This window comes from Orcinus orca, chromosome 8 (genome assembly GCF_937001465.1).
Source record: "Orcinus orca chromosome 8, mOrcOrc1.1, whole genome shotgun sequence".
NCBI classification, from domain to species: Eukaryota; Metazoa; Chordata; class Mammalia; order Artiodactyla; family Delphinidae; genus Orcinus; species Orcinus orca.
The window spans coordinates 11634484-11887502 of NC_064566.1; the positions used below are offsets into that span (position 1 = coordinate 11634484).

At 44.6% G+C, this 253019-nt stretch overlaps 10 protein-coding genes, 2 long non-coding RNA genes and 1 pseudogene across 30 annotated transcripts; 6 read left to right on the forward strand and 7 right to left on the reverse strand.

Moving 5' to 3' along the window:
- The first annotated feature begins 7172 nt into the window (after window positions 1-7172).
- Window positions 7173-8208, forward strand: LOC125965213 (olfactory receptor 476-like). Its single transcript, XM_049713765.1, is given in 2 exon segments — window positions 7173-7247; window positions 7250-8208. Coding segments are annotated over 2 exon segments (954 nt in total). The 3' UTR covers window positions 8129-8208.
- A 1699-nt stretch (window positions 8209-9907) lies between these two features.
- LOC101270344 (olfactory receptor 1052-like) lies at window positions 9908-24998 on the forward strand (annotated as a pseudogene).
- Window positions 24999-41424: 16426 nt separating this feature from the next.
- On the reverse strand, window positions 41425-54231 carry LOC125965214 (uncharacterized). Its single transcript, XR_007478865.1, has 2 exons — window positions 46925-54231; window positions 41425-45313 (listed from the first exon to the last, which is right to left on the reverse strand). It is a non-coding gene; the product is annotated as an uncharacterized LOC125965214 (long non-coding RNA).
- A 29548-nt stretch (window positions 54232-83779) lies between these two features.
- Window positions 83780-130894, reverse strand: CTNND1 (catenin delta 1). Of its 7 annotated transcripts, XM_033413283.2 has the most exons (20): window positions 130675-130894; window positions 107803-107919; window positions 106075-106256; window positions 104025-104096; window positions 103132-103284; window positions 102182-102717; window positions 98537-99000; window positions 97251-97434; window positions 96272-96389; window positions 95653-95806; window positions 94711-94779; window positions 93733-93860; window positions 93480-93630; window positions 92534-92726; window positions 92068-92182; window positions 90913-91000; window positions 87594-87656; window positions 86720-86823; window positions 86227-86313; window positions 83780-85956 (listed from the first exon to the last, which is right to left on the reverse strand). In XM_033413283.2, the coding sequence occupies exons 3-20, from the start codon at window positions 106105-106107 to the stop codon at window positions 85945-85947; spliced, it is 2724 nt and encodes a 907-aa protein (XP_033269174.1). In that variant the 5' UTR covers window positions 106108-106256; window positions 107803-107919; window positions 130675-130894; the 3' UTR covers window positions 83780-85944. The 7 variants fall into 7 exon arrangements, with proteins under 7 accessions (XP_033269174.1, XP_033269181.1, XP_004264195.1 ...); XM_033413290.2 differs by lacking the exon at window positions 107803-107919; XM_004264147.3 differs by lacking the exons at window positions 106075-106256; window positions 107803-107919.
- A 4289-nt stretch (window positions 130895-135183) lies between these two features.
- On the forward strand, window positions 135184-144254 carry BTBD18 (BTB domain containing 18). The gene is made up of 3 exons (XM_004264149.3): window positions 135184-137833; window positions 138431-138595; window positions 141604-144254. Exons 2-3 carry the CDS (start codon window positions 138472-138474, stop codon window positions 143613-143615), a joined length of 2136 nt encoding a protein of 711 aa, XP_004264197.2. The 5' UTR covers window positions 135184-137833; window positions 138431-138471; the 3' UTR covers window positions 143616-144254.
- A 138-nt stretch (window positions 144255-144392) lies between these two features.
- SELENOH (selenoprotein H) lies at window positions 144393-146150 on the reverse strand. 2 transcript variants are annotated; one of them, XM_004264152.3, is made up of 4 exons: window positions 145843-146150; window positions 145610-145755; window positions 145337-145467; window positions 144393-144568 (listed from the first exon to the last, which is right to left on the reverse strand). In XM_004264152.3, exons 1-3 carry the CDS (start codon window positions 145962-145964, stop codon window positions 145367-145369), a joined length of 369 nt encoding a protein of 122 aa, XP_004264200.2. In that variant the 5' UTR covers window positions 145965-146150; the 3' UTR covers window positions 144393-144568; window positions 145337-145366. The 2 variants fall into 2 exon arrangements, with proteins under 2 accessions (XP_004264200.2, XP_033269120.1); XM_033413229.2 differs by lacking the exon at window positions 145337-145467 and having other exon boundaries at window positions 145843-146146.
- A 375-nt stretch (window positions 146151-146525) lies between these two features.
- On the reverse strand, window positions 146526-155298 carry TMX2 (thioredoxin related transmembrane protein 2). 3 transcript variants are annotated; one of them, XM_033413201.2, is made up of 9 exons: window positions 154989-155128; window positions 153791-153870; window positions 150223-150283; window positions 149647-149760; window positions 149303-149379; window positions 148961-149067; window positions 148719-148784; window positions 148510-148639; window positions 146526-147408 (listed from the first exon to the last, which is right to left on the reverse strand). In XM_033413201.2, exons 3-9 carry the CDS (start codon window positions 150263-150265, stop codon window positions 147262-147264), a joined length of 684 nt encoding a protein of 227 aa, XP_033269092.1. In that variant the 5' UTR covers window positions 150266-150283; window positions 153791-153870; window positions 154989-155128; the 3' UTR covers window positions 146526-147261. The 3 variants fall into 3 exon arrangements, with proteins under 3 accessions (XP_033269092.1, XP_004264198.1, XP_033269099.1); XM_004264150.3 differs by lacking the exon at window positions 153791-153870 and having other exon boundaries at window positions 154989-155298; XM_033413208.2 differs by lacking the exons at window positions 146526-147408; window positions 153791-153870 and having other exon boundaries at window positions 148547-148639; window positions 148730-148784; window positions 154989-155293.
- A 175-nt stretch (window positions 155299-155473) lies between these two features.
- MED19 (mediator complex subunit 19) lies at window positions 155474-161009 on the forward strand. 2 transcript variants are annotated; one of them, XM_033413210.2, is made up of 5 exons: window positions 155474-155842; window positions 159603-159859; window positions 160007-160103; window positions 160392-160513; window positions 160614-161009. In XM_033413210.2, the coding sequence occupies exons 1-5, from the start codon at window positions 155575-155577 to the stop codon at window positions 160680-160682; spliced, it is 813 nt and encodes a 270-aa protein (XP_033269101.1). In that variant the 5' UTR covers window positions 155474-155574; the 3' UTR covers window positions 160683-161009. The 2 variants fall into 2 exon arrangements, with proteins under 2 accessions (XP_033269101.1, XP_004264179.2); XM_004264131.3 differs by having other exon boundaries at window positions 155494-155842; window positions 160419-160513.
- Window positions 161010-162279: 1270 nt separating this feature from the next.
- Window positions 162280-185455, reverse strand: ZDHHC5 (zinc finger DHHC-type palmitoyltransferase 5). Of its 5 annotated transcripts, none has more exons than XM_049713761.1 (13): window positions 185170-185452; window positions 180922-182116; window positions 180162-180237; window positions 172693-172814; window positions 168982-169139; window positions 168050-168222; window positions 167792-167894; window positions 167106-167197; window positions 166553-166685; window positions 165957-166080; window positions 165412-165524; window positions 164084-164943; window positions 162280-163651 (listed from the first exon to the last, which is right to left on the reverse strand). In XM_049713761.1, the coding sequence occupies exons 4-13, from the start codon at window positions 172727-172729 to the stop codon at window positions 163486-163488; spliced, it is 1959 nt and encodes a 652-aa protein (XP_049569718.1). In that variant the 5' UTR covers window positions 172730-172814; window positions 180162-180237; window positions 180922-182116; window positions 185170-185452; the 3' UTR covers window positions 162280-163485. The 5 variants fall into 5 exon arrangements, with proteins under 5 accessions (XP_049569718.1, XP_033269035.1, XP_012394081.1 ...); XM_033413144.2 differs by lacking the exon at window positions 180162-180237 and adding an exon at window positions 183254-183332; XM_012538627.3 differs by lacking the exon at window positions 180162-180237 and having other exon boundaries at window positions 185170-185455.
- A 4665-nt stretch (window positions 185456-190120) lies between these two features.
- CLP1 (cleavage factor polyribonucleotide kinase subunit 1) lies at window positions 190121-193509 on the reverse strand. 2 transcript variants are annotated; one of them, XM_004264128.3, is made up of 3 exons: window positions 193379-193509; window positions 191990-192617; window positions 190121-191579 (listed from the first exon to the last, which is right to left on the reverse strand). In XM_004264128.3, exons 2-3 carry the CDS (start codon window positions 192593-192595, stop codon window positions 190908-190910), a joined length of 1278 nt encoding a protein of 425 aa, XP_004264176.1. In that variant the 5' UTR covers window positions 192596-192617; window positions 193379-193509; the 3' UTR covers window positions 190121-190907. The 2 variants fall into 2 exon arrangements, with proteins under 2 accessions (XP_004264176.1, XP_033269007.1); XM_033413116.2 differs by having other exon boundaries at window positions 192692-193487.
- A 3325-nt stretch (window positions 193510-196834) lies between these two features.
- YPEL4 (yippee like 4) lies at window positions 196835-202057 on the forward strand. Of its 2 annotated transcripts, none has more exons than XM_004264127.3 (5): window positions 196835-197459; window positions 199850-200174; window positions 200356-200399; window positions 200739-200847; window positions 201077-202057. In XM_004264127.3, exons 2-5 carry the CDS (start codon window positions 200034-200036, stop codon window positions 201164-201166), a joined length of 384 nt encoding a protein of 127 aa, XP_004264175.1. In that variant the 5' UTR covers window positions 196835-197459; window positions 199850-200033; the 3' UTR covers window positions 201167-202057. The 2 variants fall into 2 exon arrangements, with proteins under 2 accessions (XP_004264175.1, XP_033268997.1); XM_033413106.2 differs by lacking the exon at window positions 196835-197459 and adding an exon at window positions 197529-199762.
- A 6717-nt stretch (window positions 202058-208774) lies between these two features.
- On the forward strand, window positions 208775-236162 carry LOC117198150 (uncharacterized). Its single transcript, XR_004479152.2, has 3 exons — window positions 208775-210212; window positions 220579-220659; window positions 236025-236162. It is a non-coding gene; the product is annotated as an uncharacterized LOC117198150 (long non-coding RNA).
- On the reverse strand, window positions 227670-239502 carry SERPING1 (serpin family G member 1). 3 transcript variants are annotated; one of them, XM_004264126.4, is made up of 8 exons: window positions 239424-239502; window positions 238830-238904; window positions 237593-238046; window positions 236092-236226; window positions 234025-234228; window positions 233689-233828; window positions 229594-229795; window positions 227670-228181 (listed from the first exon to the last, which is right to left on the reverse strand). In XM_004264126.4, exons 2-8 carry the CDS (start codon window positions 238878-238880, stop codon window positions 227928-227930), a joined length of 1440 nt encoding a protein of 479 aa, XP_004264174.1. In that variant the 5' UTR covers window positions 238881-238904; window positions 239424-239502; the 3' UTR covers window positions 227670-227927. The 3 variants fall into 3 exon arrangements, with proteins under 3 accessions (XP_004264174.1, XP_033268969.1, XP_049569692.1); XM_033413078.2 differs by having other exon boundaries at window positions 237593-238061; window positions 239424-239469; XM_049713735.1 differs by lacking the exon at window positions 239424-239502 and having other exon boundaries at window positions 237593-238061; window positions 238830-238971.
- Between the last annotated feature and the right edge of the window lie 13517 nt (window positions 239503-253019).

Sequence of the window (253019 nt, forward strand, 5' to 3'; positions counted from 1 at the left end):
TTATCTCCACTTTGCAGAAGACAAAACTGAATGAGGTTAAATCACTTGCCCAGGGTCACAAAACGAGTAAGGGCTGGCACTGGGATTCAAATCCAGATCTGGCCAATCCCAAGGCCCGTGTTCTTAACTGCTAGGCAATAATGCTTCCCAGAAACAAGCCACCAGCCCCAGGCTCCAGCAGTGGACTAAAGAAACCCTTATGAAAGGCAGTGAAAGGTTTGCCATTTGGTAGTGCATTTGCAATAGTTGGGGGTGGGTGAGGGAAGAATGGTGTAGAATCTCTCTGTCCCCCAGCTCTTGTAGGCCACTTAGATGTCCGCCATTACTCTGTGGAGCTTGACTCTTGAGGCCCGACATTCAAAGTCTGCATGTCCTCCTGGGCTCTAGGCCTCTGCACCCGTATGTTGTCCTCTGACATCCCATCAGTGAGGCAACCCCTAGGCTTGGTTTTTAAGTTCAATACTTCTCTTCCACTCACTTATATAAAAATGTATTTTTTAAAAAAAAAAAGCTAGTTCAATCAACTGCTAATTGCTGTTCTTTGGACACATATACAAACCAGGAAAATCCCATAAGGAAGACAGTGAATTTTCCTCCTGTGCAAGGTAGGAGACCCTCCCATGGCCAGGGTTCTCTCTGACATCTTTTCATCCAGGCTAGAAGGAGGATGTCTAGTTCTCAGGGGCTTTCCCCTTCAGCAACTCCTCTACCTTCATGACAATCGCCCCATCAGCCCTCCCAAGTCACTTTCAGATGTTCCCACCAAATGTGTGGTCACTTTCTGAATCAGCCTCAACACAGAATCTTACAAATGGGGACCAGGACCCCCCTCACCTCTGTCGTTCTCCACCAGCATCCAATTCACGCAAGCGCTGGATCCGTTCGGGTTGCTAGTCAGAGTGTCTCAAACTCTAACCAGAATAGGAATCAACTGTGAATCTTGTTAAAATGCAGATCTGATTCAGGAGGAGCGCTGGGAGGAACCAGATTCTGCGTTTCTAAGGAGCACCCTGTGATGCTACAGGTGCGCAGCTCTCTTTGGTAACCAGGTGCTAAAGATCAGTGACCACAGCTTGTGAACACCTGTGCCATCTGGCCAGGAGGGAAAAAAAATGAAGCAAGAGAAAACCAGGCAGGGTCTCTTTGAGAACCACAAATTTTCTTCTCCCCCAAAAAGGAAATGTAGGAAAGTCCAGCAAGGCTGCGAGTTCTCTGCATGAAAACCAAGTCAGAGGTTTGCACACTAATATTTTTATTGGAGGTTTCATGGCTCTGGATTCCAAATTGTTTTAACCCAAAGTTGCTTTAAGATAGGCGCTGTTGGTAACTGTAGAAGAGAAACAATAACTTAAATATCCCTCATTAGGAGACTTCTTAAAAGAGAGGTTCATGAAATATCTTTTGGGGGAAAAAATGAGCAGCATTTAATCACTGACATTGAAAGATCTCCAAAATATGTTGTTTAAAAAGAAAAACAAGATGCAGAACAATGTTTATAGTTTGCTACCATTTGTATCTTTTAAAAGAGAAAGGAGGGTATATACGTACACGTATTGCTCATGTAAGCAATGACTAACAACAGAAAAATACACAGGAAACTGGTAGCTTCTGAGGAAGAGAGGTGAGTGACTGGGGAATCAGAAGGGGCAGGATGGGAGGACTTATTTTCACAGTAGTCCCTTCTGAATTTTGTGCCATAGAAACACAGTTCCACTCAAAAACAAAAACTAAAATTGAAAGACAATCCCCTTGTTCTTATTTCTGTACCTCCATCCACCCAAAAATTCAATGAAATTGATTCACTCAACATTTTCACGTACCCTCTCGGTGAGTCCCCAGCTGAGTTAGTTCTCAGAACAAGGATCAGAGAAGCATTGCCTTGTGTCATTGCTGGGGAGACCGTGAAAGGTGTGTGCTCAGTCTGGATGCTCTGGGGGTCCTGATTTCCCTTCTGGAAACCAAGAGACCTGCCACTGAGGTCAAGAACTGACAGTCTGAGTCCTCTGCAGGTGGCAGAAACTCTGCACACCTGGATCACCCTCGGAGGCTGGGTGAACGGTGAGAGTTTAGGATCCTCCTATAATTGGATGGCTGCGCTGGAATCTGTGACTGGAAACCAGGTGGGAGAACAATTACTTCCTTTAAAAAGTCCTCTTGTACGGACCTCATACTATACTTAGGACATGTTCTGTTCTCCCGAGTTATTTCTGGTTTGGACATCTGGTTTAGGCTGCCTGAACTATTGGGTCTCACTGTTCTTCTCTGGTTACCCTATATGGTCTCTTGATTCTCATTAAGTAATTTCCCTAGCTCGTGTTATTTACCTTCTTTCCTGAGGCTATGATTCCCTCCGATGAAGAGGGGGTTATGCCAGTTGCTCTCCCTAGAGCCATCCAGCTTCAAATATCAGTTCATCCATTTGGGACCTCAGGCAGGTTACTCACCTCTCAGATGAGGTCGGGATGGAGGGGAACACCTAGCCTGGAGAAGAGCACAGAGCAGAGGCTCAATAAATATTTGTTTCCTCCATCCTAATATTTCTTCCTCCCTCCACCATCACCCAGGATTATTATAAGCACCTCATTCTTTTCAAAGCACCTCTGTTTTTACCATCTCTGAATCCCAAAAGCCCAGCCAAGACTTGTCCTTTGCACTTTGATGAGTACGTAGGACCCAGCTTTCTCCAAGTGACTTGCCAGTGTCACATCACCAAGTGTGGAACTGGAACCATACCCCCATCGAGGAGCTCCCGGGAGAACTCCCTGAGCGCCACTCCTCAGGGAATTAGGTTCTCCAGGTTCTCAGTCCTGTGGCTCCTTCCTGTTTCTCCCCGTCAGTACATTCAAATCCACAAGTATTTCAGCTCCCGCAATGTGCTGGGTTACAGGCAACTTTTTTTAATGTCCAGATCTTTTGTACATGGAAAGGATTATCTAAAACCGTTTATTAATTGATTATATCTTAATCTGTAAATTTATTTTTTGTGGATTTGTGATCTTTACTGGTTGATAAGTCTAAAAAGTTGGCCACCAACTGGAATCACACAGTCTCCAGACACTGTGTAACTAAAGTAAGCTGATGCCTGAAACTCTTTGGTGGATGAACATCATCCTAATAATAAAATTGAACGAGCATCTACATTGTCCTATGGTGAGAAATTGGCCTCACAGAATTGGGGCCCTGAGATTCTCACTTTTTTTCCACTCTTTATTTTTCAAGTATTTTTCTACTGACTTGTAAATTTGGAACTTAATTTTTCTTAGGCCATTAAATGCAATTTCTAGTTTTTCTTAGGCCATTAAATGCAATTTCTAAATATAATAAATTTAATTATATATCTAGTAATGTTTGTTAAAATTTAAAACAATCGGGGCTTCCCTGGTGGCGCAGTGGTTAAGAATTCTCCTGCCAATGCAGGGGACACGGGTTCGAGCCCTGGTCCGGGAAGAGCCCACATGCCGCGGAGCAACTAAACCCGTGCGCCACAACTACTGAGCCCGTGAGCCACAACTACTGAGCCCACACACCACAACTACCGAAGCCCGTGTGCCTAGAGCCTGTGCTCCACAACAAGAGAAGCCACCACAATGAGAAGAAACTGCACCACAACAAATAGACCCACTTGCCGCAACTAGAGAAAACCTGTGCTCAGCAACAAAGTCCCAACACTGCCAATGGTAAATAAATTAATTAATTTGAAAAAAACTTCTAAACAATCACACTTGATCTTTGGTTAATGCTTCCTTTGCCCAAAAATCTAACAGATTAAATTCCCCCAAATAACTTAAGTGCTGTTTAAAATCAAATTCTCTTAAATAATTCAAAGTCAAGTCAGAAAAAGAAACCCTATAGGAGCAAATTCTCCTAAACATTTAAACACTATTTATAAAACATGATTGATTAAATGCTCTTAAACTTTTTAAACTACAATCACAAATTTAATGTACCTGATTTCCAAGCCCTTCAAGTACCTTCATAAACATTTAAACAACTCCTGAAAATTACTAAATCAAAATGTTTATTTTTGGTAAATCAAATGTTCTGCATTTTAGCAGAGTCTAATCGAACATAGATTTAGTTAATTCAGTTTAGCTAATCATTCTCCATATTTCAAGTCTAATTAACTAGACACTCTTAATTGTTTTAAGCACCTTAAATAGTACGCAGATGCAATATGTATATATTCAAATAGGTATTCAAGTTCATATTAAATAGTATAATTGTCACATAAACTTGTCATCTTACAAATAGATCCTACACACAATTATCAGTGCAGGGTGCAAAGCATACACCCATCTGAAAAGACATCCTGAGGCTCCCACAGCAACTGGAGTTACAAATGATTGTCCAAGATTCAAGATGAGCGTTGTGGAGTCAGTGATTTGGGCTACGACTTCAAGACTGGAAGAGGGGAACATGGGTCTTCCTCCCTCGAGTGTTCAGCGCATCCTTCATGTTAACCAGCTCCTGTAGTCAGGTTCTGCTGCTATAACAAGGTACCGCAGGCCCCAGCTTCCAGTGGTATTGAGTTTCACAACCCAGTGCATCATCTTTCAATTCTACTCTTACCTAATTCTTTTTTTTTTTTTTGAACATTTTAGTTTAAAAGAATTTAGACTTACAGAGGAGATATAAACATAGTACAGAGAGTTCCTGTCTACCCTTCATCCATCTTTCTCTACATGACCACAGTACAACTGTTGAAAATCAGAAATTAAAATTGGTGCAATAGGGTTGACTAAACTATAGGTTTTATTTAGATGTCATCAGTTTTTCCACTAATGTCCCTTTTTGTTGTTGTTCCAGTCTCTAAATCCAGGATACCACATTGTATTGAGTTGCTAAATTTTCTTAGTCTCCTCCAATCTGTGACAGTTTCCCGGTCATTCTTGTCATTTTTGCTGTTGGCAGTTTTGAGGCATACTGGTCAAGCATTGTGTGGAATGCTTCCCGACTTGGGTTTGTCTGATGTTTTCTCATGATTAGGTTGAAGCTATGGACTTCTTACCCAATTCTTATTCTCCAACGTTTGTCACCTGATTTGGGCAAGTGGAATTCCAAACTCACCCATCTGGGTAGTAACTAACCTCTTTGCAGCCTGATTTGCCTTGATAAGACTCTGTATGTTTTTTCTTTGGCCATGCCACGTGGCATGCGGGATCTTAGTTCCCTAACGAGGGATCAAACCCATGCCCCCAGCAGTGGAAGTGCAGAGTCTTAACCACTGGACTGCCAGGGAAGTCTATTGAGGGCCAACATTGTGCCAGTCCCTGGAGATACAGCAATGAACAGAATTGACAAAAATGCCTGGCTTCACGGTTCGTGCATCCTAATGTCAGGGTTGAGATCATAAACTAATCAGTCATGCGTATATAGCATGTTAGGAGGGAATCAGTCCTACGAGGAAAAAAAGATCAAACCGAGAAGAGGAATAGTGAGTGCTGGAGTAGGAGAGAGCTTCCTTTAAATAGGGTGCTTAGGAAGGGCTGCACAAGCAGGTGACATTTGAGCCACAGCTTAAAGGAGTAGAGAGAAGGAGCCATGTGGCAGCTAACTGAAGCAAAGCGAGGGTAGGGGCCAGTGAGCACAGAGGTCCTGACTCATGCCTGGCGTGTCCTAAGAGGAGTAAGGAGAGACGTGTAGCTAGAGCAGGGTTAGGGAGAGTGGGGAGAGGAGGAGAAGAGGCCAGAGGGGTGAAGAGGGTGTCAGAGTAGTGGTCAGCCTAGCAGAGTGGGCTTTGAGGGCCACCGCGAGGGTTCTGACTTTCAGGTGTTAACAGAATCACCCTGGCTGCTCCTCATGAGAAAGAAACAAGACACCAGCTAAGACCAGTTGCAATAACCCAAGCAAGATAGGACGGTGCCTCTCAAAAGAGGGTGAGAAACCAGTATACCTTTTGAAGGTAGAGCCAAAATGATTTGCTGAGGGATTCGATGAGGGGTCGTGGGGGAAAAAGGTCAAAAATGGCTAGAAGGTTTTGGCCAAAACAACTGAAAGGATTGAGCTGACATTACCTGAGTGGGAAGACTTTCTTATCTAATTATAGTTAATTTATATTCATTCATTGACATGAGGCACTGTGATAGATATCAGGGCACAAATTATTGAGATATTAAGTAACTCTCCTCCTACTAGGAGTAAAAAAATGCAATAGGAAAGATGGATGGGCATTTTTTTTAATTTTTATTGGAGTATAGTTGATTTACAATATTGTGTTAGTTTCTGATGTACAACAAAGTGAATCAGTTATATATATGTATGTATATATATATATATATATATATATATATATATATATATATATATCCCCACTCTTTTTTAGGTTCTTTTCCCATATAGGTCATTGCAGAGTATTGAGTAGAGTTCCCTGTGCTATACAGTAGGTCCTTATTAGTTATCTATTTTATATATAGTAGTGTGTATATGTCAATCCCAATCTTGCAATTTATCCCTCCCTTTCCCTTTCCCCCCCGTAACCGTAAGTTTGTTTTCTACATCTATGACTCTATTTCTGTTTTGTAAGTAAGTTCATTTGTTTCGTTTTCTTTTAGATTGCACATATAAGCGATATCATATAGTATTTGTCCTACTCTGACTTCCTTCACTTGGTATGATAATCTCTAGGTCCATCCATGTTGCTACAAAAGGCATTATTTCATTCTTTTTTATGGCTGAGTAATATTGGATGGGCTTTATGTTAAAATATTAATTCAACTAAAGGAGTATTTGTGAAATCCAGGGGAGAGAGGAAGGGAACAGACCTCTAAGCTGGATTTGGAGAGACCCAAGGACATTCCAAGAAGAAAATGTTGAATTTGTGAAGACACCGACATCTGCAATAACATTGTATGTTTGTAGAAGTAAGTTTTTCAGAATTGCTAGAGGGTAAACTGAGAGCAGGGGAGCACGGAGGTGTTTCAAAGAGAACATCTAGCAGATTAAAGAATTTAGACATTATCCTAAGAGAGACAGGGAACACTTAGCACGCAAGCATGATTGTGACATCATGGGATTGCTGTGGGATTTCGAGAACAATCTACCACTCAGAGATACACGTGACTTTTCACTTGTAGTAGATGTTAAAGGCTACCTCTTTGATGAGAATGTTATTGTTTCTCCATTCTTGTTTCTCCTCCTCTTCTTCATTGTCATGCGAGAAACACACCAGTTCAATGGCCTGGGGTCAGAAGCACACCACAGTGAAGGGATTCATCCTGCTGGGCCTCACAAACAGCGCAGACCAAAAACAACTCAACTCCTCTTTGCCATCTTCCTGCTGATCTACTCTGTGATTCTGGTGGGCAACCTGGGCCTGATAGATGTGATCCATGCCAGCGCCACCCTCCACACCCCCATGTACTTCCTCCTGGGTGTGCTTTCCTTCCTTGACATCTGCAGTGCCTCCGTGTTCACTCCCAGGCTGCTGATCAACTTCGTCACCACTGACCAGTCCATCTCCTTCGTGGGCTGTGTGGTCCAGACGGCCCTCATGATCCTCCATGGCACAGGGGAGTGTCTGCTTCTGGCCATGATGGCCTATGACCAATTCGTGGCCATCTGCCCCCCTCTCCTCTACCACACCATCATGTCCAAGCGTTTGTGTGTCCGGCTGGTGGTGGCCACCTATGCTGCTGGGGTGTTCATTTCAGCTGTTCAGACAGGGAATGCCTTCATCTTGCCCTACTATGGTCCCAACATCATTGATCACTACTTCTGTGATATCCACCCCGCCATGCTCCAACTGGCCTGCTCAGAGACAACCATGGCCAATGTCATCTTGCTCGTCTTTTCTGCCTTGGTCACTGTCCCCACAATCTCAGTCATCTTGGTCTCGAATGCCTACATCCTGGTCACAATCTGTAGGATGAGGTCCTTGGAGGCCCAGCGCAAGGCCCTCTCCACCTGTGCCTCCCACCTCACTGCCCTCTCCTTTTTCTATGGGTCTGTGCTCCTTGTATATGTCCAATCCAACCCTGAAAGTGCCTCGGCCTGTAACAAGATCCTCTTTGTGTTCTACACCATTGTGTTCCCCATGCTGAACCCAATGGTCTACAGCCTAAAGAATAAATATGTCAAGGCCTCTGCACAAGTTAGGGTCCTTAAGCTAAGCAGAAAAGTAATTTATTAGAAAAGTATCTGGTAGCCCATAAGATAGAAGAGAAGCCTAGAGAACCCAGCCGGGACAAGAACCAAGAGAGGCAAGGCACAGCTAAGAGCCTGCCACAAGAGTAGTCTGTGCAGGATAGCACCACAGGAAGCACCACCTCTGGGCACTCTCCATGGCTGCAGCTAGCACTGCTGCCCCAAGCTTTCAACACAACTCAGCTGCTGGACACAGCCACCTGCACGAGCCACCACACCCCCCCTCTATAGCATCCAACTGTGTATCATCTCTAACGGATCCTAGACCTTCCCATCATTCCCTGAAGCTCAAGTCCTAAGCAGGAGCCTTCACCTGTCTGGCAACGTAGCTATTCTACATCTCTTGATATATTAACTACATCCAGCATGGATATCTTACATCCACTGAGCTCCTACATCCACATTTCAGTTGTACAAAGCCCTGGGAGGTGGAAATAGGACCTTCTTTCACTTCAGAAGTGGGAGCTAGATTCTACGTTCTTCCTGTCTTGAGAGTTCCCACATATGGAAAGGACCATTGAATGCCAAACAGTGAAAATGACATATTTCAACAGGAGAAACTTTCCCTACAAGGCTCTACAGGGAATGTTGCCCTTCTGAATACATGATGTTGGAGAAATAATGCATGTGGTGTTTGAGTATAGGGAGGAGACAGTAGTCACTCGACTTTGTGGGAGAGAGCGGAGGCGCCAATTAGCCAGGGCCCAAAATGTGCTCTAAAGCAGTCATGAGCTATTATTTCTATGTAAATGGCCAATTAAACAAAATTAAAGGCTGAAAGACCATACAGCTTTCTTCAATCAAAATCAAATTACCTTTATGTTTTTAGACAAAACCCTACTTGTATTGTAACAGAAATCAGTCTTACTAATTTAAGAGTGGGGAAAAGGAGGTGGAATGTATTGTGAAACCCAGATGTCAACTGAGGTTCAGTATCTTTTGGGGATTCAAATAAAATTGGCTTGAACGCTGTTCCATGTATGGTAGTGTCCCCACATCCCTGCCAACCTGGGAATCCTAGGTAACAGGAGATGGGTTGTAAATGTGTTTTATGCTTTGCCTGGTTACCTCTAACTCTGAGTTCCTTAATCCACTGAATTACTTCAGTTTATGAATCAGCCAGGGAGGGCGAAAAAGCATGGGATTAAGAATGTGGATGCGGCTTCCCTGGTGGTGCAGTGGTTGAGAGTCCGCCTGCCGATGCAGGGGACACGGGTTCGTGCCCCGGTCCGGGAGGGTCCCACATGCCGCGGAGCCGCTGAGCCTGCGCGCACGGAGCCTGTGCTCCACAACGGGAGAGGCTACAACAATGAGAGGCCCACGTACCGCAAAAAAAAAAAAAAAAAAAAAGAATGTGGATGATATAAATGGGGAAGAGGGAAAAACAAAACCTGACCATCTTAGATCCTGATGGGGAAGAAAAAAGAGGAGTATAGGCAGGTTGGGTTAAGGGCAATACAGCTGGGCTTGAGGCCTGTGAAGAAGACAAAGAAGCAGTTACATCTCCAGCAGATAAATCATTCACCTGTAACTTCACAGATGCCAAGGTGAAACTTCTTCCTAGAAAACTAATTAATCCATGGGTGAACCCGTTGATCAATGCTTAGTGACGATATTGGAATCACCTCCCGGCTTTATGTACAGGTTTGAGGTCATTTTTCTTAACATACTGTACTAGGCTTCTCCAGAGAAGCAGAACCAACGGGATATATATGGATAGATAGATATAAGAGGAGATTTATTATAGGAATTGGCTGGCGCAGTTATGGAGGCTGAGATCCGCAATCTGCCGTCTGCAAGCTGGAGGACTAGGAAAGACAGTGCTGTAATTCAGTCTGAACAAAAGCCTAAAAACCAGGGGGCTATCGACGTAAGTTGTGGTGAGATTCTGAAGCCTCGGGAACCAAGATCAGCAATATCTGAGGGCAGGAGAAGATGGAGGTCCCACAGTTCAAATAAAAACAGCAAAGTCACCCTTCCTCGGCCTTCTTGTTTTATTCAGGCGCTCTACCGACTGGAGGATGCCCACCCGCATTGGTGAGGACCATCTTCTTTACTCAGCCTTCCAATTCAAATGCTAATCTCTTCTGGAAACCCCTCACAGACACACTGAGAAGTGTTTTCCAACTATCTGTGCATCCTTTTGTCCGGCCAAGTTGGCACATAAAATTAACCATCACACATGCTAAGGCTAGAGCAGGCTCCAGCCGGTCCCCTACCACCTCCGCAATACTCCATCTCAGACTCAGGAAGTTAGGAACTGCAGTCTTTTCATGAAAATAAGCCATTTGCTTAATTAGAAAGTTTTCTTTAAATAATAATTTCCCTTAGGGCCAAGGAGATGCAGAGGACCAGGAAACGGAGAAGGGGAGAAGCCAACCCCTCTTTCACTGCCCTGGTAAACTCAGACCCTGCTTCCTAACTTCACCGATTGCTGAGCACATGTTGCCAACAGCCCTAGGCAACCTAGTCACAGACTAAGAAGTGAACAGGTTCCCAAAAAATTGATAGGTGAGTAGCCTAAGAGGAATGGAGGGAAGACAAGGCAGAGGTGTGAGCGCAGGAGCAGCTGGTGACATGGCAAAGTTTCCCCAGAGAGACAAGGCATCCAATTCCTTCAGCCCCCCACATACTGCCCTCTCCAAATGGAACCCAGCCCTCTCCTCCCCTCTCCCTTCACCTAAAACCATCTGGCATAGAACCCAATAGGAGTCATTGGAATGTTGGTTCGAAATTAAGTCAAAATGTTACCTCTCTCAAGAGCATTTGAATTAAATTTTTATTTACACATCTTTAGAGCACCCAGAGCCCAGCCAGTACCTGAACATCTAGAACTTTCCATTGGGTGGAAGTGAAGCCAAAGGTAGGGGCAGATCAAGCCACAGGTGCTAAAAGGAAGACTGGTCTGTGGTCCCAGAGAGGCAGCCAAAGCACTGGGCTACAATGGATCACAGTCCAAGCAAACAGTCAGTGTTGAATGAGTGTTTACTGTTACCAATGACTGGCTCCAGCACCTGAGAAAAATTGGTCAGCCTTGCTGGGCCTCAGGTCTGTCCTATGTAGAATAGAGATGATCCCTAAAATCTCCTGTTTACAGATGGAAAGGGGGGATAAATCACTTTGAATCTCCTGGATGTTCATCTTGTTCTCAAGGGTCTCAAACTCATTTAAACTAACCCTAAAAGTCTTTGGGGGAGGGACATTGTAATGAAGTGGGGAGTCGGCCCTGGCACTGTGATCTTCGGTGGAAAACTCAAGCTCTCCAGCGGCTGATAACTTCACTCACCAAGCGTAATGTCTCTCCAGACATCACTTCCAGGGACAACTTGGGGCAGGATGGAAGGAGCCAAAATTAGATAAGACAGGGGCCTTCCCTTGGAGGAAGAATCCAAGACAGTCTAAGGGCACCTCCAACTGGAGCTGGCCAGAGGAAACTAGTATCTCAAGGAGAGGGAGATGGACAGATATCCTTCAGAAGATTCATGGATCCCGCTAGGGTGTGGCCACCCTGCCTTCTCCACAGGATCCTGAATGCTGTCCACACCCCCCACCAGTGTCACAGACCCCGTTTCATCCTTACCCTCTCCGAGACCTCAGAGAAACTGGCCAGTCCCAAGAAGCTGAGTTAGATGGGAAGCAAGCCTGGCTCATAGGCAGTGTGTGGATAAGCTCTGTAAAGATGAATTTGCTCCATGGAGGGGTACCAGTCAATCTCAGACCCCATTCTTCTACTCTAAGATGCTCATAAAGTAGGATGTTTGATAACTTGAGAGACTGAAGTTTCAAGGCCAGCCCTCCAGAGTCATTATCACCCAGAAAACTCTATGCCCAGGAAACACTGTGTCTGTGTCTGAAGCAGGACCTCAGGGTCTGAACAGTGAAGCTTCCCTTGGGTGTTACTGTTGCATCCAACAGACACTTTGCTGTTCTACTCACATGCTCTTTGAAGCTCAAAACTGCAATTCTTTATAAAAATGACCCAATCACTCAATTTACAAAGTTGTCAGTAAACAAGTGATGTGAGCAAAACAGGCAGGCTCTCAAACTGTGCCCTAGAAGACCAAAGCAAGAAGGAAGACCAGAGACAGACTTGAGGACTTACGGGCAGGATGGGATGTTTAAAATTTCTTAGCGGTTCCTATCTGACATAGCTGCCTTCATGCCTCTCCCCTTTCTGACTTCCACAGTCACAAGACTTGGGCTCAGACATTCAGCCCAAATGTGGGTCGCTGCCCTGGCAGCCCCAGCACTGAGTCTCCACAGTGGAGCTGCTGGGGGAAGCCAGAGTTTTCCCTCAGTGTGATCACCATAACCCATGGTTAACGCCAACTCACTTGCCGTGCTCGCCCCTCATGTCCTCTTCCCCAGGCTTAGCCGTCACTGAGAAATCACATGTTCCTAAATACAACCCAGACCTACTGGGTAATGAATCTACCTCCTTAGCCACCCAATCACTCTCCCAAATTTCCTTCTTTCTCTTTCCCTATGAACCAGAAATCCTGAGACAGAAGACTGTAGATTCATGAGAGCATAAGGTGAAACAGAAGCTACGTGGGTCATGGAATCAGACAGGACTGGTGTCTGAGTCTGGTTTTGCCATGTACAATCTAGCTTAATTTGTAAACAAGAACGTTGTGTAAAGATTAAATACTTATATGGCAAAAGGCTTAGCATATAGCATGGTTTAGAGTAGATGATCACCTGATACCAGCTTCCCCACTTCTTCTAGGATTATTTATTCTGGGCATTAAAAGGGCATTGGCTGCTGGTATCAGTGATGTGGTCATGCAAAATAGCATCTTCATCTTGCTCTCCCGTGGCTCCAGCACCGTTCATCAGTACTTCTGCGACCTCTGCCTCTCAGCCTAACCTCCAACTTACCTGTGCTGACCTTGCCAAGGCTGAGGCCATCCCCTTCCATTGTTCTGCTTACCCTCTCCATTGTCACTGTCATCCTAGTCATGACCAGAAGGATGCATCCCCTGAAAGCCCAAAGCAAAGCTCCCTCCATCCGTGACTTTCATCTTACTGTCATCTCCCTCTTCAATGGCACCATCGTGTTCATATAGGCTCAGCCAGCTCTCGGAGTCTCAAGACAATGGGCTAAACCCTGAGGTCCTGTAGCAGGACAGAGCCAGGACAAGTACTCAGATCCTGCAGAGCGCGGTAACTCTACACCAAGGATGAGTCAAAGGCCAAATACCAGGAGAAGAACGATAAGAGTTCAAAACCCAGGTCAAGATAAGAAAGGCAGCATCATGAGTGAAATCAGGGTCAGACACAAAGTTAGACCAATAGGTGGTACCCTTGGGGGCAAGACAAATATCAGATTCCTTGTCCTTAAGGCCATTGGAAGTCAAACTTAACGTGTGAGGAGCCAGACTCAGAAAGGGGTATTTCAGATCCCTCCAGACTCCTGCTTACGTACAAAATATGTTTGGAGTTAAGCTTCTTTTAAAGACCCATCCTCTCCTATTCTGGCACCTGACCTTGACCTCTCCTCCACAGCTCTATTGCCCCTGATAAGAGACAGTGGCCAAAGACAGCACTTCAGAGGCTGCAGTGAAGCGTACGCTGTCCCAGCACCTGTTTCCTCACCAGCCTCCTTCATTCATGAGCTCTCCACTCCCAGGACAGCATACACACACAAGCACATTTGTCACTGGGACGGTGCTGAATTATTCCCACAGAGTTACATTCCTACAAACTCTGCTCACCGTTGCTATCTGGCTGTGTATCTCGCTTCCCCAGCTGAACTGCAGGCTCTCTGAAGCAGGAAACAAAGCTCGTATTTCATTTCATCCCCCACTGAGCCCAGCACAGTGCTGGGTAGTTAATCAGGGCATATTAATTAAGGCATATGTAGTTATATATATTTCACCTCTTCCTCTTTGGATTTTCGGCTTTTAGACAGCAGAAGATAAAAAGAATACCAGTTGTTGTTATTCTATAAGGCTCGGGACTTTATGAAACAGTCTGCTCCCTGAAGGAGGCATTTGCCCAATAACGATCATTCATAGCTAATATTTATTGAACATATATTATGTGCCAAGAATTCTGGGAGGCACCACATACACACTATTTCATTTAACCCTCATAACAATTCTATGAGTAGATTATGCCTATTTCACAGATGAGAAAACTGAGAGTCCAAGAAACCTAGGGTCAAATATAGTTCAATGGCAGATCCAGGTCCAGCTGATTCCAAAGCCTACGCTCTACTCGAATGTCTAAAACCCCTTGGGTTTTTGCAGAAAATTATACAAGCTTACATTTCTACTGCTTCCAAAAAATCCAGAGAACTTCTCCCTATTTCCCACCAAGGCCCAGCTTTTCTATTAATCCCATAGAGTCTTGACTCCTACCAGGAGTTTTCAGTTCCTACAGAGCACCTGAAGAGCCACTTGGAAGAGGAAAAAAGAAATGGGACAGAAGGGGCAGGAAAAATTAGGAAATGAAAGGGCCCTTGGTGCCACTGCTCTGGCCCCACTCCTTTTGCCACAAAAGAAAGCCCCAATTTCCTAAGCCAGTTACCTCTCCGTCATCCCCTTCCTGAGTTCCATCTTAATGCTAGTGTAGAGTTTCTTTGTGAGTCACAACAAATAATGAAGCCACTTTTTCTTCCAAGGCAAGTCCACGCTGGTTTCAAGACTGGACAAGCAGTGATTCGCTGATTGAATCATAAATGGGGAGCTTGGAGAAGGAGTGACGTTGCTTAAAGTAGCGTCTCTCCCCCAAATCAGAGAAGGGTCTACTGAACCAGGACCTCAATTTTTCCTTGTGCAAAAGGAAGTATTTAGAAAATATGATCTAAGGAAGGTCACTTCCAGTCCTGATATCCACATGAAATCTGAACCCACTTGGCAGTACCAATGAACCTTTGTATTGATAAAACATATACTGATGGGGTAACCTGCCTTACAGGTAATGTAACTCTGCTTTTCTTCTCAATTATCAGAAAGCAAAATGGCTCCCCCAAAAACAGGAAGCAAAATGCTCCCAAGTCACCCTGGGTAAAGAATGGATTGTCAATTGATAACTCTTTGAAATACCACCAGAAAACCTGTTTCTCGACCAAAGCTAAGTTTATTAGACTTACTATAATAAGAGAGAATACAGAATCTTAGTAGTTCTCAATAGGAGGAAATCAATGGAAAATATTTATAGATTTGGGGGGTCTGGATTCAAGTGGCTTAAGATGGATCTTCCACATCAAGGAGCAGATCAGGACGCTGGACAAAGTCTGTGACGTTATAGTTTAGGATTGACAGAAGGGGGAAGGGCCTGAAAGCAAATCTTGGTAAGTAAACTACTGTTTGTTGAGAAAATTCTTTACCCAAGTGAGTGATCTATTGTCTTAATAGGAGAGATGTTTGCCTAGAGAAGCAAACTATTTGTTCAGATAAATTGGCCTGCAGGAACTTCATGAAGCAAACAGTGAAGTTATTTATTGGTTTACAATCACATCTTCCTAGGCCTGAATTTCTGGGAACAATCAGCTAAGTCATGTTGCCAAATAGGAAGTCTCAGCTCTCGGTCCCAATAGATAAACTATGTGGATATAGATGATCTCCAAGCTCAAGTTCAATTTATTTTTTTTTAAGCTACCATGAGACTCTATTCTGTCCCCATGGAAACTGAACTTCATCACCTCACTTCCTCCCACCAGTGACATTAAGCCTGGGTTCTAATGCTGTGTGTTTCTCCCACCTCACCCCACAAAGTGAGCAGAGATAGTTAATAGAGAACTAGTTTCAGCTGAAGAAGTGCTCATATCACTTGTCAATCAGGCTTGAAAGAATGGGGTTGTATAGAACCTGCTACTAACAACTAGAACCTCCTCATGTTAAAAAAATGAATTGTCATACATGAGTCATGGGGACGTAATGCACAGCATGGTGACTACAGTTAATGATACTGTCTTGCATATTTGAAAGTTGCTAAGAGAGTAGATCTTAAACATTCTCATCACAAGAAAAAAATTGTAACTACGTATGGTGACAGATGTTAACTAGACTTCTTGTGACCATTTCTCAGTATATACAAATATTAAATCATTATGTTGTACCCCTAAATCTAATAGAATGTTGTATGTCAATTATATCTCAATAAAAAATGTTTTTAACTAAAAGTCAAAACAGTTTTAGAAAATTGCCTTAGGTCAATTAGCTAGATGCTGGCTCAGTAAGTTGAAGAAAGGACTTCTCAGAGGAAACAGGAAGGAGCCTGGACCGAGAAGCATGGACCATCTGAATTAGGAGAGATGAGATAGAACTGGGGTTACAACCAAGAGAAGAAGTTTGCCCTGGAAGAAGATATCAGGCAGCTCAGGCTGCTGTATTAACGGACAATACCCACATCTCATTGGCTCACAGCAGCAGAAAGGGTATCTCTCACTCGTGTTCACGTCTATCATGAGTCCGTCGTGAGTCTGCTCGTTCCAAGATTCAGGCTCATGTAAGAGAAGCCCCTATATCCTGGACATGGCTGGTGTCATAGCAGAGGGAAGAGACGGGATATGGGAGACCATGGGGTGGCTCCTGAGGCGTGTATGCTCAGAGAGGGCACAAATCACGTCCATTCACACGCACGGGGCCACACCTAGTGATGCGGCCAAGCTTAATTTAAGTGAGGAAAGAGAATGGGTAAGAATTCTCATCCGAGAGCTCCAGGGAGGAGCACTGACTCTTAGGCATCAGAATAAAATCTAGCCCATGAAGGAACACTGCATTCGTGAGTAGAGGGCTGGCAGCATGAAGGGGGCATTTGCGGGGCAGATGCATCAGACACCTCGTGCAGGTTGGGATGCAGCGCAAAGGTCAGAGGACTCAGCACTGTTTCACTTCGAGATTCAGCAGGTCTTCCCAAGTGAATAAACCCCCTCTTATCTGCAGGAAACTTGGGCAATCCAGTCGCTCACCTGCTGTGACTCTCTCCCAGATCTGTAGTCTAGGGACTGAATTTCTTTTACCCAAACAAGTCATTTGCTTAACAAGGCCTCTTGCTTTATGAGGTGATTTCCCCTGGGATTGTGGAAACCCGAGGTGGCAGAGTCCCCAAGGAGTGAGCCAGTGTCTTCCTTCCTGGCCTGGGAAAAGCAGTCTTTCTATTCCCTGTTCTCACTGGACTTGGCCCTCCAGCGCCCATAGCTGAGGGTGTCTGTCAAAGTTATTTATAACAGTGAAAAGTTGGAAATACCTTATTGTCAACCCAGGGGGACAAGCAAATGATGCCACACATACACAATAAAAAACATGTAGTGATTAAATACAATTATGTAGACTATTACTTATTGATTGATATAGGGAAATGCCCATGGCATGAGTGAGAAAGTAAATGACAGAATATCTTATGTAGTATAACTCTGTTTGATCCTGTTTATGGAAAATCATGGTCATGATCGCATTGAGAAATTTATAACACGAACACTCACCAATGTCCATTTTCTGTGGTGGCAGGACTTTAGATGTTGTTCTGCTCTCTTCTTGGTTCTTTTCTGTGTTGTTTAAATTTTTTACAACTAGCGTGTGTTATTTTTACAAAGACAATAGAGCTATTTTGTAGGTGGGAAGAATTATGTTGTTTTTTTTAGGTGGAGAGATGTAGTTTCAATACTGCTAACTGAATAAAGCAAATATGATATAATCCCATTATTGTATATTTACAGCAAATATACATCTTGTTTCCCAGGGACATTCTGAGGATCAAAGGAAATAACAATGGGGGAAGCCACGTCTAGACCATCCAAGGGGGCACATGTGTTGATGTCATTATCACTTTCACTCACTTCTTGTGAGACCTGGGGATTACGTGGACTCATGCCCCTGTGCACATCTCGGCCTTTTGAGTCTCAGTAACCTGAAGACAGGCCCACCAGAGATGGACACTGTAAATGAAGAGCATCTGTCCTGGCATTTGACGGAGAATCCCTGCTCCTCAGGGGTTCCCAGACAACCCTCCCCAAGACCTCTCCAGCATACCTTGGAGACAACCTGCAGTTCTAGGACTGCTCCTGGGAGGACCAGTCACGAATTCCCACTGGCACATTTCTTAACTCTAGGGGTCATGATGAAAAACACTGGACGAAACTTAAGACGGGAGTCTTCCCAGCTTTGTTACAACTGGTTGAGAAGTTCTCTTGAGAAAGCTGGTCAGGGGCAATTAATGAAAAGGGGAGAGGAACACCCCAAGAGGTCTGCAAAAACAAGGTTCATGGATGGATGGTCTCTGCTCAACCACAGGTAAGCGGGCTGAGAGGTGGAATCCTAATACCAGTAAGGGCTTAGATTCCTTTATCCTCCCTTTCTCATGAACCATGCTCACACCATTCAAATCTGATCAGCCCCTTCATCGAGGTGACTGGAAGAAAATTGGAGCTCAGAAGCAGTGCACAGTAAGGTTGAAATTAATTTCCTTAGGGTTGTACCCAGGGACCTCTTGGCTTTTTATTTTATTTTTTTTAATATTTGGCTGCATCATGTCTTAATCGCGGCATGCGGGATCTACGTTAAGGCATGCGGGAATCTTTCCTTGTGGCGGGCAGGCTTCTCTCTAGTTGTGGCGCAAGGGTTCCAGAGCACGTGGGCTCTGTAGTTTGCAGCACGCAGGCTCTCTAGTTGAGGCACGCAGGCTCAGTAGGTGTGGTGCGCCAGCTTAGTTGCCCTGCGGCATGTGGGATCTTAGTTCCCTGACCAGAGATGGAACCAGCGTCCCCTGCATTGGAAAGCAGATTCTTTACCACTGGACCACCAGGGAAGTCCCAGGGGCATCTTGGCTTTTACTGCTCACATTCTATCCTCTCTTTTTTTTTTGCGGTACGCGGGCCTCTCACTGTTGTGGCCTCTCCCGTTGCGGAGCACAGGCTCCGGACGCGCAGGCTCAGCGGCCATGGCTCACGGGCCCAGCTGCTCCGCGGCATGTGGGATCTTCCCGGACCGGGGCACGAACCCATGTCCCCTGCAATGGCAGGCGGACTCTCAACCACTGCACCACCAGGAAAGCCCAAATGTTTATTTTTAAAAGACAAGGAATAAATAGTACCTGGACTAACCCTGGGGGTCTGAAAACTCCAGTTTCTTCACCCATTCACTAAAGCTCTTTCTATCAAAAGAAATGTATTTATTGGGAATTCCCTGGTGGTCCAGTGGTTAGGACTCCTCCCTTTCACTGCTGAGGGCACGGGTTCAATCCCTGATCAGGGAACTAAGATCCCACAAGCCGTGCAGCATGGCCAAAATTTAAAAAAAAAAAATTTATGAAATTAGTTGAGACTCCAAACTACTGATCACTGTACTTTACACACAAATATCAAGCAATTAAAGTTATAGCCAAAAGTGGCAAGTTCCTGTGCCCAACGCAAGAGCAGAGGTGTCAGAGAGAGAAGCGGAACCCATCCTTGGCTCTGTAAGGTATCCATGGGAACAGGAGATCTTCAGAAACTCTCAGGGACTTTCTCATCTTGAGATGACCTCCACCTTCATGAGCCGCCCCTCTTCTGACCTTGATAAGTCTTCTCTTTTCTTTCTTGTCAGGACACTTCATTCTCATTCATGTACTCTCATTGCCATTGCAGCCCCTCATCAACATCTTAGCAGAGGAACTGGAGGGGGCTGTCCTTCTGCTTTCTCATCCAGGAATTTATTACTGTGAATCCAGCTCCTCCAGGGTTCAATCACACCCATTGTTTCAGCCAACTCACCCCTTAACTCTATCAGTGTGCTAGAGATGAGTGAGCCAAGGTCATGGAATTATTGAAGAGACAGGCCAAGCAAAGCACCCCCGCCAGCTTCCTTCTGGTTTTCTCTGTGCTGAGGTCTTTAAGGACCACAATAACTAACATCTCTCCTCTCTATGCTAATTCTGAACCAATTAAGAGAGATGAGGTAGAAGAAACGCAGACAGAGAGCAAAATACCACCTGCATCACTGATGCAACTTGGTACTGCAGAACATGACTCATCCTTGTAAGTGGTCTTCTTAAAAATTAGACAGACAATGACCTAGTTTTAAGGTCTACATTACGGAGAAATAGAGCAGAGCAGAACCTGTGCTTCCAATGAGCAAAGCAGAGCTACACGCATTCAGTGCCTTATCCCAAACCCATTGATCACAAAAGGCATCCCTCCTCCAGGAGAAGAGGGGGCCAGGTGTATTACACAATGGATATCCCTCTTTAAGAAAGGAAACACCATGAGCAGAGAGGAAGCAACCCCACTGGTGCTCTCCATAGGTAAAATCTGTACATACTTTTTTATATTTCAAGAGGCCGAGTTGCCAATAGATACTGATAGCACAAAGCCCTATTACCAGCTTTGATCAGACGCCACTTATTTCTAGCTATCCTGAGATACTCTGAAGAGGCCCTACCTTATTCCTCCTTTGTTCCCAGCCTCATCCAGATGATACAGAATTCCAAACATTTAACAACCAGAACGCCATGGGCACCAATCAGAACAGATGCTCCAACAATTAGAACCTACACTCAACCAATCAGAACTGATGTCCAACCAATGATGTCCAACCAACGACAGAAGGCCCTGGCCAGTATCCCATACAAGGGCTTCCCCTCCGAACAGCAGCCTTGGTTATCTGAAAACCCAAAAAGCGAGGATGCTTAGAGGCAAATTCTTGAGAGCATGACAACAGCTGAGAAAACTTACATAAACATGTGGGCTCCTCTGGAGAGGTTAGGTGTGTGAACACTCTGACCTGTGCTCTCTGGTGAAAGAGCTCACCTCCAGTTCAGAACCATGCCCTGCACTGGACCCCAATACCACAAATCTGGCATGTCCTACTGCCTTGTTATTTATAGCTAAAACACAAGACTTTGGTTCTTCGGTCATGGTTTTGTTGAACTGGAGTTTTCATATTTAATGTAGCTGCCTATTCTCCCATACAAATATTTTTCTTAGTTAGTGGTAACTAATAAGTGACTTTGTTTTAATTTATTGCGTTTAATTTTCTCCCCTTGGATTATTAGCTCTGTCAATAGAGAGAGATCTGAAAGCCCAGCCTCAGGGATTTCCCTGGCGGTCCAGTGGTTAAGACTCTGCACTTCCACTGCTCCCTGGTCGGGGAAATAAGATCTCACATGCCATGTGGCATGGCCAAAAAAAAAAAAAAAGAAAGCCCAGTCTCCTGACAACTGCTCAGGAGGCCTGTACCAATAGCCAGGAGTGTCCCCAGCTGGGTGTATTAGTGTCCTAGGGCTGCTGTAACAAAGTACCACAAATTGTGTGACTTAAAACAAGAAAAATACACTCCCTCGTAGTTCTGGAGGCTGCAAGTTCAAAATGAAGGTGTTGGCAGAGATGTGCTCCCTCAGAAGCTTCAAGGCCTGGATCTTTCCTTGTCTCTTCTGGCTCCCAGAAGCCCCAGACATCCTTGGCTTGTGGCAACATCACTCCAACCTCTGCTTCTGTCTTCACATGGCCACCTTGCCTCTGTATCCGTGTCTTCACATGGCATTCTCCCGTATCATCTCCTGTATCTCCATTTTCTTTTCTTATAAGAACACCAGTCATAGTGGATTGAGGGCTCGCCCTAATCGAATATGATTCAACTTGATTACTTCTGCAAAGATCCTATTTACAAATAAGGTAACATTCACAGGTGCCAGGGGTTAGGACTTCAACAAATCTTCCTGAAAGATACAATTCAACCTACAACACTGGGAGAAATCACTGCTCTACTGAGTCACCTTATATTAATGATGACATTAGGCTTGATTTCAATGTCCCTGGCCTTGGGGACTAGTACTGTTGGAGCCTTTGCCCCCAAATAAATAACAAATTAACACTTCCATGTATTCCCTCTCTGGACCAACATACCGGCCTCCAACACTCACTAGTGATGCCAGTTCTCCATGGAACAGGAAATTTGGGGAAGAGAAAATTATTATAACTATATAATAGACATATGATTTTTACTTGGACTGAGTTCTAATCCCATGTTCTTTATGTACTAGCTCTTTTACCTTGGACAAATTGATACTCTCACTAAATATAAATGGACATAATTTTTTTTGTTCTATACATTTTTACAATTTATTTTATTGAAGTATAGTTGATTTACAATGTTGCATTAATTTCTGCTATATAGCAAAGTGATTCAGTTATATGTATATATACATTCTTTTTCATACTCTTTTCCATTATAGTTTATCATGGGATATTGAATATAGTTCCCTGTGCTATACAGTAGGACCTTGTTGATTATTCATAGTTTGCATCTGCTAATCCCAAACTCCCAATCCATCCCTCCCCTTGCCCTGTCCCCCTTGGCAAACATAAGTCTGTTCTGTTTCATAGATAAGTTCATTTGTCATATTTTAGATTCCACATATAAGTGGTATCATATATTATCTGTCTGTCTCTGTCTGATTTACTTCACTTAGTGTGATAATCTCTAGGTCCATCCATGTTGCTGCAAATGGCATTATTTCGTTCATTTTCATGTCTGAGTGGTATTCCATTGGATATATGTACCACATCTTCTTTATCCATTCCTCTGTTGATGGACATTTAGGTTGTTTCCATGTCTTGGCTATTGTGAATACTTAAATGGGCATAATATTTAAGTGAGAAAGTATTATGAAGTTTCAATAGCTGTTTAGGAAATGAGTTAGCACATGACTCACAGTAGGTGATCAGTTCATGCCAGTGTCACCTCCCCAGTTCCTCTAGCACTGCCCATTCTGGGGGAATTAAAAGAGCTTCAGACACTGAACCCAGGGTCTGCCTCTAGGGTACAAGCCTGTCTTACTTGGTGTCTCTGCAGTGACAGGGGCACCACAGCGAAGAACTGCACCTGCATCACCTGGTTCCTCCTGCTGCAGCTCACAGAGCAGGTAGGGCTCAAGGGCATCCTCTGCACTCTTCCTGTTCATCTACTCAGTTACCCTCACAGGCAACCTGGCCATGATCACCCTGATCCACGCAGACCCGCAGCTCCACACACCCATGTACTTCTTGCTGAGTATCCTCTCCTTCATAGACTCCTCCTTCTCCATGTTAAACACCCCCAGGTTCCTGCAGAGCTTCCTCACCTCAAGCCAGTCCACCTCCTTTTCAGGCTGCCTGGTCCAGATGACCCTCATGACTCTCCACGGTACTGCTGGGTGTCTGCTCCTGACCATTATGGCATATGACCGATTTGCTGCCATCTACCACCCTCTCCTCTACCACATCAGCATGTCCCAACATCTGTGGGTCCAACTGGTGGCAGCCACCTATATGGCTTCTGTTGCCAATTCAGCTTTACTGACTGGGTACATCTTCAAGCCGCTCTACTGTGGCCCCAATATCATTAACCACTATGTCTGTGACATCCCCCTCATGCTCCAACTTGCCTGTGCAGACATTGCCAAGGCTGAGGCCATTGTCTTCTCATCTTCTGCCTTGATTATCCTCTTTACCATCATCATTATCCTGGTCTCTTATGCCTACAGCCTGGTGACTATCTGCAGGATGCGTTCCCTCAAGGCTCAGAGCAAAGCACTCTCCACCTGTGCCTCTCACCTCGCAGTCATCTGCCTCTTCTATGGCACCATCACCTTCATGTATGCTCAGGCAAGCTCTCACAGTTCCATGGAACAGAACGAGGTCGTGTCTGTCTTCTACACAGTGATCATCCCCATGCTGAACCCTCTGATCTACAGCCTGAGGAATAAAGATGTGAAGTCTGCTCTAAAGAGGGGATGCCTTGACATGCTGCCTTCCTAACAGAGAGCGGAACATTCTATCCTAAGCCATACCATGGTAGAGACAACATAAAACCTGAATAATATTAACACTTGGATAGAAGGAATTATGTGCCAGCACTATTTTAAATACCTTTCACTTATCAATCCATTTAATCTTCACAACAAGAGGTTGAAATAAATACAATTATTGTCCCTTAGGAATCTGAGGCACAGAGAGGCTGAGTAACTGGCTCAAGGTCACACAGCTAATAAGAAGCATAGTCAGAATTTGAATCCCGGCAGTCTGGCTCCAGAGACCATGTTTTCAACCCATACATTATATTGCCTTTTTCTGATAAGTGCATCTTACAAGCAGACAATGGGCACAGTTATTCCTAAATTCCATATGTCATAAGGAGGGGCTAGATCATGGAAGTCCTAGCCACTGCAGTCAGAGAAGAAAAATAAATAAAGGGAATACAAATTGGAAAAGAAGAAGTAAAACTCTCTTCAATAATCCCAGCATCTTTCATGCCTAATTTCTGTTATGGGACGAATTATCTCCCCACCCAAAAATTGATATGTTGAAACCTTAACCCCTGGTACCTCAGAACATAACTGTATTTGGAGACCGGGCCCTTAATACAATCGGACTGATGTCTTTATAAGAAGAGGAAATTTGGACACACAAATAGATACCTGGGATGTGCACACACAGAGAAAAGACCATGTGAGGACACAGCAAGAAGGTGGTCACCTTCAAAACAAGGGGAGAGGCCTCTGAAGAAACCAAATATTCCAACACCTTGATCTTGGACTTCTGGCCTCCATAACTCTGGAAAAAATTAGTATCTGTTGTCTAAGTTACACAGTCTTTGGTATTTTGTCAAGCACTAATATGGCTTCTATATTCAAGGCTGCCCCTTAGCCTAATATGACTGCTGAAGCTCTAGCCATCACTTTACTCTTTGAAGAAGAAAGCGGGAGGAATGGGGGACATCACCAGCTGTCTATCCCCTTTTTGTAGCCTTTTCAATAACAGCCAAGCACAACCATTGGCCCCTCGTTTGCCAGAACTTAGTCACATGGGAGTCACATGACTTGACTAAGCAAGGGAGGCTGGGAAATATGGTTATTAGCTGGGCACACGGCCACCTTGACAACCTTGGGATCCTGTGTTTAAAAAAGAAGGGGTGAATGAACACTGGATAGGCATCCAGTACTCTTGATGCCTATCCAGTATTCATTCCCTCACTGCCTGCTGCCTAGAGCAGAGGATGGCGGAGGACTGATGGTTCACCCATGACCCCAACACGCCCTGCCAGCCGTTTGTGTGTGGGCAGCATATAGTAAGTTTAAAGTTTTTAGCCAACATAAAAAATTTTGATACAATCACATTTTTTCAATCCCTATTGCCACTTTCTCTGGGAAGAAAAATTGAATTGGCGCATTCTACCAGTCTTATTCTCAGCACAGTTATAATCATCTTGTGCTGAGCCAGAGATGCCCTTTTAAACAGGACACGGATTCTCCAGTTCTCCCCACCCCATTCTTCCCCATCACTCTTCTTGGGGTGTCTGTTGCCTTTTTATCATGCCCTGAGTTTTTTCATAATAGTAGAGAAAATGTATTATATTCACATCTCTAGCAAAAGTAAGAAAAGAAAAGAAGGGCTTAGAGATGTACATGTTTCAAGACAAGTAGCCAGTGCCTAGGACGATGCCTGGTGCCTGGAAGAAGCTCAGCCAATACTCCTTGAATGAAGGAAGATAATATCTATTTTTTGGATGTGAAGAATGTCCCCACAGGTGTAAGATTAACACCCTCCCCCCCAAAAAAATTGTGTGCATGTAGAAGAATACCTTTTTCATTCATTTAAGGTGTCTGAGTGGTCCTTGTAGGTATTTGAGTTTGCAACCCTTGGCCACGGGGAAAATTCTCAACTCTTTAGTATTATCTTACAAGCTTGTGCCACCCTAACTTTCCAGGGAGCACCTCACAGTTCCCACCAAACACCTACCCTGCAGCCCCAACAAGTGACCTGGCCTGGCCTGAATAGGTCATACATTTGCACACCTCTTCCTTTGCTCGTGTCCTCCCAGCGCCTGGAATGTGCTTCCTCATCGCTTTGTCAGCCTGACGGATCTTTTTATTATCATTCCAGTCCCAGCCTAAATGCAACCTCTTCTCCAAACTTTTCTGACTCCTACACACAGAATTTATCATTCCTTCCTCTGTGCTCTGGTTTGCCTTTGTTAAAGAAAAATGTTTAAACTACCAGAAACCAAAGATTGAGCGCTGAATGGAAAAAGAAAAAAGGAAGATTTACTTTCCAGCAGGAAGCCCAATCTAGCACAGACTAGGAAAACTTCAGATCTGACAATGTGGGAGGAGAAAAGAGGTCATTTTCCAAAGCAAGGAGACTATGAACTGTCCCTTTCCCAGGTTAGGAAAGCAAAGTCCCTGGGTGTTCCTGAATGGTTGCTGACACCTGGGTTTTTATTTTTTATTTATTTACTTGTTTGTTTGTTTTATTTTTGGTTGCGCGCGAGCTTTCTCTAGTTGTGGCAAGCAGGGGCTGCCCTTCATTGCGATGCGCGGGCTTCTCATTGCAGTGGCTTCTCTTGTTGCAGAGGAATGGGCTCTAGGTACGTGGGCTTCAGTAGTTGTAGCTCGCGGGCTCTAGAGCTCAGGCTCAGTAGTTGTGGCTCACGGGCTTACTTGCTCCGCAGCATGTGGGATCTTCCCGGACCAGGGCTTAAACCCATGTCCCCTGCATTGGCAGGTGGATTCTTAACCACTGCTCCACCAGGGAAGCCCCTACACCTGGGTTTCTAATTAGATAAGATCTGGCTTAGTTGGAGGTGATCTTCTGGGTACACATGTGGTGCCTGGTTCGGGTTGGGGTTGTGACATCCAGCTGCCTCTGCGTGTACGTGAGGTGCCTGAGTCAGGGGGGAATCACCCAGTTAGCAGCTTACCTCATCAGCAGCCAGGAGACCAAGTGAAGGCTCATGACTTACCTCCACACCAGCACACTCACACACAGCACTGAAAATGTCATGTTTTTCTCCCCTATTAGAAGTTTGTCTTTTTTTTTTTTTGGCCACACCTTGTGGCTTGTGGGATCTTAGTTCCCCGACCAGGGATTGAACACGGGCCCTTGGCAGTGAAAGTGTGGAGTCCTAACCACTGGACTGCCAGGGAATTCTCTATTTTGTCTTTTTTTTTTTTTAACCTTATGTCTGAGTCACCCAGCCCCTGCCCCAGTGTTCAATACAGAGAGGATATTCAATTATTGCTTATTGCTTGACTTAAATAAGAGAATGCAGCAAAGTACCTACTTAGTATCTGACACATAATAGATGCTCAGTAAATTATAGCTCCTGTGGGAAGGACACATGAGGCCAAATAACTGGCAGGAATCTTTCTCCCAAGAACAACGAGGAAAGGATGCCTCTACCTTAAGCCCAATACAACTGCTACAAATTACAAGGCTGCATCTTTCTGTAAGGAGCTGATACTCCAAATCAGCAAGCCATCTTCCACAGAGAGAGCAATCTAGAAACCCCCAGCACTTCTCCTTGGGACAGGCTCTACCCAGCTGTGTGTGGGGAATGGGGGCAGAAAGCAGAGTCTCATTTATACCTAGATTTTATTGGTGCCTTCATTTTGTGAAGAAGGTCACGTAGCTGGGAAATTTTAGCATCAGGATATAGCTGAAGCCAGTGGGGTCCAGAGCACAGGTTCTTTCCATAGTTCTGGGCAACCCTGTCATCACTCTGTACCCTGACTCTCTGCTTCTTTAAAGCCTCTGTTACCACTGAGTCCCCTTTAATGCCATTTAAATTATCTTAAGTATGCAGGCTTTGTATCCCCGGCTAGACTGTAAATTCCCTGAGGGCAGGGAGTGTGCCTTTCAGAGCTGGGGTTTGGAATTAGGGCTCCATGAAAGCTGGTGGGAGAGTTACAGAATGGACCTATCCCAACACCAGCAGGCCTGCTCCCAGCTGCAGACCCTGGAGACCTGGGCTTCTGCAAGAAATCCGGAGGCAAATTCACAGTTTTTATTCTCTCTGAGAAAACCCTATCTGCTTCCATCAGCTTCCTTCTCAGCCCAACAACTCTGATAGCTATCTGCCCAACAATTCTGTAGAGTCAGATCTGACCAGGAGCTTCTTGTAAGCTCAGGGCAGTTGCAGAGGGAGTTGGAAACAGGAAACAAACAAAAAAAAAGACCCGGCAAGGTAAGGGAACAAGAGTGGCAACTAACCACGTACCCTCTGCACCAATCGCTTCTCTAGCCCTCTCCCCCAGAGGGCTTATCTCCTGCAGGGAGAGGTCTCCACCTGAGACTTGGGGCATGTGAGTCACACTTGAGGAGAGCTTCTTCTCTCTCCACCAGGATGAGTTCAGGCAGATTCAGTGCAGGGCAAGGGCCATGAGTCACCGGTGATGAAGAAAGAGTCAGGGAATGGGAGAGGGTGGGGCAGGCCCCTCTACTGTGTCAGCGTCCACAGCCTCCCTTCCTGTCTTTGGCCACGGATATCAAAGGCATTTCCTAGGCAGGTCGGGATCTCTCAGCCTTGACACTATGAACACCTGGGGCTGGATCATTCTTTGTTGTGGCAGTTGTCTTGTGTGTTGTAGAACGTTTCTCAGCATCCCTGGCCTCTACCCTAAGATGCCAGTAGCATCCCCACCTCACCCAGTGTGACAACGAAAGATGTCTCCAGATGTTTCCAAATGTCCCCAGTGGGTAGGAAGAAATGAGCCTGGTTTAGACCACTAGGCTTAGAGGGCTTCCTGCCTCTCCTTCCCTTCCTTCTACAGAAGGTTGGGCTGGGGTCTCAGTCTGCCGTATCTCCTCTCCCGTGGCTGCCTCTTCCTAGCAATTCCTGAATATTATTCCCTTATCTCGTCAAAGGGCTGCTTCTTTCAGGGTTGTGGATGAAAAGGAGTAAGTAATGGTCATGGAGAAGTAATCAAGTTCCCTGAGCTTAAAGAGGGAAGGAAGAACCAGGACAGGACCCAGGAGTCCCCATCCTATGGTAACCAAAAGTCCTGATGGACTGAGGCAGCGTGGTCCAACAGAAGCCTAATGTAAGCTACAGATATGGGCCACATATGTAATTTAAATTTTCTAGTAGTTAGTTACATTTTTTTAATTAAAAGAAACAGGTGAAATTACTTTCAAAAATATGTTTTACTCGGGGCTTCCCTGGTGGCGCAGTGGTTGGGAGTCCGCCTGCCGATGCATTGGACACGGGTTCATGCCCCAGTCCGGGAAGATCCCACATGCCACGGAGCGGCTGGGCCCGTGAGCCATGGCCGCTGAGCCTGAGCGTCCGGAGCCTGTGCTCCGCAATGGGACAGGCCACAACAGTGAGAGGCCCGCGTACCGCAAGAAAAAAAAAAATGTTTTACTTAACCCAATATGTTAAAAATATAGTCACTTCAGCATGTAATCAATATTTCAAAATTAGTAATGAGCTGTATTCCATTCTTTTTTTCATAGTAAGTCTTCAACATCTGAAGTGTATCTTCTCTTACGACACATCTCAGTTGGGACCAGCCACCTTTCAAGAGCTCAATAACCACATTGGCTAGAGGCTACCATCCTGGCTATGGCAGGACTGAGTCTTCTTACAGAGGGTGAGGTTCACCCCTGCCCTTCTCCCAGCACCAGGGGGCTTCCAGAGGCCAAGATCTTAGGAACACAGTGAGGCAATCTAATCTCCAAGTAGATATTTGTAACTTAGGGAAAAAGATACCCATTTCAAGGGGCACCTACCCCACCCAAAACAATGCCCACTCCTGGACCCATAAACAAAGCAGCCTACAGGTTGTCTGTTAGGTCCTTTCCAGAGACTTTGACCTCAAACATTCCACACCACACCCCACGTCAGAAGAAAGTTATAAATCCTCAGGGTGTATATTAACCTAACCCCACCCCACACAGAGACGTTCTCCCAGCAGTCGGGTACTTCCACCCAGGCTTTACACACCCTGCTTCTTCCCCTGGTACTCAGTGTGCCGAATGCAAGACTGTAGACCCGTGGGGCCCTCAGACCCTGCCCTGTGTGTCATGACCAGTTCACCAACCCTTCACCCACATCTGCTTCCTGGTAGACAGAGATCATGTTCCGTTGAGCCTAGAGCCTCTGTTCGATTGATAAATTCCCAAGCCTGATGGACTCATTTCTAGTTAAGGTACAAGACCTAGGATTGGGGCCCCTGATGGAGACTTATAACCTCTCATTATGGGTGGGATCCTCCCCTGTCCTTGTTCTGCCAGGATGTACATCCTGAAATCCACTCGTCCCAGCTCAAACAAAGATGGTGCAGGGGCTTGGATAGGAAAAGATGGAAAAATGCTGAGGCTAAGGGGAAGAAATTCCAAAATTTTCCAAACATTTTTTCACTGGATATGTTCCCAGATAATCATTCAGCAGCTTTAAAGTTTGTTTGTTTAATCTTTATACTCCTAGTACATGAGACCTGGCATATAGTAGGATCTCAATTAATACATGTATGAATTTGCTGTAGGTGGCAAATACAGCCCACATTCTGGGAGGGAAGGCGGGGGGTCTCTGAGAGGTCTCCATGTTTGAAGCTTAGGAAGGAATGAGCCCTTATCTGCAGTTTTCCAGTGTCCTGACCCTTTATCCACAGAGGATTGGGTGGACAGCTAGATTCATGACTCATGAGGTCAGTTCCAGCATCCTACCTGTGCCAAGCCTGTGCTCCAGGCTCACCTCCCTGCGTGGTCATTCAAGCCTCATCCCCAACTGTAAAGACTCTTATCCAGTCCCCTTCCCCTTGGGGCCACTGTTCAAGTTCCACTCACTTTTCTGGTTTTCAGGAGCCTCTTCAGTTCTGGCTCTTGGGGATTTCCTTTCCTTAGATTTGAGCGCAATCATATCTTTCAAATTATTTTGTTAGTCGGGTTTTTTTTTTCTACATTTCTATGTTTGAGATAGAAAGGACTTCCAGTTTTCTCTGTTAAAGTAACTGCGTTAGACCCAAGATGGGAGTCGTGCTAAGCCCCATGTCATCAAACGAAAACTGAACTAAATTTCTTTGCTCTGACAGAAAAGGAAGCCCTAGGTCAACCCATCACTGCTTACCTGCTCAGCCCAAGTTACCTGACCAGAATCCAAGACTTCCGTTTTCTCCATATGAGGAAAGCAACCCTTCTTTACCCAATCAGCCAATGCCCAGTTTCACTTCCTTGTTCCTGCTCGTGTGAGTCTGTAAAAATTTCTCACCTTGTACATCTCTTCAGAGCTCTTTTCTATCAGCTAGACTGGATGCTGTCTGACTCATGAATCGCTGAATTAAAGCCTACTAGATCACTAAATTGCCTGTGGAAATTTTTCTTTTAACACAGGTAAGTTTCCCATACTGACTGAAAATGCCAGGCTGACGTACTAATGCAAATCTGATCATCTAAATTTGGGGCTGAAAACCCTTCATTGATTCCCATTTCCTTCAGCGTGGAGTCCAAAGAGCATACGTAGCAAGGCCTCTCATAATCTGACCTGGGTTGATTTCCTGGGCTGCTTCTCAGGCAACCCCATCCTCACACCCTTCATGCCAACATCCCTGACATATCTGCTGTGCCCCCCAATCAGCCATGGTCTCTTACACCTCCTCCCTTTACATATGCTACGTATCCGCCTGGGACATTCTACCCCCCTCACTCCCACTCACCCAAATGTCATTTTCCACAGAAGCATTCCCTCGCATCGACTCTGCAAGCCTGAGTCAATCCCCCACTTTCACGTTTGCGCTCTCTTAGTCCGCCCAATTTCTTCTCACAGTGTATTATAATTATCTATCCTCATGGAATTATTTTCATTTCCTCGGGAAACACCGGGTTAAGCCTCCAGCAACCATTTTGTTCTATAAGACTCTACCCAGAGGCAAATTATCCAGGAGGGTGACAAACCAAGGCTTCAGGGCTCCTTACCTGCCAGGACTCTTCCAAGGCCCTGGGAAGGCCATAGCTATGTGTTGACGTCATCAGGTGTTTTTTGTAAAGTTTTAGAAGGAAGGTATTTTAGCCACAATTGGTTAAAACCACTGTATCTGGGCTTCCCTGGTGGTGCAGTGGTTTAGAATCCACCTGCCAATGCAGGAGACACGGCTTCGAGCCCTGGTGCGGGAAGATCCCACACGCCGCGGAGCAACTAAGCCCGTGCACCACAACTACTGAGCCTGCGCTCTAGGACCCACAACTACTGGGCCCGCATGCTACAATTACTGAGGCCCGCGCACCTTGAGCCCGTGCTTCGCAACGGGAGAGGCCACCGCAATGAGAGGCTCGCGCACCGCAACGAAGAGTAGCCCCCGCTCGCTGCAACTAGAGAAAGCCCGCAAGCAGTAACGAAGACACAACGCAGCCAAAAATAAATAAACAAACAAACAAAAAACACTGTATCTTTCCACCTTGATTTCCCCTCCATCCTCCTACCCTCCTGCAGCTTTCGAGTGACTGCTGGTGTTATGAAGTCCAGCTAAGGGGTAGTTGAGGTGAGAATATACTATGCTTGGGTTTATTGAATATATTTATACGATTTGTAAATGGTTTGGAATTTAGTTCAGTTATCGGTAGTCATCCCAGGGGAGAATGGCTTCTAGCAACACTGATATCACCCGCTGTACCAACTGTCCCAGAATCATGCATGAAAGTGCAGAGCCAGAGCTCAGATCAGTACACTCATGTGACCTACAGCACTCGGATGCATGTGGGTTTGAAATGGGCAGAGAAGATAGTCTCTGGAAACCTCTTTCAACCATGAGACTTAACTAATACAAATACCATGTGATTGTCTTATATTGTAATATTTCGGTACGTGTCAGCTACAGAACATTTTTAATTTGTTGTGATTTATTTTCTCATCCATTCCAAGGAATCATTTTTTGTATATAATCTTGTATTCTTTTTCTTAATGTCGCCCCTGTAAAGATAAAATCTCCAAGCCCCATGAAACTTGGACTTGTCCCTACAGCTAACCCTCTGCCTCAGCTGACCCACATTCTCTCACTCAGAAATTTGGAATCTGGGGACTTCCAGTGGTTAGGACTCGGTGCTTTCACTGCAGTGGGCCTGGGTTCGATCCCTGGTCAGGGAACTAGAATCCTGCAAGCTGCATGGCCAAAAAAAACAAGAAGAAATTTGGAATTGGGATTTCTGTATCCCTGGAACTGTAACATGTAAACACAAAAGCCGCGGGGTTATCACGTTTCTCTCTATGGATGAAGTACTGGAGAAAGCTAGTAGGCAGAGTAGCCTGAGGCAAAGAGTTGTGTCTACTTTGCTGCCTACTGGTTCCTGCCTTTTCCCTTCCTGTAGGGTCTGTTTTAGTTTTCTACTGCAGAAATGAAAATTACCCCAAAAGTTAGTAGCTTAAAATAACAAACATTCCTTATCTCACGGTTTCTGCAAGTCAAATATTCCAGAGCCACTGAGCCAAGTGTTTCTGTTCAAGGTTTCTCATGAGACTGCAGTCAAGATGTCAGCCAGAAACCTTGTACAACCCTAGTGAGAATGGAAATTGGTTCAGCCATTCTGAAAGCAGTGTGCCAGTTCCTCAAAAAATTAAAAATAGAAATGCCTTCTGATCCAGCAATCCCACTTCTGGATATATATCCAAAGGAAATAATGTCAGGATCTAAAGAGATATCCATGATTATTGCAGCATTATTCACAATAGCCAAGATATGGAAACTCCCTAAACGTCAACAAATGAATGGATAAAGAAAATGTTATGGGCTTTCCTGGTGGCGCAGTGGTTGAGAGTCCGCCTGCCAATGCAGGGGACACGGGTTCATGCCCCGGTCCGGGAGGATCCTACATGCCGCGGAGCGGCTGGGCCCATGAGCCATGGCTGCTGAGCCTGCGCGTCGGAGCCTGTGCTCTGCAACGGGAGAGGCCACAACGGTGAGAGGCCCGCGTACCGCAAAAAAAAAAAAAAGTTGTGATTTTGTGTAGGTGAGATTTATTCAGTAGATAAGTAACTGACACCTGGCTTTTTTACCCTTACGTAAGTGTATAAAACATTTTATATAACTTCATGCATTCAACAAATATACATAGTCTACTCCGATGGTGGACTGAGTCCTGGAGATAATGTGATGAATAAGAAAGTCCCTGTCCTCAAGGAATATACAGTCTTGCATTAAAATCCTTGTCAGACTGTGTGTCCCAACTACCCCTAGGTGGCTCTGCCTGTAACCATCAGCCTCTGCAACCTGCTGTCACTTACCGAGCATCCCCCATTTCTGGGTACTGGATGGAATATTGAGGCCAAGAGCCCCTGTCTTTGAGAAGTGGCTGTTTTAGAAGGGACCAGATGGTCAGAGAAACACAGTTGTCTGAAGTTTAATTTTAATGTTCTGTGAATACTTTTTCCCCTTGAACGCTGCAGGGGATCTGGACCAAAGACTGTGAGTGGGTGAAAGGAATAGAGAAATGAAAAACTAAAAATGACACAAAAGGGAAGCAATGATACATTCTCACTTGAGAAATAACTGAGAAGAGATTGCAGGGGGTTGACGTGGGTGTATGCAAGTGATATGTAAATGTGACATCCACAACAGCTCAAATTGTTACAGTCCTTTTGTTTTACATAGTTGAATGTTTGGTCATTGGGAATATTCTCCTGGGACCTATCGTGCAAATTTATTGACCACTAATCTCACTCACCCTCACTACCTATTTAATCAAGTGATTAAGGTGAGACATTTTTCCAATCTGACCCTTAGCATCTTTTTTTGCATGACAGAGTTAGATACATAATCTTCAAATTTCTTCCATATTATACATGTTCTTAGAACAGAGAGTGATCGATTTCTTTGCCCTCAGTATTTCCAAAGAAACTACCCCAGGATTTTAACATTTCTTGAAAGGCTAAATCATGGTGAATAGGTAGGAGGAAGAAAAGGAGAGGATAGGAAAAGAAAGTTGTGGCAAAGAATTAAACATAAAAGGAAGCATAAGAGAAGATAGAAAAATAGAGATGAACTTGACAAAAGGTTGTAAAAAACTTCCCCACAACTCCCTAGGATCCACATAAACGCAGAGTCATAGGTCATCTGTTCCTTCCCAGCAGGAGCATCGGCCACAATGCTAGGTATATGTTAAGTTCTCAAATATTTTAAGTTGCTGAACTGAGCCAGACTGAATTCCATTTCATTGAATTTATTGTCTCTATGGCTAGCAAAGTCCCCAGTACTAGAGGGGTCAGAGCAGAGGTATAACGCCCACCTGGTGGGGATGTCGACAAGGTGAATCACACAACAGCCAACGCCTTTTGGAGGGACCCCTGATGTCCCTTCCAGCTCTGCGAGTCTACGTCTCTATGACAATTTAGTCAGATTAGATTGAATTGAATTCCCTGAAACTCAAATTTTAAGCTCAGAAACACCTGAGTCTGTACTTGCAAATCCTGTTGTAGCCTGCTCTGCCCCAGATCTAATCAATTATTCCCATGTCCAATACCCAATGATCCTTTTGGGCTTAATTGTTGGGGAAAGTAACAACCTATCAGATTCTCTGGTCCTGCTGCCCTTCCTGAGATGCCATTAGTCAATTTTCAGTTCACTTTTCTGTTCCTTTCATTTCCCCCGAGTCATTTTCTTCTATTATTCAACCAATAAGCATTTATTGAGGACCACTGCATATCCTGCCTACGTGCTTGGAACTATATAGAATACAGAACATGCAAACATCTTTGTCCCTGCCCTCCAAGGTGCCTAGAGTTTGGCTGGAGAGGCAAAACTGCCACATGTTTAGTAATTTTCAAAATGAGCTTAAGGCAGTTTGTAACCAAGAACTAAGTGCACGTCCATGGTGAAAATGCTGTAGGATTTCAGAAAAAAGGAATATAGCTTTCAACTTGGGTGGTCTGGGGGGGGGGATTTTTTTAAATATTTTTTGTTTGTTATACAAATTTTAAAAGTTACTTTCCATTTACAGTTATTACAAAGTATTGGCTATATTCACCATGGAGTAGGAGAATTTTAAATTGGACATTTAAATATGGGATAGATGCATCTTAACTGGAGAAGAAAGAAGGCTATCTTAAGCTTGAAGAACAAGAAGAAGACAGTAATTAGAGCAGGGCATTACATGTAAAGGCCTGAGTGGATGGAGGACAGGGGCAGCCCACGCTGAGACACATGGGAATTGAAGCGGAAGGGTTCAGCACAGAATAACAGGCAGCTATAGCAATGTTTCTAAAAGCTGTCATCCTCAACATCTTCAGTCCTTGAGGCTGAAATCCAGCCACATTAACACTGAGGGCTATTTATGACTGAGGGAGAAAGTGTTTTGTAGTCATCAGCTCTCAAAGGCTCATTCCAGCTACTTCCCACACTCAGCACCATCTCAGGAATGAAGCATGTGCTGGCAGCAGTGAGCATTATTTGCAACAAGGTTGGCAATCCGCTGGCTAGAAGAGAAGGTGGGGTGAGATGTGGAGGTTTGAGTGAGAAAGGTAGATGGAGGAGGAAGGTTGAAGTGACAGACTGTAAGAAAGGTGAAGAAGAGGAGGTGTGCCTGAGAGATGATCATTAGTAAGCAGAGGCATGTTCAGACAAAATTCCTCGCCACTTGCTGTGTGCGGCCCTGGGTCATTTCAGCGCCCTTGTGGCTGGACAGCACTCCCTCCAGGTTTGCTCTTCCTATTGGCCACTCAGAGTCTGTATGTGGTATCATTCTACTTCTATCTCAGATTCACCTTTTTCTTCTTCATTCTAATCACAATTTACCAATCACAGCCATTTAACAACCTTCAGCTGGCTGCTTCATGGATTTCTGACACCTCCTTGGAGATGCCGGCATTTACTACCCCAAGGAAAATCTAGTCCACCACGATGGAATCAAATAGGTTACCCTTTTTGTCTTTGTTTCCAGGCAGACAAAACTATATTTGGAAATTAGTGAATCTAAATTGCAATCCATAGTCAATTAAGTTATCATTAACCAGAAGCACACTTTGTGCCAGGCACTACACCAATCTACACATTTTATGTGCTGCATTTCACTTGGTTCTCCCAGCATTCCTTGTGAGCAGGGATTTTCAACCTCTCTTTACAGATGAGGAACCTGGAAGTCATAGAGACTATGTAATTTATACAAGGCTATACAACTAATAAATATCAGAACCAGGATTTAAGTCTGATTTAAGTGATTTCCAAGGCCACATTAGTGTGGACCACAGAATTTTAGGTGAAATACAAGTTAACAAATTTATCTTAGTTTTTATTTTAGTTTGCGTATGTTAATTTGGTGAGTTCCTAGAGTCCTTTGTATTCAGCTCCTACCAGGTACCTATGCCTGCTTCCTTTAGATATTGAAGACAAGGACTTACCTAAGACAAAGAAACAACTTGCAGTTTCTTGTAAATGGTAGGTATTCGACTCATAGCTATTAAATGAATTAATAAATGAATTCCTACACACATGTATGAGTGAGTTAACAGTAGGCATTTATAAATAAGGATTTGAATGTGTAATAAAGAGAGAAGATAGTCAAAGTGGGATAAGAGGAAGTTTCCATTTTTCCTTCATAGAGAAAACAGTTCAAATATAGACACCAAATCCATCCAGGTCACACTTTTTGACCCTCCATTAATACAGTGGATTAAGTAGTCATTCCTGGCTCTCCTGCCAACCTAAGCCCAGTGTCACAGACCCAATAACCACTCCTACTCCTTCACCCTTGCCTGCCTCAAAGTATAGAGGTTTCATAAGCCAGACACTCTCTTTCCCTCACCTTTGTGGTTAGAGATGAACATGTGACCTACTTCTGGCCAATGAGCTTCCAGGAGAAATTAGCTAGCTGGCTTCTGAGGAAGAAATTTGTTCACTGATTAAAAGAAGTCTACCACCAAATTTATTATTAAATAAAGAATAAATATCCTTATCACTTAAAGTACCTTGCTTGAGTTTTCTGTTACTTATAACTGGGCAGATGTAATACAGTTGACCCTTGAACAACATGGCTTTGAATTGTGCAGATCCACTTATACTCGGATTCTTTTTCAATAAATACATATTACTGTACTACATGATCTGCAGTTGGTTGAATGCATGGATGAAGAACCACAGATATGGAAGACTGACTATAAAGCTACCCTGGAATTTTCAGCTGTGTAGAGGGCAGCCACCCCTAACCCCTGCATTGTTCAAAAGTAAACTATATATTCATCTAAGAATTCCATTTAATTCAGTAGATTATGTTTTTAAGCCCCTACTAAGAACTAAGCCCTGGGCTTCCCTGGTGGCGCAGTGGTTGAGAGTCCGCCTGCCGATGCAGGGGACATGGGTTCGTGCCCGGGTCCGGAAAGACCCCACGTGCTGCGGAGCGGCTGGGCCCGTGAGCCATGGCCGCTGAGCCTGCGCGTCCGGAGCCTGTGCTGTGCAACGGGAGAGGCCACAGCAGTGAGAGCCTTGAATACCGCAAAAAAAAAAAAAAGAACTAAGCCCTGTTCTCTTCAAACTTTCCACTAAATCTGCCATCCTCTGACATGTCCTTACTCTTCCTTCTGTCTTTACTTCCTGGGAAATAGTTGGTCTTTCCTCTCCTCTATTTTACATTCTATAGGTCTATAAGAAAACATCTGCTTGACTGATTCTATTTCAAAATAGAGAAGGAAGGAGATTAGCGTTTATCCATGTTTTGTGAGCACTGTCTCATGTGAATCTTTACCATCACACTTTGGGGTAAGTATTTTACCCCTGTTTTGCAAAGGGAAAAACTCAGGGTAACTGACTCAAGGTTATACAATTTGTAAAAGTGATGAAGCCAGGTTGTCTTAACCTGTTTAATTGCAAAAGCCATACTCTTTATACCTCATTCTTTCCCACCTACTCTCACTTCCGCATAAATTGGTTCCTTCGGGCTTATGCTGTTTGAACAATCTAAACTACCCACACATGCACTTCCATTTCTCTATCTGTATTTGTACAATTTACAGTCAACACTTGGTTATCAACATCTGTGGGGAGAGAGCAGTTACACAGATATTCCAAACATAACTCATGTTTGTCTCAGAAACCCACAAGGTAATTTGTTTTTATAGCAGATTTTCCTTCTAATCATGTTTTCTTCAAGCTAACGCTAAGATAAATTTGAACTTTCTAAATACACAGTGATGGCAGAGTAAAACAGCTCAAGCTGAGGAAGGCAACCACCTGGTAGGATTACAATACCTGTAGTATTGTTATAGCAGCCCTAGCAAATAAACACACCCTACTTTCAAATCTTTTAGGTAAATAGCTAGACGTGGAATTACCACATGATCTGATTAATCATATGGTAATTCTATGTTTAACTTTTTGAGGAACCTGCTGCACCATTGTACATCCCCACCAGCAATGCACCAGGGTTCCAAGTTCTCTACATCCTCACCAACACTTGTTATTTTCTGGGGTCTTTCTGTTTGTTTGTTTGTTTTTAGTATTTATTGATGCATTTGGCTGCACCTGGTCTTAGCTGCAGCACGCGGGATCTTCCTTGCAGCATGCAAACTCTTTGTTGCAGGGTGTGGGATCTAGTTCCCTAACCAGGGATCGAACCCGAGCCCCCTGAATTGGGAGCGTGGAGTCTTAGCCACTGGACCACCAGAGAAGTCTTCTGGGGTCCTTTTTTTTTTTTTTTAATTTATTTTTGGCTGCATTGGGTCTTCATTGCTGTGCGCAGCCTTCTCATTGTGGTGGCTTCTCTTGTTGTGGAACACGGGCTCTAGGCGCAGGGGCTTTAGTAGTTGCAGCACACGGGCTCAGTAGTTGTGGGTGCAGGCTCTAGAGCGCAGGCTCCGTAGTTGTGGCGCACGGGCTTAGTTGCTCCACGGTATGTGGGATCTTCTCAGACCAGGGATGGAACCCATGTCCCCTGCACTGGCAGGCGGATTCTTAACCACTGCACCACCAGGGAAGTCCCTAGAAAAACTGTTTGATGTGTGTTTCTTTTATATATATATATGGGTCACAGTTTGTTTTGTTGTGGTTTTTGTTTGTTTTTGTTTTGTTTTTTGTTTGTTTTGACCGCTCTGAGCAGCTTGCAGGATCTTAGTTCCTTGACCAGGGATTGAACCTGGGCCACAGCAGTGAAAGGACCAAGTCCTAATCATGGGACCACCAGGGAATTTCCCACAGTTTTTTGTTTTTTTAAATTATGCTTTCATAGACTAAAAGATACAAGCCAAATTTATGATAATGGTTGTCTCTAAGAAGGGAAAGGCTTGGGACTGGGGTAGAACACATGGGGATTTCAATGACCATTCATAATGTTGTTTCTCTGATTAAAAAAAGATCTGAGGTATATATAGCAAAAACATTTACAGTTATTAACTCAAAGTGGTGGACATATGGTATTACATTTGTCTCTATTTTCAACTGAAAAACTTTTTTCCCAAAAAGTAGAGCAGTAAAGTACCAAACCATCTTTTTGGGGCAAGATAGAAAGTTCTATGCACTCATTAATCCCAAATTATTGACCATACACCATTTAAGAGGATGAAAGCCTTGTCTAAAGATTTGTACACTGGGACCCAGGAGACATGAGTTGAAGTTTTGAGTCCAACACTAATTAGGTGCATGACCCTGGGTAGGAAATTTCCTTTCTTTGAATATCACTTTGGTTTCCTCCAAGATAAATACTGAAAAATGATGGTGCATACCACTCTACTTATGAATTTTGAACTATAAACGAAGTGAAAAGAATTGCAAGAAAGTTTGATCTTTCTGTGGTGCTGCAGTGCTTTTTAAAACACTCTCATGCTTATTGCAGCATCATTCACAATAGCCAAGGTATAGAAACAACCTCAATGCCCATCACCAGATGAATGCATAAAGAAGATATGGTGTGTGTGTGTGTAGTATATACCATACATACATGGTATCTGGTAAATATAATGGAATGTTCTTCAGCCATGAGAAAGAAGGACATCCTTCCATTTGCAACAATATGGATGGACCTTGAAGACATTATGAAAATGAGATAAGTCAGACAGAGAGAGACAAATACCATGTGACATCACTTATATGTGGAACCTAAAAAAGTCAAATTCATAAACAGAGTAAAATGGTGGTTATGGGGGGCTGGAGAACGGGAGGATAGGAGAGCTGTTAAGGGTACAAACTTGCATGAAATAGTAACTAAGTCCTAGAGATCTACTGATGCACAGTGTAGTGAATACAGACAACAATACTGTATTGTAACCATCAACCTTGCTAAGAGACTAGATCTTAATTATTCCAACCACTAAAAAGAAATGATAGGGCTTCCCTGGTGGCGCAGTGGTTGAGAGTCCACCTGCTGATGCAGGGGACGTGGGTTCGGGCCCCGGTCCGGGAAGATGCCACGGAGCGGCTAGGCCTGTGGGCCATGGCCACTGGGCCTGCACGTCCGGAGCCTGTGCTCCACAACGAGAGAGGCCACAACAGTAAGAGGCCCACATACCGCGGAAAAAAAAAAAAAGAAAAAAGAAATGATAATTACATGACATGATAGAGTGCTAATTATCACTACAATGGCAATCATATTACAATATATAAATGTATCAAATTGACGTTGTACACCTTAAATTTACCAAATGTTATATGTCAAATATATTTCAATTTAAAAAATAAAAATATTCTTGAAAGGTTCAAACATGTACAAAGCAGAGAGTATGATAAATTAACACCCATTTACCTATCATTCACCTTCAACAATTAACAGTTCATAGCATCTCTAACATCACTACTCCTCCCACCCAGATTTTCTTACCTTTTAATATAATTTATTTTATATTTATAATGTATTTTAATATAATTTTTAAAGTTGCAAGAATAATACAGGGACTCTATGTGGCTTTTATAGTCACCAATTATTTATATTTTGCCCAATTATATGTATATGTACATAATAAATATATAAAATATTCATGTAACAATATATATAAATTTTTTTCCAAACCATTTATCACTAAATAGTGAACAGTTCCTAAGAATAAGTCACTCTCCTACGTAGCCAGTAAACCTATCAGAACGGGGACATTTCACAGTTATATAGTACTATTAGTTAATGAACCTTCATGTTCATATTTTGTCAATACTCCAAAGTATTCTTTATATTTTTCCCCATGAACCCACCCAGATGATTTTTTTTTTTAACGCCAATGTCCTATTATTTCCTGGTACTCTTTTTAAATGTCCAGATATGTCCCCTTTTTTCTTTCTTTCTTTCTTTCTTTGTTTGTTTATTTTTGGCTGTGTTGGGTCTTTGTTGCTGCACATGGGCTTTCTCTAGTTGCGGCGAGCGGGGGCTACTCTTCGTTGCGGTGCATGGGCTTCTGATTGCAGTGGCTTCTCTTGTTGTGGAGCACAGGCTCTAGGCACACGGACTTCAGTAGCTGTGGCACTCGGGCTCAGTAGTTGTGGCTCACAGGCTCTAGAGCACAGGCTCAGTAGTTGTGGTGCACGGGTTTAGTTGCTCCGCAGCATGTGGGATCTTCCCGGACCAGGGATCAAACCCGTGTCCCCTGCATTGGCAGGCAGATTCTTAACCACTGCACCACCAGGGAAGTCCCTATGTCCCTTTTTTTAAATGTTAATGCCTAGACTTTGCTGGTGCCCTAATCATGTTCTTGCTCTTTCCATTGGGTAATCTCATCCTGACTCAGAGCATCACACCTCAGCTGAGAGAGCACTGGGCTAGACGCTCTGTAATTCTCTTCATGATTCCAGAACCACAACCAACCCCATTCCAGTAGCCTCAGCTGAGCCCAGCAAGGGACAGTCTCAGGGGAGCAGTGTCAGGAGACCAATGGTTAGGGGAGGAAGCTGTGTCCCCACCCCCAAAGCACAGTCAGAGAGACAAAAAGGAGGGAAAAAGCCACAACTGGGAGATGACCAGTGTGTGTTTTTGTTCCTGGTTAACGATTCCCTTTGCTCTTCCTTTTGCCCATTGGCATTTCCTATGCTTAGAAGTTAGCTTCATTTCTGAAAATATAATTTTTTTACTTGCTAATATAAATAAACTACTCATTCCATTAACAAGGACAGCAGCACCTCCTCAGATGATTCCCTGGTGGCTGAAGCCAGGATAGCTTCCTAGAGAGGGTCAGGTCCCAGAATGTCTGCCCCTGTGCCCCCAACTCCCCTCTGTGCTCCACCACGGCTGGGACCCAGAAACAACAAGAAAAGGAACCTAGCTCCAGCCTGCTCTAGCCCTAGACTCACACTCCATGGAGCTCATGTCACCAACTCTTTCAACCAGTATGAGAGCCCAGAATAGGTCCTCAGCATCCAGCAGAGGCTCCCCTGGGTCCTTTAGTCAGAACAGCTGGGTAGACTGTCCTCCAGGTTCCTGCAAGCTCCCAATGGGGCAAGGCGACTTCTTTTTATCCAGAATCCAGGGAGGAGACAGAAGGGCTCTTACCTGCTCCTGCTGAGTCTTCCTGCTGGCAAGATGGAACCATAAGCTCCTCAAGGAGACCCTAATCTCCCTCTGCCTCAAGACCAAAGCAAGTGACCAAAATCTGCAGGGCATAATCTCTTCTTCCCTGAGGCCTGAAGCTTCCAGGAACCCAGGAGGGGATATGGACCTGGGTGTGTCCATAGCACATAGCACATAGCACGGAGCTATAGCCTTATAAACTCTGGCAGGACCGGGACGCAGCCACAGCTTCAGTCCCGAGTGCCATGGTCTCGTTTGCCTGAGCTGTGTGCCTTGTCATTGGACCTGGATGTGTGGCCACCTCAGAAACAGCTCTAGGAGGAGAACCTGAAAGACACAGGCTGGAATGAAAGGGACTCTCAGAATCACGCCACGGGCCTGGCGGGAATCTTGAGTCCCCAATGGAGGTTCACCATTAGGGTTGATAGTTGTCTATCAGAAATCCTACTGAGTTGCATCCATCAGAGCTGGTTCAGAGAGCTGAGTTTGCCTGTTCTCTTCTCCTTCCTGTCCCCCCAAATCTGCACCCACCCCATCCCCTACTCTGTCAGCCTTTCAGCATTTCCTGAGACCCCACTGCATTCAGGGGTCCCAGGTAATCTCTTCCAGCTCCCCACCCACTATGTGTTCATAATCTAACTTGTGGTGGGATGAGAGTTAATGGGCATCAAGTGTCTACCCTGTTTCCAGAAGTGTGCTAGGTACACTGACACACCTTGTCTTCCAGTCCTCACAGAAACTGAGGAAACTGAAGCTCAAAGGGGTTGAGTAACTCTACCAGGTCTCCTGACTCTTTCCAATGCAATTTTGCCCAGTAAATGTTTACCGAGGAGATTAATTCCCACTTCCAGGCTGTTGCGTGCCCCCGTCTCCTCCATCGAGCCCCACCTTCCTCATTTTTAAATGTCCAGCCCCGTCCCTCCTCTTTCTGAAGCCCTCACAGGTCACTCGAATGGTTCCCACTGCAGAGTGGGCACCACGCAACTTCACTCCTGTGTCACGGGAGCGAGTTTGTCTCAACAATATTTCAAGATCCTAAATGGCCAAGGCTATGCTTTATGCTGTTTTGAACAGATGTCGTTTAAATACTGTTGAACAACCTCAACTGTCAAATACTTTTGGGTAACAGTAATTGTTCAACTATTTGCTCTTCACTTGATACAAAACTTAGAACAGAGACTTACCTAGTGGTCCAGTGGTTAAGACTCCAGGCTCCCAATGCAGAGGGCACGGGTTTGATTTCTGGTCGGGGAACTAAGATCCCGCATGCCACATGGTGTGGCCAAAAAAAAAAAAAAAACTTAGAACAGCCTCTGCTTCCAGAAGTTACAGTGTGAAAGGGAAACAAAACAATCCAGTCAGGGAAAGAAAGACTTGGAAACATGGACAAAGCCCTGCTAAAGAATTCTAAATCTATCCGTGGGGGTCAAACTCAACTGCCCGATTACAGCAGCGCACAGAAGGAGAATTCAGCTGGGCGAGGGAAGGCTGGCTAGCAGTGCTGAGGGCTGGCTTTGCAGGTTTATGCAGGAAATCTGGAGGTACTTCACTAGCTGAGCACCTCAGGCTACATCTGCAAGGCTGTTGGTCAAGGTCACCACAGTTGAGAATGTTTTATTTTATTTTATTTTTTTTAAGATGCTGGGGGTAGGAGTTTATTAATTAATTTATTTATTTTTGCTGTGTTGGGTCTTCGTTTCTGTGCGAGGGCTTTCTCTAGTTGCGGCAAGCCGGGGCCACTCTTCATCGCGGTGCACAGGCCTCTCAGTATCGCGGCCTCTCTTGTTGCGGAGCACAGGCTCCGGACGCGCACGCTCAGTAGTTGTGGCTCACGGGCCTAGTTGCTCCGCGGCATGTGGGATCTTCCCGGACCAGGGCTCGAACCCGTGTCCCCTGCATGGGCAGGCAGATTCTCAACCACTGAGCCACCAGGGAAGCCCCACAGTTGAGAATTACTGATAGATGTCCCTCTGAAGGAATAAAATGGCCCTCTGGGAGTTGGGATGAGAGTTGTAGGTTAGGAAGGAACACTGTCTGGACCAAGGCAAGAAGGGAGAAAGGGAAAGTTGGGGAGGAGGGCAAGAAACCTCATTTACTGGGAAGCAGGATCAAGGAGCTCAGCCTAAACCCAATGCTGAATATGACCTTGTGTGTGTGTGTGTGTGTGTGTGTGTGTCTAGGGAAAGGGGCTGTCATCCTTCTGCTGTAAATGTAAAACCTCTGAATGTCTGGAACACAGCAGAGAATCAATAAACGTGAGGTTACTTCCCCATTCTCTTGTGCCTGTATCTACAAATATAGGCCAAAGTATGCAATCCTGAAAGTCAGGGTCCTGGTGGTGTGGCAGAATCCTATCACATGATTCAGCCTTGAAGTTTAACCTGCAAGGTCAACTTTCTGCCCTGCATTCCAGTTTCTCCACCCGGGTGACCCATGCATTTTTCATATTCACTCTTCCTTTTCTAACTTGCTTGGTTTAGGGGTTTAATTTTGCCCAAATGCAAATGTCCATGAGTCTCTGGTCCACAATGAATATTAATGTTTTCCTTTTTCTATCATAGGATGACAGTTTCCTTATACAACTGTTTCCTAGCCAGAAGTCATGTACATGACTCATAGTTCTCAAGAGGGGTGTGTGTGTGTGAGTGTGTGTGTGTGTGAGTGTGTGTGAGTGTGTGTGTGAGTGTGTGTGTGAGTGTGTGTGTGAGTGAGTGTGTGTGTGAGAGTGTGTGTGTGTGTGAGTGTGTGAGTGTGTGTGAGTGTGCGTGTGTGTGTGTGTGAGAGTGTGTGTGTGTGTTGAGTGTGTGTGAGTGTGTGTGTGAGTGAGTGTGTGTGAGTGTGTGTGTGTGAGTGTGTGTGTGTGTGAGTGTGTGTGTGTGTGAGTGTGTGTGTGTGTGTGTGTGTCATTTAGGCAGCTACAGCATTATATAAGACACTGTGCTTTAGGAGACACATTCAAAAAAATTATATTTGGCTTGGACATCTTTAAATATACATGTAATATGATGAGTATATGTGCTTTAGAGAATCACACAAAGCTGGACATGACCTAATTCAAGGTTGAATGCTGGGCTTGGAAGGCACGCTCTTAAACTAAGGCTAAGTCTTAACCTGGCCTGCATCAGCCTCACTCAGATTTTTGGATTATTAAAAAGGCTTTTCTCAGATCTCTATTAAGGATATTATTGTAAATGTAGAAAATCTTACTATGCAAACAGGCTTATCACTGCATCAGTTTTGAAAACAAAAAGTTAGAAGAACCCTCAATGTTCAAAGAAGGAAAAGGATTAAAAAATCCCCCCCCAAATGGATTACGATGTAACCACTAAATGTAATGCTTATGAAGACCACATAATAACACGGAAAACAGCAGGTCAGAACATCTAGAGTGTGATTGTAGCAATGTGATAAAAACGAGTGGCAAAAAACCTGGGAAGAACACACAAAAATGTAAATGATGGTTATATTACAGTGGTAGCACAGGGGAAAAATGTTTTTCTATTTTTCTCAAAAATTTTACTAAACTTTTGTAATGAGCGTGTTCAATTTGATACTTTATTCTAAAAATGAATAATTTAAAAATTGCTGTCCAGCAAGCTAAGTGTGAAAATTTCTTACTTTTGTCTCCTTTCAGAAAGTATATACTTACTAAATTCCTCCGATTCTCCACATTCCTTTAACTAATAAACCAAGCTTTTAGTGCATGCCTGGAATTGACGTCAGGACTGGAAAATTATGGTGAAGAGACTTGGTAGAAATTAATCTAATTCACTCACCTGTAAAAATATATATGAGGCAATTAGGTACAGCACAGTGTGGTAGGCCCTACCTAGATTAATAGTCAGAACATGTATTGGTCAGATAGCTTACGCTACAAATAAACCCCACAATGTCAGTAAGTTAACACCACAAAGGCTTTTACCTTTGCTAAACTTGAGACAGATCAGGTGACTCTCCAGGGCAACTTTATCCACCCATCAGTATTTGAACCCCTTTCATCTGACAATGCCACCATCTCAACCTTGGAGTGCCCTCCAAGACTTTAATGCTGGGGGAAGGTCATGTAGAGTGCTTTTTAAAAAAAAATTTGTAAACACTTATTTACTCATTTACTTATTTATTTTTGGCTGCATTTTGTCTTCGTTGCGGTGCACAGACTTCTCACTGTGATGGCTTCTCTTGTTGTGGAGCACGGGATCTAGGAGCATGGCTTTCAGTAGTTGTGGCACGTGGGCTCAGTAGTTGTGGTTAGGGGCTCTAGAGCGCAGGCTCAGTAGTTGTGGTGCACGGGCTTAGTTGCTCCACGGCATGTGGGATCTTCCCGGATCAGGGCTTGAACCTGTGTCTCCTGCATTGGCAGGTGGACTCTTAACCACTGCACCACAAGGGAAGCCCCATATAGAGTGCTTTTAATTACCTGGTCTGAGGTTGCCTCACATCCCTTCAACCCCCACAGCATTAGCCTGAAGCTACTCATCTGGCTTCAACATAACTGCAAAGGAGACTGGGAAAAGTAGCCTCCTTTTTAATCCAGACATAGGAAAACTAAATGAGATTTCATAAACACATAGTTTTGCCTCTGTCACTGGCCAATTGGGCAGGTAATTACACCATCATCTGTATGGAGTTCTAAAACATCACCAGATTAAACCTGAAATAAGATGCTGCTTAACTCACGTTTCTGCATAATTGAGGTGGAGTGTTTCTTTGGGTGGAAATTTTTAAACATCCTTTGCCTGTGCTAAACTACCTCTGTTGAGTATTTTTTGAATCTCAGACTAAGTTCATGGTGCCACTACAAGCAGTAAAACTAACTCTGAGACCTGTTAGTTGACAGTTGCCTGAAGCTGCAGGTCATAGTTCCCTTGAATTCTAAAACTAAATAATGCACAACACAGTAGTATTTACTAAGAGTGATCTCATCTAAGCTTAAACCCTGTAATGTATCACCCAAGAGCTGGTACACACAAACATCTACCTTCCTGAAGAGAGAATAAGTAGCTACAAAAAGGAATGCATTTTTTAAACAAGAAAGTCAGAAAACAAAATAATACAAGTTAAATGTGCATATGATATGGCTGTACTGTACAATTTTAAATTGACTATCAGTTGCTATCCACCTCAACTATATAAATGTTGAACAAATATTTATACTTTCAATCTGAGGAGTGGCAAATCAGTGTCCTGTCTCATTCACTCTTGTATCCTCAATGTCTAGAACAATGCCTGACATATTACAGGCACTTGATAAATATGCTCAGTAAATGAATGGATGGGCATTTGCATTCTTGTTTTCCTTGGACCAGTGGCACTGTCATCACCTGAGAGCTTTTGAGAATTGTAGAATCTGGGACGCACCCCAGACCTACAAAATCAGGATCTGTGATGGCTCTGTGTAAACTGGACTGACCACTTTTGAGAACAATTTGGCATCAAATTAAAAAGTTGAACATGTGTAGACAGTATGATTCAGCAATTCTATGAGTAGGCATATAATCAAGAGAAATTCTTGCACATTTTCATTATAAAACATGTACCAGAAGTGCTTATATCAGGACTGTTTCTCATAGCAAAAAAAGTGGAAGCAAGACAAGCATCTGTCATCAGTAGGAAGGGATGAATAAAATAGAGCATATTATACAATTCAGAAACTAAACAGTAGCAAAAATAAATGAACTACAGGTCTATGCATCCCGATGAACATGCCTCTAAAACATAAGGTTGAGTGAAATAAGGAAGCAACGGAAGAATGTACACAGTATTATTCCATTTGTATAAAGTTCAAAAAGAGGTAAGGTAATGATCAAGCAGTTCTACTCTCGGGTGTATATCCAAAAGAAACAAAAACACTAATTCAGAAAGATACATGCATCCAGTATTCATAGCAGCATTATTTACAATTGCCAAGGTATGGAAACAATTGTACCATCACAGATGAATGGATAAAGGAGGGGTGGTATGTATATACAATGGAATACTACTGAGCCATAAAAAAGAAGGAAATTTTGCCCCTTGCAGCAGCATGGATGGACTTGGAGGGCTTTATGCTAGGTGAAATAAGTCAGGCAGAGAAAGACACACACTGTGTGATCTCCCTTATATGCGGAGTCCAAAAACTACTACAAAATAGTGAGTATAAGAAAAGTAGCAGACTCACAGATATAGGGAAAAAACTGATGGTTCCCAGTTGGGGTAGGAGAGCAAGGGGTACTGTAAGGTGGGGGAGTCAGAGGTACAAACTATTGGGTGTAAAACAGGCTCAAGGATGTATTGTACAACACAAGGAATAGAGCCAATATTTTGTAAAAACTGTAAATGGAAAGTAAACTTTAAAACTGTATTAAAAATTTTTTTTAAATTTTAAACAGCCCCTCTCAGGGGGTGAGCAAGGGCACCTGCTACTTGGTTTCACTCCCTCATGATACAGTAGGAGTCCTAGTAAAGCCTTGCCTGAATTTCTCATCTGGCCTGTCATCAATTTCTATCAATTACAGAGTCCAAGGACCCTGGTTGGTAACAAAAGCTGGCTGACGCTAGGATGTGTGAGCATCCTGGGTTAGAGGGAGCCTGTCAGGAGCTTCCTGTTTCTGGAGCCACTGAACCCCAGTTGCAGGAGCCAGCTCACACTGAGGTGCTATAATACCTTACCTGGAATCCTTGGCTCTTATGAAGGTATTTTTGGGCTCAGATAGTTGTTCAAATTGATGTTTCTGGGGGAGAACAAGCGCTAGAAATTGCTATACTTGTCATGTTGCTGACATCACCTCAACAATATATCTTGAAGTCGTGTGGCTGACAGGGTCTTGGTGCTCCGGCCTAGTGTCAGGCCTGTGCCTCTGAGGTGGGAGAGCCGAGTTCAGGACATTGGTCCACCAGAGACCAGCTGGCTCCACAATATATCAAACAGCGAAATCTCTCCCAGAGATCTACATCTCAACGTTAAGACCCAGCTCCACTCAACAACCAGCAAGCTACAGTGCTGGACACCCTATGCCAAACAACTAGGAAGACAGGGACACAGCCCCACCCATTAGCAGAAAGGCTGCCTAAAATCATAATAAGGTCATAGACACTCCAAAGCACACCACTGGACACAGTCCTGCACACCAGAAAGACAAAGACCAGCTTCATCCACCAGAACACAGGCACCAGTCCCCTCCACCAGGAAGCCTACACAACCCACTGAACCAACCTTAGCCACTGCGGACAGACACCAAAAACAACGGGAACTACGAACCTGCAGCCTGCGAAAAGGAGACCCCAAACACAGTAAGTCAAGCAAAATGAGAAGACAGAGAAACACACAGCAGATGAAGGAGCAAGGTAAAAACCCACCAGACCAAACAAATGAAGAGGAAATAGGCAGTCTACCCGTAAAAGAATTCAGAGTACAGATGATCCAAAATCTTGGAAATAGAATGGGGAAAATACAAGAAACGTTTAACAAGGACCTAGAAGAACTAAGGGCAAACAAACAATGATGAACAACACAATAAATGAAATTAAAAATTCTCTAGAAGGGGGCTTCCCTGGTGGCGCAGTGGTTAAGATCCACCTGCCAATGTAGGGGACACGGGTTCAAGCCATAGTCCAGGAAGATCCCACATGTCATGGAGCAACTAAGCACGTGGGGCACAACTACTGAGCCTGCACTCTAGAGCCCAGGCACAACAACTACTGAAGCCACATGCCACAACTACTGAAGCCTGCACACCTAGAGCTCATGCTCTGCAACAAGAGAAGCCACCGCAATGAGAGCCTGGGCACCGCAACGAAGAGTAGCCCCTGCTTGCCGCAACTAGAGAAAGCCCACACACAACAATGAAGACTCAACACAACCAAAAATAAAAATAAACAAAATAAATAAATTTATAAAAAAAAATTCTCTAAAGGAATCATAGCAGAATAACTGAGGCAGAAGAATGGATAAGTGACCTGGAAGATAAAATGTGGAAATAACTACCACAGAGCAGAATAAAGAAAAAAGAATGAAAAGAATTGACGACAGTCTCAGAAACCTCTGGGACAACATTAAACGCACCAATATTCGAATTATAGGGGTCCCAGAAGAAAAAGAGAAAAAGAAAGGGACTGAGAAAATATTTGAAGAGATTATAGTTGAATTATAGTTGATGCTACCAGAAAACTACTAGGTTATAGTTGAAAACTTCCCTAATATGGGAAAGGAAATATTCAGTCAAGTCCAGGAAGTGCAGAGAGTCCCATACAGGATAAATCCAAGGAGAAACACGCCAAAACACATATTAATCAAACTATCAAAAAATAAATACAAAGAAAAAATAGTAAAAGCAGCAAGGGAAAATAACATACAAAGGAATTCCCATAAGGTTAACAGCTGATCTTTCAGCAGAAAGATCAGAAAACTACTAGAGCTAATCTATGAATTTGGTGAAGTAGCAGGATACAAAATTAATGCACAGAGATCTCTTGCATTCCTACATACTAATGCTGAAAAATCTGAAAGGGAAATTAAGGAAACACTCCCATTTACCTTGGCAACAAAAAGAATAAAATACCTAGGAATAAACCTACCTAAGTAGACAAAAGACCTGTATGCAGAAAACTATAAGACACTGATGAAAGAAATTAAAGATGATACCAACAGATGGAGAGAAATACCATGTTCTTGCATTGGAAGAATCAACACTGTGAAAATCACTCTACTACCCAAAGCAATCTAGGTATTCAATGCAATCCTTATCCAACTACCAATGGCATTTTTTACAGAACTAGAACAAGAAATTTCACAATTTGTATGGAAACACAAAAGACCCCCAAATAGCCAAAGCAATCTTAAGAAAGAAAAATGGAGCTGGAGGAATCAGGCTCCTGGACTTCAGACTATACTACAAAGCTACAGTAATCAAGACAGTATGGTACTAGCACAAAAACAGAAATATAGGTCAATGGAATAGGATAGAAAGTCCAGAGATAAACCCACACACATATGGTCACCTTATTTTTGATAAAGGAGGCAAGACTATACAATGGAGAAAAGACAGCCTCTTCAATAAGTGGTGCTGGGAAAACTGGACAGCTACATGTAAAAGAATGAAATTAGAACACTCCCTAACACCATACACAAAAATAAACTCAAAATGGATTCGAGACATAAATGTAAGACCGGACACTATAAAACTCTTAGAGGAAAACATAGCAGAACACTCTATGACATAAATCATAGCGAGATGCTTTTTGACCCAGCTCCTAGAGAAATGGAAATAAAAACAAAAATAAACAAATGGGACCTAATGAAACTTAAAAGCTCTTGCACAGCAAAGGAAACCACAAACAAGATGAAAAGACAACCCTCAGAATGGGAGAAAATATTTGCAAATGAAGCAACTGACAAAGGACTAATCTCCAAAATTTACAAGCAGCTCATGCAGCACAATATCAAAAACACAAACAACCCAATCCAAAAATGGGCAGAAGACCTAAATAGACATTTCTCCAAAGAAGATATACAGATTGCCAACAAACATATGAAAGGATGCTCAACAGCACTAATCATTAGAGAAATGCAAATCAAAACTACAATGAGGTATCACCTCACACCTGTCAGAATGGCCATCATCAGAAAATCTACAAACAATAAATGCTGGAGAGGGTGTGGAGAAAAGGGAACCCTCTTGCACTGTTGGTGGGAATGTAAATTGATACAGCCACTATGGAGAACAGTATGGAGGTTCCTTAAAAAACTAAAAATAGAACTACCATACGACCCAGCAATCCCACTACTGGGCATATACCCTGAAAAAACCATAATTCAAAAAGAGTCATGTACTACAATGTTCATTGCAGCACTATTTACAATAGCCAGGACATGGAAGCAACCTAAGTGTCCATCAACAGATGAATGGATAAACAATATGTGGCACATATATACAATGGAATATTACTAAGCCATAAAAAGAAACGAAATTGAATTATTTGTAGTGAGGTGGATGGACCTAGAGTCTGTCATACAGAGTGAAGTAAGTCAGAAAGAAAAAAACAAATACCGTATGCTAACACATATATATGGAACCTTAAAAAAAAGAAAAATGGTTATGAAGAACCTAGGGGCAGGAGAGTAATGAAGACACAAATGTAGAGAATGGACTTGAGGACACAGGGAGGGGAAGGGGTAAGCTGGGAGGTAGTGAGAGAGTGGCATGGACTTATACATACAGCCAAATGTAAAATAGGTAGCTAGTGGGAAGCAGCCGCATAGCACAGGGAGATCAGCTCAGTGCTTTGTGACCACCTAGAGCAGTGGGATGGGGAGGGTGGAAGGGAGATGCAAGAGGGAGGAGATATGGGGATATATGTATATGTATAGCTGATTCACTTTGTTATAAAGCAGAAACTAACACACCTTTGTAAAGCAATTATACTCCGATAAAGATTTTAAAAAATAAAAACTAAATAGATGCCTGTGGAATAAATAATTAATGAAACTTTAAAAACACCATTACATGTCAAAAAATGGTGCACTTAGACCAATGTTCTATCTTGGAGAAGAGCATTTTTTTTTTGCTTTTATGATATTAGTCTCAAAAGTCAAGGGAAGTACCCCTTCACCTACAATTCCCAAGATTTCCCTATAATGACCCCCTTAACAGAATGTGCATATAAATTTGGTTAATGACTGGATCATACATGATTTTCCAAATATAATTGGAAGACAGTTTTTTTTTTAAGCTGTCATAGAGGGGTTTGATTTGTGGTAAAATAATTTAGCCGGGCTTCCCTGGTGGCGCAGTGGTTGAGAGTCCGCCTGCCGACGCAGGGGACACGGGTTCGTGCCCCGGTCCGGGAAGATTCCACGTGCTGCGGAAAGTCTGGGCCCGTGAGCCATGGCCGCTGAGCCTGCGCGTCCGGAGCCTGTGTTCCGCAATGGGAGAGGCCACGACGGTGAGAGGCCCGCGTACTCCAAAAAAAAAAAAAAAAAACTAATTTAGCCATCTTGGGGATGTTCACCTTCTAGGCAAGCTTCTTAGTTGTACTCGTATTAATTTGGAGACCTTTTGCTTGAAGGCAGTACTTCTATCCTACTGTATGAACTGAAGGAGATATGTCTCCTTTCTCTTTTCATACCAGTAAAATCAGATGGTAAAGCTATGACACAGGCTTGGCCAACAGGTATTATCTTGTAGGACTTTGAATCTTGAGCAAGTGATAGCACAATACGACCCGTTAGCATTGTGTGACCTTCCCTGGTTATCTTCTGCGTAGCCCTCCAGAACTCACTTGGTACCTGTCAAGTTTTCAAGCCTGGTCCTCCAGTCTTCTAATATATATTCCAATATATTGGAATTCCAATATATTCCCTTTCTGCTTCAGATTATTATGTAATTTTCTATTGTTTGCAACCACATGCAAAGGATGATATAGTGTTGTTAAAGATGTAAGAAAACATGTTACTCTTTATCCTCATTCAAAACTGATTAAAATTCAAAAATTCAATAAAAAGAAGAGGGAGGAGATATGGGGATATATGTATAGCTGATTCACTTTGTTATAAAGCAGAAACTAGCACACCATTGTAAAGCAATTATACTCCAATAAAGATGTTAAAAAAAATTTTAACAGGTAAAATTCAACAATTATAATATTTAGAAATGCATTTATAGATGGTAAAGCTATTTAAATTAAAGCATGGGGTGAGTGACACAAAATTCGGGATAGTGTTTACCTCTTGTTGGGGAGAAAAAAGGGGGTGAAATTAGGGAGAGGCACACAGGAGCCTTCTTAGGTCATGCTACTCAAGATGTAATTTGTGGACCACCACCTTCTGCGTCACCTGGGAGCTGGTTAGAAATGCTTAATCTCAGGCTCTTCCCCAAACCTACTGAATCAGAATCTGCATTTTAACATGATCCCCAGGTGATTCATAAGCACGTTAAAGATACTTGTAAAGTTCTATTTTTAAGGTAGATAGTGCATACATAGGTGTTTATTTTAGCAATATTCTTTAAATGGTGTAGATTTTATACTTTTGCATGTGTATTTTGTAATTAATAACATTTTTAAATATATAGTTTGAATAAAGTTTTTAAATATTTTTAAGTATACATATAGAAACAAAGACAAAAAGGAAGACCACAAAGATGGCAAAGAACTGAAACCAAACCCAGATATTTAGACTCAAAATCCAATGCTATTTCTACTCTTCCATGCCTTTGCCCCAAGGCAGTAAATGAACTGACTCCAAGGAATTGATCCATTTCCAATTCATGCTGCAACTGGATGGGCCAAAGGCCATGATAAAAATAGAAGACTCTTGGAAACTTTGGTGAACTGATCATTTTTATTTAGATATTCTGGAATGGGATAGGAAAGTTATTTTTCTATTTAGATAATCCCTGCCTCTCCTGGAAATACTTTCCTGAAAAATGTTTTGGAGAGTGGAACGCCTGAAACTTGAACCTTGTACTTACATGCTTTATATGTCTGGAAGGAAAGGAGGGAGAGAAGGGGCACAATTCAGAGAGTTAATAAAATTATGAAGTCTCAAATATGATATAAACGCTTAATTTGATTTTGTACCTGAATGTTATACACTGTATACGTGAATATTTAAATTATTAACAATAGGGCTTCCCTGGTGGCGCAGTGGTTGAGAATCCGCCTGCCGATGCAGGGGACGCGGGTTCGTGCCCCGGTCCGGGAAGATCCCACATGCCGCGGAGCGGCTGGGCCCGTGAGCCATGGCCGCTGAGCCTGCGCGTCCGGAGCCTGTGCTCCACAATGGGAGAGACCACAACAGTGAGAGGCCCGCGTACCGCATTAAAAAAAAAAATATATATATATATATATTAACAATAGATTATACTTTAAATACTGACAATCAAATTTAATTTTTCTTCTTCTTCTTTTTTTTTTTTTGGCCAGGCTGAGGCTTGCAGGGTCTTAGTTCCCCAATCAGGGATCGAAGCCAGGCCCCCGTCAGTTAAAGCACCAGGTTGTAACCACTGGACCACCAGGGGACTCCCTCAAATTTTATTTTCTGCTGTAACTTTGCAATTCAAAAATCCTTATTCATTTGGTTTATTTGAAAGGAGATTTAATTTTATTGTTGAATATAAAGATCTGCTAATAGTAATCATGCAAATAATGGAGTTAGAAATCGTGTAACTATGAAAATGACTTTTCAATGCTCTTTTAAATTTTGTAAAGAGAAGGGACTTCCCTGGTGGCACAGTGGTTAAGAATCCACCTGCCAATGCAGGGGTCATGGGTTCAATCTCTGGTCCAGGAAATCCCACATGCCGCAGAGCAACTAAGCCCATGCACCACAACTACTGAGCCTGTGCTCTAGAGCCCACAAGCCACAACTACTGAGCCCACGTACCTGGAGCCCATGCTCCATAGCAAGAGAAGCCACCACAATGAGAATCCCATGCAACAAAGAGTAGCCCCCACTCGCCCCAACTAGAGAAAGCCCGTGTGCAGCAATGAAGACCCAAAGCAGCCATAAAATTAATTTTAAAAAATTAAACTAAATTAAAATTAAAGAAAAAATTTGTAAAGAGAAAATGTAACATTGATCGTCTTTCTCCCTTCATAAAGAAGACTGCAACAAGCTAAATCATGGTCCACAGCTTGGTGGCCTGTGAACTTCCCTCTGGGAAGTGTTAGCTGATGCTGATTCTCAGTTGCTCTAGAATAGGTGCTTACCCAATGCTCCAAACTCACCTGTACGAAAAGTATGACTTTATTTTTTCTTGGCAAGGTCTTTTGAGTTCCTCTTCTGCCAGATGGCAAAAACATTCTCTCTGTCAATGCTGGGCAATCACGGTCAGTTTAACAGGACCCCCTGACCTTTGCCCAACACCCACCCATACACACACTCCTTCCCTTTCCCAGGGCTGAGAGTACCAAGGAGTAAGGATAGGATAGATAGAGATATTGCCTGGTCCTCTGTCATTGTCTCTCCATGCTGGTATTTACTGTGACATCCTATTCCCACCTGGTTTCCAATTGCCAGACCAGGAAGTCATGGTTATAACTCTATGTCCAAAAGGAAAGCCACTCTAGACTCTCCACTACTCCTTGTACCCTCTCAGAGGGGGTCGGACGCATTCACCCTCTCCCACACCACTCCGGGTCTCTGGCCAGCCTGCCATACATGCATTCTTTCCATTGCTCCTACACCTCAAGAGGTACGGAAACTCTGGAGACTGGCCCACAGGATTCCTTCCGGATTCACCAGCCTCTAAGCTCACTACTGCTCTTTCTTCACCTTACAAGTCTAGGGAATTTTTATTTGGTCTTGGAGAAAAAGAAAGGCACTGGAAAAAGCTGGCTTTGACTGAGCACCTATTCTTATATGTCTGTGGTTAAGACATGATTTTATGCCCTGGGTTATTGATGACTCTAGCTTTTGAAGTTCAAAACCTTTTAATCACAAAAGTTTTATCTCTACCTTGAGTTTCCAGAACATATTTTAAGCCTCAAAGCCCAGGGACTGACTTTTTTGGTATCTGCACTATGTTGCACCAACACTACACCAAGGTGTGGCTGCCAAGAGGTCTAGTGTGAAGGGGGAAGGATCATTGATTTTTTTTAATTATTTTTAAAAATCACGTGTATCAAAATAAGATTCCACTACATCTAATTGTAAAGATCCACACATTTTCTCCACTACAACTTACGTTTTAGCAACAAACTTTGCACATGTATGTACAGCATTTTGTACATGTGTTTTAAATTTTGTTGTTCTCTTTATTGAAACAGTTGTCAGACTTGTTTAAATTCAATAAGCATCAAATTTACTGTTTTTGGCATACCAAATGATATCTTCCTTTGTCTCAATTGTAAAATCATTAATATCAGCATTTTACTTTTCCATTTTCCACTCTACTTTTATAAATAAGGGCAAATACGCAATAAAATATTCAAGTAGTTATACAAACATTGCCATGTTCAGATGGCAACACTGCTAAAATGAAACTATTAGCTGGCAGACAGCAGTACTCTGAGGTAACATAAAATGGTTATTTGTCTACTGAAATAGAAAAGTCAAATTTGGTATAAGAAGGTGTTCAGAGGTATGGCTATATAATATATGAAAGGGCCACTTGTTCAAAAGTTAATGATTACCTGAATTTTGATTCATTAAATGTTTGTTCACTCTTACCTATCTTCACATCTCTAAGTGGAAACAATGAAAACAATTTTACTTGTAACGGCTTTATCAGGATATAATTCCCATACCCTACAATTCATCCAGGTAAGAAAAAACCCACACCTCTCATATTCCTTTGTCCCTCCTTTACCCTCACACTACTACCACACTCAGAAAACTTCTGATACCAGATGCTTGGGGGTTTCCCCCCACACCAAGCAATTCTCTGTGATACGAACAAGGTGTTCTACAATTCAGTTCAGTCTGACACTAACCAAAGTTAGCACAGACCCCACAGGTAAGGGCTCAGTCCCATAAGACTGCTCCCCACCTCAGACACCAAACCAAGCGGTAGGTCCCTAGGTTATCCACAACTGCAGTCTGACTTGGCTGCAAATTGGACGTTCCAAGACCACCATCACCCCACTATTAGACTCAGTTATTTGCTAGAACAGCTCACAGAACTCAGGGAAACACTTACCAACATTTATCAGTTTATCATAAAATAAAAGGGATGATAAAGGATACAGACGAACAGCCAAAGGAAGAGATAGATAAGGCAAAATCCAGCAGGGTGCCAGGTACGGGAGCGTCTATCCCTGTAGAGTCAGGGTGCACTACCCTCCCAGGATATAGATGTGTTTACCAACTCAGAAGCTCTCCAAACCCCATATTTTTGAAATTTTTATGGCGGCTTCATCATGTAGGCATGATCAATTATTCATTCAATTTCCAGCCCATCTCCCCTCTTGGAGTATTGGGCAGTGGAGTATGGGCATTATTTTTCATGGCTGAATAATATTCCATTGGATCTACAACATTTATTTATCCATTCATCAGTTAATAGACATTTGGATTGTTTCCACCTTTTAGCTATTATGAATAATGCTGCTAGGAACATTCACGTACAAGTTTTGTATGAACACATATTTGCAATTCTCTAGGAACAGAATTTCTGGGTTATACAGAAGCTCTATGTTTCATCTTTTGAGGAATTACCAGAATGTTTTCCAAAGTGTCTGCATCATTTTACGTTCCCACCAGCAGTATATGAGGATTCCAATTTCCTCCTGTCCTCACTAATACTTGTTAATATCCATCTTTTATCATTAAAAACATCTTAGTGAATGTGAAGTGGTATATCTCACTGTAGTTTTGATTTGCATTTTCCTGATGACCAAAAATGTCAAACATCTTTTCATGTGCTTATTGACCACTTGTGTATCTTTTTTGGAGAAAATGTGTATTTAGACTGAGTGGGTTATTTTTGTTTTTATTATTGAGTTTATGTGTTCTTTATATATTCTAGATACAAGTCCTTTAGCAGATAATATGATATGCAAACACTTCTTCCATTCAATACGTTGTCTTTTCCTTCTTTTGATAGTGTCCTTTGATGCACAAAACTTTTTAAATTTTTATGAAGTCTAATTTATCTATTGATATGGACTGATTTTTTGGTCACCCCTACCACCTCTCAGAAAATTTATATGTTGAAGCCCTAACCCTTAATATGATAGTATTAGGAGATGGGGTCTTTAGGAGATAATTAGATCTAGATGAGGTCATGAAAGAAGGGCCCTCATGGTGAGATTAATGTCCTTGTAAGGAGAAACACCAGAGAGTTTTCTTCCTTCCTCCCTCCCTTCCTTCCTTCCTTCCTTCCTTCCTCCCTCCCTCCCTCCCTCCCTCTGTCCGTCCCTCCCTCCCTCTCTCTCTCTCTCTCTCTCTCTCTCCTGGCACTGTGATCTAAGACTCCCAGACTCCAGAACTGTGAGAAATAAATTTCTATTGTTGAAACCACCCAGTCCATGGCATTTTGTTATGAGAGCCTGAGCTAAGAAATTTATTTTTTCTTTTGTTGTGCATACTTGTGGTGTCTTATCTAAGAATCCATGACCAAATCCAAGGTCATGAAATTTTACCTCTGTTTTTTCTTCTAACAGTTCTTAGGTTTTAGCTCTTACATTTGGATCTTTGATCCATTTTTGGTCCATTTTGTATATGGCGTGAGGTAGGGATCGAACTTCATTCTTTTGTATGTGGATATCCATTTGTCTCAGCACCATTTATTGAAGAGACTGTTCCTCTCTATTAAATGCTCTTGGTACTCTTGTCAAAAATCAATTGGCCGGGGGCTTCCTTGGTGGTGCAGTGGTTAAGAATCTGCAACAAATGCAGGGGACACGGGTTCAAGCTCTGGTCCAGGAATATCCCACATGCCACGGAGCAACTAAGCCCATGTGCCACAACTACTGAGCCTGCACTCTAGAGCCCACGAGCCACAACTACCGAAGCCCGCGTGCCTAGAGCCCATGCTCAGCAACAAGAGAAGCCACCGCAATGAGAAGCCTGCACACAGCAATGAAGAGTAGCCCCAGCTTGCCACAACTAGAGAAAGCCCGTGTACAGCAACAAAGACCCAACACAGCCAAAAATTAATTAAATAAAATAAATTAATTTTTTTTAAAAAAAGGTTTTTTAAAAGTTGAGAGAGCAGACATACTTTTCTCTTTCCTTATTCTAGGGGAAAATCATTTAGTCTTTCACCATTAAGTATTGTATTAGCTGTGAGTTTTTCATAGATACCCTTTATCAGATTGAGGAAATTTCCTTCTATTCCTAATTTGTTGAATTTTTTGTTTTGGGGTTTTTTTTTTTTGCAGTACGCGGGCCTCTCACTGTTGTGGCCTCTCCCATTGCGGAGCACAGGCTCCGGACACGCAGGCTCAGCGGCCATGGCTCACAGGCCCAGCCACTCCGTGGCACGTGTGATCTTCCCGGACTGTGGCACGAACCTGTGTCCCCTGCATCAGCAGGTGGGCTCTCAACCACTGCGCCACCAGGGAAGCCCTGTTGAATGTTTTTATAAAGAAAGTGTGTTGGATTTTTCTCACATGTTTCTTTCTGCATCTATTTATTTATATTATGTCAGTAATAATGTCCCCTCTCTTATTCTTGATTTTAGTAATATGAGTCTTCTCTCCTTTTCTCTTGGTCAGTCTAGCTAAAAGGTTTGTCAACTTTGTTGATCTTTCCAAGGAACCAACTTTTGGTTTGTTTATTTTTCTCTGCAGTTTTTCTATTCTGAGTTTAATTTCCACTCTAATCTTTATTGTTTCCTTTTTTTGCTTGCTTTAGTTTTGGTTTACTCTTCTTTTTCCTCAAGTATCTTAAGGTGGAAGGTTAAGTTATTGATTTGAGATCATTCCTCTTTTATAATACAGGTGCTGATAGCTACAAATTTCCCTCAAATTACTGTTCTAGCTGTATCCCATAAATTTTGTTATATTGTGTCTTCAATTTTTCTCTTTTCTCTTGTGATTTCTTCTTTGACTCATTGATTATTCAGTTGTTAATTCCACCTATCTGTTAATTTCCAAAATTTCTTTCAGTTATTGATTTCTAATTTAATTTCACTGCGGTTGAAGAACACTGAATAATTTCAATCCTTTCAAATCTATTGAATAAACAGCTGTCCATATATTTATTAATTCTATAACCTTTCTAATGGTTAATTTGCTCAAGTCTTCTGACCATATATTGTATGAACTTTTTGTATAAGAAACACATTAACCATTTGTCATCTTTGCTGTATTTTTCACATTTTGCGTGTATCTCATTTAATCTTGGTTACTTATGTAGAGAACTTTTAAATGTCTGTGTAGTCGAATATGTCTTTTCCTTTTTTAATTTGTTCTATCACTTAAAAGTTTGTAAGTTAAAAAAAATTAAGACAGGCCACAGACTGAAAGAAAATATTTGCAAGACACTTACCTGAAGAAAGATTATTATCCAAACTATATGAAGAAACCTTAAACCTCAACAATAAGAAAACAAACAACCCAATTTAACAATGGGCAAAAGATCTGATCAGACACCTTACAAAGAAGTTATACAAGTGGCAGATAAGGATATTAAAAGATAAGCATTTAAGGAATTACAACTTAAAACAACAATGAGATACCACTACACAGCTGTTAGAATGAGTAAAATCCAAAAGACTGATAACACCAAATGGTGGTGAGGATATGGAACAACAGGAGCTCTCTCACTCATTGTGATGGTAATACAAAATGGTACAGAGACTTTGGAAGGCAGTTTGGCAGTTTTTTACAGAACTAAACATACTCTTACCATACGTTTCAATAAACACACTCTTTGGTATTTACCCAAATGACTTGAAAACTTAGGTCCACACAAAACTTGCATGAACGTTTATAGCAGCTTTATTCAGAACTGTTAAAACTTGAAAGCAACTAGAACAAATAATTCTAAAATTTGTATGGAAACATAAAAGACCCCGAATAGCCAAAGCAATCTTGAGAAAGAAGAACAAACCTGGAGGTATCATGTGTTCTGATTTCAACTGTAAAACAAAGCTATAGTAATCTAAACAGTATGGTACTGGCACAAAAGCAGACACACAGATCAATGGATCAGAATAGAGAGCGCAGAAATAAACCATATACAAAAGTAAACTAAAAATAGATTAAAGAGACTTAAATGTAAGACCTGAAATCATAAAACTCCTAGAAGAATACATAGTCAGTACACTCTTTGACAATGGTCTTAGCAATTTGGGGTGTGGGGGTGGGGGTTGGTTCTGTCTCCTCAAGAAGGGAAACAAAAGTGAAAATAAATAAATGGAACTACATAAAACTAAAAAGTTTTTCACAGCAAAGAAAACTATCAAAACAAAAAGGCAGCCTACTGAATGGGAGAAGATATTTGCAAATTATATATCCAATAAGAGGTTAATATCCAAAATATACAAAGAACTCATAAAACTCAACATTAGGGAATTCCCTGGCAGTCCAGTGGTTAGGACTCTGTGCTTTCACTTCTGAGGGCCTGGGTTTGATCCCTGGTCAGGGAACTAAGATCCCACAAGCTGCAAGCCATGGCCAGAAAAACAAAAAATCGAAAAAAAACCTCAACATCAAAAAAAAAACTGATTTTAAAATGGGCAGGGGTCCTGAATAGACATTTCTCCAAAGAAGACATACAGATGGCCAAAGACACATGAAAAGATGCTCAACATCACTAATCATCAGGGGAATGAAAATCAAAACTACACGAGATACCACCTCACACTTGTCAGAATGGCTGTCATCAAAAGGACAACAACTAGCAAGTGTTGGTGAGCATGTAGAGAAGAGGGAACCCTCATGCACTGTTGGTGGGATTGTAAATTGGTACAGCCAGTAAGGAAAACAGTTTGAAGATTCCTCAAAAAATTAAAGAGAGAGCCGCCATTTGATCCAGCAATTTCACTTCTGGATATTTACCCAAGAAAAGCAAAAACTAATTTGAAAAGATATATACACACCAATATTCATTGCAGCATTATTTACAGTAGCCAAGATATGGAAGCAACTTAAGTGTCCATGGATAGATGAATGGAAAAAGAAGATGTGAAATATTACTCAGCCACCAAAAAAAAAAAAATCTTGCCATTTTCAACAACATGGATGGATCTAGAGGGCATTATGCTAAGGGAAATAAGTCAGAGAAAGAGAAATACTGCATGATGTCACTTGTTTGTGGAATCTAAAAAACACAACAAACAAAAGAAAATAAAAACAAACTCATAGATACAAAGAACAAATGAGTAGTTGCCAAAGGGGAAGGGAATGGGGTGGGGCAAAAAAATAGGTGAAGGGGACTAAGAGGTATGAACCTCCAGTTGTACAATAAATGAGCCACAGGGTTGTAATATACAGCATAAGGCATATGGGTAATAATATTTTACTAACTTTGTATGGGAACACATGGCTACTAGACTTACCACACTGACCATTTCATAATGTATGCAAATGTCATATCACTATGTAGTACACAGGAAACTAACATAATATTGTATGTCAACCATATTTCAATATTTTTTAAAGGCTTATAATCTATCTGTACTTTTTAAATGTGTAAAATTATTAGAGACTAATGTGAAAGTACAGTTGACCCTTAAACAACATGGGTTTGAACTGAGCCGGTCCACTTTTTTTTTTTTTTCACTTCTTAATCTATATTTTACTTATTTACTTTTTGGCTGCACCGTGAGGCTTGTGGGATTTTAGATCCGTGACGAGGGATCTAACTCAGGCCGAAGACAGTGAGAACACCAAGTCCTAACCACTGGACTGCCAGGGAATTCCCAGCCAGTCCACTTCTAAGCAATTTTTCTCCAATAAATACAAAGCACAAGTGAGATTTGTTCAAGATGGCAGAGGAGAAGGACATGCTCTCACTCCCTCTTATGAGAGCACCAGAATCACAACTAACTGCTCAACAATCATCAACAGGAAGACACTGGAACTCACCAAAAAAGATACCCCACATCCAAAGACAAAGGAGAAGCCACAATGAGACAGTAGGAGGGGTGCAATCACAACAAAATCAAATCCCATCACTGCTGGGTGGGTGACTCACAAACTGGAGAACACTTATACCACAGAAGTCCACCCACTGGAGTGAAGGTTCTGAGCCCCATGTCAGGCTTCCCAACCTGGGGGTCTGGCAACGGGAGGAGGAATTCCTAGAGAATCAGAATTTGAAGGCTAGCGAGATTTGATTGCAGGACTTCTACAGAACTGGGGGGAACAGAGACTCAAATCTTGGAGGGCACACACAAAGTAGTGTGTGCATTGGGACCCAGGGGAAGGAGCAGTGACCCTATAGGAGGCTGAACCAGACTTACCTGCCAGTGTTGGAGGGTCTCCTGCAGAGGCGGAGGGTGGCTGTGTCTCACCGTGAGGACAAGGACACTGACAGCAGAAGTTCTGGGAAGTACTCCTTGGCGTGAGCCCTCCCAGAGTCTGCCATTAGCCCCACCAAAGAGCCTGGGTAGGCTCCAGTGTTGGGTTGCCTCAGGCCACACAACCAACAGGGAGGGAACCCAGCCCCACCCATCAGCAGAGAAGCAGATTAAACTTTTACTGAGCTCTGCCACCAGAGCAACAGTCAGCTCTACCCACCACCAGTCCCTCCCATCAGGAAACTAGCACAAGCCTCTTAGATAGCCTCATCTACCAGAGGGCAGACAGCAGAAGCAAGAAGAACTACAGTCCTGCAGCCTGTGGGAAAAAAAACACATTCACAGAAAGATAGACAAGATGAAAAGGCAGAGGGCTATGTACCAGATGAAGGAACAAGATAAAACCCCAGAAAAACAATTAAATGAAGTGGAGATAGGCAACCTTCTAGAAAAAGAATTCAGAATAATTATAGTGAAGATGATCCAGGACCTCGGAAAAAGAGTGGAGGCAAAGATCGAGAAGATGCAAGAAATGTTTAACAAAGATGTAGAAGAATTAAACAACAAACAAACAGAGATGAACAATACAATAACTGAAATGAAAACTACACTAGAAGGAATCAATAGCAGAATAACTGAGGCAGAAGAATGGATAAGTGACCTAGAAGACAGAATGGTGGAATTCATTGCTGCGGAACAGAATAAAGAAAAAAGAATGAAAAGAAATGAAGACAGCCTAAGAGACCTCTGCGACAAGATTAAATGCACTAACATTCGCATTATAGGGGTCCCAGAAGAAGAGAGAGAAAAAGGACCCAAGAAAATATTTGAAGAGATTATTGTCAAAAACTTCCTTAACATGGGAAAGGAATAGCCACCCAAGTCCAGGAAGTGCAGAGAGTCCCATACAGGATAAACCCAAGGAGAAAAATGCCAAGACACTTAATAATCAAATTGGCAAAAATTAAAGACAAAGAAAAATTATTGAAAGCAGCAAGGGAAAAATGACAAATAACACACAAGGGAACTCTCATAAGGTTAACAGCTGATTTCTCAGCAGAAACTCTACAAGCCAGAAGGGAGTGGCATGACATATTTCAAGTGATGAAAGGGAAGAACCTACAATTAAGATTACTCTACCTGGCAAGGAGCTCATTCAGATTCGATGGAGAACTCAAAAGCTTTACAGACAAGCAAAAGCTAAGAGAATTCAGCAACACCAAACCAGCTCTACAACAAATGCTAAAGGAACTTCTCTAAGTGGAAAACACAAGAGAAGAAAAGGACCTACAAAAACAAACACAAAACAATTAAGAAAATGGTCATAGGAACATACATATCGACAATTACCTTAAACATGAATGGATTAAATGCTCCAAGCAAAAGACACAGGCTTGCTGAATGGATACAAAAACAAGACCCATCTATATGCTGTCTACAAGAGACCCACTTCCAACCTAGGGAAACATACAGACTGAAAGTGAGGGGATGGAAAAAGATATACTATGCAAATGGAAATCAAAAGAAAGCTGGAGTAGCAATACTCATATCAGATAAAATAGACTTTAAAATAAAGAATGTTACAGAGACAAGGAAGGACACTACATAATGATCAAGGGATCAATCCAAGAAGAAGATATAACAATTATAAATATATATTCACCCAACATAGGAGCATCTCAATACATAAGGCACCTGCTAACAGCTATAAAAGAGGAAGTCAACAGTAACACAATAATAGTGGGGGACTTTAACACCTCACTTGCATCAATGGACAGATCATCCAGACAGAAAATTAATAAGGAAACACAAGCTTTAAATGACACAATAGACCAGATAGATTTAATTGATATTTCTAGGACAGTACATCCAAAAACAGCAGATTACATTTTCTTCTCAAGTGCACACATAACATTCTCCAGGATAGATCACATCTTCGGGCACAAATCAAGCCTCAGTAAATCTATGAAAATTGAGGGCTTCCCTGGTGGCGCAGTGGTTGTGAGTCTGCCTGCCAATGCAGGGGACACGGGTTCAATCCCTGGTCCAGGAGGATCCCATGTGCCACGGAGCAACAAAGCCCGTGGGCCACAACAACTAGAGCCCATGCTCCGCAACAGGGGAAGCCACTGCAATGAGAAGCCTGCATACCGCAGTGAAGAGTGGCCCCCATTCTCTGCAACTAGAGAAAGACCGCAAGCAGCAGCGAAGACCCAAGGCAGCCAAAATTAAATAAATAAATAATTTTAAAAAATTTTTTTAAAAAAAGAAAATTGAAATTATATCACCAACTTTTCTGACCACAACACTGTGATATTAGAAATCAATTACAGGGAAAAAAACATTAAAAACACAAACAAACGGAGGCTAAACAATACGTTACTAAATAACCAAGAAATCACTGAAGAAATCAAAGAGGAAATCAGAAAATACCTAGAGACAAATGACAATGAAAACATGACGATCCAAAACCTATGGGATGCAGGAAAAAGATTACTAAGAGGGAAGTTTATAGCAATACAAGCCTACCTCAAGAAACAAGAAAAATCTCAAATAAACAATCTAACCCTACACCTAAAGGAACTAGAGAAAGAAGAACAAACAAAACCCAAAGTTAGCAGAAGGAAAGAAATCATAAAGATCAGAGCAGAAATAAATGAAATAGAAACAAAGAAAACAATACCAAATATCAATAAAACTAAAAGCTGGTTCTTTGAGAACATAAACAAAATTGATAAACCTTCAGCCAGACTCATCAAAAAAAAGAGGGAGAGGACTCAAATCAATAAAATTAGAAATGAAAAAGGAGAAGTTACAACAGACACTGCAGAAATACAAAGCATCCTAAGAGACTACTACAAGCAACTCTAGTCAATATAATGGACAACTTGGAAGAAATGTACACATTCTTAGAAAGGTATAACCTTCCAAGACTGAACCAGGAAGAAATAGAAAGTATGAACAGACCAATCACAAGTAATGAAATTGAAACTGTGGTTAAAAATCTTCCAACAAACAGAAGTCCAGGACCAGATGGCTTCACAGGTGAATTCTATCAAACGTTTAGAGAAGAGCTAACACCCATCCTTCTCAAACTCTTCCAAAAAATTGCAGAGGAAGGAACACTCCCAAACTCACTCTATGAGGCCACCATCACCCTGATACCAAAACCAGACAAAGATGTCACAAAGAAAGAAAATTACAGACCAATATCACTGATGAACATAGATGCAAAAATCCTCAACAAAATACTAGCAAACAGAATCTAACAACACATTAAAAGGATCATACATCACGATCAAGTGGGATTTATCCCAGGGATGCAATGATTCTTCAATATATGCAAATCAATCAATGTGATACACCATATTAACAAACTGAAGAATAAAAACCATATAATCATCTCAATAGATGCAGAAAAAGCTTTTGACAAAATTCAACACCCATTTATGATAAAAGCTCTCCAGAAAGTGGGCATAGAGGGAACCTGCCTCAACATAATAAAGGCCATATACAACAAAGCCACAGTGAACATCATTCTCAATGGTGAAAAATTGAAAGCATTTCCTCTAAGATCAGGAAAAAGACAAGGATGTCCACTCTCACCACCATTATTTAACATAGTTTTGGAAATCCTAGCCACAGCAATCAGAGAAGAAAAAGAAATAAAAGGAATACAAATTGGAAAAGAAGAAGTAAAACTGTCACTGTTTGCAGATGACATGATACTATACATAGAGAATCCTAAAGATGCCACCAGAAAACTACAAGAGCTAATCAATGAATCTGGTAAAGTTGCAGGATACAAAATTAATGCACAGAAATCTCCTGCATTCCTATACACTAATGATAAAAATCTGAAAGAGAAATTAAGGAAACACTCCCATTTACCATTGCAACAAAAAGAATAAAATATCTAGGAATAAACTTACCTAGGGAGACAAAAGACCTGTATGCAGAAAACTATAAGACACTGATGAAAGAAATTAAAGATGATACCAACAGATGGAGAGATATACCATGTTCTTGGATTGGAAGAATCAATACTGTGAAAATGACTCTACTACCCAAAGCAATCTACAGATTCAGTGCAATCCCTATCAAATTACCAATGGCATTTTTTACGGAAATAGAACAAAAAAATCTTAAAATTTGCATGGAGACACAAAAGACCCCGAATAGCCAAAGCAGTCTTGAGGGAAAAGAATGGAGCTGGAGGAATCAGACTCCCTGACTTCAGACTATACTACAAAGCTACAGTAATCAAGACAATATGGTACTGGCACAAAAACAGAAACATAGATCAATGGAACAAGATAGAAAGCCCAGAGATAAACCCACACACCTATGGTCAACTAATCTATGACAAACGAGGCAAGGATATACAATGGAGAAAAGACAGTCTCTTCAATAAGTGGTGCTGGGAAAACTGGATAGCTACATGTAAAAGAATGAAATTAGAACACTCCCTAACACCATACACAAAAATAAACTCAAAAGGGATTAGAGACCCAAATGTAAGACCAGACATTATAAAACTCTTAGAGGAAAACATAGGAAGAACACTCTGACATAAATCACAGCAAGATTTTTTTTCATCCACCTCCTAGAGTAATAGAAATAAAAACAAAAATAAACAAATGGGACCTAATGAAACTTAAAAGCTTTTGCACAGCAAAGGAAACCATAAACAAGATGAAAAGACAATGCTCAGAATGGGAGAAAATATTTGCAAATGAATCAATAGACAAAGGATTAACCTCCAAAATATATAAACAGCTCATGCAGCTCAGTATTAAAAAAAACGAACAACCCAATCCAAAAATGGGCAGAAGACCTAAATAGACATTTCACCAAAGAAGACATACAGATGGCCAAGAAGCACATGAAAATCTGCTCAACATCACTAAATATTAGAGAAATGCAAATCAAAACTACAATGAGATATCACCTCACACCAGTTAGAATGGGCATCATCAGAAAATCTACAAACAACAAATGCTGGAGAGGGTGTGGAGAAAAGGAAACCCTCTTGCACTGTTGGTGGGAATGTAAATTGATACAGCCACTATGGAGAACATACGGAGGTTCCTTATAAAACTAAAAATAGGGCTTCCCTGGTGGTGCAGTGGTTGAGAGTCCGCCTGCTGATGCAGGGGACACGGGTTCGTGCCCCAGTCCGGGAAGATCCCACATGCCGTGGAGCAGCTGGGCCCATGAGCCATGGCTGCTGAGCCTGCGCGTCCGGGGCCTGTGCTCCGCATCGGGAGAGGCCACAACAGTGAGAGGCCTGCGTACCGCAAAAAAAAAAAAAAAAAAAAAACTAAAAATAGAATTACCATATGATCTAGCAATCCCACTACTGGGCATATACCCAGAGAAAACCACAATTCAAAAAGACACATGCACCCCAATGTTCATTGCAGCACTATTTACAATAGCCAGGTCATGGAAGCAACCTAAATGCCCATCGACAGACAAATGGATAAAGAAGATGTGGTTCATATATACAATGGAATATTACTCAACCATAAAAAGGAATGAAATTGGGTCATTTGTTGAGACGTTGATGGATCTATAAACTGTCATACAGAGTGAAGTAAGTCAGAAAGAGAAAAACAAATATCTCATATTAACGCATATTTATGGAACCTAGAAAAATGGTGCAGATGAACCGGTTTTCAGGGCGGAAGTTGAGACACAGATGTAGAGAACAAATGTATGGACACCAAGAGGGGAAAGCGGTGGTGGGGTGGGGTAATGAATTGGGCGATTGGGATTGACATGTATACACTGATGTGGATAAAATTGATGACTAATAAGAACCTGTTGTATAAAAAAATAAATAAAATTAAATTAAAAACCAAACAGGGCTTCCCTGGTGGCGAGAGTCCGCCTGCCGATGCAGGGGACACGGGTTCGTGCCCCGGTCCGGGAAGATCCCACATGCCGTGGAGCGACTGGGCCCATGAGCCATGGCCGCTGAGCCTGCACATCCGTAGTCTGTGCTCCGCAACGGGAGAGGCAACAACAGTGAGAGGCCCGCTTACCACAAAAAAGTTAAAAAATAAATAAATAAAAAATAAATTTAAAAAATGAAATCTTATTCAATAATATTTTTAAAAGAGCTATCAAGCCATTAAAAGACATGAAGGAACCTTAAATGCATATTGCCAAGCGAAATAAGACAATCTGAAAAAGTTACATTAATGTATGATTCCAACTATAAACATTCTGAAAGAGGCAAAACTATGGAGATAGTAAAAAAAAAAAAAAACCATCCTTGCCAGGGGTTAGGGAGGAGGAAGGGATTAATTAGAGGAAGACAGAAGATTTTTAAAGTAGTGAAACCATTCTGTATGATACTGTAATGGTGGAAACATTACACATTTGTCAAAACCCACAGAAAGAGAAACTCACACACAGAGTGATCCCTAATGTAAAGTATGGATGTCAATTAATAACAATGTATCAACCAATGTTGGCTCATGAATACACCGTATCAATAACAGGGGAACTGGTTCAGGGGTGGGTAGGGAGACACTAAGTAAGGGGATATATGGAAACTCTCTGTACTTTCCACTCAATTTTTTTGTAACTGCACCGAAAAAACATATTATAACTTTTTTCAAAGAGTTTGCAAGCTCTTCTCCCTAAAATCTAATATTCACTTGTTTTCTCCCCCTTTTAAATATAACTTTTAAAATCTAAATAAACGTACTATGTGGTATGGGAGGAAACAAATCTTCTTAGATTTTTTTCTTCCTACTTGTTAACTCCATCATCCCAACACCATCTACTGACTTTTCTTCCCTCTTTGATTTGTGATACTTTATCATAGTCTTATGTAGGACCTATTTCTGTGCTAACCCATATAACATTTTGAATTACAAATGATCTACTCATCACCCAATCGGTTTATCTTTATTCTTAGCTTTCTGTGTCTCTTGTTTCTGCAGTGAACTTTAAAAACAACTCGATTTCCTTTCAGATCATAGACTATCAGAGTTGACAAGAACCTAAATATGACAATACCCAAATGACTCATTTTATAGATGAGGAAATTGGGGCCCAGAGAGTACATAGACTACCCCGTGGTCATGCAACTGGTTAAAGGAAGAAATAGGACTAGTACCCAAGTGTTTTTCACCTATGTCAGAAGATAATCTAAATCTAGTCTTCCAATTTTTCAAATGGTTTAACGTTAGAAAATCTCAGAGATGTGTTCATTTATTAATTGGGGAAGGAGGACCCAGTGTGCAAGTGAACCTCAGGAAATCTAGGATAAGACAGAACACTGGAGGTCTATCTGCATGAGACGCTTCCCCAGCCCAGTCTCTGGGGAACATGTTTCAAGTTCTTGAATGAAGGGAACTACAAGAAATTGAAAGAGTGGGTAAAGCCACTCTTGAGCAGGGATGGGAGGGTGGCGGGTGGTCACTAGAGCTGAGGATCCAGAGCTGGCCAACAAGGACTTCTACTTATCAAAGGAAGAAAATTTTATTCCCATTTCAAGGCAGGAACAGCACAGGAAAAAGACAGCAGTAGTCTTAGCAGAGGAGCCAAAGGGGAAATAACTGTAGCTACAGCAGAAAGAACAAGAACAAAGGAGGCAAGTCTCCTGAGAGATCAGAATACCAATGGCAAACTGGGTTGGGGTTCATAGTCCAAAACTCTGTCATAATATTTACTCAAGCCTGAAGTCTCTGAGAGGATGTGGTACAGGATTTTGCTCTGGTATTAACAAAACAGACCTCCTCCTCCAGGAGTTGCTTCCATTGGCCCTCTCCTCTCAATCCTATTCACCCACACTTCGTTGTAATATCTTGCTTGTGTGCAAACCCTTTGAAGTACTTTTGTTATGTAGTGCAACTTCCACGTGTGCGTGTGGTAAGACATTCCCATGGAGCTAACCTTGCTCGAAAATAGCTCGGTACAGTGTATCAAGAGCCTCAAAAATGTTCTTAAAAAAAAATGTTCTTAACTTTTGACCCAGAAATTCCTCTTCTAAGGAAATAATCCAGATGACAAAGATTTATGCACAAAGATGTTTATTACAGCATATTTATAATACCATACATAAGTAGTATACCTAAGTATCCAACAACTGAGCAAAAGTTAAATAAATAATGGTATATCCATTTGATTAAATATCATACAGCCATGAAAAAAAAATTATGGTCTTGAAGAATTAACTGGGAAATGTTATAAACCAATGTTAGACAAGAGAAGCAGGTAACTGTGTTGTTTGTATTGTATAAGCTCTATTATGGTTTTTTTTTAATAGGAAAATACTAGATGGAAGGATGCCAAAATGTTACTAGTAGTTGCCTCTGGATGACAGGACCCAGGATTATAATTGACTTATCTTCTGCTTTAAGACAAACAAATAAAAAACTGTACTTCTGTACTTGCTAAATTGTTTTCAGTTATTACATCTAAAAAAATGCTTATAGCCAGTAAAAAGAATCATTTAAAAGGAAGTTACTCAGTGACCTTCTCTACTCTGTCGTCAGTTTGGAACGTCAAGGATGTACCTGGACCTGCTAGCATTTAGATTTAACCCCACAAACCTGTTTACTGTATCCTTCTACCCCAATTACAAGGCCCTCTAACTCTGAACCACTGGCTATCCACAGGACTAATACACATGAGATGAGGCAAACATGCAGAGGCACAAGACATCTTGCTTTGGGTGGGAATCTGTGTCTCCATTAGAAGGGAGTTTCCACTCTGGATTGGGGAAAGTGAATACATAAAGAATGGATGCAAGGTGGATCAAAGGAAGGGAGGAAATGTGGCTCTCTTAGACATGCCTTGGCTCTCTAAATTTAGAACTATGCCTGGAAATGAAAGAGACCTAACCCCATTGTCAGACTCTAGAGTTTCTCCTACAGGGGGCTTCACTATAGCCCTAGAGGACCAGGACTCCGGAGTTCGAACCATAGTTAAGTGGCTGGGAGGGGAAGATGAGATAGACTGCGAAGATAAACTGAGTCTTTATAGCACACTTTCTTAAATTTTAGTGTACTTAAGAATCAACCAGGGAGATTGTTTACATTGCTGATTCCTAGGCTCTACCGCCAGAAATTCTGATCTAATAGGTCTGGGGTAGAGCCAAAGAACATTGCGCTTTTATCAAGCAATCCCACCACCACCACCAAAAGGCTTCCTGATGCACTGAGCACAGCTTTAAAAATCTAGAGACTTTGAAATTATAGGCAAAATACTGTGTGTGTGCACTTTTCTGGATAAAGTCCGTTACTATCATCAGATTCTCAAGGAGTTCCATAATTCAAGACGCCTAAGAACTGTCCTGATGCGCACAAAGAGAACTAGAGAAGCTTCACTCAAGCAGCAAGTCAGGGGCCGGGGCAAGGCTTTCAAAAAAGAACAAAAACCTACAAACTCTGAGAAACCAAGCAGAACCAGGGCAGAGTGAAGTGAAAGCCAGTGAGGTGGAGAACCCTGAGGATGTACCTAAATCATTTTCACCTGTAAGTCTGGAATGTTAATAGCTTATTTTTATTAGCCACAGGAACTTGGTGGATGGATGTGTGGCTTAAAGGCACAGGGGTCAGGAAGACATCAGCTCCAGGGGACAGTAATAGGAGGGAAGGTCAGTGGATTTTCCTAGGCAGATAGACTCCAAGGTTGTGGAGATAAGCGAAGAAATGGTGGTTAACTCTTGGGTTTTACAATCTGGAGTTCAGCTGCTATAAGAATCCAGAGTACTGTCAGGTAGATGTGGTGGGGCATACCTGAGGCAGCTGTAGTTGAGATGGGGCAGTGATGATAGACGTGGTCACCATTCCCTACCTCCCTATAAGATCAGTCATGGTGCACAGGAGGACAAGAATAGAGACTGTGATCAAAGATGCTGAGACTGCAGCAAGGAGGAGTTCTGGTGTTCTGCTAAGAATGGGGCAGGAGAGGGAGCTGGCTTCCAGCCCATACTCTAGGAGGTGCTCAGAGAGACTGACTTTGTTAGAAGAGTGAGCATATTTCCACACCCTCTTTGTTGTCCTTTGTGGACCGGGAAACAACTATTACAAATATTATCATAGGGACTTCCCTTGTGGCACAGTGTTTTAAGAATCCGCCTGCCAATACAGGGAACACAGGTTGGAGCCCTGGTCCGGGAAGATCCCACATGCTGCGGAGCAACTAAGCCCGTGCGCCACAACTACTGAGCCTGCGCTCTAAAGGCCGCGAGCTACAACTACTGAGCCCACGAGCCACAACTACTGAAGCCCGTGCACCCTACAGCCCGTGCTCTGCAACAAGAGAAGCCACTGCACTGAGAAGCCTGCGCACCACAACAAAGAGTAGCCCCTGCTCGCTGCAACTAGAGAAAGCCCATGTGCAGCAACGAAGACACAACGCAGCCAAAAAAAAACCAAACATTTTCATAAAACGTTTACCTCCTGACCAAATGTTCATTAGCTACATTCCCCTCAAAACAAACTTCTCATTCATTTGTGATATCACAACAGTCTCTTAGCTGATTTCCCTGCCTCCAATCTTCTGGACAACAGCTCAAGGGATAGTCTTTAAAATATTCAGTTGTTCCCCTAATAGTGAAAATTTTTAAAGCTTCAGAATCCTGTTTTTAAATGAAATATCACTGAGAAGTCCAATTTAATAAAAGTTAGAAGCAAAGCTGTTCTTGTTAAAATGTGTAGGCGAGCTACACAGTAGCTGTCCCCTCTGCTCAGCGCCCCTCTCCCATCCTTGCGGCTGCTCTGGAGGCAACGCCTCCCAGAATCCCACTGGCCTGCTTACGGCAGTAAAAGTACTTATAACCCAAGCATTATAGTTGCCGCCACCATCCCCCCTTCCTAGTCCCATATCTGGAACAATTAGCTCCCAAATTGTTTTTCACCATTTTTCAAAACTTTTGACTATGGGGAATTCCAAATATATACATAAAAATCAAATCAAATATAATAATAAACCTCCGTATACCCATAATCCAGCTTTAATGATTATTAGCTCACAGCCGATCTTGTTTCATTTACACCTCTAACCTCTCTTACCCCACACTACTTAGAAGCAAACTTCCTCGTAACATTCCATCCACTAGAACTTCATCACATTGCTCAGTCTGACAAGGAATTAATCATAACCAACAATACCAGTGTCACATCTAAAAAACAATAATCCCTTAGTAAAATCAAGTATCCAGTGTTCAAATTTCCAATTTTCTCATAAAATGTTATGTTTATATCAGGAACCAAATAAGACTCATGCATTGTGATTGGTGGATGTCTTTTAATCTGTAGATTGACTGATATCTTTCAGTCTATAAGTACCCTTCCATCTCTTTTCCTCTTGCAATTAATTTATTTTAAAAATTAGGTCATTTGTTTTGTAATTCTTGCCCCATTTTGCTAATTGCATCCCCATAGTGTATTTAAACATTTCCCACATCCTCTGTATTTCCTATAAAATAGTAATTGGATATAGAGGTTTGATCAGACTCAGGTTTTTTGTCTTTTTTTTTAAAACCACTTTGTAGGTGGTATCTGTCTCTTTTTGTGATGTTAGCAGCTGTTGATGCTCAGTGCCTAAGATCTATTTATTAAGGATGGCAAAATGGTGATATTTCAATCACCCCATTTATTAGATGAAATGTTTTTATAAAATAAACTTCCCCTCACCTATGAGGATACCCACACCTCAATATTTTTCACATTATGCCATCTGTCCTGCATGACACATCTTCTCCAATTGATGAAATGCTAGCTATACTTTCAAACCAACCAAAATATCACCTCTCAGTGAAGTCTTGCCCTCACTCCAAGCAGACTTCACCCTTCTTCTAATGCTAGAAACGTATCATTATAATAACGCTTATCTCATTGACTAATAAATTTAATGCCTCTATCCCTGGGGCTCAAAAACAGAAATGGCCTTTGGTCCTAGCACCTGTATAAAGTATTTATTGAACAAATATGTGTAGGATTTCACTTTACAAAAGTCAGTGTCACTTAAGTGACATTATGTAAAATACAAGTTACAAAGCAACTCGCAATGAGATAACCATCACTAGAAGAAGAGTTACCAGAATTCAAGACACTTTACAAGACGGAGTAGAGCTGAATTACCAAGGGTCCACCATCAGACTTTAACCAGACTGAGAAGAGAGCCTGGGGTCTGACTTTTCAAAAATACAAAGACATGGTGAGAATCAGGTTGAACCCAGGTCCCTCCCAGGAATTCCGTCAGTAAAAAGTCAGAAGCAGGCTAGATGTGAACCCTGGTGGTACATCAGTATTTAAGAAGGGAAAGGAGGTCCTGAAAGCAAGGACTAAAAGGAGGAGAGAATTTTCTTCCTAGAATGTTGGTGATGTCACTAGGGGCATGAAACTAGAGAACTCTCTGGCGTGGGAGCAGTTTTTGTTCGTTTTGTTTTGAAGAAGCTGCATGGTTTCCTAGTGCAAAGAGAAGTAACTAGCAGCAAAGAGAGTAGGGTTTGCTTGGATGTTTCATGTTTGGATTTTTTTCTCATCTTCCTATAGTGTTTATTTGGATCTGGGTCTGGGGTCTGGGGTCTGGAAACATAGAGGGCATGGATTCAATTTTCATTTAACTCTTCTTCCTCTGATGTAAAACTATAAGGTTCCATATCCTGAAGGACTCCAGGAGTCAACAATTCAGTGGGCAAGATAGGAAAATATTCTGTCCTAACCTCCTATCTTTAAGTCAGGCTGACCAATTCACACACAACCCAGCAAATAATTTTTATTTAAATTTTAACTTTGCTTTAATGGAAACTATCTTAGACCTGTTCTCTCTGCCCCCTCCTACACTTCACTGTTCTTTTTCTGCATACACTATGTCCCAGTTCCATGATACACGGGTAGGCTCCTCACCACTTCCTATAACTGGTACCCTGGGAGTTTAGATGGTTCTGTCAGAGGTAGTACCAGATCTGATCCCCCCATCCTCCTCTTGCCTTCTTCCCTCTCTACTTGTTTGAAGGTGATATGCTCTGTTCTCTAGTGGTTATTCTAGCTAATATGTACAGTTTCACAGAAGTCTTAAGCTAATCAATACATTCACTTTCCTCCTGAATGTAAGAACATGAAAATTAGTGTTCTAGTCACCCCAAGTTACATGTTATTGATGTCCAGTATTTTAATTCTAGCTCATATTTCCCTCCCACAAATTACAGTTTTTACACTTAATGCTTACCTACTCTTACCAACATTATTTACCAGTATCTTTGTTCAGTGTTCCTTCTTGAATCAGATTTTCCATTTAAGACCATTTTCCTTCTGCCTCAGGAATCCTGACTTACCTGCGCAAACTCTGCTTTTGTCTGAAAATGTTTCTAATCAGCCCTCTTTCTTAAAAAAGTTTTACCAAGTGTCAACTTCCATGATAACTTCTTTTGTTAATGGGATGCAGCGAAAGAATTCGTTTTCTGGCTTTCATTGTTGGTGCTGACAAGTCCCCCATCTAGGCTCTTTTCTAAGGTTTGTCTGCATTTTATCTCTAGCTGCTCAAGATAGAGAGCATTTTACCTCAATGTCTCTAGATACGAGTTGCTTTTCATCTTGCTTGGCGAACTCACTGGGATTCCTGAATCTGAGGTTTAGTGCCTTTCATCAAATCTGAAAATTGATCGGTGGTTACCTCCTTGGATATCGTCTCTTCCTATTGTCTCCTCCTGGAGCTCCAGATACCTTAGTACATTAGATCTTCTCATTCACTTGTCCTCTATTGTCTGCTTCTCAACTTCTTTGCCATTTTCCATTCTTCCTTTCATTCTCTTTGGACTGCATTCTGTATAATTTCTTGAGATCTTCCAATTCACTAGAACCCCTTCAATTTCTCCAATCAATTTAATCTGAGTTTTTATTTCAAATTTGTATTTTTCATTTCTAATTCAGAAAGGCTTTTTTTTCCCCAAAAAAATCTGCTGGGTTGTTTTTTGTCACCTCTTAGCTTCAAACTTGTATTAGCTCATTAATCAAAAAGTTATTTCATTAGTCTGTGTGACAATGCTATCATCAGAAGTATTTAAGGATCAGCGTCTGTGACTTTTTGGCCCCTTTTCCATTTGTGGCATCTTATTTCTTTGTGCATCTTAAAATTTTTAAGCAGGATTTGCTTTGGGAGTTTATATATAGGAATTGAGGTCTTCAAGGGATTGCACTTGCTTCTGGAAATCACCTGAAGGCAAGATGAACTCTAAGCAGATAGAGTAGGGAGCCCAGAAAAGAACCAGATATAGTTTTTGACATAAGAGAAGCCGTTTTAGGCCTAAGCCGTTTTATGATCTAAGCCTGGCCACAATGCCTGCCCTTGAACAGGTCTCAGTAATAATGATCTTAAGGGAACAAAAGAACAAATTGTTACTGGGCAAGAGAAGTAACAACAGCAAGGCTAATAAATGAGTTCTAGAGACTCCCAGTTCTGTTTTAATGGTAAAGATTAGTCTGAAGCACTTTCTTGAGCTGTTTTTCAGAATTTAAACATCCCCTTGGGCACTCAACCACCAGATCAACTGGAACCTAAAGATGGTGGTGATGTTGACCTTTTCTGGTTTCGATCAACTAAAGCTTGTACTCTGTCAACCTTAGCCCCAATTCTATGGTGAATTCTCCTGAGCCCAAGCTCCTTCATGAATATGCATGTAGCCTTAGCTTAAAACTTCCCCCACTTTGCTGATCCAGAGAGACACTGCTTTGGGAAAGATCCCTGGTGTTCTCCTTACTTGTTGCAAGTAATAAATCTTTCTTTCTCCTGATCTTTGGCTTGGCTGTGTCTTTGGCTTGACACCCACCAAGAGGTGAGCCCAGTTTTGGGGTAATATCAAGGTTGAGACATAAAATTCCTTGCTGCCCTCTTCCACAGAGTTGATTTCTTGTTCACCTTTACACTGAGGGTATCCTGGCTTTACTTGGAGTCACCTTCGTTTTGTTTCCCATACCCTGCATAGTCACTAAAATAGATGCTGAAAGCCTGCTGAGTTTGGCAAAAGCTGAGTAAAAGCTAGCTCTAGCAGTTGCTTACTCCCTACAATTCCAGTTTTCACTTCATTTTTTAAGATCTATGGATTCCTTACTTTTGTGCTTGTTCAGCAATATGTTTTTAACTATTTTTAAAATAAATACATTTTACCCAGCATCTTGTTTCTGCTGAAAGTACTTTTCAGAGTATCCAATCCACCACAATGCCAAAAAACAGAAGTCTGAATTAATCCCAACTATACACACTATACTCCCCTCACCCTTGATTCTAACAGACTGGGTTGTAAAAAGGCCCAGAGTGCAAAGTTTGCAAAAGCCCGATGCTAACTTTGCCTTAAGGATGGAGCAAAAAAGAATTGAAGACGAGAGCAGTGTTAAGTGCCTGGCACCTTACCGTGAATATCTCCTATTTCTTTTTCTTTTCCTCAGGCACAAATGCCTTATGGCATCAGACTACTTGTCCATTAGCACTACAAATACCTGGGCAAAGACAGCAAGATAGTAATCCCTTCTGTATCCTAAATAAAAGTGGAAGAACCTGTCCTTTTCAACAATATAGATAGAAATGTATATAGTGAGAAGCATAGCAGTTTCTCCTCAGCTAAAAATAAAACAAAATAGCTAGTTGCCACATGCTTACAATAATATTTATGGCTCCTACAATTACACTAACAGGTATAATGCTCTTGACTCAATCCATTCATGGCTGCATTTCATACTACATAAAAAGGGAAAAAATAGTCAGGATATAATACAGACAGAAGAAAATGACTATTTTCATTTATGCTTTCCCTACCTCATTTCCTCCAGCTTCCTCTCCATCCACGTCTGCCCCTAAATTCTGGGTGGATCAGCTGAAGAACTCATGTTTTACGTGATGTAGACAGCAGCAAAGTCAAGAGGTCATAGGTTGGGATTTCCCTGGCGGTCCAGTGGTTAAGACTCCGTGCTTCCACTGCAGGGTGCGAGGGTTTGCTCCCTGGTCAGGGAATTAAGATCCCACATGCCGCGCACCGCAGCCAGAAAAAAAAAAACTTCATAAATTTACATGAAAAAGAAATTTGCGGAGTTCCCTGGTTGCCTAGTGGTTAGGATTCCGGGCTTTCACTGCCATAGCCCAGCTTCAATCCCTGGGTGGGGAACTGAGATCCCACAAGCCACAGGGCACAGCCAAAAAAAAAAAAAAGAAATTAGCTCCTACAATGTCGTGCGTGTGGGCACGTGCAGGTGCGCGCTTTCTTGGCATAGGCTGTCCCTCAGGAGTGATTTAAATTTCCAGACACACCTCCTTGGCTTTGGCCAATGGGGCCACTTGCTTCCCAGCTGAGGTACCTTTTGTAGCCGGAAGTGACACTTTAGTTAGAGCCATCGGCTCCAGGGAATTCTCTATTGCCCTAGAGGGCACCATATCAAGGGCTAAGTTCACCTCTCATCAGCTTGGGCGTTATATAGATGACATGATTTACAAAAGAAGTTTCTCCTGCCTACATGCTACATGTCAGCCTGTCACTGTCATCTCAGATTCTACAGCAATCACTCATTCCTTTGAGATAAACACTGTTTCCTATATGAACACTCCTTTCTTGTGGTTATCACCACACCCACCATGAAACTAGTATCACTGCCAGGGGAGTCGAAGCCAGTCATCCTGGATTCTAGTTTGAAGCTGAATTCTTAAGCAAGTCTTTAGTGTCTCAAGTTGCAATTAACTCACCACAGGCATTTGAATAACCCAGGTTACTTAAGATTTCAGATTCCTGAGTCCCACTTATTTAAGCAATTTTTGGAAACGCAGCATGGAAATCTGCATTTTTAACAAGCTTCCCAGGTAATTCCTGTGTACTTGCTCAGATCTATAAGGCTGGGTGTAGTTCGTCTGTAACTCTATCTATGAAAATACCAAGATAAACCTTTACTATCCTGTACTTCAGATATAAAGACAGACAAAATGAAAAATAACGATCTAGAGTAACTGATCCTTAGTTCTTCCTGGGTGAGATACTTCTAGTCTGTAACAAAGTGCATTAGTTCAGCAAGAAAGAGCAAGTGGCCAAGTGAGGTCATAGCTCTGAGCTGTCAGAAAGTATGTCACAGCAAGACTCATTGCAGCTATTTCACAAACATGTTCACAAAAAAGACTCACTGAGGCAGAAGAGTGGTTGAGCATAATCTATAACCGCCTCCAGGAAAAAAAAAAAACAACAACTCAGGCTCTAAAGGATCAGGGAACAAATGGGCAAATCTTGACAAAATACACAGGATTCCTAAAGTTCGTATTAAGAGATACCAAGAACCTTCAAAAGCATTACTAAATCAGCGTCAAGAAACAAGATACAGGGACTTTACAAATCATTCTTTTAACACCTTGTTTTAGTTAAGGGCAGAAAAATGTTTTTAAAAGACCACAGATCTCAGCTGCATAGAATTCTCATGGATTGCACATGAGAAAGGGTCCATCTGTTTCATTCTCTAATCTAAGCCTAACATACACAACAATGCCTGGCATATGGAAGATGCTGGGGAAATATTTATTGAATGAGATAAAACAAATGGACCAATCGAGAGAAGAGTAAGGTTTCTATGTAGCTCAATGCCAGTGCATAATAAAGAATATGACAGAAATAAAGGCTATTCACCAGTAGCCGGGTTTTTCTACATTAAAAAAAAAAAAAAATCTCCAGCAGGTCTGCCAACCCTCTCTGCAAAGTAAACTCTAATCGCTTTTTGCCTCTGTGCTTCATCCTTCTGAAACTACAACTGCCAGACACAAACCAAGCTTTAAAAGGTTATCAGCTACAATGCTTAGATTTCCTGGTCTTAACTAGCCCAAGAAAGTTTTCATACCCAAGACCTAGTTCAACAAAATTGAGACATGAGCATCACCAGAAGCAGCTATATATTTTTAATCTAAAGACCGGGCATACAGAAAGCATTTTACATAAATTCTCGAGTCTTAATAATGTAACAGGAAATATGGGCCCCAGAGAAATAAGCCCCTTTCTGTAGGTCTTAATCCTTGGCCTCTACAGTAAAGACAACCCCTGGTAATCCAATGAGTATTTGCTACCCACCCACATATTACTTGGGAGGACACAGAGGAAGCAGCTATAGGCCTGCCCCTTATCATCTTACTAAAAGATTGCGAATAGCCTGAGAAGCAACATTATGGCCTAGTGAGCCTTTTAATTCTACATATTCAGACTTATTAGGATGATAGCTGGAGCTGGTAGTTTCTAATCTTCTACCCATAAATGTTCAAGAGGGTCATGAATTGCAATGAGCTTTATTCAACGTTAGTTTTGTCAAATGTCGCAAAAGAATCCCAGTGACTTATTAATTCTTTATACTTCAGTTTCTTATCTCTAAGTTAGCAATAAGCTTCCCGTGCTCTACTTAGCCACATTTAATTTTTAAGAATCTTCAGAGGAAAAATGTTTCATATATAATTAAAAAGAATGTTCCTTGTTAAGAGTTGGGATTGAGCTCAAAATAAATCAGTCCTGGTACAATCCCCTTCTAGTTGCTCTGCAGAGGAAAAGGACACTGATACATAAGGAAGTAACCAAGATGAAAAGGAGAGAAGAGATACAGCTTAAAGTGAAGAAATGACACACACCCCCCACATACACACTTTAAAAACTTTATTTATATAAAAAAACTCATTTGTTTTTAAAAGCATTAACAAGAGAGAAAGAAAAACAGAAAAGGTATGGAGCAGAAGACATGCCCCTTAGTAGTGTTCGGTGGGAAGGTGGGATTTTTGGTTCTCTGAAATTGAACGTTTAGTGTTTTTATAAATGAAAAGGAAAAAACAGTTAAAGGTCCCCAAAAGCCCATGGCTGTTCTATTACCCACACCCCACCGACAAAAAGAGCACCAGGAAAAGAGCAGAAGAAGACAAGAGAAACCAAGAGTGGAGCCACATCTGGATGGGGGCGATCTCCCCTGTGCAGTATGCTCTCAGGGTCACAGAAAGGAAAAGGCTCCTTTTTGCCAGAAAAGGAGTGGGACGAAATGTGAAGGGGAAAAGGGGTAAATAAGGAATTCTAATGCAGAGGGAAGGCGGGTAGGGGGTTGTGCACTTTTCTCCTACCCCAAAGCCTCAATATATAAAGGAAGGGGGAGAGAGGAGCATAAAGATTTCCAGTTGCATTAAACAGAGCTTTTAGATTAAGGGGAGGAGTAAAAGGCAAATAAGGGAAAGGGTTTAAAAAAAAAAAAAAAAAAAAATCAACCGCATAGCAGCTGATTCCTCTAGCCCAACCTGCTAATATACACTAAACTAAAAGGAGGAGGAACAGGGGTGGGGGGGTGGTCGGGGAGGGGGATATGGACACGACTTCCCTATAACCCCTTCAGAGACGACAATCATTCTGCGCAACTAAGGAGCAAGAGTCACACCACTCACTCCTCCCACCAATCTCATTTGGAGGTTCATCAGAACAGGATTTTTGCAAAATCCCAACATATACAGTTGAGAAAAACCTTCTATGGCTAAAATTAGAGGCTATTCCAATTCCCAGTGGAGAGACTGAGGTTCTCTAGGTCACCTCTCCTCTTCTTTCTGCTATTTAGGGCCAAGAAGTAGGTAAGAAAGCAACAAAATATAATTTGCAAAATCATGAGAAATGAGACTGCAGAGGCAAAGAAAGGCACATGGAAGGGAAGGAGGAGATGCACCCCAGGCCAAAGGCACAAAGAAGAGGCAAAGCCAGGGGCGAACCCCACCTTTTTAAGGGTAAAGGGGGCAGGAGTATGTACATCAAGTCCTTTAGTCAGCCAACCAATCCAGGGAGGAAGCAGGGGAGGATGGGGCTATAAGGGTGAGAAAAAGGAGAAATAAGGGCAGGGGGAAGCCAGCTTTGTAGCTTCCTGACAGTTTCAGACTAAATGATTCATGTACATTCCTACTCGCTCCTCCTAGAGGCTCTTCTCCCCAGAAGACATCTTTCTGCTCCTTCTCACCCAAGAAGTCTTCCTTGACATATTCTCCTCTTTCTACAGCCTCCTGAAAATGGCCAGGCCAAGTCAGCAGACATTATTATCACAGGATGGGAGAGGAGGGTTAAGGACAGCCTCAGTAAGGGGCAGCAGCTGCAGCCCAGGGCTGGCATGAGGCTTGGAGAAGAGATGGAGTCTGTAGGTCCTTGATGGTCCCTGCCCTGGAGATGAGGAGGGCAAGGTTTCTTAATCTCCGCTCTAGGAAACCTTCACTTGCTCAAGGGCCCTTGCCAAGTGGTATGTGCCAATGTCGCCGGCCGTCTTTGCTTCAAAAATAGTCATTAGGAATAAAGGAAGAGCTCACGCCCTCCACTCTCCAAAAAAGTAAAGGTCCCTTCCCCACCAAGAGAAGAAAAATCTTGCTTAAGAATCATGGGTTTATCAGATTGCTGGACACTGCATATATAGCATATAACTTCCAATTCTTCCCATAGCTTCCAGTGAGGATTCCCATTCTCTCCCTCCCTCCACACAAGGCCAAGAGTTCCAGGGAGAGCTGGCAAAAAGAGCTAATCTGCAGCAGTCTCTCAAGATATGCATATAACTGAGTCAGGCTTCTTGGGAATAATTGCAGGGGATCTGGAGGGGGGAGGAGGGACAATTAAGCTTCACTGGAAGAAGTTAGGGAGTTGATGGAAAGAAGGCAGCCACTTAGGGCTACAAGGGCAGGAGGCAGTGTGGCAGTGGGCACAACAGTCCAGCGAAGAAAGGGAAAAATCATCAGTCCATTTCACCACCAAAAAATAAAAGTACATATATTATAAGCCCAGATGTAGCGGAGAGAGTGGTGCTAAATCTTCTGCTGTAGGGAAAAAAGAGAAAGAGATGTTAATAGGGTTGGGAATAAGGAGAACCAAAAGAGAGCTAAGCAAATCTGAAGGGAAGAAAGCAGCACATAATGGAGAATCAGATCACCAGCGGCATGTCCCAGCCTCTTAAGAGGTAACAATCACAGAAGCAGCACCCCTAAGCCCCGTGCGGCTGACTGATCAGATCAGCATGATTGGCAAACTGCTGGCACACAGAGACCTCCTTCCTCAAGGATGATCTTGGGGGTGGCTGAAGGACGTACCATGGGGGGGTAAGACATTTGGTCCCCCTCATCATCCAAAACCAACACATCCACCTCTTCCTCCAGAGATTCCTGCCCCTCGTCCTGCTGTGAACACATGCAATGTGTTAGTATGAGAGTAAGAAAACATGAGTGCGTGCCAGATCTAGGGAAAATCCCCAGATTCGTAAACTCAAACAAAACAAGGTAATAGTAAGTGAAGGGCAAGATATTCAAAAAAAGGCAGGAACAGAAAGAGAGTAATGCGAGAATAGATCAGTTGGCGTTAGTCACATAAGCAACACATTTATAGCCTTCTTTCTCCCATCTCGACCATCACAGAATAATGGCACCAGAAATCCCAATGTGAATCAAAACTCCTACTTTTTCCCTGAAAACCCCTACAAGGAAAGGTGCTGTCTTTCACTAAGTACTTTTTTCCTATTTCACAGAACATGCAGGCTTCAAAACAGAACTAGCCTCAGAAGGACAATAGTATATAAAGAGAATTTACCATCAGGGGCGTTCCCTTCAATGGCTCCATTTCGCCTAGATCCCCAGATCGATCCAGTGTTCTATTGTGGTCTCCTCTCTCATTCAGTGTGGAATAGTTGTTATCTAGTTTAAAAAAAAAAAGAAGTACAGAGACATGATGTTCCCCTCTAGTGTAAAATATGTATTAGGCAGATAAATGTGACTTAGGCACCTCTTTGGTAAAGCATGTGAGCTTTACCAAAGGCATTAAGGTCAGGTGGTCCTTGACATAAAAAAACTTACATCTAACTGGGAAGGCAAAATATATCATATATGATAATAAAGCTAAACTGAAGAGATCTACGAAGGGTACTGGAATTAGGAGAAGATAGTGAGGTGAGCTGCAATAGTTAGGAAGGACCTAACAAAGTAGACAGGAATTCAGCCAAGCCTTTGGGGATGAAGACCATTTACAAAGCAAGTGGGAAGGACATTCCAATAGGAGGTATTATAAGAGCAAGATAAAAAAGTATAGAGTGAAGAGACAGGATAGCAAGTAGACTAGGTGGGCTCAAACAGAGTGTATGGAGAGTAAGACAGAGCGAACCTGGCGTCAGACTGTGAAAGGCCGTGAGCAACAGTTTAGGGACACATGCTTCATTCTGTATTAATGGGGGAGGCATATGAAGATTTTTTTTTTTTAACCTTTGAGCATTTGGGAATGTGGAAAAAGGTAGACAGATCAGGTTTTACTACACTTCCTTGAATCCTTCCCAATGGAATGTCCAGCCAGTGTCCTTCCAGGAAGGTGAATGGTGCGGGTGCTGGAAAGAGCTACAGAGCCAGACAGTTCTCCTCATCCCATATGATAATATGGCTTACTCCATATCCTTAGGCAGGAATTAATCACCTACCTAATGATTTTGTGTTTGATCCCATACTGCTCATCTGAATTTCTTCCCGATCAGGTTTCTTATCTACAGGGAGTCAGAAAGTTATCCAGGTCAAAACCCAACTCTTCAAAATCTAAACTCATAAAAATTGCTCTCTAGTCTGTCCTCCCTTCCCCCTCCCTCCCATCAAACTTTTACTAAGCACCCACCACAAGTGCCAGGCTCTAGACAAAGCCCTCATGAGACTTAAAGAGATCCCTTTCCTCCAGACTCTAACATAAGAAACGATTCACTCTAAGCCAGCAGGTTTCAAATTATTTGGTCTCAGGGCCCCTTTATATTCTTAGAAGTTATGAGGATCCAAAGAATGTTCACTGGTATAGACTACATGTATTAATAGCTACAGTGCTTTTAAATATTTATTTCATTTAAAATTTATTTTCAATATTTATTTCATTTAAAAGAACAATACTTATTCCGTTAACATAAATAATACTTTTAATTTTTTTAAAGAAAGCATTGTTTTATATTTTTGCACATATTTAAAGTTTGGTTTAAGAGAAGGTAGCTAGATTCCCGTATCTGCCTCTGTATTCAATCCGTTGTGATGTTATTCTGGATGAACATAAATGACTCACTCTGCTGTACAGCAGAAACTGACACAGCACTGTAAATCAACTATACTCCAATAAAAAAAAAAGGATAAAAATTAAAAATTTTTTTTCTCACCAGAAAGTAAAAAAAAAAAGAATCAAACTGATTTTTAGTAGCATCACAGTGGATAGTGTACCAAATTGTTCAAGATGGCTTTATAAAACGTACACACTTATCAAAAAAATAAAAAGCATTGTTTTACATTTTTGCACATCTTTAAAGAGAAGGTAGCTAGATTCCCATATCTGCCTCTGTATTCAATCCGTTGTGATGTTATTTTGGATGAATTATATAAAGAAAATCCAGCATCACACAGATAGGAAGTTGGAAAAGGGAGGAGAACTTTATTAGTCTTTTCAGATAACTGTGGATATTCTTTGATAGTATACTAATACTCGACAAGGAGAGTTTCTTTAAGGTTAGCGCAATAAGGAATCTGAATCCAAACTAAGGCTCTCTTCATAGTCTGTTAAATTAATATCTATTGGTCTGTCTTACACTTTGAATGGATCAGTTACTCATGCATGATTTTGAAAATCATGCACTGGTCACTTGGAAAATACTGGTTCACAGAGTTATGCAGATTTTCTAAATGTTAACACATTTCATGATATAATATCAAAAAAATCACATTCATTAACATCGTCACTGATTTCATTTAAAAGTATATTAACTATTGGGATGTTACCAGGCTCACAGTGACAGATACAATTCTTCCAAAATTTAAAATTTTCGGGCTTCCCTGGTGGCACAGTGGTTGAGAATCTGCCTGCCAATGCAGGGCACACGGGTTCAAGCCCTGGTCTGGGAAGATCCCACATGCCGCGGAGCAACTAGGCCCATGAGCCACAACTACTGAGCCTGCGCATCTGGAGCCTGTGCTCTGCAACAAGAGAGGCCGCGATAGTGAGAGGCCCGCGCACCGCGATGAAGAGTGGCCTCCACTTGCCACAACTAGAGAAAGCCCTTGCACAGAAACGAAGACCCAACACGGCCATAAATAAATAAATAAATTTTAAAAATAAATAAATAAAAATAAAATTTTCTCTTGAAAATTCAGGCAAGTACTGTCAGTTATTTTTCCTCAAACTGACAAGCTCACTGTGTTCATTTTCAAGAAAATGTCTATTTTTTTAAGTAAAAATAGTGTTCCAAAAAAAAAAAGTGGTTAGTGTACCTAGTAACTCCAACAATAGCACAAGTGCTTTTCCTCAAGATTACCATCATGCTTTGGTATGCTGCAGGGTGCTTTATGAGTACCCCCTATATCATCAACACAGGCTATTAAAAAGCTGTGTACTCAAGAGCAGAAACAATAAAATTAACATTGTTACAGTTCCATCAAGTACGTTCTTAAGTGAACTTGGCTCCTTTTTTTCCCCCTACCCTCCCGAAACTGGCCCTTCTTATAACTGCAAGTACATGGCAACGAAGACTACAACAACTAGTTTGGTTTGGTGTCATCGCCCTGGTTTACACTCAGCCTCCAGCAATAAAGCACCACCACTGCTTATGCACCATCAGCACAAATGTCAACAGATTTGGTGATCCTCAGACCACATTTTAAGAACCCTGACTGAGGCAAAACCCAAGTGTCATTAAGATTAAAAGGGTTATAATAAGCACTAAATATATGATTTGTCTTTTGAAGAAAAATGTATCTGCTCACATGGCAGTGTTTAGAGGAGATAGAATAGGAGTGGTTATCTCTGGATAACAGAAATAAGTGACTTTTTTTGTTGTCATTTTTCTGGTTTGTATTTTCTAATTTTTCAACAGTAAACACATACTACTTGGTATTATATGAAAATTCAAAAGGGAAAAAAAATCATTTTGCAATATACAGATCTTCCTCGGACTTACAACGGGGTTACATCCTGATAAACCTATCATAAGTTGAAAATATAAGTTGAAAATGCATTTTAATACACCTAACCCACCAATCATAGCTTAGCCCAGCCTACCTTAAACGTGCTCACAATACTTACATCAGCCTACAGTTGGACAAAATCATCTAACACAAAGCCTACTTTATAATAAAGTGTTGAATACCTCATAATATAATTTATTGAATACTGTACTAAAAGTGAAAAACAGAATGGTTGTAAGTGTATCGGCTGTCCACCCTCACGACTGCATGGCTAACTGGGAGCTGCAGCCGATGCTGAGGTGTGAGATGCTGTCCCACCATGTTATCGCTCGCCAGGGAAAAGAGCAAAACTCAGCATTTGAAATACAGTTTCTACTGAATGCACATCACTTTTGCGCCACCACAAAGTCGAAAAATCATAAGCCAAACCGTCATTAAGTCAGGCACTATCTATATACATATGTCAAATCATTATGCTGCACATCTTAAACTTATACACTCTTATATGCCGAGTATATCTTAAATAGAGGAAACAGAGTAGGGTTCGCTCCCTGGTCATTTTAAAAAGTCCACAAGCAAAGATGGGGGAGTCACACGCAGGCTAACTGCCTGTCTTATTTGCTGATGCTCAGGTCTACCAGCTTCTGGGTTATAATCCTGAGGTGAAGTATTACTCTCCCTCCACCAAAAGACAAGCTCATTCAGAAATAAATATATATGCTATTTCATTAGATGGTAAGCCATCTAACGAAAGAATAGCAGAAGAATAGCAGAAGTGGAATAAAAGCAGAGGGCTATGTCCCCTGGTTACTGTACCTGATTTCTGGTTCCGGTCAATGAGAGGGAGAGTGCTATCATCATATGAATGACTGCTCTGGCTTCGAGAAGCATTGTTTAGATTCACCTGGAGGCAAACAAAACACAATAATGTCACAGAGTACTGAATTCACCCTTATCTTATTCCTTAATGGGCTCAGACTTTTAGGTCCTTATTCCCGAATACGATTCTTACCAAAAGGTAACTCGTAAGGGTTAAATAAACACCTATATAGTGAAACAAAACTAGGATATTAGGGCTTCTCTGGTGGCACAGTGGTTAGGAATTCGCCTGACAATGCAGGGGACACAGGTTCGAGCCCTGGTCCGGGAAGATCCCACATGCCGCGGAGCAACTAAGCCTGTGCGCCACAACTACTGAGCCTGAGCTCTAGAGCCTGCGAGCCACAACTACTGAGCCCGTGTGCCACAACTACTGAAGCCCACGCACCTAGAGCCCGTGCTCCCAACAAGAGAAAGCACCGCAATGAGAAGCCTGCATACCACAACAACGAGTAGCCCCCGCTCGCCGCAACCAGAGAAAAGCCCGCTTGCAGCAACGAAGACCCAATGCAGCCAAAAATAAAATGAAATAAAATAAATTAAAAAAACAAAAAAAACACTAGGATATTAGGCTTCTATTTGTGTTCTGAACAGATTACAAAGGTATCAAACACTCACGCTATCAAGGAGATACAGTCTCAGAAAATGACAGTTCAGAAAATGGCAAACTCCTTCAAAGGGCTAAGGCAGATTCGGAGAAAGTCAAAAAGGCCATCATCATCCTTCATTACCACTGGCATTTACACTGTGCTATGACACAGAGGAAGACCAGAGCTATTTCAGCAGCAAATGAACTATAGGCACCATTTTGGGGGAAAAGTTAATAAATGATTACACACAGAGACTTGGGGCAAAAGTAGACTCAGGGGAAGTTCCCTGGTGGCCTAGTGGTTAGGATTCAGCATTTTCACTGCGGAGGCCCAGGTTCAATCCCTGGTTGGGAAACCATCCCACATGCCGTCAAAATACAAAAGAAAAAAAACAAAAAAGTAGACTCAGTGTGACAGTGAAATAGAAGAACCAAAGACAAAAGCATTACCTGAGACCAAGGGGAAAAAAAGGTGAAAGTCTCAGTCCCAAGAGTTATTCTACCTGAAAGTCTGACTTCTTCCATCCTTCTTTTTCCAGTGGCTTCCGCAGTTCCTTGTATCCCCAGATTGTCTGTAATACAAGCGCTGCTGCTCGAACTTCTTTTTCTGAGCGGTTCCTTTTGAGGAAAGTAACACCAGATGGAATTTGGATGTAAGACGAGGGAAGAAGCTGAAAACTTGTACTCTCTAATATAATGTAACGTACGGATATAAATCCCAAAACGGGCAAGATCAAGTATTCACCAAGTCCCATATTTTAACTCAGACGGTGACACAAAGAAATGTTTGATGTAAGTCTTATCAATTTATGGATCAACATGAAGACAGAAAAAAGAGCAATACCTCTTTATACTTTCCATGTAAATAAGGGAAAATAACCTTAAAAAGCAAAAGGGGAAAGCCCCTTCCCAGCAACCCCTCTCTCATATTCAAACTTTTCCAGTTGTAATTTTAAGTGTTAATCTCACCCTGATTTGTTGATCAAAACCAGCTTCTCAATACCCTGTGTTTCTCGAAGCTTTTTGGCAGCCTCCAAGTTCTCAGCAATAACTTCATTGATGGTATTCAAAACAGAGACCACAGTGTCCTCAGAGAAATTCTGGGAAGAGCTCTGTTGCCCTCCTGGCAGATTCTTTACCAAGTTAGGAATAGCATGTTTACCTATAGCGGTGAGACAGGAGGAATGTGTGCGGGGAGAACAAGCTGAGTCAGGTTGTTAGGAGCCTAACACTACACTTAATCGCATTGCTCATATCAAGCATAGATACTATCCACATGAATCAACTTCCTTCTCCTGTAGGATTATCATTTCAAAAGAGCAAAGGACCTGGAATAGCCATGGGTATACTGTCCTTCCTATTCTTTTATTTATTCTCTCTTTCAGTCACATTAAAACAATCTGAATACTTTATCTCAAATATGCTACACAGTCCATTCAGATAGTCTAATGAAAATAGTACACTGAATACTATACTACAGAATATTATACTACTATTATAGCTTAATAGAACAGTCATTGTGAATTTAAGAAAAACAAAAACTGGGCTCTGTCACTTATGAGCTATATTAACTCTGGACAAATTACTTAACTTCTCTGACCCTCAGTTTCCTTATTCTAACAAAAAATTTTAAAAAAAGGACCCTTGTAAAGTGGTGACATTTAAATGAGAATATATAGACATGCTTAACAATCCCTAGTAACAAAGTACATGCTCAATAGATATTGTTATTCTATTTTTGAAGAATCAGCCCCTCTTGTCTTTCCAAGAACCATTAAACTATAACCTTCTCCAACCTCCAGATTCACAAACTACGGAGGACTAGGATTCTTCCTCAGCCCTTTCAACAAATAAATTATTTAGCACCTGTTGGATCAAAGGTGCTGTACTAGATGCTAAGGTAGCGGCTCCTCACCAATTAATTCTTTGTTGCGAGCATCCACAGCCAGATTTCTCAGGGCTCCAGAGGCAGCTTTCACGACCCGCTCATGTTCATTGGTCAGGAGGTCAGCAATGGCAGAAAGAGCCTTCTCTTGACGCAGAGCTGAGCGGATATATCGACCATACTGCAAGTAGCACATGGAAAGAAGTAGAACAGATTATAAATGGTAGCAAACTAGTTAGCCAAGTCCTCCCATCTCCAAATCCATTTTGTAAAAGGTACTCACCGTCCAGCGCCCAGCACACAAGTTCTGGATGGCCCCTGCTGAGGCTTCTAGGATGGCAGGATTCTTGCTCTCCTTGAGGAGTGAGATGTATATCCGAACCACCTCTGGCTGAAATAAAAGTTCGTAGCCTGCACAAGAAAGGACAAGAAAGCAGAGGATGCTTATCAGTACCTACAAAGCAGGCTCTGGCTGGTTGAACTCCAGTGTTAGTACTCTGGATTAATGGGTTTATGCTCCAATACCAGTAAACTCTCTAAACCCTCCCACCCACCCAACAGCAAACTCAAGAGATCTGACTACTACATCTGATGTAGTCAGATGTAGCCTTAAGAGTGTAGCCTTAAGAATAAATCAACCATGGCAAGAGCAAACAGATATCAACTCATATGCAACTCCTGTCTCTCCCTCCTCCTAGCCTCTTCTCTCCTCCCACAGTTTACTCTGACCTTGATTGGCACTCAAGGGATTCATTTACTCATCGATAGCACTCAGAGTTAAAGATTCCTCATCTCAGATGAATTATTTCTAACTTAACTGAGTCATTCTGCCCACCTGAACTATGATTAAGTGAAAGGGGCTCAAATTTAATAACATCTGAATTTTTATATCCACGGGGAGCTGTGAATTTTGGACTCACCATATTGATGAATATAAAGATCCAAACTGTGATAAAGAGACTTCTTATAACAAGTAAAGTTTGAGTCCCAAGAACTAGTGGCTACTTAGGGTACTTAAGTTTCTGGTCTAGACTACCATCAGGTCCTTATCCTCAAGTAATCTGAAGAGTTGCCGTAACAAGAAGTCCTTTGAAAGTTACTGTTATTAGTTTCCAAATACTTCTGTCATCACTTCAAATCCTTAAGTCAGAGGAGACAGAACAGTGAACGTACTGTACAGCCTACTGTCAGGCTGCCAAGCACCTATCTGTGGACTACGTTTATGAGCTCTATGGAGCCTGAGAAGAAAAACATATCTTACCTCGAGCAGGACTAGTTCTTTTAGGGAAATCCACTGTATCATTTATTGGATCCTCTGTGGGTTTTTTCCCTTTGGAAATTAAAAAAAGGGGGAAGGGGTAAAAAGTTTAAGAAAGGGAAGAGTCCACCCAGTATATTTTTTTATTCTTCAGTCAAAATCTTTGGATCAGAGATGCATCAAGAGGGGCAAAACACAAGAAAACAGACAAACAGACAAAACACCAGGATCCCCAGCTTGTCCCTATCAGATACAAGAACAGAAAACTGGCAGCACGTGGGTAAGACAAGGATAACCACTACTGTTGCTGCCGTCCTGAGTCCTGATAACTGGGGCTGCTGTCCAGAAATAGCATGCCATGAGCCATTAGCTCAGAAGAGCTACACTTGTTTCAGTGGCCATCCTCAACTGAATTTTCCTACATGCATCCACAGGGAAGGGTTAGGTAAAGAAACACCAGGGAAGCTAAAACCAAAACATGCAAATTAGAAGTAAGTAAGCGCCTTAAAAGATTCCACTCACCTCTGGAGAACCACTCATCTTCCAGTGCATCACCCAAGGTGGAAAGTAGAGGAGAGAAATGAAGGAAGAAAAATGCGGCAGAGAGATGTCAACAGGATCATGGGAAAATAAGCAGGAAAGCGGAGAGGAAAAGAAAAACACAGGAAACACAAAGGAGGAATGGGGGAGAAGGCCCCAGATTAGTTGAGTTCTCGGCCTTCACTGCCCAATTACTGATGCCAATACCACCACCACCGCCACCACCACCACCATCACCACCATGAAGCACACGACACAGGGGAAGCGGCAGCAGAGCAAAAAGACACCCTTGACTGGGCTGATTCCTGTACTTGCTCAGCAAGTATTTTGTACCTAAAGCTAAACGTGTTCCTTCCTCTCCCCATCCTTACATTAAAGAGCAAGGAACAAGGAACCAAGACTCACCTTTGCCCTTCTTGGCCCCAAAGCAACTGGCAGCATGTGGCCCAGTACTGTTGGCAACATTGGGAGGTGCCTCTTGGTAACGTTCTGCTTGTGGGATTTCTCGGTGAACTTGATACGACAAGTTCCGAAGGAGGCAAACACAGTTCTCCACAAGCTTGGGATCACAAAATACAAGGTTCAATGAGAGAAGAGAACAACTATAGTGATTTCCTAGCAAGTACAGGCTTCCACGATTCACGTATTAAAATATTTATCCTCAAAAGCACAGCCCAATTCATCATCTCTCACAATACCTCAAGTGCCCGCCCACGCTTCTCAAAATTCTTGTAGCCTCAGGCTAACAGAAGGTTTCTGCTACCATTTGGTGTGTTAACACAAAACTCAGGCTCACTCTGACTTTTTTCCTAATCAGAAAAAAAATGCAAGTATGGCTAAACAGCTTTAAAATATATAGGTGAAGGAAATTCTAAAGAAAACAGTTTTCGTCTATGGTGAACGCCCACTTTAAGGAGTGGGGGCTGGTATAGGTATCTAATGTTATTTGAAAGCCTGCGATGATAGGTCTGCACTATGGGTACCTCATGGTTGTTGTGAATGGAATTCTCACCCATTAACCTACCTTGCTGTCTGAATCTTTCTGTCCAATCTCAGCCTGAACAATGAAAACGAGAGCATCCACCAAACCGTCACATTCCCGAAGTTTCCGGCGAGCTTCACTCCTCTCCGAGCTGACATTCCTGAGGGAAAAAGGAGAGGCTTCAAGATGACTAAAATCTAGAAACCCTCTCTTAATATCCTTAACATCTACAAGCCCCCTTAATATCTTTTCTTTTCACTGTAACAAATAACGAGTACCTGTTATAAGGAAGGCACTGGAGTTGACAGAAAGTTGAATAAAACAGTTCCTGCTTTCAGGACATTTATAACCAGGCCAGGGAGAGGGGTGTATAAATAAAGTATACCAACAACAATAATTTAAGACAGAATAGATACTTCTTGTATGGAAGTACAAGTGAAGAATAGGGGCAGAGCACATAGGGGTATATTCCAAAGAGAGAAAGAATATATCGCACATTTACGGGGTATTAGAAAAAGAAATCAGGAAAACTTACATGAAATAAAAGCACTTGAGTTTAGCTTCAAAAGATAAATAAGCAGAGAAAGGCATTGCAGACAGAGGAAGAGCTCTTCCTCACTCTATCCTTCTAGTAGTTTGTACTCCATTTGTTGCATTTATCGCAGCCTGACTTGAAATACAAATAATTGAAGGCAAGAACACAGGTACACACAAGCCTAGGACTAAACGACTGCCTTACGTGCAGTAGGTATTGAACAAATGTTTACCAAATTATATGAACAAAGTCAAAGAGGCACAGAAGTGAGGAAGATATGTGGTTTACTTGCCGTTCCCCACATAAGGCATATATGATATGCAAGGGAGTAGTGACAAAGGTAGAAAAACAGGCTGAAGTCATAGTATGCAATACAAATAGGAACGGAGGCTGAGTGACAGGCTAAGGAGTTTAAACTTTTTTTAAAAGCAATTTAAGTTAGTCTTCAAAAATTCTACCTTCATACTCTCAGAACCCTTATGTTACCTAAGGCAGCCAGCTGTGTTGGTGAGCACGGACTCCCACTCAATGTGGCGCGGCTTACAATCTTCACTAGGTTCCCGCTCCCAACCAGAATGCGGAATGATCACTTCATCTGTCAAGGCATGCAGTGCATGGTCCACAATCTCCATTTTGATTGAGTCATGGGATGAGAGATTCCACAGGGTTCCTGGCAGAGACAACTCATCAGATAGCTCTCCAGCACCCAAGACAGTATGCTTGAAGAATGCCAAAGAGAATGCCCTATTCCAACATTTCTCAGTCTTCCCCAATGACCAAATACCTTGTAATGATATTCAAGCTCTAGCCTGTGGCCCACAATAATACATTGTACATTATGGCTCAATACAAATATACATCCCATGAAGTAAGGTTTCATAAAACAATACTTATTATAAGCCATACCCTCTAGGCTATCTACACCCACTTCTCAATCCCAGCGCCACTGACATTTTGGGCCAGATAATTCTTTGTTGTGGGGAGCTGTCCTGCCCAACATTAAATGTTTAGTGTATGTCCAGCGTTTACTCATTTGATGTTAATAGCACTCCCTCCCAACCTTCCCAAGTTATGACAACCAGAAATACCGCCAGACATTGCAAATTTCCTCTGGGGGGCAAGATCACCCCCAATTGAGAACTAATGATCTATGCTATTTCTTTTTCTTTCTTTCTTTCTTTCTCTTGGAACGCTGATTGTGATCCACAAAGTTGTGTTCAATACACACTAATGGAGTATGACCCACAATCTGAAAAACCACTCTTCTAAAGCAAGGACCACAAGCACAAATGCCTATACATGCCAGGCAGGTGAGTCAGGACAAGCAGGTATTTTAAAGAAATTACAAGAATATGGGTTAAGTGCCAACTGACACTCAGCTTCAATTCTGGGGAGACAACTTCCTAGGTAGTGGCAGTTGGTCAGAGATAACATGTTGGAAATTATTGCGAACTGGAGAGCACGTGCCCCAATCAGCTCAGACCAGCTACTGCCAGGTAGCAAAATAGATCCATTGCTACCAGTTCCCGCACGTTTAAAATAGAAGGCAAGAATCTGGAATTTTAAGTGAAATCTTCTGCGTTTAAAACATTAGCAAACAATGCTTTAAAATTTGGAAAACCTTGCATGATCCAAATCTGTGAGATGGATCTGACCCAAAGGCCACAACATTTAATCAACAGTCAAAGGACTAGAAATCCTTCTAGTTCTCAGTCTCTCTAAGGGATAACAGTGACCCTAACCTAGCAGTTTCCCTTGGGCCTAGAACTCACCAGTAATAACTTCAGTGAGGTCCATATCACGAGCCTTTCGGAGTAATCGCACAAGAGCAGGAACACCATCACAGTTTTTTATAGCAATCTTGTTATCCTGGTCACGCCCGAAAGAGATATTCTTGAGAGCTCCACAGGCGCCAAGGTGCACTTCTTTCTTGGGGTGGTCTAACAAGCCCACCAGTACTGGGATACCCTTGAGCTTCCGAACATCAGTCTTCACCTTGTCATTGCGGTAGCACAGGTGTTGCAGGTATGCAGCTGCATTGGACTTGACAGCATCCAAACGGAATCCTAGCATGGCTATCACCTCTGGCAGCTCTGGCTGTCTCCAATTTGGGGGTGGAGGCCCTCCCTTGCGCAGGCTATCCAAGCTCGCTAAACTTCCCCGTTCGTGCTGGGCCAAAGGAGCCCAATAGTACTGGTCTGATGGTACCTCCTCACCAATCATGTCTTCATAGCTCCTGCAGTGTTGGAAGAACCGGAAAGAAAAAAGGAATACATTAAGTTGTTAAGCCTGGTTTCTTGGGGGGCTCCCATTACCCCTCATCTTCAAGGAATGAGTAACCCCAGCTCTAGTACACTAGATCTTATCTCTCCTTTGCATAAAAAATATACCGATCAATTTTTCTTAATGAGATAAGGCAATAATCTTAAACGCATCTGCAATTAGATTAAAGCTGCCATTTTTTTCTGTGAAGTTTACTAGCTTGGAGGAGCAACAAGCATTCGGAGAGTTAATCACAAAAAAGAACCAAATCCTGACTGCTTAGCGTTTGAACGATATCTGACACCTACTAAACTTCTCCAGATAGAGATTGAAATAAACCTTCAGACAGCAGAGTTAATGAAACCAACTGACTTGGTACCACAGAAATTAGCGAACAATGTCTGAGAACAGCTCTCATAAGGCCTTAGGCTAAAGGGAAAATAAGGCATTTACTTACACACAGGAAAGAGCTGGTGGAATAAGACCCTTAAACACATTTCACATTTAAGTCTCTCCTTACCCTATTTTGGAAATTATTAAAAAAGAGATGATAGAGTAAAAGCAGTAAAGGATGTCTTAACACCTCATGTGAGGACTTGGCTTTGGTATTGATGAGGTAGGTATAAGCTTGAACATTAGTTTGCACTAGTTCATCCCAAGGTCATCTCTGCTACTCAACAAATGTGTTTGAGACATAATTTCTAGTCTCCAATTTCTAAAGACAATACTTCCAATTCTGTCAAAATAGATACTACTGACCACCATCACATTTGGGATACCCAGTCACTATGAAAAGGAACAGACAGAGCAACTGAAGGTAAAGAAAAACATCTAACCAGAGATATTGCTTCCTATTTCAGTACTACCAACGACCACTAGAGGGTGAGTCTGTCACACTATTATTTATTCATAACCACCAGGAAGGAAGAGACCCATTATCAGTGAGCTCATCTCACTCTGTGGCTCCCACAGGAGAGAGGAGAATCCATTGTGTGGAACTCTCCAAATAAGCCCGTCGTTTGTTCCGCAAAACCACTCCCACTGTCACCAAACCCTCAAGGTTTTAGCCTGAGCAGAGGGCCTGCCTCATAGCTGTCAACATCAACCACTCAAAAGTGATTTAAATGGACAAAGCAGTTAGTAAAAGATCACTATTTTGCAATATCAATGAAACAAAATAAGCAGGTTATATAGCTGAGTTTTAAAAGTAGGCAACTAAACAGCATATTAAGATTCCATTTCAGTAGGGAAAAAATAAAGTCAGAGTGTGTTTACATGTATAAGAAAAAGAACTCAAAGGAAAAGCATCAAAATGTTAACAGTAGTTCTTTATCAATGGATGGTGTGCTTATCTAGTTTTGTAGTGATGATGTTTTTACTTTTATTATTATTTTAATATAAGCAATTACAAAACAACTACCATAACTGAAGATTTTGGTCACTCAAGTTATTTTTACAAGTGGATCATGACATTCTTTCCTTTGTCTTACAAATAACAAAGCTGTGCCCAGAAAGATTAAATGACTTGCTTAAGGCTACACAGCTAGTGGCAAAGGCACAACTAGAACCAAGGTCTTCTGGTTCAGTGCTTTTTCTACAAATCATTCTGCCTTACTGTTTTCGTTTGACCTTGTATTACTCTCCTAGCCCCAGAACAGGAAGCAGCAAATGTTCTTGCTAGTCAAGCAGGTTTCCAAGTCCAGTATCACCCTGGAATAAACCCAAGAACCAAGCCCAAGCCCTCTTTCTTTATGTCAGTTGCCACAGCAAGGGACAACACAGAATGACCTGGCCACCAGCACCCACCTAGATCCAATCCCTCTACTAATGAGGAAGTCAGAAAAAGCAGACTTGTCAACAAAGAGAAGAAGCCAACACCCTAGGCAGACTCCTTTGGTGATAGCTGTTATCTACCACTACTCCAAGTTGCACCAACTAAGGCCTGATGTGCCCCCACCCCAGGAATAAAAGATGAGTCACATGGGAGGTGGATTTGCTGTCCAAAAGACACCTGAAAGGTGAGTGACTCAGGCTTAGGTAATGAGGCCTCTACCCCTGGGCCCAGCCCAGTCTGCTGTTCACCAAAGCTACGTCATATAAGTAAAATGAGCACCAAGGCATTTGTTTTAGAAAGTCATGACCTCATACAGAAATTCAGCAACAGCTGTTAGGATATCCTTACCATTAAGACATCCATAAATCTTCTCCCTTCATTCTTATCGTTTCTCTTTGCCTGGAAAACAGTCTCTGATTTATTCTAAAGCAGGATTGGCAGCCCATGGGCCAAACCTGTTTTCTGTACAGTCCCAAAACTAAACTAAGAATGGTTTTTATATTTTTAAAAGGTTGTAAAAACAAGAACAACGGCATACAACAAAAACGATATACTGTTTGCAAAGTCTAAATTAGTTCTATTTGGTCCTTTACAGAAAAGGTTTGCCAACTCGCATTCTAAAGCATTTTTTCAAGGCAAACCATCTACCAGTCCAAACGTCAATTACTACCTTTTTCACATCACCAAAGAATCCCCAGGGATAAACAGTAAAGTCGGAATTAGTGACCTTTCAGAGTGTCAATAATGTACCACCCTCTAAGGAAGCCACCCCCATTTCACTTTACAATCAAATGTAAGCACCTAAGCACAAAGTGTCAGGGTTTTCGTGAGATCAAGGTTTGTTTTTATTTGAGATTAAAACCATCACAGCGAAGGTTCTTATATATACCCTTAACTATCTATTCTGGCCTAAAACCCTCAACCTTGTTCTTAACACCAAACCAGAAGCTGAAGAAATTCACAAGAACAAATATTCCATAGCCTCAGACACCAGGTTCCAAAAGGGGGTCAAATCTTAGGCAGAAAATATAGAAACTCTTGGCACAGAAACAAAGGCCACTCTTCAGAACACAGACCAATAACCATCACAAGTTGTTTTCTGTAATTAAAATATATGATTTCTACAATGAAAAAGAGACAAAAAAGCATGTCAATACTTAGTAAAATCAGAAAAGGGAAGAAAAGGGTGGTCTTCCACAAAAACAGGCAGAGGAGGAGGCCACAACTACCTCTGATCCCAAAAAGCACTTAGACGGAGAAGGAAGAGCAACCCCTTTTTGCTGTCTTTGAAAGACCCTTTTCTTCCCTTTTTCTTGCCTACCTGAGGCGTCGCCGAGGGTCAGAGGGTGTCCCAGTCCGACGGCCAGTGCCATAATCAGACATCATGCCGTAATCCACGTCATCGTAGCCCATGCTACGCTGGTCATCCTCGAGCCCATAAGGCTCTGGATGAAAACGATGCAGATCCACACTGCTCCCACCTACCCGAACCTGTGGCTGGGGCCCATAGACATCCTGTCTACTGGGTGCCCGGTAACCTTCCATGCTGGGCCTATACCGCTCCTCAATGCGGGTCACCCGGGACAGACTGCCATAGTTGTCACTGCTACTTGGATAACCATCTTCATAGTGGCGGCTATATCCATCAGGAGGGTAGTGGAAGTTCCTGGGAAGGGTAGCAGTGCCTGCTTGCCCCACATAGGGGCCAGGGCCCCCGTTGCCATTCTTGCGGAAGTCACGACCCAGAGTCTGGATATAGTTGTTTGAAACTGATGAGGCATCTACAGGCAGCCCATCTGGTCCCATAGGGACTGGCTGGACTGTCCGTGTTGTCACAGTCTTCACTACTTTCTTGACCTTCAAGTAAAGAAAGAGAAAAGAAAAATTAATGAAGTGAACAAATTAAGCTTAAATTCTAGACCACTCTAAGAAAAGAAACGAACCTCTACCCCCAGCTCGCTTTACCTAGAAATCCCATGCAATCTACCACCTACCCTTCTCTCCATCTTATAGGAATTCTCCAGGCAGGAAAATTGCACAGGCAGTTAACTATGCCTCTAAGGGAAGCTACTGCAGACTCTTCCTCATTCCATTAGATCTTCCCATATCTCTTCTATCTTCTCTGTCTACCCAGAGATCACTTTCTCTATGCCTTTACCACAGATCAGTGGCTCCTCACCCACCCTAATTAAGTGCTCAGCCCCTCCCCTTAATGAAGACCATAGGAGGAACTTCCCCATCATCCCAGACCTTATACAAGTCTTAGCTTACTGTGGTCTCTGTGCGCCGAGTGGTTCCATCATCCGAGGTCTCCACAGAGACAACAGACATGGCTCCCTCAGGGTCCTCCTCCGTGTAGGTCTCCACAATCTGCCCTGGCTCCTGCATCCTGGGGATGGTGCTATACAAAAGGTGACTGTGATCCTACATGGAAAAGAGAAAACAGAAGGAGCTATTATTAAGCCATATATACTAACAATCCATCCCAATGAGAGGCACTGCCCCCCTAAAGACACTGCACCTTCTATGGGTCCCAGGATTTTTAGAGGGGTGCCTGTCCCCACTTTTGAATTTGTACAAAAGGGCAGAAGACATAATTTCCCAGTTCTAGTCACTTAACAAACAGGAACTGAGTTAACTATAGCTACATCAACACCCAAGTGACAGAGACAGCAGATATAACTTCCCAGTTCTGATCATCTAAGTGAATATGAACCGTGTTAAACTGCAGCTACATCTATATCTGAGGGATCCTTCAAAAAAAAAAAAAAAAGTTCACCCAATAAGAACTTTTAAGATGAACCAGAAAACCCCAATAAGAGCTATCTTCTGAATAGCTCTATGCTATTCTTCAGATATGCCTAAGGCTCAAGGTCAGCCAGATTCTAGGCATGGTTTTCTGCAAAGTAGAACCACGCCCATTCTAGAAAAGGGATGCAGTAATTGAGAGATCAAATACTGGATCAATGGGCATTACAATTAATTCCAAAATAAAACTACATTTATACTTTGAAACTCCATTTTTTAATTTTCCTAAATGAAAGAAACTAATTAATGGGCGCTTACAATGTGCCAGGCACTTTAGAAGACACCAATATGCTCTTAAGCTGAGGAAGTAAGAAAGATATGAATAAGCAACCCAGACCTTGAGCCAAAAGAATTACCTGGGGTCCGTTGAGTTTTAGATCTGAAAATTTCTGTCGCTCAAGGTCAACATCGCCCACAAACCGGCCGTTCTGAAACATAGCCCACAAGAAGACAATTCATTTTGTGGCCTTCTTTTGCTCTATCAAACACAAATGATCTTTGTTCCAAACAGGAAAAGGCCTTTCAAGAAGACATTTGTGGCCTGGAGTCCTTCTGTCAGTACAGATAAAAGAAGCACATCACTCCTTAGACTTAACACCTCAAAATTGGAACCGGGCCTAGAACTCTGGCAGACTGGGTCTCTGGAACATAGGAACGTAAGCTCTATGAGGGCAGAGGTTTATTGTGTTTTGGTTTTGGTCAGTTTTGTTCACTGTCTCCCTAGTGCCTTGATCAGTGCCTGGCACATAATAGGTACTCAAAAACTATTTTCTGAATAAACAGCAGAGACTCAGATAAGTTCCCCACGAAATCTTTTTGGAAAGCCATAAGAACATAAGGAAACTTGGAAAGCCTAGGTTGGGGGGTTTCCAAAGCCTTCTTTATTGTTTCATGCATCTTCATGCTCTACAACCACTGGAAACTCCCATACCAGGCAGCTTTTTAAAGAAAGAGGCAAGAAGTATGAGTTTCTCTTTCCAAGTAGAAAGAAAACAAGTATCTCAACTCCCCTCAAGCAGATGTCTCAGTATCTTCATCACCAATTATTAGAGCCACAGAACACGTTCAAAAATGTCATTCTTAAGTTGCTCTGTCTTAAACAGCAGGAAATAATCTAATAACATTATACTACGTAAAAATACATTTGACTACTCCCCTTCAAAAAGAATGCAGTGAGATTCAGCCACCTTGGGAGACTCTTCCCCCACCCTACTCGCATTACATAGGGAGTGTAATGCTGTAGGGAAAGGAAGTTAAACATTACTTTCAGGAAGAAGGAAGGGTGTGGTTTCATTGCTGAGCAGAAGTTAAAAATAAAAGAGAAAGAGAGAGAGAATCCATGTACTAAATCCTGGAATTCCCCACCACCTCCAAGGCTGAGCAATCCTGCTCTCCTTTTCAATACATACCCCTCCCTCAACCCTAACCCTCTATTCTTGTTCCTATAAAAATCCTAGGAACACTGCAAACACACTGCTTCCAAATTCCTGATCATCCCCAATTGGAATTATATCCTCTCACTCAACACGCTCCTTAGCATGAGGGACCTTCTCCATCTTAAAAAATAAATAAGTAATCAATGAAAGGACTTATTGGAGCATGAGCACTGTTCTTCGTTCCCATCAGAGATCTCTTAAAATGAAGTCTATCAGGCAATGCCTACTACATACACACACACACACACACACAAAACCTCAGACAGATTACATCACAGCGAAGTCAGACTACAGAAACCATAGGAAACACAAGATACTTCTCATTTCTAACACCAACTCTCCCAAGTCACAGCAGAGTCAGCCAACCCAGAGACCACTGGCTCCTGTGGTTATTTGGGTTAAACAGCAGCATGATGCTCGCTCTCCAACTCTAACCGAAAGAATTAACAATAACCCCTTCCTCCAAGGAATGATCTGCACAGCCAACAAGAAGAGCATGGCGCAGGGATGCACAGTTTATGAACGCTGACTGCCACACCTTCTGAGCAAACTGTTCTCTGAGGGAGGATACAAGATGCCCAACTGCCCCAACCACTAAGTAGGCATTTAATTTCCTGAATTTCTGATATGGGGGCGGGGGGGGGGGGACATACAAGAAAAAAAAAAGTAACCTGAGTACAGCTTCAAATTATAGGATCTGCCATTACTAGAACTGCATCCCAACCCAGAAACCCCACTCCAGCAAACAAGAAGTCAGATGGATGCTTCTAGAGATAAGTCCACCCAACTCAGCACAGCAGCAATATTCCCTATCTCTTAATCAGTATTTATCACGCCTGTAAAGGTTATCATGAGGCATGGGCACTGGACAGCCCATAACCACGAGGAGAGTAGTTTCGCAAGAAGGATCATAGTCTCTCTATGACCATGCCAAAGTCCTACCTGCAGGTCTGATGGAGAGAGGGGTTACCTGATGCCGGCGGGTGAGGGTGCCGTTGGCCATGAGCGGGTTGGCATCTTGTGGTGAGACCCGGACGCGTTCCAGTTGCGCCGAGACGTGGCGCCGTTCCTCCTCCAGCGCCCGGGTCAGCTTCTCAAACTGGGCCTCTTGTTCCTTCACAGAGGCCAAGATGCTGGCGGTCGACTCCACCTCTGAGTCGTCCATGAAGGTAAGGGGCAGAGCCGCCGCAGGGCAGGGTAAAAAGGGAAGGTGGATCACAGGGGGAGGAGGAAGGAGGGAGAAGGCCCCCCTCACTTCACACTACCGGGAAAAGGTAAGAGAGAGGAGAGAAAGAAAAGGTCACAGGTCAGAGAAGACAGATGAATTATTAATCCCAGAGCCAAAGATGCCCTCTCGTGGTTTTACTGCAGCACAGAAAGAGAGCCACCACCAAGCCTGGACCCACCACCAGTGTCTGTTCAAGCAGGATCCTTTGGCCATTACCCTCTTCAACACCCCACAAGAAATACCTATTGAAAGGAAAAGTGCAACTAGATCCAAGGGAGAATGTGCCTAGGGGCTGTAGTCATGACATGAGTTTAAAATTAGGTTATTCTCCCCTGGAAAAATTTGCTGGCATCAACTCAATGAAAGATGTAACTCCACAGTATAGACAAGCACACGCTCTCCTGCTGGGGCGAGCCACCTCTGAGATACGGGGGCAGTGCAGATCTTACTTAACCTCTCCCAAATCTGAACACTGAAATTGCTGGAGTAGTGGCAAAATATACTAAATGAATATGCTAAATTAAAACGCCGGTAAGAAATGGATGCAGTAAAAAAAATTCCCACCATCAAAGGCAGGAAATAAAACTAAAGCCCTCAAATTGGATACATTTATAAAGGGATTTTCTACTTCTAAAAACTATACTACAGGGCTTCCCTGGTGGCGCAGTGGTTGAGAGTCCGCCTGCCGATGCAGGGGACACGGGTTCGTGCCCCGGTCCGGGAAGATCCCACATGCCGCGGGGCGGCTGGGCCCGTGAGCCATGGCCGCTGAGCCTGCGCGTCCGGAGCCTGTTGCTCCGCAACGGGAGAGGCCACAACAGTGAGAGGCCCGCGTACCGCAAAAAAAAAAACAAAAAAAAAAAACACTATACTACAATATTGAGGGCAGAATGTGTGCCTTGGCTAACAGAGGCAAGAAAGCAACAGAATAAAAAAGTCTACGTGTAAAAAGGCAACATTTTCAGTGACCTTCACATCTCTTTGTGGAGTAGGAAAAGGAGCATTATATTAAATTATAAAGTTACCCCTTGAAGTAGTTCGTATTCTAACCTTCAATTAATAGCTGGAACTTCCCACATCTCTGTTATCCTGCAGAAAGCTCGAAACAGGCTACATGTTTACCTCTTTACATATTCCAACTAAGGGTAAATATCCAAGTATCTAGAGGGTTTGTGTGCCACTTCCACAATAAATGATATTCAGAAGCGAAGAGTTCCCCATACCCTATTACATAATCTGCAAGCTGGCTAGTAAGTGGAGGGGCATTGTAGTCATACTGTTGGATTTAGTAGGGTTTCTCTCTTATAAGTTGGCTATAAGAGACTTTCTGGTCAGCCCAAGATATACCACGTTGAAAGGCAGGTTTTAGAATAAACCCTCTCCCCTATTCCCCACCCTCTCCTCAACCCCTCCAGAAAAAAGGCACTTAAAAATTTTTTTTATTCTTAATAAACATATTTACATACACACCTGTTAAGAGAAGGTCGTAACTGATTGGTTTAACAGAGAACAGCCCAGTCTAGATTCAAAATATCATGGGAGAAGCATCCCAGCCACCACAGCAAGGAGGAAGCAGGAAGAAGAGAGCTGTAGAAATATTTGGAGGAAAAATAGACATGAGAGGAAAATAAAATATACCTAATACATTAAAAAAAAAAAAGAGCAGCAAGGGCACGTGTTGGGGAAAAAACAATCTGGGAATGGAAGGGAGTAATTTAAAATATGACTTGGAATTGCTTAATGTGACAAATGCCCTTTGGACTTTGCTCTGTTTTCAAATACTTGGACCTTGGTCGTAGTTTTCATTAAAACTTGGATTCTACTGTCATGTCAGAGTTCCTCTACATGTATTTCTGTAGAGAACCAGGAGCAGGTCATAATATGGATATATATTCACTTACCCCCTGTTCCCAGCAACCAAATTGGGAAGGAAAAAAAAAAATGGCTGTTGGAATGCCCTTCCCCCTCCTTCCCACCCCTAAGGCAGAAACCTCAGAGCCCAGTCCCAGCATGCCCACAAAGATATTGAGAAACCAATGCAATAGTCGTCGTGGGGAAGACATGTGGGGACTAGCCTAGGCTAAGCCTTTAGCTTCAGTTCCCTTTCCCACGCTCCCCAGAGCCCTACACCAAGCACAATCGCTTGGGCCTGTTTGCTTTAGAGTATATGTAGTATTCAGCAAGCAAGAGTACCCAGAGGAACTGATAAATAGGTGCCCAATAAACTCCTTAATTAATTCTCCATCACCAAGACTCCTTCCAGTGGATATAAATCCAAGAATGTGGCAGCCTTTTTTCCAAAGTCCTCCTACCCAGGCTCTGGGCTCCCGCAGTCACTTATCAACTCCTGTTCTTCCTTTAGGTCCAAAGCCCATTGTCACTTTCTCAATTCCCACCCTGCACTCCAACAGGCCACTCAAAGGTCTTTAATAAGTAGCCTTATTTTTTTTTGAATGTTGCTCCCTTTTCATCTCTGTTACTTCATTTGCACTTGCCCTCATCTGCTATGTACAATGACCTATGAACCTTCCACACCAAGAGGACCCAGAGCTGGGGAGAGTCTTCCAGTTCTGGGTTTCAACAGGGTCTATCTGAACTGTAGTTAGCACTCTGGCAGTCTCTGCCCTGTAATCTTCTTTGCTAATAAAAGACCAAACTACCACTACTTCAGGCATACAGTGCCAACACTCCCTGTTGCACAGAGAAACTGTCACCCTTCCATAAAATTGCCACTTTCTGCCCCCACAACTTTAGCTAATACAATACAGGGAGTTAGGAAGGGTAGTAGGGCCTCTACCCAGGGCTCTAGGTCGGGAAGCAATATCTAGAAAAACATCAGCTTCTCCCATCTTCGTGGCTTTAAAAGCTGACCACCTGGCTCTAATTTGGAGAAGAAGGCAGAAAAGTTAAGAAAAAGAAGATCAGATTCCTAGGCCTAACAGCATGGGGGAAATTTTCTGCCTGAAAGAGGGCAGAAGCAGAGCTTTGTAGGACAGAACTGGACTCAGAAGACAGGTCCCAGTCCTGGCTCTGCCACTAGCCAACAATGGCAGTAAGTCACTGCCACGTTCTCATCTGTAAGATGCCAATACCACCAGCCCCGTCTAACTCAGAGTTGCTGTGAGGATCGGCTGAGAATTTAATGCTATACAAATGTGAGGTATTAAGTTGTTTCAAGAGTTAGTTTCTATCTTCCAATTACATTACTTAATAGTAATGCCTCAGCCCAAAACTATTTTGTGAACTAGTAGACGAAATTAACTGGATCAAGTGCATAACTGGGTTCTAAGGAGAGGATGAGGCTGGTTTCCCTACTCCAACACTATTTACTAGGAGGTCCCACCTAGACCAGTGTTTCTGGGACACAGGGTGCTTCTCCTAAGTGCCTGGCAGTTATCACAGAATTACACATCTGCTACAATGAGCTCTCGATTCCCTGTGTGAGGCCTTAGCAGTTTATTACTAAGGAGAAAGGGAAGGTGAAAAGAACTAGCAATTACTGAATGTTTTACATTTACTATCCTGGCAATCCTTACAGCAACTCTAAGGAAGTTTTACTGCAAATGAGAAAACAGGCTATAGGTGTAGAAATTACCCAAGGTCTCAGTTAATAGCAAATTTTGAACTTAAGTCCAATATAAAATGGAGAGTCCAGCACCTCTCTCTTACAACTTTTAAGAGCTTTCTACCCAAACATCACAGGAAAAAGGGAAAAGAAAAAATTTCCATTTATCTTTAGGTTAAAGGGTTATCCATAATGTCTACAAATAAGAAATAAGTGGGAGAAAAGAAATAAATGGGAGGAAAAAGAAAGCATATGTGGGGGAAGAGAACGAAGCAGTTAGGCAAGATATATAGTACCCCACCTCACAACTCAGAGACTTGAGAGTCTTCTCCATGCCAAACATACACATCATAAGAAAATTATACTATAGACCAGAATCTGCAAACCATTAACTGATGTTGGCAGTGAGAATCAGGAAAGCCTTAAGACTACAGGCCAACATCTTTACAGGCTGGCCACTTATTATGGATTACACTTGTTGTCACTTAAAAAAAGTTCATCGGGAATTTCCTGGTGGTCCAGTGGTTAGGACTTGGGGCTTTCACTGTCGTGATCCCGGGTTCAATCCCTGGTCAGGGAACCAAGATCCTGCAAGCCAAGCTGCACAGCCAAAAAATAAAAAAAGATCATCAAGGAATTGCCAAGGTGAGGGAGAGGAGCAAAGTGAACAAGTGAACCTTGCAATTCTCCTAACACTAGATTTTCTCAGAGTAACTGGTTTTACTCTTTTTTTAAAAAAAATAAATTTATTTTATTTATTTGTTTATTTTTGGCTGCATTTGGGTCTTCGTTGCTATGTGCAGGCTTTCTCTAGTTGCGGTGAGCAGGGGCTACTCTTCGCTGCGGTGCACGGGCTTCTCGTTGCGGTGGCTTCTCCTGTTGCAGAGCATGGGCTCCAGTAGTTGCGGCGTACAGGCTTCAGTAGCTGCGGCGTGTGGGCTTCAGTAGTTGTGGCACGAGGGCTCGGCAGCTGTGGCTCACAGGCTCTAGAGCGCAGGCTCAGTAGCTGTGGCACATGGGCTTAGTTGCTCCACGGCATGTGGGATCTTCCCGGACCAGGGATCGAACCTGTGTCCCCTGCATTGGCAGGAGGACTCTTAACCACTGCGCCACCAGGGAAGCCCTGATTTTACTCTTAACAAGCCATAGGTCCTATAGACCTACGAGTCTACAACAAGGCTCCCACATTCAAGCAATGACAACAGTAAACATTCAATCTCTTCTGTAAGAATTCTGAACCAGAAGAAGTTGAATTAAATCGAATACCCAGAAAGACCAAACAGTCTGACAATGCCAACCAGGTAAAAGAGGAAAAGAAGAAAGTCACTTGCCAATAGCACAGTCCCCACAATGACTTGTTCTACTGTAAATTGGCCATAGAAATATAATTTGAAATTTTAATTTTTAGAGGTTAAGAACATAAACTTTGGAATCACACTGACTGCGTTCAAATCCCAGCTCCATTGCTTCTTAGCTATATGACTTTGGGCAAATCTCTCTAATCCTCAGGTTTCTTTTCTGTAAAATGGGAAAAATAAAATACACAGGGTGGTTGTGATGATTAAACGAGACAATCCATGGAAAGTACTTAGAAAATGTCTTGACGCACAGAAAGCTACTGCTACCAATACAATACTATTACAAACAGTTAACACAAGAGACTAGAGTTTTGGTCGTGTTGTTAGGGCTTTTGAATAAACCACACGTCTCCACATGTTCCCCTCTCCCACTTACTGTAGCTCTGTAAACTACAGGAATCCTTCACACTCTTAAAGGGAAAAAAAAAAAAAAAATTAAACTCCAGGCCAGGGGTCAAAAGACCCGGAGTTCAAGTCCTGGCTCTGCCGAAAACAAATTGTGAGACCTTGGAGAAGTTATAAATAACCCCTGTAAGTTTTACTTTTTATTACTTTTCAGAGTTTAGCTTTAATGGGCTAATATATGTAAAACTACAGGCTGGGTAACTCTGAACGTGTCTGCCGCCTCCATGCACTTCAGACAAGTATATCCAAAGAGATGAGCAGGATCAGGCATAGAGGCTTCTGCGGAAAGCAGAAAAGTTACGTGTCTTCAGATGGAGAACTCTAAACCCCGAAAAATAGTCTTTGGGTTCTTAGGAAAGAAGTGTTATCTTCTGTAGAGCCAGGTCCAAATGCAGCCCTCTTCACTTCTTCCTATTTCTTCATTATGAAATCAAAACCAATGTCAGAAAGTTATCCCTTCCCTCTAAATGCAATGATAAGCAAAATTCCTCTTCTACATCACCCTAGGGATTTCAAACTGCTTTTTTAAAAAGCACACTGAGCCTTCTATTAAAGAATACCAATCAATAAAATATAGCACCTGTAACACTACAGAACTGTATTACATAACATTCAAACCAAAAAAGGTAGGTCTTCCAAACACCGAAAAGGCATTTATTTGCGTTAACTGGCATTTGCCGCAAGTTCAAAGCAATTAATGCTGTTCAACCACAAACAGAGAAAATTGGCACCTTATTTTTAAATCAAAAGGAATGTGTTTTGTCAATAGTTTTTCTATGGCCTCTTATCACAGAGTGCTTATACCAAAGTCCAAAGTCTTAGTACTCCACCCACCACTTGAAGTTCTACCATCCAAAGCTTAGAACAATTCAAAGCTCAGTCAGAACAACTCTCATATTTCTCCCTGCTGGAAAAACTCACTCCCACACTAACCCCAAGTCTCTGAACGTGACTTGCAATAAGATGGAGAAAGGACTCTGCTCACTTCACAGTCTCATGTCAACTGGGCACTTCTCAGAATTACAAAACTTGACATTCCAGAAATGGCTTTGTCTTAGGTGTTTAGCAGTTTCTGTGCTTCCCTGGGGATCTGCTTTATGATAGGCTCAGCTTCTCCACTTAAGAGCACTCAAAAGGCTGACTAAAGGAGTCTCAGTTTTACAAGGAAGGACTAGGTCTCACTGTGTCCAACACAAATCTGATGAATTAAGGGAGTCTCCGGCAAATCACCCTCCTCTTAGGAAAGAGTGATCATTCTATCTCATTGGAGTTTCAGAGAAAAAAGGGAAAATAAATATATGAAAGGATTTTTTTTTTTTAAAGAAATACTTGTTACAAGGCAGCTGAGCTAGCAATCTCTATAGGTCACTAGGACACCTTAAACATTCTAGTTACCTGTCAGGATTTAAAGTTTTTACTGTGACTTTAAAAGGAAAAAAAAAAAAAAAATCACCTCCACCATCTTGACCCTAAATTCAGAAACCAGATGGAACATTCTTCTTGCTCTCTTTTCCCCTCCCAAGTATTCTGGGAACCCCCCAAACCATAAGATACTAAAATGTCTAAATGCTAGACTGGCTTTGAAGCAAAGGAAGGGTGTGGCTCTCAGCTCCTGAGGGGGCCCAGGACTGAAAGGGTATGGAAAGAAACAAAACCTGCTTCTCTCTGGAGAGTGTATGACACACACACAGGACTGGTCTAACAAGCCCTTCTGATCTCTCAGGCCAGGCCACCTCCTTCTCCTCCCCCACCACCCACGTGCCTCTCCAAGGCCTTCCACTGGGACAGATAACACTGAATTTTCTCTCAATCCTGAGCGTCTGAGACACCTCAAGTTACTTACCTGTATCCCTGTTGCAACCCTGCCAAAGGCACCTCACGCAGCCTTATAAGGAGAAAGCAGAGCTTTAGGGAGAGGCCAATAAGGAAACAAAGATAAGAAGGAGGGGCAAAAAACAGAGGGAGGTGTCAGACTGGAGGAAGGGGAGAGGCCAAATGCCTTTCTCCATTCTACAAAAGGAGGGGAAAAGAGAGGAGGTCAGGTATACAATGGGAAATTAGAAAAAGTCTAGTCAAAATGGAACAGTAGTGTTTAACTCCAGTCATAAAAGAGAAATCCTAAAATTAACTAGGACACCTTACACTCTTCCCTACCCTAGGCTAGAGGGAAAAAATTCATGGAAAAAAAGCTTAACCTTAAGGTTTACTAGAGGCCACCCAACTGTCTGAGCTCACAGTCCTTTTTTAAAGTGGCAGCTTCTCACCAAACCTCCTAACTTTCTATCCCTGGCATTCCCACCATCTCTCTGCCCATCATTTGAAGATGACTTGGAAAAGCTGAAAGCATGTAACTGAATCATATTTACAGTCCAGCTTCCTAAGAAAGCCCTGAGCCCTGAAAAGAGCAACAAGACACCCCTTCCATTAGGTTTAGAGTATGCCTCCCTTTTGAGACAAGCAAGAGAGAGAAGGTGTGAGTCTATGAAGAAATCATAGGCAAGATGAAGGTCCTATTTCAGCTCAGGGCAGATAGCTGAAGGAAATGTTTCTCCCTATCTAAAAGAAGAAAATCTGACCTTACAGGGGGAGAGAAGTTGTGAGTCATTAATTACTGACCTCCCCCTATAAATTATCACAGATACTCTTCCCAACAACCTCTGAGGTAATGTTGGCCCCTTTTATAGATGAGTAAACTGTGCATCAGAAGTACTGGCTTCCCTGGTGGCGCAGTGGTTAAGAATCCACCTGCCAATGCAGGGGACACAGGTTCAAGCCCTGGTCCGGGAAGATCCCACATGCCGCGGAGCAACTAAGCCCATGCGCCACAACTGCTGAGCCCGCGTGCCACAACTAATGAAGCCCCTGTGCGTAGAGCCAGTGCCCTGCAACAAGAGAAGCCACTGCAATGAGAAGCCCGCGTGCCGCAACTAGAGAAAGCCCGTGTGCAGCAACAAAGACCCAATGCAGCCAAAAATAAATTAATTAAATTTAATTAATTTTTAAAAAAAGTATTCACTATCCTGCTCAAGGTCATCATATAACTAGTAAGTGGTAGAAATGCATCTCTTCTACTCCAAGTCCATGTTCCTTCTCCTTGATAGAGTGAAATGAGTATGAACTTTCTACGCTTCCTGTGGTTAAAAGTCATTCTAACTCAAATAGAGAAGGTGACCAAAAGTAAACTTTGGGGGGGAGGGGGGGAGGGGAGTGAGAAAGGATGAGGTGGAAGCACCTAGACCTTTGGGTATTGCCTTCATTCTAAAGAGCAAGACCTCATTCAATTCTGGAGAAGGCCAGAATTGAGAAATACCTTAGATTTCCCATTTTAAAAGGAAAAAGAACTTGGGAGAAAAGGTGAGAGGAGCAAAAGTAATGGTATTACTTGGTACACAATCACCTACTTTTCCACTGACTGGCCCGCTATAGAAATCTGACTACTTGCCACATTCTCTAATCACAGCTCAAGAAAGAAATCTAATCACAAACATCCCTACTCTCATTTTTAACGTGACATCTCACTAAACCAAAAGCAAAGATCAGATCAGAGGTGGGGTGGGAAACAGAAGGAACTAGAAGCAGGGAAGACTGTGCTAGCCAGCATCAGAACAGAGGGGAGGGATTGTTCTAGCGGTATGTTAGCAATCTGCCTCTAGGGCAGCTGTCCTCCTGGGTAATCAAAGGCCGGCTTGTGTGTGTGCTCAGGGACTAGCCAGCCTGGCAAGAAGCTGAGGACTCAGCCACCCAATCCACAAAGTGAGAAGAGATGCCTGTTTCACAGCTGGAATGGAGGGCAGGGAAAACACAAAACAAGAGGAAAAGGCGGCGGGAGGGGGTTGGGGGCAGCGGGCGGGGACAGAGAGTGTTACAGGTGCTATTTCAGTCTAGACAGAGGAGAAAAAAAAATCCTAGGAAACTACCAACCATTCCCTAGTTAAGCGCAAACAGAGAATTGCCAGTACCTCTCAATACTAAAATAAAAAATGGGTAGGTTTCTCCAGCTCTGTATGTAGTAAGATGTCAACTGGAAGGATGAGACCTAAAATATAGGGGCCCGGCATTGCCTGGTTCTCTCTATTCCTTTCAGACTCAACAAGGTATCTGCAATATACACAGTGAATAAACATAATACAAATAAACATCTATCTCCTTCTAAAATTCCTTTCTTAATTAAATCCTAGAGATCTGTAAATAATAGTAGCACACATAAAAGTCAGTGAGATCCCCAATACTACGAGATCGAAGCCATTTATATAACTCAAGTGCTAAAACGCAAGAGGCCACAGTCAGAATTCACACTCCCTAATCCCTCGGAGTAGCTAGATGCTCTGAGACCCATTAGACACACAAAGGCTGCTCTCTTCTCAGTAGAGCCCTGTAGCAGGGCTGCTCTCCAGGGACAAAGAGATTTCACAGGAGAACCACAAAGACATCGCCCCTCTCCATTCCCCCACTCCCAGCTTTCTCACTTCCTGTCACAGTAGCACCAGACCACAGTCTCCCAGAAACAAACAAATACAAAGTGCTGGATTCTGGGCTTCAAGCCAACTGCATTCCAGGGCATCCTGTCTACCAATCACCAGCCAGAGCTCCCACTTTGCCCTGCTCAATTCCTTATCATGTTCAGGGAAAACAACCCTCCTCCCCGACCCAAGCCAACACTACACAGGACAAAGCTCAGGCCTTTAAGAATCATCAGAAAGATACTGTGTGAAGATCTAAGGGTTCAGAGGGGCTGAGGGGATGTTCAACATTCCCGCTTAGCTAGTTTCTTCACTTTGGAGGCCGTGGATCTTAAAACTGGTATTATACTCAGCTCAGCTACGTGTGATACATCTCATAGAAAGCTTCATCATGGCAATCTGATAACCAACCTGAATTCAGTCAATGGAATATTCCCACCTGGAAAAACTACTTCAGGACACATCCTCTGTCAACTTCTCTATCACCCATTTCTACTGTTTTCAAAGTCTTTCAAACTCTTTTCCCCACAAGCATAAAGCTGATTTTTTAAGAGGCCCCAAACAGAACAAACAAAGGCAGCAGACTCCACCCTACGAAGAGGCAGAATAGGTATCAGCAGATGCTAGGAGCAAAGTTATCTACTTCCCTAGGGAATGAAAGGAGGCCCACTAGGAATTGCACAGTAGTTCTTGCAGCAAAAAAAAAGTCAACACAACAAACAGCTTTTCCCGCTCACTACTTCCCCTGGAGTGGATCAGGGGCTGTAGACTTGGAACTTCATCAGAAAAGAAAGCCTCCCTTCCTAGTAAGGGTCCGCAGCTGACACCAAGAATGGGATAAATGATACATTTTTCTGCTATCTTAAACAAGCCCACTGGACGTCAGCTCTAAACTTCCGAAGCAAAGATGCAGATAGATCAAGCTCTATTTAGCCAGACTCTTGAAATCCAAAACAACACCCTTTGCCCCCAGGGCTCAATGCTTGCATAAAGCCTAGTATAAGGCTCAGCACAGAGTTCTCAAACCAGAGGGACATTCTAGGCAACTAACTAGTAATACACTATCATTTCTCATCTTTTCTCCTCCCTTTCTCCTCCACTCCTTTCCCCTTCTTCTTGGATCTGCTAGAAGTACTCTGTGCAGAAGCCTGACTGGGATAGTACATGCTGATGCAAAAGGAGATAAGTCTAAAACAGCACAATTAGAAGGAATTAGTCCATATCTGGCTATGATATAACCAGATGAAAGGAAGTGGGGCAGGTATATACACAATAGTCAGCCATTCTAGAACGGGATAGAAAAAAGAATATTGAGCAACACTACATTTTAGAACAGAACTTAACAGCAGGTCCTAGCCACTGCAAACTCTATCACTGAAGTACACACACAAAAAAGTTAGAGATCTCTTACCTAGCACTAAATCGGACTAACTCCCTTTTTCACTCAAGAATAATTTTAAAAATTAGTTACAATTGTTGGTATTCTTATCCAATTCTCCCTTATTCATAGCCCAGGCCAAATAAATCAGTCAATTAAGTACTACTGTGTGAGATGGTTATATAAAAAGCAGATAAAAATAGTAGAGTAGAAGAGTTTTCTGAGATACTTAAAAAAAAAAAAAAAAGAGGGTTATAAAAGACACACCCCAGACAGAACTGGACACATCCGTATCAATGCTGCTACTGCTACTCCAAAAGGATGCTCCGCAGGTTCTCTGCCTCAAAATGAGTAGGTGAGACAAACTGCACGCTGACTCAGAAATATAGAAACCCACAATGGGAAGGAGGGAAGGAGACCAGTATAGCCAACTGATCGCAATTCAGCACAACTTCTTCAAAAGTCCTGGTCTACTTGTATCTCTGGCTGTTTGCAGACATTTAGAAAACCCAACCAAAGGAATAACAAATGGGTAAGGAGAAAGTCAATGGAAGGGCCCAAGACTTAAGCTGAATACTCAATGGTTGGAAAAGTATGAATTTGTTTTGCTATATAACTTCCCACGTACCCCCTTTCTCTCCATGTCAGGCCCAAAGCTGAAAGAACTGGAGGGAGGGGAGGCAGAGAAAAGAATGTGATTGGGAAAAGGTTTTGCTGCATTCCAAGTAGCCAGCATCCCACATAGCATTAAGAGTGCCCAAGAATCCAATCCCACTACTGAGAGTTGCTAGGACTCTGCTAACACACATCCAATTCCTCTACCACCCTCCCCCTAAGCACCCTGAAAAGCAGCATAATTGAGATAGCTTGATGAAGGCGCCAGCTGTTTCCACCACTCTCCCTCCCCCCAACCCCAGAGACCACAGTTCAAACTCACATCAAACACGTAATACAATTGGCCAGTAGGAAGGAGAAGCCAGAACTAAAATAGCAGGAAGAGTGCCAACTGGCCCCACTTAGAAGGAATGCTTTCTTGGCTCAATTTAAAATAAGAAACTTTTGTCATCCACTCCCCTCTGCCCAATTATTTTCTCCTTTCTACAACCTACCCCTCAGTGTCAAATGGATTGCAGTTTCTTCCCTACAACTCCTTGATCTATTTTCAAATGTCAGGGAATACAGGGGAGGTATAAGGTTGAATGTAAAATAATGTCTGGGAGATTGGAAGCCTTCCTGGACTGCAACAGCCAAACCTAGCACAGGGCTATCACATAAGGGCAAGTAGACAGGAGCCCACAGAGCACCCATCACCATGTTACAAGCAAGGAAAGAAGGGAGCAAATGCTTGTGCTACTGAACATTGATGATAGCCCTATTTCCCATGGAACGAACAGCCAGCTGAAGTAGTAATGTGATCAGCCCCTCCCCCACCCATATTCTAAGTTGACCAGCATTAGCCAAGGAGGAAGGGAAGGAAGCCAGCACTTCCTTTTCAGACAGGAAGTAACATTGGCCCTTCCTGTCGAGTTTTAAACAAATTGTCCAGCTGAGTTTCAATGTTAACATCCTCTCCTGAATTTGTTCCACAATTTCAAAATGGAGAGGGGAAATGGAGATATGGTCTAAAAGTTTCCCTTCCCCCTAAGAGGCAAGTCCTCAATTCCATACTAAGTGCTGGCAGAATCCCCAAATCAGGCAGTGACATCTGTAATTCCAAAATAATACGGGATACAGAGGTAGAAAACTTCGAATTAGCCACCTTCTTACCGTGTCTACTACCATGAACTATTCTTCTCTACTTCTTATACTAAGTAAATAACCACCCATCTGAGAAATCATATAGATATGTAGCTTAACTCAAATGTTCAGATTTTGTGGTCCTCAAGCCTAAGTGATCAGAATCACCTGGGAAGCTTTTTTAAAAATACAATCTCCCAAATCTACCTCCCCAACCCTCATACCTCAATTTCTGGACGGAATGCCTCAGAATTCATGTTTGCAAAAAGCCCTCAAAGTGATTCTGAGAGTCAGCTATTGGGAACCACCGTAGTGGCCTATCCCTGACAACCTTCTGACCAAAGGTTCCTCTCCCAAAAAAGCATTAGTTATAAAATACATTATTTGGACCTGCTTTACTATTTAGCAGACAGCTCATTGTTCAGTCTGGATTTGAAAGCATGGATTTAAATATATAAATGGCCAGAATGACACAATCCTAAATGCTATATTCTAGACTCAGAACCTAAAAGGAAGAACTGTCTCACTTTGGAATCCTGAGTTGCTACAGTGGTGGACATCCCTATTTACACTGCAGATTGGACAACCCAACTATTTTTTTTTTAATTTAACATACAGAGCTAGAATTTTTATTTAATAATATGAAAATCCAACCAAATCTTATTAAATATTTTTATAAAAATGAAACCATACACAATTCTAGGATTCAATGTTCATCTAGTTGCCAATATAATAATTTCATACTGCATGCATGTTGTCACATATGTACATATTTAAGAGTAATACGAGTTATTAATAATCTAAAATGTGCCACCATGTAACCTGCAACTGTTGTGAAGACAATGTACCAATCTGTAAACCCAGTTATTTTTTAAATGACTCAGTTTAACTTTCCTCCAAGGAACAAAGAGCTGTGCCACATTTTCAAAGACTGTTCCACATTCCATCCCCAAAGAAGTCCGAAGTCCTAAATCTAGCATTCAAGACCCTAGATAATTTTAGCCCAGTTGACAATAGAAGTAACCAGAAACTCTGGATTCAAGTGTTACCTCTGACACTTATCCAAGTCACTAACTTCTGGTTTGAGTAAGGGCAAGTGAGTAGCAAGATGTTTTTAGAAGAGGCATAAAGAGAAATATTTCCACAAAGAAGCATGTCACTGAAGACTTAGGAAAGAAGAATGGCATGGAAAGACATACTTTCAAGACAACTACAAACATCTATAAATGCTGAAGTAATACACATCAAGCAGTTATTTAAAGCAACTTCAAAATTTGGGGGAACCTGATTGCCTAGAGTACTTCCTGCAAGATGACATACAGTTACCTGACCAAAGAGGAAGCGGATGGAAGGGGGAAAAATGTTTCCTGATTGAGGTCATGGCCCAAGGATGATATTACGTAACAGAATGACAACTAGATAGTTATAATTAAAAAGAAGAATAGAGGGTAACCAGGTCAAGTTCTAGGGCTAAACTCCTAACAGAGAGAGACAGAGAAATTCTTTCATTGAAGGACAGGCTAGCTAAACCAGAAATCTTGAGAGGGAAAGTAAGAATGGGTGATTCAAGACACAGCTACTCTGGTAATCAAATATCCTTTTACTTTCCATTATGGGGTTGCCACAGAACATCAATCACTAAACAGTTGGTGCTTCTTCTTCAATCCCACCAAAGCCAACCAGGCCAAGTGGTTCAGCAACACGCTTTAACAACCATTACTGCTTAAACACACATATAGAAAGGGAAAAGAGACATACAGTTAGTTATCAGGACTGATCATGTCCCCTGATGTGCCAGACAGAAATATGGATACGGTGACCTATAAAATGGTACCTGAAGCCATTTAATTCCAATGATTAGGGCTGCGGGGAAGCAGGAGCTTTTTGGTCTAATGAGCAAAACGAAAAGCAGCAGATAAGCGGGGTAGGCATAATATTTGGTCATAAACCAAATAAACAAATGTACTCAAAAGGAAACTCAATGTACTCAAAAAGAAGGCTGTCACTTCTACTATTCATAGAAATTTGAATCTGTAGATAAGAAGGTAGATAAATAGATTTCTCTAGGGAAGAAAATTTTGATCTCCCATCCCAAACACATACAAGCTTATTCTAAGTAGTTGCCTTACTTTTATCATTCTCCAAGACAAGGGTCATCAACCTATGCAAATTCTGCTACTTTGCAAATTATGTGCTGACTATACTCACATGCAACTTCTACAATGGGACGAAGATGGAGGCTGGGCCAGGTGTTCCCTCAACTCCTTACAAAGCCCACACAAAAAATCGTTAACAGCTGTTGTCTCTGGGGTCTGAAGCGAGGAGACTTTTCTTGGTACCGTATAGTGCAGAAGGTCCTACACTGTGTCCCCCCTTATCTCCAACACACACCCACTGGACCTCTCTGAACACATATACTGCCCCCATCTCTCTTGCTTGCTGGTAACAAACCAGCCTCAGGGCCTCTGCACTTTGTACCCATATCTATAGGACTTCAATCTCTAATTTCTTAAGTCTCTTTCAAACATACCTTGTAAGTGAGGCCCTCCCTGACCACTCTGTATTAAACAACCTCACTCCCACCCCTGCACTTCTTATTCACCACCCTACATATTCTGCTTTATTTTTTTCTCAATAGTGTTATCACACTCTGACTTACTATATATTTACTTGCTTACTTAATATCTATCTCTTCCAACTAGAATGTAAGCTCTGTGAGGTCTATTTGGTGTATAGCAGGCTCTCAAATTTCTTTTGAATGAATGAATGAAGATGTTTTACTTTTTTAATGAAAACAAAAAGTTAAAGTTTAGAAAAATAAATCAGTATTATTTCATTTTTCTTTCTACACATTTTTTCTAATTGTGACCTTAGGCCCATCAATTGGGGTCTCCAGTAGCCTTACCTGCAGATTTGGCTGACCTTCAGCGGGGTAGACATTCAAATGGCCAATTCTGCCCTGGTTTACAAAGTAGTCAACAGAGAAGAGAAGAACAGAGAGGTTACAGTACTTCCCCCATTCCAACAAAGAAACAATGGAAAGAAATCAGATTGGCACCAATTTCTCCTTTAAAATAGACCACTCTATTTTTAAAAGTGTACTGAATATACACCAGCTACTGTATTTCAATGAGATTTACTTCACTTGCAATGAAATGGGAACTGTAGGTGCCTTGATAAAAGTACCGAGAAGTTGACTTAATTTCTACAACAATGCCTTATAACCTCAACCACCAGAATATATTTTGGTTTTTCAAAGGTAAGCTCCCTAAAACAAAAACCTTTTCACTCCACAAAGAGACCTCTCAATATGAGACCACATTCCAATACAGAACATGGGAAGCACACACAAAATTGACAGTGTACTTTGGGAAAACTAAGTATCTTTTGCTCTACTGTCAACTGAACCAAAATGAGTAATTAATTAGTAAATGTGGATGAGATTTGAAAATCAAAAAAATAAAACCTAATCTTAATTACTAGAAGAAATCAATCTTCTTGAATCATAACATTTAATCCTAATCTAGACCTAATTGAAATAAACCAAAAGCAGTATCCTAATACTTGTACCTTCACCACATGAGTACAATTTATTCTATTTTAAGAACTAGAAATTTCTTCCAGGACTTCCCTGGTGGCACAGTGGTTAAGAATCCGCCTGCCAATGCAGGAGACACGGGTTTGAGCCCTGGTCCAGGAAGATCCCAAATGCCGTGGAGCAACTAAGCCCATGCGCCACAACTACTGAGCCTGCGCTCTAGAGCCCACTCGCCACAACTACTGAGCCCATATGCCACAACTACTGAGCCCATGTGCCACAACTACTGAAGCCCGCACGCCTAGAGCCTGTGCTCTGCAACAACAGAAGCCACCGCAATGAGAAGCCCGTGCACCGCAACGAAGAGTAGCCCCCGCTCGCCACAACTAGAGAAAGCCTGCGCTCAGCGACAAAGACCCAACGCAGCCAAAAATAAATGAATGAATAAATAAATTAAGAAAAAAAAAGAAATTTCTTCCACATTATGTGTCAGTGAGGCAAAGTGATGCCCATGAAGACCACCAATCTAAGGGGAAAAAAGACGGGAGGCAAAAAGACAAAGGGAGACACCAAATAAAAAGGGGAAAGCAAATGAAAAGAAGAAAATGTAGGAGAATCAGTAGAGGGAAATGGGGGTTTAAAAAAAATATGGAGAGCTGGGTGAAGGAGTTATGACAGGAAGCTACGGCGTGTCAATAGAAATTAAGTTTAAATACTATTCAGAACACTAGTTTCATGGGTTATTTAGTATGAGGGAAGGAAAAAAAGAAGGAAAATCTTAGGCTGGAAGAAACCAAAAGTTTCCAGGCAAGGCTGCATCTAACACATATGTATTTCCCACAGGCCACAGTTTAGCTTTTCCACATAGAAGAGCAGACTTTTTTCTTAGAGGCACACTTCTCATAGGAAGCACTGATGAACTCAAAATTTCTACAAGTCTCAGTTTAAATAAAGGTTGAAAATAGAAAATGATGTTTCCTGAACATAAAAAAGGGAGGTTTATTTCAAGAAAGACATAGTAAAAAAAACTGCCTTCATTGCTATGTAACTGTTTCCTGTACATTCAAAACTAACGTTATCCTAAAAAATCCTGGTTGGACAAGTGAGACGGCAAGGAAAAGAATCTGGTTCAAAGTCAAGAATAATAAACCCAAAGAGAGCTTTTTCAACCCACTCTCTGCCAAGATTAAAGGAAGTTTATCCTTGGGTGCTAGAGTTCTGTCTCTTGTAGACACAAAAAGGTGGGAGAAACTTGTATTGCTGTTTTTTCCCCTAAAGTATCCAAGACTCCTAAGAAATTACTGCAAGAGATTCAAGCTTTGCCACCAGCTTCTCCTCCCTCACTCACACCTTACTTTACTTTATTAAGGGTTATCCATTCCCCTAGCACCCATATTTTGGACAACCCTGCCCATGTAACTCCCCAAACCTGCCTATTGCTAAAGGCACTTTTTTCCCCATTAAAGAGAAAAAGTTAGCCTATCCATCCAGGATGCCCATTTATTCTGTAATATAAGCATCTATATCCACCATAGAGTCTCAGGTTTTAAGACACCTTAGAGGGAACTTAGTCCAACAGACAAATGATGTTTGTTTGAGTTCACTTAAAGTATCCATTCTAATAGCAAACACAAGGTGTTCCCATGAGCTGGGCAACATCCTATGAATTTTGCACGTATTAAGTCACTTCATCATCACAACAATCCTGTGAGATGGTTAATATTATTGTCCTTATTTTACAAACAAGGAGGTCAAGGCATAGAGCAATTAAACAATTTTCCCAAGGTTACTTGGCTAGTTAAGTGGTAGAAGATTTGAACCCATGCAGTCTGGCTCTGGCATCCATGCTCTTAACCATGCAAAGCTGCCTTGCCTCTCTACATTTATGGAACACTGAGATTGGAAATTCCCTGTTTAGTCAGCATATTGATCAAAAAATACAGAATAATTAAGCATTTGTGGCAAAATTTTAACAATTGGTGTCAAGGTGAATGAAAGGTATATAGGAGTTATTGTGCTACTCTTCCAACTTTTCTGTAAGCTTGAAATGTTTTCAAAATAAAAAGTTAAAGTTTCTTTTATCATCACACAATGGCACAAGTTTTGTGAAAGTGATGCCCAAATTATCTGTTAGCCATCAAAGAAGGCTTTAAGAAAACTCTGGATCCTTAGAATTCCCACTACATGCCTGATTTAAATTACCCACCCCGGGACTTCCCTGGTGGTGCAGTGGTTAAGAATCCGCCTGCCAGTGCAGAGGACACGGGTTCGAGCCCTCGTCCGGGAAGATTCCACATGTCACGCAGCAACTAAGCCCATGCGTCACAACTACTGAGCTTGTGCTCTAGAGCCCGCAAACGACAACTACTGAGCCCACGTGCCACAACTACTGAAGCCTGCGCGCCTAGAGCCCATGCTCCGTAACAAGAGAAGCCACCGCAATGAGAAGCCCACGCACTGCAATAAAGAGTAGACCCCGCTCGCCTCAACTAGAGAAAGCCTGCGCACAGCAACGAAGACCCGGCGCAGCCAAAAATAAATAAATAAATTTTAAAAAAATAAAATAAATTGCCCACACCACTCCAGAAAGGCTTAAGAACTCACTGGAGAGGAAATGGCCTTAAAAATGGGGAACACTGTCCCTGAACCAGAATAGTAAATGTGGGCCCCGTTCTCAATACTCAATATTTAATAATCAATAACACGCAATTCCAAGTAGACTTAGTGGGAAAAAATTACTTCTAAAAATACATTATACAATATAACTAACTACAAATCAATCCATACCCTTATATCCCACTTGAACAGTTTTTCTTCCCGGCCTTCACAATCTCCCTGCCAGGCTATATCAATGCCCTCTATTGCAAACCTTGGAGGCAGCTGCATTTAGGCAGAGCAATCCCTATTTCAGCTTCTCAAAGCATTTAACCCCTTTTGCAAGGGAAGAGAACATGAAATCACATACTGATAACCTATGGCTCGTTCCTTTAGGCAAATTTCTTGTTACTATTATTCCAAATTTCCCATGAAAATTAATTTGGGTTCTTAAACTCATAAACTTCCCACTTTGTGAACAAAATCTCCTGAAGTTTCACAGTGAAAGCAGTGAAAAAAGTACAATGATATCCAAACATACTTTCTTTGAAGCACTAATGTTCAAAACTATGTTCCCGGGCTTCCCTGGTGGCGCAGTGGTTGAGAGTCCGCCTGCCGATGCAGGGGACATGGGTTTGTGTCCCAGTCCGGGAGGATCCCACATGCCGTGGAGCGGCTGGGCCCGTGAGCCGTGGCCGCTGGGCCTGCACGTCCAGAGCCTGTGCTCTGCAACGGGAGAGGCCACAACAGTGAGAGGCCCGCGTACCGAGGAAAAAAAAAAAAAAAAAAAAAAAACTATGTTCCCAAGCTTTTTGTTTTTATTAACAAGTATAAAAACCATTCACTTCCAACACGGCTGAAAGCAATAGTTCCCTGCTGCTGCCCTAATATGTTCTGGGTAATGAGTTCCTCTCCCCAAGAAAATGGCTGCATTTAAGGTTTCAGTGGTTGAAGTTAACAGCCGCCTATAGTATGAAATGAACTGACTAGGACCCTTACTTTTTTCTTTTTTTTTAAATTTATTTATTGATTTATTTTTGGCTGCGTTAGGTCTTCGTTGCTGCACACGGGCTTTCTCTAGTTGCGGTGAGCAGGGGCTACTCTGTTGGGGTGCTTGGGCTTCTCACTGTGGTGGCTTCTCTTGTGGAGCACAGGCTCTAAGCGCATGGGCTTCAGTAGTTGTGACACACAGGCTCAGTAGTCGTGATCTGCGGGCTCTAGAGCACAGGCTCAGTAGTTGTGGCACACGGGCTTAGTTGCTCCGTGGCGTGTGGGATCTTCCCGGACGAGGGCTCGAACCCATGTCCCCTGCACAGGCAGGCGGATTCTTAACCACTGCGCCACCAGGGAAGTCCCGGACCCTTACTTTTTACACTATTATTTGTACCGTCTGCCCAGAAAGAAAACAGGATTAAAGAGAAATTACAATTTTAAATCTTCAATTATTTCCAGAAACTTTATTTAAAAATGGAAGGTGGGGCTTCCCTGGTGGCACAGTGGTTGAGAATCCACCTGCCGATGCAGGGGACACGGGTTCGTGCCCCGGTCCGGGAAGATCCCACATGCCGCGGAGCGGCTGGGCCCGTGAGCCATGGCCATTGAGCCTGCGTGTCCGGAGCCTGTGCACCGCAACGGGAGAGGCCACAACAGTGAGAGGCCCGCGTACCGCAAAAACAAAAAAAAGGAAGGTGGGAGATGTGTAAAAGGTTGAAACTACAGACTAAAGTTTCAAAATTACATTGCAATTTTGTTAATCTTTGTTGAATTGCTTCCTATTTCAACTTCCTTTCAGCCTTCCCCACAAAAGTCCCTCACTGATTCCCATAGTGCCTATTTAACCAAAGCTTACTAAGCACCTCAATATATCCCAGACGCTAAGATAGGTGCTAAGAGGATACAGAGGTAAAACAGTACCTACACTCAAGCAGGTCAGTACAGAGGGAAAGACAAAAATAAAAGATAATTTAATAGAGACACAGATGTAGAGAACAAATGTATGGACGCCAAAGGAGGAAAGTGGGGGGAGGGGGGAGGGATGAACTGGGAGATTGAGATTGACAATATATACACTAATATGTATAAAATAGATAACTACTAAGAACCTGGTGTATAAAAAATAAATTAAATAAAATTCAAAAAATAAATAGACAATTTTAATACAGTGTGATAAACATTATTTGAACTACCTGCTACAAACCTCTCCCTGCAAGTTGGCAATATCATTCCAAACCACATGCCAGAAAATTCTCTGGAAGAAGAAATTTCACTGACAATCAAATGAAGTTTGAGACATTTCTAGTAAGTTTAAGAAATTAGAGGAGGGCAATGGTGTGCATATGGAAAGACTCCTGTTCTAAAGATTGAAATAATATCCATTCTAACATATCTCGCTCCCCACCTCCCCACAGGCTTTATGAGAAATGGATTTTTTTTACGTACATTACTCTAACATGGAGGGGGTTGGAAATCTAAATGAGCACTGACCTTCAGCAAGATGAGCCTCTAGCAAGGGCTCATTTTAGTTCTGGCTCTTGTTTCTATTCTCTGTGGAGAATGGCAGTGTTTTAGTGGTTAAGTCCACTAACTTTGTAGTTAGTCAGACCAGGGTTTAATCCTGGCCTTGGTCACTTACAAGCACTGAAATTTTCAGCAAACCTCAGCTTCTCTGAGGCTCAAATTCCTTAAAAAACAAAAAATAAACCAAGAAACAAACAAAAAGTTGTTGTGGGAAATTAAGTAAATACAATAGTTTATGCAAAATGCTTAGCACTCAGTAAAAAAACAAGGAGGGGGGTGGGGGAGGGAGGGTGGGCAGTTATTAACAAGGGACCACCAGGTACCAAAATAGAAAGCAATAAATTATTACAGAGCTAATCATTTTGCCATTCCAATTGAATAGTGATCTATACTTAATTTATTTGCATCCATCCTCTCTCACTCATCCCTAGAGAGCAACTACCTCATAAACCCAATTCAAGGCTGAATTGCAATTACTTGGAGCTTTTTTTTAATTTTTAAGATTTCCAATAGTCCCCATTTTTATCCTAGCTGAAAGAACATGTTCTAACCCCTCTAACTCTCCATAACTGGAACCCTAAGAAAGGCACTAGGGCTCTAAGCACCCAAAGGAGGCCCCCACCTGGAACATACCATACCTTAGTCATATAACAAAGAAACCAACAGCATATAGGAGTCAGAGAAGGAAAGAAAAATCTGCACAACTCTCACTTACTTGTCTTTTTTTTACCCCAAAACCAAAATGGGGAGCAAAACAAAAAATAAAAGATTTACTTATTCACACCCCTTATTATATTTCCGGGAAGAACTAGTAGAGGTGAGGTAAAAGACAAATCTTCCATCTTATCATCCAAAAGGCTCTCATAGTACACACCAGTCAAAACAATGCCTCAGTTCGCGAAACAGTCCTGGACGCTAGTTAACTAGGATGTTCACTGCAGCTACACAAAGCCCAGCATTTAAAGCTGGACCCAAACCACCACCACTCAGTCATCCAGAACCTATTTTCAAACTGCCTTTGTACTCCTTCTTCAGATTCCCTCATCCCTCCCCCTAAAGGCTGAGTGGGAAACTGACACTCCGGTAGCAACATGACCAATTCTCCAAAGATCCACCAAGAAACCCTAGGCTGGGGTCAAGGCAGAAAGAGCATTTGAAAATCTGGAAATGAAATAAGAACTACAGCCCAACAAACTGTACACACTGTCTTTTTTCTTCCTTTTTAACTGCACTTGCTATAATTAGGAGATCCAGACATTAAAATCTTACTGTAGCCCTTGCATAAATTATATTAAAAGAAGGAACAAAGTTCCATTTCCTCTGAAGCCACAACCTCACAAGAATGAAATCAGCTTTCAAGAAATACTCATGTCTGGAAAAGAAATTCAAGGAAGTGCTCTAGTCTGAAAAGAATTAAGGGGTGGGGGGTACAAAATCAGAGGATTGTTATAGATACATACCAGTTTAAAGCTAATGAGCAGCTTACATATTAAGGCCCATCTTGTTACAATTAGGCAGTATCTATTGCAGTTTTAATTTTCAAATGATTCGCATTCTCAAAGGGAGAAGGAAGAGAACATCCAGTTTTCAGTCACTGATGAGTTGGTTATATGGTTATCTGGCATCAGTATTTTTACAAGAATGTGTTTGCAAAACAAAAACAAATCTTAAAATTAACTATAAGATATGAAAGCAGTCATGGGCCTTCAGATCTTAAAAACTTCTGATTTCACGGCAAATTAACCAAATAAAAAACTCACCTCCAAAAAACAACTTTCAGTTTGGTTTAAAAATAAGAATTCCCCTTGTGCTTTCTCAACTGCATCCTAAACACTAAAGTTTGTGTAAGTGTTTTACTCTTAGCCTAACCTTATTTTAATCCAAGGCCCTTTCAGAGAGCACAAAGCTGAAAATATTTTCACATGTGCCACTTTACTCAGGTGAACTGAAAAGCATGATTAGAATTTCCTTACTCCTTTAAGCACATAAACCAAACGTTATCGTATATGCAGACTGAACATACAATACCTCCACAAATCTTTGCTAGCAAAGGTAGTTTTAGAAGTAAGGGGATGGCAATTCAGTTACCATGGATCCATTTATTCTCTTTTATAAGGCAAAGCAGGGAGGCTAAGTCTAGAAGGAGAATGAGGCTCCTACCCACCACACCTGGAAAAGTAAAAGAAGGATCCACCCAGGAACAGCAGGGCTGAAACCGATCTGGGCCGTTCAAACTCTCTATGGGAAAAAAATACCACCATTTAAGCTGCAAAGCTCCCTGCAACTTTCCACTTCCACAAATCTAATGATAAAAGGGAGAAAAAAAAGTTTTGAAACGTATGAAGAACCATCTGTATAACTAGCTTCCGACCCGGACAAATTCCTTTCCCAACCCACACGCAACATGCCAAAAAAACCAACTTTTGGTTTGGGCTCTGAAAACAGAAGTTTGTTAGCCTAACCTAGAAAAAAAATACATAAAATCAAAGAACACACCAAAATGTAAACGTATGGAATTGCTCTCACCCCCCTGAATCTATTCATCTCCCTACATTAGAGAGACCAGAAGTTTGTTTCTGGGTCTTGAATATTTTACTTTGTTTTAAATATGATAAAAATGCCAAAATTCCCCAAAATAAGTAGAAAGAAAAATTAACTGCTTAAAAGTTACCCGTCAGCATAACAGACCCTCTCGTTTTTAAATTCCCTCGGTTACCATAAGACAAAAATTCAACTTGGCTTATCCTCCTTTACCCGTCTATACACATATTTTTTAAAAAGGCACACACCTCAAATGTGGACTTCTAAAAACCAGTCCTTTAAGAAAGAAAACCAAGGCTTCGTCAATGTTCTGAGAAAGACAAATCCAGCAAGGTTGTCGATTTTTCGCCACCTCTTCCTCCTTTCAGGATCTTTCCTGCTCTTCTTTCTCTCTCTCCCTCTTTTTTTTTCTCTCAGATCCAACACCTAAAATGGAAGTTGCACCCAGCCAGAGGCTAGGGAGCCTGGGTGGTGACAAACTGATCTGGCAGCCCTACCCCCTCGCTTTCCTAAGTGATGTCAGCCCCTGAGAACTTCCAATAGGAGCCGGGCATAAATCAGGGAGCTGATTTTATCCAATAGGAAACTTTATTATAGGAAATTAAAAAAAAGGGGGGGGAGAGCAAGAGGAGGAGAAAAAGACAGGGGGAAGTTTTATATATATATTTATATTTAAAGTGGAGACCTATATGATCTCTGAGGAATTATGCAGAGCTGGGAGGGGTCGGGGGAAGGGGGCTGAAGGAATAAGGGGTTTTCAGAATGGCATGCCTAAGAACCTCGGCTCTCTTTGATGGTAGGGTTCTTGCTCCCTCCTTTCTTTCCGGGTGGGGAAGCAAAAAAGAGCTGATTTTATTTGCCTGCTGCTATTTGGTTTGTTGCTTTCTACCCCAAAGCATTTCCCCAAAGGAAGACAGGAAGGGAAGGAGCGTGAAATGCTAGAAACAGGACTACAATGTGTTGATTGGGACGGTAGGGGATATCTGAGGTAAACTCTCAATTTTATTGTTTTGGTTTAAATGCATTAGAGTTAATTAGAAAACCTAATGCTTGGACTTGTTAACAATTTTCAGTGTCTATACTTTCAACCAGAAGGAAGCTGAATCCACTAGGCTGTTGAGGAAAATCACTGTCTTCCCATTTGTCCCCAAATCAAAATAATGTGGGTTTGAGGGGGAGAGTAAATGATATCCAATAAACAATATATTTGGAGGAGACGAGAGCATGTGTAAGGAAAAGAAAATCTCATACCTAGAAAATTCAATTTATTTGTTAACTTTGAGCTTAAGACTGTCTAGTTCATACATTCTGTTTATGCTTGACCTAAATAAAGGATTATAGCAAGTATTCTTTTTCTGAATTAAGAGTTATCTTTAATATGTTCTTAGACTATTAGGCCATGAAGGACAGAGATTGAAAAATTTTTTTTTTACATGCTTGACAAAGACTAGTATTTTATGGTCATTCGGGGATTAGCTATGTGAAAATCATACTGATAAACTGAAATTTTTCTTTCTTACTGAAAAATCTATCCTGTAAACTGCTACCAAATGAATCTTCATAACAGTTTCATAATCTAAAATAGTTAAGAGCATAGGTTCTGCAGTCAGACTGACTGGCTTCAAACCTTCTCTTCTGTAAGTATACTTAATCAAGTCAATGTACTACATATTTTGTGACCTTGTAAAAGTTAGATAATCTCTCTGTGACTCAGTTTCTTAACTATAAAATGGAGATAATAGCTATATCTCTTTCACAGGACTGCTGTGAGAATTAAAATGCACATAAGGTTCTTAAAATAATGCATGGCATACAGTACAAACTCAATAAGAATGAGTTATTATTACCAATATCTACCCTACCAAAAAACTTTCAGTGATTCACCACTGCCCAATAATAGCAACGAATAAATGAAGCATCTATCACGTGAGGGCACTTTGCACTCACTGTCCCTAACTTCTCAAACACCACCATGGAGATAGTATTACCACTGTTTAGAGACGAGAAAATCAAGGCTCAGCAAGGTTAAGAAACTAACCTGAGCTCATCTGCCTAAGGAGTGAGCCCCTCATCAGTCTGACTCCAAGGCCCATGCTCTTTCCATTACCTTACACCGTGGTCGGGATAAAGGCCAGGTTCCTCGTCTGTTTTCAAGATGCCATATCTATTCATCCAATACATTAAAGTAACACTTATTAACCATAATCTGACCTTTCCTTATCTTTCTAAACTGGAATTCCGCTCCTCCTCAGGATGAAAGTGCCCTTCTAATCAGGTTTATCTGATCGTTATCCACCCCCTCATATTTGGTCTATTGTCTCATATACCCTCATATTTGGTCTAATGTGGCCAAAAAGGACTTCTCTCAGAAGTGCTGGAAGACGTTACAGACATCACAGCACTTGTCTGATGGGGTTTAAACAAACTGTAATAGAATAGGAAATGAATACATTTGACAGAGAAACAAACAGCCTTTAACTCTCATTGTCTAAGAATCTTTTCCAGTTACCTTATCACATCTTCTACCTCTACTTTCCATCTATTCCTAGTCCTACATAGCAAGTTTAAAAGCCAAAGATGAAAAAAAAAAAAAGCCAAAGATGATTGTCAAAGGAAAACAATCAACACATATGTTTGTTGATTCACTGGTTCCTAGATCAGAGCCATTATCTAGAATATGCTATGATTTTCTAGAGATGGATTAGGCTTGTTTCCTTCACACCACCACTAACTTGCAAGTATTTTGCCTTCCTTTTTTCGTGTGTATGTATGTGTGTGTGTGTGTGTGTTCCCGTCTCCCTCACCAGAAGATAAGCTCCATGAAGGCATAAAAAATGTCTTTCTAGTTTATGGTGTATCCCCAGAGCTCAGCCTTGTATCTCATATTTAGCAACAGATGAATAAATGAATGAAGTCTGTTAGCTTACTAGTTATATAATCCTGGACAAGCCATTTAACATTAATGAATTTGTAGATAACATTCAAAATAAAATTATATACAAGTCAAAAAAGTTAACTCAGTGGTGCAAAAGTTGTTAAATTTTAAATTTATCTCAAACAGCCATCTCCAAATAAAGAATCACAAGGATTAATACTCACTGAGAGAAAAACTGTTTATACTCAGTGAACAGAAAAAAGACTAGTTCCTTCTGGGTTATTCTGAGCACCATCCCACTCTTCCAGACGTCAAGGATAATGAAATAGACAAGTTTCCTGCTCTCAAGTTTACATTCTAGTTGGGGTGGTGTGGGGGGGGGGTTGCAGAAGATTAACAGATAAGATGTCAGATGGAACATTATGCAGAGATCAAAACAGACTGATGAGAATGACTTGGGGCTTGTTCTAGACTGGATGTCAGGGACAGTCCCTCTGGACAGGTGACATTTAAGTTGAAATATGAATGGTAAGAAGCAGCCAACCATGAGAAAATATAAGCAATGGCAACTACTAATGCCAAAGCCCTAAAGTGTGGGGCTGAAACATACTGGATCCAACAGAGCATGTTGGAAATGAGGAGGGAGGGATAGGTGGGAATCAGAATATGAAGGGTTCTATAGGTTAGAGAAAGGAGTTTTGATTTTATTCTTAGGTAGAAGAAAGCCTGAGGGGATTTTAAACAGCAGAATGACATAATCCAGTCCACATTTTGAAAAGATCTGGCTGCTTATGTGACAAATGGATTAAAGGAAGGGCAAGAGGACTTCCCTGGTGGTACAGTGGTTAAGAATCTGCCTGCCAATGCAGGGGACACGGGTTCAAGCCCTGGTCCGGGAAGATCCCACATGCCACAGAGCAACTAAGCCCATGCACCACAACTACTGAGCCTGCTCTCTGGAGCCCGTGAGCCACAACTCATGAGCCCGTGAGCCACAACTACTGAAGCCCATGCACCGAGAGCCAGTGCTCCGCAACAAGAGGAGCCACGACAATGAGAAGCCCGTGTGCAGCAACGAAGACCCGACACAGCCAAAAATAAATAAAAATTTTTTAAAAATAACAATAATTTTTAAAAGTAGGGTCAGGAGTGAAAGCAAGGAAATTAGTTTGAAGGTCAAGTTGCAGTGATATGGAGTTGACTACAGCAGTAGCAGTAAAAATGGAGATAAGTCAATGGATTGAGGATGTGTTCAGAGATACAGGGTTGATTTTGTTTGGGGCTTTTTTTTCTTTCCTTTTTTGCTTTTTGGGTTTGTTTTTTATGCATGGAAGACTACAGTCAGTGCTCACTCTTACAGCTCTCAAAGTTTAACTGCTCCACCAACAACCATCACCACATACACACAAAGAAAAGATACCATAAAATGGTGAAAGATTAGAGAAGAGCCGTGAAATAAAATTATACTTAAAAAAGACGTGTTGGGGGCTTCCCTGGTGGCGCAGCTGTTGGGAGTCCGCCTGCCGATGCAGTGAGAGGCCCGCGTATTGCAAAAAAAAAAAAAAGTGTTAAAATATTATGTAGGGTAGAGCATTGTGCTGTGATGGCTCTACTTCTAAAACAGACTAAAACTATAAATGCCAAGGAGAAGAAATTTTTTTTTTTTTTTTTTTTTTGGTATGCTGACCTCTTACCGTTGTGGCCTCTCCCGTTGCAGAGCACAGGCTCCGGACGCGCAGGCTCAGCGGCCATGGCTCACGGGCCCAGCCGCTCCGCGGCATGTGGGATCCTCCCGGACCGGGGCACGAAACCGCGTCCCCTGCATCGGCAGGCGGACTCTCAACCGCTGCGCCACCAGGGAAGCCCAGAAATTTACAAAAATCCAACTCCAAAAAAACACTGGCTATCCATACAAAGGAAAACAAAACATTTTTACTCTTTTCTACCCTCTGATGACAACACGTTACCATACAAAGTTTGTCATTTTTGAAGCCCTGCGTAGGATGGCCATTTATCATTCCCTTTAGAAAATCTACAAACACAAGATGTAACTAAAATTGGATTAAAAAAAAAAAACATAAAACCAAGAAGTGTGTCCTCGTACCTCTTGAAAATTAATCTAATCCTGGTAATATATTCATGAGGAGATATAATACTTATATTTTCTTTACAACCCCAAAGAATCACCTATAGTGGTATTGCACCTGCGTAATCTAGTCTTGATTCCACAGTAACAGATGCGTGAACAAGTATTGTTCTGCCTGTTTTTCCTTGCTTGCTCGCTTTGTGTGTGTGTGGGTGCTGACAACATCTAAAACCTGTCCTTCTGCTAAGTTTTATGTCCTTTCACGAACTGTTACCTCTTCAAAATATGACGGCAACCAAAAATGTCTTCTGTTCCTTGTTTCTTTCTTCGTTTTAAGAGCAGAAGCCTCAAACTAGGGAAAATATTACGTGACTTAGAAATCCACCCCCACCCCGCATATTTCAATCACCCACCTCAAATCCTTTTTGAAAAGGTGTAAAATATCAATAAAGATACACTTGAGCGCCCTGTACTACTCACCCCTCTACGTTTTGTCCGTGGGCAGGTTCCCCTTCTCTCAGACATCGTCCTTCCTGCCTCCAGTTGGCCTCCGCGGGGGCTGCTCCGGGCGAATTCACCACACCTTGTCCCCAGTGGCGTCGGATTCAGCCGGCTCTGTCCAGCGCTGGACATACCAGGCAGCTACCCGAAGCCGGGACCCGGGTCCTAACGCGCACGGGGGAGAGAGCAGCTGTCCAGATTTCTAACGTGGCTTGGCATTCTCTCTAAATGTTTAATCTCGAGATCTTCTAATTTTTGATATCATCCCTAAGAACAGCTGTTTCCAGTCGGGAAGTGTGCGAAGGAAATCAACACCAGTGACCCCCTCCAGACGGAAAGGTCTGCCACCCCCTGGGTCACCAGGTCTCCGAGATGCGGGGCTGGAGTGGAATCTGTGAAAAATTTGAATTCAGAAACTAGCCCGAGGACCTTGTTCCAGAACATTCCTGGCCTTAGGAGACATCTAGTGAGAGACATGGGGGACAAGGTGCAGCTGGAGCCATCCAGAGGCCTTCTCCTCCATTACGCCTGGGGCACTCTTAGTGAGGCCGAGGCCATTCGCAGCCTCCTCAAAGGGAAGCCGCAGATGCCCTTCTACCACCTTGGAGCCTGCCCTGTTGGGAGTCCTGAGCCTCTTTTCCGTGTGTTTTCATCGGGTACAGAGGACGAGGCTGGCTTCCAGAAGAATTCCTTCCGAGCGGGCCCTTCCCCCTTCCTCTTGCAGCCCTATCGCCTTCCCGCAGCCTCCAAGTCCCTCGAGACTTAGCCTCCCGCCCAAAGCGCTCGTCCTGTGATTGGCTCTTTGAGGAGCCTCGGCCAATAGGGATAACGTATTCGGGCAGACGTAGGCCCGCGAGCTGGGGGAGGAGGAAGGACGTCGGGGCCGCGACGTGCGGTGAGCGGAAAGGTGGCGCGAGGTGTGTGGCACCGGCCGCGTGGCCTCAGGCTTTCGCTGTCACCACTTCCCAGTGCATAAGGATCCCCGAGCCTGCGGCAGGACGAGGGCACCGGGGAGTGGCTGCAAAGCCCGTGCGGCCGGAGGTGACGGTGTTGGGTGAGCCTTGAATTAGGGCCTCCGGGATCCCCACGCTCCATTCCCAGAAACCTTTGCGCCGAGAGCTCTCTCTTCAAAGGAGTTGGGCCGAGGCGCCCAGCTTTGCAGGGCCTTCCCTGAAGCCCTGCTTTCCCCCGCCAACCCCGATTCCCTTGGTTCTGGATGGGGAGAACCCTCAGGACGTTGTGCAGCTTTGCTAAACCCCACCCCCACCCCCAGCCCCGTCCCGCGCGAGCCTGGACCTTGGGAGGAAGCAAGGCAGGCCGGACCGAGGACCCAAGCACGGAGAGGACAGCAGGAGCATCTCCTGCCGCAGAGCCCTTCCAGGTTGGGTCTGGAGACAAGGCCCAGTGCTGGTGGATTGGGAAGCTTCCCCAGGGCCTACCTCTGGGCCCTTGCAACAGCTGCCATCCTCCATATCCCCATCTATCTGGCTGGGATGGAACTGAGCCTACAGTTTCTTAATTTACCTTTCCACTCTTTTCTTTCCTGATAGTTTGACGTGAACTGTTTGGAGCTTCTGTGCCACCTGACAGAAAACTGCGTGCCAGGGAAGGAGCACCAGCTGTGCAGTGAGTGTGGGGATCTCAGTGCCAAAAGCTGGAGACGTAGTGAGCCTGAAGTCAGAATACCCAGCTTGTGGGGGGTAGAAGGCTAAGTTATCCTTGCCTGATTGTTAGCCAGAGAACTGACCAGATTGACAAGCCTAAAGGCCAGATTCTTTGCCCATTTCCAGGTGGAATCAGGCTCACTTCGGTCAGGAACATCTGAACCCACGGTGGCAATATTCTTACTGCTGTGAGAGGCCTTCTCACCAAGTCCAGCAGCTGCTTTTCTTTACCGTGCACCCTCTGCTGGTTAGTGTGGTAGAGTGAGCTCGGAGAAAAGAAGGTGTGTACGACTTCCTAGAGGTCATTTAATACTCCATAGTGTTTTGTTAAAATGTGTTAAATTGGGGAAGTGTATACCCAGGAAACTCAGGAATGTGGTGCTCAGGAAGAATATGAGTAGTGAGCACCATAGGAGTTGAGTTTCTGGCAATGTGAATGAGGAGGGTTTAAGGATAATAACAACTCCATTTTTGGAGTGCTAGTTTCGTGCCAGACACTCACAGTACTAAGCAATTTGGTAAAATTGACTCATTAAATCTCTAAAACAGCCTTACAAGGTAAGTACAGGACTGTTATAATTCCCATTTCCTAGATGAGAAAAGTAAGACTCAGAGAAGTTAGGTCATTTGCCTGAAATTATACAGCTAAGCTAATAAATAACAGAGCTGAGATTCAAATCTAGGCTGTTTCTGAGCTCCCACCTGTAACCACTAGGATGTTCTTTCTTAAGATACCCTTGGCACAATTCCTGGGCTTATGGTTCCTCAACTCATGGTTTTGTCTCCCACTTTCAAAATTTCCCTGTCATTTCAAAGACAAAAAAAAAAAAAAAAATTAGGTATAATTGTGCTTCTGAAAGGTATTATTTCACCCACAGGAATCTGATCCATGAAAACCTAGGTTTGTTAAGAGACCAACATGTCCTCTCCTGCCAGTCCCAAAATCCTATACAGGAATCCCCGGTTCCTCCGGCTAGCTTTTCTGCAGCTTCATCACCAGCAACAGAGTGGTGTGTTCTGTGATGTCCTTCTGCAGGCAGAAGGTAAGAGACTAGTAGGGACTCAATTGAAAACTCACCATAGACTAAGATAAAATGACTTCAGGGCCAAGCAGTGAAGGACAAAACCAGGAAAGTGTGTAATTATTGCCTTTGAGTGCTGTAAGCTATTTGGTAAAGAGCTGTTTCTAGGACAGGTACATTTTTCAATGAGTGAAAGTGAGATTATGCCCCTTCTCTTAAAAAATGAAACTAATTATAAAGTTTTGTAAGCACAGAAATTCGGTAAAACATGGATACACCGTAGTGGGATGGTTGTGAACGTTGAGTTAACATACGTAAAGCACTTAGAACAGTACTTTTAATGTACTAAGCACAATGTAAGTATTAGATACTTACTTAAATGATATTACATATTTTCCTTTTTTCTTGTCTTCAAATTGATGGCTTTTACTGTTTTGTTGTTAAACCTAAAAACATATAGCTTATTTCCACCCCTTCCCTTTACACTTGAAATGTTAAATCAGCTTGGGGTAGAGCCTGGTATAGTGTAAAAGGCCTAAGACTAGAAGTCCGAGTTTAAGTCCGAGTTTTGTTACTAACAGTAACCAATGAGCAAGTAACTTCACCTCTTTCCAGTTCACTTTCTTCATTTATCAAAAAGGATTGTGACAGCCAACACTGTGTAACACTCTAGTTTGCAGAGCACATATAGCACAGTTTAGTGTCTCATTTGATTCTTACAACAGCCTTGTGAGATGTGGAATGTTACATGGTTCCAGCAGTACAGATGAGTGAATTGAGGCCTAGAGAGTTAAGTGACTTGTCTATTGGTTCTCTTAGGAAGTGCAGAGTTGGGATGCATTCCTTAATTCAAAATAAACATAAAAAGTATCAACTGCCCGGTGTATGCTAATGTACTTTACTAGCATGGCATATAGTATATATGAAGATAAGTCCATCCTCGTAAGGAAACCATGTAAAGGGGAGACGTTCAAATAACCAGTGCCTCCAGATAACTGGGCAGTATAATAACATTGGGGTGAGTATAAGCTGATACAGGAGCACAAAAGAGGAGCATCCTTCACAGACTTGAGTAGGTTGGGGGATGGGTGTTAGGGACAATTTCTTGGAGGAAATAACCCCATAGGGGACTTCCCCGGTGGCGCAGTGGTTAAGAATCTGCCTGCCAATATAGGGGACACGGGTTCGAGCCCTGGTCCGGGAAGATCCCACATGCCACGGAGCAACTAAGCCCGTGCGCCACAACTACTGAGCCTGTGCTCTAGAGCCCGCAAGCCACAACTGCTGAGCCTGCGTGCCACAACTACTGAAGCCCATACACCTAGAGCCCATGCTTCACAAGGGAAGCCACCGCAATGAGAAGCCCGCGCACCGCAACGAAGAGTAGCCCCGGCTCACCACAACTAGAGAAAAGCCCACGCGCAGCAACGAAGACCCAATGCAGCCAAAAAATAAATTAAAAAAAAAAAAACAAGTGTTAAAAATAAATAAATAAATAACCCCATAGGTGAGTTGTGAAGGACACATAGAAGTAGGAGGAAATGGGTAAGATTTTCCCAGGCAGAGAAAACAGCAGGTACAGAGATGTACACATGTGACCAGGGATTTGCAAGTGGTTCATTATGGCTAGAGCACAGACTATGAGTGTATTGATCAGAGGTGTGGCTAGAGAGATCAGCAGGTCTGAAGTGTTATACCAAGGAAGTTGGTCTTATCCTCAGCACACTGAGAAATGTATTTAAAGGTTTCAAGAAGGTCCTAACTGCTTTAGAAACAGCACTGGGGCTGCAATGAGAAGAATTATTAGATTGTTATTGAGCCCAGATAGGAGGCTATTTTGGAATCCAGGAGAGAGGGAATGGTGGCCTGAACTAAGGCACTGAGAATAGAAAGAAATATATAGTTTATGAGCTATTCAAGAGAATTTACAATACTTGCTGCAGTTAAGAGCATAGACTGTAGCCCTGGGTTCAAATCTTGTCCCTGCTCCTTAACTGTAATTGTGGGCATGTTACTTCACTATGCCACAGTTTACTCATCTGTAATGACAGCTACCCCACAAGGTTGCAGTGAAGATTGAATTAATGCTGATAAAATCCTTAGACGCCTGGCACATAATAAGGACTCAAGAAGTATTAGCTTTTTTAAAAAACTTAATATTTGACTAGATGCAGTGGGTAAGAGAAAAGAATCAAATATGACTTCTGGTTTTCAGGCCTGGGCAATTGGATGAATGTGCTATCTTATTTTGAAGCAAAAATTGGGAAGTTTTGGAGTGTGGGGAATGATGAGTTCACTTTCTAGAAAGGTTGCATTGGAGGTACTTGTGGGACCTCCATGTAGTCATGCAGGCTTACGGCATGCTTAATATCTCAGAAAAGATACCTGGGCAGATGTAGAATCTGGGAGTCATCTGCAAGCCTTTGGTAACTGAAGCCATTGGAGAGATGGAAATTGCCCATGAAATGCCCATAAAATGAGAAGGTTGTTCAGGACAGTGGATACCAGGCAGCGAAGAGAGCTCAGGAGAGAACTGAGCCCTGATCGTCCATATCCAGAGCTCATGATCTGTTAGACCACAAGCAGCTTCTACAGAAAGTTTTAAACTCTTGTGTGAGTCAAAAACATTTACTCAGCAAGTATTTGATCCCCTACTTTGTGTCAAGCACTGGCTATATACTTCAGTGAGCAAGACAGACACGGTCTCTGTCCTCACAGAGCTTACAGTTTAGTGAAGGAGATGGACACTTGCAGCGCAGATAGCTGAATGCTGTGATAGCTGCAGAGCACCTAACCCAGACGGGGTAGGGCGGGGGAAGGCTTTCTGAAAGCCTAAAATAGGTAAAAACTGAGTTAACTAGGTAATGGCAGAATGTTCCAGGCAGGCAGAAGAACTAAATTTATCCTTCAACTAATGTGGAGGGAAACTGAGAGAAGAGGCAGCACATTTAGGTAGTAATGTCTGTGCTTAACCCGTGAACATGCCAGTCGGCATGAGACAGATAAAAAGTGTTTGGGTTTCCCTCCAGGTGAGGCAGTCCCAGCCCATTGCTGCATCCTTTCGGCCTGCAGCCCCTTCTTCACAGAGCGCTTGGAGCGGGAGAGGCCAGCTCAGGGTCGGAAGGTGGTGCTCGAGCTGGGGGGCCTGAAGATCAGGACACTTAGGAAGCTGGTGGACTTCCTGTATACCTCAGAGATGGAAGTATCTCGAGAAGAAGCCCAGGATGTGCTTTCTGCTGCCCGGCAGCTCCGTGTATCTGAGCTAGAATCCCTCCATCTAGAGGGTGGGAAGTTGGTGAAGGCCCCTCAGGGTCGAAGACTGAACAGGGAGTGCCTACAACCTCCAAGTGCTGCTCCCATCTCTGCCAGGGTGGTGGCATCCATCTGCCGCCCGCGAACTCCACTGCCTGTTACCCAGACTCCCTGTCCTCTTGGGGCAGTGAGATTGAAGTCCTCGGGGAAGGAGGAGGGGCCCCAGGAGAACAACCGACAGAACACAGAGAACCTGTCGGGCACGCTTCTGCTCAAGAGGAAGGCCAGAGCCTGCCCAACTCTACAAGAAAAAGGCTCTTCACCATCAAGCCACAGTCAGGGACCTAAAGAGAACAAAAGTTACCCTGCCCTTGGTCCTACAGCACTTTCCCCACCCAGCTTGTACCCCTCTGTGGACGAGCGACTGTTGCCCAGGAAGATCAGGCTGAGCCGCTCAAAGCTGTCTCCTGATGTCTGTACGTCCAAGCCTGCCGGCCTTTTAAGTGGACCCAGCTCAGTACCCCCAGCCCCTGGCCGGCGTCTCTGGCGGCAGAAGAGTATAAAGAAAGAAGCACCAGAGGACAAGCAGAAAACAGGGCGAACTAGTCCTCTACAGAGCACTCCAAGCCAGTCTGGTCTTGGAAAGTCGGGTGGGAACAGGAAGCAGAGCCCTGAGGTCAGGGCACCTAACTCAGACCCTGCAGAGGGGCAGGTCGGCAGAGTGAAGCTTCGCAAGATCGTCAACGGGACCTGCTGGGAGGTAGTTCAAGAGCCTCCCCTCAAAAACTCTCCAGATAGCCCTCAGATCCCAGAACCTGAAGACTCAGAAGAGCCTCCAGGGACTCAGCCGTCCTCAGGTAACGAGCAGCAAGTGACATCTGCTAGAATAGAGCTGTGTGAGGACTCCCCCATGCACTCTAGGCTACAAGACATCCTGCTCTCTGCTAGCCACTCCCCGGACAACCCAGTGGCGAAGTCCGGGTTTGGGTCCAGTCCAGAGCTGACAGGGCAGGAACCGGGACTGGATATCGACTGCAGAGAGCCCTATGCATTTGACACAGCCCTGCTCGGGCAGCCGTGCGAGGCTGAGGAGTACCGAATCACCAGTGCTGCTGCCACCAGTGAGCTGGAGGAAATCCTGGACTTCATGCTCTGTGGCTCAGACATCGAGCCACCCATAGGGTCTCTGGAGAGTCCCCGGGCTGAGGGCTGCAGGACCCCTAGTTATCACCTGACAGAAACAGGAAAGAACTGGATTGAAGGGGAAGAATGGTGTTTGCCAGACGTGGAGCTCTGGCCCAGGGAAATCACAGGATTGGAAAAGGAACCTGCTGGTGAGAACAAAGGGCCAACTGAGCCTTTTAGCCCCCTTGTCATGCCCTCTGAGGTGAGTGAAGGGGAGGTGCTTTCAATAGGAGGCTCTTGGACTCCAGACCTGGAAATTCCCAGCTCCCAGCCACTGGATGGTCAGAGAGACAAACTTTTCCACATCAACTCCCTTGACCCTCCCCAAAGGTCCTATGGGGACCTCTTACCTCCCTGTTCAAACTGGGTGGAGACTGGGCTGGAAGTGTCCCTAACTCCGGATGAAGTATTATACCCTGCTCCAGAGGCAAGCAAGGTGGGATTTAGCAACTCTGAGTTGTTGGATCCACTTCCTGCTAGCCCTGAAGAGGAAGAGATTGATGTGGTGGACTCGATGTCAGAGGGGATTGTGCCCATGAGTATTCCCTCCGTATGGCCCGACCCTTCCTCAGAGTCAGAAACAGAGGTGGACATACTAACGTAATGGAGTGGGGAGGGCAGGTTAGAGGGACTGGGAGGGTGGGAAATGTTGGCTAACAGAAGGTACACGGGCGGGCTGGCACATGCCCTGTCCTCTTAGCACAAGAGGCAGATATACCCCCAGCTCTCCTTCCCTCCCCAGGCTTTTGGAGGCGGACAAAAATCGTTCCATGAGTAGAAAATTATGAACTTGAACCATCTTACCTCTTTATAATCTATTTTGCAGTTAGTGACAAGTGAAACAATAAACTGTGTGTCACGACTCTAAGTGGGTCATAGGTAATAGGTAACAGCCAACAGCCAAAGCCAGGTCTCCCAGGTCAAGAGGCAACTCAGGAAGAGCTGAGAAAGACCAGCCCTCTGTGGTGGGGGTTCTGTGGGAGAGAAAATGTTCCAGAAGGAGGTGTGAAGCAATGCTGGGATGGAACACTAAGTGGGTGGGAGTGACAGGATATTGTCTAGTACCTAATGTGCGTGGCTTAGTCACTGCCAGTACGGTTAGTCTAGCCAGAACCTCCACAGGGGCCAGGAAGATGTACTTCCATCACCTCTTCGGAGAAGTGAGTTGAAAAAGATACAGCTGCTTTTTTAAAAAGAAATTATTTAGTTTTTCCCCATAGTTTTTACAAGTATTTCACATGCTCTAACAGGGACCACAGGAGTTCCAGGTTAATTGGTGACCTTAGGTTATGAAAAACACAAGGGGGACCAATCCCATAAGGCTGGCTTAGGGCATCCCTTACCATAAGATTAAGTTTTACTTCATTACTCATAGATTACATCAAACTCAAATACTTTAATTTTTATTAAACCAATCCAAGAACTTTTCAGTGCCTTACTAGAGGATTGCCTCACAACTGAACCGCTGTTTCTGGAGAAGAAACCACAGCTTCAGGCACATGACTGAAGTTTGGCCATGTCCCGTCATAAATGCTCCAACATCACCAGGGACAGAGGCTGTGAAAATGAGAGTGGGAAAAAAGTTAGAGAAGGGCTCCAGGCAATCATATGGCCAGCCCTCCTCCCCTGAACCCACAAACCCAGGAGAGCTCAAGGACTGCAGCCTCCCCGACAGCTCCCTCAGCCTATCAAGTGCCTGACAACATGCCAAAGCACTCTGTGAAGCACTAGGGATAAAGACAAGGTCAAATCCTGTGACCAGGAGTGAGAGGACTACAATGCAGGGTTATTACGTGGCTGGTAACAGAAACAACACACCAGTAACAAAAAAGACAAGAGGACAGGAGTAGGCATACCTGAAGTTACACAAAGATTTGATCAGGAAAGGGGAGAATCATAACCCTTACCAATAAATATGGGAATCCCCAATAAATAAGTGGGATTTACAGGAAAATGAGGTTTTTTTAAACAAATATATAAAACTGGTCTACACCCCAAGGGCAACAATTAACTGCATCCTCTAAGGACACAATTTGCATTTTCGTAATCATTTACATTACCATCGGTATTCCACGACTTAGCTCAAAGACAATGAAATGAAACATGGAGTTAGCAAAGGGCACACTGGATAGAAATCATTTTTTGCGGACTTCAGTTTTTCCCACCAGTAAGGGGAAGAGGTATTCCCACTAGAGGAAATCCTGAGAGCAGAAAAGAGTTATGAAAATGTAGGTCCTGCGTGAAATAAGGGGTTTAACAGTAAGTGCTGCTCCGCCAATAGCCACACCAAGATCACTCCACTCTCCCCCATTTCCCATTTCAAACCTCAGCGTGAGGACTTCTGCCCAAACCTCCCTACGAAAGGTACTTCTTCAGCTCCTTCACCACCTCTTGAGGTTCAGGGAACTTGAGTTTACGTGGGGGCCCCTTCTTAATCCCAGTCCAGAGCTCCGCACCTGGGAAAAGTCCACGTGAAGCGAAATTACTTTGCAATCCACCAGCAAGTCCTCGAAATCATCAGGTGGCGGCGGTTTGAGACCAGCGCTTCCTCGCCTCGGATCCATGCCCCCCAACGCCCCGCCCCGGGCCCTCACTCACTGCTGCCGTCGGGTCGCAGCAGTGTCACCTCGAAGCTGCCCCTCCGGGGCTTGGTAGGGTTCACCTTCACTGGAAGCTCCGGGGCCTCCAGGCGCAGCGCCTGGCTCAGGGCCGCGGCGTTGCGCCCGTAGACGCGTCAGCTCATGCTAAGGAGAGATGGGGGAGGTCAGAGACTGGGACCCTTGGTCTGCGGCGCCCTTGCCCGCCCCCCATTACTCCCCAGACCCCCTCACCAATGCTCGATAACGACGCTCGCCTCCTCCACTTCCTTCTGGCTGCTAGCCGGCTTCTCCCGCTTCTCGGCCGCTGCGGCCAGCGCCGCCTCGGCCTTCCGCTTCCTCCCGCGGGAAGCCATGGCGCCTGGAGCCCGGCTGGGAACCGAGCCGACCTGGGGCGGGAATAGGGTGGAGACGCGGCCACCGAGGAGAGGCCAGCCAAGCTCCAAGATCCAAACCGCAACCCACTCTGCTCTCCAAACAAAACCTCTTAAACTGCAGAAAGCGTGGCGGTGGGCGCCCACGTGGCCTGGGGGCGGAGCCTTCGGGCAGAGCCACTCCGCACGTAGAGACGGGGGAGGTAGGCTCCAGACCGAACCACCAGTGCTTGGGGGTGGGCGGGCAGCTCTGACAACGAGCCTGGCTTCACACAGGCTTTTCTGTAACCGTGCGACCAGCTAAATGGTGTGCATCACGATCCCTACCCAAAACCTCCTTCCGGGGACCCGCGGACCAATCCCAAACCAAGACAACTTAACTCTAGGGTTAGGGAATCTAAACCTTCTCCAGCTCTTCGCAATCCTGGGGACCGATGTACAGCATTTGGTGAAACTGATCAGGATGCCCTTTGAAATTAAGATGGACAACTCCTCTGCAGTTGCCCGGCTTTTCTAAAACGTGAATAACACACAAAGGCGCAATCAAAAGTAAATCCCAGCCTCTTTATTATGGAAAACCATCAACTGGGTGTGGGGAGGACGTAGGAGGGTGAGTGAGACCCTGCCCAGGGGCTTTCTCCTCCAGGGCCCACCACACAAAGGAAGTCTCAAACTTCTATTCCCCTTCCTCCCAATCTCCATAAAATAGGGAGATAATTCAATACTATCTTCAATGAGAAAACTCTGTGGTTAAAGGTTTCTCCTTGGGACCAGTGACAGGCTTATACTTTTTAAATATAGGCCACAGACCAAGCCAAAAGGGCTTAAAGAAGCAAGAGTCTTGAGGGAAAAATCTTAGCACTAACTCTGCATCTTGGCCTGTTATGTTAGGGTTTAATCTAATCTAAGCAGGCTGTGTATATCCACTATGAGGAATAATGAAACCAGCGTGTGATGGAGACGTGTGGGCAGCACACAGCAGTTGACACACTGGCCCAAGCTTGGAAGGAGAGCATTTCCCCCTCCACCATATAAGATCTTTCCCTCCTTCCAGTCAAATAGCAGACCACAGCAGTAGAGGCCTTCCTGGAGGATACCTGTCATTTCCCTGGATGCCTCTTAAAAATCAGAAGCAATATCCTGCCCCTCCTGGGCAGAGCCAAACAGGGAAAGAAAAAAAAAAAGGCCAAGGCGTCAGGCAACGCTTGTGGCTACAGAAAGGGCAGGGCCTCAGAGGCGCCTGGGATTGACAGGAGATGAAGTACTGGAGGCAGGGATCCTATTTGTCCTTCTTGCTCTCCTCATCTGGCACTGCAGTGGGCACTGGGGCCACAGGGTGCTCCTCGGGGATATTATCTCCAGCCTTTGACAGCTTCTTGGCCCGTTGATATAGCTCATTCAAGTTGAATTCTCGGATCACATTCTCCTGCGCAAAAGAGGTGCACACATCAGGGTTCAGGTTGGAAGGGGGTGTTATGTCTGGGAAGTAAGTACAGTTGACCCTTAAACAAAGGTGTGGGGTTAGGGGCGCCAACCCTTCTTACAGTCAAAAATCCACCTTATAGCCAGCCTTCCGTAGCCACAGTTCCTCTGAATCCGTGGTTCCACACGTGTGGCGGCTTCAACCAACCTCATGGATCGTGTAGTGCTGTAGTTACTTTTTTTTTTTTTAATAAATTTATTTATTTATTTTGGCTGCATTGGGTCTTTGTTGCTGCGCACGGGCTTTCTCTGGTTGTGGTGAACGGAGGCTACTCTTCGTTGCAGTGGCTTCTCTTGTTGCAGAGCATGGGCTCTAGGCGCGCAGGCTTCAGTAGTTGCAGCACGTGGGCTCAGTAGTTCTGGCTCGCGGGCTCTAGAGCGCAGGCTCAGTAGTTGTGGCGCATGGGCTTAGTTGCTCTGCGGCATGTGGGATCTTCCCGGACCAGGGCTCGAACCCGTGTCCCCTGCATTGGCAGGCGGATTCTTAACCACTGAGCCACCAGGGAAGCCCTGTAGTTACTATTGAAAAATGTCCACATAAGCGGACCCACACAGTTCTAACCCGTTTGTTCAAGGGTCAATTGTATTTAGACACAGTCTAGGAAAGGAGGAAGCAAAGGACAGGAATCTACTCTAACCCAGCTGTCCTTTTTTGGGTACCGGGAAAAGTCAACTGATATATACGTATTATGTGCCGGTCACTATGCCAAGAATTATGGTTACATTATTTAATGTAACCTGCAAAACAAAACCTGTGAGCCAAGTGCTACCATCTCCAATGTACTGCCAAGGAAAAAGACTATAGGTACAAGAGCCATTGAGACTAAATCTTAACAAATAATTGTTGCCCAGTACTACCATGTCTGGCACATGGTAGAAACAGTATAAATCTGCTAAGTGAATTCATGAATGAGGTCTAATAACTAGTCCACACTCGCAAAGCTTATGGGCAAGTAGCAGAACTAGGAATTAAACCCAGGTTAGGCTCTAAAACTTACCTACTGTTCCACACCCTCCTCCAAAACTTGCCCACTCTTTCATATACCTCAGAGAAAGTCCAAGAGACAGCTCGTCCTTTTTTGTCAATCTGTGGCCGCCGCATGACCTCCTTTCCACCTTGGAATAGGATCAGGGTAGGGAGCTGCTTGGTGAGGGGTGACATGCTCACTTGGTACCTACAGGGCCCAGAAGGTGCTCTGTAAATGCATCTGTGTATATCACTCTGAATGATCCCCCGCCCAGGCCCTTACATACCGTGTACTAACGTCAGTGTAGCGTCCAACGTCCACCTTCCCAAAACTTAGCCCTGCACAGTCGTACCTGAGGAGTAGATTATTTGACATGGTGAAAGGAGAGAGAATGAACCGGTGGAGTAGAAGTACAGATATTTGGGGCTGGGGCTGGGAGTGCCTTTGGTTGCGATATGCAAAGATCAAGGCCAAAACCAATGGAAGGGAAGGTGTAATTTCTGCCATCCCTCCCTTTGTCCTACTCACTTGAGGGACAGATCAGCGTAGATAGGAGCAAATGACTGGCAGTCATTAGACCAATTGGCAAAGAACTCCACGATCCAAGTGACCCTCTTGTCCTGCTCCAGCTCTTCCTGTCACACACAGAGAACAAACAGTGAACCGGATTACACAGGCTCCTGGAAAGTTTCAGACTTTAGCACCTAATTCCTCACCCTGGCTTCCCTATACCTCTCCTCTAGATCCCACAGTGAACGAGTGCCCTTGACTTGCATTCTGAAGCACCGCTGTTCCTCCTAGTGAGCAGAGAGCACAACTACAATATCACCCACAAGGGACCCAAGAAACAGAGGGAGAAAGAGTACTCACATCAATGGTTTTATCATTGAAGTACTTGATGTACTCAGGGCCCATATACAATGGGGGTTTGCATGTCATCAGGAACACTAAACACAGAAAAAAGTCGTCACAGGAAACATATAAGGCCTTGGGCAGCGGATTTACTTTCAAAGCAACTCAAAGATTTCAAGCACCAAAGAGTGCATTTTGTGGACATACACAGACACATTCCCTTCCTCTTAAAATCTCTGTAGATTCTTATCATCTAAGGCTCACACATAATTAATTAGGTATAAGATATGGCAGAAGGTTATGGAGAACCTGGTTTGGGGATGGAATTTGGTTCCCACAACCAAGTCTTGCGGTCTCCTTACCTATGCAGAGCGTGAGATAAAGCAGGCCCACGCGAATATCCAGGCGGAAGAAAAGAATCGCATTGGCCACTTTACTAAACATGAAGATGTTGCCGATATGTTGCTCCACAGTGACTGAAACACAGAGATGTCACAGGTCAGGCTGGGCTGCACGCTCCTATGACCTATTATTTGCCCCTGTTCCTGGAGTATTTTGAAATGGGAGAGGGGGAAGAGGATAAAAGTCCAAGATCAGGCTTCCCTGGTGGCGCAGTGGTTGAGTCCACCTGCCGATGCAGCGGACATGGGTTCGTGCCCCGGTCCGGGAAGATCCCACATGCCGCGGAGCGGCTGGGCCCGTGAGCCATGGTCGCTGAGCCTACGCATCCGGAGCCTGTGCTCCGCAATGGGAGAGGCCACAATGGTGAGAGGCCCGTGTACCGCAAAAAAAAAAAAAAAAAGTCCAAGATCAAATTCAGCCTTGGCACGGAATGATGGACAAGTTCACCAAATAACGCCCCTCTCATAACATGGATGAAAGCACCTCAGAGGTCACTAGTCCTAATCTTGAGAGACAGAGAAGCAGGCTACACTTACTGGATCTGCGGTTCTTCATCATTACAATGGCACTGAGGAACATCAGGATCTCTACTTCTCTCTGGAACAGAAATCAGAGTGACAGGAATGCCATGAACAGAAATGATTTGGGTGAGCAAGGGAGCCAAATATGTAATAAAAACCAACAGAGATCCACACTGGGAATGGTAACCATAGCGAAATAACCGGAGTCAGCTAAGGTGTAGTGGGGAAAACACCAGTCAGAAGATCTAGATTCCAGTTCTATCCCTGCCACAAACTGGCTGGTGCCCTTCAGCAAAGCACTTAACCTCTGAGCTTTGGTTTCTTTGATTGAATATTTCAAAGTGGTGCTGTGAGGATTAAATGAGATGAGTATGAAACAGTTAATATAAAGTACATGGTATAAAACTGTAGATATTACAATCAACTCAGTGTGACCCTGGTAAAATAACACTTTTCCAGGTAAACTTTCTCAGTAATATTCCATTAATACAACATATGGTTCTTCCATTTGTTTTTATTTAAGTTAAATCACTCCTCTCCACCTAATATTCATAGTGATAATCCATGCACCTTTAATATAATTTGAGAGCTGAAGGAGGCCTTTCAAAGCTCTCAAAGATCGTTTTCAGTACCCTTGGCTTACTGTTCTTTCTCTTTCTAGAATGTAAGCTCCATGTGAATGAGTGAGACAGACGATAAACATGACATAATTTCAAAGAGTAAAGACTGCAATGAAGAATAACAAGGACTTTGTGAGAGAAAGTATACGGGGAGGGTCTGAGGCTTTCCATACCTTTCTGTTTATAATACAGGGATCCAAATCTTTACTTCAGACAGAACCAATTAACTGCGATTTACAGCTAGCAGTCAGGGACTTAGGTTTTTAGCCCCAATCTCCAACAAAAAGCAACTGACTGGATTTAGAAATGAACATGTAAAGTGGGGGGTAGGGAATGTGACAGACCTTACTAAATATTACATCCGAGTAGAAATTAGGAAGAGTTTTCAAGAATGAAGCTGGATTAGAATTGGCAGTTATAATTATGGAAAGATGAATTTAAAAAGGGAAGTATGGCCAATCAGGAGACCAGAGCTAGGACTAAAAGGAACATACTCTAAAGAGAGAGAATGGGTCTGTGGTAAAGACTGGCCATGTATACTCCAAACCTTATTTCCTTTTTCTCCTGGGCATACTGCAGGTAGACTCCCTCCTTCGATCTAGGGAGAACTGTGTGACTAGTACTCCTAAATGGAATGTGAATGGAAGTGATGTGCCTCTTCTGTGCCCAGGTGGTTAAGAAAGGGTATGTAGGGCTTCCCTGGTGGCCCAGTGGTTCAGAGTCCACCTGCCGATGCCGGGGACACGGGTTCGTGCCCCGATCCGGGAAGATCCCACATGCCGTGGAGCGGCTGGGCCCGTGAGCCACGGGCCCGCTGAGCCTGCACTTCCGGAGCCTGTGCTCCGCGACGGGAGAGGCCACAACAGTGAGAGGCCCGTGTACCAAAAAAGAAATAAATAAAATAAGAAAGGGTATGTATGCCCTTGCAGTCCAGCTTTCTTTCTTCACCTGCTGGCTTGATGATGCTGGGATGATCTTAAAGCCATCAGTTGAAGACAGCATGAGACAGGGTTCCAGAGTAACTATATAAACCTGAGCCCCCTTGGTTGTTCACTTGTTTATTCATTGTTTTCAAGCTTTTTCTTAAGGAAATTTTCAAACAATACACAAAAGCAGAGAGGATACTGAGGGTAGCAAAATATGCCACTTTGACATAAGGATTATTTTGAGTCTAAAGGCAATTCAGAAGAAGTAGAATAAAGCAAAGCTCCCTGCCCTCTACCTATCTGTCGAAAGGTAGGACGTAAATTCTCAAAGGTGTCCCTCCAACCTCTACCAAGGACAAAACTAATCAGGGGAGATAACTTTAGACCCTATCAACCTGGAAACAGCACCAGAGAAATCTACATAACAAACTAGCCTTTACCTACCATTAGTTTACCTTTCCACAGTTTTCTGCTCTTGCAAGCCTAAAACTCTTTCCTTCATCCTGTCATTTCTCCACAAACTTATTGTTCTTTGTTGAAGATGCCATATAAGCTGGAAGCCACCTCTTTGAGTTACTGATTTTTCCCTGGGTATCTCCCCTGTATACAAGTTATACATGTTAATAAACTTCTGTTTGTATTTGTCTTTAATCTGTCTTTTATTAGGGGGTCTCAGGCAAGACCTCAGAAGGGTAAAGGGAAAACTCATTTCTGACCCCTACAATACCTTAATAAACCCCTATTACTCAGCTTCAATAGTAATATCTTGCCAATATGGTTCTATTTCATCTATGCTACCCATTTCTTTTGCTGGAGGAACTTAAAGCAAATTCCAACTACATCATTTCACCTGTAAATACTTCAGTATGTATTGCTTACAGATAAGAACTTTTTTTAAAAATTTTTATTCATTTATTTATTTATTTTTGGCTGCATTGGGTCTTCATTGCTGCACACGCGCTTTCTTTAGTTGCAGCAAGTGGGGGGCCACTCTTTGTTGCGGTGCGTGGGCTTCTCATTGCAGTGGCTTCCCTTGTTGTGGAGCACAGGCTCTAGGCACGCGGGCTTCAGTAGTTGTGGCATGCGGGCTTCAGCAGTTGTGGCGTGTGGGCTCAGTAGTTGTGGTGCACGGGCTTAGCTGCTCCGCGGCATGTGGGATCTTCCCGGACCAGGGCTTGAACCCGTGTCCCCTGCACTGGCTCGTGGATTCTTAACCACTGAGCCACCAGGTAAGTCCCAAGGACTTCTTTTTTAAAACAAACCAAAATACCATTATCATACCTAACAAAATTAACAATAATTACTTATTGTTATCTAATACCTGGCCCTTATTCAAATTCAAAGAACAAAGTATTAGATTTTGTACAACTTTGTACAGTTGTTTGTTCAAATCAGGAACAAGCAAGCAAGAACCACAAATTGCATTTGGCCAATGTGTTTCTTTGGTCTTCTTTAATCTCTAAAGGATACCTGTTCTTCCTTTCTATCCCAGGCTATTTATCTGTTGAAGACCTTGAGTCATTTGCACTGTCAACTGTCTGACTTTCTTGGATTTGGCTGCTGGCAATACTCATGGTATGCGTTCTGACGATGATGATCCTCTATTTCCCATATTTCTTGTAAAATGGTAACGAAATCTAGAGATGTGAATACAATGAAATCCAAATCTTTTGCCAAAAATACATCATAGGAGGTACTAGGTATTCCCTACTGAATCACTTCAGAGGACATAGCAACCTTTCATCTGATGGCTTTACATGATCATTGTCTACAATGATCTATTATTGTCTACAATAATGATCATTGTCTACAATGTCTATTATTGCATTCGAGAATGCTACATGACTTTTAAATGCTATCACTCCTTCTGCATTAGCTCAAATTTTTCTTTATCAATTATTTGGTTACTCTGACAGTATGTAGAGGAAAAGCAAAATACTTGACTCTTTCTTTTTATTTAACAAAATAGAAATAAACTTTTATTCTGTTAAGCCACTGAAATTTTGAAGTTTACCTGTTATTGCTAACATTATTTACCTTATATTCTAATTTCCAAATCACCAAGGTAAATCAGCAAAACACAGATTTTCCAGGAAAACAAACACTGGCCATAAACCCTACATAGTTTAAAAACAAAAAAACATAACAGAGTAATATGAAAATATAAAACCTTACAGTATTTTGCACACAATTAAGACAAGAGAATACAGAGAAATTTATTGTATAAAAGGTCCCTCCTTTTATTAAAATCTTTATTACTAACCACTTATATGTTTGAGTCTCATTTTGGTTAAAGTGGTATAGATAAAAATAGAATCTTTTGAAGTAGCATGGCTACATTTGAGCTAATTAATAACACTGGGAAAGGACAGAGGAAGTATGAAAAAGTAAACAAGGGATGGAGAATAAAAGTAAGGAAGTGGGCTCTGTTAAAGGTCAAGACTCATTTTGGGGCTGAAAAAAGGACAAAAACTCAGGTGATCCTCCTTTCCCAGAACACAGATGCGGCTACACAGCAGAGGTCAGAGAGCTTCAACTTATTTTTCTGAGTGGTCTCTCCACTCCAGCTCAGGGAATACTGCAAGAGGTCTGAGATAGATTTCTCTGCAATGTATTTTTTACAATTCCATTTCAATAGCCCTAACCATTTTATTCATTTTTACATCCCCAGGATGCAGCACAGTGCGTAGCATTAACAGTCCTCACTCAGTAATTGTTAACTGAATTAAGCAATGGCTGACAGAGCGTGCTTATACCATGGCAGAAGAGTGGTTTCAAGCCCTAGTCACTCACTAGTTGTGTGACCTTGGACAAGTCGCCTAACCACGCCTAGATCAATTTCTTCATCAATAAAACAAGTATACTACTTGCCTTGTTTAACTCACTGGTTCCTCAAAAGGCTTTACATAATGAGCAGCTCTGGAAAGCAGTGTACTTGCCTAGTTTGGGTAGGTCTGTTGTCAACTATGAACTGTGAGACAGAAAGGAGCTTGGACTCAAAAGGGAGAAGGCTTAGGCTGTTGTGCAGGCTAACCGGATGTTTTCCCATCCTAAACAAGAGGTTTAGGCTCGATGACGATCCACGCCCTACACTCCTAAAAGCCTGTTAAGTCCGCTAGAGGCTCGGAACCTCAGATGTTCTCAAAAAGGTAAACCTCGGGGCTCCCGGATGCAATCACAGGGGCAGGGGCAGGGACAGTCAAGGTCGCGGGGTCCTAAGGCGGGGGTCGCTCACCCAGTCAAAGTCACACGGGTTACCGTCTTCGCGTTGCGTAGGGAGACTGTGGCAGACAGGAGGCAGCTTCCTCACGAGTACAAAGGCAGCAGAGAGCAGGGCTGACAGAAGGTAGTAAGGTCGGGCCAGCCATCGTGAAAGTCGCGGCACTGAATACACTAGAGCAATTAAAGGTGCTAGGACGGCCATCTTTCCGGCCCTTGGGGCGCCGACCGCTCTTCGGCGTCCGTAGGTCTGGTCCCGCCTCTCCCACCATTGAGGCTTCCATTGGGCCCAGTGTCGGATGCACCACCTCTGGACCCGGAATTAGATATCTGATTGGCCTCTACGGCAGGTAAAAACTGAGAAAGGGATTTGATACTTTATTGGCTAACCTAGCTGTCGCTTTTTCTATGTGTCATATTATTGAATATGACTGTGGCGAACGGAGGTAGGAGGAGAATTTAATAAAGGTAGGTAATACTTCCGGAAAGTTCTCAGAAGGCGCCGGAAGTAGTTACCGGAAGAGGGTAGGCAGGGCCCGAGGCAATCCAATGGTAAGAGGCTCCTGGAGGAAGGGGGCGGTACCCCGGGAAAAGATTGACCAATGAAAGTCATTAACGCCAGACACCGGGACAGCGCCGGGGCAGAGGGGGCGATGGAGAATTTCACGGCGCTGTTCGGGGCTCAGGCTGACCCACCGCCGCCCCCAACCGCACTCGGCTTCGGAGCTGGAAAACCTCCACCCCCACCGCCTCCTCCTCCGGGTGGAGGGCCCGGCCCCGCCCCGCCCGCAACCGCGGCCTCGGCCCCTTCCGGCGCTGACAAGTCAGCGGCAGGTTGTGGCCCCTTCTACCTAATGCGGGAACTGCCAGGTGAGTTCGAGGCCTGGCCAAAGCCAGCCAGTCAGATCATAACGAGGAGGGAATGGGCGTGCCTCTCAGCCGGCTGGCAGAGGTGAGAGATAAAGTAGGCAACGCGTGTGGGGATTCCAGAGCTGTATATCGGAGCGGACTCTGAGACTCTGAGGATTCACAAGCAAAGGGATGACATGAATTCTTGGGATGGATTGAGAATGAGAAGAGTGGGTATCCGTGACCACCTTTCACGCTCTATCGTGCCCCTGTCCCTGACAGTGGCTTATGGCTCACTAAAAATTATCCAGAGTTTGAGTTTGCAACTTGAGAGTTCAGATTTAATATCCTTGCGAACTTAGTTTCAAATCTGCCTCAAACTTCCTGTTGGTTTGGGGTGTGTTGCCTTCCTTCCTAATCTGGGCCTCGGCGTTTCCCTCATCTGTTGGAAGTGATTAGAATTTTTTTTAATAAATTCATTTATTTATTTATTTTATTTATTTTTGGCTGCGTTGGGTCTTCGTTGCTGCGCGCGGGCTTTCTCTAGTTGCGGCGAGCGAGGGCTACTCTTCGTTGCGGTGCGCGGGCTTCTCATTGCGGTGGTTTCTCTTGTTGCAGAGCACGGGCTCTAGGTGCGTGGGCTTCAGTAGTTGTGGCTCGCGGGCTTTAGAGCTCAGGCTCAGTAGTTGTGGCGCACGGGCTTAGTTGCTCCGCAGGATGTGGGATCTTCCCGGACCAGGGCTCGAACCCATGTCCCCTGCATTGGCAGGCGGATTCTTAACCACTGGACCACCAGGGAGATCCTCAAGAGTCATTCTGGATGTGTTACGTCTCCAGGATGCCTTTTAGTTCATCCCAAGTCCTACTGCTACATCAAGAGCTGAGGGAAATAATAATGAATATTGTTACACACTTTGAGGTTCACAGTGCAGTTATTTATGTTATAGTATTTAATACTTAAATAGTCCCTTGAGATCGGCATTGTTATCTGCATTTTATAGTTGAAAAAACTGAAGCAAGGACTTCCCTGCTGGTCCAGTGGTTAAGAATCCGCCTTCCAATGCAGGGGATGCAGGTTCAATCCCTGGTCGGGGAACTAAGATCCCACATGCTGCAGGGCAACTAAGCCCGCGCGCCGCAATTACTGAGGCCCCGCGCACCTCAACGAAGATCCCGCCTGCCGCAACTAAGAGCCGACGCAGCCAAATAAATAAATAAATATTTTTTAAATCTTAAAAAAAAAATAGCGAGGTTGACTTGACTTTAGTTAATTACTGGTTGATGTCTACCAGCAGTTTCTTTAACCTTAACCTGTTCTGATTGTACCTATTTACATCAATCACTTGATAGATATTGACTATCCGTTCTGGGCAAACACTGGGTGTGTAAAAAGGGAGCATGTGATGAGAAGGGAAGAGAGATCAGTAAGCCTGGTCCTTGCTTTTAAGCAGCTAATTTTACTTAAGAATGAAAAGTATGTTGTTTAAAGATAAAGTAATGACTGTTATTTCTTGTCAAGATCAATGTCGTCATTTTCTGGTCATGCCTCACATACAACTACTAAGAACTGCGTAATGGTTTTCAAAATGTGTTTCTTGTTGTTCAACATGACAGCAAGAATAAGTTGTCACTTTAGCTGGACTTTGAAGAATTCATACTGGTGAGGAAAATTAGGAAGAATTTTCCTATAATTAGGTCAATTTTTCTAAAAGAAATTTTCTAAAAGGAAACAATACGAGGGGTATTTTTTTCAGGAGATGATGGATACCCGTTTGGATGGATCAGCAATTTTACATAGGGGAGTACCAGTTGGTCAGGCCGCAAAGCTAAGTTACAGTAAGATGTGTTTAACCGTGAGTGACAGTCAAAAGAATTTGAGCTTTTTCCTGAGGGAATAGGAAACCATTGAGATATTTGAACTGAGTACTGCTTCTAAAGATATCTGGAGAATGTGGGTGCCATGTACTAGAATAAAGGAACCATGAGTGAGGTGGGGAAGATTTGGAGTTAAAAAAAAATTAAATCTGCAGTGAATTAACTAAGACAATGTTGGAAATGGAAGGTTAGTTGTCAGGAGAGGAAACTGAAGAAGAGAGATTTATAAATCATCTTCATAGAACTGATGGGCAAAACAGAAAGTTGGATGGACTCTTAAAGAATTTACAAAAAAGCACAGAGTGCCTTCTCACCTGAGCCTTGAGAATAATCACTTGGAAGGAGAGCTGACAGAGAGGAAAAAAATCAGGATACTCTTAATGGCAGGAAGCAGTGCTGAGTTATGAGAAGTACGGGGGCACTGAGTCTCCTTCCATTACCGTGGACCACTCTTCTGAGATATTTGGCTTGGGAAGACAAAGGAAAAGAATAACGTAAGGCCTGAAGGTGGGGAGGAAAAATACATTGTTCATTTAATGTGTGCTGGGCACCAGTGGTACGTGAATGAACAAGGCATTTTCTCTGCCCTCAGTGGGCTCATAGCTCAGAACCTGAGTTTTATCAAGTGAATGATTACAAACAAGTCACTTTTGTCATTTGTACCCTGAGTGTTCATCATAACTATACATGAAATTGTAGGCTAGATATTTCTACCCTCGCCACTGGACCCTAGTTAAATTACTCATAAGTTTGTATTCTTTCAAAAAAGCCAGCTGTGAAATATTTATACTAATAAAGCCTTCCATTTATATAATACTTTATACTTTTCAATATTTCATTTGAACCTTAAGAAAAATTGTGTAATTAAGGTAGCTTTTACTCCATTCCATAGATAAGCGGAAACTGAGACATAGAGGACGGCTAGGATTAGAAATCTAGTTGCCCAGCTTCTAATCAAACCTTTCTTTCTTCTAGGCAAAGCTATCATATTTGGTATTATTAGGAGACTAAAGATGGTGGTAACAAAAGTTATGTAGCAGTAGCTAGAAAAATCTCCTGTTTTTCTCTGTAAAGGTGATTAGTGTTTCTTGCTAGTTTAAAAAAAAAAAAAAGGAAGCAAGACACTCAAGCCACTGGGTCATATTTGACCCTAAGTTTGGTTGTAGCTGAGCTGTGAGGTTGTATTATTCTGGTCATGGCCAAAAGTATAATTTCTCATTAGTACATTTATGAAACACAGAACAGTGCACAGTGCTTAACACAGAGTATAAGCATCATGTAAGTTATTACTCTGGTTAGTCCGAGTGTATCCTTCATTGGGTTAAAGCAGTTTCCACTGCTGCCCTATTTGGATTTTTGCCTATTTTTTCTCCTTCTCATTCCAACCTACCATTCTATAGTATTATATTTTTAGTGTTTATTGTATGTTATTTACTTTTGCTATTTCTTACTTTTTAAATAAAATTATTTATTTATTTATTTTTGGCTGTGTTGGGTCTTCGTTACTGCGCGTGGGCTTTTCTCTAGTTGTGGTGAGCGGGGCTACTCTTCGTTGCGGTGCGCGGGCTTCTCATTGCAGTGGCTTGTCGCAGAGCATGGGCTCTAGGCGCGTGGTCTTCAGTAGTTGTGGTGCATGGGTTTAGTTGCTCCGCAGCATGTGGGATCTTCCTGGACCAGGGGTCGAACCCATGTCTCCTGCTCATTAGCAGGCGGATTCGTAACTACTGTGCCACCAGGGAAGCCCTATTTTTGCTATTTCTTAAAAATAACTTTTTAAATTATTTTTTTTTGGGTAATTCTCACTTAAAAGATTAATTTACTTTCCCTTCTGGGTCAATGACTTAAAAAAAAATTCTCTCCTCTTGGTACTAATTTTTCTTATTATTATTCTCCCTGTATCTTCTAGGCAGCACAGAGCTGACAGGCAGCACTAATCTGATCACACACTACAACCTGGAACATGCCTATAATAAATTCTGTGGGAAGAAAGTGAAGGAGAAGCTAAGTAACTTCCTGCCTGACCTGCCAGGGATGATTGATCTGCCTGGTTCCCATGACAACAGCAGCCTCCGCTCCCTCATTGAGAAGCCCCCTATTCTTGGTGGCTCTTTTAATCCTATCACAGGGACCATGCTGGCTGGCTTCCGCCTCCACACAGGCCCGGTGAGTCCCCTCATGGGGAGGCCTGAGAGGCACGGAGGTGGTTTTTCTGTCTACCTCTGTTCCTTCATAACTTACTGAGCAGAACAGATGATGGGAGCAGGGGATTCCCTCCCTCTACTCACCTGGACCTTCCTTTGGTTCCTTCAGTTGCCAGAGCAGTGTCGTCTGATGCATATTCAGCCTCCCAAGAAGAAGAATAAGCAGAAGCACAAACAGAGCCGTACCCAGGATCCGGTCCCCCCAGGTAAGAAGTGGTTCTCTTCAAAGCCAGAAAACCGGACATTCTGAATCTGTTTTGACCTTCCTCAGTTAAAAACCCAGTCAAATTCCTTATGAGCCCTGGACTCCCAGATTCTCCTTAAAGAAGAAATTGACATAATGTGGGTCTCCTGGGCAAGTAGGACCTTGGGGCAGGAGCTTAAGCACTGCCTCCAAATCCTTGCTGGTCATTTGAAGAAAAGCGGTTGCCCTTGACTAGGGGTTTTCCTCTAGTCTTCAGACTTACGGCAGTGGAGAATTTTGAACTCGACAGGTGATAGGCTCCTCATCTCTCCTACAGAAACACCATCTGATTCAGATCACAAGAAGAAGAAAAAGAAAAAAGAAGAGGATCCTGAACGGAAACGGAAGAAGAAAGAGAAGAAGAAAAAGAAGGTATGGGAGCGGCTGGTGTCTGCAGCCCGGTGAGTTTTCCCGTCTCACTCATCCTAGGTGGAGTCTGGCTCTCTTACTCTTGCTCACTTTTCTTCCCCAGAACCGGCACAGCCCCGACCACCCAGGCGTGGGCAGCTCTCAGGCCAGCAGCAGCAGCAGCCTCCGCTAGCAGGACCAGGGGACTCTGCCAGGAGGACCTTCCTGCTGTACTGAACCCGCTGACAAAGCTGCCTTGCAGGCTCTTGGCCACCGCCTTGGGAGCATCCCCTGCCGCTGGGACAGAAGCCAGCTCCTGCTGTGCTCAGTTAAGATGAACACACTGTAAGAGAGAAGGGCTCTGCTTTTGTAAGCCTCAGCCCAGTTTGCTTTCTCACGGACATCTCTTCCTCTCCCAGGAAGCTTTCTTTTCATCTCTTTTGTGCCATTTGTCTTGATTTAGGACTTTATCTGATTTTTTAGGATTTTTATTTTCTTAAAATTGCATTTATCAAACTGGCTGAAGTGTGGCTGCCTGTTAAGAGGTAAGTGCCTTTCTATGAGAGTCAGGGTTTAAGCCAAGGCATGCTAAGATCTGAGGGGATTTGGGTCTTGTATTACATTCTCATCAGCAGGCAGGGAAACAACCAAAATGAGATTGGGGAACATGGTCCAAAGGCGAGGCAGAGCTTGCTAATACCTTTCCACAGCAGACACATAACACTCTGCCTGTAATGTTGAGAACCAGTAACCTGGATGATCTTCAGGCTCTGTCTCAAGGAGTGGATTCACTTAGGTCTCAGCTGTGTTCTGCGTCAGTTTTGTGTTGAAACAGAGTAGCCAATGGAAAAAGCACCCGCAGTCACCAACATATTTCAGCAAGGTTGCTTCTTGGTCAAGCCTATCATTTTTTGAAATAAACCTCTGGCAAGCAAAGGTAAATGCTTCTCTTTATAAGAACTTTTGACCTGCCTCATTCCTTAAGACAATGAAATTACTTGGCCGATGTGAAAACATGTCTAAGACAGGAAAAAAAAAAAAAGGTAGCCTAAACTAGCAAAATGTAAAATAAATCCCTTCAGTCTTTGCAGCAGGCCAGATAACCAGAAACATCCATGAGAAAACAAGCTAATGCAATCTGACTTTAAGCTCAGTTTGACACAGAACAGTTAAAATCTGCTGCAGTGAGCCAAGACTGTTCACCTAGATCAGCAGGTGGAAAACCACTCATTCAGCTCGTTTTAACTAGGATTTCAGAGCAAGAGTTTAAATACTTAAGTTATGGACAGTGAAAATAATGGGTTCTGGCCAGTTTTCTGAGATTTAGTATCTGATGGTGCCTTTTTAAAGTGAGGGCACAGCCTTTTGCTTTCGACCAACGGAAGAGACAATATGAGATGTCAGACTGCCACCCATATATCCCTCTAGCCTATCTGCCTTTAACAGGCTTTCATACTGTGATCATCCACTGGCTCACCTCTGACTACATCCAAAATGAGCTTTATTTTCCAGAGACAAAATTCTGTATTAAGGAACAACTGTGGCAAAAGTCAAGAGCTCTCTAAGCTTTGAAATGACAAGTTTTGGTGGTTCCAAAAGACCTTTTTCTGAAACATCTAAATCACTGAAATAAAAACAGGACCTCTTGTTTAAAGTGGTTATTTTCACTACAGTCCTGCTTAAAGTTGGACCAGGACCAGAGACGCTTATGCGGTTTTCCATGTAACTAACTTCCCATCAGAGATCATTCACCCTGCCTTAACCACACAAAATAACACAAGTCAGGGGGAGCTGGTTAGATCAGGATTTCTTTTTATTCCTTGTTGGTTTAAAATGGCTAATCAGAATAAAAAATAAAAGGGCTTCTGTTTAGAGGCTGGGGTCTCCCCTACTTAAAGGTTAGAACCCAGGTATCCCCTCTACCCAGCACCATACTGAGGTGGGCTGAGGGGTAACCCCCCAAGGGACAACTGGAGGGGCCTAGGCCTGCCACTCCTTCTCTCTATCCCGTTTTTGGCATGTGATGAGAAATATTGCTTTTTGGATTCTTCTCTCCCGGCCTTGAATTTAAAAATAATGTCAACCGTGTGAGTTGGGGGAAGGCTTTGAGGGGCCAGTTGAAGAAGCCCACCACAATTCCTCTCCCCCAAGAAGGGGGGATTATCCAGTATTGTTTCTGGAGCTCAGCCAAGCTCTTGTCCTGATCTCCCCACCACCACCACCAAAGTCATGGGGCTGCGACCCCTTCCCTGGGGGAAACTAAGTGCCAGTGAGCCTAGAAAACAAACTCTCCTCTCCAGGTCCTTCCCTCCTCTGACCAGAACCCCACCCAGACGCGCCTCTCCCTGGGTTTCTTTCCTGGTCACTTAGCACCAACAACAGGGGGTGCTATTTCCTTAGATGGTAACTGGGACAAAGAGAGGGAACCACGGGGGAAAGGAAGACTTCAATCGATGTCTCCCCTCTTTTCCTGCTGGTCTGAGGAATAAGAAGAGTAAAATCCCCCTCCTTATACATATCCCTCCCTCATTTTCCCATCCCAGGATAGATATATAATTTCTTTGATATTTATTTTATATATATATATATATATATATATATTTATATATATATATATATAATGTACACACACACCTGGTAACGCAGAAGAGGAAAAAAATAGAATCCGTAACAATAATAAAAAAAATTATTTCTGGTTTAAAAATGATCTGGTTCCCTCCAGGCGAGCAATTGCACAAATGTCCACTGAGTCTGGTCCAGGGGTTAAGGAAGGGGAAGGTCTTAAAAGGTGAAGGGGGTTGCTACCCCAGTCTCAGGGCCCCAACTCTCCAACTCCCCAACCCCACTGCATTTTATAAAATGTCCTCATCCTCTTGGAATCGGTTGTTTAAAAAATGTCCATGCAGGGGAGGGGAGCCCCTTGAGGAAAGGAAGGTGGCCACCTGGGGCCCTTTGGTGTAGGCGCAGAGGTGTGGGGGAGGGGAGCTGCCCAAAGCTCACACCGAAATCTCATAGGTGGTGCCACCCACCCCTGACACCTTCTTGACTCCTCCCCTTGTAGGGCTACTGAGAGGTGGCTGGCCTGGGCCAGGGGAGGCTGAGCCTATATTCTTGGGCTGCCCGTTGGTTTTGCTGTAGGCGGTCTTGAGCTGTACTTCATCTCTGGGAAGAAAAGAAGAGAGAGGTGTCAGAAATGGGACACACAGCACCGAAAAGGGAGGTAGTTTAAAAAGTTAAGAGAAAAAAATGTGCTTTCTACATATATACTTTCTTACACAAAGATTCCCTTTTATTTTACTGCCCTGCTTACAAGCAGCCTGATACCCTCTCTCCTCTACTTATTCCTTTCACTCTCAGGCAAATAAATTACTTTTTAGGAAGACAGAAATAAGAAAAAAGTATTAATCCTCAGTCTCTTAACAGGAATAGCCCGTGAAGGCAGCTGGAGTTAAGAGTGAAAATGAAGGGCTATCTTACAAGCAGGATAACCCTGGGTCCACTTGCACTAAAATGTACAGGTGAAGCCCTGATACCTTCTGCAGGGCACTACGCTACTTTTAAGTCCATTGGGGGCCAGGATGGACTAATACTTACTTGGGTGTCAGTAATGGCTGCAAGGCCACTTCCTCTGTCTCAGAGACACCAGATGGGGCTTTTTGGCTGCTGTAAGACATAGATCGGCCCACGTAGGGGGCAGTTGGGCCTGGTTCAGGGGACCCTAGTCCCCGGCCCCTTAGCCCATCTGGCTTGCCAAAACGGGGGACAGCTGGGCGTCCCAGTGGAGTCTTGCCCAAGGGTGATCTCTTCGAATCATCTGAGGAGGAACTAGTACGAGGGGCGTGGCCTGAGCCTGGTGTTGACTGGATGCCTGAGTCCCCCAAGCCTGGTTCTTCCTCACGGCCTGGGAGTGGGGGTGACTGGCGTAGCAGCTTCTCTCGTTCCTGGAGGGAGGCCACGATATGGCGCGACAGATTGTCGTACCGGACTGGTGAGGGCTCTCGGTGCGTTGGGCCGGTTGGCACCAAACGTGGGTGCCTCTCGGCTTCCCGCTGCTGGGCCAGTCGGGCTGACAGGAAGGGAGAGGTGTAGCCTAAAGGTGGGTCTGGCTCAGGCCCTGCCTGCACGGACTCAAAATCAGGGCTGTCTGAAGGAGTGAGCAGACTGTCGTAAGATAGGCTTCCATTACGTGTCTGGTTGGCCAGGCTCTTATAGGAGGTGGAGGTTGTGCCCTCTGAACGAATGGACTGCAACTGGCCCAGCTCAAAGCCTGTGCCCTGGGCTGACTTGAGGCTGGAGGAGCGTGAGCCACTGGACAGTGGATCAAAGTGAAAACTTTTGCCAAAGGTGGGAGAACGGAAGCTCTCTGGCTCCAAGCTCGGCTCTGAACGGTAGCTGGGATGACGGCTGCTCTCCGCAATTGAGGTTGGCTCCTTCAAGCTGTCCCCACGACTCAACTGAGGGAGAAAAGCAAAGCAGGTTCTTAGTGCTCCCCCTCTTGTCCCCTCTTGGGACAGTAGGCCCCAGAGCCCAAGGAGGCAGTCAAAAACAGTATTTGCTACGTGCCAGCAATATGCTTACAATTTTCACAGGCATTATCCTGTTTAACCCCTAAAGTAAATCTGTAAGTAGGAACAAATAATATCTCATTTTAAGATGCAGGAAATGGGGCTTAGAGAGTTTAAGGAACTTCTCTGTGATGGCACAACTGGGTTTTGAACTCAGATCTGATGCTGTAATCAATGCTTTTATCTATTATGCTACCGTGACCTCTCTTGGATGAAGGACAAACTGTCAACGCTGTTACTAAGCCAACAATTAGTAAAATGCCTTTGGTTTTCTTCTCTTCCCTCTGCTTCTTCCTCCCCTTCTCCCAGAACAGCTGGCATACATGACAACCCTACTCCTTAGAGAGTACTCAGTACCTTGGCGCTGGAAGAGTGAGGCATGGCGGCTGATGCACTGCTGCTACTGTAGCCCGGCCGGTACTTGTACATGGTAGGGGTGGGGGGGCTGTCCTTGCCCAAGAGGCTGCTCTCTGCAGGAAGAAAAGGCCCAGGGGGCACCACTTTACAAGCTGTTCTTTTGACCTGGCTAGAGTTCCTTAAAGTACCAGGGGAGGACAAGGTAGGAAAAGATATACCAAGCAAAGGAGCATAATGATTTTGCTGAAACCAAGACTACAGACTCATACCAGCCCAGAACAGAGTGAGTGAATGTACCAAACAGATCCCAGAATGTTCTCTGGTCTGTCCGGATGCTGAGAGTACACACAGACACACAGAGATGTCCAACTCACTGCCAATAGCTAACTGTTATGTCATCCCCTTTCTCCCGGCTGTCCAAAGAAGTGGTTCAAGTACCACTTGCTGGGTTTTCTCAGTCACAACACAAGCATTATCTCCCAGCCCTTGCCTGTGTCATCTCCACAGCTAACAAATAACATTCTCACTCCTGCTTCTGCCCTTACCCTCATTAGTAGCCAGGCTGAGGTGTGTCCGCAGCCCCGTGTAACGGCTCAGGTCCGGCTTAGGAGGGGGTGGAGGTTCAGCATCTGCAGACTGGCTTTCTGTTATCTCCAAGCTTCCTTTAGACTGGATAAATGAGGGAAAATCAGATTTGGAGAACTGAGCGTTAGGGCAACTCAAAGTATGAAACTGGTGTAAGAGGGGCACTGGGGAGTCATCACATACTTCTGAACTGGAATTGGAAGACAGGACACAAGATCAGTTTGGGGACGGTTTTGGAGAAAGAAAAGCTTTCAACAAGGGTTTCATTCGGTCACTTATTTGTTTATTTTCACCAACATCTACTTGTTGAGCTCCTACCATCTATAAACTGCTATGTTAAGTCCTATGAAGACATGCAAATGAATGGACTAAATTTCTACTGTCAATGAACTTACAATCTAATGGGAAAAAGAAGATATGTGTTTAAGTAACTTTAACACAAATCAGAAAGTGATAGATACTATAAGAGAGATGTAAACAAAGCAAGTTTCCATCTCTTTGCCATGGGTGAGACCCCCCCAAATTACCTAGCTTTACTTCCCTAAATTCTCCTCACCTTAGTTCTCCTCAGCTCTCCCTGGATGCCATTGTCCATGATCTTCACAGTTATCTGCCCATCTGACACTTCTGGCCGAAGGAAGGGTGGTCTGATTACAATTGTCTTCTCTTTCTTTGGTCTCCCCAAATACCTGAGTGTCAAGAGTGAGAGGGCTTTCATTCATTCATTCATTCCAAAATATCTAATGGTTGCCTACCTTGTGTAGAGCAGTTTTACAAATACAAGAAACAGTCCTACCAGGCCAGGGAAAAGATCAGCATTGAACTGATTTCTTTGACTCTATGAACAACAAGAACAACAGCAAGACCAGGCCTATGGGCAGATACACCTAGCTCAAGGCACTCGAGTAAATCTCATCCTCAGTTCTCCAAAGCGAGTAACATCTAAAGAATACAACTGAACTCACAGGGTCCATTAAAGGATGGTGTGCCTCTCCCTTGTAGGCACTTCTCATTCTAAGAGAACCCTCCCTAAAAGGCAGCCAGAACAAACCCAAAGAAGACAAAAGTGTTGACCAAGGGTGAACACTAGAGCAAAGGGGTAGGTGTACCTGGGTGCTGGGGAACTGCAGAGTACACGGCTGACATTGTTACAGCAGCCATTAGTGAAGGGGTTCACACCTCCCCGGAATTTACCCGTAACCTAGAGGGAGGGAAAAAGGACCAGATCAGTCAAAAAATGGGACCTTGACCTCCAAAAGCCAAAACACAAATCAATGACAAATTATTGTGCACCCACTATCGGGGAGATATAAAAATGAGTAAAATACAGTCCTACCATAAAGAAGCATAAGCTAAGAATGGGAACTCCAAAGTCAGGGTCATCAGTTCAAATTCTGGGTCCACTTCATGGTAGCTATCTGACCCTAATCATCAGTTTTCTTATGTAAAATGGGGATAAATAGCTCTCTAAATATTGAAAACTAAAATAACATAACGTAAGAATAAGCAAGTAAGGTTAGCTATTGTTATGGGCACAAAAATAATTGTTTTCCTTTAAGCAGGACTATTAGCTTCTTGAGGGCTGGCCCAGGTCTTTTACTGTTTCTATTACCTCAGAGCCTAAATCGACCAGTATACAGCAGACATTCTATAAATGTCTGTTAACTAAGAAATGGCCCATACTCATGCTTACATGAGGAACCTGGACACCTCATCATAAAAAGTATACACTAACGAGAGGGCCAAGAGACACATGCCCTGCTCTTCAGGGATCTCCCATCACTTCTCCCCATACCTGTTCATTGGTTGTGCGTCCCCTAGCCACCAGCACCACGTGAAATCCCGTGAGGCCAGCTACTGGGATGAAGAATAAGCCAGCCACACACATCACTGCCATTCTGAAGCCAGACAATCAAGGAGAGCAGAGCAACGTGATCTCGCCTTCCCCAGCCCGTGCTGTAGCCATCTTCCCTTTGACCCTCACTGCCACAGGACTCAACTTTCTACATTCTTCCCCCTCCCACTCCTGCAACCCACAGGCCTTGAAGGATACGTGACAGCCGTGCGGACCCCTGAGAGTTCCTCCATGTGGTAGAGGACATAAAGGAGGCCAAAGCCAAACACACCCATAATGTGGGCTGTCAGGGAAAGGAGGAAGAGGAAGAAATAACGGTAGTTCCGGCGACCAATACAGTTGTTCACCCAGGGGCAGTGATGATCAAATTCCTAGGAGCAAAATGAGACAGACTGAGCGGCATCCTTGGACCACGGCACTAGATCATTTCTGTCAAGCAGAACAAACAGCAGAACTTAAAGTGTTTCTTTTAATAATCTGTCATCATGTTCACCATTTAGTTACAAAATTTAAAAACAGTTCATGCAGTTTATCTTGCTCTATCAATCTATAAGGAAGACGTTCCAGAGGTTGATCAAAGGCCAAGGCCACCTCTCAGTTTATCCTATGTGACCAAGGAACTCTGAGAGGTACAAATGTCAGAGGCTTTACAGAAACATTAAGATTCATGAAAAAAGAGGCTTAGAAGAAAAATCTGGCAGGCAACTGCTTACAGCTAAGTAACAACGCACTGAAAAAAGGGTTAAAAATAAAAGACAAGGAACGCAGAAGAAAGAAATATAATTGGAAAGGTTGAATGCAGCAGCATGATGAAGTGGAAGGAATGGAGAACACTAAGCAGGTCAAATAACTGAAAAGATGAGCCCAGGGATGGAAGGCTGGAGCTCTGACTAACGGTGCTGGGAAAGCCTATGCCTACCCACTTGGGCTCCTCCTGTAACAGAATATTTATGCTCTACCTCTCGTGTGTACATCGTTGCTAACACTTTCTGCCAGAGCTAGAACACAGCCCAGGCAGTCAGACAGGGCTACATTTTCGTCCATGGCCAAGAATCCACTGGATTCAATTCTTATTCTGTGGGTAGGAAGAAGATAACTTAGGTTCAGCTAACCCCACCCAGAGTTCTTACCTCCACACAGTTGTCACAGACGCTGCAGTGGGAACATCGAGGAGGACGGTAGAAGCGGCAAGTGGCACACCATTTCATGCGCACCTGGATGCCCTTGATCTCCACTGTTTTGTAAAGGGGAGCTCTGAAGTCATCTTCCTTGTCTTCATCCTCTTCAGCTGTAGAGAGTAAAAGTTAATGAAAAAATGACTATGCTAGAACTGTGTACTAGGCACTAGGGATGCAGTGATATTTAAAATATGGCCTCTGCCTTCGAGGAATTCAGTCTAATGGTGAGAGAGACTAGGAACTAGTAACTCTAATACGGTGAGATCAGCTCTATATACAACACTATGGAAACGCAGATGAGGAAGCAATTTATTCTACACTGGGAAACGAGGTTTAAGAATATGACTCAGAGGTGGCTCTGATATGGATATGCTGCTATTCTTGGTTTACATATTATATTTCAAAAGAAAGAGACACTTTATATATCAAAGTACATCTATAATGAGTTTGCGTAACAGTTCAGTGTCTACAAGTACACGACTGAACTACAACAATCCGAAAGGGGAAGTAACGAACTAACATCAACCTTTTTTCCACACACAGACACCCTTGCCCAAAAGATCTTCCCCTAGTTCCCTATATACATTTCAGGACTGTTTCTTGGTTGCAGACACTCTCTTTACCTGAATGCCCTTTCAATTTTCAGCTGTCCGAAACTCACCACCCCACTTCAAAACTTAAAGGACATCATTTGCCTTCTCATCTATAGTGTGCAATTTTCATTTTTTATTATTAATCTAAAAAAAAAATACCCGTGAGGAGGAAAAATTAAGTAAGTGATGGTATAGGAATTAGAAGTTTTCAAATGTACTGACTTAGGGAAATGCTAACAATGTAACTAAGTGAAAAAGTACAAGGTAAAGAACTGTACAAACAAAAAGATCCCATTTTGAAAACAAATAAAAACACACATATATATGCTACAGATTTACGGTATATATAAATAAATATTGTATGTATAAATCTTCACAATATTGATTGGAAGGAAATATACCACAATGTAACAGTAGTTATCTCTGGGCTGGGAAATATATTTATCTTTTTTATACTTTCTATATAATGAATATTCACTACTTATTAAAATCTTTTTTAAAAAAAGTTTTTTAAAGGAAAAAAATTCAAATGCTACTTATATTGAATATCTGATTCTTCCACACTATCATGTATCAGAAGTGAGCTTTCTCTTCTTAAAGTACTACAGTTCTTTGATTACTCTTTAAAGTTACCACAGTGTATTTATGTAAATGTCTTCTCTATCTTCCCTTCAAGACCGAGCTATTTGACCATCATAATAATCATTCCAAATGACCATATCATAATAATCAATAAATATTTGATAAATGAACATTAAACACTCATTAAAATAGCCTTCCTTGGCTTTAGGGACTCAAAGCACCTTTTGTTAATCTACGCTTTGAAACAAAAGTCACCATGCACAGTGACACAGGCTTTGTGAGCACAATGAATTTCAGAAAAACCTCATCTCACTGAAGTTGCTATCCCAATCCCACCTGCCTCACTCTTACAAGGTAACTTCACATTTGAGAGAAAAATGAGATGGCATCAGTAACAACCATCATCAGTTCTCTTTCTATCTCTTATTCCACTAATGCTGGTTGGTCCTCACTCTCACCTCCTATTCCAGAAACAGCCTACTTCTGTAAGCATAACCCTTCCAACACGCAGAAGAAAGCATCTCCTTCCAGATGGCCACTCTTCAATTACCCTCTTTCATCACCTCCTGCTTCTCTCTTTTCTGGTTCCACCTCCTCATGCTATCAACATGCTAAAGTCTTCTGTATCATTAAACAAACAAACAAAACTCCTCCCTCTGCCCTAAGATATTCCATCTTCTGCCTTCTCTGCTTAACTTCCTGAAAGAATAATCTTAATACTCATTGACTCTGCTTCCTCATTTCCTATTCACTGCCTTCCAAACCATTATAGTTTTGGTAATTTAACTGTCTGTCTCCCGCATACATACATAAACACACTATTAACTATTCTTGTTGGGAATTCCCTGGCAGTCCACTGGTTAGGACTCAGTGCTTTCACTGCTGGGGCCTGGGTTCAATCCCTGGTCGGGGACTAAGATCCTGCAAGCCATGTGGCCAAAAAAAACAACAATGAAAACAAAAACAAAAAACAACTAGTCTTGTCTGTGTGGTTTTTTGTTTTGTTTTGGTTTTGTTTTTTTGGCCACACTACGCAGCACGCGGGATCTTATTAGTTCTCCAACCGGGGACGAACCCATGCCCCCTGCAGTGGAAGCACAGACTCTTAACCACTGGAACACCAGGGATGTCTCAAACTATTCTTGTTAAGATCACTAATTTCTTAGACACTAAAACAATGGGCAACTTTGAGTTACCACACTACTGGACCTAATTTCTGATACTGCCAACCATCAGCTACTTCATGAACTTTCCTCAGTTCCCACTGTGTCCGGTTTGTCCTCCTCCTAACTTTCCTTGCTCAGTCCCTCTTCAGTGGCTCTTCAGCGGCTCCTCCTTCTCCTCATTATTACAATGTTAGTGCTGGTCAGGCTGACTTTCGTTCCTTCCTAATCTCATTCTACTTTCTCTAGGCGATCTTACTCCTGTTGCTTCAAATACTATGTGGCTGAGGACTCTGCCATGAGTCTGACTACTCAACTGCCCATTGGGTAACTACCTGAATGATCCATTAAGTATCTCAAATTCAACATGTCTAAGATGCTCTGTCTTCCCTCCAAACCCACTCAACAGTCTATAACTTGGGTCTTGGTTTATAAAGAACCAGCATACAACCTATCTTTCAGGTTAGGAACCTTGGAACTACCCTAGACAATTCCTTCACCCTCTCGCTCTCCCCTAGTAAGCAATTAGTAATGAAAAATTCTGCTGGGTCTACTAATGAAAAATCTGTAAATCCAGCTTTGAATTCAAGTTCTCATCTGGTCTGCATTATTGCAATAGCCTCCCAAAAGGTATCTGTACATTCTTATAAGAATTATTATTGTAAAAGGAAATGTGATCCTGTGATTCCCCCAATTAAAGACGTCTTGCTGTCCAAAGGAAGAATTATAATCTATTTAATTTAGCACATAAAGTCTTTTACACTTGGCTCTGGTTTATCTCTTGCCCCTTCTGGCCCCACCATGCATTCTAACTTCCACCCACTGAATTCTGCATTTCACAGCTACAATTCTGTATATGCCGCTTCCTCTTCCTAGAATGCCTTTCCCTTCCATCCTCTACTCGGTAAAGTCCTTCCTACCTACCTTCAGCAGCATTTCCCCAATTTATCTGGGCAGATATAAGTGCCCTTTTCTAAGGTCTCAGAGAACCTTTCTCATGCTTCCGTTACAGTTTGTTATCACACTGTCACTCTCTAATTCATCTTAGATAGTATCAAAACTAGCAACAATGCCCAACCCATGTGCTCGAAATAAATTTCTGCTGAATGAGTAACTGAAAATCAAAGAGTTGACCCAAAGTGGATCAGATGCCTAGAAGTTATGACATATATTCCTAAGATCCTGACTTGCTTTTCATCATTAGACTATAAAAGTATCCCAAAACCCAAGACTCCTAAGGCCCCAGACCAAATGTATAAATGTCCAAAAATCATTCTTTTTCAAAGGCAGTAAGATACTTCCAAGAGAGAGGAGGGAGATCTTACCTCGAGGGAAAATCCCTGGGTCCATGAAGGTGGCCATGCTGAAGTTGGCCAGCACAAAGAGAAAAACAATCGCATTGTAGATGGGCACTGCAGGTGACACGTAGAGGCTTAGTCCTGGACAGCTGCACAGATAATAAAGAAAGTGAGGGGCTGTCTCTAACACTTTGGACACCAACCACATAAAAAAATCTATAAAGATTCAGGGACTTCCCTGGTGGCGCAGTAGTTAAGACTCAACACTCCCAATGCAGGGGGCCCGGGTTCAATCCCTGGTCAGGGAACTAGATCCCACATGCATGCCGCAACTGAGAGTTCACATGCCACAACTAAGGAGCCGGCAAGCTGCAACTAAAGGCCCAGTGCAACCAAACAAATAAATATTAAAAAAAAAAAGATTCAGTCCCCATACCTATATATAAATCTTGTGTGGTTCACCTTTGAAGTCTCAAATTATCTTTATCCTTCCCAACAAGTGGGTCTAGTTTCCCACAGAAATACTCATTTTAGGACTTCCGTACTGGTCCGGTGGTTAAAAATCCGCCTGCCAATGCAGGGGACACACGGGTTCGATCCCTGGTCTGGGAAGATCCCACATGCCGTGGAGCAACTAAGCCCGTGCACCACAACTACTGAGCCTGCGCTCCAGAGCCCACGCACCACAACTACTGAAGCCCGCCCGCTCTAGAGCCCACGCACCGCAACTACTGAAGCCCATGCGCTCTGGGGCCCGCAAGCTGCAACTACTGAGCCCACGCACCACAACTACTGAAGCCCGCATGCCTAGAGCCTGTGCTCCGCAACTAGAGAAGCCACCGCAATGAGAAGCCCATGCACTGCAATGAAAAGTAGACCCCACTCACTGCAACTAGAGGAAGCCTGCGCGCAGCTACAAAGACCCAGCGCAGCCCAAAATAAATAAGTAAATACTCATTTTTGATCAAGGTACAAGACTCATAACCCTTTGCACTAAAGTCTGTGTTCTTACCTCGTGGATCTTTGCACATGTTTTGGACTCTGTCCTTACCTCCTTTTAACCAGGCACAAGAGCTAGGGACTAAGTATGTAACTGACACCAGCTGCATTCCCTTCTCTGGAACAGCCTGAGGCTTCTGGACCCCAGCCATGCCCCACTGACCTGCACATTCACCCAAAGCATGGGACACCACCTGCCTCTCTGGCTTCTCTTCCCTCCTCCCGGCTGGCTCTGAACTACTCTCAACTGCCTAAAGTCTCTCCAGACACATTATACATCAGATATTCCTCAGAATTTTATTCAACTAGAGGCTAGTTCTCAAGGTAAAGAAAAGGAAACCACTCACAGGTAAGGAAGGATACCAAGACACAGGACTAGACCCCGAGATGAATAAATGAAGCAGAAGAGTGGAGGAGAAAAAAAAGGGAAGATATCAGACCAAAGCAGCCCCAAATCCTGCAGGAAAAAGAAACTGGCCACACATATCCAATATTCCACAGGGTTCAAATCAAGAGATATGCTTTAGGTAACTTTTCCTTGACAAAATAGTGACCTAGTCCAGGATTAAGCTCAGTTTCTGTCAGGATATATGTCTCAGGAATGCTGCAAGAGCTCTCCCTTTCTCTGAAGATGGTTCCTGGGAGCTGGAAGTGTCAAAAGAACATGTGATGTGCTGCTTGCTTGGTCAGTGGTATCAAACACCCTCTCTCCTGTCTCAGCTCAGGAAGAACTTCCCATAACAAGACAGTGGCTAAACACCCTAATCTGCTTTGTGGCTGAGAACTTAATCTCCAGAATTAGGCCAGCATCTGTCCTTGTTCCCTTTATCTAGACCAGCGGAAGGAAAGGAAGAGTTCAGTGAAGGAAAGGAAGAAGGGACCAAGAGAACGAGACAGCAACTGACTCCGGAGAATTAATCCACAGCAGTCCTGGATTCTGTTGAGAGGTTATCTGTCTCCATTAAAATAAAAAGAACAGGGCTTCCCTGGTGGCACAGTGGTTAAGAATCCACCTGCCAATTCAGGAGACACGGGTTTGAGCCCTGGTCCGGGAAGATCCCACATGCCGTGGAGCAACTAAGCCCGTGCACCACAACTACTGAGCCTGTGCTCTAGAGCCCGCGCGCCTACAGCCCAGGCTCCGCAGCGGGAGTGGCCACCACAATGAGAAGCCCGCGCACTGCAGCGAAGAGCAGCCCCTGCTCGCCGCAACTAGAAAAAGCCCACACGCAGCCACGAAGACACAGTGCAGCCAGAAATAAATAAATTTTAAAAAATAAAAAGCACAGCCCTGAATAGTGATTCAGGACAATTCAAAAGAACTGAGCTCCTCAATGAAAAATAAACTAATGATAAGAAGTAAAACTGATTGTCACAAAGCATCTCACAAGTCTTTACCAGCACCATCTATTTATTCAAATTCCATTTAGCCATTCATTAAAAAAAAAATTTAAGTAAATATTTATGATGTGCCAGGCTTTTTAGATAGTAATTATCAATTAACTCTGCTTCTCTTTATGGGTCAGTACATAATTGGGAGACAAAATAATGAAGCTAGAGCGCAGGCAGTGATTTCAAGGAAAAAACTTTCGACCTTCAGTCACAGCTCTAGTTTTATTCTACCAAAGTCTCCTATGGAAGCCTCTTCCTCTGGGGGTTCTTTCATTCAAAAAAGATGTCCCCATACCTTGGCAGGATTTGGGGTGGAATACAAGCAAGAAGGCAAGAGTCTTTACACAGCCCCACCCAAAGCCTGACCTCCTAGGATCTTAAAGAGGGAGGGAGAGAAACTGAAAACCAGTCGTCCAGGTCAGAGCACCTCCCTAGTACTTAGCTGTCACTTCAATTTCCACCCAGGGAAGAGGAGAAAGGGTGACTCACTTGACTCCTACAGCCTGGGAAGATAATTAGAAGGGAAAAAGAAATGAAATCCTTAGAACACTGAGGTGTCCGTGATTTAAATGTCTCATTCCTAGAACTGGCTACATGGCCTCTTGAGCTTCTGAAAAAATAAGGGTATTCTCCATCTCTGAGGGAAACTAAGGTGAATGAGAATGAGACATCAGTCCCCTTGCAGGCCCAGATGTCAGTCTTTCTGAACCCATTCTTCCTCCAGTTTCTGCATTTCCAAACAAAGCAAATCACTCCATTTCTTGGACAGCCTGCCAATGACCTGCCCCTAGATAATGAACTTTATTTACCCCTACAACCTTCTTGGTATCAACCCATCCCAGCTGAAGTGTGTAATTCTAGAATCAAGTTCCAATATCTGTTGCCAAAATAAAGCCTACCCTCACAGTGGCAGTATCTGGAAATGATGCAAATAACTCAACTTCACAGGCAACAGCCGCTCCTAGATTCAAGTCAAAGACCATTGCTTCCAACCTGAGCACTCTGAGGGAACATCCCACCAAGGAGAGGCCTGTGAGACCAAAGCCTGCTCCCACTGTACCCCACATTCTGCTTGGCTCCGGGAGAGGCTTGCCATTGCTACAGAACTTCGCCAGATTCCTAAGTGACCACCCCAAGTGGCCCATCTGAATCTGTTGCCTTTGATGGACGGAGAGGAGGGCTGGGCTGAGGAGCTGCTGGGCTCGTCCTTAGCCGATGGCGATAATCACAGAGCTCCAAAGCAGAGGGAGTGGCCGTAGCCCAGAAGGCTGGCTGACTCACCGATGAGACTCCCAAACCTACACCATCCCAGGGAGAACAGGCTCTTCTGCCCATCCCTTTAGCACTCCTGTTTTCAAGGCCAAATAAAATTGGGAGAGTGGGTTTCAATACCCACACTCCTGCAAATCTGTTTCCTAGCCCTCTCTAACTCTGCCCATTATAAAAAATGGATAAGTTCCTGGTAAGAAAAATAAAGTAGGAGTCAAGAAGCTTTGGATTTTAACCCTGTCTTGATCAATGCTTTGCTATTGTAGCCTTAGGTAATTCACAGGAAAGTCTCCAAGCTTGTTAGGTCAGCTACCTAATACAGGTACGAGAATGAAGGAGACAGTGTCTTAAATGAGCCTAGAATTCTTTTTAAACCAGCTGGTTTAATACTGAGCATTCATGGGACAGAAGAAACAAAAAAAACCACATTATTAACTATCTCCATCATCATCAATTATCATTCCAGCTCCACCTTCATCGCTAACTCCACTTCCTCTCCTCTGAACTACTAGATTCAAGAACATTTAACAACAGAGGCACTTTGCTCCTAAAGAACAGGTCTATGCATTCCTCCCATGCCTAGCACATACTTTGACTATGTGTATGAACACTGTGACTAGTGTTCTTTGGTGATGAGGCAAGGCTAGAATGAATATCCCACTTCTTGCCCCTGGGGATCCTCAAGATTCCACAGGAAAACAATCTCTCCGCTTCTAGTGGATAAATTTCTCGTAAGAGACTTGATTTGTCCTGTCTTACCAGACTTTCAAGCAGCTGAGTACAAGATACAGGACTTGGGCGCTTATTCCTTGTTGAGAAAACAACGTGGGGAAGAAAAGAACAACCACTGCTCAATTAATGCCCTAAATCACGAGGCTGCTCCCACTCAAATCAGGTGCTAGCACCTCTGCAGTCATGGAAAAAAAGGGCCAGAAGGGAGAGTCACTGAGGTTGCCCAACTAACTCTGTGGATGAAATGCTTGAGAGAGGATAGAAGCAGAAACTGTAATGGAGAAAGCTCTTTCATGGATGGGACACTGGAAAGACCATCACGGATTTCTGGACAACCCTGACTCAGCCTTCCCACAGAGGATCACTTGCAGCGGAGACTTTACCCCCATGTCCTCCCCAACAATTTTATTTTACTTTAAGATTCTTTTTTTGATGTGGACCATTTTTAAAGTCTTTACTGAATTTGTTACAATATTGTTTCTGTTTTCTGTTTTAGTTTTTTGGTCACGAGGCATGTGGGATCTTAGCTCCCCAACCAGGGATCGAACCCGCACCCCCTGCATTGGAAGGCAAAGTCTTGACCACTGGACCACCAGGGAAGTCCCCACCTCATCAGTTTTAGAAACAGATATATGGGAAACTAGCTGACTTAACTCACAGCTCAAAGAGACTTTAGGGGATACAAGTCTGCGATTTATTTCAAATGGTATTGCCAGGAGCCCTAAGAAGGTCTCAGGGGTCCCCAGGAAGGCAAAGAGGAGATACGCAGTGTATGGGCCTCTATGCACCAGCCTCACTCGAACCAGAGCAGCCCTACTCTGACATTTTAAATACTGGGGTTCCCCAAAAGATCTCATTTGGAAAAAAAAAAAGGTCATATTGCTTAAATAAACTGCTCTAGGTCAACTTCCTCATTATACACAGAAGAAAGAGGTCCACAAAGGTTAACAGACTTTACCAAAATCAGCTTGCCCCAAACAGTGCTTATTCCTCTCACCTGGCACTGCCCCCTGCCAATCACAAAAGGAGACTAAGCCAGATGAGGGTCCAGGCCCGTTATCTTAAATGCAGTGTCTGTTACCTAATGGGGACCAGGAGGGTTACTTTAGCAGACACTCTCCTTCCCAAATAGTGAAAAGGGAAAAGAATTAACACAGGTTCCCCAATAACTCCTGCCTAGTTTTAGTACTGGACAAACCCTATAAATGAGAGGGATGGGGGCAAAGGGGGAGACCTCAACTGTTCTATTCGAGGTTCTCTGGGGCAGAAGAGGATCACCATTTTTTTGATGACGAAGCCCAACTGATAATTTCTGCTCATAGCCCTCCCTACCTGACAGAGAGACTCGGAGGGTAAATTGTTCCTAATTAGTGGAAGCCCACAGGCCTCCACTAATTATGTCTGCCAACTGAAAGGGCTCGTCCTCCTACTCCAGTCCTATAGGTCCTAAAGTAATTCTCACCTGGGGTTTATACTGATGTAAGAACAGACAGCTGTAGCCTAGAGAAGAGAACAGGAGGATGACAAAGTAGCTACAGGTTTAAGGCCCCAAATAGGAGCTGGTTCAAAAAGAGCCTTCCTCTTATCTCTATTTGAAACCAGTAATTCTTTTTTAGGTGGTATATGGTTTTAAACATAGAACTGAACATCAAAAGGGACAGAACAGCTCTGGAGAACAGCGGCACACCTCAGCCCAGGTATAGACTTGCAGAGGAACTGCTATGGTCAGATGGCAAGGAAGAGATGAGAATTTCAGAGGTACCAAGAGCTAGGTAAGATAAACAGGGTATTTATGTCTCCCCAAAGTGGACAGGGGAAAGCCTAGGGAGGAAAAGACAGCCCAGAAACGTGTCCTGAGGAAACTGCCAGGGAGAACTCTAGCTAAGACTTAAGGCTCTTCTAACTTTGGGTTAGAGGCAGTAATTCCAAATAAGAGTCAATACTGTCCTCCAAAATTCTTTGTCCTAGGGCTGAGAGACCATGGAATAAGGAGGGCCCCCTACTCTTCTAGCATCAGGCAACGGGGAAGTAGGTTAAACAGCTTCAACTCTCAGTTGAGAAAATGTCTATGTCAGGACAACTCTTTGTGGCAAAACTGGTATAACCAGCCAAACACTTCAATGGTTCCAGATTAGCAAATTAAGAACAAGGTTTCTGCTTGTCCAAACTCAAGAATGGATGGGTTGAAAGAGAAACCACTTAGCCAGTTCCCCAAATTTCCTAACTCCCGAAGGCTCTGCCTCTTAAAGGAAAACAGACCCTCTCCAATTAAGCAGGTCTAAGGGTGTCAAATTGGTGTTGTACTTATCCCTCCTGATACAGCACCACAACAGCTACAAAGATACTAAGATCCCATATAAATGTCCCTTGGTTAAAATGCTGATTCCACTTAGTGGTCATAAGAGCAGAAACCAAAACAAGTCTGACACTGAAGACTCACTCCTTATGGGTAGGAGTGGAATCCTTGAGGGTTTCAACAGGTATGCTCAGGCTGAAGAGCTGGGGGCCAAAGAATCTAGGACTTCTACTCTTTAGAGGAAGAGGTGGGAAGCAGGATGATGCCCACACCTTAGATAAGAGATTCACTCTTTCCTTGTTTAAAAACTAAATAGGAAAACATCGTATTTCCTTTACTTCTGCATTATTACTCTTTTGGCCAAACGACCCATAGTTTTTAGAATTCCTTCTGGCATCAGAAGCTCTGTTTGGGTGGAGGGGGCGGGTGCCCCTTCCCTCCTATCTCAGATTTAATTTGTCTGTACCCCAGCAACTCCTGCTCATTCATCCTTCAATGACTCCAAACTGCTTTTATTCCCTACCACGTCAATTCATTCTCTTCCTCTTGCCAGCAACCTCACACTGGCTCTAAACAGCACCCCACCATTAGGTCTGAGCCTGAATCACAGCAAAGTGAACTCCCCAGAAAATCTAGCATGCTCTGATTGTTCCAAGAGCCACAACCGGAACACTAACTCAATGACTCAACAGTTTAAGGCTCAGAAGCCTGGTACTTGTTAATTTATAAACAGGTAACGGCAAAGACGCTTGCCAGGTAGTCGACAGCTGAAATACCAGGGAAAAGGAAAAAGATGTAAATCACTCACGTCTCCTCCAGTAACAAGCAGACGAACAAAGGCTGAATATCCTAAGTGGGAAATCTTTCGACACCAACTGTTTTTCCTAATAGGACCAGGGAATGGGAGAAATGACTGTCATTCCCTTCAGCAGGAACTAACATAAAGGAAGCCTTCTAGAACTCTCTTCCTAAGTAAAACTTGCCCTTTCCCAGTGGCCTTCACTTCTCCAGGCTTTGGCTCTTAAGAATACAGAGAAAACCATCTGATAACACTAAGAGCCAAGACCATCTTACTGGTATACCTTCGAAATCAACTCTGAAGTTCTCTAGTACTCCCAGTTCCCACAGTCTCAAATCTAAGCTTCAGATATCCTGGGGAAAAGCCACTACTTTTTGAAAAACCTTTCATCTAGTCCAGTTCTCTCACAGAATTGACTGCTTAGGCTGCTTCAAGACTCTGGTGATTCCCTCCCATTTCCTTCCTAGTGCAGAATCATCTAACGATGAAACTGGGTAGGAAAATATGAAGACATCTGTGATTTCAAAGGAAGGGAGGCAGGGGAAAGTAGAGGAGTCAGCAGAGTAAAATTCCTAACAAGGTCGAGAGGGTAGGCCTGTTCTTACTCTTCTTGCCGCATCTCTGGGATCTGGATTTACCTGTATCAGACCTCAAACTCTCCCAGTCACTTGCGTTTGCAAGTAAGTAGCCGAACTCCAGAGGAAAAATAGCCCCTCGCCCGCCTCCCATGGAGCTCCCTCGCCCATACCACCACTGGGAGAAAACTCACGTAAAGGCAAAGAAGAGGGTCGTAGCTCCCACTAAGAAGATGGCGGCTGCCGAGACTGGAACATACTTGCTGGGTTTGAATCTCTTTCCAGACTCCGCGGGCATGTTGGAGCTCTGATGGAAGATCTGCCCTGCCGCATAGCCCAGGCCCACACAGCGGCAGAACAGACAAGAAAATGGGATGAGGGAGACAACGGCCAGAGGAGTACAGAAGGAAACCAGGGAAGCAGAAAATTTAGAATTATCACCCTTCCCCCTCCCAAATAAAACCAAAGGTCAAAAGATCTCAAATGAAGGAAAGCACATGGGAGGGGGAAAGGTGATTCCAAATGATGAATAACCACCTCCCCAGAACAAGGCAGAAGGAGAGATTAAATAACACAACTTGTACAGCTTAAAAACTGGAGACAAACAGTAGGCTGTACACATGAAAATGGCTGCAGGTAGAGAACATGGGCAGTCAGACAGATCACGGAACAGCTCATGGAGGGAGGCGAGTCTTCCAAAGGAAAGAAGGGGAGGATATCAGGGTAGGACGGAACACTTCAAGCAAGGAAAAATTCTTTGGAGGAGATACTACAGAACCTCCACGACTACCACACTTCCACAAGATGTGAGCAGCACCTAAAAGAGGTGTTTCTATTTCAATCCAAGAAGGAATCTGGCGCCCCTTCCAGCTTTAAAGAGAAGCCGTTTTTACTGCAGTCTTTGTCCCTTTCAGGCAGCTTTCTCAATGCCACCACTCCCACACCTTGACTTCAGGGCCTGTAGTCTGGCAATGGTGGTTTAATTTTATTTACTTTCTCTTGATGGTTAAAGCTGGGCAGCAGCTGTTACAAGGTTAAGTTGTAAATCCTTTTCTTTGAAGGGGGAGGGAAAACTGAGAGAGAGCTCGAGCTCGTGCAAGCTTGCCTGTCTTCAGTCTCTTGTTACTCCCAAACCCTTTAAGGGCTCCTTTTCCTATGGAGTTCATGCAAAACTAAAGGGAAACATATAATCCCTGAAGCCATGTTCTTCCCAATAAGCAAAATAAGATGAAGAAATCAATTCCACTCGATGATACTTTTAAAAGCTACTGTGGATGAAAGCAAAGTTCCAAAGAGGTCCCTGTTTCCAGGTTAGTCAATGTCTCTGATATTTCTTCTTCAATCTTGGGCTTTCTGGATGCAGAGTTCAACTGTGTTACAGTGCCTCACCTGGAGAAAAACAAATATCTTTATCAGAGAAATTTTTTCATGGCATTTCTTAAGACCAGCAAGGCTAAAACCCCACAAGCTACTCTGTTAAAAAGTGCCTTTTGAAAGAAAGATGATTTTCTACTTCACTATGTGTATGTGGGAAAGGACTGAGAATTGGGAGGACAATGGGTTCAGAATTCTTCACTCTTCTAAGTCCTCTTCATATTGAAAAAAGAAAAACATGGCTTCAGCTGGCCTAAGGTCATCAAAGAACTAGCTCTTGACACAGATGGGGCCCATCTCACCTGACACATATGGGCAGTGACAAATACCAAGAATATCAAAATCTAAAAACAAACAAAGGCACAGCAGTGAAGGGCAGTCCTAGAAAAGAGACTTGTCTTTGAACAAAGAGAATATTTATTGCTACAATGAAAAAAGAAAAAAGTAGGACGAAATTAGGACAGTCTCATTTCCTTTCTGTGTATGTCTCTCTCACTCTTACCCTTCTATACTTTTTAGTTATAAACTTGAAGAGGCAAAAGCTGAATTTCTGGTCTTCTGAAATAACTCATGAAAGGAGCTGGATGAGAAATGTCCCTGCACTGAAAGGTGAGATGCCCTCTATGAGAAACTGAGTCAACAAGGGGGGGGGGCTGGTCTTTTTCTTTCCAATTCAACAGTTTTTTATTCCTACATTGGCCTATTAGGAAGTCAAGTGAGCCCCACCTTCCCTTATATGATTAAAAATAACAATTATTTCTGTTGATGGTAGTAGTAAAATAACATTAGCACTTTGGATTTTATAGGATGCTTTTCGTCTAGTGATTGCAAAGCATTTAACTCATTATCTGGTGACACAGTTCCTTATCCCACTTGGTAAAACTGAAGTCTAGAGAACGCCTGAGGCCATTCCACTGAATGACTTAAGCAGTCAGGTTCAGAACCCAAGAGTCCACAGGCCCCTTTGCCGACACAAACCCTTTTTACCTCTTTCTCACCCACTACACTACCTGCTCAGTGATGACAACTTGGAATCTACAGACCAAAAATTTACTTAAGGTTTTTTTCCACCTAAGAGGAGTAATAGCTTCCTTAATTCCAAAGGCTGAAATTAAAATACCAGAAGTTTTGAATAGTGAAATATCAACGTACCCTGGAACTTAGCACTTCCTTTCTTTTCTGTGGCATGAAAGGCTAAGGTGCCTTCCTTCAAGATTCATTCATTCTCTCTCTCTCAAAAAAAAAAAAAAAAAGTTTTAGAGGGCCAAACAGCATTATTAGAATAGATTGATTCCTACAGGAATCAAAACCCAACTTTCTGAATTTAGGCTTAAGTAACTTTGTTAACAATGAGAAGCAAATTCTTGCTTTACAGACAGTACTATTAAAGTAAACTTGCCCCTCAAAACCCCAAAGATTAGAGAAGATGGAAAATTGCACTGCTTATATTTTATCTAGGGTAGGATATCATTTAAACACCATATATTATTTCAGATTATATTTTCTGACAGGAGAAAAGTCACATGGGCTAATACTGCCAAAGTAATTCAGAGACATAAAAGGCCACGGCATCTAGGGAGTACAATACTGGGAAACAAAAGATATCAGTGTCTTAGATGTTTAGGGCATATGCTTTAGAAGTGACAAGACAAAACCAAAGAATGTATTGGGTATAACAAAGATGCACCAAGGCTTAGCAGAAGGATGTACTGTGGGTGGCAGGGATGAGACTGCAGGGTGAGTGTGGCTCATCAGAGCCAGCAGTCTGGATCCATACCAGTGTAAGAAAGGTGTACAGGAATGTGTATGGCACATTTCAGGCTTAATCTATGTAATAGTAATATGTATATACAAAACAAACTATAGAATATGTGGTTTCAAGGCTTTAACAAACGTTTAATACAAGTACCTCCTTAAAGGGGTAAATGGACATGGCAGCATGACTGAGAGCAAAAGTATTGTTTGTGGAAATAAAGTGGTATAATAGTATAATACAGTAAATCTGAACACAGTTATCAACGTTTCATGGAATAATCCACATGTCAAGATACTGGCTGAAGAGTCAAACAGAAGTTTAATATGGGTATTATCATCTTATACCGAGGTACCAAAGTACATGGCAATATAAATCTTGTAAGCATTTAAAGAACGAGTGATAATGAATATTCTGAAGAGATTTAATATAGTACAAAGGGATACTGGGATAAAAGGATAGAGATGAGAATATAAGGCCAACCTAGACAAGATGGCATTAACCAGTAAGTGAAAAATGCAAGGCAGAAAAATGGTCTAGAGTATAACATGTAAGCGATCCTACACCTCCTTTCATAACGCTGTCACTTTCTTACTTCTCATTTCAATGTTTTCATGCGGCCAAGTGGGTAAAACACTTTCTGCCCTGTCCCATAACAGATTCCTATACGTAAAAAAATGGCAAATATATTCGAGTTCCCACTTATAAAAAGTACAAAGTACTAAAAGCGTGGAGCTCCCGGCTGGTGGGGGTAGGGGAGGAAGCGGACGGATGCGAAAGAACAGGTAACAGGATGAGGCTTGAGCCAAAATAAGTATCAGAAGAATGGGGCGAGGGGACGTGAAACGCAGGGAGGGAACAGCATCCAGTCCCCAGCGCGGAGCCGGGGCACTGAGAAACACCGTATGGGGCAGGGCTGGCCGAGACAGAGAAGACGGAATCCGCGGCAGCAGGGCCCACTGGGGCTGCGGGAGCAGGCTGCGGGAGGCGACAGAGCCTCGGGGCGCAGGGCCGGGGGCGGAAGGGGCGGCGGCTGGGCGCCGGGAGCGGAGGGACCGGGGTCCCGAGCTAGGACCCGGCGGCCCGACACTAACCCGTTCTGAGCCCCGGCAGCCGTGGATCCCCGGCCTCTACGCGTCGTCCGTTTCCGGGGCCCAAGGGTCCCGCCGCAGTTGGATGACCCGGCCCGGGGGAGGAATGGGGCCTCAAGCCACCTCCCCCTCCTTGGTCCCCCTTCCCTAGAGGTCACTCTCCCCTCCCACCTTCCTGGCCCGGCACTTCCGGTTCCGCAAGGACCCGTGTCCCCAGTACTCACCCCCGGCGCGGTTCCCGTTACCGCTGCCGTCGTAGTCGCCGCCGCCTCTCAGCAGCGCCGTCCGGCCTCTGAGAGGCAGCGCGCGGCCCCCGCACGCTCCACGCCCGCCCCGCTCCGCGCGCTCCCGGCCCGGCGACGCTCGTCTTCGAGCCGGCGCGCGGCCGTTGCCCTCAGTGCCGGGTCTCGAGCCCTCCCAGCGTTCTCATTGGCTCCCTGTCCCGGGTGCGCGCGACATCTCGCGCGGGGCACTTTTCTCTCATTCATGCGGCTCGCGCCGCCGTGCCCGCCCCCGCTCACTCTCCCATTCACCCATAGCCCCCACCCCAACTCCGCTCTAGGGCGTGCGCGCGCACCCTGGCGACCGCGGCGACCTCGCGGCCTGATTGGCTGCAGGGGCACAGCGCCGTACCACGCGAGAAAACGAGAACGCGCGCGCAGGGCCGTCAGGCTCCGCAGGCAACCGGGAGAGGAGGGTGGGCGTACTGCGCAGGAGTTGGAACTGGGGAAATGGCCGAGCGAATATTCCTTTTTCCTTTGTCCTGCTTTCTACCCCTCCTGAAGCAGAAATCCTCAGAAGTAAAAAATAATTATATGTGTTTACTGAAAGTACTCAAGAACAAGCAGCTACCCTCCCGAATTCGCCAACCCCCCCCCCTCCAATAAGTATGGTACAGTCTAGACAGGCTTCTGGCGTAACCAATCATCCACTGGCCCCTGCGTCTTCCTGCTTCAGCCCCTTCATGCATTGGCCAATGCGGTTTGGCCACTAAATAGCCCTCCCCCAATCCCTCCCCCCTTTTTGGATGGCGAAAACTTTATTTAAAACCATCTTTATGGAGCATCTTTATGGAACTCCGACGAGTTCCTTGGTACCAGCAGAATCCCAGGATGATGGAAAAGTCTGGGCTGTGAATTCCGCACGGAAGGGCCGCAGGGACTGGAAGAGTCAGTGGGGGCCGAAGCTCCTGCCTAAGGCACGGGAGGAAGAGGAAGGAGAGCGGCCGCGAGCCTTGGAGCCGTAGTGCCAACCGTGGAAGGAGGCGCAGGGAATACGCGCTGAGGCGGTGGCAGCCCCCTGGAATGAGGGCCGGCTCTTAGCTCCGCTTATTTCCCTATGTTTCACCGCAACACAAAGGCTGGACGCCCCCAAGCCTAACCTCTCCCAATCCGGGAATACAGACAGGAAGGAAAAGGTTCTCTAGAAGCTCCAGTCCCTGGCGAGCTGCTGGCCAGCTCTACTTAGCTCACAGCGCCACATTTTGCCCTAATTAGCCCAACACAGCTGTGAACCCAAGAGCAAGGCCCGGTGTTCTCTCATTTCGCTCAAGGCCATTTCTCTTTTGAAAGCTGCTCTGGCTATTACATAATAGTCTTTCAAAAAAGTGTTCCACCAGCCACTTCTCTGAAGCCAAGGTGTCTCACCTGTAAAGTGTGATTCTAAATCCTGTGGTCTGTCCTCGGCTTTGGTGTCAAATGTTGATGGTTTGACTGTGCTCTGATAAGTTAGCACTAAGCAGGAAGGGAAAGGAGAAAGGGTACCTTCTGCTTTCTGAGGTCTAGTCTAGTTCCTTCTCTGACATGGCATATATAACAGGTTCAGTTCATTCTTGCAAAGGGCTTCAATCTGCCATTTATTGCACCACACTGGAGAGTTCTCTTTTAATGACAGTGTTCATTTAAAAAATGAAAAATTTAAAAACTTTAGACCTTATAGAAGGTAAAGGTAAGGTATTGGAGATACAATATTTGTTTTATTTATAGAGGATTTTCTATTTATAAATCAGGTTGTTTCCGTAGGAATAAATCAAATGTCATTCTCCTATTGTATATTTTTCTTGGATTTTAAGACTTCATTTACCCAACTTCACGGATTAGGGATCTTTCTCTTCCCACTTTCAACAGTCTAAGAACCTGTAAATTGTTTAGTCTCTTGGCTAGACAGTGCTAAATAGGAATGAGTATCCTACATTCTGCCAACCAACCACATATACTAAACTCCCCTAGGACACTGGATTACTGTATGCCAAGCTCTTAGATAGGTGAGCACTAATGGTGGCATAATCACTATCCCAAGGTTTAGAGAGAGATTCCATTTTCTTATCCAGTTTTCCTTAGGATCGTGCAAGATATTTCCTGGAAAGGGTGTTTAATAGAACATAAGGTTTAAACTGACAGCCACTTCTGAAAAGTACTGCACAGTAAAAACTAGACCAGGGGTCCCCAACCCCCTGTTAGCTAGGAACCGGGCCGCACAGCAGGAGGTGAGAGCGGCAGGCAAGCGAGCAAAGCTTCATCTGCCGCTCCCCGCTCCCCATCGCTAGCATCACCGCCTAACACCATCCCACCCCCTCCCTCCGTTCTGTGGCAAAATTGTCTTCCACGAAACCGGTCCCTGGTGCCAAAAAGGTTGGGGACCACTGATCTAGACTAAAACAATGAGATATCCAGACCACCGAACTTCAAATAAATTACTTTGCTATATATGTCAAGTAATACCTTATAGTTTGTTTTTTTTTTTTCTAGTGTAGTTTATCTGTACTTCTTCAAATCCTCTCCACTTGCATTTCCTCATGTCTATAGATGGCAAACTACAGGGCCTTTTTTTTTTTTTTTTTTTTTTTTTTTAGTTCAACTCTCTGGTATTTACAGGAAGACAGGAACAAAATGCTAGGCTTGGATTTAGGTGCAAAGAATGCCCTTTCAGAACCAAAACCACCAAACACCTTTTTATGTTTAAATACTGCTGCCTTCCCTCCTGTCCTTCTGAAATGTCTTTGCTTGTGTTAAGGCACAGTTTCCCCTCTTGTGCTCTGGATCCCACACCCTTCATTTTCTTCTGAATTTTCTGACATTTTATTTGAAAAATGAAAAACACACCCATGTAAAGAACACACCCATACCCATCATTAAATTCTCTCCCTCTAGAATCTGTTGATATGCTGAGAGGCATCCTATCTAAAAACCTAACAACAAACTCTCCCTTGACTCCATAACCCCACCCCCACTTCCTTTCTAAGCAAAGCTTCTTGAGAGTTCTCTATAGTTGTCACCTCCACTTCTGTTTATCTATCTCAATATATTTCAACAGGATTTCATCCCCACCATTCCAAGACAACACCCTTCAAGGTCAACACCGACATCCATGCTTCCAGATCAATAGTCAAGTCTCCTTTGCTAGCTCCCATTATAATTTACCTTTTATGTTTGGAATGCCCTGAAAGCCCATTATTCTGCCTCCTCCTGATTTCCACTTACACAGTCCGTAAGTGACTTCATCCAATGCCATTGCTTTAAATGCCCTCTGTAGGCCAAAAGCTCCTACGAACCTTCAACCCTAACTCTCCCCAACCCTCCAGACTCATGTTTCCAGCTGTCTATGTGGCATCCCCTACAGATGACTAATAGCTCAAACTTAACGCTGCCGAAGTAGAACTCCTGCGGTTTCCTTTTCCCCTCTCCCAGAGTTTCCCTGATCTCAAATCGGATCTAGTTGCTCAAGTAAAAAAATGTAGGAATCATCTTTGATTCCACTAGCTTTTCCTCACCTCTCCCATCAGCAAGTCCTATCAATTTTACCTCCAAAATATCCCAAGGCAATCTACTCACCAACTCTACCTCTGCTGCTCTCTTCTAATCCATTCTCACATTGAAGCTACCACAGGTCTCCTAACTTGTGTCCTTGCTTCTTCTCTTGCCTCTATAACCCATTTTCCACACAGCAGCGATCTCTTCAATGTAAATTATTGATAAATCATGTCATTCGTCTGTCCAACCACCTGCTATGGCCTGAATTTTTGTGCCCCCCCCAATTCTTATGCTGAAATCTCCAAAGATGATGGTATTAGGGGATGGAATCTTTGAAAGATGCTTACGTCATGAATGTAGAGCCTTCATGAATGGGATTAGTGCCTTTATAAAAGAGGCTCCAGAGAGCTTCCTGCCCCTTTCACTATGTGAGGACACAGTTGAGACAGGCAATCTGCAACTTGGAAGACAGCCCTTAGCAGAACGTGACCATGCTTGGTGCCTTGATTTTGGCCATTCCAGCCTCCAAAAATGTGAAAAATTTCTGACGTTTATAAGCTACCCAGTCTGTGGTATTTTTTCACAGCAGCCCGAAGGGACTAAGACATTACCCCTCTCCCATCATTTCCCACTGCTCTTGGATTACAAAAGCCCTACATTATCTGGTCTTTGCTGCCTCCCTCCCCCAACCCCAGCCTCAACTTTTACCACTCTCCCCCAGATTCACTACACTCCAACCACACTGGCCTTTCCCTTCATCCAACACATTAAGTTTTTTTTTCCCTTTCTTAGGGTTTTGCACTGTTTCCTCCACCAGGAAGATTTTGCCCCAATTTCACACAGCCATTCAGGTCCTAACTCAAAATGTGTGCTCAGAAGAGGCCTTTCCTGACCATCCAATCTAAAAAGCCTCCCAGCCACTCTCTCCTATCACCCAATCTTAAGTCTCTGCATAGCACTTACCTTTTTATGTTTAGTGTAAGCTCTGCAAGACTTCATCTATCTTGTTCCCCCATCTAGAATGGTCCCTGTCACATAATAGGTGCATGATAAAAATGTGTGGAAAGAATGAATGGGGACTTCCATGGTGGCGCAGTGGTTAAGAATCCGCCTGCCAATGCAGGGGACACGGGTTCGAGCCCTGGTCCAGGAAGATCCCTCATGCTGCGGAGCAACTAAGCCCGTGTGCCACAACTACTGAGCCTGCGTTCTAGAGCCCGTGTGCCACGACTACTGAGCCAGCATGCTGCAAATACTGAAGCCTGAGCACCTAGAGCCCGTGCTCCGCAACGAGAAGCCACTGCAATGAGAAGCCCGCGCACCGCAATGAAGAGTAGCCCCCGCTCGCCACAACTAGAGAAAGCCCGTGTGCAGCAACGAAGACCCAACACGGCCAAAAATAAATAAAATAAATAAATTTATTTAAAAAAAAAAGAATGAATGGATGAAAGGCATCATGATACTTATTCAATAATGCAAGTCCAAACCAGGAATGACAATTATTTACAAGAGATCAAAGAGAATGGGCTCTCCCAGCTTACCACCTGAAAGCTCAATTTACATTTTGACTTATGGTCTGGTTCCAATTAAACAACAGATTTAGCATCTATTTACCTAAGTGCCAAGGAAAGGGGACTCATAAAAATTCACCTGCTTAGCTCACAGGTGTTCTTGGCTTTCTTCTTCTCTAGGCATTCAGCAATAAATCATTCCAATAATGTTTCTATAATGCTTAGGGGAAAAACAAAAATTTTAAAAATTACACCAACTTCTGTGATATGGCAAAAATGTTTATTAAAATCTTTTTTTTTTTTCCCCAAGTATGAACTTTATTGGAAGGAGTCCTTCGAATTCACTCTCTCATCCTGGACAAACAAGCTAACAAGTACTATATACAGAATATAAAGCAGTAGTAAATTAGTCCACATAGTAGCACAGTGAAAAAAATGGGTCTTTTCTGGAACTCAGATCATTCAAAGTGGCAACTCAGGTGATCTAAGAAACCAATTATATTCTCATGGTTTTCCTTCTGGTTCAAGATCTGAAGAGTTAGGTTACCACCACCTGTTTTGAGAGGTAGAATATACGCTTTCGAGTAGTCCACCATTTACCAGTCAGCCTGGCCTCGGGAGATTCTCATACCTCAGCCCATCTGCCTTAGGTGATGGCCAGAAGATCTCTATGCCCCAGGCAGCAAAGCTTCCTGCTCGTCTCTACTTAAGATCCATGAACCGGATATCCATGATGAGAAGGAAGTTCTTAGGCAGTGGGCGGGGGGCTGGAGAGAGAACAGTAAACACCTGATGCTCTAGGTCCACACTGGTCACCACGATGAAGCCGGCCACACTGGTCTCTGAAAGGTTCTCCTCTGTGCCCTCAGCAGAGCTGACACTCAGGAGGTGGTGCACCATGTCTCGGCCAGGGCTGACGGGCACTAGCTTGAGCTGATTGTCCTCCTGAGACATGCCCAGAGGCAGACAGGAGTCTGGGATGGTGGGTGCCCCAACTTTGTAGATTTTCACATCTGAAAATTTGACATTGAAGGCGTGGGGATAGAAACAGCCCCGGAATCCATAGAAATACTCACGGATACGCTCATCCCTACATTCCCGCCGGAAGTCCTTGGAGCGCTCAACCACGCCCCCGGATTTAGGGAGCAGCACGGTGCGTACAAAGTGAGGTAGGTCCCGTTTCAGTTCATTGTACAGTCGTTCTTGATCCAGAACCACAACTACGTCCACCTCAAAGGCGGAGGCTGCATGCACCAGTGCCTGGTAACCAGAGCCCTTGACCCAGCCACAGGTGTTAATGACACAGCCACTCACAGAGGCCCTTCGGTTGACTTCACACCTTTGGTTGAAGACATCTGCTAAACGAGATGTAATCTGCAGAAGAAAGGATCGAGGTGAGGGAAAAAAAAAACCCCACAGAAACAAACCAACCCACAGCTCTTTTAGCCTTCTTTAGAATAAGTGGAATTAGATATAAAAAAATGGACATTCTTAATGGCTGTGGTTGTGACCCCATAACGTGGATTTAATTTTTATTTTATGTTGCTGCTTCTGTCTCTTGTGTTTCATGTCCTAAGTAGAAATTTAATAAATCACTTAAGAACAGGTCCATAGAAACGTGTACCAATCTGAGGTTGACTTATTTTTGAAACCGTCTTTTCCAAAATCATGTGGCAATAATACCAGCTGAGAGGGAGCAAAGAATTTTAACTGGCAAACTTCTGCACAGCTTCCAACCCTGACAGCAGCCCTTCCCTCCACCCCACCTTGGCCCTGGCTCTGACCTTATTATAAAGCTTGATATTGGTGCCAGGAGTGGTGGAGCCAAAATGATACACCAGAGGGGCCTGGATAGAGAATCCCTCTTCAACATCTGCTGGCCGCTCAATGTAGAGGGCCCCCATGGTACCAGGGATGGACACAGAGCCCTGGCCCACATCCAACTCCACATAAGTGGGCCGGCGGCCCAAACGCACTGCGTAGTTGAGCAGCAGACGGCACACTGTGGACTTGCCCACATCAGTGGGGCCCACTACCATCACCCGGGGCCCTCGCTCTTCTTCCTTCTCCGCCTGCCTCCGCATCTGCTCCAAGGCTGTATGAGTGTTGAGATAAAGCAACATAGGGGTGTCCTTGGAGACATAAGCCACCTCGGTGCGGCCACTGAGCTGTAGAGAACAGCCATGCCAAGTGAAAACAGCCACCTTGGCACCAGCATCAAAGGTGAATTTCTTGTTTCGGGTCAGCTCTGTGCCAAAGATTTCTGCCATGCCAGCGAGCAGCTCCAACTGAACTGACTGAGATGCCTCCACCTCAAAGCGAAGTTCTGTTTCTCGCTCTAGTTCAAATTTAGTGGTTGGCTTCTTGTCATCATTGGCCTCCTCTCCCATCTTTTTTGCGTGGCTGCTGTGCCTAGAACACAAATATCAGATCAAAACAGAAGTCAGGACTCACTTCAAAATCCTCCAGTGGACGTTTCTCCTTACCTTGCTTCATACTTCTTCTTACCTCCGATCACCATCTGTCTCACTATATATTTGTTTATTGTCTGTCTATCCTCACTAGGACGTAAGGGGGGGGTATTTTTGTTTGCTGCTGTAACTCTAGTACCTAGAATACAGCTTGACAACCCAAAGGCACCTCTATAAAAACACCCAGTGAATACATGACTCGGAGTAACAAAACGGTATCTACAGATTGAAAGACTTGATTACATCACCTTCATCGCCCTACTGGGATACTCCAGACTTAAAAAGGCAATAGATGCCCAATCCCTAACCCGCTCAGTCAACAAGAAAGGGAACCAGCAATCCGGATGCAAAGCAGAGAATACCGGCTTCGGACTCAAAACAGCAATAAGAAAACAGCTCAGCAACCACTGGTAGTGTCTTTAGACAAATAAATCACTTAACTTCTCTGTACCTTTTCCTCAGCTGTCAACTGGAGGAACTTACACTTCCTCACACAAAGTGTTGCTCTGGGGATTAACAGCGATTGCTGGAGTGGGGGAAAAAATCACTACATAAACTAGAAAACGCCGAGGAACAGCGAAGAATCATCTCCGATCCCGGATCGCAGCTCTAGGTCCAGTATCTGTCCCAGCCTCCCCAGGCACCGAAATCTGCCCAGGCTCCAAGGAAGCGACGGTTGCGTTTCTGAGCTTATTATCTTACCTGTACAGCCAAGAGCCCAAACTTGTAACCCAAAAAGCCCTCACTAACTAGGACCTAAGCCTAACAGCTTGCCTCGCTCGCCTAGACCCACGCCGGAAACTCAGGCGTTTCCGCACTTGCGCAGTGGAGAAGCCGCGGCCGCGCGATGCCCCCTGTGATATGTAGTTGTGCCAGAACAGCCGCGAGCGATCGAGCTCGCGCAGCCGCTCGGCTTTCTGGGACTTGTAGTTAATGGATTGTTTTTGATCGTGACGTCAAAGGTGGGCGGGCGGCGGCCGTCATTGTTCGCGAAGCCCGGGGGCGGGCGGAGGAGGAGGAGTGGCGGTTACGCCCCCGCGCGGGGCGGGGACTAGCAGAGGGGACCAACGGTCGCTGAGACGCGGCGGTCAGGGCCTCTCGCCACAGTACTCCCGCTCACCTGCCATCCGGGAAGGGGTAGGGCGGCGGGATGGGAAGGGGACTCGCTAGTCTAGGTCCCACGATCGCCTGGAAACGGGGAAATTAGCAGAACCGCATTTGGATACGAGGAAACCAAGGTGTAGGGAAAGTGGAGGAAAACAGCTTATCAGAGAGTAACCTGGACTGTCATCCCCAACCCGACACAATGTTTGCCCCCTAGAGAGCATTTAAAAAATTTTTTTTAAATAAACGAATAGAAGTCCAAGAATTTCTTCCAGTTACTCTGCAAGTCAATCATTACCCAACAACCTCTCTCCTATTGAGTGGGGAGTTTTGTTGGGGACTCTGTTTCCCGCCCTAAATCCCTGACAGTTATACAAGGTCAGTCATTTAACCCCACAAGCAACAGGTTAGGCCACGTCTTTAAGCTTCTGATGCGTTTGGACTTCGGAATCTTGTATTCTTTGGGCAAATCACAGACTTAAACACTCTGAGACCCAGTTTTTTGACTGAACTAGCGATAACAGTACCCAACCTCTTCAAGTCGTTTTGAAGACTGCATAGGATGATGTATGTAAAGTACTAAGCCCAATGCCTGTAACATAGAAAGCATCTGATGTTAGCTCTTAAGTTATTCTAAGTTGAGGAGGGGAAGCTGTAACGATGCCATCTATCTGTAGTTTACATTTTTCAAAGCCCTTTCAGGTATCCTCTTTCACAGCCACCAGTAAAGTCAGCGTTATCATCTTCAATTTCAGGTGAGGTAGGAGACTAAGGTAGGTGAAGCGATTTGCCCAAGCTAGTACTCAAACCCAAGATTTTGGAGTTTGAGTGCCGTTATAATAATAGCAAATGCATAGTGCCAGATGCTACACAGTGTTCTATGGGCATTACAGGTATAAATCCATTAAATCCTCACAAGAATCCTGTGAAGTACACACTGTAATTGTCATCTCTGCTTTAGAGATGAGTACTTTTTTCAGTTCAGCTCACAGGGTTAATCTGAGTACAAAAGCCTGGTAAGATTTTCTGGGTTGCCTTTTTCCGGCTGGCCCCATTTTACCATTCCCTTCCTAAGAGTGCCTTCCTCACGTCTCACTTCTTTTAATTATTTTGGCAGCACCGGGTCTCAGTTACAGCACGCGGGATCTTCGTTGTGACATGCGGGCTCTTAGCTGGGGCAAGCGTGCAGGATCTAGTTCCCCGGCCATGGACCAAACCAGGGCCCCCTGCACTGGGAGCACAGGGCCCTACCCACTGGACCACCAGGGAAGTCCCTCACTTCTCACAGTACTTTTTCTTTGGTGATTTGCTTTAATTATTTAATTCATTCACCATGCCTCTATTAGTTCTCCAGGGAACTACCAGGTATCCCCTAATCTTTCACCATTCTTCAAAAATTCAATTCTAGTCTTCCATTTGCAAAATTCTCTCCCTTAGGGAGCTCATCCTCTCCTGTTTCCATGCAGTCTATCTCCCAGATTTGTTTCTTTGCCTCTCCCTTGAGGCAATTTCTCCCAGTTATCTGAAGGTCATCTTAATTTGGGTATTGTATTGCCATCTCAAGCTGACTTTAGGGAGAAGAAACCCCTCCCCCTCCTTTGGACTGCTCTCCATTTTGCTTCTTAAACAGAGTCAGGGCAGAACATTGAAAGCATCTGTGCTTCCCTACACTCTCCTTCCTCACTTTCAATCTTTCACCAAGCACTCCTGTCATCTCCACCCCACCCCCAAATAATACTGTCCTCACGTGTCTTGTTTATTCTCCTCTCCAGCTAAATCCTTGATAATTTTCTTCCTGAGTTCATTTAAATTAAGTGGCATCCTTTTTTGCTTCCACACTTTCAAACCTTGCCCTGAAAAACTACTCACCTTCCTTTTCCCACTTCCCACTGTTTTCCTCAACAAATGCCTCCTCCACTGACATTTCCCTTCTCATCTGTTGCCCAGGCAAGAATATTTCCCTCTTTCTTTACTCAGTTCTACCTCTCAATTCCAAACCTCTGGTAACGTCACTCAAGATACCCACACTGTGTTTTCAGAATTTACCTTAAACCCCAGAATCTTCCCTGATTAAATATTCAGAATTCCTTTCACTTTTTCAGACCCAGCTAGCAGTGCCTCCCATTAACCTTATTTCCCTACCTTAACTTTTCCCCCTCCTTGCTTGTGAAAAGTACTTTGTTTTCTGAATGTTAGCCTTGGCTAGAAATAGGAGTTTTTATCTTAGAGGGTTATATTGTGTCCACCTACTTTAGCAGCTTGCACAGGGCAACACTCCATGAGAAATATTCTGGGTCAACTGAAATATAACTGGAAACCGATACAAAAATAGCAAGAAAGATGTTAAATTCTTCATCAGACATAAATCTGGCATGTGTCTCTTGAGCTATCAGAATTTAATAGTAAATCTGCTCTGGGTTTAGGGGTATTAAGTTGAGAACATTGTTTTGAAATGACAGTAACTATGGTTTACTAAGTGCCTATCACGTGCCAGGCATTTTTAGGTGTTTACACGTTGTCTCGCTTTACTTCACGTCTCCATGGGGTAAACATTATTAGCTTCATTTAGCAGAAGAGCAAAACAGGGGCACGAAGTTTATCAGTAACTCACCCAGTGGTGTCTCGTAAGTGTATTGGCAGAGCCGGGATTCCAGCTCAGGTCTCTCTGAGACCAAAGCCAGACACTTGGACAACATCTGAAGATGCAACTCAACGGCTGTTTTGTGAGCATCTTCTGTATGCAGAGTTCTGTGCTAGGCATCGCAGTCCTGGGATGCAGAGAGGAGTTTCCCAGAGGACCTGCCTCAGAAAGTTTATAGCCCAGTAGAGAATCTTATGTAACGTGGGTGTAGCACAAGTAATTTGGAGGTAGGTGATAAGACGTTCCTGCATGTGAGATGTCATATTTGGTCTATGACTCCTTCGGGGGTATTCAGCTGGAGGCTTTGAGGCTTGGAAGTGCCTGGTACAAGCTTGGGGGCACTCTATGCCATATGTGACAATTACTGTGTCTTTCTTTTCCCTGCGTCAAGGCTGGTACCAGAGCTGAAATGGGAGATGTATCATCTTGAATGTGCGCGCACGCTCCTGACTCTGCACCCGTCTCTCACTGTCACCCGCCTAGCCACCACCTTTCCTCCAGTCCTGCCATCCGTACTGTACGCCATCCTTGCCCAGCCCTGTCCTTCCCCCAGGTTCTTGCAGTCTCCTTGGCCACACCGCCTTCCTCCAGAGCAGCCAGCCTCTCCTCTTGCCCCTGCCCCTCCCGTCCCGCCCCTCTGCTCCCATCCCTCTGCATCACTCCCCCAGCCCCATCCCTCAATGCCTGCGCGCGCCCTTCCTCCCAACCCTCCTCCTGTGTCTCCCAGCCCTGCTCTGACGTGGGAGGTGAGGGGGGTGGGGGATGGATGACTCACAGTGTTATGATGCAGTTCCACAACATACAGCTACATTCACCCACAGCCCGAGGTACAGACGGGAGACAACCTCTGGCCCCTTAGCAGCTGGCCAGCTTTGCAGCCCCACTCTTGAGCCCCTAACTACCCTCCCCCCGCCCCCATCCCCTTCCCCATTGAAGGAGCGGAAGGAGAAGAGAGAAGAGTGAGCAGAGAGATTGAGAGAGAGAGAGAGAGAGAGAGAGAGAGAGAGATAGACGGAGATCTCTGGAGCAGACCTCAAGGTGAGGGGGCAGCCCTTCTCCAAATGAATCTTTTTCCCTTTGCAAATTTCCTCCTTCTGCTGCGTGTTGCTTTCTCCCCTTTGCAAAAGCATTATTCATCCACCCTTTGTCCTCCCTTCCCCCTCCCCGCTGCCTCCGCGCCTCTCTCAGCTCCTTCATCCCTCTCCAAGCTCTGACGGTTCCCGCACTTATTTCCCGGCAACTCTGGCTGCAGCATCAGGCATCACTGTTTATTGTTTTGCTGCTGGTGCAGACCCCCAAAGCCCGCCCTGGGAGCCGGCTGCGCTGCTAATTATTCGGACCCTACCCTACTAAGGAATGCCAGCCCGGAGGGGGCCGAAGCCTCAGAGCAGATGAGAAAATCCTTTGTGAGCAGGTGTCCCCCTCCCTTTTTGTTCCCCTAAGAGGCACGGGATTCGCACCTGTTTCCTGGAGCCTCCGCCTCGGCGCCTCTGCAGTCAGCGCTGGTTGCTCGGCATCCCCCTCCCCCAGCCCTCCCTCTCCCCCACCTCCCACGGTCCAGCCCCATCTCACTTGGGGGAGCATCCTCTCCACCGCACTCCGTTTGCCTTTGTTTTTTTCCCAGTCATTTGCTCTACTCGCTTCTCTCGGTAATCTGAGATGGGGAGAGAAGTGACCCCTCCTCCCCTCCCGTGAGTGACTCTCCGGCCTTCTGTGCAGCCTCTCCTGGGCTGGATGGGGAAGCAGGGGAGAGAGAGGGAGGGAGGCGTGCTGGAGGCTGGGGAAGGAGTCTGAGAGCTAGGACCCGGCCCCCTCCCCAGGCCCCTCGAAGGTGTGTTAGTTGGAGCGCGTCAGAGGGGAGCCTGCAGGCAAAGTTGAAGGCAGACCTGGGAAGTGGAGGCTGAAGAGTGTTCTGCTGGTGAGGAAGGCCCGTTTCCTAGAGCCAGAGCCCAGTGTCACCCTCAACACAGCCCACGGTGTCTTCCTGGGCCCCAGCAGGGGGAGAAGACCTGAATCTGAAGATGGTCTCTGCCAGGGGGTCTTTGTAGAGAGAGTGCCTGGCGGCCCCAGGAAGCACTGGAACAGCAGGGGTGCTGGCGGCCACCGCAGAGGACAGGATGAGAGCCCGTCGCCCTGGCTTGCTCAGTCCCACTGCCTCTGCTCTGCCTAGTGGCCTAGCATTGCCAAAGCACCCAGCTGGCATCTCGGAACCAGACTTGGGCTGAACCGTCCACCACGGGCTTGAAGGCCCCATGAAGGAGGGAGAAGACAGCCGCTCACTTGCTTATCAGAACCAACAGGGGACACCTCCCTCGTTATCCAGCACCCTCAGCCATTCTGGGTCTGGAGTCCGGGCATCTTCCTCAAAATTCTTTATCAGGACCCAGCAATTATTTTATCTCATGTCACCCACAGAGTCACTGCTGTTTGTCCTGCCCTTAGGAGAAGGTGAAGAGAAACATCCTCTGCCTTGGGCCCCAAAGCACGGGTTTTGAAAATAAGGGCCTCCACTTTCGCTGCCCATCTTAGACGCTGCTCCACCCTGCAGACACAGCTCAGGAGCGCTGGCCTCCCCGACACAGTCTCCGTTGCCCATTGGTTCCAGCTGTCAGATGCGCCCGAAGGAAAGAGAGTTTCTCTCCTAGGCTGGGTGCCCAAGTCCTTAACCGAGGGCTGAGGCAGCCATTACAGAGGGCAGGAAAGAGAGACCGAGGGCCTCAGAGGCTGAGAAGACAAGCCCAGTGTTGCTTCTGGGCCAGAATGAGTGGACCAAGGTGCAAGACCGGGCAGCAGCCACGTCTGAGGTCTTTGGTACCCGATGAGACATCCATCAAGTTCTAGTTCCCAGAATGCAGGACTCCAGCCCCAGAAGAGGGCTGGAGCAGAGTGTGTGTACCTGCCTGCCTGCTCTCCTTCCCTTTCTCATCACGCCCCTCCCTCCCACACAAAATGTGTGATGGACCAATTATATTGCAAACGGAGGCCATGAGAAAGAAGAACTGCCAGGCACCCCCAACTTTTTAAAGGCTCTGAGCTCCAGAGACACAGAGCCTACCAGTGCATGTGGGACGCAGATCCTCAAAAAAGAACTGAAAACCAAGGAAAGAACGCTTGCAAATGACGTTGCTCCCATGGCAGCGCTGGTGCCGGCGGGCTGCTCTCGGTGGAAAATGGTGGAGGCTGCTCCCGCCCCAGGAGGGAGAGACACCACCTCCTGGGCTAGAGGCCTGGATCCGCTGCCAGGCTTGCCAGAGCAGCCTGTCATCCAGGGGACAGGGAGACCCAGTGCGACCGGACGCTGAGGAGGGTTGCTGGCGATGTGGGGGGAAGTAGGGGTGGAGGTGAGCGGAGCCCCATCTTCTCCATCCCCGCAGGAGGGGCTCCTCACGTGGTCTCGGCTCTCCTGATGCACCTTCCCCTCTTCCCAGGTGACTTCCATTTCTATCTGGTTCACGTCTGGGGGGGCCCTGGCCGGGCAGCCCCCCCACATCTCTCCTGCCCTGAAACACGGCTCTAGCCAACCTGCTCCGCTGCTTCACCTGCGACCGTCTGTGTGGGAGCTGCACGGCACCAGCCCCTCCTGCCCGCCAGGGCATCGTCCTCCAGCCCGTCATGCCCAGCTGCGACCCTGGCCCGGCCCCTGCCTGCCTCCCCACCAAGACTTTCCGCAGCTACCTGCCCCGCTGCCACCGCACCTACAGCTGCGTCCACTGCCGTGCACACCTGGCCAAACACGATGAGCTTATTTCCAAGGTACGCCAAGTGGGGGCCTGCCACTCCCCTCCGCTCTCCCCCCAGGGTAGTCCAAACACCACCTAGGGGTGAGGCAACGAAGTCCAGCCTCCCTCCTCCGCGTCCCGGGGTGACTCAGGGCAAGGGTAACCCTGGGGTCAAGGGCTACCCAGTAGTCACTGTCTGTCCTATGTCTCCACAGTCCTTCCAAGGGAGCCACGGCCGAGCCTACCTGTTTAACTCCGTGTGAGTCTCCCTCTCTCCTTGTGCATGTGTGCTTGTGTTGTGAATAATTTTCCTCTGGGAGAAACAGGGTGAGCCATCTGAAGGCGGCTTTGCACCTGCTGCCTTGGCCTCTCCTCTTGCGAAGTGGTTCAGGAACTCAGTCTACAGTTCTTCTGCGGGGAATCCCAGCACCGGAAGAAAAAGGCCCAGGCACTAGCCAGGAAAGGGTGGATTGCTGAGGGCAGGGGCTTCCATTTGGAGGGTGAAGCTCTCCAGATGGAAGGTCCTTTGGGCTGTTCGGGGTCTAGGCTGACAGAGCGACCCCACCGGGTCCTGGGTCCTACCTGTTTCCTGAGACAGGGTCAACGTGGGCTGCGGGCCAGCTGAGCAGCGTCTCCTGCTCACGGGGCTCCACTCGGTAGCTGATATCTTCTGCGAGAGCTGCAAAACCACCCTCGGCTGGAAATATGTAAGTACCGGGGGGACAGGGCCACCCTCTGAAGTGGAGTCTCCGTGGCCTTCCAAGCCCCAGTGCCCACATGTTAGGTCTTTGCATGATCCAGAGGGGAGAGGGAGCTAGTAGTGGGTTGGACTGGGTGGGGGCTAGCGGGGTTGGGGATCAGGGGTAACACAGGTGGCAGCAGGAGTGCCTGGGAGGGAACTGCTCTGTCCTGCGTTCACGGCTTCCCCTCCATCAGGAACAAGCTTTTGAGACGAGCCAGAAGTACAAAGAAGGGAAGTACATCATTGAAATGTCACACATGGTGAAGGACAACGGCTGGGACTGAGGGGCTCCGGCAGGCTGTGCCCTTCCTCCGCATGCCCCACCCTCCCCACCCCCGTCCCCTGGCCCTGCGAAGCGTCCATACCAGCATGAGTACTGCCCCACCCCTGGGGGGAACCCGGCTCCCACCACCCCCTCCCCCGCCTCCACCTCGCCACTCCCAGGCCCCTTTGGAACGGGGCCCTGGGGTACCCCAGGGGTGTTGAAGGCTCAGGAGTGGGCAGCAGCCAGGGAGACAGACTGGGGGAAAGGGCTGGCTGTGGGGCCTTCTAGCCCCAAGGTCCTGAAAATTGAGGGGATGGCGGGGCGTAGACTCAGGCAGAGAGGACCACGGGAGGAATCGGTGTTTGCTCCACCTCTGTGAATGAACAGAGGACCAACTTTGAGTCATGGGACTGGTAGATCTAGGCCACAGAATAGCAGGTGGGAAAAGGCTCGAGATGGAGTGAAATTTTGGCCTCAGACACCGGGAGATCCCGGAGTCTCTAAGGGTGAAGTTTCCCACCCCTGTTTGTAGAAGCAAGGATTCGTTGGGGGTGGAAATCCCAAATCCCAGGCCCTGGGTAATAAAAGAATCGCAGGGGTTTCCATTTCACTCCACTTGTTTATCTTGGCACTAAAGAGGCACTTTCAAGTATCTGACCCTTGCGTGGGGTAGGGAGAGTTGCCCTGGAACAGCCTCACCCCCAGCTGGCAGATTCCAGAGCAAGCAGGCGTTGTGGGCGTTCTCCGAGGCCCAGCCACTGCTCCCTGGCACCCAGTCCCTTGGGGGGAAGGCGGGAAATCAGTGCTACGGGGCCAGGCTTCCTCGTGGCTGCCACCAGCGAACGCAACTTTTGTATGATACATAAAGTGTTTGAGTCTATTTTTAATAAAAAGGGGAAAGCAACTGTGAGGCACTCGGTCCTCTGACTTTTCTTCCTCGTGCAAATGCCGTACCAGTCACATAACACCCCCATCCCAGGCCTGTCCCTTCACACCACTAGGGGGCAGCAGTTGCTTCGTCAATGGCAAGACACCAGGGGATGGAGATTCAGGTGAGGTTTTGCTTATAAGAGATGGCTTTTGTGAGTGGTATTCCAGCTGGAGTATCCAAAACAGCTCCTGTCTTTTGGAGCCCTTGACAGTGAATCTGCTTTTGCCTGGTTCGGGCACCTGGAAGAGGTTTATTCCAGAACAAGGGTTTTCTTGGGTCCCATTGCCTTTCAGCCTGGCTCTGGAATGTTTTGGTCGGCTCATGGCCACACTTAAAGCTAAAAGGAAAATCGATCAGCCAAGGTGCTGCCTTAGCAGCTGATACAAAGTGGAACAAAATAGCTCAAAACTGCAGCATCAACGCAACCACGTGACGCAAGTGCAGTTTTTGGCAGTGATGTGATCTTATTTTCGTGAGGTCACCGACATCTGCAGGGAGGATTGGACGCATCATGAAAATCATTGTTTTTGTGAGCTAGCTTGTTATTTACAGATTCATTTATTGATACTGCAACTATTTGTAAGCGCACCTCTTACTTGCCAGGCCTTGTTCAGCACTGGGGATGCAGTGGAGAACAAGGCAGCCACGGCCTGACTTCATGGAGCTTTCGGTCTAGCGCGAGGACAAAGGAGAACCAGGCAATTCCAGTGGGTGACAAGGGCTCTGAGCGGGGATGGGGGAGTAAGCTCGGGAGCTTGTAGGAGGGGCTTAGCCTAGACTTAAGGAGTCAAGGAAGGCTTTGCAGAGTGATGACTATGACGGCACTTGAAGGATGAGAAGTTGGGTGGGCGGGGCTTCCCTGGTGGCGCAGTGGTTAAGAATCCGCCTGCCAATGCAGGGTACACGGGTTCAAGCCCTGGTGCAGGAAGATCCCACATGCCGCGGAGCAACTAAGCCCGTGCACCACAACTACTGAGCCCGTGTGCCACACACTGAAGCCCGTGCACCTAGAGCCCGTGCTCCACAAGAGAAGCCCGCGCACTGCAGCGAAGAATAGCCCCTGCTCGCCGCGACTAGAGACAGCCTGCGCGCAGGCAGGAAGACCCAACGCAGCCAAAGATAAATAAATAAATTTATAGTAAAAAAAAAAAAAAAGAAGTTACGTGGGCAGGGAGGAAGATTGAGGGGAGGGGGATATTTCAGGCCGAGAGAACTGTGTGTTAAGTGGCTCAAGTTTAGAAGAAATGAAAGTTTCCAAAGCTGGAGCCCAGATGCAAGTGGGTGATGAGATAGCACAGGAAAGACAGGCAGAGGCCATAATGCACTTAGGAATTTCATCTCAAGGGCATTGAGGAAACACTGAACTTTTCTTGTTTCTTAATAAGTGGAGTCACATCACCAAATGGCTGTTTTGTGCCCAGAGAAGAGGCTCAAATAGAAATGTTAAGAATGAAAAAAAAGGAACATGAAGCTAACTGTACCGTCTCAAATACTGTTGTCAACGTCAGGATGGAGAGGCTGTCTGGGCAGAAGGGAGGAAGAGACCTGGAAGACACAGGTGCTAGATGAAGGCAAATAAGCCATGAAGGAATGATGTCCAGCACCCCCATCTGAGATGCCTGATGGGGGTCTGTCCCATCATTCAGTTCCCACATGCCTGGTGATGCCTAAAGCCTTCTCTCAGGTTCCAGCAAGCGACCCACAAACGCTGTCCCTCTCAGTTCCACTTCCTGCACCAAAGTTCAGGAAGGCTTGTCCTTGAAAATCTCTGACTTTGAATGTCAGACACAAACTAGCCACCTTCTTAAAGCTCCCCAAATCTGCCTCTCTCTCAATTTAATTATTAAGCCAACTAGACACTGTGGGAAACAGGGAAGTGACTGGCAGTCATTGCCCTCAAGTTCTTTGCAGTCTCTCCCGGAAGAATCATTCTGCGAGTTGGGTTCAAGGGATGCTATTTAATCTTCAAGATCAGGCCGTGGGCAGTGCTGTCCAAATCTTGGATGCCCAGACAGGTGTGCCCTGGAGAAGCACCACAGTCAAATACCCTGTGACTAAGAAGGGTCATGCTGGGAACTGCAGGTGGAGATGAGGTCTCCTTTTCCTGCCCAAGAGCCAGGGAAGGAGCTGCAGGTGTGGAATGCCAGGGGCACACGAGTTCCTGTCCCCAGGGAGCAGTCCTTTCAGGTTAGCCCTTTTTCCTTTCCTGGGCATCCCCTTTTTCTCATGGAGGTCTATTCTGGTCCTAACAGTGCTTCTCCCAATCTTATCCACCCACACTCCGATCCCAAACTGAGTCTGGGAACTCCTCCTTCTAAGCCAACAAGCCACTACTTATATCCTTAACGGCTTGAACTTTGGAAGATACTCGCATACAACCAGCAGGTGGCATCAAAACCCTCTACCCCTCAGCTCCGGCAATCTCAGTTGAGAATCTACTCAAGCCTCTCCAAAGAGACTGGTGAGCTGTCAGGCTTAGGACAGGATTAGATCTAGGCTCTGCAATTTAAGAGCTGTAAAACTTTGGCAGCTCTGCTGAAACCTTTCCGACTCTCAGTTTTTTCATCTGTAAAATGGGGGTGTTACTTGCCAAAGTCATTAGAGGTCCACCATAATGTACTTAGTGTCTAGCACGTGGACTGCACGTGGAAGCGCTTCCATAAATGTGAGCTATTCGTAGGACTACTCGTAGGGAGGATTCTGGGTGAGGAAGTCTCAACGCTGAGGAGGCAGCTGGCGCTGGGTAGCACTACGCGGCCAATGCCCTTTTAACATTGCACTGCTAGTGATAGGCGCAGACAGTAGCACAATGTGAAAAGAGCTCCGGCCCGCAGCAGAGGCATGCCGGCCCTGCCTCCTCGCCCCTTCTCCCAGTCCCCGGGCCACTCAGCTCTCCTGGCCTCCCTCTGCCCTTTCTCATCTTCAGTACAGCTTTCCTCCCTTCTCTTCCGTTCTCAGCGTAGGTCCTCTATTTTCCCCCCATTCCTCTGGCCTTCTTCCTCACGCCCTTCCTAGCATTGAGACCACCTTTTCCCTGAGGTTTTGGGGCTGGGGGCACAGGGTCCAAGGAGGCAGCTTGGCACTCAATCTTCACAGGAAATGAGCGGTAGAAACCCCCCAAATCTGGAGGTGACATGAAGCTGTGTTCATCTGGATTTGTATCTCCGGCAGCTTCCCTCCAGAGAGGAGCTGGCTGACCAGGACCAGAGAACCCTCTCTTCCTCCCTATGCCAAAGCTCGCTCTCCTTTTTAGTTTAGATAAAGGGAAGTTCTAGGCCTTAAGGGGACAGCCTCAGATGAACCTTCAGGACCAGAGGGATGGTGGAGAAAAGGTGCAGGGTCCCCAGGCTGCACAGGAGGGGAGGTGCTTCTGGAGGTAGAAGCTGCAGGTAAAGTCCCACCTCTGCATCTCCTCCTGGAGGTCATTAAATCCACTTTATGGGTTCAGCATTAAACGAAACGGTGCGGTTGATTCCCTCACCATTAGACATAGGCTTTCATTGGCAGTGGGATCAGAATCTGAGTTGTTTCTTGTTTATCCAGGGACTCCAGTTAGGGAGCTTTCAGCTCACCCAGAACTTCCCCATCCTGCCTGGTCTAACGGGCTTAAACCCTGGATAAACAATCCTGACACCAGCCAAAGGTTCAGAGCCAGGCAGAGCTCTAGGGTGGCACATTCCTGGCTAGAGCTGTGGCCCCGGAAGCTCAACTCCAGTTCTGACCTGGTGAACTGTGTGCAGCCCAGAGGGTCAGGGGCTGTGGGGTAACTCCCCGGTGCACCGAACAGGGAAGGCCTCCAGGAGATAACCTCCGCCTTCCACAGCCGGCAGCCGGAGGAATGGCGGACAGACTCCCAGTTGGGAGCTCTTCCTCTGGGCTTCCCCTCCGGCCCCCTCCCACCCCCTCAGGAAGCAGGAGAGCCTCTCTCCCGCCTTCCTAGGCAGAGTTTGTTCCTGTAATCTGCAAAACGTTCTAACGGGGACCCAGGCCCCACTAGGGCCAGTCGCCAGGCCTCTGCTCTTGGGTTGAGCAAAGCAGTCCCAGCAGGGAACTGGATCATGCCAACAGGGGGCAGAGGAGCAAAGGCAGGACTGCCCAGCAAGTTCCTGGAGGTGAGGGGAAGATTCCTCACCAAGGAGTTCCCAGATCTCTCCCGGGGGAGAGAAGGGAGACGGGGCTGGGGCCAAGGTCCCTTCGGCTCTCACACCCAACTCACTGCAGAGCGGGCCCTGCGATTCAGCAGCCAGCAGGGCCCGTCCCCCAGCGTGGGCCCAGGAGCCATCCCCCAGCTCCTTCCAGAGGCGGGTGTGGAGACCGAGGAGGAAATGGGGGAGGGGAGGCCCCGGCTCAAGTTCTCTCCACTCCCCCTCCTCATTGGCCACCATCTTCCGGGCCCTGCTCCCCGGAGCAGCGGGGGATGGGGCCCAGCCTGCGGAAGGGAGAGAAAGGGCAGGTGGAGGGTTAGCTGGAGCGCCAGGGGCAGGGGCTGGCCCCGACTGTCTCCTCCCCCCCTCCCCGCAGCCATGGCGACTGGAGGGGGAGGGGCCCGGGAGGGTCCTGAAAGCCCCGTTCCGTGAATGGGCTGAAAGGGGCAGGGGGAGGTGGGGGGAGGGGGCGCGCTCGCCCTCTACGCCCAACGGTGCCCCCCCCGAGGACACACACACACCTAGAGGCTGGACCACACACGCGCGCACACGCAAACTCCCAGCCACACTCGCTGCACAACTCAGCCCTCACTACACACTCACCCAAACAGCAAGCCCCGGAGTGCGAAGCCACAGCTGCTCCACAGAACACACCCCTCAAAACCCCACAACTCTCAGCCCAAGAGCGGGCCTCACACGCACACACAGCCCCTTGGCTCATCCACAACTTCTCAAGATGCACAACTCCCCGCCCGGCTGCAGCCCTTCAGCCACGGCGCTTCCCTCTGCACACACCCGCCAAGTCCCCGGCACGCCCGGCCCCAGACGGCCCGGCCTCAGCCCGGCAGCAGCCGCCCTCCCCTGCGCACCACCGCCCCGCGGGAAAAGGACCGCGAAGCCGCCCCAGCACGACGTGCCTGCTGCTCGCCAGTTACGAGCGCTGCGAAAGGAACAAATGGAAGAGATGCCCACGAGGGGAGGAGGACGAAGAGGGGGAAGGAAGACGAAGGGAAGAGCCCAGACCAGCCCCCTCCCCTCACCGAGAGAATAAAACCGAAAATCGGTGGCGTTACCCCTCAGGGCGCTCAGATACCTACACAGTGCGCTTCCTTACGTTCCTCTGCCTGCCACCTCCTTCTTCCCGGGCTCTTTCTCTGCCCTTCCCTCCCTCTTGGCTTCCCTCCCTGGCCTCGCACCCCCTCTCTCACGCCCTCTCGCGCCCCGCCGGCTCCTCTCCCGGGCCGGGCTCGGATCCCCGGCGGCCGCCCCTCCGCCCGCCGGCCGGGACCAAGGTAGGTCCGGGAACCAAGCGGCCGCCGCGCCCTGGCCTCTGCCGATCTCGCTCTTCCCCCCTCGCCCCCTTTCTCCTTCCACACTCCCTTGCCGTCCATCTTGAATACTTGGGATTCTTGAATGGAGGGAGCAGGATCCGCTCCCCCAGGCTCCCATTGGCTGTGGGTTAACCCTTTTGAAACGAGATCCTCCCTCTCATTGGCTGCCAGGCTCCCCTCTTCTCCCCCAACCCCCATCCCCTCCGCCTTCCAGCAGCCGGCGAGGTCTGGGCGCTCCCGGGCGCCCCCTCCCCTGGCCTCTCAGCCCCTCGTACCTCCACCCCCGGACGCCGGTCTCCCTGCCCTTAACATCACACCCGCCACAGGGCTGCAGGTGAGGGCAGATAGATCCGGTTCCCGCCAAATGCGGCCCCAAGGGTGGACTGGCAGAAACCCTGTTCCCAGATGCCCCTCGTGCTGGACCTGGAGACCTTAGAAGATGCAAGAGGTGCAATTTCCTGCCTGTCTCCGAACCCTCCTTGAGCAGAAGTACCTCTCCAACAGGGAATCCACGCAGCCTTTCAGCTTCACCCAAGACGATCCGAGAGCGCTCCTGAACCAACCAGCCCCCCGGGCCGGGCAGGAAGAGGGCAGCTCCGGAAAGGATATCTGAGGCTCTTCTGAGAGGCTGATTCCCTGATCGCCGCAGGGCAGGTCTTACCCTACCAGGAATGTGCAGCATCTGGAGCTCTGCTCAGTCACAAACACCCCCTGGGACCAACCAACGCAGCCGCCTGGCCCTGTGCTGGACCCACGAGGGGCATAGAGGAAGGAGGCAGCAGGGGGTAGGGCAATGAGTCAGGCCTGGGAACGGGGTACCTTTGTTCTAGGCCCAGATCTGCCATACATGCTTTGCCAGGTCATGTCGCCTCTCTGGGCCTCAGTTTCCTGATTTACAAAAGTTTGATCCGGAACTTCCTATAGAAGTTTCTGTGTGAAGATGGGAATGCTCTATACTGCATCATCCAATATGGTAGCCACTAGCCACACGTAGCCACACGTGGCTACTGAGCATTTGAAATGTGGCTACTATGACTGAGGAAATGGCTTGCTAATTTTATTTAATTTTAATCACTTTTAAATAGCCACATGTAGCCAGTGGCCACCATACTGGACAGCGCAGGCCCAGAATCCCTGTGGTCCTGCTGGAGAACAACATCCCAGGAATCTTGCTGGGGAAAAAAAAAAAAAAAATCCTGGGGCTTCCCTGGTGACGCAGTGGTTGAGAATCTGCCTGCTAATGCAGGGGACACGGGTTCGAGCCCCGGTCTGGGAGGATCCCACATGCCGTGGAGCAACTAGGCCCGTGAGCCACAACTACTGAGCCTGCGCGTCTGGAGCCTGTGCTCCGCAACAAGAGAGGCCGCCATAGTGAGAGGCCCACGCACCGCGATGAAGAGTGGCCCCCCGCTTGCCACAACTAGAGAAAGCCCTCGCACAGAAATGAAGACCCAACACAGCAAAAATAAATAAATTAATTAATAAACTCCTACCCCCAACATCTTCTTAAAAAAAAATAATCCTTTCTCTTTGTCTTCAGGTGCAAAATCTCCCAGATGCAAATTGCAAATCACCAAGGGCATCAACGCCTAGGAAATGTTCGAATCCCTGTCACCTTTGTCAGGAACCCTTTTCTTATGATTGTCGATCTGCTCTGTGGGAGCTGAGATACACACACCCACGACACACACGGAAGATTAGGGCTAGCAGGATTTGCAAGTTTGCCCAACCTTCTTGTTTTTTCAAAGATAGAAGCCAAGATATCGACAGGAGTTAGGGTGGGGGGTGTCACTTGCCCAAGGGCACACAGCAATTTAACATGATAAACTTAGTGCATCTCTTTGGAGCTCTTATACGCCCACCACGCATACTTTATTAAGTTAATTCAGTAAATGCACTTCTCTAGCCCAGGCCAAAAGTGAACTGGGGTTGAAATCAGCCAATATGGCTGATACCAAGGGATAGCCAGCTCCATGGGAGAGGCAGACAGGCTGTCCAACCAGCACGTGAATACCCAGAGCTCCTGGGTTGTAAGAACATAGGTAGCTCAGAGCCTGTTTCCTAAATCAATGTGCTTAAGAGCCCCATTGTGGCATTCCCCACCATGAGGAGAGAAAGCCAGCCGAGAGACAGAAGAGTGAGCCTGGGTTTATCCTTGGGTTAAAAGCAGGAAGCAGAATTAGCAAGCAGCTGGGGCTTCTGTAGGAGGAGGGGTGCAGGGTGTCCAGGATTCTGGTAGCTACAGGCTTGGTGCATACAGGGCCCTAACCCAGCAGACAGAACAGCCCCAGGAGCTGGTAAAAGGGACTGTAGCACCTGCCTGAGCTTGTACAGACCCTTGTCCAGTCCCCACTTGTGGAGGGCGTCTGCCTGGGTAATGTGCGCTGGGTAAGGGGAAGGCACAGAGCTGCCTGGAGAATGGTTTCTGTCCTCAGCACTTCTTTATTACAGGTGAAAATTGCTAAATGACTTCTCTGGTGACAGACAAAGAGTTCGGAGGAGGGAAGGATTGCTCCCAGTTGGGAATGGAATCTAAGAAGTCTTCCTGGAGGAAGTAGCATCTAAGAGTTGAAGACCAGAAAGGATTTAAAGACAAGAAGATGGGAGGAAGGAAGACCAGGAAATGGCAAGGAGAGGAAACAACACAAAGGCTGGAAGGTGGGGAAATGGTGGTATGTGCTTAGAATGGGTTGTAAATTCGGTAGGAACCTAGGATATAGGAAGGAGAATAGCAAGGATGGAAAGTCAGGCTGAGAAAGGTTGTGGAGGGCTTGAACACTTCCCTCTAGGCTAGGCTCAGCTCCAATGACATCATTTTTCTTGAAGATGCCCTTACCCTTTTCCCCTGACAAGAGATGCCTCCTACCTATTCATCAAGCTACCCCAGTGCCTCCACCCTCAGGTTTCTGCAGCTTCTACCTTAGTCTGAAGGCCGCCATTTGTGTTCCACAAACACCCTTCCCAAGGCAGAGTGGACTCTGGTTCCCCGCGACGGAATGGACTCTCTTTGGTCCCTCTTAGCTCAGTCTCCAGTCTCTGGATTCCCTGTGCCCAGGTGTGAGCTGCATAAAGAAGGCTTCCTTTTTCACTTACCAGCTTTTAAACCTCTGTACAGCCCCATCCCATCTCAGGAGTTTAAAATGGAGGCCAAGGGACTTCCCTGGTGGTCCAGTGGTTAAGACTCCGTGCTTCCACAGCAGGGTGTACAGGTTCGATCCCTGGTCAGGGAACTAAGATGATGCACAGTGCGGCCAAAAAAAAAAAAAGGTACCCAGGAGCTATTTGGCCCCAGGCCCTCTTACATTCTTTTCTCCCCCTTCCCCCCTCGGGACTTCCAGAGTGCTCCTGGGCTTTGCAGTACCCTTTCTTCCTCACCATCCCACAGTATGTCCAGGATCTTTCTGGAGGTGGCCCTTTGCCCTCCTCCCTAATCTCCGCAGTCCTCCCCAGATTCCAGTATACCACTTGTGAGACAGCAAGACCTTCTACCTCAGTCCTCTGCCTCTTGGAAGGACGCAATCTGAAACTAATATTAGAGACATGTTGCCTCTCTGCTTAAACATCAGTGGAGGGAACTTGGCTTCATGGCTCCTAACTCAGAGGTGACACAGGCCTTTCCATATGTGTCTCTCTCCTTTCCCCTTCTTCCACAATAAGGCGCCTTTGTGTCTCCTCTCAGCTGCTTATGTGTCTGAGGGCTTCCTGTGTGGAAGCCTCTGGAATCATTGCTGGGAAACATTCCTAGCCCCAAGGTGCTCGTAGTTGAGGGTTACAAGGCAGACACATAAAGAGGAAAGTCAGAGAACGACAGGTGTCCAAATAGACGCAAGAACCTTCTTTCGGAGGCAAACCCATTTCCCCGAGGTCTTGATGCTATCCTTGCTTCATCAGTTGCCCCATTTATTGCATCTCCAATCCCCTTCCATGAGCCTAGAACAAGGTTCAGCAAACTATAGCCCACGGATGAAATCTTGCCCTTTGCCTGTTGGGGTTTTTTTTGTGTTTTTAGTGTGTGTGGCTTTTTTTTTTTTTTTTTTGGTAAATAAGGTCCATTGAAACACAGCCCTGCTCACTTGGTGACACATTGCCTATGGCTGCTTTCACACTACAATGGCAGAGTTGAGTGGTCACCACAGAGACCACCTTACGGCTGGTAAAGCTTAGTATATTTACTAGCTGGCTCTTTACAACAAAGGTTTGTGGACAGTTTTGGACCCTGTCATCTCCGAAAGCTGTAACAGAACTCAAGGAAGTCAACTGAAATTACCCTGAGATGGGAGTGGAAAGGCACAGCCCGGACTTTCCCCCTCAGCCTACAGATATGCTCAAATCTTCCCATAACCCACCGTGAAACTTCTCACAATGCTGGTCAGTTTGCCACATCTCCCCTTCATGTCCCACCCACTCTTAAACCTATGCAGTCTGGCTTTTGCCCCTACTTTCCCCTGGAATGTTTCCCACTAGGACCACCACGGACGTCCCCATCCCTGGCCCATCATTCTTTTCTCGATTCTCATCACACACAACCTCTCTTTAGCTTCTGCCTCTCTTGACTGTATCAGTCTTGAAATGCTCATGGTTTCTGGGAGACTAGACCAGTCTTGAACTGCCTCTTATGTCTCCAACTATTCCTCCTCAGGTCCCTTCCCATGGGTGTTCTTCCCTCCCCTGCTGCTTAAATACACATTCTGCAAGGATTTGTCCATGACCTCTTCTCCCCTCCAGCCTTCTCACTGGACAGAATCATCCACATACCTGATTTTAACACTTTCATTTACGTTGATGACTTCCCAATGTACAACTTCCGAACTGAAAGCCCAGATTTCTAACAGTGTGCTGCAGCTCCTCAGATCCTTTTCTTACCGACCAGACAAGCTGAATTTGTTCCCTATCGAGCACATCATCCTATACCTCTGCCCCTCACCTACTCACCTTTGCCTCTTCTTCCATCTACCCCTTAATTGTTGCTCTTCCTAAGAGATCTGCCCTTGGCCCTTCTCTCTTTGAGGGCAATTTCATCCATTTTTACAGTTTCAACAATCACCTGTGCAAGAATCGCTGCCCAAGTCTATTGGGGTTGGCAAAAAAGTTCGTTTGGGTTTTCCCATAACATGAAAAAACCCAAACAAACTTTTTGGCCAACCTAATATATCTCCAGGTATGTTTGCAGCTGCTACCTTACATTCCCAAGTAGATGTATGAGGTAGGTATCAGGTGCTTTTGCCTGCCTGAATTCCATCCTGCTTCTAGTAACTACACCTTAGCTTTCCTCCGGGGAGACAGCTGTTCTCTACTTTCATTCCGCATGGTTCACACGAGGCTGACCTCACCTACCCCTTCAGGGGCAGTCCCACAACCCACGTGTATTAGGTCTATGGCTGTATAACAATTTAGTCCAAAATTTAGTGGCTTAAGACAACACACATTTATTTTCTCACAGTTTCTGTGGGTCAGGAATCTGGGCAGGGTTTGGTTGGGTCCTCTGATCATGGTCTCTCATGAGGCTGCAGTCAAAGTATCAGGGCTGGGGTCTCATCTGAAGGCTCAAAGGGGAAGGAGTTGCTTCCACGTTAACTTTCAGAGTTGTTGGCAGGATTCAGTTCCTCAAGTGCTGTTGGACTGAGGGTCTCGGTTCCTTGGTGGCTGTTGGCCACCCTCAGTTCCTTGCAATGTGGGTGTCTCCAACATGGCAGCTTGCATCAGCAAAGCCAGCAAGACAGAGTCTGCTAGCAAGATGGAAGTCAAAGTCTTTGTAACCTAATCACAGAAGTGACAACCCCTCAACATTGCCATATTCTGTTGGTTAGAAGTAAGTTACTCAAGAGGAGAAGATAAAACAAGAGTATGAATCTAGGAAGCAGGATCACTGGGGGACATAATTGAGGCTGTCAACCACAGAAGATTGAGCCAATTAAACAACAATAATGGATTCAAGGATGGGTATCTGATCAAAGTCAATCAGAATTAGACCTGAGGGGCTTCCCTGGTGGCTCAGTGGTTAAGAATCTGCCTGCCAATACAGGGGACACAGGTTCGAGCCCTGGTCCAGGAAGGTCCCACATGCCACGGAGCAACTAAGCTTGTGCGCCACAACTACTAAGCCTGCGCTCTAGAGCCCGTGAGCCACAACTACTGAGCCCACGAGCCACAACTACTGAAGCCCGCGCACCTAGATCCTTGCTCTGCAACAAAAGAAGCCACCGCAGTGAGAAGCCCACGCACCACAACGAAGAGTAGTCCCCGCTTGCCACAACTGGAGAAAGCCTGTGTGCAGCAATGAAGACCCAACACAGCCTAATTAATTAATATTAATTTAAAAAAAAAACCAAAAACATGCACACGTTAAAAAAAAAAAAAAAAGAATTAGACCTGAGATGTTTGCCAGAACTTTGGAGAGAGTGGAATTGCTGGCATAGTTTTGCTGGCAGAAGAGGGTAAGCTTGAAACTGCTGTTGGTCATAACTACTGCCTCGTGGAGAGGAGAATCTGCCTAAACTGGAAACATAATAAGGAACAAGAAGGCAAGAGATGGGGAGAGACAGGTGCCTGATAACATCATGTGAGAACCTGATACAGCCATGCCTACAGCAGGACCTCTCGAGTTTTCAGTTATGTAAGCCCGGACATTCCTTCTACTCACATCGGTTTCAGATGGATTCTGCCACCCACAACCAAAAGGTTCCTAATGGATAAAATGTCTCAGAAATACCTCGGATTCAGTTTGCCCAAACCCAATTTAATGATCTTACCTTCATCTTCCCCACAAACCTGCTTCTCTTCCTTGATTCTATTTTGCAGTTTAAAAGCATAACACAATTGCTTGGGGTGAAAACCTTGAAGTCATTTTTGCCCTTCCTTACTTGCTGTGGAGGTTGGAATAGCCCACGCAACATGGGCTCTATAGAACCGTAGGAGATACCTTTTTCCTTCGCAAAGATGGGGGAGGCTCTAAGGTGACCCAATGAAATACAATCTTAACTATACAGCTAAACAAGTAACTAGGTTTTCCTCCAAGTCATTAGAATCTTACAGAATTTCTGGATGTGAATCACACGATTCAGAGGATGAGAATACTGTATCTGACCCTCATATCAAAACATACCATAGACAAAGTGAAATTCTGGCAAACTGCCTGGTGACCGTGTCCTTTGGAAGGCACCCCGGACTGGTTTTGTGAAAATATTCCTTCTGTCTCTAAGGCAGACTAAAAGAATTGTGTCATTTGGAAGTCAGTCATAATTTCTTTGACGTCTTTCTCCTTAGAATTCCAATCAAAATTCTAATCTTTACCTTCCTTTCCCTCTGCCGCCTTCATCCAGAATTGCCCTAAATCCTGTGCATTCTACCTCTCAGACATGCCCTGTTTTCTCCATTCCCCTGTCGCCTCAATATCCACCTTGGGGTTTTGGATCATCTTCTGAAAAACTTTCTTTCCAATCTCCACTCCATCAGAGTGTGAGTCCACAACACAGACTTCAGATCATCTGCCCCAAACTGTGATGGCTCCCTGGTGCTTAGACAATGCTTTCTAACCTTTATTGCGTTATGGACCCTTTATTTTTTTTATTAAAAATTTTTTTGGCCTCATTGCGTGGAGTTGCAGGATCCTAGTTCCCCAACCAGGGATCAGACCTGTGCCCCTTGCAGGGGAAGCATGGAGAGTCTTAACGACTGAACCGCCAGCGAAGTCTCTGGACCCTTTTTTTAAAAAGCTGATGAAATCTATGGGTAAGGTAACTCTTTCTGGAAAAATCTGTATTTTGTGTTTTGGTGTACATTTCAAGAGGATCCTGTGATCCCTCTGGCGTCTGCAACATGGGCTCTATAGAATATTTAGATATTCCTAAATAGAATATTTAGATATTCCTAAATATCTTGATGACATAGCCTCTCATCAACTCGGGTGAGACCTTCATACAGAGACTACATTCCAAACTTCTTCGCATGGCATTCGATGCCTTCCAAACTGAACTCTACCTGCCTTTCTAGCTGCACCTTCTGCCTCGTGCAGTTATGGTTAGTTTATGTCCGATTCCCTACCAGGCCAAGAGCCTCCCTTAGAGCAGAGGTTGTGCTTTTTTATTTTTCCTTGTTATGTCTCCCCAGATGGAACGAAAATTTCTCAGGAGCAACAATCAGAATGCCTAGATGAGTGCAGGATCAATTGTTAGTTCACTGCTAGGGTTTTTTTTAAATTTATCTTATTTTGGTGAGAATACTTAACAAGCACTTAACATGAGATCTACCCTCTTAACAGATTTTTAAGGGTACAATACAGTATTATTGACGATAGGTACAATGGTGTACAGCAGATCTCTAGGATTTATTCATCTTGCTAATTGAAACTTTATGCTGGTTGATTAGGAATTTTCCATTTCTCTCTCCATCCAGCTCTTGGTAATCACCGTTCCATTCTTTGATTCTAAGAGTTTGACTATTTTGGAAACCTCATGTAAGTGGAATCATGCAGTACTTGTCTTTCTGAGATGGGCTTATTTCATTTAGCATAATATCTTCAAGGTTCACCCATGTTTTCACATATTGCAGAATTTTCTTCTCTTTTAAGGCTGAATAATATTCCATGTACGCCTTTACCACATTTTCTTTATCCATTCATTGTCGATGGACAGTTGTTTCCACATCTTGACTATTGTGAATAGTGTTGCAAACTATTAATTTAAGATTTATTAATTTCTAGCAGCAAAAGGATTTTAGGGTGATGGTGCTAGCTAGTACGATACAATGCCATAGGCCCCAGGTCTATATTTGGGGAGAGTTCTGATTTCAAAAGTTTTCAGTTTTAGTGGACCCCACAGGGATGGGAACTTCTCAGATCTTATGCCATGATTTTGGTTTAGAAAACCTCCCCACTGGTGAACTTCTCACCACATTTGCCAGTACTAATGCCAGGAATCATTTTTGGTAGCTGGAGCCCTTTGGGACCCTGGAGAGACTTTTTAAAAAAAAATTTTTAGTTTAATTTAATTTTTATTTTTTGGCTGCATGGGTCTTTGTTGCTGCGCGCGGGCTTTCTCTAGTTGTGGCGAGCAGGGGCTACTCTTCGTTGCGGTGCGTGGGCTTCTCATTGCGGTGGTTTCTCTTGTTGCGGAGCACAGGCTCTAGGCACGCGGGTTCAGGAGTTGTGGCACACGGGCTTAGTTGCTCTGCGGCATGTGGGATCTTCCCAGACCAGGGCTCGAACCCATGTACCCTGCATTGGCAGGCGGATTCTTAACCACTGCGCCACCAGGGAGTCTGGACCCTGGAGAAACTTAAAGAACTGGTTCGGGTGGTGGATTCTTAGGTGAGTTTATTGATCTCATATTGTAGCTCTGACTCAATCCCCACCCCCAGCACAAGCCGGAACAAGACATAGGAATGTCTCCTCTGTGGCACCAAAATGGACTTTCTCAGGAAATCTGGGGTGAGAGCAAATTGCTCCCCTTTGGCCACATTTCAAAATTCCTCCCACGTTCCAGTCACCCCCGCCCCCACCTCCCACTACGTGGGACATTTCATACCACACGGTGGGAAGTAGAAGGAAGATATTATCAGTCCATAAAAGTGCATGATCTCCGGGGACAAGGACTCTGTCTTGTTTGACATTATGTTTCCAGGGCTACAACAGTGCCTAGCACATAGTGGGCTCTCAACTTCTACTTGTTGAATGAATGAATGAATGAATGGGAAAACGGGAGAAGTCAATGATTTCGGCTTCTAACTTACAAATATTTGTCCTCAGAACCTCTATAATTTCTTTGTGGGCACATGGATCTTGTGATTTCATCCAACCATAAGCACTGAAGGATCTAGGTCCTACTAGACCTGTCAGGATCAATGGGATGACTTCAGATTTCTCTCATATGTAACATATGCAGCATCGATAAATCAGATGCCCTCATTGTGTGCAAGGGCCTCACATGATGGTATCAACGTGCTATGGTTGGAGTTATCAGTTAATATTAGTTTCTACCTCATGACCCATTATGGCCACTCAAGCTCCAGCCATCATGTTTTATTCCAGCCAATAGAAGGCAGGAAGAAGGACTGAAGAAGGGTGTGCCCCTCTTTTTTTTTTCTTTTTTTACGTTAAATTATTAAGAATATTTATTTTTGGACCATTATCATTTTTTTGTCCACTTTTTATAAATTTCCTACAATGAATGCGTGGGTGTGCCCCTCTTTTAAAGAGACTTTCCAGGGACTTCCCTGGTGGCCCATCCAGTGGTTAAAACTCCAAGCTTCCACTGCAGGGGGCACGGGTTCAATCCCTGGTCAGGGAACTAAGATCTCATATGCCGCACGGCATGGCCAAAAATAAATTTAAAATAAATAAATAAATAAATAAAGAGACTTTCCAGAAGTTACCTATGATTCTTCTCCTTATATCCCATTAGCCAGAACTTAGTCACATGGCCACAGCTAATTTCAGGGGAGGAAATCTTTATTTCCTCCAGGTAACCAGCTAAAACTCAGGGGTTCTATTACAAAGGAAGAAGTGGGGAACATATTGGGGGAGACTGTTAACACGTTGGGAGAGGTGGTTTGACCTGGAAAGTCTTACAAAACCAGAGAAACTTCTCTCTACTCACAACCCCACTCACTGCTCTCATCTGTGGCGCGGTGGTCACCAGCCCAATCCCACGTGAGAGTGGAGGGGTCTGTGCAGTGGTGAGAAAGCATAGCTGCTGGAGTCAGATGGCCACAGGTTCAAGTATGTCTCTGGACCTCTCCTTTCTTCCCTTTCTGAAGTGAAGAAAACAATGCCCATTGTGTACAGTTATGGTGGGATTTCCTGGGAAATCCCTGGGACAGACTTGCTGCCCATGAATGGTGCTTTTTAAAAAAATTGTGGTAAAAAAACCTATACAATTTACCCTTTTAACCATTTGTAGTGTACAGCACGGAAGTGTTAACTATATGCACATTGTCGTGCAACAGATTTCTAAGACTTTTTCATCCTGCAAAACTGAAACACTGCACGTGTTGAACAGCAAGGCCCCTGTTGCCTCTCCCTCCAGCCCCTGGCAACCACCATTCTACTCTCTAAGAGTCCCACTACGTTAGATGCCTCACGTCAGTAGACTTGCACATCATTTGTCTTTTGGGACTGGCTTATTTCACTTAGCATAATGTCCTCAAGGTTCATCCATGTTGTAGCATGTGGCAGGATTTCCTTCCTTTTTTTAAACTGAATCGTATTCCTTTGTATGGATATGCCATATTTTCTTTATCCACATATTCTTCTTTTTTTTTTTTTTTGGCTGCATTTGGGTCTTCGTTGCTGCGCACCGGCTTTCTCTAGATGTGGTGAGCGGGGGCTACTCTTCGTTGCGGTGCACGGGCTTCTCATTGCGGTGGCTTCTCTCGTTGCAGGGCATGGGCTCTAGGCACACGGGCTCAGGAGTTGTGGCTCGCGAGCTGTAGAGCACAGGCTCAGTAGTTGTGGTGCATGGGCTTAGTTGTTCTGCGGCATGTGGGATTTTCCCGGACCAGGGCTCGAACCCATGTCCCCTTCAATGGAAGGCGGATTCTTATCCACTGAGCCACCAGGGAAGTCCCATCCACATATTCTTCGACCAGTGGATGTTTAGGTTGCTTCTATCTCTGAGCTATTGTGGCTAATGCTGCAAGAATGGTGCTTCTTATGAGACTACTTAGTATCAGAGACTAGTTCTCTTCTTTCTTTCATTATCCTTTGGTGGGGAGCTTCATGGTTTGTTTGTTTTTTTCTTTTCCTGTGTGTAAATAATTGTTAGGGTAAACATCTTAGGTGGAAACAAGGTGGATGAATCTGGGAGTTTTATAGATACTGCATATCAATTAGAGGGAAAGGGAAAAGGTGCCTCAGGACGTTTACAGAGTACAGATTCTCTTTAGGCGGCCTGTTTGAATAGATAAGAGGAGCTGCAGGGCTGTCACATTGTTGAATCCTAGAGCCACTAAAATTCTAGACTCCAGATGTCTACTTACAGGAAAAGTGCAGAACCATTGTCCAGTTCTGACTGAAGCCATCCACCCCTGAATCCTAAATCTTGACCCCCAAGGATCAAAGGCCTCGAGCAGCAGTAAGGAAGAAAGACCACCTAACACAAATGTGTGGTTCTCTCATTGAGAAGTAACTTATCAGGCAAAACCCTAGCTGACAGTAACTATGAGAAGCTGCGCCTTGGTATTCCTTCCTCCAGTGGTTTCGTTAGGAGACACAGAAAATAAGAATAACGTCAATGTCATCATTATACAAGGAAATCTTTACCCAAATATGGATGTTGCACACTTTGAATCAAAAGCATTTGTTACGCATTTATAGGCATAGATGGTATCAGAGAAGCATGGACTGAATCAGCTTCCCAAAGAGCTTCCGAGTAGCTGGAGTGAGAAGGCAAACACTCATGAACATGGTGACATTGGCTGGGAAAAGTAGAGAACACTACTGGTGGGGAGGGGAGGATGTGGTTTGCACTGGACTTAGAAGAATGACAGCATTTAAATAAGTGGACAGGGTTCAGAAAGGCATTGTTTTCTTTTGTTTTGATTTAGCCAATATGTACTGAGGGCCAACTCGGTAGGAGCCAGGCTCCATGCTTGAAGCTGAGGATAATGACGAAAAGACATAGTCACTGCCTTCCAGGAGGTTTTCAAAACTATTTCATCAGGGGAGCAGATTTTTCTAATGAGGCGCACACTGCCCTGGCCTCACCCTCTAAAGGGGCCCAGAGGCACCCCCAGGACACCCAGTCCCCACGAAGCACAGCTTGATGAGCAGGGGTTGGGGATACAGGGCTGACAGTCTGGCTGTGGCAGCAGAAGGGGAGTTGGCTCTGACGCTGTACCCTGGAGCTGGCCACCAGTCAGGCACCTTGTGTCCACGGTGAGGCCATCCTCCAGAACCTTGCTCGCCCGTCTCACCCACCTGGCTGTTGCCATGCGTTTTCTGCTCAGCCCCTGACCCTTGGCCCGTGGGACTGGTATTTGGTCTCCCACTGTGGGACTCCTTCAGACTCTGGCTGTTTCGTTGATTTAGGACAGAAGACGAGGAAGAAGTGCTCGTGGGGTTTCCAAGAGGAAACACTCAGCAATAAGCAGGCTCTTCAAACCTGAGACGGTGAGCTGGGGAGTCACCGCATGGAGGTGGGGGAGGGTAGGAGATGCGCTGGGATCCTGCGCAAATGGCAGAATCTGGTTTGAATAGCACTGCTAGCCTGCCCAGCTGGGTGACCCTGAGCAAATCATTTCTGAGAGGCTGCTTTTCTTCATTTGCAAATCTGGCAAAACAATACCAAGTCACAGGATTACTGCTAAGTTTCAGTGAAATACTGAAAATGAAGCCCAGGGTGGGGCACGTGATAAAAGCCCGAGTGAAAGGGGCTTAAGCGAGGGAGAGGAGTGGGGAGCTTCACAAGAGCCCCTGGAGCGTGGAGAGGGAAGAACAGAAGGCCAACAGCTGAGCCAGAGTGTGCCCTTAACTCTGTACAGCCGATCTCCCGGTCACTCAAGGAGAAATGGAATGGAATGGGGGAGGGGGCTGGGCGGGCAGACTGTCGCTCGGGGATGATGGATGAGCGAGCGTATTCCATGGCTTGTAATTAGTGCCAACTGGCCCTGAGATCCTTCCCCTGGGGGAGTGTTCCCTGCTCCTCCTGCTTGGGAGGCCCTCCTCAGGGCTCAGGGCTGGCGCTGGGTGTAAAGTTTGCCCTGAAACTCTGGCACAGTCTTCCAGCGGCTGGTGTGCGTGTGCTTCTGTACGTGGGTGTGGATGCAGATATATGTGTATATTTGTGACTCTGGTATCAGCGTATGCATGCATGTGCACCTATGTACGTTTGTGTGTACTTACACACACCTATGTGAGTGTGCATGTGTGCTAAGTTGCTAGTCAAGACATGGTTAAATATGCAATGAGAAGAATACATCAAATGCTAGATTTTTGTTGGGTTCACTTGAAGGGGACTTTCAGTTTGAAGAAGTCACTTGACTGGTAGGCAGCCATGTCCTGAGGGAGGAAATAACAAATACGACCACGCCCCTTCCTGAGGTCCCTGGTAGCCAAAGCAGGTCAGGATGCAAGAGGTGTCCTAGGGCTTCCCTGGTGGCGCAGTGGTTGAGAGTCCACCTGCCGAAGCAGGGGACACGGGTTCGTGCTCCGGTCCGGGAAGATTCCACATGCCGCAGAACAGCTGGGCCCGTGAGCCATGGCCGCTGAGCCTGCGCGTCCGGAGCCTGTGCTCCGCAACGGGAGAGGCCACAACAGTGAGAGGCCTGCGTACCGCAAAAATAAATAAATAAATAAATAAATAAATAAATAAATAAATAAATAAAATATTTTCTGTATACTAGAATGATGTTATCTTAGAGTTCATTAAGCGGTGGCGTTAGCGCCAAAAAACGCTCTCCAAAATCAATAACTTTGTAATGGAAGTTAGATATGATAAAACATTATGAAAAAGCCCAAGTAACTGTCATAACATGCCAAGAAGTTAGTTTAGGAGCGCCTACTCTGTGAAACGTGAGACTTTTAGTGTTCAGTAAATAAAAAATAGCACAAAGGCAAACATATTCTACAGTAGTTGAAGATTCCTTTCCCTACCTTTTACAATTACTCTTCTGGGAAATATAGTGTCAAATTATGTGAGTCTTGAATTATCCAGCGTCTTCGGTAGCATATCTTTTTCATAAGGTGTGATCTCCTCTTAAATGAAATTATGTACGCCATGAAAATGTCTCAGCTTGGTAAATGCGTAATGCATATTAGGTAGTTTTTACAGTTATTCTTAATCCCAGCCCTAAGGGTTTTTAGGGACCAGGTGGATTCTGACACAGCATGTGGCTCAGGTCGGGAAGTCTTCTGGAATCCAGGTAGAACCTAAAGGTATTGAACTTTTGAAAACAGTGGCTGATTGAGTGTAAATTGTTAACTCTGGAATCAAAGTTTAAATCCCCGCAGTAGCTGTTTAAGAATCTGGAACAGATTATGTGTCCAAGAGGCTACACGGGACAAAGTTTCAACAGTGACACCATGTGGCAGCAAGGACTAACTGCAATGCAACCCTAATCCCACTCGAAGATTCTTTCTCTGAACACCCTCGACTAAATCCACCAGTGGAGCATTGTGTCACTGGGGATGGGAAGCAGATCACTGGAACTTTGCCTATCCCAGAGTGGGACTGCAGGGCAGGACGAGGAGGTGGGCGTCTTAGATGTGTGTGTTTATGAGTGTATGGCCCTCTGTCTTCCTCAAAAGGGACCCCTGTGGGTGGAGGAGCTGGGGGTTAAGTATGCCAGCCACAGAGATAGCAGAAAAGGAAGGGTAAAATTACACACAAGCAACATGACATTCCATGTAATAAGTTGTTTCTAATATTATAACGATACAGACAAAAAGTTCTTGATTGTTTAAGGAAAATCTCAGAGTAGCAAGCTGTTGGGGAAAGTTGCTGACTTTCTCTACATATACATAAGACCACTATGGTAGATTAGAAAAATGGCCACAGTTATTCATGCCTCCTTATATGCATGCCTTTTGCAAAATGACTCTGCAGGTCTTAAGAGTGGACACGTTTCTGGAATTCCCTGGCGGTCCAGTGGTTAGGACTCTGTGCTTTCACTGCTGAAGGCCTGGGTTCAGTCCCTGGTCAGGGAACTAAAATCCTGCAAGCTGTGCGGTACAGCCAAAAAAAAAAAAAAAAAATGTGGACACATTTCCCTGACGCTTTGAATCTAAGCTGGCCTGATGGTTTGTTTTGGTCCATAGAATGAGGCAGAAGTGATGTTATATTACTTCCTAGCTTCAGACTCAAGAGGCCTTGTGTGTTTCTGCCCACTTCCTTAGACCCCTGCAACCTCCATTTGAATAAGACCAGACTAGCCTCCTGGAAAATGAGAGACCAAATGGAGCAGAGCCGGTGAGCTGATTCATTTCAGCCAAGGTCCCAGCCACATGGAAGAGCCTGTACAAACCCAAAGCCAAACCTCATCAGACCTTCCAGCTAACCCCCCAGCTGAGTCCAGCAGACACATAATCAAGGCCACCCTAAACCTGCCAGGCCCTCACAGACTCAGTGGCTCATGAGCTAAATAAATGTTTATCGTTTTCAACAAACTAACCCCCTAAAAGGGACACGTGCCCTCTTACAAGAGAAGCCTCAGAACAGAAAATATTTAAATCCCCTTCACTCTCAGACTTTCTACTCTTTCCAGATGTAAAGGGATCTCCTCTTTGCCCCACCTGGATGTGGTGATGCATTCATTCAATCATTCATTAACTTAATAGATTTTTTTTTTTTAATGTAAGGCACTTTGATAGGCGTGGTGGGGCACATGGTACAGGGCATAAAAAACACAGATCTGATTTATTATTATCATTTTTAATTTTATTTACTTTTGGCCGCATTGGGTCTTCGTTGCTGCATGCGGGCTTTCTCTAGTTGTCGCGAGCGGGGGCTACTCTTGGTTGCAGTGCGAGGGCTTCTCATTGCAGTGGCTTCTCTTGTTGCGCCTAGAGCATGGGCTGTAGGCGCGGGCTCAGTAGTTGCGGCATGCAGGCTTTAGGGTGCGTGGGCTTCAGTAGTTGTGGCGCACGGGCTTAGTTGCTCCATGGCATGTGGGATCTTCCCGGACCGGGGAGCAAACCCATGTCTTGTGCATGGGCAGGCAATTCTTGTTTTTCTTTTTTTTTCAATTTATTTATTTTACTTATTTATTTTTGGCTGCATTGGGTCTTCGTTCCTGCACACGGGCTTTCTCTAGTTACAGCAAGCAGGGGCTACTCTTTGTTGCGGTGCGTGGGTTTCTCATTGTGGTGGCTTCTCTTGTTGGGGAGCACGGGCTCTAGGCACGTGGGCTTCAGTAGTTGTGGCATGCGGGCTTAGTAGTTGTGGCTCATGGGCTCTAGAGCGCAGGCTTAGTAGTTGTGGTGCATGGGCTTAGTTGCTCCGCGGCATGTGGGATCTTCCAGGACCAGGGCTCAAACCCATGTGTCCTGTGTTGGCAGGCGGATTCTTAACCACTGCACCACCAGGGAAGTCCCAAATCTGATGTATAGTCTAGTTTGAGTAGAAAGGAAATACACCTGGCCCAATAAGCCACCTCGTACATTCGAATTCAGACAATGTGGGATCAATTTATAGATGTGTGATATCTGGATAGTTAATCTTTCTGAGTTGCCGCTTCCTTATCTCACAAACAGGAATAATACCTGGCTCTCAGCATGGTCAGGAGGGTTAAAAAATTTGTAAAGCTCTGTGCCCATGGGTCAGGATCACATTCTCCGTCAAATTTTGGGTTGGCCCTGAGCACCATCTTTATGACATCAGGATCTCCCCCAAGGAGGGGGGAATCTTCCTGAATCTGAGAGGTGACTGCTTTCAACAGTTCCTCACATAAGGCTCAGTGTAAGTCCAGCCCCCCAGATGGGAATTTGGCATCTCTCCAGCAGCCTGAGAAATTGACTGAGAAGGGAAGGACATACAGAGATCACTCTGCAAATGAAGCCTGATGTGAGCGGTCTCTCCATGTCCACCAAACTACAAATCAAGTGTGGGTGATTCTTATTTGGCTCTCAGCCTTGGCTGGGAGACTGAGCTGCAGGGAAGGCCTCTGGCTGGGGACCTGCCATTCTTAGGTTTTGCCCACAGTCCACACGGGGAGCCGGGTCCTGAAGCACAGTCTGAAGATCAGGAAGCAAGCAGTAGTAGATGAACGACAGGGCAGGGGATAAGCCATGAACACCCACCATGTCTTCTTTCTTCCCCTCTCAGAAACCCCTGACCTCAACCAGAACATGCATAATCTAGAAAGAGCACACAGGAAGCTTGGGTCTTGACTTCCCTGGCTGTCCAGTGGTTAAGTCTCTGCGCTTCCAACGCAGGGGCACGGGTTCGATCCCTGGTCGGGGAACTAAGATCCCACATGCTGTGCGGCGTGGCAAAAAAAAAAAAAAAAAGGAAGCTTGGGTCACCACCGATCCTGCATTTCAGCCCTGATCTTGGCACCCCTCCCAGGCCATAGAGAAGGAAACCAGCCCAAAGGGCAGAGAGCTGCAAGTGTGGCTGCAGTATCCAGCTAGGTCAGTTACTGCACTGCCCTCCCATGCCTGCTTCTCCTTATCACCAGGGTATGTGAGAGGGGTACAGAGAAGCCAGATTCTATAGAAGTGCCTATGGTGAGAGCTGCAGTGATGTAAGCATATATCCTAATGGCTCTGATGGCCTTAAGGAAAACACTCTCCCCACAGAACCATTTCAGGCAGGACTACTTTGACCTAAATTGAGACACTATTAGAAAATTAAATCAGATACCTGATAAATGTCTGTGGACTGATGGCTGAATCCCCATGTGTTGTCCTGGGAAAGTAGTCATACCTCTGGGCTGTTTGTGCTTGGGAACCTGAATGTCTGAGTGTGTGAGAGAGCTGGGAGGTGAGGGGCAAATGGGGGGTAAGTGGCAGGGGGCAAGGACGACCAGACCTGCAGTTGAAGGGCTAAAGCCAGAAATCAGTGAGCATGTTTGGGTTGACAACATTGTAACAAGGAGAGAGGAAGGATGGGAGAGGAGAGAGACATAGTGGCCGGGGCGGTGGGGGAGAAATGGAGGCAAAGAAAGGAATAGAGACAGGAGATTGAGACAAAAAGACAGGATGAGAAGGAAGAAGACGGCAAACAGGGAAATAGAAGGGCTAAGCGCTGGAGCTTCAGAGTCTCAGAGTAGAAGCTGGAAATGAGGAAAACCTTTCTTTTTTTTTGGCCACGATGTGTGGCATGTGGGATCTTAGTTCCCTGACCAGGGATCAAACCTGCGTCCCCTGCAGTGGAAGCGTGGGGTCTTAACCACTGGACCACCAGGGAAGTCCCCCAGGAAAACTTATTAAGAAATATCTTCAGAGATATTTAATATCTAAAAAAAGTGCTCTGTGTTAAAAATCAATCTTCCTATCTGTCTCCCCCATCAAGCTATAGGTTTTGTTTTTATTTTTTAAAATTTATTTATTTTGCCTGTGTCAGGTCTTAGTTGCAGCACACGGGATCTTTGTTGCAGCATGTGGGCTCTTTAGTTGCAGCAGGCGGGCTCTTAGTTGCAGCATGTGGGCTCTTGGTTGCGGCATGCATGTGGGATGTAGTTCCCCGACCAGGGATCGAACCTGGGCCCCCTGCATTGGGAGCGTGGAGTCTTACCCACTGGACCACCAAGGAAGTCCCAAGCGATAGGTTTTAAAGGCAGACATTAGGTTTAAGTCATCTTTATATCCTCTGTGCTTAGTGTAGTGCCAGACACATGCTAGGTACTCAATCAGTTGGTTGAGCAAATAAAATATGAAGAAAAGGCAGGACTTGAAGATAGAAAGGCAGAGACATAGAAGAAAGTGGGTTTGAGCTTAGACTTCAGAGTCATAAGGATGTGCTTTCAAATCCCAGTTCTGCCATCTAACTGCAGGACTTTGAGCAAGACAGCCTTTCCGAGTTTAGAGTTGACCATATAAAGTTGTTGTGAGGATTAAATGTCTGCAAAGCTCTTAGCAGATAGCCTGTGTAAGTTGCCAACAATGTTAGCTACTGTTATTACTGTTGTCACAGTTGTTGCAAACAAATAAGCGAGATAGGGGCTGTGATAAATGGACTGCATGAAAAGCCCCCACTTAATGACTCTGCCCTGCCACTTTGTAGTGCCTTTCCACTCTAACTCTGGGTCTGGCCATGTGACTTGCTTTGGCTGATGGGACAATGGTAAACGTGATGCAAGCAGAGGTGCAGGGTGTGAAAAAGACTGCCTATCTTTGACTCCTCACTTGGAACTCTGCCACTGCAGGCTAGCACTGCTGGAAGGATGCCAGAGACATGCAGAGGACAGCCAAGGTGTTCCAGCTGAGGCCATCGTAGATCAGTCATCCCCAACCAACCCACCAACTATTACAGATGTATGAGCGAGCCCAGGGAAGGTCAGCCAGGTCCGTCCCAGATCAGCAAGACCACTCAGTCCTAACCCCCAGACTTATGTGAAATAATAAATACTTGCTATTTTAAGCCACTAAGTTTGGAGTGACTTGTTATAGCAATAGCTAGCCGATATAGGGGCCTCGGAAGCCCTAGTCGTCTAAAGTTGAAAGGCAGATGAGAGAGGAAGTCATGGTCTGCCAGGTTTTATTTGTAGGGTCTGCTATATTTGTACCAGAGAAAGCTGCAAAAAGTGCTTTGGAGAGTCACAGGGAAGGGATGATAGAAGCAGGTCCCCTCACCAGACCCCACGGGAGCCCTTCAGGTGGAGGGCAGACCTGAGATGCGAGGCAGCTGGGGACAAGTCCAGGCAGGCAGCAGCAGGGCTGCGACTAGAAGAGCTGAGGCCAGAGGGGTCGGGCTTGCCCTGGTCGGCCTCCCGTAGGTCTCAGGTCCTGGGGTCATATATCCGCCCCATGAAGACCGGGAACTTGTGCTGCTGGTCCCAGAGCACAAAGAGGAAGGGCTGCTGCACTTCAAAGACCAGCAAACTGCGGGCCACAGAGATAGCGGAGGCCGCAGCCGCCTCCACCCCGCTCTCCGTCAGCTCCAGCACGGACTGATGCTGCATCGCAGAAAGCTGCAGGTCCGGGTCCTCTGTCAGCCCGCACAGGTTGAGGTTGTAGGTAAAGTCAAAGAATTCTAGGGCATAACCAGAGAAAAACAATAAGTCAAAGACCAGCACGATTGTACAACACGGGGAATACAGCCAATGTTTTGTAGTAACTGTAAATGGAAAGTAACCTTTAAAAATTGTACAAAAGGGACTTCCTTGGTGGCGCAGTGGTTAAGAATCCAGTAGCCAATGCAGGGGACGTGGGCTCGAGCCCTGGTCTGGGAAGACCCCACATGCTGCAGAGCAACTAAGCCCGTGCACCACAACTACTGAGACCACACGCCACAACTACTGACGCCCGCGCACTCCAGGGCCCACGTGCTGCAACTACTGAGTCCGTGCATCTACAGCCCGTGCTCCGCAACAAGAGGAGTCACTGCAACGAGAAGCCCGCACGCCACAATGAAGAGTAGTCCCGCACTCGCTGCAACCAAAGAAAGCCTGCGTGCAGCAACGAAGACGCAATGCAGCCAAAAAATAAAACATAAAATTGTATAAAAATTTTAAAAGTTAAATTAAAAAATAATAATTTAAAATATTTTTTAAAATACTGCAATTAAAAAAAAAACCAGCACAAAACCCTCAGCTGTTGGAGACGTCTGTCCTGAATTTTCTGGGTTTGTCCCAAGTTCCAATTCCCTCTTTCTCCTCCTCCTCCTTGTTTATCAAATTATAATCGCATTATAATGTGCCTTCCGGTCCAGTTCATGGGATCCTCTAACAGTGGGCCCATCTTCACTCCAACCACCACTTTCTCTCAAGTGGTGAGAAGCCTTGCCCCCGACCCCCAAAACCCTGAAAAGTGATGCCATTGCTTCCTTATCAACAAGGCCCTTGGAAGTGAGGTAACGTATTGGAAAGAGGACATATGTTCTCAAATGAGGTCACATACAAGGGTGTGATGTCATATACTAGGAAACAAGGTCATCTATTAGGAAGTCAAGTTCTATAACAGAAAATGAAGTGATATATTTGGACATGACATCAAAGATCAGGAAGTGAGGTCTAAGGTTAGGAAACAGCGTATCTGTTGACTCCCCTGAACTCAGAAGCCTCCAGACCCTTTTAGTAGAGAGCTTCTTGCATATTCTGTGGGGTGGTTGAGTTTTATGACACGCCTCTGAGGGAGGAGCATCCACTCCCACCTCGGTGACCTGTCCCCAGGGTCTATGTCACAAGGGACCGCAATGGAAACAGCTGGGACAGCTGTAGACCTATACTGGGGCTCCGGCTCACTTCTAACCAGCTTAAGGGACCGTGCGTAAGTCATGCAGACTTTCTGAGTCTCAGCTTCCTCCACGATTCAGTGGGATAATCAGAGGATTGAGGGGCAACCTGAGATTACGGATGAGAGGGTTCACGGAATTCCTCCACCCCCAGCCCACCATCACAACCTCCTCTCCTCTGATGGCCTAGGATCAGTCCTGCCAGGGCTCACCCAGCAGGTCCTGGTTGCTCTTTACTTTGATGCGAGGCATCATCAGGTGAGTAGGATGGAACTTGGCCGACTCCAGCTTCCTCATGATGGCCTTGAAGACAGGGGGGCTGAGAGCCTGCTCCATGTCTTCAAGACGGTGTTTCAAGGTCTGGGGCACCAGGATCACAAAGCTCAGGTTGTGGGACAGCTGCAGACGGCCCACCTGGAGAGTAAGACAAGCACGTTGTCAGTCTTCCTATCCCAGCTCTCTCCTGGCTCCTACCCTCTGTGCCCCGAGGCTGGTCTTCAGTCCGCTGCTACAGTCTGTACTATTTCAACAAGCAGCTGCCATAACTAGGCTCCCAGGCTTTGCCATGAGATGAGGATGCCAGCTGGGTGAACAGTGCTGGTCTAACCCTGTGCTGGTGAGAGGCAGAGGAATGAGCACGAGGTTTTTTTTTTTTTTTTTTTTTTTGCGGTACGCGGGCCTCTCACTGTTGTGGCCTCTCCCGTTGCGGAGCACAGACTCCGGACGCACAGGCTCAGCGGCCATGGCTCACGGGCCCAGCTGCGCCGCGCCATGTGGGATCTTCCCGGACCGGGGTACGAACCTGTGTCCCCTGCATCGGCAGGCGGACTCTCAACCACTGCGCCACCAGGGAAGTCCGAGCACGAGTTTTGATCACACAGGCTGAGGATCACATCCTGACTCTAATGCTGAGTGACTATGCACTACAGGCAAGAGATTTGATCTCTCTGAGCCCAGCTCCTTTCAAGTATGTTGTGCATGAAGTATATAATGTACCACCACAGTCATCAGGTTCATCCTTTCAAAGACTTTTGATGGCTTTTCACTGCCTACGAGATTAAGTATAAACTCTCGGTCTGGCATTCAAGATTGGGTACCAGCTGATCCTAGCCTACCTTTTCAGTTAGTTTCACTAGAAGGACTTACAGCTGACGGCCAGATAGAAGCATGAGAGAAATGCAGGACCCACAAGTCCAATACAGGGCTGTTCTCAGCTCAGGGCAAATTTGCCCCCAGTGGACATCTGGCAATGTTTGGAGCTGGCAGAAACAGGAGCTCACAGTGCTACTGGCATCTAGTGGGTAGGAGCCAGGGATGCTGCTAAATCCTACAATGCCAGGGACAGCATCTTATGATGAAGAATCATCGAACCCCAAATGTCAATAGTGCCAGGACTGAGAAACTAATAGGATATGAGAGATTATTACTGAAATGGCATTATGGTTGAGGTTGAGAGATGGACAAGAATCATCTAGAATGCAGAATTCAATTGGGCAATGAAGAAATTAACTGACAACAATCTATTGTTGGAATTGAAAAAATGGTCCACAAGAAGCAGGTTGTACACTGATTTATCACCTGAAGAGCATGGACATGGGGATACCTGTTGACAGAGGCTCTAGACAGGGTACACTCATCTGGCAGTACACACCCTTCATGTCCTGTGTACAGACCTTGCCTCTGTGACCAAAAAATTACCACACTGTGGTCTTGAATTTTCAAGCCAACAACCTCAGCATACCTGAGTTGGTAAACCTAACCCCCTTCATTGGGTAAATACTCTTTAAATCCCAGGAAAATTTAGAATGAAGTATGGGAATAACAAAATAAGCCAACTCTGTAGTATTAACACCAGGTGATAAGTTCAGAGCAATCTGTGTTTGTTATTTAAAATAGCGTTTATAATTTTTAAGAGAATCAGACATGCTAGTTTTATGCTTTTGAACAAAAAGGTGTGGGATAATTTCATTTGGTTTGAGAATGATGTTGAGATGTTGACTGAAAGTTGATTTACTCTTCAGATTGAATTTTCAACTCACAAGTGGGCTTTAGGTGCTAGCAAGATATGGCCAAGCAGGGCTGTAATTCTGTTCTGTCAGGTATCTGACATGCTAAAAGAGAAAATCAAGTATATCAAATGTATGAAGTATTTATAAAGTATATACATAAGCTCAAAATGCTTAGGGGAATATTAATTAACCATATTTGTAAATGAAACAAATGGTTTAAAGGAGTTTAATCTGTTCAAAATAGCTTAATTGAAGAACAAATGAAAGTTAGTGTTTTATATAAATATTATGATTAATAATGTAGCAAATTCAGCTAAAAATTTAAAGGCTTAAGTAAAACTTTGATTTTGAATTTATAACATGAATATATTAAATCAAGTATTTGTTTAAAACCCACGAAACTGTAAGGAGTGGGTTTTTTTTTGCATGAAACTCCTTCTTTGCCATTAAAAAACCCTCACATTGGGGCTTCTCTGGTGGCGCAGTGGTTGAGAATCTGCCTGCCAATGCAGGGGACACGGGTTCAAGCCCTGGTCCGGGAAGATCCAACATGCCGCGGAGCAACTAGGCCCATGAGCCACAACTACTGAGCCTGCGCGTCTGGAGCCCGTGCTCCACAACAAGAGAGGCTGCGATAGTGAGAGGCCTGCGCACCACCATGAAGAGTGGCCCCTGCTTGCCGCAACTAGAGAAAGCCCTCGCACAGAAACGAAGACCCAACACAGCAAAAATAAATAAATTAATTAAAAAAAACTCTCACATTGATATTCTCCCCTATATACTCTGAGTTAGAGTGATGCCCTGAACCGGCCGTGTATATTCACTCTTCTCTGCCTTATGCATGTATTCTGGTTCTGTTAAATAGCTGGGAATGTTCAAAGCCATTGGATAGGGACGGATGGATGGAAGGGTAGAAAAGTGCATGAATGGTTAAGAGTGGTCAAAAGTACCCACCTCTGTGACGTCTTCCTAGCCATTCATACTAAGGGAATTGCTCCCTTTCGCATCTTCCATTGAATTCATTCATTTATTCAGCAGACATAATGAGCACTTATTATATGTGGTATTGTTCTAGGCCCTCAGATATAGTAGGCAAAAAAAGAGGTAAGGTCTCTGATCCCAAGGAAAGAGACTATCTCAGGGAGATAGATAATACTGCAATCAAATAAGCAAGTAAACAACATAATTCAGATAGTGATAAGTACCATGGATATAATAAAACAGGATGGGCTTCCCTGGTGGCGCAGCGGTTGAGGGTCCACCTGCCGATGCAGGGGACACGGGTTCGTGCCCCGGTCCAGGAAGATCCCACATGCCGCGGAGCGGCTGGGCCCGTGAGCCATGGCCGCTGGGCCTGCGCGTCTGGAGCCTGTGCTCCGCAACAGGAGAGGCCACAGCAGTGAGAGGCCCGCGTACCACAAAAAAAATTTTTTTTAAAAAAACAAAAACAGGATGATGTTACAGGGTGAGGAAGAGGTACTTTAAGGAGGGGGAAGGCGTCTCCACAAAGGTGGCCTTTTAGCTGATGCCAGATGAGCAGAAGGAACAAGTTATGTGAAAAGCTGAGTGAAGAGCGTCCAGGCAGAGGGAAAAGCCAGGGAAAGCTCCCGAGGTGGAAACAAGTCTGGCATGTTCCAGAACAGATCCGCTATTTCTCAGACTGGTACCAAGCCACTGGGTATCTCCCATTGTTTGCTGTCTCATAGTTCTGTGTCTTGCTGTCCTAACAAGGCAGAAATATCTGGTCATCGGGCATGAGACAGTTTACTAACTAGAATCTTCTGGGCTCCATGTTCTCTCTTCCCTCCCTCCTCATCCACTGAAATCATACTGTTCAATTTCTGCTAAGGAACTTAAGCCATTTAACACATGCACACACATGCACTTACCACATACATGAATGCATGGATATACCTAGACATGTGTACACATACAGATGCATGCCGTACACACGTACACACACAGAGGACTTACTAAGCCAGCAGGGCCTACTGGTGGGTAGACTGGAAAGAGAAACAGAGGCACAGAATAGGAACACGACTCACTTTCTGCCATTCAATGCAGTAGAGATGCATGAAGAAATTTTAGAATCCTGCTTTCCAACCTCAAATATACAATGCCTGCCTCGGCCAAGGCTGGAGAGGGGGAGAAGGAGAAAAGATAGGGTGGAAATAGAGTCAGAAGCAGTTGAAATGATGATTAAGGGTAAGGCTATGCCCCACACCGATGGAGCCACAGCAGGAAAGTCAGGATACGCAAGAGGCTCTGAAACAGGAGTGCAAAGGGCCGAGAACTCACCTTGGCCTTCAAAGTCGGGTCTGTGAAATGGGCCACAGGGTACTTCTTGCTGTTCATCATGGGCACTTTTATCACAGAAGATCTGCTGTAAAAGCCCTTCATATTTGTTCTGCTGTGGTTAAATGTTGTCTTCCACTTGGCTAGAGGGAAGAGTGGGGGAAGGGTTACTCTAATGCAGGTGGGGAGAGGATGAAGCGGAGTTAAAGGTTCTGTTAGCAAGGGGTGGGACAGGTACCATGGGATCCAGTCGTGGAACTTGGGGTTGAGTGGGTTTTAAGCCAGGAGGAGAAGGTGGAACTCAGGACGGGAAGACACCCTGGTCCAGGGCCCCCTTACCACTCAGGTAGATAGCGTTGAGAAGGACTAGGCGGAAGTCATCGGGCAGGCTGTCCAGCAGTTGCCTGATCTTGTGGTTGGTCTCCTCGGCCACCCAGGCGTTGATGAGCTCCAAGTTGACTTTACTGTCATTTGCCAGGGCTTTGGGGCTGTTGCCATACAGGCGCCGAGAGGCATTCGCAAAGGTGTCCCTTATAGCCAGGTCTGGCCCCGGAAGCAGGTTGAGAGAGGGAGGCATGAGATCCCGGAAGACTCTCTCCCCTTTCAAGAGCAGGCTTGGAGAGGGGGCTTGTTGCCCATCACTCTTTCTGCTCCAATGGACATACTATGTCGGAGCAGGGGTCCAGCCCAGCCCTCTTACTGATGTGCTCAGTGAGACCCAGAGAAGGCAAATCCTGAGCTAAGAGCCGAAGAACTCATCCCAGGCTTTAACTGCCTCTATCTGCCATGGGACCACGGCTTGGCAAGGTAACTCTTTGAGATCTTAACTTCCATTTGCCTGTATTTTCCCTCCTTTCTTCCCTTAATTCAACAGGGAACAGACTCTGCTTTTCAGCCTCACTGGAAGGTGTGTGACAAGACTTCCTGGGTTTTGCTCTCCAAAGCCCAGGTCCACTAAAGAAAAAAAGTGTTTGAAAGAGAAATTTTTCCTGGACTAAATAGATAATATTGAATGCAGCTGTATTTTCCACCAACCTAGCAAGACAGAGGATACATCTGATTTATAGCAAATAAGTAAATGCAACATTTCTTGAATCCCTCTAAGCCATATTTTTCCCATCTCTAAAAAGAGGGTTTTTGGGTTTTTTTTTTAGATAATGGTGTGATAGGTGAGTTTTCTTTCTTTCTTTCTTTTTTCTTTCCTATATGTTCTCAGGTTATTTTTCTGTTTGTTGTATTTTTTTTTTTTTGGCCACGCCGAGCGGCATGCGGGATCTTAGTTCCCCGACCAGGGATCGAACCCATGCCCCCTGCAGTGGAAGCACAGAGTCCTAACCACTGGACCACCAGGGAATTCCAATATTTTCTCACTTTTCTACAATGAATGAACATTGCTTTTATAGTAAAAGAAATAAAAGACAGGGAATTTTTTTTCCTTATTCAAAGAGGAAAATCACACTAAATTTGTAATTTTTAAGCTCAGCAGAACTGAGGTTTCAAATATAGTCATGTCTGAAGCCCACAATACAAAAGGGCTCTGGTTGAGGCTGGTGGGAGTTCAAAGCCCACCTGGCTTCATCTCCCTCTCACAGGAAGTGACACCTCACTTCCCACTCAGCCTCCCTAACTCCTTACTCCCACCAGGACTTCTGCAGCAGCTCTGCAGAACCCTAGGGCTCTGGGGAGCAAAATTTAAAAGAACTGCATTAGGTCATTTTGGAAGCTTATTGCTCTGATTACCTACCTAATAATGTAATATACATAAATGACAACAAAGTCACATAACACGCAAGTACAAAGAATAGGAGTCCCTAGACCCCCTGACCCAGATTAACAAACTTTTCTTTTCGGCCTTGCAGTTTGCAGGATCTTAGTTCCCCAACCAGCGATTGAACCCGTGACCACAGCAGTGAAAGACGAGAGTCTTAACCACTGGACCACCAGGGAACTCCCAGATTGACATGCATTTTTTGTCTATTTTATGTCTAAAGCTCTCCAGCCTTCTCTATTACTGAATGCAGAAGGCTATTCTTTTTTTTTTTTAAAGAAGACGTTGGGGGTAGGAGTTTATTAATTAATTAATTTATTTTTGCTGTGTTGGGTCTTCGTTTCTGTGCGAGGGCTTTCTCTAGTTGTGGCAAGCGGGGCCACTCTTCATCGCGGTAGAAAGCTATTCTTACTTTAGATGGAGTTGATGAATGCAGATGACTTGTCCAAGGTCTCACCAGGGGACCTATCCAGCTCCCAGGAGACACTTGATATTTCTGAGGCCCCAACCTGCTCTGCATTCCGTCCCCCTGTTCTAGTTCTAACATTCCCTCTGTCCTCTCTTTCCCCAGTGCTGGGTCTCCATCAAAATCCTGAGGACCCAGCTCAGCACCTGCCATCCTTCCCCGGGGAACTCACCTGGGCTGTGGAAGATTTGAGAGACTGTGGTAAAGCCTTTGGACCTGGAGGCCTTCAGGGCCTGGTGGACACAGGTAAAGTCTTCGGGGTAAGAGAGGAGTCGCTCCAGGCTTTCCTTGGTTTCTCCTCTAGCCCCTACAACAAACAGCAGAGACAAGGGGCAACTGCAGGAGGAGTGGAAAACCACCGTTGGGGACCAGGGTTGAGGGACCAGGCTGCAATGGGGGGAATCCCATATCATCAGAGCCAGAAGTGTTTGGGAAGATAATACATGTCAGAAAGAGAAGGGTGGGGGAATTATGAATAATCACAGGATTTTCTAGGGCTCTGAATACCTTCTTCCTCCGTTTTCCTACCTAACTTTAATACCACTCATCATCCAAAGCCTGGTCCAATCACTGCCTGTTCCACATGACCTATTATTTAGTTGGTTCAGGTTTTTCATTATTGAATACTTATTGTACACATCTTCTGTGCAGTAATAGATAAAATGTATCGAGCACTTACTTCATTCCAGGCATCATAAGTGCTTCTCCCATATTATCTCATTGAATCTTCACCATAACCCTTTTACGTAAGGACAGTTCCTATCCCCGTTACACAGATGAGAAAACTGAGGTTTAAGAGAGTAAGTAATCTACTAATTCTAAGATCACAGAGTTAATAATTGGAGGATGGAGAAAAGATTCAAGCCATATCTTTTGGGCAATAAAAAAATTAACTGAAACCGATCAGTTGAAATGTGCCTCCCAGGGGACATTTGGCCACATGTGGAGACATTTTAGCTGTCATAACTGGGGGGTGGGGTGCTACTGGCATCCAGTGGGTACAGGCTAGGGATGTTAGGATTCTGGGACTACAGAAGAAAGGTTCTTATGTGCTCACTGTATTGTCTCTAGTAGCCTTCCTGGAATTCCCCCTTGGAGTGACAGCTGTTTCCACTGCCGTAGCACTTTGTTGGTGCCATTCCTAGGGTAATTACCCCAGGGGACTTGATTGTGATCTCTCAGGAAAGCAGACGAATTAACATTTTTTGACCTCCTACCACATCAGGCACTGGGCTATCTGCTTAATTTTTTTTAGGTCACTACAACCATTTCCATTTTACACAGAAGGACTCAGGCTCAGAGAAGTTAACTGATCTGCCCAAGGTCACACAGCTAAGAAGCAGCATTATCATGATTCTACTCTGCATCTCTCTCTTACCATTCATCTTCCTTATGGCCTTACCTGGAACCATGATTGGTGGCTCAGACCTTATTTAATATGTTCTTGTACAGTCCATAGGATTTTATAAGCAATAGTGCCTATTACATCATTGTTAAATGAAAGAATAAATGAAAGTTCCAGAATAAAAAGATTCCCCTCCCTCACCCCCAATGTAGCCCATTTTTACAGCTTCCTTCCGGAGGCATAGATAGCTGTGTATGTATCTGGATACGTACCCCCCTCATGCGAACATCTAACACGTAACCTGGAGAGAACTCAGTCAGGTTCTTACCGAGCAGGACTTGAGTGAGGAGGCTGGCGATGCTGAACGGGGAAAAGACAATGTTGGTCTCCTCCTTCTTCATTACTGAGAAAGTGTGGTAGAGATTCAGGGAGAAATCTGTCAAAGCCTCCCCCAGCACGGCCTCTGCTGAATGACTCTCCAAGTCAGAGCAGGAGGTGACAGGCGCTGGGCAGAAGGGCTTAGTAGTGGCCTGGGTTGTTGGTTGGATGGGCTGAGTGGTGGACTGGTTGAAGGGCTGGGTGGTGGACTGGTTGAAGGGCTGGGTGGTATTGACTGTTTCGATGGTCAAGTTGGTTTTCAGCAGCGTGGAAGAGCCCTCGGTGTCTTTAATGGATACATTGTTGGGAATATCTCCTTTGGGGATATCTCCTTCACTTTCCCCTCCTTGTAAGCTCTCTGGATCCACGGGGCTGATACCAATCAGATTTGAGGAGGCTCTATCCTGTGGTTCAAGAGACTTTCTTTCTTTTGTTATGAGGCACAGTCCCCTTCAAACACTCAAAGCAGGAAGAGAATTATTCCTGGGAAAGCCTGGTGGCAGAGGGGCCTGCCCTGGAGCCACCACCAGTAATTCCTTCAGAGAAAGCGTGGATTATCCCATTTCACTGGTAAAGGAAACTGATGCTGAGACAACTTAAGTAACTAGCCCAGGGTCTCAAGGGAAGTGGAAGGAAAAACTAGGAGTCAAACTTGGGTCTGATTCCAGATCCTTGATCACTACCACATCATCTGATACATCTCAAAGGGCACTGCCAGTGTCAACTTCACACACATACACTGAGTGCACACGCCAAAGTTAGGCACCCACCTTTGTCCTGGGCTCATCCCCTATCCCTGACCTCCCAGACCACGGCGGAGAGCCTAGGTCTCGGCAGCCCAACCTCCATTCCGCAGCTCAGTTTTCCTCAACAACCCTTTGCTTTTAATATCGCAACATGCTGCCCATCTCCTTCCCCTCTTTGATCCTTCTGCTTTATTCTCCACTTCGTAAATCAGGACAGGTAGCCTCGGAGAAGTGACTGGCTCAAGGCCAGCGCAGCTGGTACCGTAGCGAGTCAGGATTAGACCCTGCGTGGGTCTGAATCCCCGCTCTTCCCATGCTCTGTACGAACTCCGGCGCTAGGATCACACTTGCTGAGCCCAAGAGGAGCTCTCCTCATTCTCCGGAGCCTAAAGGGTTAATCCTCAGCCCCCCCCTCCCCCACCTCACGAAGGGGTCACTCACCCCAGCCAGCAGCAGCAGCAGGAGGGTCAGCGGGGTCAGCCTGGAGGCCATCTGGGCGGCGACGTCAGCCCAGACCTGCAGAGCCAGCCACCGTCGTCGGTGCCAGCTCCGAGCCTCGGGCCTAGGGGGCCTCCACCCCGCCCCGCGCCGCCCCACCCCGGGGCCCGCCCCCATTCCATTCGCTGCCCTAACCCCTCTCTGCGAATCCCGCCCCCTCCCTCCTCCGTGCCGGGGCCACCTTCTCCCTGGCTCCTCCCCCTGTTTTGTTTTCCCCAAACCGCTTCCTTTTCCCGGCACCGGCTGGCCCTTCCTTTCCCCCCAGGCCCGGGTCTCCGTCCATCTGTTCCATCCAGAGGGTCCTGCTTTAGCTAAACAATGAGGCCAGGGGCCCTGCTAGGAGGGGAGGTCCAGAGGGGGCTGGGCACGACAGCCCTGGGGGAGGAGATGGAGGGGAAGGAGGGGGAGGCAGGGGTCTTAAGAGGAAGCAAGCAAACAGACTGCAGAGATAAAGGGGGGGGCGGGGCACGGTGGAGGAAAAGGAGATGAGGATGAGGAGACCTCCTTCTCCCAACACCCTTCTCCCCAGCACCAAACCTGCGCCAAACTCCCGGTCACTGGGCAGCTTCAGGGCAGACTAAGTGGATAGTCACACAGCGTCGGGGCGGGTGGGGGGGCGGCGTGGGGGCGGGTGTTCGGTCTTAGCTATTGGCTGGCCCAGGACACTGCCCAGTTACAAATTAAGGCTGATTGATCGCTGGTGCGATTTCCCGTAAATCAGGATGGGACGGATACTGATTCGTAAGCCAGGCGGGGAATTTAGCCCAAAGCCCCTTGGGAGCCGGGGGTGGGGAAGCTTGGGTGCAGCTCTCAGCTGTACACGACCAAGCCTCCTCCTGCATCTTTATGGGTCATGATAGAAACAGCACAGACACAACATGTTCTCCACAGTTCACAAGCAACCAGCTTTCCCGGAATTGCTCATCTCAGTGGATCCTCAAAGTAACCCTTTGGAAATAGGCCCGACTGTGCCCATTTGATAGTTAAGAGCCTTAAATGGCTGGCTCACTCGGAGAGCCCTCACTTGAAAATAAGGCTGGACTGGACGTCCTGAGGTCCTAGCCCCACCCCCACTCTCCTCCACGGGTGTTCTGCTTCTCCTCTTGGAAACCCGGAGTGCTTCCATTCTGTAACAGACAAGGAATCTGAAGCACCCAGTCCAGCGAGCGTTCACCTTAAGTGACGAACACAAAGCTGGGCTATATGTGTTGAGGGTGGGAGAGAGTGGCCTGGGAGCCAACAGACCTGGCTGTGAGACCTGGCTTGCTGTGTGACCCTGGCAAGTTGCTTTCCCTCTCAGCACCTAGCTCCCCTCTCATGGTTGCCAGATAAAATACAGGAAGTCCAGTTACATTTGAATTTCAGATAAACGAAAAAAAGTTTATTTGGAAATATGCCCCACACAATATGGGGCCTACTTATACTAAAAAAAATAGTTTTTGGTCTGTTATCTGAAATTCAGATTTAACTAGACATTCTGTGTCCTATTTGCTAAATCTGGCAACCCTACCCCTGCAAAACAAGGTGGTCTCTGATGACCTGATACAGCTCTGATGTTCTAGGATCACCTCACTGCTGGGCCTGTCCTATTTGGCACATTCTGGAAAGTTGGCTGCTAGCGCCAGAACTGCTACTCTAAGGGTTTGACCAAGGACAGAAACGAGAGAGAATATTTGTGTGGTTCCTTGGGGGTGGGGAGGGGTGTCTTTGGAAAAGACAAAGACACCAGCTTTGCAGGTACTTCATTCCCTGCAACCACTGGGGAACCTCAAAAGTCATGGGGAAGTTCCTTCACATCAGTGCCATGGTTGAAACAGCTGCGCACACAGTGCCACTTCTCCATCCCCAGCACCCAAGGTGGGGCCTTCGAACTTGTGGGTCAGCCAAACAAAAAGAAGATGACGAAAATCAACCTCATTCATCCTTTCATTAATTCTCATGACACCAGTGAAGTGGGTGCTAACATTAATCCCACCTGAAATCAAATTTTTAAAATATGAGACTCAGCAGAAATTATTTGATTCATCCAACATCACACAGCTAGTAAGTGACAGAGCCAGGATGTGGACCACGTCTCTCTGAGCCCGAAATCCTGTATTAACAGGATTTATATATGGCCTCCTGGCACGTGCCAGGAGCTAGCCTAAAGCCAGCAGCAGAGTGAACATCCTGTGTCCGGCTGCAGGACTGTGGTGCTCCGTGGACCAGAGTCTCAGCGTGGACCAGGACCAGTGGAGAGGTCTTCCCGACCTCCTTTAGGCATCTCAGCTCTCCGGCCAAAGCCATCTCTTCTGGACATTAGAGGGTGTCTCTGCTTTGTGGATACTGTCCTGCCTGATGAAACTGGAGTGAAGCTGAAGCCCTTCCTCAAAGTGAATGGCCTGAGGTTGACTTAATCTGGTGTTTGCACAATTTCTCCTTAGTGTGGGCGATCCGATAGTCAATCAGCTTAAGATTGTGAATTCAGTCCTTTCCCCACCATTGGGGGCAGGTCCTGGGTTTCTCTGCCATTAGAACCTTCCCTTCCAATGGGTGAGGAGGGATAAGCCCACAGGAAGCTCTTTCTCCATGTCATATGTGTACATGACTTTTCCCTGCTGTGGGGTTCCTGGTGGTGGATGAGTTCTCACTAAAGCTCTTTCTGTACTCAGAGAGGTTTTTTTTTTTTTTAGATGTTGGAGGTAGCAGTTTATTAATTAATTAATTAATTTTTGCTGTGTTGGGTCTTTGTTTCTGTGCGAGGGCCTTCTCTATGGCAGCAAGCGGGGGCCACTCTTCATCGCGGTGCGTGGGCCTCTCACTGTCGCGGCCTCTCTTGTTGCGGAGCACGGGCTCCAGACGTGCAGGCTCAGTAGTTGTGGCTCACGGGCCTAGTTGCTCCATGGCATGTGGGATCCTCCCAGACCAGGGCTCGAACCCGTGTCCTCTGCATTAGCAGGCAGATTCTCAACCACTGTGCCACCAGGGAAGCCCTGTACTCAGAGTGTTTTATCAGGTTTTTCCTTCTCTACAGGAGAAACCTGTAGTTTCTCCTCTGAAAAAAATTGCCCCAACCTTGGAAATTGGGCAGAAGAATTAGGGTCACCAGATTCTCAGAAGACAGAGAATCATTTGGGTGATTATTTCCTCATTTCTCTCACAGATAGCGCACAACTAGTACCGCTATAGATGCAGAGAGAGGTTGAATGATTACGTACAAAGAATGTCTTGGGCAATAGGGCTCAATCCTCTCTTCAGAACCCTGGCTGAGGAATACCATTCGAGGAGAATGAAATTTTCTTTGATTTCTTATTTACTATAGATCAGGGCCCAGAATCTGTAATGTCAGATGTTGACCTGCCAAAAAGGAAAAGACGCAAATATTTTTTGTCTGGGAGAGATGAGAGTGAAGTGGAAACATCTCTTCTGATTAGCCCTGCCAGGTAGACCAGGTGCACAAATTCACCTAAGGACGTGTGTGACATGAGCCAACCATTTCTCTTATGTATGCACAGCAACACACCACCTACTCAACTACACACACACACACACACACACACACACACACACACATATATATAACATCAAAGATCGGAATGGTAGTTGCTAGGGATGGGTTGGGGATGGGGATGGGGAATTATTGATCAATATACATAAAGCTTTGGTTAGGGACTTCTCTGGTGGCACAGTGGGTAAGACTCCATGCTCCCAATTCAGGGAGCCTGAGTTCGATCCCTGGCCGGGGAACTAGATCCCACATGCATGCCGCAACTAAGACCCGGTGCAACCAAATAAATAAATATTAAAAAAGAAAAGCTTTGGTTAAGTAAGATGAACAAGCTCTAGAGACCTGCTATACATTGTACCTATAGCCCACACCAATGTACACTTAAAATTTAAGAGGATAGACCTCATGTTAAGTGTTATCACGATAAAATAAAATAAAATAACCCTCGATTTTCATCTTCCTGTCAGTCTACCGGTAGGAGGTAGTGGGGTGTGAGAGACAAAGACCTGGATTAGATCCAAATCATTCTTGAGAAACAAACACCCAAACCCCAGACTCACAACCTATTTGAAGGCCCTGTAAGACCAAAGAATACAAAGCTTTTCTGGGTAGAACAGAAACAGATGATGACTCCTGATGGGTGTCCTCAATGGGCTCCATTCTTTCTTCCTTCCTTTCTTTTTAACATATTTATTTATTTATTTTAGCTGCGCCAGGTCTTAGTTGAGGCATGCAGGATCTTTCGTTGTGGCATGCATGCGGGATTCTAGTTCTCCTACCAGGAATCGAACCCGGACCCCCTGCATTGGGAGCAAGGAGTCTTATTCACTGGATCACCAGAGAAGTTCCTCGTTTATTTCTTTCTAAGGAAATTTTATATCATGCTTTTAAAGTTATCACTACAATGTCACATGTGTACTTTGTAAAAATTTTCAAACAATCCAGACATTTATAAAATGAAGAGTTATTCCAGACACAGCTGCTGGTAACAGTTGCAAGTGTATTTCTTCAAGACCCTCCTCTCTATTTATGAAGTTATATCCACCTCTCCTGCACACGTAATTATTACTCTTCCATAATTTCTTTTCCCACTTGAGTGTCACGGACATGGTTCCATGTCGTTGCAGGCAGCTGTACCTCATTCTTCCTTACAGCTGCCTAGTATTCCAGTGTGTGGATGTATCATAAACTATGTCTTTGATCTCACACTGAGAGGCATTTGGGTTGATTCCCAGGCCCCTAATTGCATTCTGGTTCCAGAAGGCTCCCTCTCTCCTGCCCACTTTTACTCAGCAGCTTACCTGGCTTCTCTGCCACAATCCTGCCTGTAACCTTTGGCTCCAGCTCTCTGTTGCCACCTTTTTGGATAGAAAACCCAGGTTTGGACAATTTACTCAGCTGTGAATTTGGTTCCTTTCATATGATGATTTATTTATTTATTTCTTCCCTCCTTCCTTCCTTCCTTTCTTCCTTTCTTCCTTTCTTTCTTTCTTTCTTTCCTTCCTTCTTTCTCTTTTCTTCCTTTCTCTTTTTCAGCATGTGGGATCTTAGTTTCCTGACCAGGGATCGAACCTGCATCCTCTGCATTGGAAGTGCAGAGTCTTAACCACTGGACCACCACCGCCAGGGAAGTCCTCAGATTATGATTTCTTGTTTTGACCTGCTTCTTCTGCTTCCCTGCACTGCTCCTGAGGATAAAAGTGCCCGCCCCAGTCCCAGGAAAGCCAGCTCACCTGCTCCGTCCCTCATCCATCCATGCCTGACAAGGGGACAGGAAGCCAACATCCTAACACTGCCCTATTTGGACATGCAGCCCACATGGTCACCTACCCAACTGAGGACTTTTCTATGCTCCACCCTCTAATATGTAATTACCCTTGCCCTACAAACCATGTAAGTATCTTTCATCATCCAACTATTTATCTGCTACAAATGATAGTTTTTTTCATCTGGAAGAGGGGCTGCACATCCCCCCACCCCCACCCAGGGCCGTGTGTGATTAGATGCAGTGCAGAAAGGGGAAAGGATATATGCCTCTGAGTCACACTGACTTGGAGTCAAATCCTGTTTTTCTACTTATTAACTGTCCGGGGGGAACTTAATGTCTCTGAGGAGTCATAGTTTCAGAATCTAATATGGGGGTTGTGCTGTCTCCCCTACAGGGCCATTCTGAGGATTAAGTAAGGCAGGTGAAAAGTACGTAAAATGTGCTTGAAAAGGTAGCAGTTTTTGAGTGGTGATGACTAATTTCTCATAAATTCCAGAAAAAGGAATCATTTTTGTTTCCCATTAGAGTGGTCATAAATTGCGCATTCACGAATGGAGTTTTACATCAAGGCAGGTGTTCGTTCTTGAGCAAATCATCCTTGTAGGCCCACCTAGACTTTTCATTTCGTTTTCCGGTGAAACACATAAGGCATAAGGCATCTGCCATGGCTGCCCAGCGTCTCTGTAACATTAAACAACAGCAACTATAAAGAGTAATTCATAAAGAAAATTACATAAAATAAATGTACAATTTAACAAAATATTATACAGTTCACATCCATGTAACCACAACCCTGTTCAAAAAAATAGATTATTACTGTCAAGCCATAAGCAGCCACCGTTCACCTCTCAATCACAATTCTGTTTCCCTACAGGAAACCATGGTCTGAATGTTATAGTAATTACTTCCTTACCTTTCTTTATACATTTGCCAGCTAGGTCACTGTTCCTAAACAATATCGTGGGCTTCCCTGGTGGCGCAGTGGTTGAGAGTCCGCCTGCCGATGCAGGGGACACGGGTTCGTGCCCCGGTCCGGGAGGATCCCACATGCCGCGGAGCGGCTGGGCCCGTGAGCCATGGCTGCTGAGCCTGCGCGTCCGGAGCCTGTGCTCCACAACGGGAGAGGCCACAACGGTGAGAGGCCCGCGTACCGCAAAAAAAAACAAACAAAAAAACAACCAAAAAAAACAATGTTGTTAATTTTGCCCATTTTGGAAGTTTATATAAATGAAATCATGCAGTATGTATTCTTAAACATCTGGCTTCTCTCACTCAACATTACGCTTTTAAGATTTGTCCATATCAGTGCAAGCAGCTGTGGTTTGTTCATTTTCAGTATTCTATAGAATTCCTTTAGGTTCATATACCACAATTTTATCTTTTCTAGTATTGGTGGACACTTGTTTCCAGTTTCAGGCTCTCCTGTGTAATGCATTTATGAATATACCTGTGCGTGTGGCCTGTTTCTCTAGGGCCGACGTTGCTGAGTTAAAAGATGTGAGCACCTTCAATTTTTCTACCACATCCAAAGTGATTTTACCAATTTAAACTTTCACAGCGGTTTATAAAACTGTTGTATTAGACCTTGTGATGGGTTAATTTTACGTATCAAATTGGCTGGGCCATTGTGCCCAGGTATTTGGTCAAACATTATTCTGGATGTTTGGATGTTTCTGTTGAGGTTGTTTTTTTTTTTCAGAAAAGATTAGCATTTAAGTCAGTGGACTTTGAGTAAAGCGGATCACCCCCCATAATGTGGATGGGCCTCATCCAATCAGTTGAAGGTCTTAACTGAACATAGACTGACCACCCCTAAACAAGAAGAAATTCTTCCAGCGGACAGCCCGTGGACTCTAACTGCGATTCTTCCCTGAGTCCAGCCTGCCAGCCTATCCCATCAGATTTGGGACTCACCAAGGCTCCACAATCATGTGAATCAATTTCTTTTTTTTTTTAATTAATTAATTTATTTATTTTTGGCTGCATTGGGTCTTCGTTGTGGTGCACGGGCTTCTCACTGCAGTGGCCTCTCTCGTTGCGGAGCACGGGCTCTAGGCGCACGAGCTTCAGTAGTTATGGCACGCAGGCTCAGTAGTTGTGGCTCGCGGGCTCCAGAGCACAGGCTCAGCGGCCATGGCGCACGGGCTTAGTTGTTCCGCGGCATGTGGGATCTTCCGGAGCAGGGCTCGAACCCGTGTCCCCTGCATTGGCAGGCGGATTCTCAACCACTGCACCACCAGGGAAGTCCCTGAATCAATTTCTTAAAATAAATTTCTCTCCCTCTCTCTCTCTCTCTCCCTATCTATCTATCAACATCCAAAATACATACATATATAGAGAATATATATATATATTTAATAAATTTATTTATTTATTTTCTTGGCTGTGTTGGGTCTTCATTTCTGCGCAAGGACTTTCTCTAGTTGCGGCGAGCGGTGCCACTCTTCATCGCGGTGCGCGGGCCTCTCACTATCGCGGCCTCTCTTGTCGCGGAGCACAGGCTCCAGACGCGCAGGCTCAGTAGCTGTGGCTCACGGGTCCAGTTGCTCCGCGGCATGTGGGATCTTCCCAGACCAGGGCTCGAACCCGTGTCCCCTGCATTGGCAGGCGGATTTATAGAGAATATTATATATATATATGTATATATATATTTTTTATATATGGAGAGAGAGAGGAAGCCAGTCTTTGTTCTACTAAGGCCTACAACTGATTAGATGAGGTCCACCCACATTACAGAGGGAAATCTGCTTTACTCCAAGTCCACTGATTTATATTTGTATATGTATGTAGTATACACATACACACACATCCTGTTGGTTCTGTTTCTCTGGATAACCCTGACTTATACAGACCTAAAATTAAGGCTTATTATGCACTGCCTTGACAGGTGGCAAAACAGAGAGGGCCTTTAGTGGCCTAAGTGCAAGTCCATCTCCTCACTCTGTTCCATTGGAAAAGGTCCCCTAGCCAAACAACCCTCCTTATCCAGGGGACCAGGCACAGTTCCTGATTACCTCTGAGTACTGGGATTCAGTTTCCTGTCAGCCTGTAGAATTATTCAAACGAAGCAATCATATCTTACCAGGGGAGCCAGAGGGCACTCCATCTTCCTGATACCACAAAGCCTGCTTCCCACAGCCCCTCTGCTCTGTGTGGCCCTGTATGGCATGAGATGTCCTCATCCCTCAGGATGTGAGTATATGTGACCAATAAGCTGCTGTCGATCTTATCTGTCCAAGTGTCAAGTGTTGTGTGTTTAGTGATACCCCTAACTATAGGGCAGGAATCCCTCCCTCACCAGTGGAATGGGAGGCGTTTAAAACAAAAAGCTAGTATTCCATCAAATTCTCACCAACACCTGGTATTGCCATAATTTAAACTTTTAGTCAGTCTATTAATATCTCATTATAGTCTTAATTTTTTTCATTGAAGTAAAGTTGATTTACAATGCTGTACAGCAAAGTGATTCAGTTATACATATATATACATTCTTTTTTTAATATTCTTTTCCATTATGGTTTATCATAGGGTACTGAATATAGTTCTCTGTGTTATACAGTAGGACCTTGTTGTTTATCCATCCTATATATAATAGCTTACATCTGCTGACCCCAAACTCCCACTCCGTTCCATCCCCAAACCCCCTCCCCTTTGGCAACCACCAGTCTGTTCTTATGTCCGTGATTCTGTTTGTTTCATAGATAGCTTCATTTGTGTCATATTTTAGATTTCACATATAAGTGACAGCATATGGTATTTGTCTTTCTCTTTTTGACTTACTTCACTTAGTATTATAATCTCTAGTTGCATCCATGTTGCTGCAAATGGCATTAGTTCATTCTTTTTTATGGCTGAGTAGTATTCCATCGTATATACATACCACATCTTCTTAGTCCATTCCTTTGTCAATGGACACTTAGATTGCTTCCATGTCTTGGCTATTGTGAATAGTGCTGCAATGAACATAGGGGTGCATGTATTTTTTTGAATTAGAGTTTTCTCTGGATATATGCCCAGGAGTGGGATTGCTGGATCATACGATAATTCTATTTTTAGTTTTCTGAGGAACCTCCATACTGTTTTCAACAGTGGCTGCACATTATGCTGTTAATTTTTATTTCCTTGATCACTAATGAGACCATACACTTTTTCATGAGCATTGTCCGTTTGTGTTTTTTTCTTTGGTGAAATGTCTTGTGGCAGAAACCGATTGGCTGTTCATCAAAGTTGTTTCCTTTTTCTCCTGACTGTACGGCTCGACTGCATTTCCCTGCTTCCCTTGCAGCTATGTGAGCCAGGTGGCTAAGATCTAGCTAAGGAAATGCTAGCAGAAGTGACATGAGCTATTTCTAGGCCTGGCCTTGAAAAATCCCCCACCCATGAAACTCTCCTTTCTCCCCCACCTACTGGCTAGATGTTGATGTCCAGGTTGCCTTGGAGGCCTCATGATGAAGACAGCTGAGTGTCTGTCAGCCTGGGTACGCAAGTGACTTTGTGGCGCAGCGCCTCCTGTGGTCAAGAACATCAATTTTGGACCTCACCTAAGCAAAAATAAACTACAACTTCTATTGTATAAAGCACTGAGATTTGGGGGTTGGTCGTCATAGCTGTTAGTCTACCTTTACTGATACTTGCTGATTTATCTATTGAGACTTTTAATTTAGGAGTTCCTTTTGGGTATAAGTCTTTTGTCAGTTATCTGTGTTGCAAATATATTCTCTTCTGTGGTTGGTCTTTTCCTTCTATTAATACTGTCTTTCGAAGAATAAAAATTATTCATTGTAATATGGTCAAATTTATCACTCTTTCCCCTTATGATTAGCATGATTTTGCATTTGTTCATAAAATGTTTCCACATGGAGTTAATAATGTATTCTCTTGTTTTGTCATCCAAACTTTTTTTTTTTTTTTTTTAGGTGGGGGAGCTTTCATATTTAAGTTTAGAATCACCTGGGACTCATGTTTTTGGTATGATGTGAAGTAGGTGTACAACTTGCTTGTTTTCCTGTGTGGATCTCAAATTGTGACAACATCACTTATAAATTTTGGTATCTGGTAGACCAAGTCCCCCCACTTTTTTCTCCTTCAAGAGTGTCATTGCAGGGCTTCCCTGGTGGTGCAGTGCTTAAGAATCCGTCTGCCAATGCAGGGGACACGGGTTCAAGCCCTGGTCCAGGAAGTTCCCACATGCCGCGGAGCAACAAAGCCCGTGCACCACAACTACTGAGCCTGCGTTCTAGAGCCCACGAGCCACAACTACAGAAGCCCGCGTGCCTAGAGCCCATGCTCTGCAACAAGAAAAGCCACCACAATGAGAAGCCCACACACCGCAACAAAGAGTAGCCCCCACTCACCACAACTAGAGAAAGCCTGCACGCAGCAATGAAGACCCAATGCAGCCAAAAATAAATAAATTAAAAAAAAAAAAAAAAAAAGAGTGTCATTGCTTTTTTTTTTTTGCGGTACGCGGGCCTCTCACTGCCGTGGCCTCTCGTTGCGGAGCACAGGTTCCGGACGCGCAGGCTCAGCGGCCATGGCTCACGGGCCCAGCCGCTCTGCGGCATGTGGGATCTTCCCGGACCGGGGCACGAACCTGTGTCCCCTACATCGGCAGGCGGACTCTCAACCACTGCGCCACCAGGGAATCCCCTCATTGCTTTTCTTGATCCCTGCATTTCTATATGTATTTAGAATCCGTTCGTCATGTTCCACGAAAAAAACAAAAAAATCTGTTGCGATTTTTGACTGGTATTAATTTACATCTATAGATTATTTGGGAGGATAATGGACAACTCTTCCAATTAATGAATATATTATAGTCTTCCAGTTATTTGGGTCTTCTTTAATATCTCTCAGTATAGCTGTTAATTTTTTTCTGTAGATGTATCCCACCTGTTTTTGTTCATTTTTTTCCTAGGTGCTTGATACATTTTATGCTATTAGACGTAGTTTATATTTTAGTTTGATCAATGTCACTAAAAATCTTATTGTGTCTAGTTTCCCCTTTCTTCTGTTTATGTAACAAGGCCTAGTTTTATCACTGACTAGCAGTCTTAGATTTTGTATCTACTTTACAGCTCCAGTTACATTGAATTTGGTTGGGTTTGGGTCTTCAATCTTAGATCCTAACCAACAAGGACTTACTGTATAGCACAGGGAACTCTGCTCAATATTATGTAACAATCTAAATGGGAAAAGAATTTGAAAAAGAATAGATACATCTGTATGTATAACGGAATCACTTTGCTGTGTACCCGAAACTATCACAACATTGTTAATCAACTATACTCCAATATAAAATAAAAAGGTAAAAAAAATCTTAGGGACTTCCCTGGTGGTCCAGTGGTTCACACTCCATGCTCCCAATGCAGGGGGCCCAGGTTCGATCCCTGGTCAGGGAACTAGAGATCCCGCATGCTGCAACTAAGACCTGGCACAGCCAAATAAACAAATAAATATTAAAAAAAAAACCCTTAGATCCTAATTTGAACCCTCTACCTCCACATCAGGTTCTGTGTGTGAGGCTAGAAGGTGGTAGAAGACTGACTAACCTCTCACCAGAGGGTCTAGGGAAGATTGATCTTTCCTTATATCCAGCCCATTAAGCAAGCCTTCCAGTAACATCAGAATGTATCCTGAATCCACTCCTCTCCTTCTCTGAGGCATGACCCCCAGTCTAGCCACAGTCATACCTCATCTGGACCACTGAATAGCTTCCTAACTGGCTTCCATGCTCCCACTCTGCCTCTTCCATGCATTCGCCATGCCACAACCAGAACTGTAAGGAATATGAGTTGATTTTCCATGGGAGACCATTCTGATGGGAAGCCATTTCAAAGGCTTTCTCTCCACACTTCTAATAAAATCGAAATTCTCCAGCCTCTCTGGCCTATGAGACTGGTCCCAGCTTACCTCTGTCTCCCTGTCCAATCTCCTCTTGTGTTCCTCAACACCCCCCTTATTCCATCCGGCTCCCAGCCTTCTGACAGTTTCTAGACTATGCATACTCTTTCCTGCCTCTCTCCTTGTTCTTCCTGTGCCAGGACTTTTCTTTCACCAACTTTCTGTGTGGCTGGTTCATCCTTCAGGTGGGTTTGAACCTTTAAATATTCCTCCTCAGAGCAGGCTTTCTGACCGCCTTCACTGTTATTCTCTGCCATACTGCCCTTTCGCTTTCCTCATTACCTTTATCACAAGAGGCTATCATTTTGTTTGCTCCTTGTTCCCTTGATGGTTATTTGTCTTCCCCTCTAGACTGTGAACCACCTGAAGGCAGGGACCCCACCTGTCTTGTTCACCATTCTATTCCTGATACATCATATGGTGCTCACCCTCTAGAAGAGATTCAGTAACTGTTTGTTGAATAAGTGGATACGTCTTGCCTAAATTAAAAGACAGAAGTCCTGAGGGTGGGGACTCCTCACAGGAGCTGCATGAACTGCTCAGAATCTCAAATGATTGTGTGTAGCGATCACTGACAACCGTGTGTGTGACTGGGATAGGAGATGGGTGAATGAGTCTAGTATAAATGTTCTTCACCCAGTGAGAGGGTGCTAACTAAAAATTGACATTCGCCATCTGCCTGTACAAGGATGAAGCCACTAGCCTCTGCAGCTGCTGACCTTCAACACACCCAGAAGGGAGTTCAGGGTGGAGATTAGGAGCAAGGCACACTGCTCTGGGAAAAACCGGCAGAGCAGACTTTCAGCAAGTTAGATATTTTCAGGAGAAGATTTTATGAGCCCAATGCTTGCATTTCCTCCTATCTAGAAAAGCACTGAAATCATTAAATGTGACATCTGCTCCTCGTGACAAGCAGCCAGCCTCTGCCAACATGTATCTTGACTGTACGTGCCCCCTTCACTAAAATCATAGAGAACACTGACCTTCCCTCTTTGAATAAAAAATATTGCCTGCCATATCTGTAGACAAAGGATGTCGCAGCCATCAAGCTATCGCATTACAGCCGCCCCGATGGTGAGCCCTGAGGGAACTCAGGATGGAAACAATGCCTGCTAATGCAGCCACCCCCTAACAGTACACCCAGAGGAGACTCAGGATGAGAAAACACAGGATACTGGCCCCAGACAGCCTAGGTGCACACCAGAGGAATGATTTCAATGAGCCCAGATTTTGCATCTTCCCTTACAAAGAAAAGCACTCAATTCCTTAACTTCAGATATCTGATTTTCTTTAATAAACAGTAATCTTTTGAAAAGCTATGTCCCAGGCTACAGTCTTCATTTCTTTTTTTTTTTTTTTGCTGCACTGCGTGGCTTGTGGATCTTAGTTCCCCAACTAGGGATTGAACCAGATCGGGTTGGAAGCTCAGAGTCCTAACCACTGGGCTGCCAGGGAATTCCCTACAGTCCTCATTTTACCCCAAAGAAAACTTAACTCACATTGAGCTTTTTTTTTTCAATCAACAAGGGGATTCCACCCGTTGGTCCCTAACAATTCCATCTTTCTGATCCCTTTCCATCCTTCATCTCAGCGAGTTAAAGGACGAAAACTACCCACAAACAGGAAGAACGGGCATGAAAAGAAGCACACCAATGGCACACTGGTATCAATGGCTAACTTCTGCTGTGGCTGGGGGCTAATGTGACACAGCCTCAGGGTTTGCAATCACAGTTCTTGCCTGCCTGGTGAGAGGCTCAGATTCCATTTCTACTCCATGCAACTTCCTTTCAGCCCACCACCCGGCGCACAGCAGAAACTCAACAGATAGTTGTTGACTGATTGGATGACTCCTTTGACACGGGCCATCAAGGACACAGATGAGGGACTTCCTCGGTGGCGCAGTGGATAAGACTCTGCGCTCCCAACGCAGGGGTCCCGGGCTCGATCCCCGGTCAGGGAACTAGATCCCACGTGC

Coding starts and splice junctions, on each gene's coding strand:
- TMX2 (XM_004264150.3), bottom strand. CDS start 155,177: ATGGCCGTCCTAGCACCTTTAATTGCTCTAGTGTATTCAGTGCCGCGA. Junction 150,284..154,988: donor ACCCGTGTGACTTTGACTGG/GTGAGCGACCCC, acceptor TTTCTGTTCCAG/AGAGAAGTAGAGATCCTGAT. Junction 148,640..148,718: donor TACACTGACGTTAGTACACG/GTATGTAAGGGC, acceptor TGGGCCCTGTAG/GTACCAAGTGAGCATGTCAC.
- ZDHHC5 (XM_012538627.3), bottom strand. CDS start 181,025: ATGCCCGCGGAGTCTGGAAAGAGATTCAAACCCAGCAAGTATGTTCCA. Junction 172,815..180,921: donor ACCCTCTTCTTTGCCTTTAC/GTGAGTTTTCTC, acceptor TTATCTGTGCAG/CTGTCCAGGACTAAGCCTCT. Junction 163,652..164,083: donor CAGCCATTACTGACACCCAA/GTAAGTATTAGT, acceptor TTTTCTTCCCAG/AGATGAAGTACAGCTCAAGA.
- SERPING1 (XM_033413078.2), bottom strand. CDS start 238,880: ATGGCCTCCAGGCTGACCCCGCTGACCCTCCTGCTGCTGCTGCTGGCT. Junction 234,229..236,091: donor TCAAATCTTCCACAGCCCAG/GTGAGTTCCCCG, acceptor TTCCGGGGCCAG/ACCTGGCTATAAGGGACACC. Junction 233,829..234,024: donor CAACGCTATCTACCTGAGTG/GTAAGGGGGCCC, acceptor TCTTCCCTCTAG/CCAAGTGGAAGACAACATTT.
- CLP1 (XM_033413116.2), bottom strand. CDS start 192,726: ATGGTGATCGGAGGTAAGAAGAAGTATGAAGCAAG. Junction 192,618..192,691: donor AAGAAGAAGTATGAAGCAAG/GTAAGGAGAAAC, acceptor TTTGTGTTCTAG/GCACAGCAGCCACGCAAAAA. Junction 191,580..191,989: donor ATATCAAGCTTTATAATAAG/GTCAGAGCCAGG, acceptor TTTCTTCTGCAG/ATTACATCTCGTTTAGCAGA.
- MED19 (XM_033413210.2), top strand. CDS start 155,575: ATGAAAGTCATTAACGCCAGACACCGGGACAGCGCCGGGGCAGAGGGG. Junction 159,860..160,006: donor TCCGCCTCCACACAGGCCCG/GTGAGTCCCCTC, acceptor TGGTTCCTTCAG/TTGCCAGAGCAGTGTCGTCT. Junction 160,104..160,391: donor CCAGGATCCGGTCCCCCCAG/GTAAGAAGTGGT, acceptor TGAACTCGACAG/GTGATAGGCTCCTCATCTCT.
- YPEL4 (XM_004264127.3), top strand. CDS start 200,034: ATGCCCAGCTGCGACCCTGGCCCGGCCCCTGCCTGCCTCCCCACCAAG. Junction 200,175..200,355: donor ACGATGAGCTTATTTCCAAG/GTACGCCAAGTG, acceptor ATGTCTCCACAG/TCCTTCCAAGGGAGCCACGG. Junction 200,400..200,738: donor GCCTACCTGTTTAACTCCGT/GTGAGTCTCCCT, acceptor TTCCTGAGACAG/GGTCAACGTGGGCTGCGGGC.
- BTBD18 (XM_004264149.3), top strand. CDS start 138,472: ATGTCCTCTCCTGCCAGTCCCAAAATCCTATACAGGAATCCCCGGTTC. Junction 138,596..141,603: donor TGTCCTTCTGCAGGCAGAAG/GTAAGAGACTAG, acceptor GTTTCCCTCCAG/GTGAGGCAGTCCCAGCCCAT.
- CTNND1 (XM_049713758.1), bottom strand. CDS start 106,269: ATGGACGACTCAGAGGTGGAGTCGACCGCCAGCATCTTGGCCTCTGTG. Junction 91,001..92,067: donor GGAAGAAGTCAGACTTTCAG/GTAGAATAACTC, acceptor GTTTGCCTCCAG/GTGAATCTAAACAATGCTTC. Junction 86,824..87,593: donor ATCAAACACAAAATCATTAG/GTAGGTGATTAA, acceptor TTTTTAAACTAG/ATAACAACTATTCCACACTG.